A 255,296-nucleotide genomic window follows, 5' to 3' on the forward strand; every position below is an offset into this window, starting at 1 on the left:
TCACCGCTTCCTTTAAAAAATATTCCCTAAATAGTAACTAGTGGCCATTTCATTCATTTCTCCTTTCAAACTTCTTTCATTCGCATGCGTCATGCAGTATATTTTTTTAATTATCGCGAAGTTATCCGATTAAACGTTACAACTCTTTACCTTAATGCACAATATGTACATATACACATTTCTATGGTCACAACATCTTAAAATTGACCAGTAATTATATTCCACAGTTCGTCCATTGTAGTTCAAACATATTTCACAGTTCGTCCATTGTAGTTCAAACATATTTCACATTCACTTCCATTGTAGTTCGAACATACAATGTATTTATCAGTCACACAGTTCCATGGTAACTACATGGTTGAAAATCAGTAATATTATTTCACAGTCAAGTCCATTTTAGTTTGAACCTATTCAACAGTCACACAGTTCCATGGTCACTTCATCGTTAAAAAATCATTCGTAATAATATGGCTGCTCATATATAAAAATCCACAGTTTATCTCCACAGTTGCTGCTTATTTAATTATATCCAGAGCTTCTTTATGTTCTTAGGTCCGTCATCCACCACGGTTCTTGAAGAGGTCACATTTTGTCTTATCCACATTAAGACATTGTGATTTTTTTTTTTAATTGATTAACGTTAATATCCAGACAAGAGTTGGTCTTGTTAACACCAAGACGTTTCCTTATTGTCTTGTAATAACCGAGATATTATATGTATATCTTTGTCTCGTAAGTCTCTTTAATCATCAAGACGTTAAATATCACGACATAATGTTTCACCGGGTCATTATCATTTCCTTCTCCATATTTAGACATTGTCTTGTTACGACCAAGACGTTACTTTATATCTGTCTATGGAAGACTGAGCTCTTTTCTTAAGTCTGGGTATATTACACTTCGTACTCGGGTTGTAAGGCAGTCTTGTTTACCCGATTCAATTCCTCCACTTTGTGATGGGGCACGCCCTCAGGGTAATTTCCTGACATCAGTGTAGGTTTTTCTTTGTTTTCTTGTTCCTGGTGGATGAGTTCCTTGATGTATGTTGTCATCAATTCTTCTAAGGCTGTCATGTCTTCTGTGGATTGGTTACTTTTGAGTCTTTGCATTGTTCTTGAGGCTTGCGAAGCACTCGGCTCTGACTTTCCCCTTTTCACTGACCATTTACCTAACCTACATTTCTGACATTTATCCCTAATTCTCCTACGACATAAATATATCACTATAACAACAACTACTACTACCACACCTACTATCGACAAGTAGGTCGAGAGGGGCAAATCAGATTCCATGGGTTCAAGATCAAATGAATTGTCAAGTTCATTTATCAACTCATCAATGGGGATTTCCTTTATAGGCTTAAGTTTATGGGGTATCTTAATGTTTTTTACATTTGGTAGTCTTTGGGTCATTGGTTTCCAGAGTTCAATAGAGCCTACATAACAATTTGAAATCACCTGTTGAAAATGATCTGTTAGGTTATATTTACTCTCTGAATGATAATATGAGGGCAAGGTCATATATTCATTTGATGCAGAACAACCTTCCGTAAGGGATAAGTTGTCAATAGGGTATCTGGTCACCACAGTACCAGATTGGGTTCTATAGGGGCATTTCAGTGTAAAGGTCAAAGATCTATCGTGGACAACTATCCAGTGGCCATTGGTCAAATACTGGGCCATAGGGGAAGTGTTTGTATTTTGTACTACTGTAGTACAATATTTAACTAAATTATTGGTCCAATTCATAAAAAGATTAACAATACATTTCTTATTTCCCATTATAGTATACATTGGACTACGAAACCTGCAGTAGTTTTTAACGCTATTTACACATTGATTCATCTCTTCAATTTGTCATTGTAACCAATTGTGTTTTCGCTTCATTGATTGCAAGAGCTTCTGCTTCTAATTTATAAGTCGCCAAAATATTTGTTTGATTCGATCCAAGGTACGGAAGAGGAAGGTTATGTGCTCGGTACACAACAAACTTGCCAATCATGTCTATTAATGGAATGGAAATAACTACAATAAGGCTATCAGTACTAATAAGTGTTGTACAGGTCACTGTCTTATAAAATTTCCAAAGGTCAATTTCCGGGTCAAAAGGTACTCTAACACCTGGGTCAAGTTTGCTTTCTACTTCTATAAGGAGTTCGTACAAGTCTGGGGGTGAAATGACTGAAGGGCTTAAATGTCCTAGAGATAGCATATTGATCTGAAGTTTCAAATGATTAAGATAATCTCTAGCTAATCCAACTAATTTCTTTGCTTCACTAAGGGCCCTGTCGATCTTAGTGTATGTACCTAAATATTCATCAATATCTTAGATTAAGAACAAAAGCTTATATTTCGTTTTCTGAAACGATAAGAAACGATTCACTAATGAATCTCGTTATTGATCTCGAAGAAAATATTTCAGACATTTTTTTAAATAGCTCTGAATTGTCCTCAGAGTCTGTCTCTTGATATATCTCTCTTAACTTCCTCTGTCTGATTCTTAGAATCTACATCTTTTCTATTGGGGAGCCCGTCATCTTGATATGTTTTATCTACTGCAGTGGAGATTTGGGGCGTAACTTCATTTGCTAATTTGTTTACCGCATCAATCTCCATGTCATCAGCAGTACAACCTGTCTCAGACGCATCATCAACATCGTCAACATCATCTGTCTGAGTGTCAGCGTTATTGTTTTCATTTAACTTACCTTTCAATTGTGATAAAGGTATAAGTTCATCATCTGAATCAATAGGACTAGCTTTGTCCAATTCTCGGGTCCGGAGCCTTTGTCTTAGCTCCATTAACGGAATATTATCCTCAGAGTCCGAATCTGACCTTTCTTGTCTTCTATATCTTATGACTCTTTTTAAGGATGTTTCCTCCTCTGACTCCTCTGAACTACTCTCAGGGGGAACTACATATGTCGATTTCCTTAAAGGTCGACCTATATTATCTTTGGGCAACTCCCATTCATCAACATTTGCTAATCGTAAATGCCTCGCGTGTGTCTTCGTGACTTCACCTGTAAGCTGGTTTCTTACCTTAAAACTTACTGGTCCAGTTTGCTCAATAATCCTATAGTAAGGTGTCCATTTATTGTACAGTTTTGAGGTACGCTTATGGTTTCTTATGTAAACCGGATCTCCTGTCTTAAGATTCTCGTCTTTACAGTTCCTATCAGCGAGTTTCTTCTGTTTCTTCTTCGCTTGCTTCATGTGTCTATGCACTAGAACAAAGGACTTATGTTGCTGCTCTAAGGCGATCTTGTGTAACTCTTCACCGGCATACCGCCGTCTTGGCTTTAAGATTGTGTCCAAGGGGAGTACTACATCGCGGTTATAAAGCAGGAAGAAAGGCGAAGCCTTTGTTACCTCACTGGTATGAAATCTTACTGCGGCCAATACTTGGTTCAAGAAAAGATCCCACGTGTTAACGTTTTCTTTGATCTTCTTGGCTAAAATGTCTACCATCGTTCTATGAAATCTCTCCACCTTTCCATTTGACTGGGGGCAATAATAGGAAGTGGTAACATGGTGGATATTCAATGCTTCTAATGTCTCCTTTACTGATCTAGCGATATTCTCTGAACCGTTATCTGTAACCAATTCTAATACGCTACCATATCTTGGGAATAGTTCTTCCAAGATAAGATGTACAATGTTTGCTGCTGATTTGTCAGGGACTGGAAATGCTTCCGGAAAGCCAGAGTAAACATCTATGAACGACACAATGTATTTGTTTCCTGATAATGTCTGGGGATAAGGGCCTGACAAATCCATTGCTACCTTAGCAAAAGGGTATGGGGGTATCTGGCTGTCTTGAAGAGGAGGATGAGGGTTACTGTGACTTCTTGTCTGACAAGTCACACACTTTTCAATGTGTTGGTGAACCTTCTTGTATAACAAAGGAAAATAATACTTCTTTCTTATTACGTCATATGTTTTGTCAACTGCCATATGACCTAGGAAATCATGATACTGTCTTATCACCATTCCTTCAAGTTCCTTCTGAATGTAAAGTCTCAAGACCGGGTCATCTGATTCCGCGTTTGACAAATAATACACTAAGTTATCTACAACCAAGAAGCGCTCCTCCTCACTCTTGGTTGCTTGTCCATTACAAAGTCTAAGTCTCAGCTTTGATATGTCTTCGTCATTGTCTTGAGTTTTTCTTATGTCTTTGTCTTTAGGGAGATCCATATGAGGTTTAACAATATCGTCTGGAGTATCAACTGTACTACTGACAAAGTCTCTTGGCTTAAACTTGTTAGAGTTGAGAGCTCCAATCTCTAAGGCTCTGTCATCTACGTCCAAGACATCATGAATGTCTTTAGTTTCCTGGGTTTCTCCTTGCTTATCCTCAGCTTCTTCCGCTGTATCTGTTGGTAGTCGCGATAGTAAGTCCGCGCAACAATTAAATCTACCTTCAATATATTCTACCTTACAATTATAAGACGCTACAGTAAGGGACCATAAGGAGAGTTTCTTATTCAATGTCTTCTTGTCTGAGAATATGTAAGAAAGTGGGCGATGGTCCGTTCTTATTACAAAGGAACTGTTGTGTAAGTAGTTATCAAGCTTCTGAAGAGCATATACCACAGCAAATGCTTCCTTCTCTATCACAGACCACCTGCGCTGTGTTGGGCTAAGCTTATGTGACAAGTAATAAAGTGGCATTTCTTCACCTTCCTTTGTCTTCTGTGTAAGACAAGCTCCAATGCAAGTGTCTGATGCATCTGTATAAAGCACATATGGTTGGCTTGGGTCTGGGTATGCTAGTAGAGGCACTACTGTAAGACTTTCTTTAAGATAGTCAAATGACTTCTGACATTCTTCAGTCCATTTGAACCTAGCATACTTCTTGGTTAGTTCTGTAAGACATTCCGCTATTTTTGAGAAGTTGGGGATGTGCTTCCTGTAGTAACCGCACATTCCAATGAATGCTCTTACATCTCTTACGCAAGTAGGGGTTGGTCCTAATAGCATCAACTTTCTTTTGGTCCGGCTTTACACCTTTGTCCGTAATCATAAAGCCAAGATATTCCGTCTCTTCCTTGAAGAAAGTGCATTTCTTAAGCTTTAGTTTGAGACCATGTTTGATCTGAGAATCCTTTTTTGCGAATAGATCCTTGTTTCTTCTTAATATCTTTAGTGTCTCAGCACTGTACTCGTCTGGTACATCTACCTCCTTAAAGTTTTCTTCGTCTTTGTCATCGTTTTTTGTCGCAGTTATACTTGAAATGTCTTTGTCTTCTAAGGCCTGTGCTTTGCCTACTACACTTCCTCGTTTTAGGTTAATCGTCCTGTTTGTTTGGTTAAGTATCAAGATAGGTATCTTGCGAGGGTTCATGACCTTTGTTACACCGTTTTGTAAGGTCAAACCAGGTTCATCATATATACAAGTGTCATTTGCTGATATCTCTAAGAGCTTTGATCCTGGTATCTTAAAAGTTCTTGGGAGTCTTACCTGACATACCGCTGCCGTTTGCGGTCTTAACAATGTCTTGTGGGTGGTCCTTATTATTGAGGCAATATGTATGTCTTCCTCTAATTGAACATAGGTCTTACCTATACGCATACATGCAAGGTCAAAATACATTCTAACGCCATTTTGTTTAAGAAAATCTAAACCAAGGATGCAGTTTCTGTTCATGCCATCAACAACATAAAATTTATGTCTTAAGGTCAAATGTCTTATTTGAAATGAAATGTCTGCTGAACCTATTACCTTGAGCGGTGTACTGCTGACGGATTGGAGAGTCATGCTTTCTTTTCTTAGTCGTGGTTTATTCGGTAACATCTTAAAAATCCTATTGCTGATTATGGAAACCTCAGCACTTGTGTCTAAGAGAGCTCTTATTTTTTGTTTACCTATTTTTATCACAGTTGTACTTGGGTTACCCGATATTTCTATTTTCTTAGACACATGCTTCTTATTTCTTTTCAACCTCGCCCCATCGGTTTCCTTATGAAGCGAGGTCTTTAGTTTAACGGCCTACCTTTTCTATTTAATTGGGGACAGTTCTTTCTTATGTGACCTTCTTCATTACATTGAAAACATCTGAATTGTGATCTTTGTTTATTTGGACCTAATGACTGCACTTGTGGGGGGTTCTGAGTTTGCACTCTGTTACCTGTACTATACGACCTATTTTGACTTTGGTTATGATATCTGCTATTGTCTGAATACCTATTTCTAGGGGCTCTATTAAGGGGTGTCTGTCTCTGTGTTTCCCTAAAACTATTTCTGTCTTGTACTGGGCGTGGTCTATGTCTTATGATATTGTTTTGTTTACATCTATAACACTGTCTCTGTCTGGTGTGGTCAATGTCCATTGGTACTTCTCGCCTCGTGTTAGTTTCGTTATGTCTAAGGTTAAAGTAGGTGTCTTGCGTAGGGGCTACCTGAGGGTCATATACATGTTCCTGTCTTGGCCTTAAGACCATGTCATTGTCATTATTCATGTCTTGTCTTAGATTGAACCTTTTCCTAAGGTTCTGTTCGCGCATAGCTATATGTACCGCCCTCTCTAATGTGTCTGGGTCCTCGCGCATAACCTTCATCTTAACATAGTCGAAATGCAACCCATCACAAAAGGCGTTAACTAATTGTCTTTGAACAATGCCCTTTTCACATTCCTGGGCATCAGGATACGCGTCTTCTGCTACTTGCAGGAGTCGTTCAACGTATATCTGGACGCTTTCGTCCTGTTTCTGTATTGTTTTACGTAATAAGGCCATAGCTTGATGCGAATCTGTTATGTCAGCGAATCTTTGTTTGAGGAGTTTCTTAAGGTCCTCCCAAGACAGATCTCCCTCTAAATCGTCTAAATATCGTTTGATAAAATCCCCTACTGAACCTACACTTGTTTGATACGCTATTTTAGGGATTTCCTTGTCATCTAGCCCTACTAATTTCGCGTATTTTTCTATTTCTTTTATCCAGGTCTTGAATTTAGTGGGGTCACCCTCAAATGACCTAACGACCTGGAAAACTCCCTGTGCTGTCATAGCTGCAGAGAAGTTCTTAAAATGTTGTGCCATGTTTCTGAACACGACCTCACTATCGTCCTGAGCAATATTCTGATCTGTGGGCATATTTTTATTTTGTTCTGTCTGTGTTAGACCTGCCATACGCTCAGTTAATTGGGCCATGTCTACATCTAAATTGAGAGACATATATTTTTTTTTTTTTTTTTTTTTTAAATATTGCCAAAAATATGTATACTGACAGTACCTGGTTTCTAACTAACCAAACTATATCACTAAATACCTAACAACATTAAAAATGGTCAGCTACTAGAGGTACTAATCAAAGTAGAGAAATTTCGCTTACCTTTAGCCGTCTGTTTCTTCGTCTTCAGGTTCTTTCTTTTCTTCTTTATATTGAAGAGCCTGGTCATGCAGCACCAAATAACATTAGCCCTTACCCCACCTTGTCGTCCTATGGATGGCTGTGTTGGTCGAAATGACGACAGGGAGTAGAGTAGAAGCTTGTTGACGGCTTTTATTCAAAGTGTAGACAAGAGTTCTCACTTTCTCTCTCTCATGTGTGTGGCCCTAGAGGAGGCGGTGACGTAGGTGTATGTGAGGCGGAAGTACCCAGTCTCAGTCTTATTCCCGTCTGATGTCCGTCTAATTTCAGTCTAGTTTCCGTCTCCGTCTGACTGGGGCCTATTGCGGCCCTCTATTTATAATGATTGGGTACGTGACTGGTACACGTGCCGTTGGGACAATGCTTGCCCCAAAGGTTACCCAGCTCATCATAAACTGTCAAAATTTACTAATTTTAATTCAGAATACAGCCTTACCGGCGCCTGATGCAGGCTTAACAAAATATAAATGTTTTGATTTTCTGACTGGACTTGGTTGAGGCTGGACAGAACCGCCTGTAATATGCACATTTTGCACAAACTATACTGCGCAGTTAAACAGGTGTGTGGACTACGCGATGTCCTGTCATTCCTTTCAGAACATTCCACGTAGTCCATACCATACCCATACCTATTCGGTAACAATTAACTAATAAGTTGGTCACCTAGTTTAACACGTGCATAGACCGTGCGACGTCCTGTCATGCTTTCCAGAACATCCCACGTAGTCGCTACTAAGTAGGTACCGTAACAATTTACTGATATTTCGGTCACCTAGTTTGGCCATGCCTTAAAACAACAACCTAACTCTGGCTGCAAACATGAGTAAACAATCCCGCGTTACTGACCTTTAAATATACAACACATCAATACTAGGTCTAAGCAACACTATGTACACCACAATAATGCACTATGAAATTAAACACAGCCTAATAAATATATACATGGTTGTTATTAAACAACTAATACTTGTACTCTTATATAAAATACACTATAATTTAACTCAGCCCCGCGATCCACAATTATACACGGCTAACATGACAACTTCTGTCAAGGTTCAACAGGCACCCCACTTCCTGTTTACCTAGCGGGAATATTCAAATATCATATCTATTAATGATATTCATGGGGACTTAAACAGGGCTACTAGCCTGTCTATCTCTATAGGGTTACAATCATCTATCACCAATAATATCATTGGGGCTTAAGCAAGGCTACCAGCCTGCATACCTCTATAGGGTTACAATAGATCGCAGTAACGAGGTCGGAAAAAGAGAGGGACACCCCCCCCCCCCTGAAAAAAAGAAGCTTAAAATGAATAAATTAGAACTCCAAATATTCTGGCAAAACACATAATAACAGTTTTACTAAATTGATCTGACTCCTATACATATGTGTATTTTAAAAGATTTTATGTTTTTTAGCAGAAGAATCGTGGACACCCCCCCCCTCCCAACACTACTCATAGAGAGAAAAAAAATCTCATAATCATTATTACATAAATTACATATTCCCTGATCTATGATTCAGACAGTTCCCAATTACAATTACATTTTTAACATCCAGGGTCATGTAAGGACCTGCCAGGTTTATTGGTGGAGGAAAGGCGGAGTTCCGGAGATAAAACACCGCCAGCAGTCAGTACCTGGCAACTGCCTCACATGGGATTCGAACAAGCGACCCAGAGGTGGAGAGCTTGTGGTAATATGTCGAGACATCATACCAATTGGCCACCGCGGCCCCAATTACAACTAGAACGTGGCTAGCATCGTAATAATCCACTCCCTTTTAGTGAACAATTAATTATCGGCTTTTGCCAGAACGAAACGTACAACTGTACAACTAAATATTATCTTGAATTGTTTTGTCCTGAAGACACGATGGTACAGCACAGCTCATTACCACAAAACTAAATCCTATCGGTCTATTTCGACGAATTCCCCATGCTCAACCTATTCAGAAATCGTTGGAGCCGAACGCCCGTCTGGTCCTGAAACGTTTGCTCAAAGTCGGTTTCATTCCTTATAGAGAAAAGGCCAAGGTTTTTCTTCTCAGGACTTTGTCTAAATGGGAAACCGTTTCGACACAGTTCGAGGTATTGCCCTTCCATCTTTGGAGAAGTTCCGAGAAGGCCAGAGATCTTGCTGTGACCTGCCCTCGACTGTTTATTCGTCCAGCGTTGGTTTCTCAGTTTTCTGGGTAATATCAACTCCCTGGCAGATGTGGTCCCCATATGGTAACTTCATATCAGACCTTTCTTGATGTTCCTCCTCGCAAACTGGGTGCCTGCCAGCAGGAAATGGGAGGCGTGGCCTCTTCTCAACCAGTCCACGAATGAGTTTGCTCGGTGGTGGACTCTGAAAGATCATGTTCTCCAGGGGTTCCGATGTCCAAGTTAGCTACCACCATGACCTTGTTCACAGATGACAGGTTGAGGGGGGGTTGAGGGGGGGGGGCTTACCTCGACGGCCATTGTCAGTCGGGGAAGTGGTCTGGGGATCAGCTCTTCGAGCACATCAACGTGCTGGAGATAAGGGCTGGTCGGTTGGCTCTGCACGCTTTTCAGAAGATTCTACATTCGAAGGTGATTTGTGTGGCTGCGGACAACTCTACAGTTGTCGCGTACCTGGAGAGAGGGGGGGGGGGCAAAGTACCACGTCCTTTGTGCCTTCGCCATTCATGCTCTCTTCTGTCAGGAAATGCAGTTGACTCTCTTAGTCAAGCATCTTCCAGACAAGTTGAATGTTCTAGCGGATACTCTTTCCATGGGTCGCAAGCCGATTGTGACAGAAAGGCAGCTCAATTGCCCGATCTTCGAGGGCATTTGCCAGGTGCGAAACAGACCTCATATGGACCTTTTCGCCACCTCCCTGAACAACTAGTTGTCCACCATTGTCTCTCTGGTGCCAGACCAAATGACTTGGGCTGTGGACGCTCTATCTCAAGATTTGGAGGGGATCCATGCGTATGTATCCCCTCCATTCAACCTGGTGGGCAAGGTTTTAATAGAAGTTTCGGGAACATCATTTTTTCCCTCCTGATAGCGCCCCCGTGGCCGAGACAATCCTGGTTTCCGGAGCTCTTGTCGTTTTTTGTAGGTGATTATTCCTCTTGTTTCCCCACTCAGAACCAATCTCCTGCGCCAACCTCGGTACCGGAAGATCCATTCACGAGTGTGGAAGCTATCTCGGGAGGCCTCGCTCAGCCAGGCTTTTCTTAAGACGTGTCATCTCGCATCGCCCGATCAATTAGGTCTTCCCCACCTGCCGTCTACCAGTCATGGAAGATCGTATGTGATTGGTGTATCGTCAGGAAAATTGATCAGGTCAAGGCCTCTGTCCAGCTGATAGCGGATTCCCTTCTCTATTTGTTTAGAGAACGCAAACTTCCATCTGGTGCCATTGCAGGCTATCGCATGGCTATTTCCAGTGTACTGTATTTTCATGGTAGACCTGAGTTAGTCTCTCTTTGTTAGCTTTGATCAGGGGGTTCAGTCTTGACATGCCTAGGGTACGGCAGTTAGCTCCACAGTGGAATCTAGCACTTGTGTTACTTAAAGGGGCTCCTTATGAGCCATTGGTGTCGGTCTCCATTAAGGCGTTTACTTTTGACTTCCTGTTTGCTCTTTCCTCGGGCCGTAGGAGGAGTGATATCCATCTATTCACTTTTTGTGCTTCGTTGGGCCAGATATAGATCTAGTACCTTATTCACTGATCCTGCCTTTTTGGTCAAGTATCAATAGTGTCTCTATTGAGTCGAAGGAGAATGATCGGCTGCTTTGTCCCTGTCGGACACTTAGGTTTTACCTTGATGAAACAAGGGGGCGATGTACTATTCTTGCCCATTAAACAGGGCCAGCAGGATTTCTCCTCCCAGTACATTTCCAGATGTATATATCAGGTGATCAGGATTGCTTATGAGCTTTATTACTTTTTTTTTTTTTTTTTTTTTTTTGCATTTTCTTCTCGGTGGAGGGGGGGGGTCCCTCTCTTTTTCCCACCTCACACATGCGATATATCTTTTTATATGTGTTTACACAAGGGTTAGTGCAATTCGAAATGATTATTACAAGGTGTTTTATTCATCATTTTTTTCTTATGATGAAAATTATGACATTTATCGATTTTTAGGGAAAACCCTGAAAATTTCATTATTTTTCCGCCATTTTACATAACTGAGAAGACGTAACGTCATTATTATGATTTTATCGTATTCAGCATGTTTCAATCATATTAAAAATGTGTTTATTTGCCTCTGAATGTTGTCTGGTTCTCTATCTATGCGCGTATATGCGAATGTGTCATTTTGGCTATTTTTGATAACTTTTTCGGGGGGAGGGGGGGGAGGGTCACTCTCTTTTTCCGACCTCATTGATGCGATTATCTATCTTTCATTGTACACACGTGTTTACTGTTTACACAAGGGTTAGTGCAATTCGAAATGACTGTTACAAGGTGTTTTGTCCATTAATGCTTTTACTTGTGATGAAAGTTATGCCATTTATCGATTTTTTAGGGAAAAAAAAGTTGAAATTTCATTGTTTTCCCGCCATTTCACAAAAATGAGAAGACTTAACGTCATTATTATGATTTTATCGTATTCAGCATGTTTCAATCATATTAAAAATGTGTTTATTTGCCTCTGAATGTTGTCTGGTTCTCTCTCTATGCGCGTATATGCGAATGTGTCATTTTGGCCATTTTTGATAACTGAAATCCAAGATGGCTGCCATATGACCCCCATGGGACATTATTTGTCAATGGCAACAAGCATAACATGGAACTAGACATCATACCGGTCCTTAAAAACCATGTTTCGAAAAACTGCCAGAGGGGTACATGGGAACCTATTTCTCCTCTCCCACTATAGGGCCCTTGAGGTATCTACATATTACCTGATTACCTGATCTTCGGTCTATATAGGCAACAATACCTCTTGACCTCCTCAATTTAGACTTGAGTCACTTGATTTTCACTTGTTGCGCATGCATCGTCGAGTCACACTCATAGATGCCCACATACTTAATTTAATGTTAAAAATAACTCCATACTTTAAAAACTGTGTTTCCTTCTGTCTAATGTTTTTATATATACAACACTTACATTTCCCATATGGTTATGGATGCACTATACGATGTCCATTACGTCCAAACCCTATCCTTTGGTGGCAGATATGTGATCATGACCTCACATGGTATCATCAGTAGCAATCCGGACTAAATTTCAACGGGTGATTTCTCCATTCCTTGTTTAGTTTGGATTTAAACGCATTTATTGTTTCTGCACTGACCACATTTTCCGGGAGACTATTCCACACATTCACAACTCGAATCGCAAATGAGTTGGTTCTACATCTCAGCCTAGTCATGGTTTTTCTCAACTTTTTACTATGACCCCTTGTTCTGTTGTCCTCAATTCGAATGAATAAACCTTCTGATGCTACACTGGTTACGTCAATTTTATTTAGTATCCTGAATACCTGAATCATGTCATATCTTGTTCTTCTATATTGTAGACTTGGAATTCCAAGTATTTTTAGTCTTCCCGTAAATGTTTTGTCATGGAGACCTTTGACTTGTTTTGTTGCCCTTCTTTGTACATTTTCCAGTTCCAGGATATCCTTCCTTAATACTGGGCACCATGCTGTTACTCCATATTCAAGTAATGGCCTAATTAGCGACTTGTAAATTGGTATAAACATTTCCTTATCCATAATTGTGAATGTGCGTCGTATCAATCCAATCAGTCTATTTGCCTTTTTTGCGCAATTGGCAACGTGAATGCTGAATTTCAACTCCGTGTCAAATGTTATGCCTAAATCTTTCTCTGTGGTGTCATTTTTTATGGTTATCATATTTCCATCCTCGTTTCGCATTGAATATTCATATGCTTGATTCCGAGACCCGACCGAAGTGCAGAGTTTTACACTTAGAAACATTAAAATGTAGCTGCCATTTTTCTGACCATGTTCCAAGCTTATTTATATCCTCTTAAATCATACCTTTTTCTTCTATAGTGTTACTAATTCCGTAAATTTTTGTATCATCCGCGAAGAGTTTGATGTTACTTCCAATCGAATTTGGTAAGTCATTGATGTACATTAAAAAGAGAATGGGACCTAATACACTTCCCTGAGGGACGCCACTTTCCACGTCTTCCCAATCTGATTTTACTCCGTTCACCACCACCCTTTGCTTTGTGGAGTTCAGAAATGATCTAATCCATCGACCTATTTTCCCTTGTATTCCTAATGAATTCATTTTCCTTATTAATCTCTCATGCGGCACCGTATCAAACGCTTTTTTGAAATCAAGATAAATAATGTCAATGTTGTTGCCTTCATCTAATTTGCTAGTAATGTCCTCTATTACTTCTAAGAGTTGTAAAGTTGTAGATTTTCCTTTCCTAAAACCAAATTGCTCGTCACACAGAAGATTATTTTCCTCCAGATGTTTCGTAATATAATCCCTAATAATAGACTCGAGACACTTCACTATCACACTTGTTAGGCTCACAGGTCTGTAGTTTTCTGGTTTTCTTTTGTTTCCTTTCTTGAATAGTGGTGTGATATTTGCTTTCTTTCAGATATTTGGCAAGATTCCCTCGTTGATAGACTTTTTGAATATTATTGATAGTGGCGTGCTGATATTCGCTGGTGTTTCTTTTAAAACTTTTGGATGCATCTCATCTGGTCCTTGTGATTTTGAAGTATTCAATTTAGATAATTTTTGATATACTGAATCCGGAGTGATGTCAATGTTCCCATTTATTGTGTCATCGAGTATGTTTTCAATATCTGGCACAGAGTTGATATTTTCCTTGGTAAATATGCTGGCGAAAAATTTATCAAATTCCTCTGCCTTCCCTTTGTCACTTGCTACTGAAGTCCCATCATCTAATTCTAGGTTTGGTATTCCACCTTTTGATCTGGTTCTAGATTTTACAAATTTCCAAAAACTTTTAGGATCTGATTTGAATTCTTTAGCAATCTTGGATTCATACTCAATCGTTCCTTTCCTTAAGGCGGATTTTGCCAAGTTCCTTGCTTGCCTGTATTTTTCAAAATTTGCTGCTGTTGAATTATTTTTGTAGGTATGCCATGCCTTTCTTTTTCCTTCAGCGATTTAATTGCTTCAAGGTTTATATTTGCTTTTCGACATCAGGTTCCTGGACCACTTCTTGTCACTGGTATCCATTTCTCCATACATATATTTATTTTTTCGACGAAGTAGCTCCACGAATCTATAGTGTCCATATCTTCCATATTATTCTCCCATTCCACAGAACCGAGTTCTTCATTCACGTTGTCGTAATTTCCTCGGTAAAAGCAATACCTTTTTTGGGTGTATCTTTTTTATCCAGTATTAGTTTATCTTGAATGTTAAAGTTGCATGATCACTATGTCCGATTGGGTTTCCAATTTGTAGATCCTTTACATCATCCTCTTCCTTTGTGAGCACCAAATCTAGAATAGATGGGTCATTTCCATGTCGATATCTTGTATATTCGTGTACATGCTGTATTAGATAATTTTCCTTAACACAATCAAGGAATTTTGATGTCATAGATCCTTCTGCATCAGTGTTACTTTCTAGATCCCAGTTTATGTTCTTGTAATTAAAGTCGCCGACAATGAATATATGAAATTTGAGACAGATCCCTTCAGTTCTTGATAACAAGAATTGTCAACGAACGGACGGAAGGACGGACCACGGACGAAAAGCGATTTGAAAAGCCTACCATCTGATGATGGTGAGCTAAAAAGTCTGATCTTGCCACCTAATAAGTACGCTTTACAAAACACTCATTTCTTTTTTCTAAATTCCAAACTAAATTACATTATTGGAGTTACCATAATGGCTTACACAAATGAAAGATATAATCATAGCTTTCGGTAAAACCTAGTAATTAAGGGTTAATAGTACTTGACACCACCACGAATACCTTTTCTTAGAGCATTTCCCTCATATACCGACCTAATTATGATTTGTATGTAATAAATCAAACTTTTCGCGGACGATATAAAACCAAACGTGAAATTGGTCAGAAGCGACAGCTACTACAAGTTGCTAATTACGCCGCAACTCGACATTGCTGTTCAAAGTGTGATACCAAACATTAACAAAATACAAAATAAGAAAATATACATGTGTCCTTGAAACCAAATCGCCAAAATTCCATTAGTCAATTTGTACCCGCAAAAATAAGCGACTATACGGTAAGTTGTCAGCATGCTAAATACCTATATGATAATTCTCGCCATTTTCTGTTTTGGGATCAAGCACCAATACGTGACTGCCATGAATCTAGCCTCGGATTAATGCGTCCAATTTCACACGGAGATGGGACATTAAGGTTCTAAACTATCAGATTGACTTAGGTCTTTTCCATTCGTTTTCCCGCGTCAGATGTTATGTGACGATAGTGCTGGGATGGCGTTTTACAGGTAGACACAAAGCTAACAAAAACGCGTGTTGGAAAAATCAATACACTTGAAATTGAAAACTTGGACCTACTATACCTATTGCATCATTATGTTGTGATTCATCATCTTTTCATCAGCTCAATCAGATATTTTATAATGATGGGCTTTTCATACATTTGTATAGATCTCTACAGTGTACGTGCGTAGAATATCATCGCGTAGATAAATCTATCCATCGATCAGTCAGAATGGACTAACAATATAATATAAGAAACACCATGTGTAAGAAGCCGGTTGTGCTCGCTTTCTAATTTTACTGCCTTACTAAACACTCACATCTTTTAATAGCTAAAAGTGAATAAAATCGTTGTTTGTCACAATTTGACATATTTGTTATTTTGTCATAACTTACAACTAATATTTAGGCTGCAAAATTTAAGGTTGGTTCAACTCGTTCTCCTGAATATATGGTAATATTAGGTGCTCCTTTGATTTTGGTATTTTTATTGGTAATTGTTTGCTTACAATCTTGCATGCGCGCGTTATTCGTGTATACTTCTGGAGACTTGTACTCTTGTATTTTTTTTTACTGTCAGTAAATGTCCATATAATTGTAAGGCCCGTGTCGTTGAGGCGTTGGCCATAGATGACTCACGTAAACACGTGTTTGATTGATTACTGTTACCATGGTTACCAAGTTCAAGTTAAGTCTAAATTTTGATACGATTTAATTTGGAATGCGCATTGAAACTCACAGGTCTGCAAAGATTTCCTTTGAAGACTACAGAGTCAAAGCCACACATACAGCTAACCACAGTGTATCTTTACACGGCTCTTTTGATGTACAGCAAACCACTAAATTACCTGTTCTGTTCTAGTCCAGGGGTGTAGAGATCGTGCGTGATTGGAACTGCTAGATTATCAGGATGTAAGAATGCATATAAGAAACATATTTGAATTACACACACATAGGCAATACTCTGGCGATTGCAATGCGAGTGGATGAGGTAAAAATCCCACAAAAATATAACACAATAATTGCTTTTCATGATTTATTCTATAAATTCCATGAACAATAATTAAAAATGCACGAAACTCAGTCAGAAGTAAAGAAATACTTTACACTTGGTATCACATCTTTTCCTCTGATGTATTCCCCAATTCTCACATATTTTGTTCTCAAACATAATGCTGGTGTTAATCTTTGATCAGCAAAGAACAGCAGTTTCAAAATATGGAGAACAGGGACACAGAGAACAGTTATTAAAATGAAATGTCTTGAATATATTTCTTAAACATTCTATTGTCACGTAATTCTCGTCCATTTTTGGCTTGTTGCAAAAAGTCTTTTCCCATCCACCTCATCTGACTCACGAAGGTAAGGAATTTCTTGTTCTTCTAAATCACTGAAAACAGATAAGAAGACATATAAATGGAACCTTATAAACATTTCTACACGTGTATCTCGCCATATATCTACACAAAAGGAGGAAAACTTTAGACAGTTTTATCAATCAAAAGCTTCTTTAATCTATATATACATACTTTCCGTCCGGTGTATTTCTATTCTCATTCTATCACAGTTACTTCCCTTCGTTTCCATAGGCCAATGCTATATCACTGTTTGTGTAATACTGAGTCCAGTATTGTAAATATAGGTGTATGTTTAACTCTAGAATAACTGTATAACTCAACCTCTGCTTATACTGGTATATGCCATACAACTTAATAACTATTTTAATTTTACAAAAGTTTAACATTATAATTAAGCATGCAAATGTTGAGTTAATTTCAAAAGATTTATGAATGATGTAGGGTTTATCCATCTTCCTTTTTTCCATCCTGACAACTTATTTAGGCTCTTAATCGGGTTGGGGCTGTATCTCCATTTGCCCACTTTTTATAATCTGATAATTAGCAGAATGTTATGACAAGGGTTATAGTCTATTTCAGAGAAGTAAACCAGGATTTACCTATGTTTTACCTGTGAATTTCACATGTGCTACTGTACTTATTCCATAAGGGTATCATATATGTATAACATGTACATGCATGAACATTTTATTACATGGAAACATCTATTAATATGTTACTCTTTTTGTAATCTAATTATGTTCTTGATATTTTTATGTTGATTGAACACATCAAACATAGAATTAATATTTGGTACTAACTTCAAAAGTTCTTTCTATCTTTTTGAAAAAAATATATATATATACATACATACAACTACATTAAACTTCATCTACATATACACATAAATGCTACCTAGAAAAAATAGGTTATGGTAATGTGTATCATACATTTTTTTAATATATATAGCCTCTTTTCATTAGAAATCACCTTTTTGATAACTTTACTGAAAATACACTGCAATATATCGTCATTTTTAGGGCCCCATTGTGCCGATTTGCCGACAAAAGTATTACTTTTACGTTCATCATTGGACAGGTGCGAACTTTTCAAAGAAGTATATAGTATAAAAAGTCATCACTAGCTATAAATTACTGTATTTCTGGGAAAATTGCGTGTTCACACTATCCAGAGGTTTACTGTATAACTATAAGTTAACGAAATTTCAAAATCAGCAAAACTTTGAACAATTTTTTATTGTTCTTCAGTTATAGTATAACATCCGCATTCTCTCAAACAATTTGCAGTCTGCAGAAGTCTATATCCTGTAGAAATGCTTAGGTTTTTTAAAATGTGATAAAAGTGATGCGCATTGGTATATATATTACATGTATTATCAAATTATGCAAATTTACTAAGTTTTGCAGGTTACTGTATTAAAACAAAAGATATCTCAATTAATCCAAATATTACATTCTGAATAAAGAGTATATTTAATTTATTAATATCTCATACTTAGCAATTATTTCATAGAGGATATTTTAGCGACCATCTGGATGTTTCCAAAAAATTGCCAAAATATCATCCTAGATGAAAAATAGCTGGATTTTCTCAATGTCTAACATACAAATATATACAGTACATGTATGTTTGACTTTCTTGTTACTGTAGAATTGGAATGTCGGGACATCAGTAAAGTTTGATATACAATGCACATTTTGTATATGGAGTAGAACTGTATATGATCAGATATAATTAATTAGATACATGCATATCTACATGTGTATTGTTACATGTATCATCCTATTAAATTGAACGGTTTCTTGTGATATATTCTCTATATAGCTACATAAGTACACATGCCAACATTACAAGCATAATTGTCTTGATTGGGTTCTCCTAATAACGACAGACGTAAAGGTTTTTATGATTTTTACTAATTCTTGAAATTGAAACAGTTAGTGAAAAACAATTTGCTCTTCCTGTTGCACGTCTCCTAAAGCTTGGAGACACTTTTGTTCATTATTCTTATCTCAATGTTGAAATTGAAATGCATAAAATATATATATAGTACTGTACTGTATATATTGATATCTCTCGATTTCCCCACTTTTGACAAACTACAGGTAAATGAATACAGGTAAGCACAGGTAAAAAATATTATGAAACTGACTATAATTGGTTTTCCATTGTTCTCCTATGCCAACACTTTTCTTTGTTCTCTAAAAAGTGGGCAAATGGAGAACACACCGTGTAGGGTATACTATGGTCACTGCCTCACATATGTAACCTGTTTAAATTTCTATATAGCCAAATAAATGTCTTACATTCATTAATTTTAGTATTAGACATTAGTAAATATATATATATGTAATTGAAAAGTAATTGAAAAGTAATTGTTAATTACACATTTTTAGAATGTAATTAATTACAATTACAATTACATGTAATTGAAATATTTCTTAATTACAAATTACTTTCAATTACTTTAAAAAATGTAATTAATTGCAATTAATTACAATTACATTTTTAATTACCCCAACCCTGGGCTTAATTGTGTTAATACTTACATGAATATTTTCCCATTTGTTTTTTCAATATTTGGTTCTACAGCTGCATAAATAACTGTTTGAGCCCCCTCCTCTGGAGACTTTTCAACCAGCCAGAACACCGGGCCCAGGACTAGCCATGATATAAAGGATTTATTTAGGTCTGTATGTCGGCTGATTTTGGTTTTGGTGATACCAGGGTACACAAGGTTAACAGTCACTCCAGTTCCTGTTCATACACAGAATAAGGATAAAGGATAAGTTTAACACTACATTTTTTACAAAAGAGTAAAATCTACATATCAGAACATTTTACAGATTATTGAAGATATAAAACTAGGTGTTTACAATATCTCATTCATGATAACATTTATTTATCTATTAAATAAGCTGATGTGATATACACAGAAGGAAAACCATTAAAAAGGACATTTTAATTAATAAACAGCTTGAGAGCTGTGAAGTATCCAATTGTTTCTTACCCTCCAATCTCTTGGCGTACTCCTTTGAACTCAGAACAAGAGCTAACTTGCTTTGTTTGTATGCCCCACTCTCACTATAACTCTCATCAGAGTTCAAGTCCTCAAAATTGATATTTGCGGTTTTATAGCTTAAACTTGTAAGATTGATTACTCGGCTGGGAGCAGATTCTTTTAGTTTGTCCAGCAGAAGGTGTGTTAGAAGGAAGCTCCCTACAATGAACAACTATAACATATCATGGACATCTGCATGAAACACTCACTAACATTTGTTTACTTTAAAGTGTACACGGAATGGAAAATCATATTTAGATATGTTATTCTGTTTGATCTCCTGACAAGAATCTTGAAAACCGCATCAAAATCGGCCGCTTCAGTACCGAGATACCGCCCTCCGAAGTGCTCGATTTTTACCTGTATATCAACTGCTAATCAGGTAATCGGCCGCTCACGCTGATTTGGGGAATAACCGGATGTGACGTCACGAGGACAACGGCAGTGAGGTGTTTGGTAGTGGGGTTATAGCACAAAGGTGGACATATATGTATTCTTAAAATGGGGTTACGAGAATTTTACATACATATATACAGTATACAGTTATGGTGACGATTTAATTATGTATAATATAGGAAATATTGCAACTGAAATCATGCTAAAAACATAAGTAGATTAGCGGAAATTGTAAGTTATTTATGTTTATGGTATAAGCCAGGTGTACCTTGTGTAAAAACTTTTAAGTAGAGATCTTATCTCTGTTTTAACAGCTTACTAAATTATCAAACCTGGGGAATATTCAATTTTCATAATGTCATATAAAAAGAGACGAATTCGAAAAATGATGGTCATATAATTATCCATTTGAATATGTTTCTGTATAAATAAAAATTCACTTGGCCTATGGATTTCAAGAATCAGCATAACGAAAAGAAAAGGTGTTAAATGTATTTCATAGTTCAATACACGTAAATATCATAGACATAAATTGGTAGGGGAGTAAATAAAAAAAATAAACCACTTGAGAAATTGAATTTAAAATACATAATTCATTTATAGCTGTAACGAGTCTATCTTCCTTTTATAGCTACATTTACATGTACATGTATGAGAACATATGTTATTTTAACAATATTCAACAGTACATTTATCGGTCATATAGATTATCATTATTAGTATTATATAATGATCGATATTGACCGAAATTCACAAAGAATTGGATATCCAAAATCTAGCAACTACCAGAAATATCAAAATTCTGACATTGTGCATCATATTTGCATTGTTCTTTTTCGACATGCCATTTGTAAATAATTTTGTAGTTTCTGTTATAAAAATACATATACACTGTACATATAACTAGAAATATATATACGAGACAAATGTATACATTGGTCATTCTGAAATATACAATTATGTATACATCTAGTGATTTATACACTTGTTATATGTTATGTTCGAACGGTATATTTTACTGTAAACCAAGGATTTATATGTGTTAACAAATATGACATAATACAACAATTAAATGATGGTCCATCGCTAACTTACCTGTGAGCTTACTTTTGACACATGACGTGAGCTAAATCAACGAAGCGTGACAGGTCACTAAACACCTTTCTTACGTAATCTGGTTATTAGCCCCCTCATTAGTCTCGGTTGACCACGCATTTTAGTTACTGCAGTAAACAGGTAAAGAGATAAACGCAGCACGACATTGGCTATTCGGAAGTTCTGCTTTTGTTCTGTACTTGATATCTGCAACTTGAATTAGACTTAGACATCTTCAGTCTTTTTTTTCGTTTGACTCGTGCATGATTTATTTTTTTCAATTAAAGACACTAATAAATGAACTTGAGCGAAATATCAACAAATCGTCGGATGTATTGTATTATATGAAAGCTGAATGTATTTCGTCAAAAAATGGATCGATTTAAGATAAAACGCAATAAGTAGATGCATTTACATATATGCAAAAAAAATCTGTTTAGAATCATAACTTAATTCGTATGGGTAGGTTATATGAAAAAGTCAGAAATTTGTAAAGCGGGTTTGACCAGTACAACGACCCGAGTCGGGTTTTGGATAACATAGTCAAGAATCCTTTACATAATATTCATGTATATGTGGTTTCAAATAACGTAGATTTGCAACGTACGTGGATTATTATACACATTATATTGTGTATAATTGTGCAGAAATCGCGCAGAAATGTTCACTTTTATCTACGACAGGTACATCAATATTTGCATGGTATAAATCTTTCAAGCGTGTTCCAAACTCATATCTGTGATTGAGGATAATATTAAATAGGTATCGGACATGTACACAGGTACTTCTGTCTGTAAAAATCGATATTTACAAACAGATAGTTTATATTAGATGGCAGACACAGAAAATCGCCACTCTATCTTATGCGAGTAGAGTAGGTCCCGTTGTCCTCGTGACGTCACAGGTCAGGGGTCCCGAATCGGGGTCAATGGCTTTGGGCTTCAGGTGTGTTCTAGAGAAAAGTCGCATTATCTCTAATACCGTATTCGCTATGAAACTCGTACTTTCTCCATTCTAAATTTTATACAATGACACATTTATCAAGCCTTATATACCAAACCATTCCGTGTACACTTTAATGCAATTGTGTTAAATGGGCTAAAATAATGAATACACATATATTTTTGTGGTACTTTTAATTTTTCTGCAGTTACCAGATTTCGCTATATTGTCATTGTACCAACTTTGGGTCGTAGCTGTCCTGACATTCTATTAGCCCAATGGTGTATCTGATCTATCAGAGTTACTTCCCTTTAATTATAGAATGAAACAAAGGGAAGTAACTCTGATAGATGTATCTAAATACCTTGTGGATTGTATGCACATTGCCGACTATAAGTAAACTTTATATCTTTTGTATCGTGACATGGCTGTTTTGGACTAAAATCAAAACAGAGCCAGAATGGAAAACATAATCAAAACTAGTAAATATTGTCTGTAATCTATTTGAATCTATTTGAATTCAGTAATGCATGTAAATGTACACTAAATTTGCTAAAATTAAAACTAGTATTGCATCTCAGCATCCATATTCTTACATTTTTTTTACAGTTATCAAAAGGAACACTGTATCATTTAACATACAAACAATAGTATCAGGTGATGCAACTTCACTAGCCAAGGGTATTCAGTTTGATTCTCTTCCTACAACCCTGTGCGGTCTCACCTCAAAACTGAAATTTTTGCTTTCAAATTCTGATTGGATGCAGCTAGGTTCAGGAGACCAATGAAAATGTGGCTTTGATATGTCAAAAGAACTGAACTGATGCGATAATATAGTGACCTACTTTTGTATACTGAGACATCAGGCATGCCATGCCTGTAAACATCAACTTCTAGCAAAGTCATTTTACTGATTATATAATCAATTATTAAATGTTTTAGACCAGCTTAATGAATGTCTTGGATATTTTGCTCTCCAAACAGATAGGGAAGTAAATACGTGGGTGGATTCTGTTTCACAAAGTTAAACAATTCCAAGATATACTGCGATCTCGTCACAGAATTGGACACTGAAGAAGCATGAAACACAAAAACTGATGTCGGACCTTACTAAAGAATAAACAAATAAATCACAAATATGTTAATCTTTGGTATTTTGAATCTGTCGCAAACAACACACATGTTTCATAAGGCGCTGCCATTTTTCAACCATACAACAATGATACCAGCTTTTTAATTGGTTGCTTATTAAGTAAATGGAAGGGGCGCAACTGCGGTGATCCAGCAGGTGGCGCAGTGCGGGAACATCTGTTTCAAGTGAAATCTGCCAAGGGTTTGTAGGAAGAGAATCAGACTAAATACCCTTGGCTAGCGAAGATAGGTATGATGTTACTTACCAAAATGGTTTACTCCTAACTGTAGTTCTATACCCTCAGCTGTCATAGCTTTTTTACACATCATTATTCCAGCATTATTGATTAAAATGTCTACACGGTTTTCTAAAGAAACAAAAACAAATGACAGTAACCTATTTAATATGATATTACCAAACCAAACATTTCTCACATTCCATTTCTATGGTTCAACCAGCTTACTACTGGTTACTGTATAACATGAAATATTGGAGGGCACATTATATTGGTGATTCTAAAGCAACCATGGAAACTAACAGTTCTACACAACGCTTATTTCATGTACATTGTCATATTTTAGCATATAAGACATCTGTGACCTTATATGAATGCAAAAGGTTTCATTTGAATCCAATTGGTAACCATTTATCCATGAATGCAACTGGACCAATATCTGAGCTTTCAGATTTTTTATAAGAAGTCATTTAGCAATGTTGACACCTGTGTTTTTGCAAGGACAATATGATGCATTTGGAAAACTTCACTTAACCTATTTCATGTCCCTATTATTTGGTAATAAATAAGTTGTTGAAAGAGAGAAGTAAATGTAAGCTAAATGATATCATGACAGATACTTTAGTTACTTTTTTTCATTTCTACCTAAAAGTTATCTACCTTTATTCACTTCTTCTGCAAATCGACGAATAGACTGCATAGAGCTGAGATCCAGATACTTGCAAGAAACATTTTGATTGAAGGTATCTTTGACAATTGTGTCCCTAGCCCTTCCACATGCTCCCATATCTCGACATGCCATAATTACACGGGCACCTGTCAATGTAAAACAAGTAAACTTGTCTGCTTGATGCAAGAATTTTAAGAGCATAAGTTAAGCAACAACCAGTGGACCCAAAATTACTTCTTTATAATTTTTAAATTTGAGAAACTTGTATCATGTAACTAATGTCCACCAACTGGACTCTGTCTCTTCAACAAATTGAGCTAAAAATAGTTGCAGAACCCCTGATTTTAAAGTTAACCATCAGTGCTAACTATTACAGGATCCTTATGGAGATGTTTACTGACCTCTTTTGGCTAGATCATGGCTAGTAGCTTGGCCAATTCCACTATTGGCTCCTGTCACAATCACCGTCTTACCAGCCATCCTCTCCTCACTTCTGTACCTTTTTCCTTTAGTGTAATCCCTGAGAAAAAAATTAACATACCCGGTACATTTGAATACATATTTCACAGTAAAATGTTTATTTTTGGCTTTATTCATTTGATTAATTTAGATATTTTACACTGGGGGAATGGGGAGACTTGCAGATTGAAATTATATGCATAAACTAGAATTTAATGGCTGCAAGACATAAATGCCCTGGCGTCCTTATGTATAAATTTCAAATTGAGATACTGCTGATGCAGAACACACATAAGGGTAAACCCTACATGATCCTATTTATTATATAATACTTGTGTAATATTTCATTTAGTCTGAAATTGATAAATTTGCATCTTACATAATATACATTGAAAGAAATTATATTTCTGTTATGGGGTCTTCAGTTATTGCTGTTATGTTTATTTACTGTAAATGTACTTATATTAGAGGTAGTTTTATTTTAGCACTTTTCAGGCTATATTTGAAGCGCTAATTCATGTACAGCGCTAAATTTTGTAAAAGGATATTTTCAGCACCTATTATTATTAATGTTATCCGCACCTAATCATAATTTACAGTTTTTTCTTATTTGCTCTAAAATTTGACTTCATGAAAATATGAATGTTTACAGTACTTACTTGATTAAAACTACAGCTCCACATATAGTACCAAACAAGCTGAGCCTGAAAACAGGCTTGGGGATCTGTGGAATTCTCATCACTCTACATGTATATTGAGCCAGTAAAGGAAGACCTGTTAAACAAAGTAAAGCAATACTCTGTTAGTCTCTAGGTGAAATTTGGTTGAAGGAAAGGAAGGAATGCATATATATACACATGAAGAATATTACAGTTAATATTGCTGTCCGAAGAGTAGGGTCGTTTTCGTTTATTCGGAACAACCGGTTCAACCGTTTGTTAAAGTCATTATTTCAAGTATAAATCCTGACAGACCTGCAGTTATAAATACAGGCCTGTGACGGCTTTGTCAATGGTCGTCTGAAAACAATATAAAATCATCAGATTCATCTTTAATTCATAAACGAACAACTAGGTCCAACCAGTCAAACCGCAAAATGGAAAACGACCTAGGCAACTTAGGCTGTTTCTTATTATGCGGTTTGACTGGTTGGACCTAGTTGTAAGTTTATGAATTAAAGGTGTATGGTCTATATGTTGTATGTTTGGCATAGATTTAATCTTTTGTTTGGCATAGAAAAGGTATTTTAAGTGTTCTACATAATTTTATCCGCCTCTTTAAGTTTTAAACTTTCGATATTTACAGACTTTCGTAAAGTTCGTATTCGCAAAGTTATTAAACAATTAAATTAAAATACAGTATAACTTGTCTAGACCAGATGTGAATGGGACCAGTCTTTTTGTTTGGTTAATACAGGTGTCTGGTTTATAGAGGATAGATAATATGTTCACATGATTTTTGATTTTTTTTTGGTTTGTTTGATTAATTAACGTCCTATTAACAGCTATGGTCATGTAAGGACAGCCTCCCATGTATGTGGTGTGTTGCTTGTATGATGTGTGAGGTGCGTCGGTATATTCATGTTATGTCTTCTTGTATAGTGGAACTGTTGTCCTTTTTATAGTGCTATATCACTAAAACATGCTGCCGAAGACACCAAGCAACACACCCCACCCGGTCACATTATACTGACAACAGACGAACCAGTCATCCCACTCCCTGTACGCTGAGCACTAAGCAGGAGCAGAAACTACCACTTTTATAGACTTTGGTGTGTCTCTGCCAGGGGACAGAACCCAGAGCTTTCCTCACAGGGGGGAATGCCCAACTCAAGGCCAAAAGTGAGGCGGTGCCAAGTGAGGCATTAGGAAGAATAAAGTCAGTTAGGAAGAAGAGAAAAGATAAGATCCTACATTTAGACCCCTTTTACGATCATACAATAAGGGCAGCAGGTACAATTCTTACGCCCTACCTGCAGGGCCAACATGAAAATCATCAGAAGAGAAATTTTTATTACAGCACAAACATTTATTCTCACATATGTACATGGTATAACACAGAATTCCAGCCTATGTTTTCTGAGGTGTACATTTACGATCCATTTCTTTCGGTGTGCTACATTCAAATAAACTCTCAGAAGTTATGTGTGTTTTATTGTTAGAATTGACTGTGAAAAGTATTGACAAATACAATGTATATGTAACAAAACTGTCATCAGACGGTAGGGCAAGGCGTGAATCGACAGTGTCTGTTTTGATTGTGCCATGTTGTGAAAACAATCTTGTCGGTTTGCCTAAGTTAATTTTACAAAGAAAGGTATAGTAACATTAGAACGAATATACGTACCTGGCCTACTATACCTTTCGGCCGGTTACGAATTGGTCCCTATGTGTCGTAGTGGAGCACTGCCTCCGAAAATCACTCGGGCATAGTTATCTATATTTTTTTGTAGGTTTCCAATTATTTTATGTGAATACATGCATTTACATATTTTTTTTGTCCAAAACAAACATAACTACCATTCTTAATATCTACCGTACCGCTCACAAGATGTCAAATTCACAATTTGTGGACTTGTCGTATAAATTCCCTTCAGAAAGACCTTCATATGTATTATGTAAAAATAATGCCTCGATGAGAATTTGATATTTTATGTGGTTCAGTTTTATTGCCTAGGAGGTAAGCGATATCAAACAAGTACGAAAAAAATGCAAACAAACATTTTATAATGGTTTGTATAATCATTACTTTGCTCCATTAGCAGTAATAGGCACCAATTGTAGCTCTAAAGACGACACCATTTTCTGTCAAAAAGTCTTTTGAGCTACAATATTGCAGCTATAGTAACAGACTAAACATTACCTAGACAGTTCCGTTTTTTAGAGTGGACAGATTCCGGATTATGCAGGTTTTGGGTACAATAATTTATTAAAAAATTTGCTGGGACCAAACAAATTAATCGGTATAGACAAGTTTCCGGTTTGTACACGGTCCGGTTTAGACAAGATTTATTGTATTGATTTTTAACATGTACACGTCTAAAATAGCTCAGAAGTATCCAAACTGTTTCGATCTATTCCAATCTGTATGGGTATTGCCTATATTAACCACTTGATACAGCTCGAATGATTCAAATCTATACAGGTATCGCCGATGTCTGTCACATCATGATGCAACTCGGTTTTCCGATATTGCCCAAAAGTTTGAAACAACACTACATGGCGTTGACTGTGTCGGTTCTTTCAAAACGTATGATATTTCAGGCGACATTTACCACTATGTCAATAGTATATATGTTCGTCAGGATATATACTTGAAATAATGACTTTTATAAACGGTCGAACCGGTTGTTCCGAATAAACAAAAACGGCCTGGGTCCTGAAATTGAAACTCTCGTTCGTTGAAGGTAAGTTGTGTAACATGCTTCTTTAACTTCACCCAAGGACGTATATGAGAAGGATAAGTCACACTGGGTTTTGGGGAAGTCAAAGGCAGGCGCTTTTGTGTTTGTGCACTGACCGTGACGATGGGCGACGACTGATTTTCCTTTGATATCCGCCGGCGCAGCCTTTGATGTAGCTTGTGGGTGCGAGGGTTACCGTCTTACTTTCAGAAGCGTTGCCGTCATTTCATGAGCTGCCATTTTTTTTTAACGAAAATTTAAGGCATATCCCCTAAATATTCCGTCTTTAAAGCAAGTAATAAACGTCGTGAAATTTAATAAACTTTACAGTGGTGTTTCGTTTGACTCGATAAGACAAGTATTTGTTGAGAAAAACGGTTTTTATTCCCGGTTCATAGGCGTCTCGCGTGGTGTTTAGTAATGTAAAGAGACAGACACGAATCCTTCTCACTTATAAATCCTTGCTTCAACCAAATTTTATAATAGTCACTGGAAATTTTCATCAAAATTATGTGACATGAGGTAATTAACCGAATAGGTGCTTAAAGCACATCAATAATTTTACCTTCAAATGCCTGTTATCTAGCCATTCGTGACCCGTGACAGTTGCATTTTCACGTGTGTCCTTGCCTCTATTTATTTTTAACAGGAAATGAAATTACGATACTAAATTTCAAATAAAATCCGGAAAAATCACTTAGTTACTGATTTAATGAGTATAATAATGCTACAAATATTTTTAAGCTAAAGTAAAACATGAAAATACATCTAACACTATAAGACAAAGTTGCTATGACTGAGAGTATTTTTATTTATTTATTTATTTATTTGATTTTCCGGAAATTGCTTACGGTGGATCGGTTCGGTGTATTATCATTCCACCGGTTAGTCGAGTTGTAAAATAAGCTGAAAATCACGATGGTGAAGAAAATGACAATCCCCGGAATGGGCGAAATGCCTGATCCTGAAGCAATATTTGAGTCATGGTGGCCCATCATCATCGGTGTCACGATCGGCGTTCTTTATGCATTCAGGTGAAAGTTTTTAAGCGCTATTGAAATAAGACTGATGCTCGACATGGGTGTGTACACGTGAGCCCCCCCCCCCCCCATTTTCAAGCAAACGTAGCAGGGTAACTACCACACATATAAATAACTAAAGTACCGTCAACGGTACCGAACGAATATGTACAATGTACCAATGTATGCATGTCGAAGTTGTCTCTCACGTTTAGTCTTTATGTACTGAAATCTATAATTGAATTTATTTGGTAACCAGAAACAATTCCTAGGCCTACTGCAGTACAACAAAATATATTGAGCTATAAGTACATTTTACGAGAAGTGGTATGGAAATACATCTGTGCATCTGATCTCTGGACAATAATGTGATTAACGTCACGTCACAAAAGTCAATGGGCTGTTCAACAGGTTGGGCACAACCCTGCATATGGGTAACGGTTACCCATTTGAGTAACAGTTACCTGTTTGCAGTAATCAATAAGTTACTCAATAGAGTAATTATGTGAAAAGAAAACGCATGATGTTGTTTTAAAAATTATTATCAAAAAAGGGCGTCATAATTTTTAGAATGCCTTGCAACTGATCAAAGACTCTATGTTTTTGTGGGTGAATTATCAAATTCTGTAGTCTAACTTTGTTGTAAGATGACAATTTAGGTGCTCTCCATTGACTTCAGTGTATAGCTATCAGGGAAATTCAGTGCAAATGTCATGGTTGAATGAGTTTTACCTGTGTTCCATTTTTAGCAACATAGTAAGCAATGGAGGTGGTTTATTTTGCGACTTTTACCAAAATTGAGACAATGAAGTTTGTCCCATTTTGATTAATGATGTACTAAGTTATGTTAGTATTGGTGCCATGTCAAAATTATTACGCCCTTTTTTGATAAAAAAGTTTAAAACAGCTTCATGCATTTTTCTTACACAGAATTCCTCATTTGGGTAACTTATTGATTAGTTACTCAAACAGGTAACTGTTACTCAAATGGGTAACTGTTACCCATATGCAGGGTTGTGCCCAACCTGTTCAATGTACTCACGCATCTGTTTGGCTGCTCGTTGTATGCGTCCTTTCAGGATTGTCATATGAAGACCGGTTGCAGTTTTAGCGTGTTTGCAATTATAGTAAGCGGTTCAAAGTCATAACTACTCTTCAAAAATAGGTTTTGAGACGACCCTTGTCGCTTAAATCATGACAGAGAGGCCCTCCAGGGGGCGTGATCCGTTACAGCCGTACTGATCCGCTATAGCCGACTTTTCGGTAGATTTTGTTTTCCGTCTTTTGTTTTGCATGACCAGTTCTATGATTTCTTTTTATTAACATCTGATAGACATTTAAATGTTCTTTATGAAAATATATGGTTTATGTTATGAAGTTTTGTGAGCAAAAATTGCAGCGATTTTATGCAAAGTGATCCGCTACTGCCGTAACAACTGTAGTGTATAGTTAAAACACGGGTTGGGAGTTGAGCGTACCACTAGTTGGGCTCAAACAAATTTGCAATGACCCACACTTACTGGTCTGTCGCTTTACTGACTGAACCCTACTGGCAAGCAACCAGTTCTCGCCGAGTACCAATTCTCGCAATCGCATATGTACTTGTATGACGACAGACGAATATTGAGACAATTTTTGTGGAAATTAGCATGATAGTGTCTTCTATCAGAAGAAGGCTTTATTGACAAAATTTGCGAGGAAATCATACAGATGCGATGGCAAGAATTGGTACTCGGCGAGAACTGGTTGCCTGCCAGTATTGCCTCAACCAGGAATCGAACCTGGGTCTCCGGTATGAAAATCTATGGCTCTTCCTACTGAGCCAAAGAAACATGCGACATCAGCTGAGTGACAATTTAAGCTCTATTATCATTAACATCCTATTAACAGCCAGGGTCTTGTAAGGATGTGCCAGGTTTGTTGATGGAGGAAAGCCTGAGTACCTGGAGAAAAACCACCGACTAACGGTCAGCACCACTTGGGATTCGTACCGGCATTCCAGAGGTGGAAGGTTTGTGGTTATATGTCAGGTCATCTTAACCACTCGGCCACCGCGGCCCCTGTTAAACTTTAATCCAACGAGGAATGGTTGTCTGGGTGACAAATTTGAATCCTATTCCCATGTGAGGCACTTGCCAGGTATTGACTTACCAGTGTTTTTTCTCTGGATACTCAAGCTTTTCTCCCCTTTCAAAACCTGGTATTTCCTTAGTGAACTAGCTCAGATTTTCAAACCAATTTAGCCAAACCAATCAATGGAAAGGAAAAGTAAATCTTAGTAAAATAAATGTATTTTTAATTTCATAGACAATACATGAGAGGGGCACGGTGTCTTAGTGATACTAAACTAGATGGAAAGGTTGCTATAGTAACAGGTGCAGGCTCTGGCATTGGAAAGTATACTGCCAAAGATTTAGCTTCAAGAGGTAACGAGACATGTCTATTTTCCAAGTTTATTTAAGATTGAAGATTAAAGGGACAATTCAGTCTAAGAGTTAGTAAAACCAGTTCTAATAGAAATTTGGTTATTAGGTAGTTGGTTTTAATATGGTATGCCAGAAAAGCCCACTGTAGTGAAATGTATGTGAAAAGTAACACTCGCTTACTGTCGGACGTTACACATAGTGTTCAGATGTCTTGTATGCCGAACCCTGGCCCTTGCCAGTGTAGTAAAGAATTTTTTGTCTAGAACTACTCAAATCGTTTTTACAGTAGTGTGTTTACCTTATTAGCATCCTCTTGTCTAAAAATTATTTCATAAACTCCACAGTGGTTATGTTTTGCATTTGTTCATCATGTGTGACTTTGGCTCGGGTATGGATACAGCGTACATATCGTACTTGCTAAATCATATTGATCAATGATTTGGAATATCAACGGTATCAATGAAAATAGTACTTAACAATGTTGTGAAATTTGTCAATATTTCCTGTTATGTGTTTCATAAGGAATGTAGAACAATACATTATGCCATATTTTGCTTCATGGTTATGTAACAGAATTAACCTCACTGAATTGTCCCTTTAAGAAGAAAATAATTTGGTCTAGGCATGCATAGACTAAAATTCAATTTTCACAACTTGCATCAAGAGTATTTTTTCTTCAAGATCAATTACTATGACATTTATATATATCAGACATCTGTTTCTAATTTCTGCATGCTAAAATAAACTTCCATATATTTTCAACTCAAGTACCGGTATACATGTACAGTAATCTAATTGTAACCTTACTAAAATGAGGAATGTATGCTTTAACTTATAAGAACTTAGATGATTCAAACACAATATCTTTTGAGGAGAGAACATTTCATTTTGTATGAATTCATCATTTTTCATATTTTGTTGTTTTTCTCTGAAATACTCATCATGATCATCACACAGGCATTCCTGTATTTACTGTAATAAAAAATATTTTCAAATTACAGTATATCTTGATCACTTTTGATTATTTTGATTACAGGAGCCAAAGTTTATCTTGCCTGCCACACAGCAGAGCAGGCTGAAGAAGTTGTTAAAAGTATCAAGGAAACCCACAAGAAGGCAGATATTGTGGGACTTGTGTGTGATCTGGCTGATTTTAAATCAATAGAAGATTTTGCTTCCAGTTTTAGAAAAAGTAAGTTCTCAAATTCCAATAGGATTTTGGCGATTCATGATTGGGCAGATTAAGAATAAAGAGGATTGACTTGATACTAGAATTTTAAATGAATATTAAATTCATATTGTGATATTTTATCTTTGCATATTACAAAGTTACCTTCCTTGAGATAGGTATCCATTGTGAAGTTATAGTTTTGTTAGCGAAGCTCGCTGTTTTCTTCTCTTTTTTTTTGAAAAGTATGACATAACACTTGCAAACACGTGATATCACAATCAACACCTGCCCACAACACAAGGACAAGTAACTCTCTAATAGGCAATACAGAAATGTTATTTTGATTTTTAAGACAAAAATGAGAAGAAAGGGTAGATACAAGGTTAATGTGACCATGACTTTACATACACTACTGTTACCCACTCAATACATATTTCTACTCAGAATCATTGCATTATATCAGTAATATTGCACTGACCCTTAAAGGTAATTTCTATTTAGAATAAAATATCTGTTTGTTGTTAGATGACCATAAATCATTATTATTTAATACCTCATTGTTGTTTCTTCAGAGGAAGAGACTTTGGACCTGCTGGTTCACAATGCAGGAATTATGATGTGTCCTCTGGCACTTACAGAAGATAAGTTTGAATCACAATTCCAGGTCAACTATCTAGGTAAGCTAGTTTGTTTTGCTCTCACCAAGTAGTCAATCATGCTATATTACAGTCAGGAACTCGTCAACCTGTCTAAGTGTTTGTGCTGACGTAATGCTGGGTTTAACGTTCACTATTGAATTATAGTTGTCAAAAACTCACGAACAGCCACCCTCTTGTTATTACGATAACCTCTACTCAAAACTTCAGATGTTCTCAGTAGGGTTACATTAGGATATTTGTGAAACATTGTATAGATAAATGAAATGTGTTCCTTGCTATTTCATGATGGGATCTCTGGTGTGCATGTTCATATATATAACATTGTTTCCTGTTTTTGTCAAGGTCCATTTTTCAAACATCCTGGGGGGAAGGGGGAATGAACTTGTCTAAATTTTGGCTCTGTACCCCCTGGAGGCAGGAGGGGCGGGGCCCATATAGGGGAAATAGAGGTAAATCCCTATAAATCGCTACTTGTCCTAGAGTTCTGCATGGATTGTAACCAAATTTGGCCACACAACACATCCTTGGGGGAAGGGGAAAGATACTTGTACAAAATTTTGGCTCTGACCCCCCGGGGGGCAGGAGGGGTGGGGCCCATTAGGGGAAATAGAGGTAAATCCTATAAATCGTACTTGTCCTAGAGTTCTGCATGGATTGTACCAAATATGGCCACATAAAATCCTGGGGGAATGGGGAAAGAACTTGTATAAATTTTGGCTCTGACCCCCCGGGGGCAGGAGGGGCGGGGCCCAATAGGGGAAATAGAGAATAAATCCTATGAATTGCTACTTGTCCTAGAGCTTCTGCATGGATTGTAACCAAAATTTGGCCACAAACATCCTTGGGGGAAGGGAAGAACCTTGTCCTAAATTTTGGCTCTGACCCCTATGGAGGCAGGACGGGGCGGGGCCAATAGGGGAATAGAGGTAAATCCTATTAAATCGCTACTTGTCCTAGAGTTCTGCATGGATTGTATCCAAATTTTTGGCCACAAAACATCCTTGGGGGAAGGGGAATGAACTTGTCTAAATTTTGGCGTCTTTAGCACTGAGTAGGAAAGAACCCGGTAAGTAAAATAACAAAGAAAGGAAGTATTTGTGTGATTTTTCTTTCCTGTGGTATTCTTTGTGTGATTTTTCTTTCTTGTGGTATTCTTTGTTTGACTACACTTGTATTAAATGTCAAAAACGTTTGTCTCTGTAATATGTTTAAAAGTACATGTTTTTATTCTGCTATTTGTATTCTGAATGTAGATTTTTAAGTGTCTAATAATTGTAATTTTATTGTTTTGTAGGAATTGCAGTAAATTGTGCCTTACCAGGGATTGTCAACACCAAAATCTACCGCCACCTGCCATTCCAGAAAAATGCATTCCTTGCCATTTCCTTTTTCCCGATTCTGTGTATGTTGATGAAGGCTGTTGAAGATGGAGCCCAGACTGCTCTTTACTGTGCCTTGACTGAACATGCTGGCAAAGTCTCAGGCAGGATTTTCAAGTAAGTTATACATGTACTTCATTTGATTTACAGGTACCACCTGTATGTAAACATTAAGTTTCTTCTTATTTAGTCAAACCTCGATGTATACGGGGGTCATTATTCAAATCTTTCAAAGCAAAATGTAACATGATGAAAAATGTTCAAGATTTTAAGTTAAAACAATAAAATGATATTTAAGTGGTTTTAAATTTCCGCAGGCTGATTTTCAGGATATACAGTGTATATGAGTGAACCATTTCTCAATATTTCACCCATCAAATTTGAAATTTTCACAATCATAGCAATGTCCAGCGTAATCACGATAATGTCATCCCCGTTATGCCCTAACCTGAATATAAGCTAAGGGCTACCTAGTTGTTCCAAATAAATCTTTTATCTCCTATGCCGTTGTTGCATATTACAGAGTTACTTCTCTTGCAGGTGGTATTGATTGTTACGTCATTATTTTTTTAGCGAAATTCCCGTCATTTTCTCTAAAAAGTATGACGATCACTTGTAAACACAAGACGTCACAATCGCTACCTACCCGCAAGGGCATATTACTCTGTTATTATGCAAATACAGAATAAATGTCATTGGGTTAAAATCTGTTGAAATCTTTCCATCACAGCAGTGGGTTATCAGACATGTGGTACCAACCATATGCAACATAATATTGATGGTTATAGAATCGTTGCTATGAAGACTAGCAAAGCAATTTATTAATTGAATTTTTACAGGGAATGTGCCGAGTTTGAAATAGATGAGAGTGTCAAAGATGTGGAACTACAAGAGAAACTATTTACACAGTCACTGAAATGGATTGAGAAGAAAGAGTTTGGAAAGGAGAGTTAAAACCTGTACAGGATGGATATATAGTGAGGTTGAAAAGGAAATGTTTGTAACATAAGGGACTTAGGATGAAAGAACAGTTTTATGATATGAATTCCTTATACATGCACTTGTGTATACAAATTATATTGGTGTATAATAAGTTCAATCAAATGCATGATGAGTTTCTGCTGCAATGGTTCAGCCTTTTAATCCAGCTTTATACTAATATTATATGAATCTCAGAAGTGATATACTAGTGAGTTTTTCAGCCATTTCTCTATAACTTCCTTGAGCAAGGAAAATAAGAATATAAAGTATAGTTCAAAGACAAAAGGCTGAGACTTTGATAACCATTTCACATATAAATGATTAGATTCAAAACCATATGATATTAATGATCAGATTCATAACCATACAACTGATTGAAGAAGAGAAGTGTGTGACTATTTGTATTGTGTGCCATTTTAAAGTTGCAAGCTAAGCCACTCGCCTTTCACCTAGCCGGCTGGGGTTCGATCCCCGGCACAGACATGAAAAGGTTTATGGTCACCTGCCCAATCACGTGGGTTTTCTCCAGGCACTCCGGTTTCCTCCTACACTAAGACCCCTCACACGCTTACATCAGGGCCATCAAGAGTGATCTGCATAAGTTGTATGACTTATTTCGTAATCAATGTAAAAGAAATCAAGTATATTTTAAAGTACTTGATTAGAGATTTAAAATTACAAAAGGGGCAAAACCTCCAAATGTGCAGACAAACTTCATTGATTGACTGAGTCATGAAATATTCTTAGCTATCCACAGTCAGGATTTGAAATATTTTACTGCATGTGTGAATACATAAACATGTATATATGATAGTGACTTTGACCTTTTATCATTTAAAGGTAATGTATTCAACATAAAGAAAGGTCTTCCAGTTACTGTTTAGCCAGTGATTTTTGTCATTGCTATTTCATGTATCATTGAAATAGTTACAAACATTGATCTGATCATTTTGAATAAAAATTGAAAAATGCTCACATGCTAAGATAACCAACTTTGTGGTAACATCTTTTTATGACCTATAATTTTGTGGTGAAGCTTTGAAAGCTTACTTGAATAAAGATAATAGAAAATGGTGGATCAGAACATTAGTTAGTTGTGGATTCTTGGTTGTGATGTTCAGGCTGAAATTCTATTTAAAGATGCTCCACCGCCAACTGAGCATAAACGATACTCATCATTTGAATAATAGCTTATGTTTAATTGTGTATATTTGTGTCTAATTAACATAAAAGTACTTTTATAACATTTTTTTGTGTTTCTCTTTGTGCTTGCGCAATCAGTACTTTATTCCATTTAAGACATAGTGCCGTGGATTTTTTTCGAGGAACAATTCATTGTTTTTAATATTTTTATCTTAAAGTAAAATAAGAAGCTCAAACTTTTTAATGATGGTAATGGTGTAAAGCAAGTAACTTTTGTAACTGAAGAACTGAAAAAAGCTGATTCGTCTTTTCCTTTTTTTGGTAGGGGAAAAATACCATTCGTCAGCAGTAGAGCATCTTTAATAAAACTTTGTACTACTTACCATATATATTGCAGTTTATTTATGAGAGTTCACATATGTATGTAATGATACTCATGAGTAAAGTAAAATGTAGGTATTGGAGTTTGCTGATAATTTCTTACATACGATATTCAGCATTAGTGTGTTAATGCTTTTCTAATACATGTATGTTTATTTAGATATTTTTTTTATTCTTCTTTATTAAATCAGAGAGTGCTGTTATGAGAGAAAGGCAATACTATGTTTATGTATATTGTCTGCATGTTATAATTCCAGGTTCTGCACCCTTCACTGTTTCTAATTGTTAGATCTTATTTCACAAGGAATTATAATGGACATGTATGTCTTACAGGCATTAACCAATTCGTGACATTACGGTAGTGTGAACTGGAAGGCAGGTTTTTTGGGTTTTTTTTGTCAGAATCTGTCATAGATATTTAGTAGTAAATTTCTCTTACATTGCCATAAAAGAGGGTTCTTATGTCTACAAGTGTGGCTCAACAGAAATAATCATAAACTGCTGCTCAAAATTGGTGTTTAATGAAAACATCCATTTTGTTATATTATTGCCATACTCATTACTTTCACAATCATACTTTTTGTGAGAATAGGTATTCTCCATAATGATAAGTGGTTTTCCTGTTCCCTGTAAGTATATGTGGTATGTTTGAAAAAGCAAAGTCAAGAGAGATATAGTGAGATTGGGTGGTGTTATGGTTACAATGTAAGCCATTTGCCTTTCACCTAGCTGGCAGGGTTCAATCCTCAGCTTAGACATGAAAAAGGTTATGGGTCACCTGCACAATCATGTGGTTTTTCTGGGGGCATTCTGGTTTCCTTCTCTTCTAAGACCCCTCGCACACTTACATTCGAGCCTTCAAAAGTGATTAGTATAAGTTATATTACTTGTTTCACAATTGGTGTAAAAGAAATAAAGTTTTTATAGGGACAGAGTGATTTACATACGGCGTAGTGCTTATGATACATTGTGTTCACTAATTTCTACTGCACGTAATAAACATAGTATATAATATATTGTAGAAATCCTTTATTCATTTATACCATTGTATGTCATATTAAACAGTACAACTGCAAGAAATGCTTATTTAAAAGTAACATTTTGTTTTATATAATATAAAACAAAATATTGTCAACTTCCATATATCATCAGCTCTCTGAAGAGATAAATATTCATCAAGTAGCCTCGGCCATTTCACCAAAGATACGCTACCAGGATAATTGTTATAGTTTGCAAATATTGCTAAGATGGCATAAAGACTTAATACTTCATAATAAATTGAAATGTATAACCTGTTATTTTAGAATCTCGATAGATTGAAAATCCTTAATTAATGAGTTTCTTATGGAAAGGTACGTTTTTCAAAGAAGAACAAAAAATGTTTTATTCATTTAGTTACTAAGAAATCTGTAATTGATTACAAGCTATGATTTTGTACAATTGATATTGAACTACATGGATAATGTGCCCTGTCATCAATAGAAAATTCTGGAAAATCGGCAAATACACATAGATAACACATCTAAGGCGGATGTTAACTTGTATATGTGGAGTTATCTACCTTCTTGAGACTGAAAGTTATCTGCACTCGGAGGTAGGTACTGTGCGTAATGTCATGATCTTTTGAGCCTAAGGTCATATATTAAAAGTGTAATTTTCATGAACTTATGATCTCACAGTTTTCAAAATGCCTACATGCAAGAGTAGATAACTGTAATATGCAATGACAGCAAATATATGTAATCAGTATTTAAAAAATGTATGATAACTCCATTATTCCTTAGCAGTCTTATAATGTAGATTTAGCATAATAATTAGATAGATGTATTCTTCTGCTGATCATTATACATATTCAGATCATATGTTAACTTGTGTATGTACTGTATGTAGATACATGTACATGTATATTGTACGTTTGTGTACCAGGGTATATATGTATGTAATCATGATGCATTAAACAGAGATCTTTATTTTCTTTTCTACATGCTTCGTTAATTCCTTTGTTTAATGACTGTTTAAGTCTCTGTTTTATCTCAATAACAATGCCTACACTAAGACCTCTTAATTAATTCCTGTTATGGATGAAGTAAAATTCGCAAACCAAGCCATAAAAAAATCTTTCTCATTCTGAGTTTTAATTTGTTTTATTGAGTAAATTGCAGCACTCTTACAACTTCCAGATAAAAGGTGTAATGATTAGTGCAAACTTTTCTGTAAATGTATAATTGATAACTGTTAAATGTAATTGTAAGTATCCTAAGCCAGATGATTTGTAAGGATAATTCTGAAAGAGGTGTCTTTACAGTGTTTATGCTATACTTGGCCAATGTACTTGTATATGGAAACACATCACATACAAGCTGATAGAGATAGCATTGCAGCATATATCCCAAAATGTGTTGTCAACATTGTGAACAAATACTTTGATAGTGTGAAACTGAGGTTTACCATTATCTGACAAGACTTACAGAAAGGCATTATAACTAGTTGCACAGTATCACCTATCTATTTGCGACTGGAATGGACATCACTATGAAGGCTCCGGAGAGGGACATGTCTATCAACCGTCAAACAGAGATTTCATGGATGATCTGACCATCACAACTACCCATTTTCATTCACTATTGGGCTAGAATGAAGTCAAGAATATCCCGCTGCATGATCATAGAATTATAATAGTAGGAAGCTGCGTTCATGGCTGGGCGTCCTTCCAAATGTCACAGCAATAGACCTGTTCAGCAAGACATTTCTGAAGCAGTTTTCATTGTCCTCTGGAAGAGAAATTCAAGGTGTAGACTGGTCATGAAGTAGAATGACTCCAGAGACAGTAAGATACGAGAAGTCAGAGTAATAACTAGGAAAGGCCATAAGTAGTCAACTGGTACCACAATCAACAAAGTTGTGTGCACATCATTGGAGACTTAGGTCATTGACATTATTGTCTGGAACAAGGACTGGGAGTCGACCACATTACCAGTGGCGCAAAGCAGAAGGCAATAAGGAAGAGATATAGTAGTTAATGTTCAGAGTAGAGGATGAACAACAACACAAGAGTATAGCAGATGAGTTAGGCCAGCAAAGGCCATAGACCCTCTGGATCCTCCCAGTGGAACAACTTGGTGAAGATGGAACCCGTGTTGAACTCTCTTCATTCTCCAGTGAGTATATGATATATTGTCATCTCCAGTCAACTTATGTCAATATGGTCTTATGGAAAATCCAGCTTGTACATTGTGTACTGGCAACAGAGGAATCCTTTTTGGCTGCCGAGTAGCTTTCCAGCAGTGAAGGTCCCATTAGTGGCACGACCAGGTTCTAGCTGCCTTAGCTGACAAAGTGAGAAAGAGAGACGGGAAAAAAGGTCAGCAAGTACCAACTTGGGAGATGAGAGCAGGTCTTGCATGTCTTTTCTTTCCGAATAATGTGCTTACCACACTGAGAGCGGATATAATGATATGGTCACAGCAGCGTCGGAAAGACATTCTTGCGGAGTTGACTGTGTCATGAGGAGAAGGATGCGAAGAGGCACATGAAAGGGAGATTGTCAAGTACCGCAAGCTAATAGGGCGGTTTAGAGATAATGAAAGGACACTTGGTTGTTCCTGGCTGAGGTTGATGCCATAGGATTTCCTGCACAGTCAACGTGGCAACTGTAACAGAAGGTTGGACTGGCGGGCGCAAAGAGGAAAGGAACTAAAAGACATCACGCTGGCTATAATGTAGAACTGGGGACCCTGAATACCAGCAAGTCGTGATTGATTATTACTGCTGAACCGCCAACCAAACTGAGGACGTCGTGGAAATGGGGTGGTCGAAACGACCGATGAGAGTTGGAATCCACCTAAAGACACTGTCTACAGAGGTTCTTAGATCTTTATTTCGAAGGTTGTCATAGCCCCGATCCAAAGTAAATAGGTCAGTTCAATGTCTGAGCAGAACTTTCAAAGTTTTATGCCAAGGTGATTCCAATGGCCCCTTAACTATTAAACTGATCAGAGGCAAAGTTAGAAGAAATATTCCAGAATTTAGTTTTATGGCAATGGCATTCCATTGGTCATTCACTTTTAAACTGGTCAAAGGTATACGTACTCAAAAACAAATTTGTCACTTAAATGCAAGTCCGTTCAGCCATGCTATCGATACAATAAGACACCTATGTAATACTATTATTGTGATGTTACATGAAAGCGTTTAATAATTGGATAATATCTAATTCTCTGGCGGCATACCATATCAAATTATTGAACACGTTAACTAAATTCCATATCACTTTTGATTTGTTCTATATTTCTTTTTATGGAGACAAGCTACACGAGACCTTTGCACGTTCTCAACAATTGTATGATGTCACAACAGCAATATGCAATGACGCCATAACGACGGCGACAATCGGGTCACATCATCCTTGCTTGCATACCTTGAATACATCATAATTTTCCAATGCTGGCAACGATGTCATTGCAGCATGCTGTCTGGTTGTTGCTACAGATTTGTTCTGCTTGCTGCATCACGTCTGTGTGTACTCCAACAATGTTAGAGGTATAGCACGACGTGACACTTTTGATCATTACGTCGTACTCCAACAATGTTAGAGGTATAGCACGACGAGACACTTTTGATCATTACGTCGTGTCTAACATCAGAAGTTTCTCAATATTGAGATCGTATATTATTGGATTAGTCTGTGTAGTGGTATCCTCGACTCTTCACCGTGTGCGTGTATAGCACAGAACTTTGCTGGTGACCCCTCCATCTCTCGTCCCTTTTCTCCAAAACCAAAACGATTTAAGCCCCATTATGACAAACATATGAAAATCAGCTAATTAAAATTCATGCTATCGGTGTGGCCGATATAATATATATGAGCGAGGCTTCGGCTTCTCATTGGCCGGCTATAAAAAGTCCACAGTTGTATATGTTATGGAGATAAGCCGAAAACTGTACGATATGTTTGAGTTAGAACTGTATCGAGGCCCGTTAGTCAGGGTTGAGATCTGTTCGGTCTCCAACTAATGTACAGTTTTCGGCTTATCTCTAACTTAAAACATAGCAAGTCTTTGTGTTAATAAAGTACACTTTTATTTCTAATATAAGCCAGTTTTTTGCCTTTGTCTTTGAGCTCGGTTAACTCTACCAATGTGCATTCAACTATAACAAATCCAATATAGACAGTGGCAACATTGAATTACCTTTGCCTGTGTTATATGTGAGGAATAGCATTCATGAACGGAATGCATGAAACATCCTTTGGGTTGGACAACTATCTGTAAATTCACTTTAACCATGTCCACCGACTGTGATGGAGGGATATTTCTAAACTAGACTTGCAATTTAGGCGTTTGTTTGAAAGCGTCTTGCTAAAATGATCGAATACAATAGTGATTTTCCAAGCTAGTTCATAACAGTCGGTGCCCCCAGAACTTACATTGAAATCAGAGGATTTAAAATTTCGACCTCTCTAGGGACAATCTTGGATTTATTTATACCATGTGCAATTTCATTCAACAAGCCAATGGGATTTAGGTGAAATTCTGAAATATTGTTGAAACAAAATCAAAATAAGTGTAAAACTACAGTGTAGCTGATTTGGAAATTTAAAATCAAAAGTGGTGTACAAAAACAAGGTTTTCAGAAAGCGGAAATTGGAGTTAATGCTGTAGATAAGTGTTAAATGGTGAATTCATAATAAGAATGAAAACTCGAATGTGATATATACAGAAATTCTGTGGATGTGTTTAATTCTGCAACAAAAGAGGATTAAATTCTCTTCATATTCATTGTGTGGGATTTTATTCGTAATTTGGATTTAAAAATTATGGAATATTGCGGCAGGTTGTGTGTTGTGTGTTAACATAATTATGGGATTATGCCCGGAGACATATACTCACCATCATTGTGTAACTCTCCCATAAGTTACCTTTTACTGTCTTATAAGTAACTGTCTTATATTAGAGTCACATATAAGACAGTAAAAGGTAACATATAGGACAGTTACAGGTTATGGTCCCATAATCCTGGAGTTAAAGTACAGAAACAACAATAGATGACATCACAACTATGTTTTAAGTTTGAAAAGTAACTGCGAAATCCATATATAGATCTATGTACAATGTCCCGAGAAGAGAGACTTTTTATGGCCGGCTAATGAGATTGCAGCCGAAGCCTCGCTCGTGCATATTATATTGGCCACACCGACAGTATGAATTTTGATTAGCTAATTTTCAAGATGTTTGTCATAATGGGGCTTATATTGTCTTAATGACGGCACTTTGTATAGATGTGTAGGATGATTTTGAAAGGAAAATTATCGCTCTTTCCAACGGTAGTAACCGTTTTTATGACGATGTACTAGAAATGTGTTTTTATAGCCGCTAAATGTAGGCGGGTTAGAAATTTAGAGTCTGTGAGCTTTCCACACTTCTGGTATATAGTACCATGTAGAGTATGATTTCTATCGTTTTTTTATCTAAACCTCTAAAACGTCTAAAAAGGGTCTAAGGGCACTCTGATGGGTCCATGATTATATAATCTGTAATTAATTCTCAAATCCCTGTGATTGTCTGAAGGCTTTTCCCCTGGAGGTGGTATGTAGGTTTGGTTTATTCCTGACTATGGGCTGTCCCATTACTTAATCTCACGTGTTTACATTTATCCAGGTCTTGATTTAAATAGCCATGTGTCGGCCCAATTACTCATAGATTCTAGATCTTTCTGTAGAATTACACTATCATCCGTGTTCTTTATTATTTTAAAAATCTTCGTATCATCTGCAAAGAGGTACATTTCTGACTTGACCAAGCTCGGGAGATCATTTACAAAGATTACAAACAGTAAAGGTCCAAGAACGCTTCCTTGAGGGATTCCTGATGTTACATCAGCCCATTCTGAGTCCACTCCATTAACGGATACTTTGTGTTTCCGGCCTTTTAAAAATGTTGTTCTCCAAGCAGTTTTCTGTTCTGATAAATTATATGGGTGGAGCTTACTGATAAGGCGGTTATGCGGAACTGTATCGATTGCTTTTTTATATTCCATGTATATACTATCTATGTTCTGACCTTCATCCAGAGCTTCTGTACTTTTGTACAGCACCTCCAAAAGTTGTAAGGATGTTGACCTTCCTGGAAGGAAACCATACTGTCTCTTAGAGAAGTAACTGTTTTCCCTCATATGAATGGATATGTGCTCTCTTATTAAGGATTTTAATATTTTGCATATGACTGAAGTAAGGCTTACAGGACGGTAGTTTCCAGCTGCACATCTATCACCCTTTTTGAATATGGCACAAACTCTGGCGTACAACTGTTGTTAGGGATTGGTTGAACAGTTGCGTGAGAGGGTGCGCTATGCTTTGGGCAATGTTTTTTAGAAACATGGTATGTAGATCATCCAGTGCGGGTGATTTTTCTGGTTTTAGGGCTTTTAGTTGTCATAATAAAATATCTTCTGTTACAGCCAGGACTGGCATCTCCTCAATAGTTTCTCTTTGGTTTAATTGGGGTGTAACTTCAGCCTCATCCTCTTTTACAGGGGAGGAGTACTTTGACAACCTCAGAATGCGCTTCACCATCGGCAACGACACGACAGCGTGGCAGAGACTGGAAGTTGGGGTCGTCACCGGGTGCACAGTATCTGTGATACTCTTCGCAGCTGCTTTGAACCTGCTGATTAAATCCGTGGAGAAGATGAACAGAGGGCCATATATGGCGGCAGGCATCAGACAACCACCCACAAGGGCCTTTATGGACGACATGACGGTGACAACACAGACAGTCGTTGCAGGACGTTGGACCCTGAGGGACCTGGAGGACATGGTCACATGGGAATGGATGAAATTCAAACCGGCAAAGTCTCTGAGTCTCGTCCTGAAGACAGGCAGAGTGAAGGAAGAAAGATTCAAGGTTGGTGGCAGCGACATACCGACGGTATCCGAGAAGCCAGTGAAGAGCCTTGGAAAGTTGTTCGACAACAGCCTGAACGACAGAAACAGTGTGGTGGAGATGCGTAGGCAAGCTGACGAGTGGAGGAATACTGTCGACGGAAGTGGGCTCCCAGGGAAGTTTAAAGCCTGGATTTACCAGCACGGCGTACTTCCCAGACTCCCGTTGCCTTTGTTGGTCTACGAAGTACCACTCTCTTCAGTATAAGCGCTGGAGAAGATGATCAGCGGACACCTTCGGCGTTGGCTTGGCGTACCACAGAGCTCAGCACCGTCGGCTTGTACAGCTCAGGGACAAAACTCCAGCTTCCACTCAAGCCGGTGACGGAAGTGTTCAAGGTGACGAGGTACGACAGGTCATCATGTTGAGAGACAGCGTAGACGCCAAGGTCAGGGATGCGAGGGTCGAGACACACACAGGACGAAAGTGGAACGCAAAGAAGACTGTGAAAGAGGCAGAAGCACGATTGCAGCATGGAGACATCGTGGGGACAGTTGCAGCGGGCCGACTAGGACTAGGCACGATATCGAGACCTACATAGCGAAGTGCAAGTCCAAGGGAGCGACGGGACATGACTCAAGCAGATGTCAGACAGATGGAGGGAGAGACCAGACAGGTGCGAGCTGTCAGCTTGGGACAACAGGCGGAGTTGGCAGCGTTGGGAAGGAGCGAGACAACGGAAGATATCGTGGGGTGACATCTGGAAGATGGAGGAATACAGACTGGGATTCCTCTTGAAGTCGACGTACGACGTGCTACCAAGCCCAACGAACTTGTTTACAAGGTGCCTCAAGGAAAATGCAGCATGCACACTCTGTGGACGACCAGCAAACCTGGCACATGTGTTGGCATCATATACAGTTGCCCTCGCAGACGGGAGGTACACATGGCGCCACGACCAGATCCTCAAGGAGATAGCTGCAAGCCTTGACAGTGCCAGAAAGAAGAAGAGGGCATTGACGAAGGGACCGAAATTCATCAACTTGGTGAAGGCAGGAGCGAAGGGAAGGAGCAGTGTGGAGGGAGGTTGGATACTAGCAACGGCAGCAGACTGGCAGATGAGGGCTGACATCCACCAACGCATGGGATTTCCAGAGGAAGTCGTATCAACACCTCTTCGCCCAGACATTGTGTTGTGGTCCCAGAACTCCAAGCAGGTCCTTATGGTGGAACTCGCAGTACCATGGGGACAGAATTGAAGAGGCACACAAGAGGAAGAGGCTAAAGTATCAGCAACTCGTGGAGGATTGCCATGAACAAGGTTGGAGGAAATGGTGCCTTCCAGTAGAGGCCGGATTTCGAGGGTTCCCCGGCCAGTCACTGTGGAGAACTCTGAGATTGTTGGGCGTCGTGGGAGCAGAAAGGAATTCGAAGAAGTTGGTGGGAGCAGCGAGCAGACAGGCAGAGGCGGCATCAGGCTGGATTTGGAGGAAGAGGGAAGAACGATGGAGCGGTCACCAGCAACAGTCCTAGACACACACGGTGACGAGTAAGAGGACATCACTTCACAGACGTGATGCAGCAGGCAGAACTAAGCTGTAGCAACAACCAGACAGCATGCTGCAGTGACATCGAGGCAGCAGCAAGATCCGGTCAGTTCCTGGCTGGGATTGATCACCCTAGTCGGCGCACCTATGGAGGACGTCGTGAATTAAGCGCCGAAACGTCTGAGGAATTGGAATATTCCGATGTATTCAAGCTAAGGTTATACAAAGACATTGGATTTGCTGAAAAACTTGTACAAGATATCTGCTTTATCTTTTTGGGGACTTTATTAAATCTAATAAGAGCGCAGCTCTCCGCGCGGCCGAAGGCCATAACACGTGTGTGAGCATATAGATTCCAGTACATTCCAGTACCCCTTGGACTTTGAAATTGTGTCCCGCGGGAAAAGGGAAAAGTTTCGCGCCTCCATGTAGGCAGCCATGTTTTAATTCTCGTTATCAGCACGACGAGATTTGAAATTTCTGTACTAGACTAAATGTGTGATCAGTATACGCATTAAAATTACTGTAAGTAGTTTTAATTTACACATATACAAGAACAACGCAATAAATGTTCTGGTCCAATATATACTGTGTAAGTTCTCAAGCGCATGGCACCGTCAGCAGTAAGTTTATTCATTAACGTCGCAAAACCTAGCTGACGCCAAAGATGACGGCACAGATTCGCGCGTATATTTGATAGCATGGCATGCTGTCAAGTTTTCTCTGCATCTGATAAAAACAAGATTGAAGTATATTGAACTATTCTATTTGGATTATTTTGAATTCTTTCTACTTATCGATAGTATGTGCATGTCAGTGAAATATTTTATTGTTAATCTCGTAGAAAATTAATGTGTCACATATTAATTCACAGAAATGTTCATCACTGATATGCTAAGTGTCAACATGTAACTTTGCGCGAAAGTCTTATTATTTCAAAAAATGTTCTCATTTCCACTGTTCATCAGAGTCATCTGGAAAACGGCCACCACACAATAGGTTCATCTTCAGCAAAACAGGGTAATTGCAAAATGTTCATCGTAGGCCCAGCCTTGTTCCGGTACTTGGTCATGGCATGGTACAAGTACGTGTTCACATCACACAACGTACCAGGTACTTCTTCCGGTTCGTCCATTTTATTTCAACAAAAATTGGGTTTCTATCTGAAGGCTAGCGCTCTGGAATGGATCACCCACAACAACCATTATCATTTGGAAATCAAAGCCTTATGTTCATGTGTCTCCTGGTTACATGGTGGTAACTGGGTTCGCAGGTCAATCTGTGGACATCACAGCTTCATACAGCATGTTGTTTCTTGCCTTCATGTGTTGCATAAAATCCCCCGTGTGGAACGTCTGGATTTCTCCAAAAGTTTGAAGTTAACCATTTCTTCACAGTCACCTAAAAAGTTTGCTGTTTACTTTTACATTGCTTGGTATGACCCATGTAAGACACTCACACTCTCGCTATATAATGCGATGTTTTTCCTGAACATATGGTTCTGGTATCGGTTTATGATTGATTACATCTTCAGGAGTTGCCTCTGTTCTTGTTGAATCAGTCCGGACGCCATCACTGGACTCCACAATGCAGGAACGTCTCTTGTCTTGCAGAACAATGTTGAAACCGTTTATGTATCTAGGCCCTTGCAACATCAAATCCGGCACCGTCAGGTATCTTCATGCATGACTGCCCATCATTACAATGTTGTTACCATCTTCTGACTGAAAATTCCTCCGTTACACTTAATAATACTCAGTCAGATATTAAACACTGCAATGGTTCCACTCGTAAATCCGATTCTGGAGGAAAGTGATCCAAGAGGAGCGTTGTATCACTCCAATCTAGTGGAATAACGAAGGCGATCTTCCAATCTATCGTCTTCACTGAAAAGGCACTTGATGATAATCCATTTGTAGATGATAAAAACATCACAACTTTTAATATCACCCAACACCAAGCTGACGTCTCTTTACGAAAAATGAATATACACAAAATGGATTGGGGTTTCCTCACATAAGTCGTTCAAACCCACTGTAGTCCCAATTTAAATACAATATAAACTTCTATGGAACTCTCTCTCCGATTCCTCTTTCAATTCAATGATAAATTTTGATATGAATTACATATCACAAACAAACGTGTTTTAATTTCGGCTGTCTTCACACATGGAAAGGTCAGGCTCCCAATACCAGGACGATCCTACATAGCACCTCCGTTATACGAGATCTTACGGATATAAAAGTAATACGCACTTCCGTAGCTAAATCACACATTATTGCATCACACACTACTTACTATGGTTTCGAGTTAGTCTTTTCTCTTCTTCGCTGTTTGCAGTTTCCCGCGGAAGAAATAATTTCACAAACTCTGGTTGTCTGTTTCCCTGTTAAGTAGCACATATTGCTGCTACTCGCTGCTCCAGCAGGGACACATTTGACGGAAATTTCGCGGTACATAATTCCTTCTAGTTTTTAGCTTTTACCCTACTGAAATATATCGCTTCATCTTGTGCTGTTTTTGACAGACATTAATTCACGATCGTCCACTAATCCCTGGACATATTTTGTCACTATGTCTACCATCACGGGAAATCGGAATTCACTATCACAGAAACACCGTGATACACAACCAGATAACACTAGAGTCTCCAAACACTATAAAATCTTTAATGAAAGCTCGCGATAATGTGGGTTTGGGTATCTATAGTTACACAAATACCAATGAATGTACTGCGTATTTTGATAGTTCCGACTTGCGTTGATTCGACACTGATCGTGAACCGAAGTCACATTGTATCACAAACTCACTGTAGTCCCTATAGGTCCAACACTCGGACGTAGAGGTCATATGTTGATGTTTCAACATCCGAATCACGGACTGTCGCGAGGCGAATAATAAAGCCAAAATCAGCACTCAACACATTCACTGTGGTTCGAAATTATATAATTGGAATTCTTCAGCAACGCAAATGAGGAAAAGTGAGCCCCTCGCTGAAATGATCTCCTTCGAGTTTCCGGAATACTTCCATTACCAAACAAATAGTCACAATAATTAAAATCCATAAAGTTCAGCCAAAGTAAGTAACATTTCCACTGCCGTAATCATGGTAAACTACATGCCCACACCGTTTGTAGGCGTTTTCTCCAAAAAATGATAATTTGGGCTATGACGAGACGCTATTGTATATCTAAGTCCCGTGATGGGAGGTTGACTACGGCAGGGGAAAACTAGAAAACGTCACTTTTAAAATTCAATTAGTTTATTTACTTAAACATCAACGTAATATAAGTTCACAATTAATCCACTATGAACACACACATGGGCACACTGTTTTCCCACTTAAGTTTATGATCACTGCTAGGTGAATATCCATAATTGCGAAGTATTTCAGTACATCCAAAATGCAAGTATAAGATCCCGATGGACACACACTAAGTGTAGTAAAGTATCCGAATTTAAAAATAACTGATTCCTGAGATGCGTGGAGTATTGTCCCAAAACCTTCATGTATTCTCGCTTTTCTTCAACGTTGCTCACCCCTTTTATACCCTCATTTCATAACTATGGATCTTATTGGCCTAATAAATATATTCTTCCCGACAATAATATGAAGTCTTTTCCTACCTATTCCATACCCCCTACCCAACCATAACTTAATTTGGCTGATATTATTTAGCTCTCATGTTCTATTTACGTACTCCTTACGCACCCTGTCAAACTGGACCCTTCACAGCCCTAGTCTGAAACAAACTCCGAAAACGGAATGGCTCTCCCTCATAGGAGATTTCAGAGGTTTTGCCTTAAATTCATATTAGAATTAGTTCCAAAATATCATTGCACCAATGGTCATAAATGAAATGTGAGAAACGGAAAAGCGGTGAAATATGAAGAAAGTGCTTACTGTATTATTCTCAATATTGTTATCCGAGTTGTTCCCCTTACCACAGAGAACTGACCCTATGGCCTTTTCATACGCCTAAAGTTCGCATTAGTTTGTGAATTATGGGATTAGTTAAGTTAAATAATTATCCAAGACGATCTTGAAGCACCGTTAATATATATTGTGATATTTAGAACTTGTTCGTGGAACTAGAAAAACTAAATAGGATTTGGCTGTTGATGCCAAATGCGCATTGGATTGAAACGTCTGCAATAATTTTTGAGGCGTTCCGAATGGAATGAGGCATTAGATGAAAAAAATGGCGGAGCTGCAATTCGAAGCTCCGCTTGCCAAATTTGAAAACGAAGACTGGAACGAATATAATGAATTTCAAGGTGTAACAGACATTCAGAACTCAAACAAAGACTTCGAAAAAAGAAGAGGATTAGATATGACCGATAATGGTGGTTCAGACAATTTTGTAGACACATTTTCAGGATCGCTTGAGGATTTGGTTCATTCATTTGATGAGAAAATTACGAAGTGTTTTAAGAATTTCGAAGAGAATGTTGATACAATAGCACCTGTACAAATACGAACTCAGGAAGAAATAATGAGTGATTGCCAGTAAGTAGCCTATATGATTATATTGTGGATGGTTGAACATGAATTTGATGAGATCATCACTTCCCGGGTCTGTCTCAGCCTCTGCAGTCTTCATAGAGATGTACGCACGACATCTTAAAAGAGTGGACGTGTATATTATATCTGGAGCTTAGTTATGTTTGAGCTAAAACAATAGCATATGATGGACCAATATGTAAAATGACCTTATTAAAAAGGACGGATGTATTTTGAAATAACAAAATTTTGGCAATCTGATATGCAGTGCTTCAATATAATTTAAGTTAGATGACAAAACAACAGGTGTCTGCATGTGTCAGTCAGCTGTCATGACTAATAATGTTTCATTTCCCTTGACATTTCACACTACAACAAAACAGTAAACACATATTTAGATTAGGCCTAGGACTGAAAAGTTTTTCATGTAAAACAGAGAAATGAATTTTTACTGTATATATATATAATCATAGATTACACAGAAATGGTGCACTTGGTTGGTGTACTAACCTCATTTTCAGCCATGGATATACTTTTTCCTACGTTATTATTAAAGAGCTTTTTAATTTTGTTTCGTAAACATAGTGGGCAATTAACAGAAATGACTCCTATTTTTTTTTTTATAATTGATAATTTTATTGAGTTTGAAGAGTTACTTGCAATAATTTCGTAATAGTGTTTAATTCCAATAAATAGAGCAGCTATTTTCTGAATTTGAAAATCAATTATAATCGATAGATTTTGAAAATGAAACCGATTCCCATCACTACAAGATGATGGTTAGGTATCAAATTAACTTTTTAGACTTCAAAGTCAGGGGTTTTGCCAGCTGTTTTGGGAAAAGGACCCCGAGCAAAAATTGAGAAAACATTATCAGCATTATTTTGTTAAAATGTTCATCAAAATTTTGTTGAAATAATATCAAAATGGGGAAATTAAATAACAAAAAAGGTTTGGTTGTTTCTTTAAATGATATATAATATTATTATTAATATTCTTCACTTTCTACACTTAATTTTACTGATGTCATAGGTATAATACCGTATTTTCCTTAATGAGGGCGCCGGGCGTGGGTAAATGGCCAAAGGGGGCGCCGTTATTTGAGACCATTTTTAGATGGGTTTTTTTAAACAGACTATAGTCATCTTGCTTTTAGTTTCGTATTTTTCTGAAACTTACTATAACCAACTTTCGTTTTGAAGTCAAGTGTTGAAATTATATAATTATGAAGAAATGTATGCACCAGAAGTATCAAACATTGGTTAAATATGTCTGTTTCACAGAATTTTGGCATTTCATGCTAGCCTGTTTGTTTACCATGCGTACACAAAATGGCGGACGGTGCTTTCGATCGCTACTTTCGTTTTGTGGCAGATGGGAATTACCGACAAGAGCACACAATAAAATGCCTAGAAATGATAACATTCCTGTTATTTAGGAACCTTTATCATAGATATACAGTAAGTAATCATAAAAGTTAAAACCTATATAGACATCGCTAAAATGTTGTTGCCAGTTAGTCTTCATCCATACACGTGTGTGGGGCATTCAAGTGACACGTTTTATTTTGAATATGGCGTTCTCGCTATTTCTATGTGTAAACACTTGGCAAAGAGGTCCTAAGTTGTCCAATGCAACAAATTTAGTGCTTATAAAAGCTGATCGGATATCTGTTAAGCATCAGATTGATGTGAAACAGTATTTTTTTAGCGTCTGCAAAGACAAATCGTCACAATCTGGCACAAAAATTGTATGAAATTAGTTGATTTTTTCAGCAAAAAACGTGGGGGCGCCCTTATTAGAGGAGGCGCTCTTAATAGGGAAAATACGGTATAAGACATCATATTTGGGGGTCCTTTTACCGAAACCTATAAGGCGTGGCTTACAGTGACTAGTGGTATGTTTTGCAGTTGAGCATTATAATATAGACTAGTATATAACAAGATAGAAAAAAATATAACAGCTAGACCAATATTCGGACCCGAAACCTCCAAACAGTAGCCAAACGCTCTACCGACTGAGCTATATCTGGTCATTGATAATCGAACCAGTCTAATCCTGTTGCACTCCTCCCTCCTTTTCAAAGTCTTCAACCTCGAAGACATACAAGGCCCTTGTACCACCATTGTGGGTATTTTAGTTGGGCGCCAAGTTTGTGAAGGGTGAGGAGAAAATGTAATGACCACTCTGGGATTCAAATCCAGGACCCTCTCAACACTTGCTGTATGCTCTACCGACTGAGGTGTCTGGTCACTGATGACCAACCCAGTCCAGTATTATAATTTAGTGCTCATGACGGTTAAAAAAAGAAGGGACTTGGCTATGCTCCTGGGAGTGTCATTTAGTCTATGATATTGCCAAGTTTATACAAACAATTGACCAGACTTAGTTTCCGACATTGTTTGGAATCATGCTTTACCAGTATAAGCCTTTTCAACATTTTGAGAACCAATGGTTCCATGGCATATATGCATGTCATCAATAGGCCTGACCACATGCTGAAGGCCAACCTTTTGAACGTTTCAATCACCAAGGTGCCCTATTAATATTTTTTTTTCCTACAAAAACTAAAGTAACTGCATCTTTGATGACCATTTGAAAGTTAGGTCAAATTGCATCCTTTCTTGACTGCATTTATAGGGAAAGTTCCTATAGCTGCAATGTACATGTTGAATGTTTGATAAGTTCCTATTTAGAGCATTTATTACTTCAATGACGGATGATGTTATATGAGTTACGTGGTGCCGCCTTGCTGTATAATTTGTTCTTTAATAACATGATGGCATCAATGAATCTTACTAGCTTGCTAATATGTCATGCCCTGGCAGACTTCTGTTATTACTGCTTAGATTGAAGAAATTGAGTAACCCAAACCAAGTTACAATATAAGAATTCAAATTTAAACTTGTCAATATTTCTGGTACACTATCCCTATCGTCTGCTATATAGGGTCAATTGATCTTGGAGCTTGAACCTTTTCTTGAGGGCCCGCCAGATGTTGGGTCAACAGTTGGCAAATAATTCACTGGCTATCGACCTGTGTTGGTGCTGTTTTATAAGGTCATGGTACAGGAACTATATCTGACAATGATAATATAATATTTCCAATCAATTAAGAATACTCAAGCATTTCATTTGTAGTTCATATACTTTACATGTACATGTACCATATTTGATCCAATAAGCGCCCAGGGCTTTTAGAAAATTGAAAAAATTAAAAGGTGCTTAATAAGACGAAATGATTGTAAAACTATACAGTTTTGGTCTTTATTTATGCCCAGCTGGCCCACCTTGAATTTGAGGTCACAAAAAGGAGGAAGGGCGCTTATTGGGTTGAATACAGTATTTGTTATGTGCATGCATGTTAGCAGTTTTTTTTTATAAGCCAAGTTTGGTTAATTATTAAACATCAATCAATTGAAGTAGACAATTGATGAGATCCCTCTATCAAACCATTAAAGGTACATGAACCTAAATAAACCATGTAAATTTGAGTAAAATACATATTTATGACGTGTCAGATACCTTGCTAAGTACAATATATCAGTTATTGTGCAAATATGTCAAATAAAATAAAATAGTTATAATGAAAATTCCATCTTTCTTTATTTTGAAAAGGCCTGGTCGAGATTTATAGGCTGAGTGTGATGAAAATAGTAACAATGCACTGCACAAATTAAGTGATCGTAAACAAAATGATGGGTCGAAAACGTGGGTGAAGCAAACACAAACGAATTCCGATAAAAAACGGAATACGACAAGAATCAGTAATGTGAGCGATTGGGAAAGTAGGTAAACATAAATGGATCGCTGCAATGCAAGAGACGGGAGCAACTTCCCACTTTATACATGCGTGATGTGAACCTCCCTTCGTGGTGCCCCATCCAATGAAAACTGTTGCTTGACTTTTCATTTTGTTTTATCATTATTACGCTAAACACAAATTGTTTTATAACGAATACTAACAAATATGGCTTATACAGTAATACTGCATATATGCCAACGATCGTAAATTAGAAAAGCTTCTTAGAATGTGGAAAACATGTGTTCTTTGTTGTGTTGGCAACTTTGTTGTTCATGATGGCCTCGCTTTCGATCTGCTCATGTTTTGTGTCCCAAAAATAAAATATGGAGGTTTATTTTTAATATGTTAAGGGTTGGTATTTCCTACGTTTTCCTAACGTTTTTTATAACCAATCATTGTAATAAAATCTTCAATAAACATCTGAAAATCGTATCTAAACATACAGAACAATTTGTTTTGGTTTCATGTCCCTTTATGTTATGATCATGATTAAGTAATAAGAATCAACTACCTAATAATCTTTGTACATTTTCTTAAAGATGCTCCACCGCCGACAGAGCATAAATGATATTCATCATTCGAACAATAATTGGTGTTTAATCGTGTATATATATGTATAATTAACACAAAAAATAATATAAAATAATTTACTTCGCCTTTGGTGCATGCGCAATCAGGACTTCATTCCATATAGGATATAGTGGCACGGAAAAGTAAAATTCGATGCTCAAACTTTTCAATGGTGGTAATGGTGTAAAGTAAGTAACTTTTGTAACTGAAGAAAAATACTATATTGTCAGCTCCTGTTTTTAATAGTGAAAAAATACCATTTGTCAGCGATGGAGCATCTTTAATAGAAATTGACTGACCAAATTATAATATATGTTTACATATATATCACTAGCAATATAATTATAACCATTAAAATAATAATAATAATAATTTAAAAAAAAAAAACAACAAAAAACTGGATAATACCTAGTACATCAGAAAAGTAAAGCTTTAAAGTTGATATTTCAGAGAAACATAACCTTGGTAATCATCACTCAGATACATATAGTGCTGGTTGTGCCATAGTATTTAACTATTTTCTCATGATACAATTTACTGTGTTAATAATATAGTTATCAACTTAAGTATGTTCCTTTAAATGTGATGAATGTGAGAAATTGATAGATAATTTATTTAGATTCAACCTCAATTCATGTATCATCTTCATCAATAAGCTACATTTAGGGTCACCCTTCTGAGAAAATAGCTACTTTTGCTCCTTAGTATTGTACGAAGCATATCCTCAGAATCCTCTATACAGTAATTACAAGCTGCAGTGGTTGTGTGGAATCTTGTTCTGCATCGTATGCGATCAAATTGAACAGCTTTGACCCTTCTCATTGGTATATAAATGACATTCCTCATCCCATACAAACGTCATCGTGAACGCAGAGTAACTATTATGTATTTTTATTTCTTTATCCTTCAGTATACAACTTCCTTTTACACGATATTGCAATCAATGAAATTACACAGCACATCTACAAGAAATGTTTGTTTCCAATCAATATTTGTGCATTTCTGTTTGGATAGTTTATTATTCCCGTTCTCCATGATATTTGATCAATTTTTATTGTATGACCCAGCTGCCATATGTTAGCCCATTCTTCCATCTCTATCTTTTCTGTTCGTCATCACCTTGACAAATATCTGATATCAATTGAATATTAATGTTAATTGACCCAGTTTTATTATCAAAGCCTCTAAGGAAACATGTTATGGTCTAGCTTGGCAGCAAGATGATTTATAAAGGAATATTTTCACAATTTGTATCTCATTATTCTGGTTCCTAGTTTAGGGTAATTAACATTCTGATGAATTTTAAAAAAAAACACTGCTCATTAAGATATAATAAGAACCATTAAATTGAAGCCATATGGTGCATTAATTTTTCATTGGCCTATAGGTTAGAAAATAAGGAAGACATCCCAACTTAAAAAGCGCTCATATTATCATAATTATATATACATGCATTCAAAGTTTATGATGACTCTATTATTGATATATTATGCTATGCAATTCACAAATTGGAAAAGTTACATTAGTATAAATCTAATTATGACAATTTTTGATGTCACTTTATATGCCAAAATGTTTTAAGTATATAGAATGACCGATTATGTGTATGATAAATAATAATGAGGAATTATATAAATGGGTATAGTGTATGGGGTTTTCTGTGTGAATAATGAATGTTGAGATAGCAGGAATCAGTGACTCATTTAGAAGAAGAGGTATGATTGGGTCTGCACTGAGTGAATAATCAATATACACACCACAATGGCTAGGTGCCAGTGAGAAGTGGGACACTTTCATTGTTGTTACTGCTGTTGTTGCTGCTGCTGGGGGACACTTTCATTGTTGTTGCTGCTGTTGTTGCTGCTGCTGGGGGAATTTATTGTCCCAGCCTCCCAGAGCAACAGTTTGTATTTAGACATGTTACATACAGTGGAAGTGGCTATATTACATCAGGAAACACAATATATAGATTTATATGGGCATAAAATGGTATCAGGACTGCTTGGACGTTGTATTACAAATAACAATAGCTTTATATGTTTAGGCAAAACACAACTATATTCACCAGCCTCCCTATATATATATATATTAAACTATATGCTATATATATAGAACACACTTGGAAGAGTCTTCAAAGTTCTGTAAAAATAAAAGAGTTGACATTGTTGATTGATTGCCAGTAACATATAAAGCAAGCAAGAAAACAAGGATTGTTGTTATTGTTATAATTACCTTGTACTTCTAACATTGGTTCATCTAGGTAGGGGCAAAAGTTCTGTAAAAATAAAAGAGTTGACATTGTTGATTGATTGCCAGTAACATATAAAGCAAGCAAGAAAACAAGGATTGTTGTTATTGTTATAATTACCTTGTACTTCTAACATTGGTTCATCTAGGTAGGGCAATAAGTTCTTGTCAGGAAGAAAAAAAAACCACAACACTATGGCTTTCAATTTGTCCAATGACCTGTATCAAAGGAAAATATTCTATTAAAAATTATATTAAAAATCAGGGTAATAATTTTACCAATTCAATGAAATTCAATCCTTGTTCTAGATAGGTGTTACAGAAAGAAAGTCATTATTTACAGATAATCTACCTTTGACCCTCTACTGACTTCACACCAAGTTGTAATTTGATTAATTTTGACACCCATGTGAAAAAGTTGCAAGTTACCAGTTGTAGGGTTACAGTGTTTCACTACCCCATCCCCAAAATCAAAAAAGCTTTATTTTCAAAATGGTAATATGTACAAGTACATATTCTTTAATGACAGGCAGTGAGGCTTTGTAATTAAAGCAATACAAAATATCCTTACATTATTAAAAAAATTAAAAGATGAATGCTAAGTCTGTTTGGTACAGAAGGCATAGGTTCTAAGGTGGAGCAATGCTCAACATTTAGAATCCAAACAAGCTTGACTATTTTTTGCAACGAGAACAGAAATTGATAACTGGATAACTTGGAAGTCTCACATTACCTGTACTGTTAATCAATAAATCAGCAGTAGACACAATTTAGATAGTTATATTAAGCTATTTTAATAATATTTTTACCCAAAACTGGCTCAGTGTGCACAAGAAAATGTCATGTTTTGTGACACTGGTAATAATACATGTGCGTTTGTGTTTCAGAATGTGGTGGACCATTACAGGGAACTTCGGTAACATCCTTCCAATAGACTGGTCAAAATCCTATGCAAGGGAACTGCATGCAAAAGTTCTAAATCTTGGAGAACGAAAGGTAGGTCACAGCTATCCAATTTAAAGGAAAGGTGGGTTTGGTTATAATGAAAGGTTAGAATAGACTAATTTTACAACAGAGAAGCCAGATTTTTGTGAAAGTTTAAACTTGAAATGAGAGGTTTGTCACAAAACCTGACAGTAGTAAAGGTCAAGGTCCCTAAGATCAAGATGAATATTGTGGTGAAAAGATACTTTAAATATTTATAATTATGAAAAATTTGAATTACTGGGGTATATGTTATGTACCAGGTACATGTACGCTGTATATAAAAATGGAGATTATATATATAATTATAAAAATTCAATACCGGTCAAATAGTTTAGTTGTAGTACATGATATATTCTCCCACAGGAATGTGTGACCCCTAACCTTGACTTGTCTGATGATGAGGAGCTGGCTCAGGCCTTTGACATGCACTCCCTTATTGTGAGCAGTCTGACCCAGAATGACTCCGACCATGTGGAAACAGCAGAGGAAGTCATCAGTGAAATAGAATGTATGATGCAGGTAAGAGATACTTAGCTTCCTTAGCTTTCACTGACTATCATCTTTCATATAACAGTTGTTAACAATTAATTGAGTTACTGAGTTGACATTTTAAGGCATCTTTTGAAAGCCAACGAAATTTTTCTTAACTTACCATGTTACAACTAAAGTACATGGAAATGATTGGTTTCAAAACTTTACAAGTGATTTCACTGTAATGCTAAAGTAATCTAATATTATATATACTATACTTTGAAGTTGTATGCCATCTATAAACGAGTTTGAGTCTGCAAACATTTACTTGTGGTTTTGGTTGTAGGAGCCACAAGAGGAGAATCCAGCAGAGCTGTATCCAATAGAGGCGGAGCCTGTTCCATATACAACCATTAAGGACTCTCTCCCCTCCTACTCTGAAGTGGGTAAGTATCATTTGGAAAGTTCCTATAAGTATATTAGTATATCCTTTATAACAACACCAAAGCTGATTAACAGATTTGAATGATGAAACAGTAGCTCTATTATCTATTTTAATCAATATTTTGAGAATACCTTAGTAACCTCATGGGAAGCTTTAACTTAATCTGAATCATTATTTTATAGTAAGAGGTACTAAAACTTACAGGCTTTGGTATTAACCTGCTGCTTTCTGTTTACAGAGTTGAAAGGGATGTCGAACACAAAGCTGAATGAGGTCTTGGCGGAGTATGAGCTAATCATCAAAGAGTTATCAGAGACCTTGATCCGAGAGTTGGCCCTGCGGGATGAATATGAGTATGATAAGGAGTTGAAGAACCAGTTTATTTCACTGCTTCTCACCATACAGAAACGAAGAAGGGAGAGCAATCTTGACAAGAAAAAGAAGAAAAACAAACCAGCTCCACCTACGTCCAGCGTAAATAATAATCTGACTAGTCCAGATGGACCCAAAACGGTGAGTGCCCATTTCTGTGTATAAAATGAATTTTAAAAAAAATGTTTTCAATTGTGTGTAGAAATGTTTTGCATGATCAGGATCTAATTATTAAATATAATGAAAACATTTCATAGTTCTTTTAAATTTGTGGGAAAATGCTTTTTTATACATGTACCAGGACACAAAATGATTGAATCTTTCATTGTGCGAAAACTATCTTATAAAGCGACATGAAAATATTTCTAGGAAGTAAAGAGAGTACCAAGTAAAAGGAAAAACGCTTTTTAAACACAATTTTATTTCAGTTCTGACCTAAACTTACTTGATGTGTGTTTTCTCGTTTTCATTACAGTTCCTTACAACAGTTATCCCCTACCATACATTTGAAGGCCCACCAAGATCTGAACAACTACAAATTTACATAAAAAGTAAATAATAAAACAGATTGAACCTTGGAATAGTTTATCAAACTGAATGGTGTATGAAGTAAATCTATAAACTTTCTGGGTGACACCTTTCCATGCTAACAACTGTACTCAGAATTACACATGTCTTAATTATGATGAAAGTTTCTGCAAGATATGATGACTAATGTTGTAGTTGGTAAAAATATTGGAAATGATGTAATAATATGTATTTAATGACTTTATTCAGAAGTTCAGAACATGTATTTAATGACTTTATTCAGAAGTTCAGAACACAGCCTTTAATACCAGTATTTTTATTCTACAGTCCTACAGGCCATAAATGAAGACAGTCCAACAGTCCCCACACTTTTGACTGACTACATCTTGAAAGGTAAGTTGGTATTGCTCTATCATAAGCTTACAGATTTTAGTGCCTAGGTTCCTTTCCTCATTATCTAAAATGGTTTCCCAACATAGTGGGGAACTTATTGTGTTTGCTTCATTTCTTCTTCTTCTTCTGATTCATCTTTTTCCGCCGCGACTTTGTTCACCATGAAATTTTGTGAGATCATTTCTGGTGACCAGCAGATATGTCAACCAGTTTTGTTTTTTCCAATCAGCATCCAAGTCACCTGGCCCAAAGGGCTGGTGAGCTTATGTCATGGCGCAGCGTCCGTCGTCCGTCCGTCCGTCCGTCAACATTTCCTTTAAATCGCTACTAGTCAAAGAGTTCTGCATGGATTGTAACCAAATTTGGCCACAAACATCCTTGGGGGAGGGGAAACAGAACTTGTATAAATTTTGGCTCTGACCCCCCGGGGGCAGGAGGGGCGGGGCCCAATAGGGGTAATAGAGGTAAATCCTTTAAATCGCTACTTGTCATAGAGCTCTGAATGGAATGTAACCAAATTTGGCCACAAACATCCTTTGGGGAAGGGGAACAGAACTTGTATAAATTTTGGCTCTGGTTCCCCAGGGGCAGGAGGGGCGGGGCCCAATAGGGGTAATAGAGGTAAATCCTTTAAATCGCTACTAGTCATAGAGTTCTACATGAATTGTAACCAAATTTGGCCACAAAAATCCTTGGGGGAAGGGGAACAGAACTTGTATAAATTTTGACTCTGGTTCCCCTGGGGGCAGGAGGGGCAGGGCCCAATAGGGGAAATAGAGGTAAATCCTTTAAATCTCTACTAGTCATAGAGTTCTGAATGGAATGTAACCAAATTTGGCCACAAACATCCTTGGGGGAAGGGGAACAGAGCATGTATAAATTTTGGCTCTGGTCCCCCGGGGGCAGGAGGGGCGGGGCCCAATAGGGGTAATAGAGGTAGATCCTTTAAATCGCTACTAGTCATAGAGTTCTGAATGGAATGTAACCAAATTTGGCCACAAATATCCTTGGGGGAGGGGGAACAGACCTTGTATAAATTTTGGCTCTGACCCCCTGGGGGCAGGAGGGGCGGGGCCCAATAGGGGAAATAGAGGTAAATCCTTTAAATCTCTACTTGTCCTAGAGCTCTACATGAATTGTAACCAAATTTGGCCAGAAACATCCTTGGGGGAAGGGGAACAGAACTTGTATAAATTTTGGCTCTGTCCCCCGGGGGCAGGAGGGGCGGGGCCCAATAGGGGTAATAGAGGTAAATCCTTTAAATCTCTACTAGTCATAGAGTTCTGAATGGAATGTAACCAAATTTGGCCACAAACATCCTTGGGGGAGGGGGAACAGACCTTGTATAAATTTTGGCTCTGACCCCCTGGGGGCAGGAGGGGCGGGGCCCAATAGGGGAAATAGAGGTAAATCCTTTAAATCACTACTTGTCATAGAGTTCTGAATGGAATGTAACCAAATTTGGCCACAAACATCCTTTGGGGAAGGGGAACAGAACTTGTATAAATTTTGGCTCTGACCCCTGGGGGCAGGAGGGGCGGGGCCCAATAGGGGTAATAGAGGTAAATCTTTTAAAATCGCTACTAGTCATAGAGTTCTGAATGGAATGTAACCAAATTTGGCCACAGACATCCTTTGAGGAAGGGGAACAGAACTTGTATAAATTTTGGCTCTGACCCCTGGGGGCAGGAGGGGCGGGGCCCAATAGGGGAAATAGAGGTAAATCCTTTAAATCGCTACTAGTCATAGAGTTCTGCATGGATTGTAACCAAATTTGGCCATAAACATCCTTGGAAGAAGGGGAACAGAACTTGTATAAATTTTGGCTCTGGACCCCCTGGGGCGGGAGGGGTGGGGCCCAATAGGGGATTTAGAGGTTAATATTAAAATTCCTTCAGAAAAGAAACAACGAACCTGTATTCAGAACATTACTTGGCATTACAAACCAGGTGAGCGATACAGGCCCTCCAGTTTTGTTTTTTCCAATCAGCATCCAAGATGGCCGCCACAGCCTTTCATTGTTCAAAATTGAACTGCTTATATATATATATATTTAACTACTGGTCCGATTTGCCTGGAATCGGTTTCAATATGTAGTTTAAATTAGATCCTAGATTTTTAAGTGAAAAATTCCATAATTATGAGTTAAAGATGCTCCACCGCCGACAAATGTTATTTTTTCACTATCAAAAACAGGAGCAGATGATTTAGTATTTTTCTTCATTTAGAAAAGTTACTTACTTTACACCATTACCACCATTGAAAAGTTTGAGCTTCTAATTTTACTTCAAGTTAAAAATATGAAAAATAATTAATTGCATCCCGAAAAAAATCTGTGGCACTATATCCTATATGGAATGAAGTACTGATTGCGCATGCACCAAAGGCAAAACAAATTATTTCATATTATTTTTGTGTTGATTATATATATATATACACGATTAAACACCAATTATTGTTCAAATAATGAATATCATTAAAGCTCTGTCGGCGGTGGAGCATCTTTAAAAAAAAAACAATTTTGTGACTGTTTCAGATTTTCTAACACCATTATTCACTGGTCAGCAGGGACCCGTTTAAGGTCCAAGTTCATTTTTGTTGTATTTTAAAGTTATAGATCATATTGTTACTAGTGACATTAAACTATTTTGTGGTCATTTTTGGTGACCTGTAGATGTGCAACATTTGCAGACCAGGAACCAAGATAGCTGCCACGGCATGCAATTCGTAAAAATTAAACAAAAAGGAACATGGTTGAGAACATAAAACTAATGCAATTATAGACATTGCTGTGCCTAATATATTAACTTCAAATGAGTGACTTTAGAAAAAAAAAATTCTTCTGCGAAATAAAATTTATTTACCAGTAAAACAATGTCACATCATCATTCAGGGGAAGTCACTCTTGTCAAATTAGGCTCTGTGGAGATTGGGGGAACTTTATGTGACGGCACCTGTTTAGTTTTAAGATGTTGTGAATTGATTATAAAAGAGCAGATTCACAACTTGTTAGATATACTGATTTTGAAATGAGTGCAATGTTGTAGTTTGTATCGCCATCATTATGATTTAAAAAAAAACCCAACACGAAATTGGTGAGGGCAACGACATGCCCCCAAACTATTAAAGGTGATGTGTTATCCCAAAGTAACAACAACAACATCAAAGTCTAGTACCTTTCTATAAATCAGATTTTTATAAGTAATAAGTAGGGAGTTGTCTAAAGGTTAAACTTAACATTTGTATTCCACCATTATTTGATTCCATTTTGGACCAGCAAGTATATAGGTGAAAAGAGATGAAATAGACATTAAAGTAGGCCTGTCGGTATATAATTATTTAGCTTTCATTTGAATGTCAAATATCAGCTTCACTCTGACTGCTATAATTAGCTTTGTACCAATCTGATTGACCGAGGTTAGGTTGCCCCGGGCGTTTTTTTTTTCCCTTATGATAGTATCAGAGTGTATAAGAGCCGTATTGATTGTATAGGTATCGGCAGACCTTACCTGTATAGACTTGCTCCTTGACTAAATCAATAACACACTTGAGAGATAAGGTGGCAAGCTTTCATGTGATTTCTTCATCTCAGATTAATGATTTCACAGTCATGAGTGTCATGGATCACCCAACTTAAAAATGCTCCTTAAAAACCAAATCTTTTTAAAGATACTGGGAAAATACTTTCACTCTTTATTCAATTTAATAGTCAATAGTGTTGTATTGATGATCGGCAATAATCGATTAACTGGCTAGATGACCCTCAACCGATCCGATGATCGATTGAAAATGTCATAATCGATCATCGGGAAAAAAATTAAACTCATTGGGAATCAAATATTTTTCTATTAAAAACCTAAAATACACTGAAAACTCCCTAACATTCCTCCATGTCAATAATTTTCACCAAATACAGTCAAAAACAGGCCAGAAATTTTTGTTTTCAACATTCTATCCACTGCTCATAACAGAGAGGGCAAAACAAGCTTTTAATATATAGATTATAGGCAATTTGAATAGAAAATTGAACCGATCATTTTGTGCGATTATCGGATCGGATGAGTCTTCCGATTCCAACCGATGATCGATTATCATTTTTAGCCGATTATACAACACTATTTAATAGTCAAAATGTCATTCTTATATTTCTTCTTAAAAGTCTACCAACATTAAACCATGAAACCAAAGAACTCTTGACACAGAGGTACATCCATAGTATGTCAAAAGTTAAACATAATGATTATCATATTCATGATGTCAAAGAATAAAGGTCAAATGATATCATCTCAATACCTGTATGTCATTAATTTTATTCACAATTATTTTTTTTCCTAATCAGCCTTGCTGCATGCCAACGTTTTTTTCATAGGGCAGGTAAAAATGTGAAGTAATTCTGTATAACTTTATAAATTTTGCTAAATTATAATATCTTTGTCTAATATTAATGTCAATGTAGCATATTTCCTTTTTTAATAAACTACATATGTATATGAACTATGGACATTGATAGGTACATAGCTATATAAGGCTGTTATTAGGTCAAGTATGGAAACAATGTACGAAAGGTATATTTATTCAGTAGGAAGTGTAGGAGTATATGTATTATTGATTTGTGAGGGACCATCTGCCTCCTCCCCATAACCCAGGATTCCATGTATAGGAAACATATGGCACTAACTACTCTGTGTAGCTATTGATTTTTACCAATGCTAAGTGCTACATGGATCTTACATATACTGGGACTTGGTTCTACACAGAACCAAACATCTACAAACGATTTGCTAGATTGCAATTTTTTTTGTATAAGGGTTCCTTCATTAATTGTTTAAAGGGACAATTCAGTCTAAGAGAACATTAAAACTTGTACATATATCGGAAAAAACCCTGTTCTAATGAAAATTAGATCAGTCGGTTTTACTGTGATATGCCTGAAAAGCCCATGGTGGTGACATGTGTGTAGATGTTCAAACTCGCTCGCAGTCTGCCATTCACATTGTGGTCGAACTTCTTGTATGCCAAACCCTGTCCCTAGCTTGAAGAGTTATGCAACTGTTGTCTAGAACTGCTCAAATCGCTCTGACAGTAGTATATTTACCTTATTAGGTGAATTGTCTTGTCTAAAATCATTTTAGCACCTTCTCAGTGGTTATGTAGTTTATTTGTTTAACGTGCGTGACTTTGGCTTGGGAATGGGTACAGCGTCGATATTGTACCTGCTTAATCGTATTGATCAACGATTTGATATTTCAACGATATTAATTAAAATACTTAACAATGTCGTGGAATTTTTCAATGTTTTACGTTATATGTTTCATAAGAAATGTAGAACAATACATTTATGCTATATTTTGCTTCTTGGTTACGTAAAAGAAATAGCCTGAGGGAATTGTCCCTTTAATGGCCCAAATGAAAGAAAGAAAAAAAGTTTTGATTTTGGACAAGTTGTATTCTGTAGGAAAAAGGTGAATTTTATTACTGAAGATGTACATGATTCTTCTGATAGGGTCTTACAAGCTGATTATGTTACCGTTCATGTATATATAGTCTTTGTTAAATTACAATCTGTAATGAGATTTTCTGTTTCTTTTATAGAGAACCATTGGGCTTTGCAATATACAATTTATACTTCAATGCTGTGGTGTATTAAAAATTATGTTATCAAGCACATTCACCAATTTCCATTAACTTACAATGTGCCCATAAACCAATTTTCACGTTTCCCATAAACCATCAATCAATTTGATAGAAATAACCAGTACTGATGTCAATGTTAGAGGAGCATGGGACTGGTTCAGATCCACACTAGAAACTTCTACATTTTCTTCAGTTTTGTGTAATGATATTGTTACACATCCAGTAAACATTTATATGTGATGTTTGGATGACGAGTATGATGTGTATGCTGTACCTTCATCAGACAATTGACCAGTCTGACTTTCTGAACTACAAAGGATGTTATTGTCTTTACATCCTGTTTGTGTGTAAAAATTACTGCATACATGACATTTCAAATAAATGCTTATGAAAACAATCATCACCATTAATAAATTCTCTATTGTTACAGTACTACGTTGAGTAACAGTTACGGTAAAAACTTGGATAAAGTTAGATGGTAGATGTACATTGTTCATGTTGGTCCTTATCAAACATCGGTATTATAGATTCCATGAAAAGTTGAAAGATTTACTATTTGATTTAAGATATAAAGACATTGATTCATTACTTACGACATTAAAACATTAGGAACCTATGCTTTTGGTACTAGATGTTTCCTAAATATTTTATATTTTGTTTGTTTCAGTCCTGTGTCCTACATAAGAGCTGTGTGGATGAGACGTGTACTATGTAGGATCCACGCCTGGTAGCCATCTTGTATATATACAGCCATTAGTGACACTGCCAACAGTGTTCTCTCAGTTTGTTTTTATTTCTGGGGCACTTCAATATGTTTTTTTCATGGCAGCTCATGAGCAAATTCATATTCAGCTTTGTATACGCTCATTGATTTTGCAAGAGTTACTGCCCTTTGTTTTTTCTCCTATTTTATGTTTATAGACCTTCTCATATTGATGGGCAATTTTGATTTTGACTTTGCAGTGAAAGGAGAGAGTTGTTTCCAGCTTCTGAACAACTCTTATGGTGATGAAAGTCTATATTTAAAATCAAGATATTCATGTAGTACATAACACTATAACATTCATCGGACATGTATTGTGTATTACCACTGTACATAGAAGCATTCATTGCATGTTTAATGCTAAATTATTCTGTCAACAAAGCAAATTGGTGTACATTTAGCATTTTCACCCAAAGCATTAGTCACAGTCATTGATTCTCCAAGCCATTCAAAATTCATTATTGTTTCAAAATAATTCTATAACTAATACACAATGAAATTAAGTTTATATTTTGCCTGTATATATTGTATTTTAAGGCCTGTTAGAGTCAAGCTTACAAGAAAATTGTTCTTACTGCATTTGAATTAATTGCTTAATGTTGCTTACCATATGTAATATTTTTTCTGCATTTAGTTTAGACCTACTACATATGCTAGAAGCTGTCAATATACCAACCAGAAAATCGGATTGTTAAATTTCACAGGAGACAGTTAATTTGAGCAGAAATCTTTTTGTATTTAGAGCATTGAACTAAGCAATAAGTGTGGTTATTCTACCTTCCAACATTCTATTACAACAGCAGGAGTTTACAATGTCTGCCAACCCCATTGGTATTACCATTTGCTTTTTGATCCTGCTGGACGTAATTTACTTTGGGCTGTTCCAGCAAAACATATATGGCACCCAGGGAAGGCACTTTAAAAAATAGTATGTGCCATGGAAGGTTCCAAATAATATCACTTCTGTGCCAGGGTGGCGTTTCAATGAAATCACTTCTGTGGGTGGGTCTATCATAATCTGAAGCAGTTCTAACTTTTTGATATAAAATGCAAAATTTGTGTTTTATAATTTTTGTGTCAGTCATCCTGACTATAAAAATAACTATTGAGAAAAATATTAATTTCTGACAATATTAAAGCATTGTTCATCTTCAATAAAAAAACAATTTTTTTATTTTATGGATGTTTTGATATAATATTCACAGAATATTTATCTAAAACATATTATATTCAATCAAACTAGGCAATAGTACAGAGAAACAACAGATTAGTTTTGGCAAAATACTTTTGTCAACAACAGGTCTTTATTTAAATTCACTGGTATTATGTCGAGGAAAACATGTCAGTTCACAAGCTCAGATGTCTACACTTGCATTACGTTTATGGAACACTTCGGTATCTTTAATAGATTTTCTGCTGGTTCTAGGGAGATTATACAGTACCTTTATACAAATTAGCAATAGATGCAGCAAATCAAACAATAGTTCACTGCACCATATACAGTACGATTTTGTCCTAGGTCTCTTGTTAAATGTTAGAAATCAAAATATGTAAATCCAAAAAGATGTCGGAGCAAAACAAAAAATTAAATCCCTTCTATGCCATGGTCTTGTTCACAAAAAATAGTGTGGGAGTCAACAAAATTGAAAATCACTTCTATTGGTGGGTCTCCTAATTTCAAAGTGCCTTCCCCCCTACCATATATGTTTTGCTGGAACAGCCCTTTGTATGGCTTTCATAGCAATATGTGCTTTTCTTACGGTTAACATTCATATTCATTATCATCGCGATAAACCATATAGTTTAATCTAGTCCCGTGGAAGCATCAGCACTGTCAGCTGTCATCAGATATCATGATTATGTTACAGTGTAGAAGATAAATTGTGGCCTTGTTGAGAGAAACAATAAAAAGGAGATTGCTATATCTTAAGATGGTAGTTTTATGATAAGGGAGACAACTCATGTTTTTTTTTCATGCAGACATCCAACTAATACTGATGCCTCTTGATCTTCAAGCACTTAAATGACCGTTAGATGTTCGCAATATTGGTGGAGAAATTGTGAAGCTATAACAATACAAATTTCAATAGAGAGGCCATATTAATATGTCTACTGTATGTAAACTTATTTAGACATTTTTCCACTCCTACATAGAAAATTTCACATCAGTTTAAACTAAAGCATCATAAGGCTTAATAATCATTATTATCCATAATGCCACACCCACCCAGGCACCCAGCGAAAGTGGTGATTGCTGGTTAATCTAGATACATCATAGACCTAACTCAACAAACAACCAGCGCGGGTTACAGTAAATCAACAGATGCTAATCAAGCAAGGGTTGGTATGTAATGTTACTGAAGAGACAAACTCTTTCCAGCTTGTGCTTTTGAGAAAATGGAAAAGATCTTACTTCACAGAAATTCTCATATTTTAATTTCTTAATGATCAAAGTAAGATACTGTTTTTATCAAACTATTGATCAGCGAAAAAAAACCCTGATCTGGTTACCAATAGACCTGAATAATATCAAAGTTGTCATGGTCATATCAAGTTTGACAAGGCTGTTGAATCACCATGCCATTTTGTACATATTTTTTAATCTTCGTTTTGCACAGATTTCTTGGATATGTGCAATGTGAAATATCCACAATATTATATTGTAATGTATAGAGTTTATGCTTATGTGCAGTAAAACCTTGTTGTAATGCCACAGTTTGTCTGGTATTGTAAAGGAGATTTGGTAATGTATAACAATCTGTTCATGGCTTTGTATGGAAGAGAATATTAGCAATGAGTTAAATATAAGCCTGACAAATGTGGTACTGTATCAAGGTTTCACTGGGTTTTTTTTTTATTATTTGAAAATATGTATACATATATATCTAGTTGATATTCAATAATGATATTGTCAGTTAGCTTTGTGCTATATTATATAGATCTAAAATGTATATATAATATATATGGGCAATGTGCAAATAAATATCATATATCCTTGTGCAGCGTTAATTTCGGTAATAGTATATGTAATCTATGGTACGGTATATGATACTCGCGTCTATAAGAAATCAAATTTTAATCAACTCTGGAGTTTACCACTTTTTTTATATGCTACGTGTTTCCTATGATTTTTTACACTCATGTTTTAACAAAACCATATTGTTGTACAGTGGTATTTGCTTTACAGTGATTTTGTTACTTGAGTAATATCAGATTACACAAATATGCTCGGGAGTATTTACATTAATAAAATGTTTATAGTATTAAAGCTATATATTGATTTCTAAGTGTTGTGGAAATCCTGTATGTTGTACAAGCTTTTCTTAATCCAGAGAAAAATATAATACATTATATCATACAAGATATCTATCATATACAGTGTATGTCTATGTTGAGTTCTGGCTGACCTGAAAGAGTATTAGTGATTATAATGTACCCTAGAGTGGCTGTGTCAACATCAATCGTGTCTTGATGTCCTTCCTATAAAATACCATGTAATATATATATTCTGTAGATGTGGCTAAATATAAACTAAGAAGAGCTAATTGATATTTTCCAGTGTTGCCTCCCTCTGATGAAAAAAATATTTTGAAATTGATCAGGCATTGTGAGATATACATAATGTATATGTGTACCTATACAGATACAATGTATCTTCGTTACCAGTGTTTATATGTAAACAGCTTTACTATAATCTCATTATATGTTTTTGCCAGTAAACTTTCTCTACCTGTGTACTCTTCTTGATCATAAAGAATTCTTTTGAATCTGATCAAAATGCTACTTGTATATTCAAACTCTGATTTGATTTTTAAACTTTTGTTATTGTACTATGTAGCAATTACTAAGCATGGTGACAGAGTCTGTTGTTCATCTGTACCCTTACTTGTATTTGAAAATACCATCAAGATTTCCCCATAGAATTTCACAGACAATCAACAAGCATAATATTTGTTTTGTTAATTGTATTCTCTATCATTGATCTAAATTACTTAAAACAGTCTTTCTCGCTGTTATTGGCTTCTTACTGACATTGACTATTTTTTTCAAATGTATGTGCAGCCTGTACCAGTAAACAACAGTCCACTGTAAAATTAGAAAAGTAAAGTTTTTAAGGATGTGATAAATGTGGGGACCATGTTATTAGTGGAGTACAATATTTTATCATATCATAGAATGGTATGATGGGTGTTATATATTTGTGAGAAGTCTAGTTCTAGACAATCTGATAATGAACTCAGTAAAACGCTGATGTACAGGGTTGTATATATATATATCTGTATTTCTACCTATTTGTGTACTTGTTTTTACATTTAGCTCATCTTGTTTAAAAGAGATTTTAGCATGGTGCAGCGTATGTTATCCGTTTGTCTATCAAATTTTTCTTAAGAATTACTTGATTCATAATAACTGATTGGATTTTGACCAATAGGACTGAATATTTCTATAAATTAAGGGTCTGGCCTGCTCTGGATTCCTCAGGAGTTGGCCTATGGAAAATTGGGAAGTTAGACATATTTTCTTGGAAGAATTTTTTTATGTGAAGAATGAAGAAAATAATGCATAGAAACGAATTTTGTGAAAATCATTCTGAATATATACCTATATACCCAAATGAATGTAGACCAACAACTAATTCCGGTACTGAAATATTCAGGTGAGGATTACAGGTCCCATGGGCCTCTGGTTTGTGATATTGTTTATTGTTGTTATATTGTTAACCTGTTTATTTTCTGTACAAGCTGATACCACCTGCTGACTAATCAAACCACAAGCGTCTTTAATTATTATGTTTGTATGGGACATATTCATAGTCTGTGCTTCTTGGTCAAATAATTTTAAAACTGAAAATTAATAATCAAAATAAATGTATGCTTTTAGTAAATAGTGTTCTACACTATATTCATATGAAGTGTGTTGCAAGTTACAACATTATGAGATGTAAAATAAGTAATTTACAATTTGGCTTTTTTTGTGGCCAGTGATATTTTTAGCTTTATACAGCGCTAGTGCTAGGTTGTGCAATGATATTACGTGCATTTTAGTGATTATGACGTTTATATTGCTATTAACTTTTTCCATTGTCACAATTATCACATATCCATTGGTATTTTCTCCTTTTGAAAAACAAAAGTAACTGCACAAGTGTGATTGTAAAAATGCAAAAGCCTTGAATTGCTACCACCCACTCATTTTAGACTTGAGGGATGGGGCCAGAAGGATAACCACTTCTTTTAATGAACACTGAATGCCTAACACCATTTTGAAATCTTTGTGTTTTTGTTGTAGGTGAAAATATGGTTTTTAGTGGGTTTTGAGATTTCCATGTTCACTGGTATTCACATTGATATGTAGTATAATGGAATCTTGGTGAAGTTAGAACTACATACCACCATACTGATAATAACCTTAATATTTTAAGAATTTCAAAACTGGAGATTGCTTTAAACTTGTATTCTGTATTTTCATATTATAGAGTTCTCTGCCCTTGCAGGTAGGTATTGATTTGTGACGTAATGTGTTTGCGAGTGTCACATCATACTTTTCAGAGAAAAGTACGCAAGTTTCAATCATGAAATAATGATGTCACAATGGATACTTACCAGCAAGGGAGGTAACTGTAATATGCAAAGACGAAATTTATATACATTATATAGATATGATTCCGTATATAATCAGGTAATTCTTGTATGTAATGCACATTGTGTAGATTACTGTGACTCAAGTATTATTAGATAATTTCTAATTGAAGTGCAAGCATAAAGTCCCATGGGTTTCTGTCTCAGTTTTTCAAGGATGAGCAAGTGTAGGATTGTGCCATGAAACTTGTGTAGCCAGTTTTTTCCTATGCTTTTTTCCTTGTGAAACTTTATGCAGGTATTGTGAGAAACATTTGTGTTTAATGTGAAATAATGATTTTAAATCAGTAAATAGAAATAAAAATCTTGACCCTAATGCCTTGCGTCCGTTTTGTATTAAATGACATACTAGTGTCCATGTATTGTCTGTAAAAAGCAGACGGCATAAATGTATCACAGCATCAAATGTTTTGATCACTTCCCTCAGACTCGTCAGACTTCATCCTTCCTTGCAAACGCTGTTTGTTGGGGATTGCTTTCTAGGTCAAGGTCATTGTCACTAAAAAATGTTTTCATGAAGTATTGTATAGCCAGTTATTTATGTGGTCTAAAATTTTAGCAATTTCAGCTAAAAACAAGAGGCCCAGAGGGCCTGTATCGCTCACCTGGTTTGTAATGCCAAGTTATGTTCTGAATACAGATTCATTGTTTCTTTTCTAAAGGAATTTTCCCTATCAAGGCCCACACATCCTTCCCCCAAGGGGATCAGAGCAAATATTTATACAAACTCTATTCCCCTTTCCTCAAGGATGTTTCTGGCCAAATCTGGTTACAATCCATGTAGAACTCTATGATAAGTAGCAATATAAAGGATTTACCTCTATGTCCCAAATTGGGTCCCGCCCCTCCTGCCCCCGGGGGGTCAGAGCCATACTTATACAAGCTCTGTTCCCCTTCACCCAATGATGTTTCTGGCAAAATTTGGTTATAATCATTGTAGAACTCCATGACAAGTAGCAATTTAAAGGATTTAACCCTATTTCCCCTATTGGGCCCTGCCCCTTCTGCCCCTGGGGGTCAGAGCCAAAACTTATACAAGCTCTGTTCCCCCTCACCCAATGATGTTTCTGACCTAATTTGGTTACAATCCATGCAGAACTGTAGGACAAGTAGCAATGTAAAGGATTTACCTCTATTTCCCCTGTTGGGCCCCGCCCCTCCTGCCCCTGGGGGTCAGAGCCAAAATTTATACAACTCTCTTCCCCTTCCCCCAAGGATGTTTCTTGGCAAATTTGGTCAGAATCCATGGAGAACTCAAAGACTAGTAGCGATTTACAGGAAATGTTGACGGACGGACGACAGACGCCGCGCCATGACATAAGCTCACCGGCCCTTCTGGCCAGGTGAGCTAACGAGGGGATTAAATTTCATTTATTTGAAATTTTTGCATTCTGGATATCAGTGTATTTTGTGGATAAATCCCATGTAGGTACAGACCTCTAGTTGCTGGTTTTTCTCCGGGAACTTCTGTTTTCCTCCACCATCAAACCTGGCAAGTCCTTGCATGACCCTGGCTGTTCACAGATCTACCAGTAATGATAGCAGGTCTATTGGCCCCTTAGTCTCAACCTATTTGACCTTGAACAAAGGTCAAGGTCATCATTCCTTTGATCAGCTTAGGTAGTCTTATCAAAGCATGCTATAGAACCAATATCATATCTGTCTCTAATTATGGAATAATTCAAATATTTTAGTTTTTTGATCTCTGTGACCTTAATTGTCGGCAAAGTTCACAGCCTTTCATCCTTGTATGCTAGAGCCTAGAGGCCCACTATGGTATCTATTGAGACTCCTACATCAGGAGAACACCTTTGACCTTCATTGAAGGTCATGACCCTTCATCTAATTAAACTTAGTAAGTAACCCTTCTTCCCATTACCCCACAAGTTCTATATGTCTCCATCTTAATGACAATAAGTGTTTTAATTAAGAATTTTATATTTCAGCCTATTCAAACTATTCGACCTTGAATGAAGATTAAGGTGATTCATTTGAACAACTTTGTACCAAAGTCTCTGGACCTCAGATTTACTAAGAAGTTGAAAGTTCATGCATGATGCTAGGCCAGAGCCAATAACAATAGGCTAACAGAATACATACAAAGCTAACAACATATTTTTAATGTAACAAAAAAAAAATGACTCCTAGTTAATGTTTGTCACAATATTTTATTTATTTCAAGATACAACAAATGATATGAAGACAAGCTTGTCCCGTATGACCTAAATTACCAATTAAGTCCCTAAGGAGCTGTTGACAAACAGATTATCTGATGGGATGGAATTTCAACCCTTTTTATCAAAGTGTGGATTTGAATCAAAGATTTGTTACCACCGACATCATGCATTACTATGGCAAGATATATTTCTGTCACCACCTCATATCATTAAATATATATTACAGAAGAGAGGTAGATCAACTTGACATATCTGACATGTGTCCACCGGTACATGTATCAAGTCCATGTTATTGTTTGACAAAGCAACTCATTTTAATATTTAAAATTAATATCATGATCTATTACAAATTCAACAAAAGTTTTTATCATATTACCTTTTTCAGACACTTAAGTTTGATAGTGTTGTTGAGGATAACATTACCCGAGTCAGGGCCAAACACATTTCTCTGTCTGGAAAACACTATTAGCCCAAAGGTGTCCTTCACAGACTGAATTTGTCAAATAAAAAGTACTTGGTATATTTGAGAATACTTTAATAAACCTTTGATTGAATAACATATTTAGAAATGAATCAAGAAAATGAATAAATGGTAAGATAACATATTCCAATCAAGAAATGCTATTATTAAAACGGGCAAAGTTTTTATCACTATAACAGGAATAGATCAGGGGTTTACAGTAATCCAATACTTAATGAACCTTAGTCAAATTCTGTTGTCAAATAGTAAGCAGGGATTTATCAAACAAAATCCAAGTGATTTTGTTTATCAATTTTCAACATTTCATATAAATTATTGTTTTGATAATCTGCTTATGGATGGCTAAGGTACATTAGATTAAAAAGAAGACTATAACTAAATTGATAAATACAATCAGTAGTATATCCTAATGATGCACAACACTCTTTAATAAAACCATTAACACTATATATCAAAATTCAGAAAAAAATAGCTTTTGTGGAGTGTGAAGTACTCTTTATACCATGTGCATTTCAATATACTGAACTCACATGTCATGCAACATTTTAATCCAATTGGCACCCTTCAAATCACTAGCAATTTAATGATTTAATATAAATCAGATATACTATATTTTTGTTGTTACATCTTACACCACATATTCTCTATAAACATACTGAACAATTGATCACCCTACCGGATACACATGATCTTACCTTCCACAATAGGAAACATCATATTCAAATCATACATCTCTTTTTTCTGCAGCCTTACATTTCACCTTACACACATACTGATAAAACCAGTTAAACCACCTATTGTGGTCTAACCTGAAGCCAATGTGTTTTAATTTTTCCAAATTTTTGAAGAAATCCAAGGGAGCTAACCTACACATGCTCTTTGCAATTTTATCTTCCATGACATTTCCATTCTTTCCCTCTTTCACAATTTCACTCTTTCTGTACAATATTGTTATAAACAAAACTAATTGAGAGAATTCAGTATGGTATCTGTTGCTTATATTAATTTTTAATAAAAAAAAAGTCAACTGATTGGTCGAGTCCAAAAAAGAAAAGGAGTTTGAAATTAATGGCATTATACGATACTTTCTGCTAAATAAGTAAAATATTCTACATAACTGAGTCTGACAAGGGTTATACTTCAGAAAAAAGACCCCTATGTTTGTAATTTCCTCAAGAAATAGGGAAGAAGACCAATTCACAGAAATCAAGCTAATGGCTAATTATATAAACATTTATATCCATCTTTATCAGCAGATGAGTCTTTCATCAACACAATTTAACACATAGATGATAGTAATCAAGTATGCAATCACATTTAAAACATTTTATCATATATTTATACCCAAACAATGCAATTATATCTTTTTTCACAAATCATTAATAAAATATTTTAGATTTAAACTCCACATGTCATACACAACCAAGGCTACATATACTACCGGTAAATTATTATTAGCTTGGCAAAGATAAATTGCCACAAAACACAATTGCTTTAGTATACCCTCAAACTTCAGTGCATAACCAATTTCAAATAAATGTAAATATCTGTTGATCTAGATAAATGCCATCAAGAAAATAAATTTTATATAAGATAACTGTCAACTGCCTGTTTGCAGTAAATTTACCATGTAATACAATGGTGATAGAAAGAATATAAAACACAGCAACCAAATGTCTTATGTCAAACTTACATGAACCTAAAATGCATTAATTAACATAAAATATATATTGGTGTCTTCACAAGTTATATTTTACTGGTAATCATCCAATATAACAAGCAAAATATCAACAAAAAATTCTCTAAAACAGCAAAAATCCTTAATTTATGATCAAATTTTGAATTAAGTTGAAAACACAATTGAATGTAACAAAATAAATTTAACAAAAATCTCATTTACTAAAATTTTAATTCAACAAAAAAGAAATTTCTATTTTTCATAACAATACTCTATTAAAGGGACAATTCATTCTTAAAGAACATTAAAATTTGTATATATATCGCAAAAAACCCAGTTGTAATGGAAATTAGATCAGTCAGTTTTACTGCGATATGCCAGAAAAGCCCATGGTGGTGAAATGCGTGTGAAATGTTCAAACTCGCTCGCTGTCCCCCATTACACATTGTGGTCGAACATCTTGTATGCCGAACCCTGTCCCTTGCTCGTACAGTAATCCTACTTTTGTCTAGAAATGCTGAAATCGCTATGACAGTAGTGCGTTTACCTTAGGTGAATTGTATTGCCAAAAAATTCATTTTATCACCTCCACAGTGGTTATGTAGTTCATTTGTTTAACGTGCGTGACTTTGACTCGGATATGGGTACAGCGTACATATTGTACCTGCTTAATTGTATTGATCAACGATTTGTAATTACAACGGTATCAATTAAAATACTAAACAATGACTTGGATTTCGTCAATAGTTTATGTTATATGTTTCATAAGAAATGTAGAACAAGACATTAATGCCATATTTTGCTTCGTGGTTATGTAAAAGAATTAGCCTGAGTGAATTGTCCCTTTAATCTTCGAAATGATGAAATCATTGACAACATCAAAATCAACTTTACCTGACAACTGAGAAGTCAAACAATCTTACTTGTGATAGAAGCTTCAATCTCATTTTCATAAAATATATTGATGCCTTGGGGAATTTTATTTTCAATACAATTGATCAAATATCTTTTATGTAATGATTGCTGTGTATCAGTTCATAAGCATTATTTGCTATCCAATGAAGATTATGATTTATGCATACCTCTAATACTGAATTAGGTCAACTGAGGTGTATACAAGTCAATACTATGTTTCTTTCTCTCATGTGAGAAGGATGTACAATAGGAAGAGATTCGTAATGAAATATTCGTAATAATGTTGATACTTGTGGAAAAAAATACAAAAGAAATCACACTTTTTACATCCAACACTTTGATAATTGAGAATAGCCATCCCATCAGTACACTGTTTGTCTTACTGGTACAATGATTTACATCCACACAAACTCTCCACCACACTAACTCTCCACCACACTAACTCGCTCGCTCTGGACCAGGTCCCTCTCTCATACACCTCACTCCTATATCAAACCCTTCATCTTTTTATACTCCTCCAAGTTCAGTGATCGTCGTGGTGTAGGGTCGCGCACATTCTGAGATGATCGATTGTTCACAGCTATGGCTGGGGCTGCAAACATCAAGACATTTTTTCTTTCATTCAAAAAAGCAATTACCTTAATTAGTGATGGAATAAAATTCATTTCATAAGATTATATATGAGATCTATATATAGATTATATATATATAAAAAATATTGATATAAGTAACATATTTACAACAATTATTCCCTGGGAACCAATGAAATTGTTTCGTAATAAGTATAGTTTGTTATACACATACAACATCTTAATATAGAAACCTAGACAAGGTTTGGTCACAAAATCTGTTTTACATGTTTATTATAAACATTTGTTACTGTAAAAGGTTTGGTCACAAAATATGTTTTACATGTTCATTATAAACATGTCTTACTGTAAAAGGTATGATCACAAAATCTGTTTTACATGTTCATTATAAACATGTCTTACTGTAAAAGGTATGATCACAAAATCTGTTATAAATATGTTCATTATAAACATGTCTTACTGTAAAAGGTATGATCACAAAATCTGTTTTACATGTTCATTATAAACATGTCTTACTGTAAAAGGTTTGGTCACAAAATCTGTTATAAACATGTTCATTATAAACATGTCTTATTGTAAAAGGTTTGGTCAGGACCACCAAACTTGTTCAAACTTAACAGGATATTTGAGTTGTATGAGTTCATGTTAATGATGGCCAACTGTAGCTCAGGGTTAACCTTGAAATCTAATTAGCTAACTATGTTGAATGGTACATACTGCTAGATGGCACCTCCAAATCGATGGTGATATCAAAGTTGTGGACGTCAAAAAGATCTTCTGTTGACTTCTGTTTGGTAGGCTCCAGGATCTTCAGTGGATCTCCCTTATGCATCTACAAATAGGAAAGTTACAACTAATATAATCAACAACTAGAAAATTGATTATTAGAAGCCCTCTGCCCTGGTCATGTTAACCTTTAGTTGCAGTAAGCTGACCTCAAAGTTTTCATCCTAATTTGAAACCATTACCCAATTAATCCCTTTAAAAAAATGTTTGACTCAAATTCAGTTTGGTTTTGACACCAATTCAATTTGGTTTGCTAGAGCAGACTCTAAAGTCAAGAGTGAGAATTGATTGAAGTTCCTTGGAATTTAAATTTCTAAATTCCAATTATATATTTTCATACCATAGAATCTCATCATGTGCTTTTTCAAAATAATTTGCTCTATAATTTGATCTCAATTGTGGACAGAAAGATAAATTGATATGCATGTTACAGTATTGCAAGTTACTTACCTTATCTGACTTCCCTCTTTCTGAATCATGCTGTCACCATGAAAAAGGAAAAGAAAAATTGTATAATACATGGATTGCTAACTTTGACAAAGAAAAGGATAATGAATGGCTTCAGGACACTCTCCCTGAACCTCCCATACACATATGCAATTGTACATATTCTGAAATATATTTACAATTCTATATTCTGTATATTCTATATGGTACCTCTTTGAGCTATTGTTAGTTTGGATAATGGTTTTACTAAAACACCTGTACTTCCTTGTAATCTGCAGCTGTTCATAGTTATGCTTGCTATGCTACACCGGTAATGAGTGGAATTTTTTTACTGGAGAAAAAAAACCTGATTTGGCCTATCTAGTTCTGGTAATGAGTGGCAGATTTTTGCTGGAGAAACAAACCTGATTTGGCCTATCTAGTTCTGGTAATGAGTGGCAGTTTTTACTGGAGAAACAAACCTGATTTGGCCTATCTAGTTCTGGTAATGCCTAGCGGGTTTTTTTTTTACTGTAGAAACAAACCTACCTGATTTGGCCTATCTAGTTCTGGTAATGAGTGGCAGTTTTTTACTGGAGAAACAAACCTGGTTTGGCCTATCTAGTTCTGGTAATGCCTGGCGTTTTTGATCTTCAGCTTTGAGTTTAGAATCAATCTCTCCACTGGTATCTTTTGACTGAAACATACAAAGTAAGAATACCCTGTAACAGTTGTTGAGCCCAAACACTCCAAACTCCTTCATAGCTAAAAGTCCAAGCTGTATACATCATATATGAAATATGGTATAGAGTGACAGAGATAAAGCCCAGTCTATTGCTGTCAAGATATTTCAATTCGTCAATTATTGGAGAATAAGCTTGCTTGTTCAGATTGATACAAACCTTTGTCACAATAGTAGGCCGACATTGTCGTCGTGTGAAGGGATCAGCAGTGGCAGTTTTCATTGCTGCTACCTCCACCTTAAATGCTTCCTCCGCATCTATCATGTTCCTCAGTCTGTTACGCTGGTTGATGTAACTGCACGATGAAATAAATTACTATTGCTTTAAAGGCTGTTTACTAGAATGTACTATTCAGAAAATACATTGATTCATATAAGTTTTGTATGACAAATTTCTGAGGTTTGGTAAAATAAAATTGCCAAAAAAGGACCACACTGTCCAATGTTATTTTTATTTTACAGAAATTGTAATACAATAAAGATGTCTTTAGTAAATGAAAAGAGCAATTATAACGGTAAAAATGATAATCTATTTCCTGTCAACCACAGAATCAATATGCCTGTTTTAGTTGAGCTTTAGCTATACTGCCACATGCCCTTTAGTATGGAGTATATGTGAATTTAGGAGCTAAAGGGACAATTCAGTGAGGCTAATTCTGTTACATAACCACGAAGCAAAATATGACATAAATGTATTGTTATACATTCCTTATGAAACATATAACAAGAAATGTTGACAAATTTCACGACGTTCAGTATTTTGATTGATATAATTGAAATTCCAAATTAAGCAGGTACGACATATACGCTGTACCCTTACCCGAGCCAAAGTCACGCACGTTAAAAAATGCAACTTATAACCACTAAGGAGTTGATGTGAAATAATTATTTTTAGACAAGAACATGCATCTAATAAGGTAAACACACACTACTGTAAGAACGATATGAGTAGTTCTAGACAAAAAAATTCTTTACTACACTGGCAAGGGCCAGGGTTTGGCATACAAGACATCCGACCAATATGTGTAATGATGGACAGTAAGCAAGATTGAATATTTCACATATATTTCACTATAATGGGCTTTTCTGGCATATCACAGTAAAACCAACTAATCTAATTTCTATTAGAACTGGTTTGTTTCCGAAATATGGGCAAATTTTAATGTACTCTTAGATTGAAGTGTCCCTTTAAATAGAACCTACCTAATAGAACTGATGTTGCTGGACCTCCTACGATCTAGTTCTGTAGCCCGCTCCTCCAACTGTTCCAGCTCCTGTTTGATTTTTGACTGACCCGCCTGGTCTCCTTCAATGTCAGCCATTTCCTTAAATAGATCATATACAATACTAAATGCTCAGTTCATCTATGCTTAATATGTATATGACTTGTGAAACATTATTCATCAAATATCTAAATGTGAATAAATTATCATGATGTCCAGGGTAATTTTAATACATGTAGTCCATATGTAATCTATGAACATGTAATCTGCTTTTCAGCATTTAACAAATGCTACATAATGATATATCTAGGAAATCAAACAAGCACTTCAGCACTGATGGTATTAATGAGAAAGTCCTGTTAAATATTTTAAGATACGATTTTTGCACATAATTTGACATAAGAAATTTCCATACTTACCTTTTGTTTTAAAAGCAGTGTTTTCTTTACAGCATAATTATGAGGATTCTTCTTGAATTTCAGTTTGTCCGCAACAATCTGCAACAAAGAATGGTTTGGATATTCATGTTTAACTAAGACCATATATTGAAATTGATTCTGATATGATAACTTTCTTTTATTCAATTCCTTTTATAAGGACAAGAGGAATTATAACTAACCTCTTCAATGTCATTTTCTTTAAATTTATATTGCAGTGCATCTCGTATATCCCTGAACTTCTTTTCAATCTCGTCTAAAGTTGGAAGTTCAAGTCCTCCCAACATCATGGCTTCCTTCCATTTAAAGAATTCAGAGTCAGAGAAATCTTGATTTGAGACAAATTCTAATCGATACACCCTTTCTGAGTGGCCATGCCTGTAAATAAAAACATATACAAATATTATATTTCATTTAAAAAGAAATGATAGACATTTTCTTACACAAAGCTCACAAAATATTATTAAAATTTGTAAGAAATTGACATTTGCCAAAAAGTTTGTCTCATTGATCTGGTGCCCAGTAACAAAATACTGATTCAAGGTTAAATCTCTTGGAAGCAGCTGTCGATTATCAAAGTGAAAACATATGTGAGACTAGCTATGTGTTCCAAACATCAAAACACTGTACATAACAGGAACATCAAATTTGTCCATTTCCTTAGGAATCACAAAATGAAATCACACACTTTCATGATGTACATTTACTTTTTTGTTGATTTTTTTTTTCAAATCCTTTCACCTTTCTTCATAAACTTATTTGGTTTAATTTAAAAATCATTAATTTAATCTGATTTGTTTAGAAAAAATGAATGTTTAAATTTAAGAGATGTTTAAATTTAAGAGCTAACTAGCATGCACTTGGACATTTCTGTGAAGAGGTGTGATACTATAAAACCTTTCTAGCTTGTGACTATACTATAAAACCTTTCTAGCTTGTGACTCACCTGAGTTTTAACCCCTTGTTTGTCCGTGTACTTCCAAGTTGGTATATCTTAGCTGTATCCACAACACCAATAATTTCAGCAACCTGCATTTAAATATCAACAACATTATAACTTCCTGTTATTATATGTTCATACATGTTTTCTTTTTCAAAGGAGACCATTCAAGTCTTAGCACAGTACTGATAAGAGGTCAGATTGGTAATATGTGGTTATCAAGAGATATATCCTTATATAATTAGTAGTCTATCACCAAGCTTGTATGAGGACAAATATATTCAAAACAGTTTAAAGATAAATTTTAAAGACTGCAATGACCATATCAATTATCAAATAGATATTTGGATAGGGACTATTATACAGGTCAGGTAGATATATTTAAAAATAATTCTTTTATAAAACCAACCAATTCCTCCTATAATACTTTGCCAATGGAAAACAATTTATACTTTGTAATACTGATTTCCAACAAAGCACAACTATTATCTAGGAGTGTCACGGTTAACCGAAAATACGGTTAACCGAAAAATTCAACCGTACGGTTCCGTTCGGTACGATAATTCTTAGTTTCGGTCCGGTTCATTAAAAAAAAACCTGTCCTATAATACCTGTAATTTACGTGTATAAACTGTATTGCACATTATTTCATTGAAAATACAGCGAAGTTGTTTGTCAAAATCCTGTGAAATACACCTGTTGACCGACATATATGTGTAACACGTGTGCAAGTTCAGTCATTCAGAAGATCGTTTTTTGCTGTCTGCGGACATTTTTTTGCACATACATAATATCTAAATTATATATTTCACTTATTGTTTGATATTTTATGATTGATGTTTTTTATATTTTTTTTTTATTATATTTTTTTTTTATAACAATCCCGCAGAATATCGGCAGCTAAATCAAGCTGCCATTGTGTTGCCGATTGTAAACAATCCCGTTTCCGTCGGCCAATATTCCGTGAATTAAACCATTTTACGATTGAACATGCACCTGGTACGTAATAATGTTTATCTCTATTGTACATGTAATTCCAAAGCATAATACTTTTAAAACACTATTTCTGAGATAATACCGATGTATTGATTTGCGGTAAAACTTACGATTTTCACATGTCAAGCATCACATAATAATGCGTTATGAAGGATACTAGAAAAGTTTTAGTGACGAAATAATGTATCATGAAGGATACAAGGACATATATCTCTCTGTGACTGATAATGTGTCAATAGTACTGAAAGAGTTAAAAAGATAAGAAAATGTTCAATAATGTTTTTTAAAGATTTTCCACTGCTGACAGATCATAAATGATACTCAATATTTGAACAAAAATTGGTATTTAATCGTCTTATATGTCTAATTAAGACACAAAATATATAAAATAATTAATGAATTTCTTTGCTGCATGCACTTTTAGAACTTCAATCTATATAGGATATAGTGCTGTGGATTATTTTTCAGGACGCAATTAATTATATGTTTTTAATTAGAAGTAAAATTTTGATAAAGAAAAAAAAAATTGTTGAAGTGATATACCAACTTTAAATCTAAAGCAAAACTTGTTTTTGATAGAAAATAGACTTAAAAAGAGTTCAATTAAGATTTGTCTGAACCGAACCGAAAAAAAACGAAAACTGATCAAAAAAAGTTGAAACCGAACAGAGCTGAAAAAACATGAATCGTGACATCCCTACTATTATCATACATGTAAAACATCTAATGAAGACCTTGAACACAGAACTTGTCAACTTACCCTGTACACCGCTTGGCCTTCGTGATTACCTATACCGATCCTTACGTAGCATCCTTGTACTGTCTTTACGAAGAATGGCATGTGACACCACCTACAAGGATGTATTTCCAGATATTAATAAGCAGATAAAAAGAAAAAGGAGATTTTTGGTAACTGCCACCATATAAATCATAAATCTAATATATTCTTTGAATCATTAGCCTAATATGACAGTAATCATAACTTGGATCACAGAACAGACTTCCAATAAGTAATTTAACAATGGAGCTAGTGCATAAGTAATTAGGGTTCTACCACAGGAAATTGAAGAATACAAATGAGCATACTACATTTATAAAATGATAGTTATTTCCCACACTCATGTGAATGCTTCTACAACACCAATAACTGCTTTATTACATTCTTAATACTAAATATTCAAATTAAATCAGCAAAAGATCTTAATTTAAAGTTCACTGTGTATTATGTTGAGGAACACATGTCAGTTTCACAAGCTCAGATGTCTACACTTGCATTACGTTTTATGGAACACTTCGGTATCTTTAATAGATTTTTTCTGCTGGTTCTAGGGAGATTATACAGTACCTGTTTATTACAAATTAGCAATAGATGCAGCAAATCAAACAATAGTTCACTGCACCATATACAGTACGATTTTGTCCTAGGTCTCTTGTTAAATGTTAGAAATCAAAATATGTAAATCCAAAAGATGTCGGAGCAAAACAAAAAATTAAATCCCCTTCTATGCCATGGTCTTGTTCACAAAAAATAGTGTGGGAGTCAACAAAATTGAAAATCACTTTCTATTGGTGGGTCACCTAATGTTCAAAAGTGCCTTCCCCCCTACCATATATGTTTTGCTCGGAACAGCAACTTTGTCATGGCTTTCATAGGCAATATGTGCATTTTCTTACGGTTAACATTCATATTCAATTATCATCGCGATAAACCATATAGTTTAATCTAGTCACGTTGGAATTGGAAGCATCACAGCACTGTCAGGCTGTCATCAGAGTACTCAGCTTCGATTATGTTACAGAGTGTAAGAAGATAAATTGTGTGGCCATGTTCGATGAGAAGAAAACAACTAAAAAAGGAGATTGCTATATCGTAAGAAAAAAAAAAATGTTGTAGTTTTATGATAAGGGATGAGACATACTCATGTTTTTTTTTCAATGCAGACATCCAACTCACTACTGATGCCCGTCTTGGTTTTCAAGCACTTAAAAAGGACGTTAGATTGTTATGACAAATATTGGTCGGATGAAATTGTTGAAGAACTATAACAATACAAATCTCAATAGAGTGGCATCATTAAATATGTCCACTGTATGTTAACTTAAATTTCGCGACATTTTTCCAACTCTCTACATACGATATATTCTAACATCAGTTTAAACTTAAGCAACATAACGGCTTTAATAATCATTATTATTAACCATAATGGCTCACCCACCCAGGCACCCAGCGGAAAAGTGGTTGATTGCTGGTTATTCTAGATACATCCTCAGACATAAGATCAACAAACATACACAGAGAGGGGTTACAGTAATTTCAAACAGATGCTAACAAAGCTAGGGTTGGAGTATGTATTGTTACTGAAAGAGACACAACTCTTTCCAGCTTGTGCTTTTGAGAAAATGGAAAAGCATCTTACTTCACCAGAAATTTCTCATATTTTTAATTTCTTAATGATCAAGTGAAGATACAGCTTTTTATCCAAACTTAGGGACTCAGCCGAAACAAAAAACTCCTGATATGGTTACCAATAGACACTGAATAATATTACAAAGTTGTCATGGTCATATCAATTTTGACGAAGGCCTAGTTGAATCACCATGCCATTTTTGTACATATTTTTTAATCTTCGTATTGTTGCACAGATTTCTTGGATATGTGCAATGTGAAAATATCCACAATATTATATTGTAATGGTATAGAGTTTATGCTTATGTGCAGTATAAACCTTGTTGTTAATGCCACAGTTTGTCTGGTATTGTATAAAGGAGATTGGTAATTTGATAAGCAATCTGTTCATGGCTTTTGTATGGAATCAGATGAATATTAGCAATGAAGGTTTTTTTAATATAAGCCTGACAAATGTGGTACTGTTTCGAAGGTTTTTCACTGGGTTTTTGGTTTTTTTTTTATTATTTGTCAAAAATAATGTACTTATACTTATATATCTAGTTGAATATCTTCAATAATGATATTGTCAGTTTGAGCTTATGTGCTCTTAATATTATATAGATTCCTACAAAATGTATATATAATATATTATGGGCAAATGTGCAAATAAATATCATATATCCTCTGTGCAGCGTTAATTTCGGTAATAGTATATGTACATCTATGGTACGGGTAATATGATACTCGCGTCTATAAGAAAATCAAATTTTTAATCAAACACTGGAGTTTTACACACTTTTTTTTATATGCTACGTGTTTCCTATGATTTTTTACACTCATGTTTTAAACAAAACCATTATTGTTTGTACGAGTGGTAATTTGCCTTTACAGTAGAATTTTGTTTACTTGAAGTAATACCAGTTTACACAAATATGCTCGGGCGAGTAATTTACATTAATAAAATGTTTATAGATATTTAAAGCTATAATATTGAATATCTAAGTGTTGTGGAAATTCCTGTATGGTGTGTACAAAGCTTTTCTTAATCCACGAGAAAAATATAATTACATTATATCATATACTAAGATATATCTCATATACCAGTGTATGTCCTATGTTGAGTTCCATGGCACCTTCAGACACTGGAAAGAGTATTAGTGATTATAATGTACCCATAGCAGTGGCTGGTGTCAACATCAAATCGTATGTCTTGATGACCTTCCTCACTAAAATACCTCTGACCAAAATAGTATTCAGTACGATGTGGCCTAAATATTAAAACTAAGTTGAAGAGCTAATTGATAATTTTCCCAGTGGCCTATCCATATAGATGTAAAAAAAGATTTTGAATTTGTATCATGCATTGTGAGTATCTACATAATGTAGAGGTATCCCCTTTACCAGAATACAAAGTCTACATCTTCGTTCACCAGGTCGTATATATGTAAAACAGCATTTACTAAAAAATCCTTTATATGTTTATTTTGCAGTATACTTGTTTCTCATACCTGTGGACCCTCTTCTTGATCATATTCTGAAATTCTTTATGTATCTGAATCTAAAATGCAACTTGTTTACTTCAAAACTCTGATTTGATTTTTAAACTTTTGGTATTTGTACTTTGTAAGCACATTACTATAGAATGGTGAAAAAGTCCTGTTGTTCATCATTAACACTTACTTGTATTTGAAAATACCATCAATATTTCCCCATAGATCTTTCCACATGAACAATCAACAAGAATAATATTTGTTTTGTTTATGCGTGTCATTCTCTATTCAACCTAGCATTCTAAATTACTTTTAAAACAGTCTTTTCTCGATGTTATTCGGCTTCCTTAACAGACATTGAACTATTTTTTTCATATATGTATGTGCAGCCTGTACCAAGTAAACAACTAGTCCACCTGTAGTAAAATTCATGAAAGTAAAGGTTTTTTAGGATGTGATAAATGTCGGGGGACCACTGTTGTATTAGTGGAGTACAATATTTTATCTTATCATAGAAATTGGTTTGTTGTGGTGTTAGATATTTTGTGAGATGTATAGTTTCTAGACAATTCTGATAATGAATCACGTTGTTTTAAAGCTGATTGTAACATGGGTTTTTGTAATATTATATAATCCTGTTTGTCTAACCTATTTGTGAACTTGTTTTTTATCAATTCTAGCACATCTTGATTTAAAAAGAGAGATTTTTTAGCATTGTGGCATGCGTATGTTATCCGTTTGCTCTATCAAATTTTCTTTAAGGAATTTACTTGATTCATAATAACTGATTGGATTTTTGATCCCCCCAATAGGACTGAATATTTCTATAAATTAAGGGTCTGGCCTGCTCTGGATTCCTCAGGAGTTGGCCTATGGAAAATTGGGAAGTTAGACATATTTTCTTCGGAAGAATTTTTTTATGTGAAGAATGAAGAAAATAATGCATAGAAACGAATTTTGTGAAAATCATTCTGGAATATATATACCTATATACCCAAATGAATGTAGACCAACAACTAATTCCGGTACTTGAAATATTCAGGTGAGGATTACAGGTCCCATGGGCCCTTGAGGTTTGTGATATTGTTTATTGTTGTTTATATTGATTAACCTGTTTATAATTTCTGTACAAGCTGTATACCACCTGCATGACTAATCAAACCACAAGCGTCTTTAATTATTATGTTTGTATGGGACATATTCATAGTCTGTGCTTCTTGGTCAAATAATTTTTAAAACTGAAAATTAATAATCAAAATAAATGTTTGCTTTTAGTAAATAGTGTTCTACACCTATATTCATATGAAGTGTGTTTGCAAGTTACAACATTATGAGATGTAAAATAAGTAATTTACAATTTGGCTTTTTTTGTGGCCAGTGAGATTTTTAGCTTTATACAGCGCTAGTGCTAGGTTGTGCAATGATATTACGTGCATTTTAGTGATTATGACGTTTTTATAATTGCTATTAACTTTTTTCCATTGTCACAATTATCACAATAATCCATTGTATTTTCTCCTTTTGATTCAAACAAAAGTATACTGCACAAGCTGTGATTGTAAAAAATGCATAATAAGCCTTGAATTGCTACCAACCCACTTATTTGTAGTACATTGAGGCGATGAGCGGCCACTGAAATGATAACACCACTTCCTTTTAATGATAACACTGAATGCCTCCTAAACACACCATTTTGAAAATCTTTTGTGTTCTTTGTGTTAGTAGGTGAATAATATAGGTTTTTTAGTGGGTTTTGAGATTTACCACTCAATGTCACCCAGTGGTATTCACATGTGATATGTAGTATATATGTGAATCTTGGTGAAATGAAGTCTAGAAATACAATAACCACCATACTGATAATAACCTTAATATTTTAAGAATTTCAAAAACTGGGAGATTGCTTTAAACTTGTATTCTGTATTTTCATATTATAGAGTTCTCTGCCCTTGCAGGTAGGTATTGATTTGTGACGTAATGTGTTTGCGAGTGTCACATCATACTTTTCAGAGAAAAGTACGCAAGTTTCAATCATGAAATAATGATGTCACAATGGATACTTACCAGCAAGGGAGGTATACTGTAATATGCAAAGACGAAATTTATATACATTATATAGATATGATTCCGTATATAATCAGGTAATTCTTGTATGTAATGCACATTGTGTAGATTACTGTGACTCAAGTATTATTAGATAATTTCTAATTGAAGTGCAAGCATAAAGTCCCATGGGTTTCTGTCTCAGTTTTTCAAGGATGAGCAAGTGTAGGATTGTGCCATGAAACTTGTGTAGCCAGTTTTTTCCTATGCTTTTTTCCTTGTGAAACTTTATGCAGGTATTGTGAGAAACATTTGTGTTTTAATGTGAAATAATGATTTTAAATCAGTAAATAGAAATAAAAATCTTGACCCTAATGCCTTGCGTCCGTTTTTGTATTAAATGACATACTAGTGTCCATGTATTGTCTGTAAAAAGCAGACGGCATAAATGTATCACAGCATCAAATGTTTTGATCACTTCCCTCAGACTCGTCAGACTTCATCCTTCCTTGCAAACGCTGTTTTGTTGGGGATTGCTTTCTAGGTCAAGGTCATTGTCACTAAAAAATGTTTTCATGAAGTATTGTATAGCCAGTTATTTATGTGGTCTAAAATTTAGCAATTTCAGCTAAAAACAAGAGGCCCAGAGGGCCTGTATCGCTCACCTGGTTTGTAATGCCAAGTTATGTTCTGAATACAGATTCATTGTTTCTTTTCTAAAGGAATTTTCCCTATCAAGGCCCACACATCCTTCCCCCAAGGGGATCAGAGCAAATATTTATACAAACTCTATTCCCTTTCCTCAAGGATGTTTCTGGCCAAATCTGGTTACAATCCATGTAGAACTCTATGATAAGTAGCAATATAAAGGATTTTACAATGTCCCAAATTGGGTCCCGCCCCCTCCTGTCAGAGCCATACTTATACAAGCTCTGATCACCCAATGAGTTTTCTGGCAAAATTTTTAAATTGGAACTCCATGACAAGTAGCAATTTAAAACCCTATTTCCCCTATTGGGCCCTGCCCCTTCTGCCCCTGGGGGTCAGAGCCAAAACTTATACAAGCTCTGTTCCCCCTCACCCAATGATGTTTCTGACCTAATTTGGTTACAATCCATGCAGAACTGTAGGACAAGTAGCAATGTAAAGGATTTACCTCTATTTCCCCTGTTGGGCCCCGCCCCTCCTGCCCCTGGGGGGGTCAGAGCCAAAATTTATACAACTCTCTTCCCCTTCCCCCAAGGATGTTTCTTGGCAAATTTGGTCAGAATCCATGGAGAACTCAAAGACTAGTAGCGATTTACAGGAAATGTTGACGGACGGACGACAGACGCCGCGCCATGACATAAGCTCACCGGCCCTTCTGGCCAGGTGAGCTAACGAGGGGATTAAATTTCATTTATTTGAAATTTTTGCATTCTGGATATCAGTGTATTTTGTGGATAAATCCCATGTAGGTACAGACCTCTAGTTGCTGGTTTTTCTCCGGGAACTTCTGTTTTCCTCCACCATCAAACCTGGCAAGTCCTTGCATGACCCTGGCTGTTCACAGATCTACCAGTAATGATAGCAGGTCTATTGGCCCCTTAGTCTCAACCTATTTGACCTTGAACAAAGGTCAAGGTCATCATTCCTTTGATCAGCTTAGGTAGTCTTATCAAAGCATGCTATAGAACCAATATCATATCTGTCTCTAATTATGGAATAATTCAAATATTTTAGTTTTTTGATCTCTGTGACCTTAATTGTCGGCAAAGTTCACAGCCTTTCATACCTTGTATGCTAGAGCCTAGAGGCCCACTATGGTATCTATTGAGACTCCTACATCAGGAGAACACCTTTGACCTTCATTGAAGGTCATGACCCTTCATCTAATTAAACTTAGTAAGTAACCCTTCTTCCCATTACCCCACAAGTTCTATATGTCTCCATCTTAATGACAATAAGTGTTTTAATTAAGAATTTTATATTTCAGCCTATTCAAACTATTCGACCTTGAATGAAGATTAAGGTGATTCATTTGAACAACTTTGTACCAAAGTCTCTGGACCTCAGATTTACTAAGAAGTTTGAAAGTTCATGCATGATGCTAGGCCAGAGCCAATAACAATAGGCTAACAGAATACATACAAAGCTAACAACATATTTTTAATGTAACAAAAAAAAAAATGACTCCTAGTTAATGTTTGTCACAATATTTTATTTATTTCAAGATACAACAAATGATATGAAGACAAGCTTTGTCCCGTATGACCTAAATTACCAATTAAGTCCCTAAGGAGCTGTTGACAAACAGATTATCTGATGGGATGGAATTTCAACCCTTTTTATCAAAGTGTGGATTTGAATCAAAGATTTGTTACCACCGACATCATGCATTACTATGGCAAGATATATTTCTGTCACCACCTCATATCATTAAATATATATTACAGAAGAGAGGTAGATCAACTTGACATATCTGACATGTGTCCACCGGTACATGTATCAAGTCCATGTTATTGTTTGACAAAGCAACTCATTTTTTATATTTTAAAATTAATATCATGATCTATTACAAATTCAACAAAAGTTTTTATCATATTACCTTTTTCAGACACTTAAGTTTGATAGTGTTGTTGAGGATAACATTACCCGAGTCAGGGCCAAACACATTTCTCTGTCTGGAAAACACTATTAGCCCAAAGGTGTCCTTCACAGACTGAATTTGTCAAATAAAAAGTACTTGGTATATTTGAGAATACTTTAATAAACCTTTGATTGAATAACATATTTAGAAATGAATCAAGAAAATGAATAAATGGTAAGATAACATATTCCAATCAAGAAATGCTATTATTAAAACGGGCAAAGTTTTTATCACTATAACAGGAATAGATCAGGGGTTTACAGTAATCCAATACTTAATGAACCTTAGTCAAATTCTGTTGTCAAATAGTAAGCAGGGATTTATCAAACAAAATCCAAGTGATTTGTTTATCAATTTTCAACATTTCATATAAATTATTGTTTTGATAATCTGCTTATGGATGGCTAAGGTACATTAGATTAAAAAGAAGACTATAAAAAATTGATAAATACAATCAGTAGTATATCCTAATGATGCACAACACTCTTTAATAAAACCATTAACACTATATATCAAAATTCAGAAAAAATAGCTTTTGTGGAGTGTGAAGTACTCTTTATACCATGTGCATTTCAATATACTGAACTCACATGTCATGCAACATTTTAATCCAATTGGCACCCTTCAAATCACTAGCAATTTAATGATTTAATATAAATCAGATATATACTATATTTTTGTTGTTACATCTTACACCACATATTCTCTATAAACATACTGAACAATTGATCACCCTACCGGGATACACATGATCTTACCTTCCACAATAGGAAACATCATATTCAAATCATACATCTCTTTTTTCTGCAGCCTTACATTTCACCTTACACACATACTGATAAAAACCAGTTAAACCACCTATTGTGGTCTAACCTGAAGCCAATGTGTTTTAATTTTTCCAAATTTTTGAAGAAATCCAAGGGAGCTAACCTACACATGCTCTTTGCAATTTTATCTTCCATGACATTTCCATTCTTTCCCTCTTTCACAATTTCACTCTTTCTGTACAATATTGTTATAAACAAAACTAATTGAGAGAATTCAGTATGGTATCTGTTGCTTATATTAATTTTTAATAAAAAAAAAGTCAACTGATTGGTCGAGTCCAAAAAAGAAAAAGGAGTTTGAAATTAATGGCATTATACGATACTTTCTGCTAAATAAGTAAAATATTCTACATAACTGAGTCTGACAAGGGTTATACTTCAGAAAAAAGACCCCTATGTTTGTAATTTCCTCAAGAAATAGGGAAGAAGACCAATTCACAGAAATCAAGCTAATGGCTAATTATATAAACATTTATATCCATCTTTATCAGCAGATGAGTCTTTCATCAACACAATTTAACACATAGATGATAGTAATCAAGTATGCAATCACATTTAAAACATTTTATCATATATTTATACCCAAACAATGCAATTATATCTTTTTTCACAAATCATTAATAAAATATTTTAGATTTAAACTCCACATGTCATACACAACCAAGGCTACATATACTACCGGTAAATTATTATTAGCTTGGCAAAGATAAATTGCCACAAAACACAATTGCTTTAGTATACCCTCAAACTTCAGTGCATAACCAATTTCAAATAAATGTAAATATCTGTTGATCTAGATAAATGCCATCAAGAAAATAAATTTTATATAAGATAACTGTCAACTGCCTGTTTGCAGTAAATTTACCATGTAATACAATGGTGATAGAAAGAATATAAAACACAGCAACCAAATGTCTTATGTCAAACTTACATGAACCTAAAATGCATTAATTAACATAAAATATATATTGGTGTCTTCACAAGTTATATTTTACTGGTAATCATCCAATATAACAAGCAAAATATCAACAAAAAATTCTCTAAAACAGCAAAAATCCTTAATTTATGATCAAATTTTGAATTAAGTTGAAAACACAATTGAATGTAACAAAATAAATTTAACAAAAATCTCATTTACTAAAATTTTAATTCAACAAAAAAGAAATTTCTATTTTTCATAACAATACTCTATTAAAGGGACAATTCATTCTTAAAGAACATTAAAATTTGTATATATATCGCAAAAAACCCAGTTGTAATGGAAATTAGATCAGTCAGTTTTACTGCGATATGCCAGAAAAGCCCATGGTGGTGAAATGCGTGTGAAATGTTCAAACTCGCTCGCTGTCCCCCATTACACATTGTGGTCGAACATCTTGTATGCCGAACCCTGTCCCTTGCTCGTACAGTAATCCTACTTTTGTCTAGAAATGCTGAAATCGCTATGACAGTAGTGCGTTTACCTTAGGTGAATTGTATTGCCAAAAAATTCATTTTATCACCTCCACAGTGGTTAGGTAGTTCATTTGTTTAACGTGCGTGACTTTGACTCGGATATGGGTACAGCGTACATATTGTACCTGCTTAATTGTATTGATCAACGATTTGTAATTACAACGGTATCAATTAAAATACTAAACAATGACTTGGATTTCGTCAATAGTTTATGTTATATGTTTCATAAGAAATGTAGAACAAGACATTAATGCCATATTTTGCTTCGTGGTTATGTAAAAGAATTAGCCTGAGTGAATTGTCCCTTTAATCTTCGAAATGATGAAATCATTGACAACATCAAAATCAACTTTACCTGACAACTGAGAAGTCAAACAATCTTACTTGTGATAGAAGCTTCAATCTCATTTTCATAAAATATATTGATGCCTTGGGGAATTTTATTTTCAATACAATTGATCAAATATCTTTTATGTAATGATTGCTGTGTATCAGTTCATAAGCATTATTTGCTATCCAATGAAGATTATGATTTATGCATACCTCTAATACTGAATTAGGTCAACTGAGGTGTATACAAGTCAATACTATGTTTCTTTCTCTCATGTGAGAAGGATGTACAATAGGAAGAGATTCGTAATGAAATATTCGTAATAATGTTGATACTTGTGGAAAAAAATACAAAAGAAATCACACTTTTTACATCCAACACTTTGATAATTGAGAATAGCCATCCCATCAGTACACTGTTTGTCTTACTGGTACAATGATTTACATCCACACAAACTCTCCACCACACTAACTCTCCACCACACTAACTCGCTCGCTCTGGACCAGGTCCCTCTCTCATACACCTCACTCCTATATCAAACCCTTCATCTTTTTATACTCCTCCAAGTTCAGTGATCGTCGTGGTGTAGGGTCGCGCACATTCTGAGATGATCGATTGTTCACAGCTATGGCTGGGGCTGCAAACATCAAGACATTTTTTCTTTCATTCAAAAAAGCAATTACCTTAATTAGTGATGGAATAAAATTCATTTCATAAGATTATATATGAGATCTATATATAGATTATATATATATAAAAAATATTGATATAAGTAACATATTTACAACAATTATTCCCTGGGAACCAATGAAATTGTTTCGTAATAAGTATAGTTTGTTATACACATACAACATCTTAATATAGAAACCTAGACAAGGTTTGGTCACAAAATCTGTTTTACATGTTTATTATAAACATTTGTTACTGTAAAAGGTTTGGTCACAAAATATGTTTTACATGTTCATTATAAACATGTCTTACTGTAAAAGGTATGATCACAAAATCTGTTTTACATGTTCATTATAAACATGTCTTACTGTAAAAGGTATGATCACAAAATCTGTTTTACATGTTCATTATAAACATGTCTTACTGTAAAAGGTATGATCACAAAATCTGTTATAAATATGTTCATTATAAACATGTCTTACTGTAAAAGGTATGATCACAAAATCTGTTTTACATGTTCATTATAAACATGTCTTACTGTAAAAGGTTTGGTCACAAAATCTGTTATAAACATGTTCATTATAAACATGTCTTATTGTAAAAGGTTTGGTCAGGACCACCAAACTTGTTCAAACTTAACAGGATATTTGAGTTGTATGAGTTCATGTTAATGATGGCCAACTGTAGCTCAGGGTTAACCTTGAAATCTAATTAGCTAACTATGTTGAATGGTACATACTGCTAGATGGCACCTCCAAATCGATGGTGATATCAAAGTTGTGGACGTCAAAAAGATCTTCTGTTGACTTCTGTTTGGTAGGCTCCAGGATCTTCAGTGGATCTCCCTTATGCATCTACAAATAGGAAAGTTACAACTAATATAATCAACAACTAGAAAATTGATTATTAGAAGCCCTCTGCCCTGGTCATGTTAACCTTTAGTTGCAGTAAGCTGACCTCAAAGTTTTCATCCTAATTTGAAACCATTACCCAATTAATCCCTTTAAAAAAATGTTTGACTCAAATTCAGTTTGGTTTTGACACCAATTCAATTTGGTTTGCTAGAGCAGACTCTAAAGTCAAGAGTGAGAATTGATTGAAGTTCCTTGGAATTTAAATTTCTAAATTCCAATTATATATTTTCATACCATAGAATCTCATCATGTGCTTTTTCAAAATAATTTGCTCTATAATTTGATCTCAATTGTGGACAGAAAGATAAATTGATATGCATGTTACAGTATTGCAAGTTACTTACCTTATCTGACTTCCCTCTTTCTGAATCATGCTGTCACCATGAAAAAGGAAAAGAAAAATTGTATAATACATGGATTGCTAACTTTGACAAAGAAAAGGATAATGAATGGCTTCAGGACACTCTCCCTGAACCTCCCATACACATATGCAATTGTACATATTCTGAAATATATTTACAATTCTATATTCTGTATATTCTATATGGTACCTCTTTGAGCTATTGTTAGTTTGGATAATGGTTTTACTAAAACACCTGTACTTCCTTGTAATCTGCAGCTGTTCATAGTTATGCTTGCTATGCTACACCGGTAATGAGTGGAATTTTTTTACTGGAGAAAAAAACCTGATTTGGCCTATCTAGTTCTGGTAATGAGTGGCAGATTTTTGCTGGAGAAACAAACCTGATTTGGCCTATCTAGTTCTGGTAATGAGTGGCAGTTTTTACTGGAGAAACAAACCTGATTTGGCCTATCTAGTTCTGGTAATGCCTAGCGGGGTTTTTTTTTACTGTAGAAACAAACCTACCTGATTTGGCCTATCTAGTTCTGGTAATGAGTGGCAGTTTTTTACTGGAGAAACAAACCTGGTTTGGCCTATCTAGTTCTGGTAATGCCTGGCGTTTTTGATCTTCAGCTTTGAGTTTAGAATCAATCTCTCCACTGGTATCTTTTGACTGAAACATACAAAGTAAGAATACCCTGTAACAGTTGTTGAGCCCAAACACTCCAAACTCCTTCATAGCTAAAAGTCCAAGCTGTATACATCATATATGAAATATGGTATAGAGTGACAGAGATAAAGCCCAGTCTATTGCTGTCAAGATATTTCAATTCGTCAATTATTGGAGAATAAGCTTGCTTGTTCAGATTGATACAAACCTTTGTCACAATAGTAGGCCGACATTGTCGTCGTGTGAAGGGATCAGCAGTGGCAGTTTTCATTGCTGCTACCTCCACCTTAAATGCTTCCTCCGCATCTATCATGTTCCTCAGTCTGTTACGCTGGTTGATGTAACTGCACGATGAAATAAATTACTATTGCTTTAAAGGCTGTTTACTAGAATGTACTATTCAGAAAATACATTGATTTATATAAGTTTTGTATGACAAATTTCTGAGGTTTGGTAAAATAAAATTGCCAAAAAAGGACCACACTGTCCAATGTTATTTTTATTTTACAGAAATTGTAATACAATAAAGATATCTTTAGTAAATGAAAAGAGCAATTATAACGGTAAAAATGATAATCTATTTCCTGTCAACCACAGAATCAATATGCCTGTTTTAGTTGAGCTTTAGCTATACTGCCACATGCCCTTTAGTATGGAGTATATGTGAATTTAGGAGCTAAAGGGACAATTCAGTGAGGCTAATTCTGTTACATAACCACGAAGCAAAATATGACATAAATGTATTGTTATACATTCCTTATGAAACATATAACAAGAAATGTTGACAAATTTCACGACGTTCAGTATTTTGATTGATATAATTGAAATTCCAAATTAAGCAGGTACGACATATACGCTGTACCCTTACCCGAGCCAAAGTCACGCACGTTAAAAAATGCAACTTATAACCACTAAGGAGTTGATGAAATTATTTTTAGACAAGAACATGCATCTAATAAGGTAAACACACTACTGTAAGAACGATATGAGTAGTTCTAGACAAAAAAATTCTTTACTACACTGGCAAGGGCCAGGGTTTGGCATACAAGACATCCGACCAATATGTGTAATGATGGACAGTAAGCAAGATTGAATATTTCACATATATTTCACTATAATGGGCTTTTCTGGCATATCACAGTAAAACCAACTAATCTAATTTCTATTAGAACTGGTTTGTTTCCGAAATATGGGCAAATTTTAATGTACTCTTAGATTGAAGTGTCCCTTTAAATAGAACCTACCTAATAGAACTGATGTTGCTGGACCTCCTACGATCTAGTTCTGTAGCCCGCTCCTCCAACTGTTCCAGCTCCTGTTTGATTTTTGACTGACCCGCCTGGTCTCCTTCAATGTCAGCCATTTCCTTAAATAGATCATATACAATACTAAATGCTCAGTTCATCTATGCTTAATATGTATATGACTTGTGAAACATTATTCATCAAATATCTAAATGTGAATAAATTATCATGATGTCCAGGGTAATTTTAATACATGTAGTCCATATGTAATCTATGAACATGTAATCTGCTTTTCAGCATTTAACAAATGCTACATAATGATATATCTAGGAAATCAAACAAGCACTTCAGCACTGATGGTATTAATGAGAAAGTCCTGTTAAATATTTTAAGATACGATTTTTGCACATAATTTGACATAAGAAATTTCCATACTTACCTTTTGTTTTAAAAGCAGTGTTTTCTTTACAGCATAATTATGAGGATTCTTCTTGAATTTCAGTTTGTCCGCAACAATCTGCAACAAAGAATGGTTTGGATATTCATGTTTAACTAAGACCATATATTGAAATTGATTCTGATATGATAACTTTCTTTTATTCAATTCCTTTTATAAGGACAAGAGGAATTATAACTAACCTCTTCAATGTCATTTTCTTTAAATTTATATTGCAGTGCATCTCGTATATCCCTGAACTTCTTTTCAATCTCGTCTAAAGTTGGAAGTTCAAGTCCTCCCAACATCATGGCTTCCTTCCATTTAAAGAATTCAGAGTCAGAGAAATCTTGATTTGAGACAAATTCTAATCGATACACCCTTTCTGAGTGGCCATGCCTGTAAATAAAAACATATACAAATATTATATTTCATTTAAAAAGAAATGATAGACATTTTCTTACACAAAGCTCACAAAATATTATTAAAATTTGTAAGAAATTGACATTTGCCAAAAAGTTTGTCTCATTGATCTGGTGCCCAGTAACAAAATACATACATGCCATATTTTTCTAGGGGTGGAGAGGGAGATTGATAACCATTTAGAGGGATTTTGGTCTCAAAAGAGGGAGGTATACGCGCGACATATATGAATAAATTAAATATCTGCTTTTTTATGATGAAATTCTGAATTCATATTGAATTTAACTGAAATAAAGGAATGTGTGGTTTTGCAAAAGTAGTCACATCCCTATATACACCCAGTTCTGGAGCAGTTTTATTGTTCGAAATATTAGACTTGGCTTTTTAATAATCTTTCACAATAACGGATAATTAACTTAGATTAAGTTCTAAATTTACAAGCACTAAATTAAAAAAAAAAACAGAATCGTTACAGTAATATTCAAAATGTAATTTAATCTGAGAGAGAAAAAAAGTAAATTTCTTTTTAATTTTATTTATTTAGATTCAGTTACTACTGATAATTTTTTATTATTAATATATTTTTTTCTAAAAATAAATTCACACAGGAATTCTAAGAAAATAATACTTTTTCCATTTTTAAAAACGTGGTTATTAGGAAATCCGGAAATTCTATAAAATCCGGATCATCTATTACAATTACCCAAAATGGCGGCCATTACGATTGCAAAGTTTGTGACATCCATCAAATACAGATAGGCCTATTTAACATTAAAAACGTAAGTAAATCATTCACAGTTGTAAGCAGTATTTGTTTTGTTGTAATGCTCACTAGCTGTAGTCATAAAATTTATTGAAAGGCCAGCTGATTGTTTTCTAGGCGGCCGATCGGCTGCTTGACTTCAGTTTACGTAATACACAGACGTGAGTGAAAGTGACACCACAAGCCAAGGTGGAAATAGCCCAAGGCTGCTAATTAGGGCCACTTGGGTGTTGGTCAGGGGGTCAGGGAGTTGTTACTCTCGTGCTAAAATTAACCTAGCATGTACACAAATGTGGCAACAAAAATAAAACGGAGGGGTTTATAGAAATCGGGAATTTAGACTTTCCTGCCGGGAGACAATAAAAGGCTTTAAAATACGGGAGGTTTTGTCTCACGCCGGGAGGTATGGCATGTATGAAAATACTGATTCAAGGTTAAATCTCTTGGAAGCAGCTGTCGATTATCAAAGTGAAAACATATGTGAGACTAGCTATGTGTTCCAAACATCAAAACACTGTACATAACAGGAACATCAAATTTGTCCATTTCCTTAGGAATCACAAAATGAAATCACACACTTTCATGATGTACATTTACTTTTTTGTTGATTTTTTTTTTCAAATCCTTTCACCTTTCTTCATAAACTTATTTGGTTTAATTTAAAAATCATTAATTTAATCTGATTTGTTTAGAAACAAGAGGCCCAGAGGGCCTGTATCGCTCACCTGGTTTTTTGTTAGTAATTATCACAAGACTCAGACAATTAGAAAAATAAGCAAAATTGACTCCCAAAGTTTAATTTTGAATCACAACCATACAATGATGCTATTGATACCATACAAATATGCTATCCAATACATAGGTTCAGAGACAAAGTAATTTATATGAAAATAGTAGCCTAATTGACCTTTTGACCTCGCATCTATTGCCGTCTAAGGCCCCGGGGGTCAGCTCTATCATTTGTACAATTTCAAATCCCAACCCTATAAGGATGCTACCATTGCATTATAAGTGCTCTTCCATTCTTAGTTGCAGAGAAGAAGTCGTTTATATGGAAATAGCTAAATTGACCCCTTTTGACCCCACCCTTCAGGCCCCCGGGGGGTCAGCCCCATCATTTGCAAAATTTTGAATCCAAACCCTATAAGGATGTAACCATTGCATTATGAGCGTAATCCCATGTTAAGTTGCAGAGAGAAAAAGTCATTTATATGGAAATTGACCACTTTTGACCCTGCCCCTCAGGCCCCCGGGGGGTCAGCCCTATCATTTGCAAAATTTTGAATCCCCACACTTTAAGGATACTACCATTGTATTATGGGTGCTATACCGTGCTTAGTTTCAGAGAAGAAGTCGTTTATATGGAAATAGCCAAATTGGCCACTTTCGACCCCGCCCCCCAGGCCCCCTGGGGGTCAGCCCCATCATTTGCACAATTTTGAATCCCCACCCTATAAAGATGCTACCATTGCATTATGGGTGCTATACCATGCTTAGTTTCAGAGAAGAAGTCGTTTATATGGAAATAGCCAAATTGGCCCCTTTTGACCCCGCCCCTCAGGCCCCCTGGGGGTCAGCCCCATCATTTGTAAAATTTTGAATCCCCATCCTATAAGGATGCTACCATTGCATTATGAGTGCTATCTCATGCTTAGTTTCAGAGAAGAAGTCGTTTATATGGAAATAGCCAAATTGACCCCATTTGACCCCGCCCCTCAGGCCCCCGGGGGGTCAGCCCCATCATTTGTACAATTTTGAATCCCCACCCTATAAGGATGCTACCATTGCATTATGGGTGCTATCCCATGCTTGGTTTCAGAGAAGAAGTCGTTTATATGGAAATAGCCAAATTGACCCCTTTTGACCCCGCCCCTCAGGCCCCCGGGGGGTCAGCCACATCATTTGTACAATTTTTAATTCCTACCCTTTAACGATACTACCATTGCATTATGAGTGCTATCTCATGCTTAGTTTCAGAGAAGAAGTCGTTTATATGGAAATAGCCAAATTGACCCCATTTGACCCCGCCCCTCAGGCCCCCGGGGGGTCAGCCCCATCATTTGTACAATTTTGAATCCCCACCCTATAAGGATGCTACCATTGCATTATGGGTGCTATCCCATGCTTGGTTTCAGAGAAGAAGTCGTTTATATGGAAATAGCCAAATTGACCCCATTTGACCCCGCCCCTCAGGCCCCCGGGGGGTCAGCCCCATCATTTGTACAATTTTGAATCCCCACCCTATAAGGATGCTACCATTGCATTATGGGTGCTATCCCATGCTTGGTTTCAGAGAAGAAGTCGTTTATATGGAAATAGCCAAATGGACCCCATTTGACCCCGCCCCTCAGGCCCCCGGGGGGTCAGCCCCATCATTTGTACAATTTTGAATCCCCACCCTATAAGGATGCTACCATTGCATTATGGGTGCTATCCCATGCTTGGTTTCAGAGAAGAAGTCGTTTATATGGAAATAGCCAAATTGACCCCTTTTGGCCCCGCCCCTCAGGCCCCTGGGGGGTCAGCCCCATCATTTGTACAATTTTCAGTTAGTAGCCCATAAGGATGCTACCAGCCAAATTTTGTTGAAATCCGAAAAGGGGTTATGGAGAAGAAGTCGATTGTTGACGGACGGACGGACGGACGGACGACGGACGACGGACGACGGACGACGGACGACGGACGCCGGACGCCACGGTATGGCATAAGCTCACCTTGGTCCTTCGGACCAGGTGAGCTAAAAATGAATGTTTAAATTTAAGAGATGTTTAAATTTAAGAGCTAACTAGCATGCACTTGGACATTTCTGTGAAGAGGTGTGATACTATAAAACCTTTCTAGCTTGTGACTATACTATAAAACCTTTCTAGCTTGTGACTCACCTGAGTTTTAACCCCTTGTTTGTCCGTGTACTTCCAAGTTGGTATATCTTAGCTGTATCCACAACACCAATAATTTCAGCAACCTGCATTTAAATATCAACAACATTATAACTTCCTGTTATTATATGTTCATACATGTTTTCTTTTTCAAAGGAGACCATTCAAGTCTTAGCACAGTACTGATAAGAGGTCAGATTGGTAATATGTGGTTATCAAGAGATATATCCTTATATAATTAGTAGTCTATCACCAAGCTTGTATGAGGACAAATATATTCAAAACAGTTTAAAGATAAATTTTAAAGACTGCAATGACCATATCAATTATCAAATAGATATTTGGATAGGGACTATTATACAGGTCAGGTAGATATATTTAAAAATAATTCTTTTATAAAACCAACCAATTCCTCCTATAATACTTTGCCAATGGAAAACAATTTATACTTTGTAATACTGATTTCCAACAAAGCACAACTATTATCTAGGAGTGTCACGGTTAACCGAAAAATTCAACAGTACGGTTCCGTTCGGTACGATAATTCTTAGTTTCGGTCCGGTTCATTAAAAAAAAACCTGTCCTATAATACCTGTAATTTACGTGTATAAACTGTATTGCACATTATTTCATTGAAAATACAGCGAAGTTGTTTGTCAAAATCCTGTGAAATACACCTGTTGACCGACATATATGTGTAACACGTGTGCAAGTTCAGTCATTCAGAAGATCGTTTTTTGCTGTCTGCGGACATTTTTTTGCACATGTATAATATCTAAATGATATATTTCACTTATTGTTTGATATTTTATAATTGATGATTTTTTTTATTATATATTTTTTCGATAACAATCCCGCAGAATATCGGCAGCTAAATCAAGCCGCCATTGTGTTGCTGATTGTAAACAATCCCGTTTCTGTCGGCCAATATTCCGTGAATTAAACCATTTTACGATTGAACATGCACCTGGTACGTAATAATGTTTATCTCTATTGTAATTCCAAAGCATAATACTTTTAAAACACTATTTCTGAGATAATGCCGATGTATTGATTTGCGGTAAAACTTACGATTTTCACATGTCAAGCATCACATAATAATGCGTTATGAAGGATACTAGAAAAGTTTTAGTGACGAAATAATGTATCATGAAGGATACAAGGACATATATCTCTCTATGACTGATAATGTGTCAATAGTACTGAAAGAGTTAAAAAGATAAGAAAATGTTCAATAATGTTTTTTAAAGATTTTCCACTGCTGACAGATCATAAATGATACTCAATATTTGAACAAAAATTGGTATTTAATCGTCTTATATGTCTAATTAAGACACAAAATATATAAAATAATTAATGAATTTCTTTGCTGCATGCACTTTTAGAACTTCAATCTATATAGGATATAGTGCTGTGGATTATTTTTCAGGACGCAATTAATTATATGTTTTTAATTAGAAGTAAAATTTTGATAAAGAAAAAAAAATTGTTGAAGTGATATACCAACTTTAAATCTAAAGCAAAACTTGTTTTTGATAGAAAATAGACTTAAAAAGAGTTCAATTAAGATTTGTCTGAACCGAACCGAAAAAAACGAAAACTGATCAAAAAAAGTTGAAACCGAACAGAGCTGAAAAAACATGAATCGTGACATCCCTACTATTATCATACATGTAAAACATCTAATGAAGACCTTGAACACAGAACTTGTCAACTTACCCTGTACACCGCTTGGCCTTCGTGATTACCTATACCGATCCTTACGTAGCATCCTTGTACTGTCTTTACGAAGAATGGCATGTGACACCACCTACAAGGATGTATTTCCAGATATTAATAAGCAGATAAAAAGAAAAAGGAGATTTTTGGTAACTGCCACCATATAAATCATAAATCTAATATATTCTTTGAATCATTAGCCTAATATGACAGTAATCATAACTTGGATCACAGAACAGACTTCCAATAAGTAATTTAACAATGGAGCTAGTGCATAAGTAATTAGGGTTCTACCACAGGAAATTGAAGAATACAAATGAGCATACTACATTTATAAAATGATAGTTATTTCCCACACTCATGTGAATGCTTCTACAACACCAATAACTGCTTTATTACATTCTTAATACTAAATATTCAAATTAAATCAGCAAAAGATTTGTATCCTCAAGGATTATAATATACATACTTCTCTAACTTATGTCGTGAAAGTTTGACTTTTGTTAATTCTTCTTTGTTGCTGACAAATTGAACTTTCCTCTTTGAACTTCTAAGTGACCTGCCAAAAACAAACAACTTCAAGAGAACCTCACTTTACAGCTTACAGATTCTGTATAGTGTTTGATTATCTTGCCTTGAAATAAGATTCACATTGCATACATATATACAAGAGGACAATGGGCATATTGCAAGTTGCAACAGTACTATGTTTGAAACTCTGTTGGAAGTAATGTTATTTGTAATAAATTACTTATAAACACACTTCATAGACCATTTAAGCTATTTAACTAAAATTTTTATGTTCTTCAATTCAGATGAAATAAAAATATTAAGGAGAACATACAAAACTACTTACCCATCATCTGACTCAGAGTTGTAGCCACTGTAGGAAGAGCTACTACTATCAGATTCACTCCCTGATTTATCTCCCCTTGTATCCTGATCCCTTGATTTGGACTTTGAATCATCATCTCTGTCCTCTTTGTCATCATCATCTTCATCATCGTCGTCATCATCATCATCTGAATAGATTTCACTGGCTTTGAGTAGTTTTTTCTTCTGTTCTTGCTTTTCTAATTCTTCAGCTGAAATAAAGTATTAACAAAGATTATGAAAAGAAACCAAATATAGAGCAGAAATTCAAAACCTTCATCATCATCACCATCTTTTCCTTTTTTAGGTTATTACTGCTTTTGATAAGATCCATTTTTTCTGTAGTATATTTGTAATAACATCTACAGTAAATCCAATTGAGATTGTATATATCAGAAAGCAAATGTTAAATAATTATTGGTGTAGACTAATGTCCATGAAAGTTTCGTGAGATAGCATATAAACTACTGATCTATTACATTTTAGGTTTACCTAGTTTTTTCTTTTCTTCACGCTTTGCTTTCAGATCTTTGAGGGCAGCAAACTTTTTACTGTCCTTTTTCTCTTCCATGTTTTTCCGCCTTTCTGTACTTCTCTGGCTGGTTGATTTGTTTAACGCTGCATCATTTACTTGTTTGTCCTTTTTTACTAGACCTTTCTTTTTGGCCTGTCGAAGCTTTTTCTCTATTTCAAATCTGTACATTACAAAACAAAATCATACAATGTCACTATTTTTACTCAACATTTTACTAACTCTTGGTTTCATTTTACTTACTTAAAATATATATTTTTACATAAAATTTGCAATTCATCAATGCACTGAAGAACAGACGCTTGAGGTATCTAACTCGTTAAATGGAAATTAAACCGATATAAACGAATCTGAAATCTGAAGTTTTTTTTATAACCGTTTACATTAGTTTCATGTTAGGAATACTTAACTATTGACAATACTTAAATACAGAGCAATGAAAGCCCTAGAAAAAAGAAAGGAGATGGTGCTTATAAAGAAACATATTATATAATCTCCCCGGGAAGATTTGTCAAAATAACAGACAAATCACTGTTTAACATACCTCGTTTTTAGAACTTGTCGAAGCTCTCCTCTGTTAAATAAAATTTGTTCTCTTTCCTTTTCTGTCATTTGTTCCAATCTCTTTCTGTCTTCCTCATCACCATACAAGTTTTCATCATATTCATCCTGAAAAGTTTCTTCTTTGTCAGATTCTGGTTCTGATTCTGGACCGGAATTACTGCCAGATTCAGATACTTCTCCTTCCTCTGGTTCTGACACATGTTTCTCACTTTCAGCGTCACTTTCAGATGATGAAGATATTGCAGCTGATTTGCGATTTGTTTTCTTGTTTGATTGTTTCAGCTTTTTCTTCTTTTTCCCTTCTCCATTCATTGTCCACTGGTGAAAAAAGAAGCCTATCAGTTAAATTTATAGCAACTAAATTTTTTCAAATTACCCACGAGAACATCATCATCAATGAATGATGAAATCTAACATTTTGTAAATTCTTCATTCATTGATAATTAAACAGAGAACTAAGGAAGTACAATTTTATTTTTCAAACTGAATGATGATGGAAATCTTTGTTGATATGATTGGGGAATACCTTTGTTAACATTTGCTTTCATCAAGCATACCCATACAAATTTTTACTGCATGTACTTACATCATCATCACTTTCTGATGTTTCCGAATCTGAATCTTGACGTTTTCTCTTTGTAAGTGCTTTCAAATCCTGTTTGCAATGAAATAGAAATATATTTGTACAGAAAGAAAATTTTTGACAGAAGAAAAACACCTTTTGATGAAAAAGTCTTTATAAAATCATTGTTCATATTATGAATTTATTAATACATATACAGGTCAATGCATATATAGTAGCTCAATGTTTCGGAAGTGGGGAATATATAGCTTTATGAAATAAAGATCATCATGATACAGGGATAGGATTGATTGTATCTTTAACGGGAGGAAATCTCTTGACTACTAAAAAGGCTCATCCTAGTGTTTTAAAGGGTCTTTTTATGTTTCAAATCACATTTGACAGGATTTGTTTCAGAAGAAGTCTTTTGAAAAGAGGGAGAATCACATCAATGTATATAATAGTATGCGAAGGTAAACTTGTGTTTTAATACTATTGTACTTCAACCAAATGAAATTTTCCCTATGATAAATAAGTGTTATATGACAATCATTTTAGATGTTGCTTTCTGCTTTTTATATATAAGAGAATATAAATATAATGCCTGCATCATTTTTAAATATGCCTGCATTTTTCATTACGAGATGAGATTTCACACATTTTTTTAATTGAATAAATGCAGGCAGGGAATTCCTTTGTTTATATTTTGTTGAAAGGCATGTTTCTTTTCCAATTTATTGTGTTTTTTCTTATCCGTAAACTTTTATTATTCACCCTAAATTTCATATTGCAAAATACAGGGCAGGGAGCGGTTTTGTAGCAATTTCATTTTAAGGAATATACTTTAAGTGGTTGTTTTGCAATATGTTAATTCATTTTAACTTTCTTTTCCCTTTGGTTTAAATAACTAAGATGTCCAGAGAAATGATAGCCAGATATCATATAGAAAGTGCAGTAGACCACGAGTCCTTTTGAATTCCAGATTAATTTTTGTGCACATCTATTGATGTTGTGAGTTTTGTATAATTGTTTTGTTGGTTCATGATACTGACTTCCGTAATGCGGGCTGATATACAAGTTGGCGGGTAAACTAAGCAGGGAGATGGCAGGGTTCATTTTCATAATTATCTATCACCAAATTTTTTTAGATTGATGCGAGCTTCTGGGATCATGAGAATGAATTGAGTTCGTACTTCTTCCAAATCTGAGCCACTGTCACTTTCTTCACTATCAGATTCTATCAAAGCAGCGCTCTTCTTACGCTTTGACATTATGTGTTTGTAGTTTATGAACAGTCCAGTTTCAAGCACTTTTCTTTCGCTATTGATTTGTGTATGAATACCCAGCATGCACCTGACCGGAATCTATTATCAAATCCGGGTTATCTAGAAGCTTTAACTTTTGAAGAGGGCAAAGGCTACTGGGTCAATCGCAGTGAAGAGCAAGATTTGTCTATTTACGGAAATGACTTTAGAAAACACGGGACGACTCATAAGAAATTTGTGATTATTATGAAAGTTGATTGGTATGCTTTGTTTACGATGTTTGGAAAAGGTCAATTATGACTTCGGTACCACGAAGGTTTGATAGATGTAGATCATCAAAGCGTTTTTGTGCCGAAAAACTTTGCTGTAAATCCGAAAAGGCAGAGGCGACCTTTCATTGTGACGACTGTAACACTGACCAATGTTATGATTGCGTCACGAGTATACACCAACATAATTCTAAATTTGAGTTTCATGATCGGTCACACATAGTTCCTACATCGTTTGAATTGTTATGTCAAATATCTACGGCTGACAGTAGTCGACAGTGCACTGGTTTAAACTTTGCTGATTTACATTGTGAAATCTGTAACATCAATTTTTGCTTTACTTGTTTCGAATTCTACCACAGAGGACCAAGAAGAACACATAGGAAAACTAGTTTCAAGGATTTCAAAGCTCGAGAATCCCAGAGGAATTTAGAGACTATTGTAAAACCTATATCCCCTGTTGATACTGAAGACACTTCCTTGACATTTGTATCTTGTCCACAAATTCAGATTGATCAGGAGGTCACAAGCAGCATGGATTCATTTAATAGCGTGAATTCTCGACACAGTCAAAATGGAAGCATACCTGATTTATGCTTAAACTCAAATGAGAAAGACATTATAAATATCGAAGAAGAGCTAGCTGCTAGTCAAATAGATGAATATCATTACAACAGTCGAAGTTTCATGCTTCTAGATGGCCAAGAAAAGTTGCAGGTAAAGCTAATAATAGTGGAGTACAAAAAAGGATATTGTCAGACTTGGATTCAAACCTGTGACCTCTGAACAATATCTAAGTGCAGTTGATTTATTAAATTACCTAGCCACTGGTTAGTCTGGATTATTGTCTTTTTAAATAGACTAGTACTACTAGTGCTTTGAGCCAATGAACGTCATTGTTATCTCCCTATATATAAATTGCGGGGAACAATTGGAGAATAACTGGGACTATTTACCAGTGATTAACCTGCAGGTTCAGAAACACTTAACTCCCAAACCTTCCTTCTTTTCGCGATACCCATCCCTAAGTATACTAGTGCTTTGTGCCAATGAACGTCATTGTTATCTCCCTATATATAAATTGCGGGAAACAATTGGAGAATAACTGGGACTATTTACTGGTGATTAACCTGCAGGTTCAGAAACACTTAACTCCCAAACCTTCCTTCCTTCTTTTACCCTGGAAGACTCAACTTACAAATCAGGTCCTGGTATCCACTTGTCAACCACCTCATTTGAAGCCATGGTTTGGCCATGATCATGGCATTAAATTCAAGAGGAGCAGAAAAATCAATGTTTAATTTGCATGCATTGCTAGACCAGGGTTCAAATCTATGACTTCCAAACCTTTGTCAGAGCTACATATCAGCTGGTCACAGGCAATGACCCTTGAACTGAAGTAGTAGTGCATATATATAATGTAATGAACTTAGAGAATAACTTTTTTGAAACAAAAATCAACACAAATTGTCAATATTTGTATCAGTTAAATCCATTCCTCTGAATTCTAACTACAAAATAAGTCCTTTAGGGTTTGCATCATCTGACATACTTATGTACATCTTGACACCACATTATGAACCTCAGTATACATATGTAAAACATATGACGCAATATAATGGTCTCTATCCTTATATGGACTAGCATTGATATCTTCTCAAAAAGGCCATATTCCTTATATGTTGGGTTAATTGTAAAAACTATAAGAAGAATAGTTATTTGTAGTTGATATACATTATGTATTCTACTAATCTGTTTTTCTCTTTTTAGGTTGATGATGTTGATGACTTTTTGATAAAGCTTGGTTGTGATGAAGATGAACAAGTAAAAGTGGTATCTATCTTTGGAAATACCGGTGATGGAAAGTCCTACACAATGAATCACACATTCTTTAGCGGAAAAGAGGTTTTTAAAACTTCGGCTCACCAAGATTCCTGCACTATTGGGGTGTGGGCTTCCTATGACCCGATCACTAAAGCCATTGTCATTGACACTGAAGGCTTTCTAGGTGTAACAGCAAATCAGAACCAGAGGTCAAGACTCCTACTGAAGATTCTGGCAGTATCAGATGTTGTTATTTATCGCACACGTGCAGAACGACTCCACAATGATATGTTTCAATTCCTATGTGATGCCTCTACTGCATACACAAAGCATTTCTCTTTAGAACTGCAGGCAGCAGCCAAACGCTGTGGAAAAAGCACTTCAGATCTCCATCCATCTGTGATCATTTTTCATGAGACAACAAACACCAGAGTGCTGGGAGAAGATAATGGTTGGTGAAATTTTGAATTATTATGAAGCATTAAGAAAGAATGAAATTACCGGTACCTTGATATTTTGAAATAATACCTGCTAGATATGTATAATATTTCCTATGTAATATTAATGGAGGTTGATAAAGGGTTTTGAAATTTTGTCAACCATTTAAAGACATCCAATATGCTATATGAATTTTGACTGATACTATTGAAAAGTAATAGTAATGCTGTTAAAAAAACTTCAGCACCATTAAAGTTATAATAAATATTCCGTCTTTGCATATTATAGAGTTAGCTCCCTTGCATGTTGGTATAGATTGTTTTGTCATTATTCTGTTAGCGCAATTCATATTTTTTTCTCCAAAAAGTATTATCGTGTTATGCTTGCAAACACATAATGCCACAATCTTAATATACCTACCTGAAAGGGCAGATAACTCTGTAATATGCAAATACAGAATATATAATATGACATGTTCTGTATAATTCACTGTTATGCAATTACAGTAAAAGATTCACTCTTGTTATGATAATTAACTTTAATTATAAGTTTTCTTAACTGTTGATGGACAGTAACCAGAAACTTCTAGTTAATTATACTCCAACATAATACTCTGTTTATTATTTGAAATGTAACTAATGAATATTAATTTTGCCTTTAAATATGCAAATAATTACATAAATAGGTGGGAAGCCAGCAGAGAGTGACCTCTTGGATAAGTTCCAGCAACTTGATTGTCATATGTATTTTAAAGACTTAAAATATATTGGTACAAGAACCAAAGGGAACAAAACAGACTTCAAAAAGTTTCAAGCAGAACTTCAGCAACAATTGGAAAACAAGTCTCACAGGGCTGCCAGGAGGCCGGAGGTGGTATACACAACTCTCAAGGTTAGTTGTTATATTGTTTTTCATTAGCATATTTTCTTTGTAATCTTTTTCATGGGTCTTTTTTCCATAGAGTGAAGAAACAATGCGTTTTACTTAGTGTTAAGTTTTGCAGAAATTTAATTTTAACAATAACTTCCTGGTATTTGAAATTAGTGTTTAGTGTATTCTCAATTTACTACTTATTTCAGAGTTATCTGCCTTTGCTGGTATGTATTGATTATGACGTCATGTGCTTGCGAGCATAACATCATACTTTTTAGAGAAAACAATGTGAATTTTGCTCACAAAATAATGACATTACAATAGATACCTACCCACAAGGGAGGCAACTCTGTAATATGCAAAGATGGAATAGTGGCTGTGTAAAAATACTATCAAACTAAATTGCAATGTTTCAGAATTTAAATGACAAATTTAGTGGTGAGATAGAAAAGCCAGTGTATGGTACATTTCCTGACCAGATGTTTACATGTTCTGTCAAGTGTCTGTGCTGTGGGTAAGTAAAGTAAAATGATTTTTACTTTAATACTAATTTCTTTAAACACAATATATAGTATAAGGTTTAAGCATTGGTAGTCATATATTGGAATTGTGCTGGTATGTAATATATATTTCGGTGTTCTAGAATTTCCATGTTAGCATTTCCTGACAATGTATATATATTCAAGTATCTATTGATAGTAAAATATTGATTAATGGCTTTCTTGTCTGTTATTCTATGAATGTGCATCTACTGGCATATAGCTGTATCTCCAAATAAATGCCAGTAGACTTTAGTTTGGTTTAAAAGTAAATCAATCCAAAAATGTATTTCCTGTGATTAGGAAAAGCATAATCCTCATTATCAGCTTACCATATTCTGCAAGGAAGACAATGCAAAGTTTAAATTAAAAAAAGAACATAAACACTCAATGATAATTCATGTTAAGTTTATAGGGCAGCTTACCTGGGCTGTTTTCAATTATACAGATTGACTGGTTAGACCTAGTTGTTCGTTTATTAGTTAAAGACAGATCTGGTGATTTGATATTGTTTTCAGATGAGTCTTCACAGGCCTGTATCAAAAACTGCAGGTCCATTAGGATCGATTTATACCTGAAATAATGACTTTCACAGTGCAAAGCGGTTAAACCTGTTGTTCTGAATAAACGAAAACGGCTCTGGTTTAATTTAATTCTAAGCCAATTGATTTGAGAAAGCTATACATTTGTTACAGGGAGAGCTGTTGTCTAAGTATGAATCACAAATCTAACCAGTCACATAACACAGACAAGAGATGTAAATATCAACACCAATTTGGTAACAAGGTGTACCAGTGTAAGGTTGGTATTGCTATCATTTTTACGTATCAGGCAGTGCTATTTTGAGGTGTTGTTGCTTTGATCTTAGAAAAATTCTCAGATCTTTCTCAAACTTCATATGGTATGCAGGTCCAATAAAACTTATATTTATTACCAAACTTGTCACTTATACTATTTTTGATTAGAATCACTGGCTAGATGTTTTCTCTTTATTTTGCATTACCAAGCATATAATTTAGAGTGAACGTTTCAAAGCAAATCTTTATTTCCCAAAATCTCTTTACTATAAATTAATTCATCCAAATTTCTCTGTTAAACCTGCTATTGTGTCTTAACAGAGATGTTGGATGGGTGGTAAACAAAATGTTGTGGTGCTGAAGACATCAGAGTCAAAGGACAATGCTTGGATGGGATTTGCTAAATACGTGTGGGCAGGGTAAGGTCTAATCATAATGCTTGATTGAATTCATTGTGTTAATAAGATATATCATTTTAATAGTTAATCTTATCTTACGGATGACATGATTGATAGTAGATACCAGTTTATAATAGAGTCATTATGTAGGTATCTTTATCACACACATTATATAAATGCAATGCAATATTATAGTTTGAATTAAGATTTAAAACATACATTTTGTGTTTATTTCATGTATGAAGTTGATGATGGTAATATTAAGGTTTCGTAATATTAACTCGTTACTGGACAAGTCACAATCATGTCATGAATCCATTGAAGTGAGCAACTTTTAAACATATGTTTAAAATTTAGTGAAGTTCTGGAGTGTCCTCATTGTGGTGTAATATACCGGAGTCGAGAGAAGTGGTATGGCAACAGTCACCCTGAGGAGGCTGTTACCATGGATATTAGACATGTATGGCCTGATGTAAGTACATACAATACAAATCTTTTCAGACAAACCAAGCAGTTCCATTTTAGTATCTGTATGCCAAATACAAAATCAAAATGAAAATTATCTTTAATTATGAAGATTTTTCATGGAAGAATGGCAAAGACAGAAAATATTGTAGTGCTATATAAGATTAACTTATCTTTCATTTACTATTTTCATACTCATCATTTCAAAAATGTTGAAAATAAGATAGACACATGTATAAGTTTATTATGTTAAATCAAATTCCTGAGTTGTACAGTTAACTTTAAAAAAAAATGTACATTCACTGATTCACTGTAGTGTTCTAGTTGTATTGTGCATACATTGTGTGACAGCATTGTGTACAGTGTATGATTTGGCCTGATTTTCCTTTTGTCATACACAGGGTCTACAGAACCTACAAGGGGCACAGAATGCTGCTCGGAAATTGGTTGATGGAATTCATTATATCGCAGACTCCATCAGCAGTGTGGGATCAGGGCCTACCAAGATGTTGTCAGATTGGATGGCCGACAAAATTGCTCCCGAGTACTGGGTTCCCAATGCACAGATAAAAGTAAGCAGAAGTATTCTGTAATACATGTAATTAGATTTTATATGTGAACAGACAATATGGTACATATACATGAATTGAAAAATAGAAGTGTATTTCAAAAGAAGGAAAGCAGATATGAAAAAAGAAGTGTTTAAAACCTCATATTGAATGTTTTAAGCTAAACTTTGAAATTTAATATTTGAAAACTTAATTGATTCAACACATTGAGTAGTTTTCCTTTGCCAAATGTCTCTCTACACTGTCTCAGTTTTGGTTTTAATATATCATTGGCTCCTCTGTCGAAGATTGGATTCTGTAAAGATGTGGATGTAGACATTCAGCAACTGTTAACTAATTTATATTTTATTAGTGTATGGTCGATCATAGGTATTTCATTTAACATTTGCACCAGTGTTAAGGTAGGTCCATACTTTTGAAAATCGCGCCAATTCATTTGACGCTATACCGGAAATTGCGGAGGTTGTTTTGAATTCCAGAATGGTTTCCGATACGCAACGACATCACACTTGGATATTTTTTCAATAGGTGAAAATTGTCTACATATAATATTGAATGTTTAAAATCATTAAATAAATCAAATAAAAGCAGTAAGTGAAAATTATATGCTATCTCTGAGGTTTTTGCGGTCCCTGTCGTAAATGGGAATGGATTTTTAAACACCGGAAGTGCCGTTCGTCGCTATAAATCATAAGACGGGACCCGGCCGGACCGAAATTCCGGAATTATAAAAAAATCGCATACGGATTTCTTTAAACACACAATTTGGAGAAAATCATAAAAACAAACAGACATAAACCAGATGTAATATCACAAAAACGTATGAACTGATGTGGAATGTTTTTTTGCGGCATGATTTTCAAAAAATAGTCAAATATAACCCATCTTAGCACTGGATGAAATGGGGGTAGGGTTGCGAGTTACAAACTTCAAGCTTACAAAATTGTGAAATTTTGATCGAGGACCCCATGTTTTTATATGATATTTGAAAAACATATTACCTTGGGCATATCATATACAAATATTGTGAAATTGACATGGGTTTTCATTTCCTTTTTGGCCTATTCATTGATTTTTTACGGGCGAAAATATGGCGAAGCATGGTAATTACGTATAGAAACGGTCCTGGGAAATAACAAAAATTAGTTAGCATTTGTAAAAATAAAATAGTTTTGTATATTGTTCTATCGTAAGAAATTTAGGACAAAAAATCAACAGGATCGAGACTACATTCACCCTTATATTACAGAAAACATAATTTTATGAATTTTTCTATTTCAAATTTGCATGGATGGTATATTTCAAGCTCAAATATCTCAAAAAGTAGTTCGAGAACACCCATTTATCTTTACAGATTTGAAATCTACATGAAAAATGCAAGAAAATAAGACCTGTTAGAAAAAAATGACATGGGTTTTTCCAAAAGTATGGAGCTACCTTAATGTGTTATTGCTGTGTCTGAGTGCAATATGATGTTAAACAGAACTCCAAAAATGAAATGTCAGAGCTGTACACCATTTTACCATTACGGAACCTAAGAACTAATTTAATAATTAAAGTCAGTTTGTTTAAGAGATGTGAGAATGTAAGGAGGTAACCAGTGTTCTCCCTTAAGGAATTTTTCCTGCTGGTCCTAAGGACCGGCTGACCCTAAAAGTTACCGGTCCTGACTGAAAGTTACTGGTCCTTACAAAGTTACCATTCATCCTTGTAGTTTATATAATTACTAGCAAAGTAAAAGTTTTACTAACAAAATATATCTCCATATCTGGATTAGTATCGTAGGCTCTCAACAAATTTAAAGTCAGTGGCGTAGGAAGATGTTCACGTAATTGGGGGGCAAAGGTCCCCCGGGAAAAGAAAGGCTGAGATGAGTTTTACGATGTATTTTGATGAATATGCGCGTGCAGAAGGCGCGAGATTTTGTTGTTTGTGGGGTCCTTGGGTCTGCCCTGAGAACAAATATTACGATTTGGAATGGCTGAGATGCGTTTTACCATATATTCTAATGATTTTAAAGAGTTCTTAATACGGTAATTTTTCGATTTAAAGTTACCTGCATTTAGAAATGATAATTGTGAGTGGCGCCATACCATTATGCAACCCAGCTCGATCTGAAATACTGGATTCACACCATCGGCACATGAATTGTTGTGTAACTTAAAATAATAATGAGTTGATTTTCTTGCTAAGACATATAAACAAATCAATCTTTTAAGAAGCATTTCTTGAAATAGTATAATCCCTTGATGGACATTTTTAGTCAGTTCGTGTGTATTGAATTTTCATTATTAAAGAACATTTTGAATGTTTTAGTAAACTCACCGTGCAGCGGAAAATTTTCTAAAATGAAGTTTTGTACAGTTTGATCTTCGACCTTTCTACAATTCTACAGCCATTTTTGTTTGTATATATATCTTCTATCTGGACCAAAAGTTGCCGGTCAAAGTACCAGCTACACGGTAGAAATTGTCTGCCCGACTATAAAATTGCCGGTCACGGGCAGACGGACAGGCATTAATTTCGAACGCTGGAGGTAACCAAATTTCTATATTGCACAACTTTTGAACTAGCTTGGTTACTTCATAAGATATCAACATTTTAATGTTGTAGGAATGCAGCATTTGTTCTGTAAAGTTGGAGAATGAACAGAAGCATCATTGTCGTGCTTGTGGAAAAGGCTTCTGCGATAGTTGTTCAAGTCATAGGAGACCGGTGCCAGAGAGAGGCTGGGGAGAAAATGAGACTGTTCGTGTTTGTGACAACTGTTTCCAGACAGATGCTATGGCAGGTGAGAGGCTAAGGATACGTTTACAGCGCCGTTACAATAAGCGTAATTTGATTGGTAGCTAGTCAGGTTGTATGGTAGCTATTCAGTTTGCCAACAACATTCAATAAGCTGTGTAAGCACGGCTCTCATTGGCTGTCGCTTCAATGTAGGGGCGGAGCTAAAACAGTTGGAAATGTCTGTCGTCGATTACTACATAAAATGATCGGCATCGTAAGCTTCATAATGTAAAAAGGTTACACAAATACATTTTAATTACCTCATGTATAGACTCTAAATCAGCGCTAATCAGTGAAGTACTTATGGAAAGAGCTACTGTTGTAGCAGAAAAGTCAGTCAGAAATTGTACGGAAAAGAAATCACCTGCTTCTGACTAATTATAACTTTACCGCAAGGTGTGTGAAACCAAATAGGGTACAATGTACAACCGACCATTGTGTCTTGCCAAAATATATTCCAATAAAACAAGGCTTTGACACATACCTGGATGTTAGTAGGGGATGCTATTCCAGCTGTAGGTGTAAATTTTTTTAACTTTGTCACCAGTATTTAATCAGAGAGATACATTTGAATCTTCTCGGCTAAAATCAACCTACATTTTTAGGTCATCTGACCCGAAGGGTCAGGATGACCTATAGTCATCATGTTTCGTCCGTCGTCGTCCGCCGTCCGCCGTCCGCCGTGCGCCGTCCGCCGTGCGTTAACTTTTCACATTTTGAACTTCTTCTCAAGTTCTACCGGTGCAATTTGGCTGAAACTTGCATGAAATGATCCTGACATGGTCCCGACAAAGTGTTGTTATTTTTCGGGTCAATCCGAAATCCAAGATGGCTGCCACAGCCGCCATCTTGAAAACACATTTTGAACTTCTTCTCAAGTTCTACCGGTGCGATTTGACTGAAACTTGCATGAAATGATCCTGACATGGTCCCGACAAAGTGTTGTTATTTTTCGGGTCGATCCGATATCCAAGATGGCCGCCACAGCCACCATCTTGAAAACACATTTTGAACTTCTTCTCAAGTTCTACCGGTGCGATTGGGCTGAAACTTGCATGAAATGATCCTGACATGGTCCCGACAAAGTGTTGTTATTTTTCGGGTCAATCCGAAATCCAAGATGGCTGCCACAGCCGCCATCTTGAAAACACATTTTGAACTTCTTCTCAAGTTCTACCAGTGCGATTGGGCTGAACTTGCATGAAATGATCCTGACATGGTCCCGACAAAGTGTTGTTATTTTTCGGGTCGATCCGATATCCAAGATGGCCGCCACAGCCGCCATCTTGAAAACACATTTTGAACTTCTTCTCAAGTTCTACCGGTGCGATTTGGCTGAAACTTTCATGAAATGATCCTGACATGGTCCCGACAAAGTGTTGTTATTTTTCGGGTCGATCCGAAATCCAAGATGGCCGCCAGAGCCGCCATCTTGAAAACACATTTTGAACTTCTTCTCAAGTTCTACCGGTGCGATTTGACTGAAACTTGCATGAAATGATCCTAACATGGTCCTGACAAAGTGTTGTTATTTTTTAGGTTGATCCGAAACCCAAGATGGCCGCCACAGCCGCCATCTTGAAAACACATTTTGAACTTCTTCTCAAGTTCTACCGGTGCGATTAGACTGAAACTTGCATGAAATGATCCTGACATGGTCCTGACAAAGTGTTGTTATTTTTTAGGTTGATCCGAAATCCAAGATGGCCGCCACAGCCGCCATCTTGAAAACATATTTCGAACTTCTTATCAAGTTTTACCGGTGCGATTTGGTTGAAACTTGCATGAAATGATCCTCACTTGGTCCTGATAAAGTGTTGTTATTTTTCGGGTTGATCTGAAATCCAAGATGGCTGCCACAGCGGCCATCTTGAAAACACATTTTGAACTTCTTATCAAGTTCTACCGGTGCGATTTGGCTGAAACTTGCATGAAATGATCCTGACATGGTCCCGACAAAGTATTGTTACATCTCTGGTTGATCACAAATCGAAGATGGCTACCATGACACTATATCTAATTAATTTCCTATATGTTAAGGCCCTTGGGCCTCTTGTTTGAAATAAAATTTGTTGAAAGAAATTGAAAATGATCCTGACATGGTCCTGACAAAGTGACACCATATATAATTAATTTTACTATTGCCAAGGTAGTCAGATGACCGTTAAGGCCCTTTGGGCCTCTTGTGTAAACTACCGCCGCGCAGGCGCCAACGTCCGAGAACATTACCACGAATATGAATCAAATTAAATTATAAATATGTAGGCAATGCATTCAAACTCAAAGTCTACAACTAGAATAACATCCCCTACTACATGTAACATCCAGGTATGTATCAAAACCGTGTTTGATCAGAATATATTCTGATAAGACATAATTTATTGTCAGCCGTATCTGATTTGTTTTTCCACACCAAACTGACCTTGCAGCGGAAAAGTCAGTCAGAAGGTACAACAGTAGCTAACGTTAGATTTGGCTGTGACATTACATTTACATTACATTACAATGGATACAATAGATCTAAACCCAACACATTATTAAACACGATGAAAAGTTTGATCCATTGGAACGTTAAGCTACAGCATGACTACTCCCCGAAGTCGAGAGAAATGGCCAATAATTTATGAACAAAACACCTCAAAACATTCAATTAATAAGTGAAACAAAACAATAACGAATTTTTGATACAGTGATTGAATGTATACATTGTAAAATATTAAATAGTACACAACATGATCAAACACATTGTAAAACAGAGTCGGGTATGAACATCAAAGATCCGCTGGCTCCCCCTACTTCTCAATGTTGTCAGCGATCTTGTCAGTCAGGGGGCAATCAGTCGGGCTGCCAATACTTCAGCCAATCAGTGCCTTCGTTAAATGCCACCTAAAATCTAATCTACTGCATCCGTTACCAGCCTACTAGATCAGCTACCAGCCAACGTGTCTATCGAGTGAATGAATGTAAACAGGAACACTTGTTGTAACGGCGCTGTAAAGTTTTCCCCCCATGTAGTTTACTGTAAAATGCAATAACAGCATTTTTTTTCTGGGAAGCTGAAAATCATTTTCCTGTTATCTTTAAATTGAAGTGTAAACTCATGTTATAGTATAGTGCTTTGGGCATCATTTTAGTCTATTATTTCTTACCTCTGTTTTGTTCATTTTTGTCTGTTTGAAATCTATCTAACCTCTGAGACTGTATGTTCTCTAACAACAAGCAGACGATGTATGTATGCCAACAAAATCTTTGACAGGTTCTGCCGACAGTACTGGTAGTAACTCCCAGACGACAGCCAGACGTGTCGGCGAGGCTGTGACTTCAGCCATCGGTGTGGCTGCCTCTACATTTAACTACCCACTTGGTATGTATATATTAAGTTATCCCTAATAATCAGGGAAAGGTAAGTGTGGAGGGGCAGTAATTTATAAGTTATTTCACTTTTAGGCTGCATGTGGACAAAGTGAGTGGAGTATTCATTAGTGTTGGGAATCGGTTGAAATTTCATGGTCGATCATCAGTTTTATTTAACCAATCAATGATCGATTCAAATCAATTATTTTTTTCCTTGATGTATAAACAAGTCTCATATAAAAATATCCTTCCAAGGCTTACGATCGCGAGGCCTCTTTGTTCTGTCATGTTTTCATATCGCTTATTTTCTTCACAAATTATGCGCATCTGAACGTTTACATTACTACGTAATGCTTATGTGCTCTTCAATTCGTCTCGACGCATAAAATTTAAATTCACACAAGGGAATGATTTTAACAAGTTGACTATTATTTTTTGCATGATTAAGTGATCAGCTAACTTTATACTTTCCTTTATCAGCGTGTCAGAAAATTCTGACAAACTCTATTACAGATTTCATACTCGACTAATTGATCAAACACTTCAAACCAACGATACTCGACGAACTCGATTAATCGGAACACCACAAGTATTCATAAAATTTTTCAAAGGAAAATTCAGTAACAGAGTGAATATTCATGCTGGCTTTATATATCCAATCAAGTCATATTTTGACTGGAGTTCATTAATTTTTAGATTAGATTAAGGTAAATTGAGATCTTTTTAACGTAGAAAATAAATTGTTTGATGTCATTGAAATTCACTCTACCACCTGTCTCTGCTAGGATTATACATTTTGATTTATTTTGCAGGCATGTTGAAGGACACTGCTAGGCCAGCCTACTGGGTACCGGATGCCGATATAAAATCGTGTTGTGTTTGTAAGGAACAGTTTGGACCTAAGCGGGCCATACACCACTGTAGAGCCTGTGGTAAAGGGGTGTGTGAGACCTGCTCCCCTAACAAACTACCCGTCCCCATTAGGGGCTGGGACTACCCTGTTAGGGTGTGTACTAAATGTGAAAAAAAGGCGGACGAACTGGGATCTACATGATGATTAAGTTATACACTAACTATAAGTGTACATATCAGCTTACCGATACATACTACAACAGTCTGTCAGGGTATATATAAGAACCAACTTTAAACGGATTCGCTTTATGTGAGATTAACACTCTTCCATCACTGCCTGTATTCTACTGGTAGTGTCTTTGAATGTGTAATTTGCTAAAATGCTTTTTACATTTACCATATCAGGTAATGTATGAGAGAAATTCAAAATGTTTTATTTAGAAGCTAATTATCTTTGCATCTTGCACACTAAATGATGTAATAATTTAGCAGATAATGTTGCAACACATAAGGACCAAATGCATAGGTGTGATATATGTGACAGAATGTAGGAAAGAAATATTTCTATAGAAGATAGCATTCAACACACATTGATAAAATGATCAGGTGTGAATCAGAATACAACTGTACACGAAAGGTGAATCATATCAATATCTAGTCTTATAGTTCTATGGACCTAGTTGTAGGCCTGCTGTGATAGGGGAGGTGCTATATGTGATTAACTGGAATTTTGTGACTTCATTTACTCTTTATAACTCTTTAATAATTTTATTGTCTATTGTTTTATAAACTACAATGTTCATGTCTGACATGATATAAAAGAGTAGTTCTACATACATGAAGCACCAGGATGTCTACAAGACTGTGTGAAAAATATTGTTTTAGCCATTCCTAATCTCAATGTATTCCAGATGAAACATATTCCTTCATTCTTAGTATGTACCTTGATATTTACTGATACATGCACATGATATTGATGTTTTATTTTATTAAGTTATCTTTTGACTTCTATAGAAAGTTTTATTGTCCATGAGAAAGTATCTGTGTATCAAATATCATATCTAGAATAGTTCCATGTCTAAAGTTAAAGTTTGTGTTATACCCAGTATACAGTCATCAGTTGTATGTTAAAGGTAGGTTTCGCCCAATGAAATATAAAGACTACGAAATTGAAATTTATCCTATACATAGATATAATCTTCAGATCATTTTCAATGCATACAGCGAACAATATGGTTGGTCAGTTGCCTAGCTTGACCAGGAAAATACTCCTCTAAAAATAGAGCGAAGTCAAGCTTTACATAGAACATGACGTATTTTTTCCAAAACGAGGCTGCAGCAACAAACGGAAGCGTGCAACAAAATGTCAGATAGATAAATTTAACTCACCACGTGCAATGCCGTTACACGAGTCCCAACAGATCCCGACAAGTTCCGCTTGAGATGTGGCTTCTGTTTCTTCTATTGCTACATGCCATCTCTGAATTTAATTCCCTATAGATATCCTAGGGTGCTACCGAATCCATTATAATTTCCTCCACTTTGTTGCCGATTCAGATATATTTCTTTCATCTCACACACTTTCGTTCAGCCATTTTGTTTACTTTTAGTGCGTGACAATGCGCAAGCGCCAAACTTCGACAACACAATCCATCGCAGCTTCATTTGCATATTATTTTGTCTGACGGACACCGTAATAAATCAAGGATTTCCTTCAATTTTGTATTCAAGACACATTTGTTCAATCTCAAACACATAAAGAAATTAAATTGAGATATTTTAATATTTTTTTTCATCTTTTCTTCCGCTTATCGCATTTCACAAAAAAATATTTATTTGGTTGGGCGAAACCTACCTTTAAGGATATTTAACTATTTTGTCTCACTGTTTTTGTCTTGTGATCCTATACACACTGCCTATATAGACACACCTCCCTATTTCATGTACAGTACATGGTATAGATATATCTAACTGTATACAATTGTACATGAAACTACATGTACCTACATTTGACCTATTATGCTATCATTATCGGCCAATTGATTAGTTACCACATTTTATATATAAATGATAAGTATACAGTGAGGTAGATTTACCTAGATGTAGTTTCTGTTTTATCATCTGATTGAGACTTCTATATTAACATTGAATTGAAATTTCTTTATCATCACCCAAGTATTAATATATAAAGCATTAATAACTTACACAATATTAATATGTTGTTTAAGTACTGTCTCGTCTGATTCTTCTTTGTCTTGCACATAACTTTAACTGTGGAGGATTAATATTGTAGTTGATGATGGTGTCACCTTTAGCTATAGTGTGCATTGTACTGCCTTTGCTCTTTGGATCATTTAAAGTTTTACCTTAAGGTCAAAAGTAAACTAAAAGTAAAAACTGTAAATGGGTGCTGATGTCAACAACCTTTTGTCAATATGCAGTCATCTGTAATTGGATTGTTTATCATAATCATTTACATACATGTAAAAGATCAATTAATTTAATGTAATGATTTCAAACATATGGTGATGTTATTCGTTAATCATTTATAACAGTTAAGGGGATCCTGAGACAACAAAGTTTTATAATCCTTAAACTTTTGTGAATCGACAATGTTTAAAAGCATGTACGTTTTAGAATATGTAATGTATATTAAATTAACAAAACATCCCATTCTGCTTTTATAATGATACTAGTATCAGTATGTGCAAATGTGATATGTATATAATTTTAGTGCTGTGCACATAATGTGTTTTATAATTGACTAAAAGCTTGTCAAAACAACACTGTCTTTCACATTTAAAATACTTCTACTGTATAGAAAGACTTGAAATTAGTGCTGAGCACAGTTAAGGTACACATGTTGTAACAAGAGGTGACCTGGAAATATTTTCAAGGTCACTTGTGCTAAAATCTATAAGTCCACCAATAGATCTAGAGACATTAATACTGGGCCATGAGGTCCTGAGGTTTAGAGTTACTAAGGCCCAAACCAACAGCTAATGTAACTGGGATCAAGTATTGAAAGCAAAATCTATTATGGACACTTCAGAACTCAATGACAGCAGTTAAAGCCAAAGGTTTACCTGATGTAAAACAGAAACATGCCCATAAAGATAAACTATAATCAGATTCATTTATATGTACATGTACATACCATTTTGTTTGTTGTTATAGGACTGCAGTGCAATGTCAGAAATACTTTGTTTTACATTTGTTATCGTATTGTGCTATTTACTGACATACAGGTTGTCATGACAGGAAAGATTTGTAAATATCCCAAGATTACACATTTAAGATATACCGCTTTTGCAGTTTGTGTATTTGATTTACTTATAACTTCATTGTAAGGTATACAGCTAATTAAAGGGATCACTGGAAATGTTTTAGGACCTAAGATCAAACTTGACCACTTTAGAAAAAAGTTTTGTAGTTAGCATATCCCTGGACAATTTTTGTTCCTGTTAATATCATGAATCAGTGTATAATTTTTTATGTGTATGTGATTAGTCTTATTTTACTTTTTATCCAAAGTAAATTTATCAATTTGACTATTGTTAAGCCTAAGTATTTTCGAATATTTACAAAATTGAATTTTACGATTTTGGTTTTAGACACATAAAATGTCTTGTACAGACTTAATAGGCAACAGCAAGATATGGTACCTAAATTTGTACCTAAAAATTCTTTGATTTTATCAGCCTATTTCCTACTTTCAATGATTTCATATTGCATGTAGTTATATAACTGTCAAACAAAAGTACCTGGAAGTGTTATTAAAGATTCGACATCTCTATGAATTACGTATTGACTGTTGTTATGTAATTATTTTATGAACAACATCATTTGATTTGTTATACAGGTGCCATGGTTTATTGTTTCCATTCAAATGGATATCATGGTTCTTACTTTAATAAAATGGGATATTCAAACAAAGAATGCATTGTTTTATTTTAGGTTATCTGACCTAAAGGGTAAGGATGACCTATGGCCATCATGCACTGTCAGTCATCGTGTGCTGTGTGTTAACTTATCACAGCTTCTTCTCAATAGCTCAAAGGCACAGATTTAGCATGCTGGGATGAAGGAATAACAGATTGTTCAAACGACCGTGACCTTCATTCAAGGTCATAGGCATAAAAAGGCTAAAATCTTTAGATGACTTCTTGTCAGTAACTAAGAAGCCTACCGGTAGTGTCCTGATATTGGGTTTGTAGCATACTGGGATGAACAGTTACAAAATTTGTTAAAAAAAATGACGTTGACATTCATTCAAGGTCACAAGGATCAACAAAGCTAAAACCTTTAAGGGACCTTGTCAACATTAAGAGCCTTAGAAACCTAATATTAGACCTGTAAAGTGATGGAATGAAGTGCTATCAGGTATGTTCATATGAATGACTGATCACCATTCGAGGTCACAGGGCCAAATATTTGGATAACTAACAATTACTAATAACTAAGAATCCTGATATTAGGCCGATAAAGAGCGACAAAGTTTGTTCAACTGAATGACCTTGATGTCATTTCATTTCAACAAATTTAATTGACATATTGATGGTACAGTCAATAGGATGGAACAACAGGCTAGGCCATATAAGTTATCTCCATTGGTGGATTGAGTGTTTATATCAGTTATAATATTTATATATATATTGTTACATTAATAATTTTGAAATGAAAAAATACAAGAACATTCAGGGGAGATAACTCAGGTTTAACACAGACAGACACACCATAACACACCTTACACACAATTATAATCTAAACATGAGGATATAGTGGTCATGATATCAATATATATATATATATATAATGTATCATATTAAATATGTATATAATAGACATAACATTATTATGGGATAATATACAGTTAGGTGGATTGACCAAAAGTCCATGTGCATTATTGCACAGGTCATAACCATCCAAACTGTTATTGTTTGAGTTATACATAATTAATTATTTTAAGTTTAGCAATATAATAATATGATAACTTATTAACTGTTGTAAAGAATCACAAACTAAATCAATGAAAATCAGTTTATTAACACAGAAACACAGCAATATTGCCCAACTAGTTTCCAACTTTTTCAAGGATTTTACAAAATTAGATTGATATGAAAAATATTCTATGAATAAGTCCAAAGGTCTTGATTGTCATTCAAGCTTACAGATACTAAATAGGCTAAAATCTTTGAACAACTTGTCAATAACAAAGAGGCCTCAGACCTGATATTAGGCCTGTAATATTCTGGGTTGAGAGGCTATAAAGTCTTTTCATGGAAAGGTAAAGTATGTAAAAATCTTAAACAACTTTATATAAAAGGCTTAAACAGGTCAGATCAGGCTTGTAGCATGTTTGAAAAAGCACTTTCAAGTTTGTTTACTTCGATGACCTTGACCTATTTTCATAGTCACAAAGGTCCAAGAGTCCCTAGTGTACAATGTCTTACTTGTTAGATGAAGAAAACATGACCATTTTGGGCCCATTTTGTTCTTTTGTATCGTACCAAAGATTTGTTTTCTTGCTACTGTATTCTTTTGCCATGTTTTATTGTGCCAATAGTCAGGAAATCTTTAAGGTCCGTGTTTTTGTATGGCTGAGGATACATAGCAAAGCTGTGAACTGCTCCTTGAAAAAATATTAGTAAATCCTGACTTAGCGATTACCTCTGTATAAAGACCACCTGATTAATAAGACCACTTCTCTAGGTTCCCAATTGATTAAGAAGACCACCTGGCTCTAGACATTTTCCCTCTGTCCCTTGGGTGACCTTTATACACAGCTTTATAATTGTTTTACTGACAGATCATAAAAGTAAGATTGAACAAAAGTTACCTCTATACCAGAGACCCATAAACACACGGTACTGGTTTTATGGTCTGTATGTCTTGATCAAGTTAATACTTTGCATGCAAGGTGTTGATAGTAAATAAGAGTCAATTTGACATTTCTATCATATCTTGTATCATAGCCTAGAAGATTCTGGTCATTGAGCTAATATGTTTTGTTTGTAATTTGTTCAGATGACAAAGGTCATTTCTGGTCATACTCAGATTTTGTAGTCATTGGTCACTCTGTTGAAGGTCAATTTCTATATTGTCTGCAACATAGTAAAGGAAATGAAGTATGTGTATTAGGGTCAAGGTCATCAACATATGACTTTTACTCCGACATCACCAACATGACCTTGGGACATTATTGGTTGTACAGTTAAAATAAATTAAATACAGTGGAACTCGGTTGATACGAACTCGAAGGGACCGAGATAAAACTTCGAGTTATCCGGGTGTTCGAATTAAGCGAGTTCTCATGTCTACTGACGATCTCTTTACTTGGTATATATAGACTAGTTCCATGTCATAAAATGATGTGAACAAGAGAGATGTCAAAATCGCCGATGGTAGTTGCAAAATTATAACAATAAAACAGAGATATATATTATGAAATGCTGTTCTACAGCAGATTCATGAAAAAGAAAATAGGCATTTTCGGAGAACTCGTTGTCCAAAAACTCTCATTTCGAGTTATAAGAACTTTTTATGTATGATTTTCGTCTTTCGGACCCAAAATTTACTTCGTGTTATCCGAGTTCTTCGAGTTTTCCGAATTCGAATTATCCGAGTTATTTATACAAAGAGAAAGAGGGAATTCGGTCGGGACCGGCAAAGTACTTCGTATTAAGCCGGGTTGTCGAATTATCCGAGTTCGTATCAAGCAAGTAATACCGTAAATTAAATCCTAAACTATCTTTTATTATAAATGAGACTCGAGCCAACCATGCAAAAAGACTATGCAAGTTATGTACCTTTAAAAGTTTATTTATTTAATCTTTACATCATATGTTTGTTATGTACAAATAAAATATATACATGTATTATTTTACACTATTTCACCACTGCATAATAGACAATTACCAAACATTTGTCATTAGTACCATCAAAATCAAAGTCAATAAAGCTTTAAGGAGAGGACTCATATCCTATTCATGTCGGAGATAAACAAATTTGTTCAACTGAAAAAAGAGAAAACGATTTAGATAACTGGTCAGAGCAAATTACATACATTATATAAATTAATTTAATTCATTTAAATGCCAAATTTTCCAATTCTTAAGCTGCACATCCACAGTATAATACTCTAGTAAGATGACATTTTATTTAATATTTACATGTGCATGCAGATTTATAGATTACTTTTTTTGGTGAAACAAAAGAATAAAATTTACAAAATAAATATAATGGTACACAATTTAAATTTTCCACACATTCAATAAAATTATCTGAACTAGCACTTCTATGCTTAATATCTCCAATATTAGCTCATACCTGGTACATATCAGGTAGTTGTTTGAATAGATGCACCACATAATTATTTCATACCAGATGCAGGTATTTGAAATATATAAATAAATAATGGGACCAATAGTATTTTTTTGTTTTATATTAATCCATGTACATTACAAGTTTGATACCTTTATAGGAGTCTACTGCCATGCAGCCATAAAGTGATGATACATTATAATCAATAAAGAAACAAACATACTCAATAAAATAGGAATGACAATGAAGTATAACTTCTATAACAGAACATTGCACTATCTTTATCACATCCATTTCATTCGTGACTAAAATTATCATATTACACACATTCTGTATTCAACCTATGCAGTACCAAAAAAGAGGGAAGGGGCGGGTGAGAAAAGAGTTCTTTTATTAGAGCTACTTCAAAATATGGACATATGATTGTATTGTAATGTCTAAAGTTGAATACCTGTATGATAAATATAAGTCTATCCTACACATCTTGTCTGTGGTATTGAAATGACAATTTAGTCAAGTGTAGATAATTTTTTTTTTTTAATTCCTGTCTTATTCAAGGATATACCAGGTTTTGGTGATGGACCCACATGTAAGTAGGACTACGTGGAGAAAATCTCTAGACATTGCCTTGCACTGCTCTGCATGTGTTTTCAACTAACAGAGGTGAAGAGCTAGTTGCACAATGTCAAGACCATGATCCCTGAAAATTATCCGATAGAAGAGAGTACATTGTATATACATTTAAAGAGCACTCAAACATAACACTCATACCACGAAATAACATTCAGTCATTCACACCACTTATTTTCTCCCAATTCAGTCCCAGGTATTCCTGGTAACACATATTTTCATCATGAGAAAAATTTCCAGTACACGAGTCCTCCTAGCAGTCCCAGTTCTAATAGAATTATCACAATTAAAATCATCTTGTTGGTCATCACCCTGAAAAAAGAACACAATACATGACATTGTATACATTATGTTGAACCACAGGCATTTGGCTCTATCAATATTTTTCTCTATATATATGTAATATTGTGTCAAGGTCTATACTTCGGCTGGCCCTATAATACTAAAATTTCCATTTGCAAAATTAATGTAAATAATTTACTTTCATTATTTTAAATCTTTGATCCATGAAATGCAAAGAAATTGATAAAGTTATTCTATCATGGGTGGAGAGCCTAGATCTTAATCTATAGCCAAAGTTTCAATTTTCCATTCTAAATGAAAATCACAAAATATGAAGATGATCAGCTGCTCTGGGAGGTCATATTTATGTATACACATGTACATGTATGTGTTAAAAAGTTCACATGAGGGACAACAGGAATGAAACAGTATCTACAAAACTTTTTTGTTTTATCATTGATGTTTCATTTATCATTTTCTGCTTGTAAAAAATAATATTTACAAAAGTTGTAATCATGGACATTTAGATTTAATACTTTACCTTGTTGCCATGGACTTGAGAATTTTTCTACTTTTTACAAGATTTTGGTCAGTCTCTCCCAACTGAAAGCAAATTAGATTACATTCAAATTCAATGTGATTTTTCAGTTAATAAAAGTCAACAAGAGTTTCACAACAAAACAGTCTAACAATCACCTGTGCCATTAGTTTAAAATTGTTGTTGTTTATAAACCTTGATATGTAGTTGTGTAATCTCTAACATCGGATGAATTCAAATTGTCTTTAGCTGTAACATACCCTGTCCTTTGTGCGTGTAAGAACCTCTCTCTGTCGGCCTAATTCATCAATAGTGTCAACACCGATCATGTCTGTCTCTGCTGCCACTTGTTGCGTCCTAGCCAAACTCTCTGAGGCTCGGTTCAGGGATTGGGTACCCTGCATCAGTTTGGATCTATGTGATGCTACCATTCGCTATTCGACAAAAAGTTGTGGAAACAGTCATCTTTAAAAATATCAGTCCTTTCAACTTAGGAGCTAGTGTATCATTTTTTTTAATATCACGACCTTTGTTGTGTACTATACAGTATATCAGGCATAATAACTTGCATTTATTTACTTAGAATTAGTGTAGCCTTATTCTGTCATAGCAAATTACAGTTATCTACCCTTGCAGCTATCCATTGGGACATCATGAATTTGAGAGCAAAGGGATGGGACTTTTATATAAAAACAATTATAATTAGAGTTAAATAAATAAGAGGTCTATCTGACCCACCATCTTCTATCAATTTACTCACATCTTCCCTGTCAATCTGACCCGACATCTTTAACTAATTTACTCACATCTTCTCTGTCAAATCCATAATTATCTGCCCCTCCTACAGGTTTCCCACTTTCCTTTTTCTGTAAATTATAAAGTATCAATTAATACCATAACCAATTTCACTGTTTTAAATTACTAAAACATAACCAATGTCACTGTTTTAAATTACTAAAACAATCTAAAAGGTAACATTAGTAAGTATGAAAACATATTTTTTCTGACATTTCAGTACTTTAATGTTTCAGGTCAATAGCCACCTTAACACTTTAAATGAAGCTGACTCTTATTCTGCTTTTCCTGGGTATCAGCAAAGTTTCTTAAAAGTTCAGTTTTATTTAATTTTAGACCAGCAAGAAAATTTAAAGACTAACCAACATCTTGGACACTTGCTCCAAGTCCCGTCGATAATTCCGGAGCTTCCCCAGCATCTGAGTTCTGTAGGGGACAGGGGCCACTTTGGCTTCCTCCTCCATTTCTTGTATCTAGAATCACAATAACCATTAGTGGATATTTCTGGCAGATAAAAAAACATGGCTTCCAATTCTAATGCACTAAAATAAACAAAAAATATCACTTTTTTGCTAGACAATGTCAGATAATCAACCCAAAGAAGAAAACAATTGTGGCCTATATAAATTTGGGATTTTTGCATGAGTGTGTGTGTGTGTTTTGTAATTTATCTTATCCAAAGTGATATTGATCTCCATACTACACCAAACAGAAAATAGGTAGGGGGCTTGTTGCTGGATATGATCTTAGTTCTAATAGACTTGATAAAAGGGGAGGGGAGCTTATTGGTAAGCAAGGATTTATTGTCATTAAAATTTGGTAAGATGAACTGAAGAAAATACCCAGGGGGATGTTTAGAGCTTATAAACATTAGCTATTGCTAAAGGCTGTAGATATGGAAAGGGCAATTACATGTACATGATACATACAACAAATTCTGCCTCCTCCAAATTTCGTCCAGCATGGCGGATTGCTGTTTTCTTTTCCTCTGCAAAATAAAGACATTTTGATTCATTAAAGTTGTCAATTCCTACAACAGAAATACCCCACCCGGTCAAATTATACTGACAACAGGCAAAACGTTCTTATATATAAACAGGAGCAGAAACTACCACTTTTATAGACTTTGGTGTGTATTGGCAAGGAGACAGAACCCTGGGAGCCTACCTCACAGGGGCGAGCGCTTAACAAATGGCCAAAAGTGAGTGAGGCGGTATCAAGGGAGATGTTAAGAAGAAAGTTAGTTATGAAGAAAAGAAAAGATCCTAAATCTATTCACATTTAACGATCATGCATTTAAATTAGCTTTTTGCACAATTTTTAAAAATATGTTCAATTCTTTAGCGTTTATCAAAAACAAGAGATCCCAGAGGGATCTTGGCGCCCACCAAAGAATGATCTATGTCTGACAATGGAAAGAGGGATCTTTTCTCTGCTTTTCAAACTTTTGCAAACATACTATATATAAAATTTGAGACAGATCGCTTCAGTACTTCCTGAGAAACAGCAGTAACAAACTTCAACTATCAAAATCCAAGATGGCTCCTTGGCGGCCATCTTGATGATTGATCGGTCCCAAATCGAAATATGCACAACTAGGGCCCTAGGGGAACCTATATATGAAATTTGAGACAGATTCATTCAATACTTTCTGAGAAATAGCGATAACAATCTTAACTATCAAAATCCAAGATGGCAGCCTGGCGGCCATTTTGTTGACCGATCGATCCAAAAACGCATTATGTACAAATAGAGCCCTAGGGGCACCTACATATGAAATTTGAGAAAGATCCCTTCAGTACTTTGTGAGATATAGCGATAACAATCTTTAACTATCAAAATCCAAGATGGCTGCCTGGCGGCCATCCTGTTGACCGATCGGTCCCAAAACGCAACATGCACAACTAGGACCCTAGGGGAACCTATATATAAAATTTGAGACAGATCCCTTCAGTACTTTCTGAGAAATAGCGACAACAAATTTTAACTATCAAAATCCAAGATGGCTGCCTGGCGGCCATCTTGTTGACCGATCGGTCCCAAAACACAACATGCACAACTAGGACCCTAGGGGAACCTATATATGAAATTTGAGACAGATCCCGTCAGTACTTTCTGAGAAATAGCGATAACAAACTTTAACTATCAAAATCCAAGATGGCTGCCTGGCGGCCATCTTGTTGACCGATTGGTCCCAAAATGCAATATGCACAACTAGGGCCCTAGGGGAACCTACATATGAAATTTGAGACAGATCCCTTCAGTACTTTCTGAGAAATAGCGATAACAAACTATAACTATCAAACGTCCCAAAATGCAATATGCACAACTAGGGCCCTAGGGGAACCTACATATGAAATACGAGACAGATCCCTTCAGTACTTTCTGAGAAATAGCGATAACAAGAATTGTTAACGGACGGACGGACGGACGGAAGGACGGACGACGGACCACGGACAAAAAGCGATTTGAATAGCCCACCATCTGATGATGGTGGGCTAAAACACCATCTGATGATGGTGGGCTAAAAATACGATTTCAGGAATGTGATTTGTCAGAACACAGGATCCTGTTGTACTTGTAGGCTAGTACAAAATGATAATAGATTTATTCTAAAACTTAATCAATCGTGTATATCATTATTGTTAATTGGTATATATATCTAGAAGAGTATCCTTATTAATTCCGTATTGTATTAGATGAAATTTCTTGTAATATCATTATGTGTAAATATACAAGGTGTTTGAGTGGCCATCAAACCCCTATGGGTGTGTAAAATGAGTAGGCCTACTGTGATGTGCCCGTGAAGCGCTGTTATGAACATGTTAATTCATATAATGATGATACCTCCTCGATAGACTGGAATCTTCTTCTCAATTCTTTCTCTTAATCCGTCGATTATCGAAGTCAAGTCATCTTCCAATGACTCGAATTTCTCCGACGACATGTTTACAAATGTATCACATGAACACTCAGGGGAAGCAACTCCAACAGGGAAACAGGTGCTATGAATCACAAAAACGCTTACTTCGATTGAACATCAGTGCAAAGCGCATCCAACACACTGATGTGTGATTAATACAAGACGGAAGGAAAGAACGTCCATTGAACAGAGGTTTCTTTAGGCAACGAAACCATAATGTAATTTATATATTCTGCCTAAAGATGACTCATGTCTTTTGTGGATTTGAATTACTTATGTTCAAGAAATTTCACACTTGTCCAGAACAATGGATTGAATTAAAAGAGACGCTCATTCAGAAAGGTGATGAGGCCGACCCAGAACACCTGGGGGTGAGTGTACCTTTTGTTATTGGCAGATTATCAACGTGCATACCGTATATTCGTGCAAATCAATGATGACATATGTATTTACTGTAATAAAAGAAGGAACAGACAAATGTACACCATTTCTCCTCTTAATAAAAAGCATGGAGTTTTGTCTCCATTACCATCAATTCATCACAACCATCATCATCACCAGCAGCAGCAGCAACAATATGCCATCTTTTGTCTAGATATAGATCTACTGCTCTTGTGATGTTATAATGAGGATGAAGAGAATGTTGAATTTGAAAAAAAAAATCAACTGTACAGTCAATAGGCCTAATATGCAAATTTATTCTTATTGTTTGATATGTAATATATTGTCTTAATTAGTATACAATGGTTTGTGTTATATGTATGAATGTACTATTCAATTTAATCTGTTAACGTAGTTTGACACATGTGTCTAAATACTAAAACAAAATAATTTAATAAATAAAAGTATTGTTCTTTGGCAATAAGATGGTGGCATATGGCAGTTAGATGAGAGGGTTGTAGGGTTAAAGAGGGATTTATATAGGGTAGAAATCTACAACGGTGGCAGTATTATGTCCAGATGAAGGAGAACTGCACTGTCAAACCATATACCTAACAAAGAACGCTAAAATTTCATTGACCATTAAAAAAGTCATTAAAGCAAAGTTCTTGACTGAATTTGAAATCATTTTTTTCAATTCTAACATTAAGTATAACTATGGTCTTTGCTGACTTTCACCACCTGTATCAACTTTGATGTATTATATAATTTTTTTATATTATGTACAACAAATGTATTTACGCAGCTGCTGGCATGTTAATTTTTGGTTATTATACAAATAGTGTTTTTAAGCTTAAATGACCATTAGAATATTGTTGGTACCTGTTTTTGTATAAAAAGTATACCAGCTGTCAGTTTTTTATTTGATAATCATTATTCATTCAGAAAATTCCCCAGAGTCTGTGGTTCTTGTCGGTTGCTCTTCACAAACGGCCAGACTTCTTACTGCAACTGATACGAGAAGAAAATGAGAGAGAAAAGAAAAAACAACACAGAAAACCAGGAGGTGAGAAAGTTTGTCATTCTTTTATGAGTGTAGTATACTATCCTTACTTTAACTCATATATATATATGTCTTATAATAGTGTGAAGCTGTTGATCGGCTTAAAGATCCTATTGTTTAAATTGTGAATCCTATTTCCTTTGCATATGATAATATTTATTATTGAAAATAAAGGAAACTATATATTAAGACTACAATTTCATGGGGTATAAAAAGTTGTAAAAAACCTATACAAAAAACTCCCTTCTTTAAAGAGGCAATCCAATTATTTTGTATTTGACAACTATAAAATCGAGTAAAAGATAAAGTTTCAGGTCTAAATACAACAATTACCTTGTAAATGTCATTCAGCATCACACCATTGAAGGTTAGTAGGTCATCATACACACTGCCTTGTAAGCTTGGTGAGAGCCAAACCTTGCTACAGGAATGTCAGAATTTGTTATTATATAAAAGTATTTTAATTATTCACTGGAGAAGTAGTGACTATTCTAACCACCTTTCTATGTCTTCTGTCACCTGATATTCAGAAACAATAAGGCCAAAATTAAAATATTGTTTGTTTGAGATTTACCAAAAGACCCACTTGAAAAGCCCCTACTCAAAACATTTTTGGCTCTTCTGAAATTATGATTTTATTTTATTGAAATTTTCAAAAACCTTTGGGTTACCAATTAAAAAAGTTAATGCCAATAACAGTTCTTATGAAAATAAAGTAATTTTACTTCTGGAAAGTTTTTAGAATGATTTTTAAAGAACCATTTCATTTTGATTTTTTAAGTAGCTACCATTATTACATGTGGTTCAAATTTTGCAAATAAAACAAAAACTTTTTCCTACCTACTGACCCACATTCTGCAAAGGTAAATTCCAACGAGGAATATTTCAAGCATGGCCTAACCCCAGATACAGAGACCAGACCATATATGATCCTATGCTAGCTATGGGATGAAGGTTCTGTTCAAAGATTATTCAAATGTAAGATTTCTGCCTTCTTAATTCAAAAGAGTCAAATATGCCAAAAGTTTAAACTTCTCTTGAATATTGGAATTGAAGTATAATGTATGCTTGAGTGAGGAACTATCACACTTCATTAATCAAATGACCTGATTGGGTCAAGTGTGCTTAGCTCTTGACATCATTCAATAACTAAGATACTCAAACAACTGATACAGTGTTTGGCCTGTAGAATGATGGAGTAATGGGTTGTATAATTTGTTCAAAATGGATGACATTGACTATCATTCAAGGTCACAGTTGACAGGTGCTTAAATCTTTGAGAGGAATTGGAAACATAAATCAAGTATGCTAAAATCTTTAAAACAGCTTCTTCTGAACAACAAAGAATCTAGGAGACATAATTTTGCATTGAATAACTAAAATAGGATAAAAGCTACTACATTTGTTTAATATTGAACAAGCTTACATTAACCCTTTAAATTTACTTACACATGTCACATGTGTCAACTATGTGCTGAAATTTAACAGCATCATTTTGATATAATACCAAATGATCTACAGAGCTGACATCAAGCTTATAGTATCCTCGGGTTTTGAATTTTGACCGTCAACAAATTCAATTAATTAACTAAAAAGGCCCTTGGGGTCTTATTTGAATGTGTGTAAAAGGACAAAAAATAACATAATATCAAATCAAAAATTGTTTGAGTAAATATTTTACATAAATTAGAGACCTGTAATAAATTGTATAGTGATAAGCAATTTTTTATACAGTCATGTATGTTTGGTTCATTGACTTTTCATAACAAATTTACATGTATGGAACAGTCATATATAGAGTAAATGTTGTCCTCTTGTAAACGTTTTGGTTTTCTTATTGAAGTAAATTGTTTCAGTCTTCTTTTTATAAGTATTGATTTGCCTTCTTCCCCCAGTTACATTGCTATGGACCTATTTGAATAGCCACAATTTTACAGAATTTCATCTGGACAGTATTTTCAAATACGGGGATGACAACAAGCTGCCAAAAGAGGTATGTATACTATTCAACTGAGTGTTTGTACATAACTCAGTAATGGCCCAGGCCTAAAAACCAAAATCATTATTTGATGCATGTATCAGCTTAAAGAAAAAAGTAATCCTTTAACAAAATATGGTTAGTGGTTCTATACCTGTCCTACAAACCATAATGTTACAATATCAAAGGATACATGAAATTATAAGGAGCATCTGTAGAGAAGAATACAAAAAAGCATTTATCACTATCAGCTCAACATTTTCTGTAGAAAAAAAAACAACAAAAAAACCACACACTCAAATATGTTTACTGTTGTGATATACTTGTCATACTGTATACAATCGTTTTCAGATCTTTCGATGTCCCAATGTAAAATTCCTGTCCCTGAAGTATAACTGCTTGGAGAACCTGCCTTCTGACATTGGCCGAATGCAGCAGCTAGAATACCTTGCCCTCACCAACAACAAGCTCCAGGTCCATTCCATCCCCTATACACTCACCTTCTGTAGCAAGCTCCGAACCATCCTCCTGGACAACAATATTCTGGATGCTCTCCCAGGATTCCTTCTCAAAATGCCATCCATCAAAACCGTTCATCGTCATGGCAACCATAACTACTTTAAGTCCACCTTCATGTGGTACCACACAGATGTTGAATTTCGGATTATTCCTGTGTCGGGTACAAACACATTTGGGTCTGGTGATCCCCAGAGCTTGCAGTTTTGGGCAGCCAAGGCTGTGATAGGGTCTAAAATAGACTTCTACAAGGACCCGTCGGTGGCCCTAGTGCTGAAGGACTATATATCAGACATCTATCACTTATTTAGGGTGTGCCATTTCTGTGCTTCTGCCTGCCTTCCTGACCAAATAGGTAAGGGGAATTGTACCCTAAATCAATAAGTAATTAGGCCTAGATGTTTTATCTGTAATTTAACAGAATAATAAAAATTGTACATTTTTACCTTGTACACTTACCTATGACCATGCTTTGTACAAAGAATTTAAACAAGAGATTTGTGTTGGAGTTCTGAGTGTATAGCGTCTTGTTACTTTTGCAGTATAGAATGATCTTTATGATATCACAATAAGGAATGTTATTATCATGTTAATGTTGATCAACTCATATTAAATAAATAAAGTATGGCTTTAACTCAGTTAAATTCATAATATCCAATTGTTTTGTTGAGTTAAATATAAGACAATAAAGACATACAGAGCTATTTGCTCATAAAGTTTATGGTTATGATGTGATATGAACCAATATCTACACACAGCAGTAAATAACTCTGCATTAGAAAAAGATGGAATAAATAACAATTGTTTAATTCTCAATTAACACTTATCTGTTTTAGGTTACAAGGTTATCACATTCAAGAATCCGTACCTAGGAAACACCTGTGTTCCGTTCCAGCACTGGGCCTGCTCTATAGATTGTGCCAAAGCCTTAGAAGTTCCTGCCCGAATGGAACAGATCCAGGCAGCCCTCCGTCTGGATAGCCTATATGAGGAGTATGTAGAGGAGTGTACACAAGTGTTCTACAATACACGCCATAGTAAGGCAGTCTGTTCCTGCTTCACGTCTCGTACCTCAGACTACGGGCCTAATCTGAACAAAGAAACGTTGTTAGCAGCACCACCCAACTCCCCAGGAGCCAGGAGCCCCAAGAACACCCAATGTGCAATATCTTGATGCATTGTTTTTGTATTATGTCTCAATGGAACACAGCCATCCACCAATTCCTACAGTCTTCTTCAGTCATTCAACACTAGGATGGGGTTCAGTTGTTATAGATAGATTTGTAGCATTTTGGAATCATTTTATGGTAATTCAGTATTGCAAGTTATTTTCATTTAATGTTTTAGTTTTTGGTTTACTTACATGAAAATGTGAAAAAAAGGAATAGCATATTTGACCCAATAAGTAAATTTGAAATAAAATAAACTACATTATACATAGTATTCATATTTTCATTTTGCATTTAAGAAAGATGCAAATTCAAGATATGTGGACTTTGGGGCGTTGAAAAAAGGAAGGGGGCATTTACTGGGTCAAATATGGTAGTTTGGTTTACTTTATAGGGATGTGAAAATGTTGGTAGTAAGGGATGGCGGTGTAGTATTTCTCATGGAGCTGTATGGCTCAAAGGAACAGTCCAATCTCCACAACATTCCTGATCTTCCTTTAACACCTTGTCTAATACAGTTGTTTTAGATGTTATATTATGCTTTATAAATTTGCATTATTTACCTGCCACTGTTGTAAATTAAATGCATTATCATAGCAGTTGTTCTTTTAAATGTTTATGATTTATTAAAGGTGGTTTCACATTAATTTTTGACAAATTACACTTGTACATTTAATTTGTAATGCAAATCAAACTTTATGGTTGAGCACTATTTAGAATGTGTGTAAGAGTGTTTGGACAGACCAATATGGTTGATCTACATTTACTATACATGAATTCAGTAATTGTTTTCCTAATCCAGCTTTCTTGCATCAACCCGTTACAATTGATTCTATGTGTCAAATGGAGATAAACAAAGTAAAAATCCTATTCGCACTTAAAATGTTGCTACATGTATTGTTTATTAAGTAATTATTTAACCTGTAAATGGAGACTCACCTGGTGATCTCTCCCGACATTAGCATAATATAGTAAATATACAGCCTTTGATTGGTAAAACTGTATTAATATATATCTCATGTATGATTATTTTGATAACAAAAGAACTATGTCATATAACCTTATACACCATGTTTCAAGTTGATTCCTATTTTCAACATTGCATCTCTTGTCAAGTGTATCAAGATTAGACTACACAGATGTGTTCTGTCATATGTTTTGAGAAATGGTGATCCAACTTCAAAATTACTGTGGGATCTGCCAAATATCCCATGCTAGATGTATGAAGCAGTGAACAAAGTAAGGAAATATTGTAAATAAATGTGTGAAAGAACAGATATAACACTCATGTAGATGTCTTTATACATACTGTCTTTGTTTATTGTTGGTGAGGCCATTTATCAGTGTAAACATTTTATACACTGATTTAGTGTGCCAAAATAAGATTTATTTCAATTCATGATATCCCTTCTTTGTATGTTACACAGCTATCTGCCCTTCCAGGAAGGTATCAGTTGTGATGTCCTTATTTTTTGAGTGAAATTTAAGTTGTTTTCCCTAAAAAAATTGCATTACGCTCTCAAACACCTGTTGTAACAGTTCATCAATACCTCATAAGGGCAGATAACCCTGTAATATTCAAATTCATGAGTAACGTAATTGTGAAGTTCAAGGAGACAAAACCCCTGTAATAGTCACTATAAACATAAAACACTCCAGGTTTGTACAGTGGACAATCTATGTAGATTTCAGTGAGAGAATGATCTTAATTAGTTGACAATCTCAGGAGTCAAAAACTGTTTCAAAACATTTCAGATATTGCTTTATTTTCAGCACCATTACTGTATATATCATAAAACTATATCCCTGTTTAGTTAAATGTTTCAGGTTCATGCAAGAACTGCTTTTAGCTTACATTAGGCATCTTTAAAGAGACTAAATAGTATTGAATAAATGAGAATAGGGCTTATTTAAAGGCAGGGGCTTGCTTGCAAAATGAAGATCTAAGAAATGTTCATGCTTTAATGACTGAAACACCTGCAAATATATTCCATTATTACTCATTTATAATGTCGTACTGTAATGCTTGGTCTCATGCTGTTGTCTTTTTATGTATTCAAATGCATTTTTCCTTTACTGTCTTGAGAATTATGTTTCTAAACATGTTCACTGTACTTAGCTTTATGTGAAGTATACTAACATCTCTAGAGTATGGATCAGACCATTGACAACAAATCATGATTCCATGTCAACTCTTTATCCAGCATTCTTAATACTCCAGGGGTTATTAACACTGTCATTATATCCACCCTAGAATATGTCATAGCAAATATGACGGCTCTCTCAGATGAAGACGAGACTAAGGTGTTGCTTTTATGCTGCCGGACTTAGTTTTTAGGTCACCTGAGACGAAGTCTCAAGTGACCTATTCTAATAGCCTTTTGTCCGTCGCCGTGCGTCGTCCGTCGTGCGTCGTGCGTCGTATGTCCGTAAACAATTTACATTTTCAACTTCTTCTCCAAAACTGCTGAAGCAATTTCAATGAAATTTTGCACAAACCTTCTAAGGCATAAGGCCAATCAAAATTGTGAATTATATGGTCCCCACCCCCCAGGGGGCTGTGGGAGGGGCCAAAAGGGGTAAAATTGAGTAAAATTTCAAAAATCTTCTTCTCTACTCACAGATGTGGTAGAATCAAATAACTCTTCATAGATAGAAAGGTCTTAAGGTCCTTTACAAAAATTGTGAATTATATGACCCTGGGGTCTCTAGTTTCCCCCTGGGGAGGGGGTTAAGTTTACTATATTTTATATTGAGAAAACTCTTTTTTGCACATTATTTGGTCATTTGTAATAGGAAATGAGTCAAATATTGTCAGAATTATCAGTATGAGATGGCCATTTAATCCTATTAACAAATTTTCTATGACTGACCCCCAGGGGCCTTAGGGGCGGGGCCAAAAGGGGTCAAATAGGCTAAAACTTCAAAAATCTTCTTCTGAAATTCTGGAAATGGTAGAATCAAATACTTTTCATAAATAGAAAGGTCTTAAGGTCCTTTACAAAAATTGTGAATTATATGACCCTGGGGTCTCACGTTTCCCCCTGGGGAGGGGGTCAAGTTTACTATAGTTTATATAGGGAAAACACATTTATGAGCATTTTTTGCTCAATTTTCATTGGAAACGAGTCAAACTTGGTTAAGATTATTAGCCTGAGATAGCATTTTAATATCATATCCACATTAGTTCTGGCCGACCCCCTGGGGGCAGAGGGGCGGGGCTAAAAAAGGGTCAAATAGGCTAAAACTTCAAAAAATCTTCTTCTGAAATTCTGGAAATGGTAGAAACAAATACTTTTCATAAATAGAAAGGTCTTAAGGTCCTTTACAAAAATTGTGAATTATATGACCCTGGGGTCTCACATTTCCCCCTGGGGAGGGGGTCAAGTTTACTATAGTTTATATAGGGAAAACACATTTATGAGCATTTTTTGCTCAATTTTCATTTGAAACGAGTCAAACTTGGTTAGAATTATTAGGCTGAGATAGCATTTTAATATCATATCCATATTGGTCCTGGCCGACCTCCTGGGGGCAGAGGGGCGGGGCCAAAAAAGGTCAAATAGGCTAAAACTTCAAAAATATTCTTTTAAAATTCTGGAAATGGTATAATCAAATACACTTTATAGATAAAAAGGTCTTAAAGTTTGTTTATAAAAATTGTAAATTATATGACCCTGGGATCTCCTGTTTCCCCTTGGGGAGGGGGTCAAGTTTACTATAGTTTATATAGGAAAAACACATTAATGAGCATTTTTTGCTGAATTTTCATAGGAAATGAGTCAAACTTGGTTAGAATTATTAGCCTGAGATAGCATTTTAATATCATATCCACATTGGTCCTGGCCGACCCCCTGGGGGCAGAGGGGCGGGGCTAAAAAAGGGTCAAATAGGCTAAAACTTCAAAAATCCTTCTAAAATTCTGGATATAGTAGAATCAAATAATTATAGATGGAAAGGTCTTCAGGTGTTTTTATAAAAACTGTGAATTATATGACCTTGGGGTCTTACGTTACCCCCTGGGAGGGGTCAAGTTTACTTTAGTTTATAAGGAAAAACATATTTGTGAACATTATTTGCCCAATTTTCGAAGGAAATTAGTCAAACTTGATTAGAATTATTAGCCTAAGATATAGCATTTTAACATCCATATCCGTCCTCGATGACCCCCTGAGGGACCAGAGGGGCAGGACCAAACAGGGTCAAATTGATTAAAATTTCAAAAAATACCTCTAAGTTCACAGGTTTGATGGAAGCAAATACTCTTCATAGTCTAAAAAGGTCAAATTTATAAATCACTGACCAACTTCAAGGCCCAGCATATAGTGTTTATATGTCTTTAATTTGTTTTATTATTTGTTTCATTATATATTCTAACTCAGGTGACCGTTAAGGCCCATGGGCCTCTTGTTATCAAGTTCTTATAACTATTATTACAAACATAGGATCAATCGTATGGAAAAAAAATGTTTGTGCCCTTTTTCTTTTGTCTAATAGACTTAGCATTACATGTATATATGCAAAACAGGAAAGGCGAGACAAATGTACATATAATTCTTGTCTCCTGAAATATAACATCAGCTCAGTAAAAGTGACCCCTTGAATATTGAGGATGTGCATTAAGTTAATATTGAAGTTTTCAGTTGATTAGGAGTTAATATCAAAAATCATTGTCTTATATGATTTTGCTCTGTGTCATATTATTTAGCGTAATGTTCAATTATTATACATCCTATATTTATAATACATGTATATACCATATTTGTTTTTTTGTTATCAGTTCAATGTATTTAGTATCATAAATGTCAATACTATCTATATATACTTATTCTTTCACCCTTGATTTTTTTTCTCACTTATGTTGTACATAGACTGTATTTTATTTTCTGTGATGATAACTTTATTTTCTTTGTTGTTGTTCAGTGAACACTAATTGTGTATTAATATTGTAACATTACTATAAACCTTTTTGCTTTCGTGAGATACAAACATTTAATTTTATGTGTTATAATGTGGTTTATTTTATAGGAATGTACTATTGTCAGTATGTGCGTTTGGTCACGAATGTGGTGAAAATAACAAAGATGCCAAATATTATACATACGCAAAAACGAAGCAGTTTACATTACATGTATTTTATTTTATTTCAGCATTTTCTTTCAATTTTTTTGTGTGAATAATGTATTGCTCCTAATTTAAACCTTGATTTGTCAGACTGCCCTGTTCACTTACAGTAACACTAGTTGTACAGATCTTGGAAAAATATCTTAGCATTACAGTATGTTAATACCTGAGGCAGCTTGCCAGCTTGGTGAAGGTGTCTTTGATTACCTGTGGCCACTATTAAAAATGTTTTGGTTTAATATTCTAAAAATTTATGTTGCAGAAATTTTAATGGTCATTAATTTAGTCGAATCTCAAGTTTAGACAAGTTTTCATTTCAAAAATTAATTTGTATATAATCAGCTTTGGTCTGTGTAGTTAGTGAGATTATTTATTTGTGAAAGTCACCAGAGGTAAATATTTATTGATTTTGGTGTCTGTGACCTTTTTAACTTAATGTTGACCTATGATCTAAGACTTTGTGGCCTCAGACTTCAAAAAGTGACTTGGTGACCTTGACATTTGACTTGATATATTTTGTTGGCCTTAGCCTTATTCTTGCAATAGGACTTGATGATTGTTGCATCTGACTTGTTATACAACTTGGGCCGTTTACATTTAAAGGGTCTGACTTGTTGAACCTAATCATTTGGTTTTGAATAAATACCAGACCGAGTGATTTTACATTGTTTTCAGATGAGCCTTAAAAGCCCTCATAGGCCTGTATCAAAATCTTCAGGTCCGTCAGGATTTATACTTGAAACAATTAGTTTTACAGATGGTCCTATCAGTTAGACTGTATATGTAAAGGAAAATGATCATGGTGCCAGTTGTTAGACTTGCAAAGTAACTTGGTTTGTGTTCATTTCTATGTTCTCAAGACTTGATATTTAAATATCTAGAATCTTGAACTTGAAATGTTTCGGTATATTAAGTGAAGACTTCTTTTGAATTGAATGAGAACAAATGTTGAAGAAAAGCCCGAATGAGATTAGAATGAGATTAATGGAAGAAAACTGATTTTGTGAATGAGTAAAAGTAATTTGATGGGTGTATGAGTAGTGTATATTTACCAAGGTTTTGTAGAGTAAGACAGAATGATATCAGGAGTCCCTGCTGTGATCACTGTTTCAGCCGAATGGCTATAGAAAGATTTATTTAATGTTACTAAAGCTTTGTATCATGCCATGTTTCCTGTATCAATTTTTAAATCTATGTTGCTGTATTTATATTAATAAAAAGTTTATAAAAGCTTCACTTCTGTTTTGTCATGATTAGGGTAATGTCATCTAATGGTGGGCTATTCATATACAAATCGCCTTATTGTTTGGTTTGTTTTAATATAGGCAGGTTTAGCGGACTAGTTACTCTTAGTCCCTAATTATGTACAATGTATATTGCATTCTGAAATTGATAGGGAAACAATATGATTGACAATCATCTTGGATTTTAAATCTTACATATATAGGTACATCTTGGAGCCTAGTTCTAAATAAACATTCTGACAGTTAAGGACCGATCGAAAAACATGTTGCAATAATAAGGAGTCATCTTATATTTTGACAAATGAAGGTAGTTTCTGCCAATTCTCAACTCCTGAAATTATCTTTTTCCAAATTTCAGGAGACCATCTTCCATTAACAGATTCGCAGAAGGCACTGCCATGTAAATGGATTTTTAGCCCATCATCATAAGATGGTGGGCTATTCAAATCACATTTCGTCCGTGGTCCGTCGTCCTTCCGTCCGTCCGTCCGTTAACAATTCTTGTTATCGCTATTTCTCAGAAAGTACCTAAGGGATCTGTCTCAAATTTCATATGTAGGTTCTCCTAGGGCCCTAGTTGTGCATATTGCATTTTGGGACCAATCGGTCAACAAGATGGCCGCCAGGTAGCCATCTTGGATTTTGATAGTTAAAGATTGTTATCACTATTTCTCAGAAAGTACTAAAGGGATCTGTCTCAAATTTCATATGTAGGTTCCCCTAGGGCCCTAGTTGTGCATATTGCATTTTGAGACCGATCGGTTGACAATATGGCAGCCAGGCAGCCATCTTGGATATTGATAGTTAAAGTTTGTTATCGCTATTTCACAGAAAGTACTGACGGGATCTGTCTCAAATTTCATATGTAGGTTCCCCTAGGGCCCTAGTTGTGCATATTGCATTTTGGGACCGATCGGATAACAAGATGGCCGCCAGGCAGCCATCTTGGATTTTAATAGTTAAAGTTTGTTATCGCTATTTCTCAGATAGCACTGAATGGATCATTCTCAAATTTCATATGTAGGCTACCCTAGGGGTCTAGTTGTGCATATTGTATTTTGGGACCAATCGGTTGACAAGATGGCCGCCAGGCAGCCATCTTGGATTTTGATAGTTAAAGTTTGTTATCGCTATTTCTCAGAAAGTACTGAAGGGATCTGACTCAAATTTCATATGTAGGTTCCTCTAGGGCTGTAGTTGTGCATATTGCATTTTGGGACTGATCTGTTAACAAGATGGCCGCCAGGCAGCCATCTTGGATTTTGATAGTTAAAGATTGTTATCGCTATTTCTTAGAAAGTACTGAAGGGATCTGTCTCAAATTTCATATGTAGGTTCTCCTAGAGCCCTAGTTGTGCATATAGCATTTTGGGACCGATCAGTTAACAAGATGGCCACAAGGCAGCCATCTTGGATTTTGATAGTGAAAGTTTGTTATTGCTATTTCTCAGAAAGTACTGAAGGGATCTGTCTCAAATTTTATATGTAGATTCACCTAGGGCCCTAGTTTTGCTTAATGCGTTTTGGGACCGATCGGTTAACAAGATGGCCGCCAGGTAGCCATCTTGGATTTTGATAGTTAAAGTTTGTTACGGCTATTTCTCAGCTAGTACTGAACGAATCATTCTCAAATATCATATGGAGGCTCCCCTAGGGGTCTAGTTGTGCATATTGCATTTTGGGACCAATCGGTCTACAAGATGGTCACCAGGCAGCCATCTTGGATTTTGATAGTTAAAGTTTGTTATCGCTATTTCTCAGAAAGTCCTGAAGGGATCTGACTAAAATTTCATATGTAGGTTTCCCTAGGGCCCTAGTTGTGCATATTGCATTTTGGGACTTTTGATATAGTTAAAGTTTGTTATCGCTATTTCTCAGAAATTACTGAATGGATCATTCTCAAATTTCATATGTAGGCTCCCCTAGGGCCCTAGTTGTGCATATTGTCTTTTGGGACCGATTGGTTAACAAGATGGCCGCCAGGCAGCAATCTTGGATTTTGATAGTGAAAGTTTGTTATTGCTATTTCTCAGAAAGTACTGAAGGGATCTGTCTCAAATTTTATATGCAGATTCATCTAGGGCCCTAGTTTTGCTTAATGCGTTTTGGGACAGATCAGTTACATGATGGCCGCCAGGTAGCCATCTTGGATTTTGATAGTTAAAGTTTGTTACGGCTATTTCTCAGATAGTACTGAAGGATCATGTCTCAAATTTCATATGGAGGCTCCCCTAGGGGTTTAGTTGTGCATATTGCATTTTGGGACCAATCGGTCAACAAGATGGCCGCCAGGCAGTCATCTTGGATTTTGATAGTTATAGTTTGTTATCGCTATTTCTCAGAAAGTACTGAAGGGATCTGTCTCAAATTTCATATGTAGGTTCCCCTAGGGCCCTAGTTGTGCATATTGTTTTTGATCGGTTAACAAGATGGTCCCGGGTAGCCATCTTGGATTTTGATAGTTAAAGTTTGTTATCGCTATTTCTCAGAAGTACTGAAGGGATCATTCTAAAATTTCATATGTAGGCTCCCCTAGGGCCCTAGTTGTGCATATTGCATTTTGGGACTGATCTGTTAACAAGATGGCCACCAGGCAGCCATCTTTGATTTTGATAGTGAAAGTTTGTTATTGCTATTTCTCAGAAAGTACTGAAGGGATCTGTCTAAAATTTTATATGTAGATTCCCTAGGGCCCTTGTTTTGCTTAATGCGTTTTGGGACCGATCGGTTAACAAGATGGCCGCCAGGTAGCCATCTTGGATTTTGATAGTTAAAGTTTGTTATTGCTATTTCTCAGATAGTACTGAAGGATCATGTCTCAAATTTCATATGTAGGTTCCCCTAGGGCCCTAGTTGTGCATATTGCATTTTGGGACCGATCGATCAACAAGATGGCCACCAAGCAGCCATCTTGGATTTTGATAGTTAAAGTTTGTTATCGCTATTTCTCAGAAAGTACTGAAGGGATCTGTCTCAAATTTCATATGTAGGTTCCCCTAGGGCCCTAGTTGTGCATATTGCATTTTGGGACCGATCGGTCAACAAGATGGCCGCCAGGCAGCCATCTTGGATTTTGATAGTTAAAGTTTGTTATCGCTATTTCTCAGAAAGTACTGAAGGGATCTGTCTCAAATTTCATATGTAGGTTCCCCTAGGGCCCTAGTTGTGCATATTGCATTTTGGGACCGATCAGTTAACAAGATGGCCGCCAGGCAGCCATCTTGGATTTTGATAGTGAAAGTTTGTTATTGCTATTTCTCAGAAAGTACTGAAGGGATCTGTCTCAAATTTTATATGTAGATTCACCTAGGGCCCTAGTTTTGCTTAATGCGTTTTGGGACCGATCGGTTAACAAGATGGCCGCCAGGTAGCCATCTTGGATTTTGATAGTTAAAGTTTGTTACGGCTATTTCTCAGATAGTACTGAACGAATCATTCTCAAATATCATATGGAGGCTCCCCTAGGGGTCTAGTTGTGCATATTGCATTTTGGGACCAATCGGTCTACAAGATGGTCACCAGGCAGCCATCTTGGATTTTGATAGTTAAAGTTTGTTATCGCTATTTCTCAGAAAGTCCTGAAGGGATCTGTCTAAAATTTCATATGTAGGTTTCCCTAGGGCCCTAGTTGTGCATATTGCTTTTGGGCGGTTTACAAGTGCGCCAGACATCTTGGATTTTGATAGTGAAAGTTTGTTATCGCTATTTCTCAGAAAGTACTGAAGGGATCATTCTCAAATTTCATATGTAGGCTCCCCTAGGGCCCTAGTTGTGCATATTGTCTTTAAGGACCGATTGGTTAACAAGATGGCCGCCAGGCAGCAATCTTGGATTTTGATAGTGAAAGTTTGTTATTGCTATTTCTCAGAAAGTACTGAAGGGATCTGTCTCAAATTTTATATGCAGATTCATCTAGGGCCTTAGTTTTGCTTAATGCGTTTTGGGACAGATCAGTGTACATGATGGCCGCCAGGTAGCCATCTTGGATTTTGATAGTTAAAGTTTGTTACGGCTATTTCTCAGATAGTACTGAAGGGATGTCTCAAATTTCATATGGAGGCTCCCCTAGGGGTTTAGTTGTGCATATTGCATTTTGGGACCAATCGGTCAACAAGATGGCCGCCAGGCAGTCATCTTGGATTTTGATAGTTATAGTTTGTTATCGCTATTTCTCAGAAAGTACTGAAGGGATCTGTCTCAAATTTCATATGTAGGTTCCCCTAGGGCCCTAGTTGTGCATATTGCATTTTGGGACGTTTGATAGTTATAGTTTGTTATCGCTATTTCTCAGAATGTGCTGAATGGATCATTCTAAAATTTCATATGTAGGCTCCCCTAGGGCCCTAGTTGTGCATATTGTCTTTTGGGACCAATCGGTTAACAAGATGGCCGCCAGGCAGCAATCTTGGATTTTGATAGTGAAAGTTTGTTATTGCTATTTCTCAGAAAGAACTGAAGGGATCTGTCTAAAATTTTATATGTAGATTCCCCTAGGGCCCTTGTTTTGCATAATGTGTTTTGGGACTGATCGGTTAACAAGGTGGCCCCGTGGTAGCCATCTTGGATTTTGATAGTTAAAGTTTGTTATTGCTATATCTCAGAAAGTACTGAAAGGATCTGTCTCAAATTTCATATGTAGGTTCCCCTAGGGCGCTTGTTTTACATATTGCATTTTGGGACCAATCGGTGAGCAAGATGGCCGCCTGGCAGCCATCTTTGATTTTGACAGTTAAAGTTTGTTACAGCTATTTCTCAGAAAGTACTGAAGCGATCATTCTCAAATTTCATATGTAGGCTCCCCTAGGGCCCTAGTTGTGCATATTGTCTTTTGGGACCGATCGGTTTACAAGATGGCCGCCAGGCAGCCATCTTGGATTTTGATAGTGAAAGTTTGTTATTGCTATTTCTCAGAAAGTACTGAAGGGATCTGTCTCAAATTTCATATGTAGGTTCCCTAGGGCCCTAGTTGTGCATATTGCATTTTGGGACTTTTGATAGTTAAAGTTTGTTATCGCTATTTCTCAGAAAGTACTGAATAGATCATTCTCAAATTTCATATGTAGGCTCCCCTAGGGCCCTAGTTGTGCATATTGTCTTTTGGGACCGATCGGTTTACAAGATGGCCGCCAGGCAGCCATCTTTGATTTTGATAGTGAAAGTTTGTTATTGCTATTTCTCAGAAAGTACTGAAGGGATCTGTCTAAAATTTTATATGTAGATTCCCCTAGGGTCCTTGTTTTGCATAATGTGTTTTGGGACTGATCGGTTAACAAGATGGTCCCGTGGTAGCCATCTTGGATTTTGATAGTTAAAGTTTGTTATTGCTATATCTCAGGAAGTACTGAAGGGATCTGTCTCAAATTTCATATGTATGTTCCCCTAGGGCCCTAGTTGTGCGTATTGCATTTTGGGACTGATCTGTGAACAAGATGGCCACCAAGCAGCCATCTTGGATTTTGATAGTGAAAGTTTGTCATTGCTATTTCTCAGAAAGTACTGAAGGGATCTTTCTCAAATTTTACATGTAGATTCACCTAGGGCCCTAGTTTTGCTTAATGCGTTTAGGGACTGATCGGTTAACCAGATGGCTGCCAGGTAGCCATCTTGGATTTTGATAGTTAAAGTTTGTTATGGCTATTTCTCAGATAGTACTGAACGAATCATTCTCAAATATCATAAGGAGGCTCCCCTAGGGGTCTAGTTGTGCATATTGCATTTTGGGACCAATCGGTCTACAAGATGGCCGCCAGGCAGCCATCTTGGATTTTGATAGTTAAAGTTTGTTATTGCTATTTCTCAGAAAGTCCTGAAGGGATCTGTCTCAAATTTCATATGTAGGTTCCCCTAGGGCCCTAGTTGTGCATATTGCATTTTGGGACTTTTGATATAGTTAAAGTTTGTTATCGCTATTTCTCAGAAATTACTGAATGGATCATTCTCAAATTTCATATGTAGGCTCCCCTAGGGCCCTAGTTGTGCATATTGTCTTTTAGGACCGATTGGTTAACAAGATGGCCGCCAGGCAGCAATCTTGGATTTTGATAGTGAAAGTTTGTTATTGCTATTTCTCAGAAAGTACTGAAGGGATCTGTCTCAAATTTTATATGTAGATTCATCTAGGGCCCTAGTTTTGCTTAATGCGTTTTGGGACAGATCGGTTAACAAGATGGCCGCCAGGTAGCCATCTTGGATTTTGATAGTTAAAGTTTGTTACGGCTATTTCTCAGATAGTACTGAAGGGATGTCTCAAATTTCATATGTAGGTTCCCCTAGGGCCCTAGTTGTGCATATTGCATTTTGGGACGTTTGATAGTTATAGTTTGTTATCGCTATTTCTCAGAAAGTGCTGAATGGATCATTCAAAAATTTCATATGTAGGCTCCCCTAGGGCCCTAGTTGTGCATATAGTCTTTTGGGACCAATCGGTTAACAAGATGGCCGCCAGGCAGCAATCTTGGATTTTGATAGTGAAAGTTTGTTATTGCTATTTCTCAGAAAGAACTGAAGGGATCTGTCTAAAATTTTATATGTAGATTCCCCTAGGGCCCTTGTTTTGCATAATGTGTTTTGGGACTGATCGGTTAACAAGGTGGCCCCGTGGTAGCCATCTTGGATTTTGATAGTTAAAGTTTGTTATTGCTATATCTCAGAAAGTACTGAAAGGATCTGTCTCAAATTTCATATGTAGGTTCCCCTAGGGCGCTTGTTTTACATATTGCATTTTGGGACCAATCGGTGAGCAAGATGGCCGCCTGGCAGCCATCTTTGATTTTGACAGTTAAAGTTTGTTACAGCTATTTCTCAGAAAGTACTGAAGTGATCTGTCTCAAATTTTATAAGTAGTATGTTTGAAAAAGTTTGAAAAGCAGAGAAAAGATCCCTCTTTCCATTGTCAGACATAGATCATTCTTTGGTGGGAGTCAAGATCCCTCTGGGATCTCTTGTTTGGCAAATTTCATTTGTTGTTAATTCCCCTTATCACTGAAAGTTGTGTACTGGTGTATACGAATTAGGGACTGATTGGAAAAATAGTAGAAGACGAGAGATAATAAGATCAAAGCAATTGCTCAAAATAAACCTTCACCCTAAAACATTCAACACATAAAATAAGATTCACAGATTTAAAATTAAATGGAATACATTAAAATAAACTGTGCAATAATTGTGAACAAGAGGCCCATAGTCCTTAACAGTCACCTGAGTTTGAATATATAATGAAACAAATAAAAGACATTTAAACATTATATACTGGGCCTTGAAGTTGGTCAGTGATTTATAAATTTGACTTTTTAGTCTATGAAGAGTATTTGCTTCCATCAAACCTGTGAACTTCGAAGAATATTTTGAAATTTTAATCATTTTGACCCTGTTTGGTCCTGCCCCTCTGGTCCCCAAGGGGGTCATTGAGGACTGATATGGATGTTAAAATGCTAAATCTCAGGCTAATAATTCTAATCAAATTTGACTCATTTTTCCAATGAAAATAATGTTCATAACGTTCATAAATATGTTTTTCCTATATAAACTGAAGTAAACTTGACCCCCTCCCCAAGGGGAAACGTGAGACTCAAGGGTCATATAATTCACAATTTTCATAAAATACCTTAAGACATTTTTATCTATAAAGTGTATTTTATTCTACCATTTCCAGAATTTTAGAAGATTTTTGAAGTTTTAGCAAATTTGACCATTTTTGGCCCCGCCCCTCTCCCCCCAGGGGTTCAGCCAGGACCAATATGGATATAATGTTAAAATGCTATCTCAAGCTAATAATTCTAAGCAAGTTTGACTCGTTCCTATAAGAATTGAGCAAAACGGGCTCATAAATATAAACTATAGTAAACTTGACCCCCTCCCCAGGGGGAAACGCGAGACCCCAGGGTCATATAATTCACAATTTTCGTAAAGGACCATAAAATCTTTCTATATGCAAAGTATTTGATTCTACCGTTTCCAGAATTTCAGAAGAAGATTTTTGAAGTTTTAGCCTATTTTGCCTAAGGCCCCTGGTGGTCAGTCATAGAAAATTTGTTAATAGGATTTAATGACAATCTCATACTGATAATTCTGACAAAATTTGACTCATTTCCTATTCAAATTAAAATAATGCTCAAAAATATGTTTTCCCTATATAAACTATAGTAAACTTAACTCCCTCCCAAGGGGGAAATGAGAGACCCCAGGGTCATATAATTCACAATTTTTGTAAAGGACCTTAAGACCTTTCTATCTATGAAGAGTATTTGATTCTACCACATCTGTGAGTAGAGAAGAAGATTTTTGAAATTTTGCTCAATTTTACCCCTTTTGGCCCCTCCCACAGCCCCTGGGGGGTGGGGATCATTTAATTCACAATTTTGACCTAATGCCTTAGAAGGTTTGTGCAAAATTGTATTGAAATTGCTTGAGCAGTTTTGGAGAAGAAGTCGAAAATGTAGATTGTTTACGGACATATGACGCACGACGGACCAACGCACGCGACGGATGACGACGGACAAAATGTGATTAGAATAGGTCACTTGAGACTTCGTCTCAGGTGACCTAAATATACCAACACGCAGAGATCAACTTTTGCGAATTTACCATGATCGCGAAAATAAATAGCACACAAAAGAAAGTTGGGTTTACAGCAACTTGACTTCTTCACTTCTACATGATAACATGGCCAAGTCTGATATCAATGGTGGAGGTCTGGTGACGCCATTTTCACATAGAGTACTAAGCATAGCAGTCAGTTATATCTTTGAACTGTGGAACCTCTAGTAGAACTACCTACGCAGAAACATAGCAGTCAGTTTTAGTCATACCGCCTCTGGTATATCTCTGTTATATCGATACATAGTACATAGTTTTAGTCATGTTTCAAAACCTTGTTACCTCTGTTATATCGATACATAGTAGATAGTTTTATTCGTGTCTCCACACCTTGGTACCTCTGGTATATCTATAGCAGTCAGCTTTAGTCATGTCTCCAAACCTTGGTACCTCTGTTATATCGATACATAGTAGATAGTTTTAGTCGTGTCTCCAAACCTTGGTACCTCTGTTATATCGATACATAGTAGATAGTTTTATTCGTGTCTCCAAATCTTGGTACCTCTGGTATATCTATAGCAGTCAGCTTTAGTCATGTCTCCAAACCTTGGTACCTCTGTTATATCGATACATAGCAGTCAGTTTTAGTCATGTCTCCAAACCTTGGTACCTCTGGTATATCGATACATAGCTGTCAGTTTTAGTCATGTTTCAAAACCTTGTTACCTCGGTATATCGATACATAGCAGTCAGTTTTAGTCATGTCTCCAAACCTTGGTACCTCTGTTATATCGATACATAGCAGTCAGTTTTAGTCGTGTCTCCAAACCTTGGTACCTCTGTTATATCGATACATAGTAGATAGTTTTAGTCGTGTCTCCAAACCTTGGTACCTCTGTTATATCGATACATAGTAGATAGTTTTATTCGTGTCTCCAAACCTTGGTACCTCTGGTATATTTATAGCAGTCAGCTTTAGTCATGTCTCCAAACCTTGGTACCTCTGGTATATCGATACATAGCAGTCAGTTTTAGTCATGTCTCCAAACCTTGGTACCTCTGTTATATCGATACATAGCAGTCAGTTTTAGTCGTGTCTCCAAACCTTGTTACCTCGGGTATATCGATACATAGTAGATAGTTTTAGTCGTGTCTCCAAGTCTTGGTACCTCTGTTATATCGATACATAGTAGATAGTTTTAGTCGTGTCTCCAAGCCTTGGTACCTCTGTTATATCGATACATAGTAGATAGTGTTAGTCATGTCTCAAAACCTTGATACCTCTATATATATCTATAGCAGTCAGTTTAAGTCATCAAAACCTTGGTACCTCTGGTGTATCTATAGCAGTCAGCTTTAGTCATGTCTCCAAACCTTGGTACCTCTGTTATATCGATACATAGTAGATAGTTTTAGTTGTGTCTCCAAACCTTGGTACCTCTGGTGTATCTATAGCAGTCAGTTTTAGTCATGCCTCCATACCTCAATATCTCTTGTTTATCTAAGCAAAAGTGTATCAGAAATTTTTATTTTCACCTTCACCATATAACTTCAGTCAAAATAAAACAAATCTATGAAATCTTTTATCACCTTTTTATGTAATCTCTTTCCAGTAGCAAGTAAATACATGATTTATGTACAACTCACACCAGTACATTCACTATGACACCATTTAGGTGAATATGAACAATTATCAACCATGTTTCGATAAAAAAAAAGAAAAAAAATAATAAGAGAAGATAAAGTAGACCCAGCAACTTTTTGGATTTTGTATGATGAAATTTGTTTAATGAAAGATGTGTTTAAGTATATATCTTCAGCACTAGCAGTGTTCCGAATTAAAGCATTAAATATCTCAACCTAGAAATTACAAAACAAATTTCCTACTTTTAAATTCTCTGGCTGTAATTTCATTATAGATATCACAGACCTCAATATTCACTATGTTGTTTCACAGTTTAGACATAATATGTAACTGTTTACAGGTGCATACCATAAATAAATAAATTCTTATTATATTATATATACTTTGAAATGAATTGATATTACACAAGATTCAATGTTTGTACAGTAGTTACCATTAACAGTAATAGACAATCTTCTACATGATATTGGTAATGAAAACTCAATCATACATGCCCAGAATGGCCATTCTTCATTCACACTTCAAAAATCTCACAAATGTTAACTATCATTCATGCAATAAAAACTGTTCCCAGCTAAAATGGAAATAATTGCAGCAATCTTTTACACTTCAGGTCCATTGACCTAAACTTTTCATTCCTTATTTCTGTATATCATCATTGTAATCATTGCACATTTAGAGTATGACATTGTTCTAATTGTTCACATATCATTTCACCATAGCTCTTACAGAGTCTGCGGGTTGATTAATACCTAAAATCATAAAGGTAGAATGTTGATATGTTACCACATCCCTCACATGAAGCAATTCTAAAAAGACAAGATACTTCAATATACAGCCGTCTCAAGTGACTAATCTACATGGCCTCTTAACAAATGTTTGGCTGTAGAAGTATACACTAAAGTCTTAATTGGCACTACATTCTTGATGCGTTGTTATCTGGATAAGAGGACATCTTTGAGAATTTCACTAGAAGTGTTTATAGGTGTTGAATGTGCCGTTACTGGCGTGAACACGGCTAGTGTTGGTGACATTGGGGCGGACGACATGAGGATATGGGAATCGTGAGAGGCGGTGCTAGTCCCTGTTTGTGCCCCTGGCATGGCCACGTGTCGAGGAGCTGTGAAGGGGTTATAGGCAGGCTTCTCTTTGTGTCTCTGTACATCCAGAACCATCTCCTCTGCTGGCAGGCGCAAGCTCGGAGGGGGAGGGGACGATTCCTTCTCCAAGAACTTCACAAATAATTCCGAAAAGGACTGTAATAAAACATTGAGATATAAATTGTAAAACAAGAAAAAGTTTAGCCATAGAAACAGTACAGTAGCTTTTCAGATGGAAACATAACAATACACAATTCTTATTCATTTTCTTAAGCATGTTACATAGTGTATTACCAGAATTGAATCTGAAATTTGTTTCAAGATTTACATGTCTAACTTCAATTAGATTGTTAAAATGTGAAACATAATACAAAATTTGAAATTTTAATTTGTATTTTTATTAGAAGAAAACCGCTTTTATCACTACAACTAGAATATGTTATTTTTATGATTTCATAAATAATAATTCAATATCTATTCATCAATTGAGTTCCCTTAGTTTATCTTACCTTATCAGGGTTGTGTCTCTGAGGTGTAGAAACAGGTGAAGTGAGTGGGGAGGGGGAAGAACTCCCACCAAACCTTAGGAAGCCAGGCATCCAGCTCTTATTGACAATAGATATCTGTGAACAGGCATTTATATGACCTTGTAGTTTCATAAATCAAAGCATTGTTGAGTTCCTTTATAATTCCAACATATTCCCAATACCAAAATATACTAAAGGAAAAAGTTCAGCACATATCATATCTTTCTTTAATGTACTGAAGTTTTTTCATTAAGTGTACTTTCAAGCTGAGTTTTCAAATATATATATTGTTTAATATTTTAATCTATAAATGCATGATGTTAAGTTACTATGAAAATGCTATTTTAGAATAAATACCTTTTCGTAGTCAGTAGGCGTGAAACCCAGCACCCCTCCAATCGCCTTGAGGACTTGTTGCTGCTGACCTTTGGGGGTTGTGAAATAACCCAGGAATAGATTCTTTATCACAACCCTGTAGGAAAATAACAGTGGCCACATAAGTTAAATACTAAAAGTAATATAGTAATATTAAAGAGGTCCTCACAGAAATTCTGAATAAAAAGTGTGTACATGTATTAACTAAACTGTAGATTAAACTTGTAATTTTAGAATTGACAAAAGATGAAATTTTGTTAAAACATGTTATAGTTGTGATAAGCTACTTACTTTTCAACTTTAGACTCTCGTACAGTTCGCAGTTCTGAAATCTGGTCTTCTGCAGCCTTTAGTGCTGTCTCGCGCAACTGGACTGTAAATGTCATACAAGAGATCAAATTAATGCAATGTTTGCTAAACTTGGATTACTTTCCAAACTACATTGAATGGTAAACTGTTCATAGCAATGATTGAAGTAACTAGTTTGTTATTCTCATCATAATTACATTCCCTTATCACATATCAATATCTTCATATTATGTAATAGTAATAACTGTACTAGTATGAAGTTATCATAGACATTTTAGAATTATAGTTACCAGGTATACGAGTAATTCACGAAGTTTGAAACAAATCTACAAGAGATCTGAACTATTTTCATGATGACTATTGATACAATAATTTACATTCTTAAATACCAAACATTTCAAAGTGCAGATCTTTATGATACATGTAATGGTAATCATATAAAGGGCATAGCCTATGACACCCCTCTTCCTAACATTCTTCCTATAATAACCAAGTGGAATTCATTCCACAACCAAAATACAAATGTACTAATATAACATTCCAAGTTGATATGTAAGTCATGTACAGATCTGTAAATATCATTCAACTCCCTTTTGTTGTTGTTCAGGTTGGAGGCATTCTGATGTGCTGGAGCTACAAACTAAGAATACCACAAAAGGTACTGATACGTGCAATCCTCAGTACCTGATGTAATACTCACAGATGGTACTCCTTCATGCTCATGCTCAAAACTCTCGGGCACACGGCAACAGCGAAATGCAAAAACTCTCTTGTTATGTTGCTAGGAGCTATATACTACAGCGGGATGTCACTTCTAATGGAAAGGTGGACCCCTCAACAGGTTTAAACAGCCATTCACACAATGCAATCAGGCAAAAACAAAATATCACCCAACGCTATATTCTAGTAACATTATATACAAACACAGTACTGCCCAACACTACCTTCTTCTAACATATTTAAATACTAAAGATAATAAAACAAAATCCTGAAATAAAATTCCTGATATATATATTAAATATACCCAAGTAGACAAAGATGAAAAAATATGAAAATGAAAAACCAGAAGCACCTGTTCCCCAATCATGTGACATGCTGGTTACCATGGATACTGTAGGTGAAGTACAGCATGCTGAGTTACAGTGTTAAGTGTCCCGTGTTATTCTGTATTAGTGCACATTACCAGACGCTGGGTGAACCCGGAAGTATTTGTGTAGTCTCGGCTGGTAACTTGAGGCCTAAAGTTTCACTCAGAATTACCAGCTGAGATTAGACAAACACCAACATTATTGGCAGCTGCAAGGCAGGACAAGAAATCAACGCAGAAACCATGCACTAGTTCAATCACAGAGTCACCAGATCGCCGCGCTCGGCAATTCTCTCAGAGAAGCTCGCAATACTATCGCTGTTCTAATTAGCCTATCCATTCTACACTGGTAATCCAGATTTATTTTTGTATCTTTTTTCTTTTAAATTTCAGATTTGTCTATGATGATAAAATTAACCAAACATGAAGACATGAAACGATACAAGTTTACAAGTTTACTAAAAATACAAGTTCATATAGATTCAATTATATGTATATAATATATGGTTCTCTGTTTATTAGTCTGCTCTTGTAAATACACAGAAAGCATTTGCAGAATTGTATTACAGTAAGTGCAGAAGCAGAAACATGCATTAGTTCTATACTTAGTAAAAATAAATAATATTAATAGCCCAATTACATTTTTGTTCTTAAAACAAAATGAAAGTGGGTTTTAAAGATATACTATGAAAAAGATAATAGTTTTTAATCATCTTATTTTTGCATGTTTATATTTTTTTATTATCATTTTTATGCCCTCGTAAGATTATATTGTAAAAACCTCGTAAAGATAATCTAATAATTAATAGAACAAACTTATAATTAATATAAATTTAATCAAAGTACTGAATTTTGAATTTTAATTAAAGCTTTAATGTAAATGTGAATGACATTTTATTATATATAGAGAGTAAATCTTTAAGCAAGCTCTATCTACAAGCAAATTATTGTGCCAGCCTAGACACACTAAGCGACTACAGGGAGGGATATAAGACCAATGCCGTTCTGCCCTGGACCGATGCCCAACTGTTTGGGTAATATCTGCCAGCATCCTGAGCGGTGCTGCGATCATCTCAGGATTACCAGCTGATATTAGACAACCAACTGGTCGTGTCAATCTCCTCAACATTATCAAACAAGCCAAACAGATTTCCTACTAGACAAAGCAAGATTTGGGAATTTCAAAAACAAAAAGCATATGCTATTTTCTCAAAAGGTTTTTCTTTGAAAGAAGCAGAAGGCAGAAAGTAGCAAAATTCAAAATTGGAAAATCAAACATAAGCGAGGAGAAGAGTAAAGCACACTCTTTGTTTCAATAGAAAACAACACTTGGTATGGACAGGGCAGTCAGCAGGTCTGGGACGGGAGGATAGATGTTTATATTGCAGGAAAATATTATGGCCTCAATATTTTATGTTTATATAGAAAAGCATAAAGGGTTTTGCTATACACTTGTTTTATTTTATACATGTACAGTATTATCATTTAGTACAATAATTATGATATAATAGGGGAATGAAATACATGTGTATAACTTGGTGGTAAAAAGTAGCTTTCCTAGATCTTGGTCTATTATCAGTATGACTTTGCTACTTATATATGATGCATGCCTAGCTTAACATATACAACCATTACAAAGTTGTGTTTTTTTCTCCATTCCAACATGTCTATACAGCATATTCTACATAATCATGAAAGTTAAGCTTTAACCATACTGTAAGTTTCTTGTGCTTGGAGCAATACAGTTTGGCCTGGCTAAACCAAGTTGTCTTATTTTAATCTTTATCAGTATAAATTTCATCTATATCTTTATTCTCTCTGATATGACAGCAGTAAAACCTGCTTCTTCTAATAAATCATGTTTATTGTTCTAGACTAGACACATTTCTAAAGGCCTTCATACTATAACAATTCTGTTCTACTTCATTTAAATACTGTACGTAAGTAGCTTTTTGAAGATTTATAGATGAATCAACTCCTTTTGAACTTTATATAAATTTCATTTTTAGCAACATACTGGTTTAGACAGGTTTCACTGTATATCATTGCTTTCTATCAATGCTATGATATATTTATAACAACACTTGCAGCAATGCTAACTTTGTTGATTACAGCCAATGAGATTGCTTGATACATTGCCTACACCCAATGACATTGCCCGTAACAGTGCTATGTGCTGAAGTGTTAGAGAGGTTAGTAGTGGACGCCTTACCTTCCTCCTTTAAGGCTGCCAGAGCCTCTTCCTTCCTGTCCAGCTGTTCCATCAGACGGGCTGCAGCTTCCAGTCCATCCTCTGCCTCCGAAAGACTTTCCTACAAAAGAGGATCTTATGTTTTCTCTTGTTTTGTAAAATAACTATTAGTTAATTGGACAAGACCCTTGGTTCTGTCTTCTCATGGTTACCAAGAAAAAGATAAGGTTAGTTTGATCCATATGAGTTTGAATATAGGTCAATTATTTGAACAAACTTGACAGCCCCTTTACCTAAGTATCTTATTATTTCTTGACGTTTTGTTTAATGAGAAAATGTTTAGCAGGAATATTAATATAATATTATTGTATGAGCCTATAAGAATCCTTTCAGAATCTATCTTTTAATACATAACCCATACCTTGGTCTGAACTAGCTCTTTCTGTAACTGTTCCATAGAAGTCTGTAGTGAAGAATTTTCCCTTTTGTAACGCTCAACCTCTGTGGCCACTAAGGCATCTTTTTCTGTAAAATTAAAAACAATTATATCAAACAAAGTGCCATAGAACTACACTCACATAGAATTATTGTCACAATGATATAGAAAAATATACAAAAATGACGATCTACCATAATTTAGCAGAAATAGTGCAGTTTTGCATTATAAAGCACAATAAATGACAAACCTTGCTGGAACTGCTCCAGGACCATCTGTAGATTGGCGAGAGACATGCTGTATTGCTGACACTGGTCCTGGAGGGAGGAGATCTGTAGGTAGGCCTGGTCCCTCTGTGTGGATGCTGACATTAGCTGCTGGTGGAGACTCTCCACTTGTAGACTCGCCTGTTGGCTGATAGAACAAGGCAAATAGTTTAATATTTAACCTAGCAGTGATTTTGTGTTTGAACATGTTAATATTTCAACATTAACTTTCCTTATAACTATTCGTAAGCATTAGCACTTTTTTAACCATAAACACAGAAATACCAGGTAAACACAAGAGAAAATTTTACAGAAACAAGAATCTAACCTTGCATTCTCTACAGCTGATGATGATGATAAAAGTGACTCCTCTGCAACCGCTAGTCGATTTCTCAGATCTTTCTCCCTCTCCTCAGCATCTAGAGCCTCCTTTGTGTAACTTTCTTCTACCTATAACAGTAAATGAAGTTGTTGAGTGATTTGGTAATCATAATATAACAAAGAATATCAAAATAAAATACAAAGACATTATTACCATTAAATATTGATTGAGAAAGGTTTGTCAGACAAAATGTATTTTATTCATTCATTACCTGTATCAAGTGGGCCTTGAGTCGATCAAGCTCCCGTGAACTTTTCGCTTCTCTTTCCTTCTGTGATGCAACCTAGCAAACAATAATTCAAATTAATAGTCATTCTTGTACCTATTTAAAATATCTAACCATATCATGCATGCTAGCAATTAACATTACTGAAAGCCAGTTTGTCTAAAAATTTGTCTAAAAATATGTTAAAGATATTGTGAATACATGTATATGGATCCCATATTTTTTCACATGCCGTATACCAGTTAGTGATATTAAGTGTACATGTATTAGTAGTGTCAGTGTTAGTGTGGTGATTGTGTTCATTATATTTGTAAACATATGGCCATTTCCATTTTATAACACACAAGTCTAAGCTCTTCATGCAATCTGAAACCGCTTCACTGTTCTTATTATAATCCTGTTGCACACATTATTGGCTTACCTCCCTTTGTAGCTGGAGTATAGCTTGCTGGTGCTGTGATACCACCATCATTGCTTGGTCACGTTCAGTCTGCAGCTGTCTGGCCTGTGTCAGTATGGTCTCATTCTCTTGTATCAGGCGGTCCACCTGTTCCTGTTGGTCCGTACCTTTCTGTTGATCCTGGACAATAGCCGTCAGAGTCTGACTCTTTTCCTCAAGACTCTTTAACTCGAAATCCTTTTGCTGAAGTGATAATGTTAACTGACTATAAGCATCCTTCAGTTGCTGGATCTGAGCTGCTTGTTCACCAGAGTTTTGTTGGTAAGATAACTTCTGTGAGTTGATATCCTCAAGCTCAGTTTGTAGACCCTGGATCCGGAATGTCAGACTGTCCTGCTGTTTACGGAGTGCACTGATTTCTGTATCCTTGCAGACAACATTTTCTTTCCACTCCACACATTGTTGATGCAGTGTCTGTAGTTTGCTGTCTCTATCTTTTACTACCTCCAACATCTCCTGATGTTTTTCCTGTAGAGACTTCACCTCCTCTACACGACTGTTATACGATGACAGATCTACTGTTTCTGATGCATTTGACCGCTGCAGCAACTCACCATGCTTCACCTCAAGTTCTGTATATTTTTGCTTATAGTTTATTAACTCATTCTGAATCTTAAGCAAGGCCTGTTTCTTGTCTTCAAATTGAGGTTTGAGTTTGTCAAAGTCCTGTTGGATCTGAGAATATTTTTCTGACTCTGAGTTCATGATGCCAGTAAGGCGCTGTATCTCGTTGTGATAAGCCAGACTCTCCTGATGTTTTTGGTTTAGGAATGTGACCATTTGTTCCCTCTCTGTCTGGAGGGCAGTCAGTTGCTTTGTTAAATTATCTTTGTCTTGCATCAGGTTGCTGACCTCCATACCCCCTCCAGAGGACGACTCCTGCAGAACCTGCAGTAGAGTCTGGTTCTTCTGTGTTAGAGCCTCTACCTCTAAATCTTTATCCCTAACAAGCCGTGATAAATTCTGCAGAGCCTCCTTATGCATGTCCTCTAGAGGACTGTCTTTCTTTTGTTTTAATTCTTGGTTATCACTTGTTAACTTGTCGAGAGCAACTTTTTCTGCTGATATGATATTCATCAGCCGATGAACTTCACTCTTTTGGTTACTACATTCCCGTGATTTCTCATTCATAACTGCTAGAATCTGCTCTCTTTCCATCTTCAGAGCTCTCACCTCATTTTCAAGCCTATGAACATCCATGACATTGTGCTCGCCCTTGGATGCTTTCGTGTCCATCATTTTCAGTAAGGAGCTATTGTTGACTTGCAGCTCTCTGATCACTTTGTCCTTCTCTTGTATGACCTGTTGTAGTTGTTCCATTTCCTCCACTACATTACTCTCCTCTCCGAACCAATCCTCGTCGCTAGTATTACCATTTTGCATTGTCACTGACTGGGCAGAGGATTTAACCATAATGTCCTCGTTGACCTCTGTCTCACTCTTATCAGGATAATCCTGGCCTACTTGTGTCTTGTAGTTTTCTATGGATGATGATTCATTTATTTGCTTACTAAGTCGACTAATTTCTAAATCTTTTTCCATTAATGAATCCTGAAGTTCCCTGATCTTGTCGTCTCGAGAAGAAATAGTCTGCCTAAACGTATTTAGATCTTCCTCCATCTGTGCTATTTCTTCACGTGTAAATGCTGATTCATTTTCCACAAAACTTGTGACTTTGACTTGATTCTGGTACTCGGCTACCTCGGATTCTAACTCTATTACTCTCTGTTTGGTTGTGTTGAGTTCAGATTCCAAGTCTGTAACCACATCCAGCATACTAGAGTCTTTAGACTGTTTATACTCCTGCATCTCTGCCCTAAGGCCACTGTTTTCCTCCTGAAGGGACTGTACTTCCCCCTCCAGGTTAACAAGATTCCTCAACTCTAACTCCTGTTCCCTGATTTTGGATATAGAGGCGACCTGCTCCTCCTCTAGTTGTGCTTTCTCCTGCATGAGGGTTGTAATGTTATCTTGTTTCTCCTTAAGGAGGTCAGATTGCTGATTTTGCTTTTCCAATGCTGACTCCATTTTACCCCTGAGGTCATCAGTTTCACTTCTGAGTCGCTCCTCTTTACCTTTAAGTTCTGTAATCTCCACATCTTTGATGTGACAGGCCTCCATAAGACGTTGATGCTCTGCTCCTACAGAGGTCGAGTTCTGATCATGCTCTTTTTTGAGTTCCTCTACGTATTCTTCTAATTTTTTTACCTTACCCTCAAGTGAGTTTGTAGTTATGTTAAAGGAATTACCATCATTTTCCCTCTCTGTTTGAATAACATCTATTTTCTTTTCTAACTCTTTAACCTTCTCCGAATATTCTGAAATTTCAATGTCAAAACGATCTCTATCTTCAGATAACTGTTGTTTATAGTTTGAACGAAGTTTATTGGATTCCTCTAAATTAGTTTTTAACTCTTGAATATGAAGTTGAAGATTTTCTTTTCCACTTTCATTTTCCTTTAGTTTTTGTTTGTATGTTTCAATATTTATTCTAAGAGTAGCTATTTCCTCATCTGTTACTCTCAGGCGCTCCCTCAGAATGTCCGATTCTGAACTCCCTGCAGCCTCTTTCTGGAGTGAATCATAAGATTGTTGTAAAGAGTAAAGTTTGACCTCTAAATCACTTTTCGTAGTTTGTAGCTCTGTTTTGGACTCTCTTACAGCCTTCAGTTTATCAACTTTTTCAAAAACAGTTTCCTCACTTTTCTTGAGACGATCCTTCAAGTCCTTGATGTCCATGTGAAGGTCATTCACTGCTAATGCACCACTTTGTAATTTCTGTTTCATTTCTTTTATTTCATCGTCTTTTTTATCACAGATTTGCTGAAGATCAGTCAAGGACTGTTTTAACTTCTTCACATCATTTTCAAGAGTCAAGTTTTTATCTTTAAGATCGCCAAGATCTAAATCTGACACATCCGACTGATTGTCCATACCCTCCCACTCCCTGAGGGACACTAACTGCTGTTGAAGGCTGGATATCTGCTCTTCCTTCTCCTGTGTCTGCCATTGAGCTTCTTCCAGCTGGTCCTCTAACCTCTGAACCATCTCTTCTTTCTCCTGTACCTGACCTCGCATTTCTTTGACCAATTCAATGAGATCATCCTTTGCTTGAGTTAAATTCTGAACTTCTTCCAATGAACTCTGCCCTTTGACCTCTGACTGACCACTGACATTGTCCAACTGTTGCTGAAGTCCTTGGTTTTTCCTCTCACTTTCTTCCAGCTTATGTTTTATTTCCCCTAACTGCTGTGTGAGATTGTTCACCTCCTCTGCAGCACTGTTGCCTTGGGTACGGGCCTGTTCCAGCTGTTTGACCAGGTCATCACGGATACGAATCAGCTGATCCATGGCCTCTTGGTTCTGGGCATCCAGTTCTTCCAGGCCAGTTTCAAGTTCAATTTTTTCTGTCTGAGCTTCAGCCAACTGACCTGTCTTTTCCTGGAGTTCAGTCTTGAGAAGTGACACCTCACAAAGACTGGCGTCTAGTTGCTCTTGAATGGCAGCCACACTAGCTCTGGTCTTCTTTGTCTCTGCCAGACTTTCCTCTAGGGCATTTTTATCCTGCTGCAGCTGCCGTAGATTGTTTTGTAGATGTGACACCTGGTCTACACTAGTGTTGAGCTGCTGTTCAGCAGTCTTTACCTCCTCTGCCTGCTGTTGATACTGAAGTGTTAGGTCCTGAATGTGAGCCTCCAGGCTTTCCTTCTCCACAGTCATCTCTGCTATCTGGTCATTTCTAGCTGTTATCACTTTCTCCATGGCGACCAGTTCATCTGGAAAACATGTGATAACTTAACAATGTATAAAAACCATAAAAGACTTTTCTAGCTTTCCTGTTTCTAATTAAGTACAATAACTGTAAGATATTTTTCTAGCTTTCCTTTTTCTAATGAAGATGTTTGTATACAAGTATTCTCTGTTTTAATTTCTTTTCTTCACTCTATCTCTTTTTGAAATAAATTCCTGTGATAAGTATTAACTAGAACTAAAACTAACAACTGTTTTCAGTTTCTTTTGAATGTAACATTTTCCTTTTTTCACATAGAGGTTTTTTTCCACAATATATATTTATTTATTTTATTATATAAAAAAAAAAGAGAATTTTTTAGATAATTTGTTCCTTACCTGATTTTGCACTGCTTTTATCCTCAGATTCAGCCTGATATTGAGCCTGAAATAAATGAAACTAAATTACCAACCCTGCATGTTAACCTATAATTGTTAGTAGGATATACTGCACACCTGAAGTATATTTGGCAGCTAGTGAAAGTTGGAGTGCTGTTTTTGTAAAATACAATATGGCTTTCCATTTTAACAATATTTGTCAAGTTATCAAAAGAAAATTATAATAATGAATGAAGAAGAATAAAGAAATATAATAGAGTTTTTTGAATGGTTATTTCCAAATGGATGTAATTATTTGTTAATTATTATTACAAGTTAAAACATTTTTGCCTGAAAATCAATTTAGAAGTCAATAAGGTAAATGGGAAAGGTGAATGGAAGACAAAGTAGACAAGGTTCACAATTTTGACATTCCATGACGAGACAAAAAAATAAAAAAAATAAAATACCATCACTAGCATTACAGGACCGAGGTTAGAAGGAAGCAATTCTTTTTTTGATAATGCTCTTTGTTATTGAAAAAATGGTTATCTTAATTTCCAAATATCTATAAAGAATACCCCCAGTTCGAATGCAATAAAAAGAGACAGGTAGAAATAGACAGAAGTTAGTCATTTTATAATGAAACAGAACAGCTAGTAACCTTTTCTGAGATTAAGAGATCTCTCTCATATTCCAGCTGTGCATTAGCCTGGGTAAGTAGCTCCACTTTATGACTAAATGACTCAAGCTCCATGCCAAGGTCAAGCGAGTTATTATCAAAGTCGGAGTCACTATCTACGGGGTCAGAGAGCGAAGTGTTCTCCACACTCTACAAACGTGCAAGCATGATATTATTACCCCACTCCAAATGTTAATGTAGCACTACATTCCATATATGTTATGTAAGTTAAGTTATTCAATTCAAAATTATGTTAGTATCAAATCAAAACTGAACGTGAATAACATAATTAATCAAATATGTACAGACGTCAAAAAAAAAAAAAAAAAAAATGAAAAGGAGATGAATGAATGCTTTATAGAAATCTATTATGACTCACAAGGCAAGAAATTGATGTTTTAATTGAAAATAATAAAAAAAGGGGGACCAAGATGAGTTAAAAATGAATTTAATAAATTTTTCTTATAATCATGTATCAGACGATTCTGTCTGTGATCACACATAATAGCAAGGCTTGTTTTTGACATCAACATTTATATAGGATGTGTAGTTGTTCTAAAGTTTGAAAACAGGACTGTAGATTCTAATTCATTAGAAATGTAAAGTACAACTATTGACTAGGTCAACTACAAAAATAAAATTTAAGCTAGTATATACTGGTATATAGCCATGCAGTTATAAATTATGCTATACACAGACAAAGCAGTATACAAACAAGGTACAAACCTCATTTTCAGCCTCTGAGAACCTTCTGCCTTGCCTTTCTGCCTCAGCTAAGCCCTTAAATTGTATATCAAAACATTAGAATGGAAGAACTGTAAAATAGTTTATAACTCTATGTAAAAAATGTTTGTGACTTAAGAACAATTTACATACATATATATCCTAATATGTTATGTAAATATGAATGCCACAATATTCCTGTTTCTTTTTTTCTAAAATGCTTTGAATGTATAAATAATAATATGGCGCAGCAACACCAACCTATGAAGCTTACCTTTTGAGCATTCAGAATATTGATAGAATTTTCCTTGTCTCGCAGTTCTTCCCTCAGCTCCATCAACACACCCTCAAGAGCCTCTTTTTCTGACTGCCAGTCAGACCTAACCACCTCAAACTGCTCAATGTCCAGTTCATGTTGACTTATCTGCTTCTGCAGCAAGGCTACCTGTTCGTCTAGCTGTTTGTTACGCTGTGAAAGCTCGGACATTTCTGATGTAATGGAAAGCTGATCTTGTTCTGAAGAGGACTGCACACCACTGTCCAATCTTTGTCGCTCCACACTCACGGTCTGTAACGCTTTCTCTAACAGAGTTATCTGTTCTTGTTGTTCTACTGCTTTCTTCTTCAGAAGCAAGTTTTCCTGTTCAATGGTGTCAATTATACCTGACAGAAAATGGAATTCCATATAGCATAAAAGTTTTACACTGATAAAGTAGTCTAATGAAAGTCAGATGAAATCCATATTTTCTTCATATCTGTACATTACAAAACTTGATAGGTGAAAGGTACTGGTAATTTAATTTCCAGCACAAGTTTAACAAATTCAGTTTTGCTGAAGCTGGCAGCATATTATTGTACATATATGTGTTCTACCTGCAGTAAGAGTTTGGTGTTCAGAGCTTCCCAATTCTGATAACATCTCACTGGTTTCCGTGGTAACTGCCTCTTGTTCCTCTTGAAGTACAGCCACAGAGTCTTTCAGATTTCGCTGCTATAAACCAAGCAGACCATTTATTACCAATTAAATATTTCATAAATAAGGAAATCAAAATTAATGGTTACACAGTATACATTTATCACCTGTACATTCACTTAGTATTCTTCCATTCCAACATTCCACTCTCTGTTCCACACAGATTTTCACAGCATTTTGTCACATGGAGATAGGGCAATATGTTGTGGCATGGTTACCACTGTCTTTTATCTCAAATGCTAAGATCACTTTAGAATGCCAAGCAGGTCAAAGTGAAATCAACCTTTGTGGGAAACCCATTTATTCTCTAAAAGCTTTGGACTGTCCATCGTAACAGGACATAGTTACTACTACTGGAGCAAAAGCAATTCAGAACACGCACATCAAAATGAAACCATCATCCAACTCAATATAGTTATACAGAGACTTCTGAAGACATTCAAAGCTAAAAAGGCAAAGTGTTCTTGAAAAGCAAGAATTTTGTTCTCGATCGACAACATCCACCATAACTGTATTGACTAGAATGACAGGTCTGGAATGTCCAGCCTACTGTATCCTGGTTATTGTACATGGACAGGAGTGCTAACCTTATTACTAGTCTGTATGATCTGATTGACCAACTCCTGTTTTTCCTTGGCCACTCTCTGTCTGTGTGTCCTTGCCTCAGAGCCAATCACTCGCCTCACTTCCTGTAGGTCTCCTAGCAACTCTAGTGCCTGGGCCTAGCAGTGTAGAACATTGTACTGTACCCAGAAATCTATCACTATCTTTTTAACTTCATAAACAAGTATATTAAGGAACACATTTGAAAGATTGAATTCTTATCTAGTTTTAACCTCTGGTTATTTTTTTTTTCTTTCATAAAGACATTTTTCTTCAAATTTGTTGAAAGTCCCTAAAATAAGCATTAATGTGCTGATACATAGAAAAAGCTAAGCTTTATAGCATAAAGTGATTCCCAAGCTAACTTTTTTGTTGATCGATTTTTCAGGAAAAAAAATCATAAATGTATTCACTTTTAAAACCACATCCAAAGTAAAAATGCTCCATGTCAAGCAAGAACTGAAAAACGTGCAGCAAAGGCCTTGAAAGTTAAATTGCTCCATAGGGTCAAGTAAATATGACATTCTATACAAAGGGATAGACAGACACAGATATTATCTAAGGGTTACACACACTTTTACATGCTTATCATTCTCACAAACATTTCTATTCTACAAGCATGTTACATTGGATCATTACTGATTTTTATTATTCTAACACACATTAATACATCAAGAGAGGACATTTTGACAAGATGCCATTTCAAAGCATCATACTTAAGCAAAATGTATAAAATATATGAAGTATAGAGTATAAAGACAAAAGAGTTGGATGCAACAAATGCACATGCAAAACCAGACCAAAAATATCATGCTCAAAATGAAAATACCAGGTAGATGATTTTAAGGTGCTTGGCATTGAACGCATACATGTAATTGTGTATTAAAACTGTGCAAGATTTTTAGAAAGTAGAATTTCATTCTTGAAAAGGAAATAAAATAATATGTTACAAAAGAAACAAAAATTTGGCTTATATTTAAAAGCATAAGGGTGATACTGCAAACCACAAAAAATTTTAAAGGTAGATAATAATGTATTTTTGTTTGGTATGTACATGGTTTGCATCCAACTGGTCCAGAAGATGGTATTTAGTGCTATGTAAACTGCTGCACACCTTCTCATACTCTGCTCTCAGTGCTGCTACCTCTGTCTCTCGATCTGAAAAAACATAACATTGTTGGAGAGTTACTTGTACACAATTGGAAAAATGTTTATATAAAGACAGGCTTCTTGGAAGTCTAGGAAGAATATTTAAAATCATGACTTATCATGATGGCACAGAAAGCATGAGAGAACTGAGAGCATCTGCTTAATTTAAGCAACCACTGGTACATTGCTGACAATTACTGAAATTATATAAAATATTAAAGCTTGTACAATAATTATATCATATGAAATTTTTCATTTTTTTATAACTTACCTTGGATAGTTTTCTGTAATTTAGTAACTTCTTTGTCATTATTGGTCTGTACACTCTCAAGGTCATCTCCTAACCGCTTTACTTGACCTGTGAGACTCTCTATCTGTGCTAGGTGTTCAACTCTTTCCTTTTCCAGAGTCTCTACTCGTATCTTCAGGGCTGTTACATCCTGGTACATGAACAAGTGATGTCATTAATAAGACAGTACATATCATTCCAATTCATATCTATATATAAACATCTCTCTGAGAAAAAAAATGTTTCATACAAGATAAGCATTGGCCTTACAGTAAAGAGATATATACTAGAGAACACATTGACTTTGATTCCAGTTTTTGTTAGATGGAGCTTTTGTAGTGCTCTAAACCCAACTTACCTGTGATAAATTTTCACCAGATACTGATTTGTCAGTTATGGCACTTTCACCTGGAATATAAGAGAAACAAATGTAATATTTCACACATATGACGCCAACATTGTCTCTGCTCAGATCTCTGCAATAATCACATCATTTACATTGTATTAGATTACTGAAAACCTTATATGACCAAAAGTATACAGCAGGTTGTCTTGATATTGTTTCTTGGGGATTTCAAATATCATTATTTGCTTACTCCAAGTATTTGGCCCATCTTCTTGATAAGTGTACCATGAATTGTTCCCATCTGCTCCTTGAATATCACATTCATCACAGTAACATTTATAAGAGTAATTTTCAAGATCTTTATACATCCATAATAAACCCTTCTTCAAGATCTGTATACATCCATAATAAACCCTATCACATTAATTTCTGTTTGTAGTTCATTTAATGTACAGATAACTTTTGTTGACTAAGAATTAGCTTTACATTACGAAGACTCTCTACCAAATCACAATTTTACCTGTCTGAAGCTGTTGCTGCAGTTCCAGAATGGTGTCTTCCTTATCTTGGACCTCTGCCTTGAACTTCTTCCGAAGATCACTGAGTTTCTGTTTGTAGACATCTTGTACGCAGGCCACTTCCTGTTGCTGCTGCTCCTTGCCATGACGGAGCTGATCCTCTAACTCCTACAACACAAAACCATCCAGTAAATTCTCCACCTTGTCTTAACTTTATAGCTAATACCTTCTCCTTAAAATCTCTGTTACAGTCAAAAGTGAATACTAGAATTTTGCTATGCCATTAATTTGTGTGAACAATCTGTGACATTACTATGATATCTCTAAGGAACAATAAGTCATTACAAGGGGACATAACTCTACAATATCTGAATTAATGTGACTCGGTGAGTTACCTTACATTATTATATAATTATGAGTTTGGACAAAAAAATGGGAAAATACCATTATAGAGAAACAATTTAATGCACCAATAAATCGGTGCTTTTTAAGGCCATAGGCCATCATTTAACTGTTAGCAAATGAAAATGCCTGCCAGTGTCTAAAATGCAAAGTTTCAAAGCCCACACAACTTCAATACTCTCAATTCTACTGCATTTATTGCTTTAGGATAATGACATTGAACCGTATTACAAAACCTATTACTAGCTAGTTTATTGAATTTTAACTGAATCAGCTGCAGAAAGCTATATTAGGGAATGTACAGGTATGAATCATGAAATAGTAAACTACTTACATTACATTGAAATGATCAATTAGTCTCTATAAACTTTATTTAAAGTAGTCTCTATGGTAACACATCAAATTTCCAAAAAAAAAAATTCAAGCCATCTAAGTAATGAATGATAAAAAATTGATGCATTCTAATACGGATGTATGATTAAGGTGTTTTGTAACTAAACCAGGTGGAGCAACAGGTGAAGAATTGCCTTTATGGACAATTAATTATAAAGACATCAGTGATCTGAAGCTCATCAAACTATAGCCTAATTAACAGATTATGCAAACTAGACTGCTATTTAAAATAGCAAATACTTTGATTAAATCAACCCCAGTCTGTTGAATCACTTCATGTAAAACAATATGACTAAATGAAAATGAAACTGATTTAAATTTAGTGACTCATCAAGCTGAAAATATTATATGTGAATTACATAGCTTCTCTGTGTACTGTGGAATATCACACCGCTAAATTCTATACCGAACTGCTTTTATATTAGTTAGGCTGTTGACACATCAATAACACATTCATGTAACTGTAATAGGCTATATATAGTTTACATCTATAGCAACGATCCAATGTCATTAAACTAGCCTCAATGATCTCACTACCTGCATGTTATATCATCAAGGTTAACAGATAACAGACATGATTTAACATTTTTTTTCAAAATTGTACTGATTTACCTGGGAAATATAAAAGCCAAAGATAACTCAGCATTACTGTATGTTAAGTGGCTCAAAAAAGTAATTACGAATAGTTTAAACTTTTATATTACATAATGATCTTTTGTGCATTTTAAAATGATTTTCCCCTTAGTGTAAGATACCAATAAATGCTAACGACTACCAACCTTTAACTGCTTTTTCAATTCCAACACATCAGAGGTTGAACCATTCAAATTCTGCTGACCTTGCTGTTTTGAGTTCTGAAAATTAAAATTCAATAATGTATCCTTTGATAAAGAATATTGATGTTAAGAGTTTTACACTCGAGATCAGCTGTCTTGGCTTTGTGGTACATCTATTCACCAGCAGGCACACACAAAGAGCAGCAGAGGTTTTAAATGAGGCCGATTCACTGCCGATTACAGCCATTACAACCACACTTCAGAAATAACGGTAATCAATTATAGGCCCTACACAATCCACATGGTCCATACGTTATGGCCACTGCTAATATCACAGATGGCACGTTTGTCCTTTAATTCATTCCAGCTGTGAACCTGAAAATTCCACAAAAAAGTTACAACATTTTTACCTGTATCCTCACCTATTCGCATAATTAGCATCAAACACTGGTACTACATGTACAGATACCAAGAGGTTTCTGTATGTGACCACCTAAATCTGTAGTCCAACACTGTCACAAATTCATACAATAGAAAACCGACTCTGCAGTGAATAGCATCCTGAAATTTGATCCAACTCAATCACAGTATGTTGTCGAGTGTTATTTAAATCCAAGGTAAATGAGATTGAGTCAAAAGACAGAACTTTACATTAAAGTAAGCGTTGGCTGTGGAGAAAAAAATGCCCCAATTTGAATATTCTGATTGTGTGCTTTTTTTTTAATGTGTTAAAACACCATTGGCTTACCTACAAACAGGATTTACACACATATGGTGATAACTGTAGTAATACAAGTCTGTAACAGCTGATGGGAGAAGCACGGCCCTGCAACCAACCCTTGGGACAGGCACTGCACACACCAACGCATGGACACTTTTACCTGCGTAATGTTACCTGGACGCTTACCTGTACGATCTGATGAGTCACCCTCTTTATCAATAAGCCACCCAACCCAAGCCTTCTTACTTTTTGACAAGAACAGATTTATAATGCTACGATAAAACAACATCAACTCGATGCAAAACCTCCTTTTATCTACAATACACACGTTACCTTTGAATGTGTCTGTTACTTGGATACTGAACAGGAAATTGAAAATTTAATCAAACTGCAACTGAATTGGGCAGAAAAAAAAGAAGTTCAAACTACCCTGAGAAAGACATTACATAGTTCTGTGTAGGAGCACTTACAGTAGAACACGATAAGGCTATAATCCAGTTATGTATTCAATGTCATACCTAGGTGCACGTGGTATGTCAGGCCCATCCCCTATACCAGCGTATAAAACTGAATTAAAGTACAATTTCCATGGTGAGGACCTGAGGCTAAGTCTACCTGTAACCGGTACAATACTGTCTTAGCTCTGATTACAAAGTAACATAAATCTTGTCCAGAATCAAAAACACATTCATCATCCTACAAAATATGTAGGACTTTTTTTAATTCATTAACATTTCTATTCAAGGTCTAAGTGCATTTTTGTAACTATATGCAGTAGTACTGAATGCTAAGTTTACACTGTCTAAATCTGCAAGTATTTTCATATCCATATACTTATCTGCTATTTTCACAAAATGTCACATATTTAAATGTATCCTGCGGCAGAAAGCTTAAACTGTATTTAAATATTTCCACTAGAATCATTCAGTCAGAACAACAAAACCAAATCAATATACATACATAGGGTATAATAATACCATAGTTGTAAGTCAAACAGCAACTATGTAACTCCAAACACAACATGTTCAATAGAGGAATTAGAGACTCAAATAAATTGGCCAGTTTAGGTTTCTTTACCAGCTTTGGGTCAATTTTCAGTGACTTTTTCTAGATAACATTTTAAGTTCTACAAGAATTTCAGTTAATTAAAATAACTAACAAAATTTTTGTTATTGTTTCCATTAGACATAAGAAAATTTGGTTATTCTTCTGAAACATAAGTTGATTTCTAATAGGAGATTTGAAAACATTACATATGTGTATTTATGATATGATCATAAAATTAATATTTCAGTGTACTTTCAGAATCAGTTAAAGCTTAATGTGTGTATTAAGTATTTGACATTTTGTTAATTTCATATCCATTAATCGCCCATTAACAGCATATCCTGTCCACAGATCCATGTTGCTTAATGGGCCTGTGTGTGATCTACAGTGTACGTTTAACATGATGACTAAGTCATTGCCGCGTATAACTGTCAACCTTTGAAACGGTTAAACATATTAATTTTGAATATTTTCACTGCTGGCTTTTCCTGTCTGTGGCCAATGTGTCTGCTTGTAATTACAAGGAGTCATCAAAGCCTGGATTTCTGCCCCTAAAACAATACATGGCCCTATGACTGAACACTCTAGGCTGCTTACACAATAATGTGTACGCCTGACAGTGATTGATGGAGGCAAATATAGTTAATCACCTACAAACCTATACACAAACTAAATTTACACAACATGATGCACGTCTTTACAGGGGACCACGACCAGGGATGATATACAAGTTTTTGTACCGACCTGATCAAACTACCTGTGAGTGTTGCGACAGTGTGCTGGGATGGTCTCTGTTTGCCTAAAGATTACACATCCTGTTTGGTCCCCGAAATAAATGACAAGTCTTACAGACAAATGTCAACACATACCACTAGTGCTCCACTCCATTTTGGCGGGATTTTGTTTCAAGATTTTCCTTCACCTGACAAGCCCTTTAAACCTGCCCAAGTCTAAATATGGGCAGGCTGGAAAGAAGCGATATGAAGGACACATGACCTTTGATCTCTGATAGCGGTACCGGGAGTACCTCGAACCAGAGTACCAAGAATCAGTGTGTATGTGGAGGTCTTGTCAAATTCAAGCCTCTTAATGCATTTGTGGCACTACTGATAACCTCAGAAGGAAAACTGGGCAGTGTATAATGAAAAGATTCCTGTGCTCCTAGGTAACAGGAAACTTGGTGTGATAAAGGACTCTAAACTTGAGGTAACAAGCCGTTATCAGGCATAGCCTTCTTAAAATGTTGGGCTTGAGTCACCTTATCTGGAGATAAGAGCGATTATAATGCTGACAAGGAAGAAACACTGAAACAATGGCTAACCCAGCCAATAATGTCTAGTATCTTATATAAGTAAACCTGTACAAGCAAAACATTCCACTCTAATTAAAATCCAAACTATCTAGCTACGAATGTCTGTTTTTTTGCGAGACACGTTCATGCTTTCACTTCTTCAATTTTGGTTCTCATATCTAGATGACAAATTTAACATTGATCAGATCTATCTTGTAAAATATTTCAATTCAATTCTGCAATCATTGATCCTAAATATATATACAGTGTATAATAGATACATGTATTTTCCAGCCAACCTCTCAATTGTAATTAAATTTGTAGTTACATTTTACCTAGAGTGTAATAAACCACCATACATATAATAGTATTATGATTTACCATTGAAGAATGGCAACACAGTACTTGTAATAGCAATTCTCAAACTTCGACATGTAAATAACTGAACATAAAGCATACTTCTTTTCACTATCTGGAACTTTCTCATTCAATGACTGCTGTATCTGCTGAGAAGTATTTTCAAATCAAGCAGGTGAATTATTCGAATTACTCAGTCTTTATCACTTCTTGCAGAATTCAAGATGATGAGATGAGCATGTACCAATCAAATGAAAATTGGATAACACCTGATGTACGTTCAATAAAATATTTATAAGAAATTTTTGCATTTAGTACATATCAGTTATTACCGTTTTTCTCGACCTTCCACTTGCTTTTCAGGCATATTCATTCAGACAAGAGATCCTTTTAGACAGATGCTTAGGCAAACTGAGTCTGCCTGAATTATGTGAAGGTTGCGTGAAAGTCTGTGATTCCGTTGTCATATATATATATTTAGTTTATAAATTACCTGTATATGTCTGCTTTGAGGCCCTCAGTAAGCACTAATCAGTCTAGGTTCACATTAGGCTAACACTACCATTCTGGCACTCACTAGAAAATCCCAACCAACCAAGTGATTCCACTATATAGATTGCGCGTCCCTGTGAAAATGTTGTGTGTTTGCTCATACTTAGCCATGACCTCCCCTTAACAATGCCTATCACAGCCCCTGATAACACTCATCTCAGCCATAAATGGTTTACCAATGCAAACACCATTGGGGTATATGGAAAACAGCAACATACACACACTCTATTTCATTGAATTTTACAAACTGCCGTTTCACATTTCATACACCATTGTGTATTTTCTATACATCTCTCACCCAGTTTTCTTCAATCTTTTTAAGATTTGTTTTGTTCAGAAAAGATAACATCGACAGTAACTGCAATGAAAATCAAGTAAATGTTACAAGTCTACTGTACCACATTTTGTCTGTACTGGCAAAAGAGTGCAGGAAAATAGGCAAATTGTTAAGGCTAATTCATATTTAAGTCTCAGCGTTCATCTTTGTTAACAAATTATGCCAACAGTGTGTAATCGATTAAGTATACACTTTTCATTGAGTGTTAATTGATAAGGCTATTTGAACAGATATCGGACAAACAGAGCTAAACCGCAGATGGACCAATGAAATTTTGTGACACAGACAGACATAAGCACTTTGACAAACAAAACTGTGACCAACAAAACTAGGACTGTAGACAGATATTTACCTTGTGGTTCAAATTTCACACCAATCAAAATTTGAAAAAGAATTAAAAGCAGTGAAAAATGGCATCCTGGAGATGATACCGAACATCCTGTTACTTCTTCATATTAAATAATTAATACCGTTAAGACATGCCTTGATATGTAGACACATGTATGTAAGACAATGAAATTATCCCTAATAAAAAACCAACATGTTCAGCTATTTGAATTATGTCTACGCCTGAAACAGTTATGACCCTACCACCATTATATATACTACCTATGTGTTATTACCTCCACTTATTTAAATAGCTGTATATCCTCAGCAAAAAGTCCACACATTCACATGTCTATCAACTCACCTGGTGGATTAAATGAACCTTGTCAACTCAAGCGGAAAGTCCTACACCTGTCATAATCTTACAAATGTAACAAAAGTCTAAAGTTTCGTGTGCTGATGACCTTTTAAGCCCCAAAGACACACTCACACCAACAGGAATTTTCATCATGACTTGTATACAAACTTATTAACAGCATGCCATAGAAATACATTACCTTCCCTCTCTTTCAGCTCATAGATGCTTTTAATCTTCTATACACCTCATTCACAGCTACAAAAACCCTGTTTTAAATTTCCATAACAGCTTCGTTGGACATCCATTTCATCTGTGTTCAATATTCATAGAAGTAGATAACTCTGCTGTAGTACTGAAAACCCAATACTTCTCTGACACTAGACCTACCAGTACTGAGGGTATATCCTTCCCTTCGTCTACGGTACGGACAAGTCACTGTCTAGTTAAATATATTTTGTTAACACACGTTTGTGTAACCTCACACTTTGTAAAACTGGTTATAATGTAAATTTGTACATAACGTACCGGGTACACATTCAAATGAGCGAGGAGTGACAACAATCAAGGTGAATAAATAGTCAAACACATAGCCATAGTAACCACAGGCATATTCTTTAGAAAGGGTTTTATACCCAACAACCATTATGTTAAATACCTCTTAACAAAATAAAACGTGTATGTTCACAATATCACAAAACAGGAGGGTGTATGTTTTAGGATATAGATATGTGGTACTATAGATCAACATTACACAAAGGTACATATATTAGGATAAAAATGGTAATACACTATAAGAATATAGAGGCAAAAAATATGAAACTATATGTAAACTTTCAGAATAGACAGGGGCATACATTTTAGGATAAATATAGTACTTGAATTCCATACTACAGCTAGGTGCATAATCAAATATAAATATAGCACTAAATGTCTACACTCGGGAAGAGAAGAGGGTTTATTTGGTGAGATTATTATGTCTGTGGTTACTATACATATATATGAGAAAATAACAAACTTACGTTGGATTGTGCCACAGTTTTCCAATGCTGACATTCGGAGCGTAATCGCTGAACTTCCTGTGTGAGACGGTTTATCTCATGTTGCATGCCAATGTTGTCTCCAAAGTCAAGGTCATCAGAAACAAAACTGCCATGGTAACCTGTCCAGTAAAAAACCAAAAGTCAGTCAAACTTAAGCTTAGAGTCAAAACTTCTACAATACTGACCCAGTGGGAAAAAGATTTAAAGTGATTAGAGTGTCTAGGATATATCCATCAAACAAACATCAAGGTATTTAATCTTAATTCCATTCTACTGATCAAATCAAAATCTGCTAATTATGATAACCATTCTACATGCAGGAGATTTCTCTTCCTCCATTTTGCCTTGGTGCTTTCTATCCATATATCTTTTGTACAAAGGACTGGAGGCACTTCCTAAGCCATAGTGACTTGGCAAACAAAATGCCTTATAAAACATAAATGTCCTATTTCCCTAGTCTGGTCTGTATTGGGTGGTTTATATGTACTGTGAATATTATAGATCTCCATTTATTACCCCTATATTGTTGACCTCAGTCTACCCAGCAAAAAAGGTTGTAAATTATTTAAGTCAATATCTATAGCACTCCCAAAGTACTGTGTTCTCTGCGTGTTCTGAATGTAATCGATCAAGCTCAACTCCAGTTACAATTGCCATCTAACCTAAGAAAATAGTCAAGCTCATTTTAAATACGAATTACACAGTTCATTTAGCCGGTTGCTACAACAAACTTCCTGATTCACAAAAAGATGTTTTCTTTTTATCAGAAATTTTCATCAGATCATTGTACACTGAAATCTGAGGTTTGATTGGATTAGTTTACCATCCTATTGACAGCCAGGGTCATTTAAGGATGCATCAGGTTTATGAGTGGAGGAAAGCCAGAGTACCCGAAGAAAAACTACCGACCAGCGAACTGTCAACACTGGCTCATCCTTTGGTCTATTACAGGGGCCTTGATTATGAACCTCTTGCTGGAGAAAAGTTACTTACACTATAATCATAAACATGGAGGGGAGACCATTGTCAGGAAAAAATCAAACTGTTAGGATGTGGCTCAAAGACATAATTTCACCAATATACCATCTCTAAGAGCTCTCAAATAAATTGTGGTTTGAACTAATACAACAACTTTTACGTACTTTGTTAACTTGCGATGATTGCATAGCCTAATGCATACTGAATGAGTAAGGTGTATGAGTGTGTTCATAGGACATGTATGCCTAATCCAAACTTCCTGTTTCTCTCCACACTACACCACTTAAAGCTCAGTCAAAAGGCACTAAATTCTTTATAAAAGTGTCTTCGTGGTTTAAAGGACAAAAGGTCAAAGAAAATGTCAAAATGTACAACGTTCTGTAATGTCTGTCTAGAGAATTATATACTTTTTCTTTCACTGAAACTAGCATTCTTCTATTTCAAACATCATCATGCATTATGTAGTCTAAGATAAATAGATATTGGTGAACATTTTAAAGGGACAACTCACTCAGGCTAGTTCTTTTACATAACTTAAAAGCAAAATATGGCATAAATGTATCGTTTTACATTTCTTATGACACTTTCAACATAAAATATTGACAAATTCCACGTCAATGTTTAGCATTTTAATTGATACTGTTGTAATTACAAATCGTTGATCAATACGATTAAGCAGGTACAATATGTACGCTGTACCCATATCTGAGCCAAAGTCACGCACGTTAAACAAATGAACTACTGAGAAGTTGATAAAATTATTTTTTAGGAAAGACAATTCACCTAATAAGGTAAACGCACTACAGTCATAGCGATTTGAGCAGTTCTAGACAAAAGTTGCATTACTCTACGAGCAAGGGAAGGGTTCGGTATACAAGATGTTTGACCACAATGTGTAATGGCGGCCAGCGAGCGAGTTTCAACATTTCACACGCATTTCACCACCATGGGCTTTTCTGGCATATCACAGTAAAACCGACTGATCTAATTTCCATTAGAACTGGGTTTTTTTCCTGTATATGTACAAATTTTAATGTTCTCTTAGACTGAATTGACTCTTTAAGGAGAATTTTTTTTTTTTTTTTTAAATTCAATGAAATGGGACATCTAATTCAACAAACAGTGTTGTGAAATAGAACATTCAAATTAAACGAATTCAAAAAACTCATTTACCATATGCAAAGATTGTTTCACACAAGCTTTGTACCTCTGCATAAGGTCTGCATATTAAGGTAACTCAGATTGCTTAGATTGATTATTTTGTGACAAACATAGTATTACATAATCCTAATGATAGCTTCATTTAAACTAAAAATCAATAATCAATTTTCAGTTCTATATAATACACTCACAGAAAGCTGATTATCTGAAGAGAAGGTAATAACAGAGAGAAAGTAAAGGCTCAAAATGCAGACAATGGTTACACCTATCTAGTCTGAGGATTCAAGTCCATAAAACTGAAACCTATTATGCATGGGAGGTAACTCTAAAAGTCTTTAAATACAATCCACCATGACACATTATAATCAATTACATGATTCAATTATGAATGTACAGTTTCTATATAAAGTTGTCTCCCTTTTACCAACAGTTGCTTTATCAGAAACAACAGCTAAACTAAACAACAATTCTATAAGTATATATGTTACTGGTAGAAAGAAACTGTGGGTTATATGCCTGTTATATTTTCTTAATCACCAGATCTGGAGAACCTCTTATTTCTTTAGCTCCTGTACAAAATGTTAATTTTCACACTCCTTAACAAAAAAGTCCTGTGATCTCTAACCCTAAAATATTAAAAGCAATATTTATAAAGTTTTATTAGGGTTTAAGAATTCATATTAATGTCTGTACTTATTACTACAGTTTACTTCTATATATACTGGTAACAGCCTCAATTAATATAGGAACACACACCAATATAAACTGAACTTAATATATACACATTTCAAAGACTCAGATAAGAAAACATTCCTATAAATAAAATGTCTTTAATTAAGATTTTCATTGCCAAAGTCTGATATGAAAATTCAATTAAAAAACCTTGTAAGACTTGTAACATTTAAATGTACATTATGACATAATAAATAGTCTGGCAATTTGACAATGGTGCTGATCAAATACGACGGTCTGGTGGTAGTACCAGTGGTTTAATTTGTGTTTACTTAGTCTGATAACTTGTCACATGAAGTTGTACCTACCACAAAAGGTTCTGTTTGTTTCTGCTCATGATAACTTATAACCTACACTCCAAATCCTTAGATCTTTTATCAAATCTTTTACATCTGCAGAAATAATCTATTGCTTTGATAAGGTTTATGTGGTTGTATCTCGTCTTTTTTTTATCTTTGCAGAGTTACTCCCCTTTATTTCAAAGAAATTCAATTTACACATAAACTTCCAATGGATATATTACCAAGTGACATATTTGTGGACATATAATATAAAGTTTTTCAAATACTTCTCCAAATTTTAAGGATTGCATTGGGAAGCAACAATAAGCATAGGTTCCTGGAAAGATTTTTCTCTGCATGCATGGAAATAAGCTAAGGTTGCATTTGTCCAAAGGAAAGAAGTTTTGTCGCTGAAGTTTTAGACTGACTGAAAATATATAAATCCAAATAAAATTCCAAAACGAAAGTTCTCCCAAACCAAATGTAGCTTCAGAACTTTGAACCAAGTCTCAATATTTTCTTACCTACTTTCTTTTACTAACAAAAAACTTCAGATAAAAACATAAAATTTATTATGTTAATACATGTATTCTTTTAGTTAACAAAAAAGTTTCAGTTGAGAAAATGTGCCTATACAAATTACGTTTTGTCTGTACAGGTAAGATACAGCTGGCATAGTACAGTTGAGTCGGTAGATAAAATTGGACTTTCAACCCATGATAGCGTTTTTAGGCGGGAAGAGCGCCACACTGGCAAGGCAACCAACAAACATTGTCTACTGGAGTGACACCAAACATAAATGACTCAAACATACAAGTACTGGGGTGGCTTAAACATTATCAAGTTATAAATTGAAGCGTGTATAACTAAAATCCTGTGTAACCATAGCAACCTGGCCAAAATGACAATCTTGGTCTTATCAGTGTTTTTGATGTTTATAAATACCTGCATTACATAAATTAGTGATAAGGGTCTTGGTAGAAGCTGGTGTTTTATCTTAGGTCAACAAAACTATGACTTTGCTTCCCTACTATGTGTACAGGTAAAAACAATCAACAGGTGAATTACTCAATATATTTTTATTCTTTTACTTTCAGATTTCTTTGATCTATTAAACAATGTGAAAGATGTAAAGAACTTAATCATAAATAATAATTTTGCCTGCCTCTATTTAAAACATAAAAAACATCATAATATTCAAACATAGATTCTTGGATTATTTACCTTCTATGAAGTGCCACAAATTAACAAATTAACTCTAGCTGTGCATGTGATTGCATTTTTCTCTTGTGAAGCTTCCGATTTAGAAGTGGTAGATATATGTAGGTAAGTGGACAAGACCAAACATTGGCTTTATCTTTTTGTTTCTGGGTGGTCGAGATATACCTAGGGTATACAAGGTGACATTGAAGCCAATACAAACAGAATGCCTTGACACAGGCCGCCATACCAACACTACAAACCACAAACCTCCTTTACATAGCACAGATATAGCACTCAAGATATTTCATGGGCGTCAGCAAAATCTAATCCTACCAGTCAGCGTGGATCAATGTTTAATATTGACAATTCAAATATGGAGATGGAATTTCACACATGGACAACATAATTGGACTTTCTGCATTAAACTTATCATTTGGTTTCACAAAACTTAACAAGTTAGAACACATTTATTTTTGGATATTTTTTCAGTTTGCCTATTTCTTTTTTTTTCTTCTTATTTTCTTCTTACTATTCAAAGAGTTCACATGATTGCCTCTTGTGTATAATTGCATCTTGTAACAGATGCAACATGTAGACAGTAAGATTTTTGTTAAGCAAGCCAAAGTCATATGTTAATTCTACAAAAACACCTCAGAGAAAAATAAAACAGTATCTCATTCATAGTAACACTTCACATTTCTAGTTCTAATGCACCTAAAACATTCAGACAGGGTCACTTGAGATTGAAGTGTTTACATATTTAGACCATGACCTTGCATTATCCAGATTAGTCAATACATCAATCAATAGTGACCACTAAAAGTAGACCTTGCTGGGGCTGTGTCCAGTTAAGGTATGGTACTATTTTTGTTTAGTTTATGAGATGATGAACTCAATAAAGCATCATAAACACAGATTCAGAACAGGTGATATATAAATATACAATTTGTACAAACAACTCTACTAAATTTTAAGTGAAAAGTACAGATAGAGTTGCTCATAATTTGTTCAAAAACAATAACAATAAAATATTTTCTTAAATAAGTCATTGATTCTTAATAAAATCAAAGAACTCTTGCTCTAATCTAAATGTCTAATCTGAGTAGTGATTGTGTGAATGAAAGGAATCCCCAAGTAGTCATAGCTGGGCTAGTTTTCAAACTATTCCAACTGTGAGAAAATTTGCCAAAGTAATTTTTAGTTAAAATCTGTGTTGTCAGGTTCACCATATGTTACAGGTACGATTTCCGCTACGAGATCTACGTGTCGCCAGTCCGTCGGCTATGGGGACGCCGATATTGCTCGACCATATTTCATGAAAGAGGTAAATCATTAATCCATGTGTAAACCCTGCACCTACAGTAGTTAGGCAACAGTACATTAGATCAGGCATGCTCTACCAAATCAATACACCAAGTTCCGCCTAGTAACTCTGATAAACACATCACCACCACGTCTCTAATTTAAAGAAACATGCGGGAGACAAAGTGCGCAATTTGCAGGTAATTTTCCAGGAAGTAAGAGACCTGGCTTGATCTCTAATTTCAATACCATTCACGAATTAAGTAACCCGCTAATTTGTGGATATGTTAATGCTATGCACCATAACTTGACATTTACAGTTACATGTTATACATTTACAAAGGAGTCTGATAAAAATAATGTCTTTGTAAAGTCATCATAGGCTTAAATAGATGTCAAAATGAATTATATTTATTTTCATTCGACTACTGAACTAAAATAAATTTTTTGACTGATCTGGTATCTATTTCAAACTTATATAATTCTTATCAAAATCATATAATTGAACTGAAAGTTTGTCTAAAAGTGACCTTAACCTGAAATGACCTCGACCTGACCTTGAGTTAAAAATCATAATGATGTAAGTGTACTTGGTAAGTACGTCACATAGATTCCTAAACTTCAGCCATGTTGAAATACTGTATCATTTGTGTTTTGAGTTTTGACCAAAACTTGTACAAGCAAACTTGTTTGCCTGGATTCTGATGATAGCTTAATGATAGCCAAGAACAGTACAATATTATCACCATTTCCCCTTTGGATAGAAGTGATGATTGGAGTATAGACATAGATTAGACTTACAGTGGACTATAGAATCTTACCATCATCACTATGAGTGTGGCATACAGACACAACAGAGTACATTTGACAAACAATTTCTACTATCAGTACTAAATAATGCAGTAAAGCAAGGTTTCCAGTTTTCATAACTGACTGTAAGCAAACAAATGTTTGGTTAATGAGTCTATGTCACTGACCTGTAATGGAGTTGGCTTGCTCTGTTTGGCCCTCATAGTCTGATGGTGCTGACAGTTGCTGATGCTGGAATGCTTCATGTTGTAAGTGCTTCAGTTCATTTATCTCTTTCTGTACAAATATAAAGACAAATCTTTAAATCCTCTATTTGGTATACTGCTACATGTAGTAACCAGTTAAATTAATATATATGAATATTTTAGGTGAACATAAAAACAATTTACCTTACACCGGTAACTGTCCTGCATTGCCACATGATATGACCAGACATATGTAATAATAACAAATGTGACATCAAATGACAAAACATCCATGTCAATTTCACTTACTTCATATAGAAAGGAAAGAAGTACTTCTGCTTGTTTTCTCATTGAATTACTTATTTCCATTGATTTGGTTAGGTGGCTATGTTTTTGGTAATATCACACAAGATATTTGATATGCCAATCTTCTAAGAGTAGTAGCCTATTTTCATTATTATTATCCTAAAACATAACTACAATTGTAACTGATACTACAGTCCAAAAGTTTGAGCCGGGTCAATATTACTACCATGTAAACAATTTTTTAATATTGAATATTTATATTTTATAAATAATTTGGTTTTTCATAAATGATAAGGATATTACGCTTCTTATTATTTTGCATTTTCTTCTCTATTTTTTTTTCATTTATCAATTTTTACATTGTTGTTTGTTTGATTTTTTTAAAGTGTCCAACATCCTTTAACTGGCCAGGTTCACAAAAAGAAGAGAGGACAATTTTGTTGTGATTTTGGCTTATTGGCTCACCTCTTTCTCTGCCAATACACCTCTATACTGTGATGAAATGCTGTTGATCTGAAGCTCAGAGGATTCTGCCTTTTCCTCCAGTTCATGGATGATCTGTTTAAGTCGCACACTCTGTATGTCAACAATAAAACGTATCATCAAATCTGTCATTGAAACATACCAAGTAATCTACCATCAAGTTTTTTTTTTTTTTTAAATTTAAATCATACAGCTAGCATATTGCTGAGAAGTGGTGGGTGGTATATGATTAAGTACAATTACATAGGTTACTCTCATTTCATGCAAGTTGCTTTTAATCAACTACCAGTATATTTTTGTAAAGCCATACAACAAAACAACTTTTATGCAAGGTACATGTACCAGGTATATGTATTCTGGTATTTTTTATCGTTAGATGATCATTTTTTGCTTTATTCAGCACTCCATATGGCTAGATAGCTATAGCCCACCCAGGACTAAATTGATATACACTTTGAAGTGCTATGTAAATATATGGACTACACAATTTATAGAGTTTGTGTATTGATAAACAGATATCTGGCTTTGAATACTTCTCAAACAAAGACACTGACATATCCATTGTCCAGAGCATTACTAAGACTTTAAAAACCTCACATGAAAACTAAAAAGTTTGCGAAATTTTGAATCATCATCTAAACCGATTCTAACAAAAGTCTTTACTTTTTCTTCGTGACATGCTTTGAGTACCCATCACTACCAGGTAATTACCAGTATGAAGTTTCAGTGACAACTAGTATAAGAAATTTTCTTTGATATAGGTCAAAAGTTCAAGCGAAGGACACACAGTGACCTCCTTTTGGTATACAACATATATATTTGCCTTGCCAAAGTGTATCTTTGATGTAGGGAGTTTTTACTTCAGCACAATTAGACCTGAATATACAGGGGTTCAGATAAGACAAGGACTAGTTTTGACAAGACAAACTATATTAAATCTTATACATATAGAAATTTAAAAAAATGAATTTTTCAAAGTCTGAGAACTCTCAAAAAAAAAAAAAAAAAAAATCCAGCAACACTACAATCATACAATGTCAAAGAAACTACAATCTACTCTAGAAGACAAACTAACAAAATCATAATCTGTACACTACACTCTGCTGAATTTGGGACATAAAATAAAAGTCATCCAACAGGTTTGCAGTTTTAAATTTTGACTTTGTTGAGACAGGTACCAATAGAGAGTCTTATATAGAACTTGTCTGAACAGTCAGTGACGTAACATACATGAGCGCTGTGCAAACACGGCGACTTGACAGGAACTCCATTTATTTAGTCTCCACTTACCTCATTTTTCTGCGCAGTTAGAACGGCCTGGCACTCTGTAATCTTTTCCTGTGCAATCCTCAGCTCTGTAGCATGATCTGAAGAACAAACATGGTAAAGTTGATAAATTTGTATAAGCACCTGCCAGGCCTCGATCATTTTATGGCCAGCTAAGATAATAAATAGACAGAAATGATAAGTAGATAATATGCCCAATTGTGGAAATATAAACTTTCATACCAGAACATATGTACAGTGCATGATATACTACACATATCTGCAAAAATATCCCAACAGTACTTCAATTCTGCTGACTTCATATCATTATAAATGACATATTGTGAAAGTGATTATATCTTTTGAACAAATCATGTTCCAGACTCACTCAACGCACAATAAAATTGCACTAGACAATTAATCAAACACATTCAATTGGCAGCAAAAAAGACTTTTACCATAATTGCTTTTCCTTTTTAAAGTCTAGGTAATAAAATTGATTGGCATATCAGCTTTCTTTATCCTTGAGGCTGTTATTATGTAGACTTTCCACATTTGAAATGTAACTCAATGACCAGACTTCAGTATACAATTGTTATAAAGCAAACAGACTCATACAAAAAATTCAATAAAATAAAGAAACTTTAAACAGTACAGTACAGCATTAACACCCACTCTTACCTCTTACTAAGTTTGAACCTGGGAACTCGCCATTGAATACATAGCATACTAGCTTTTCCCCCTCTAAAGTCAAATAATTCCAGTCCGTAAATATTGGTATGTACTTGTTGTATCACATTAATGAAGCTTATCTGTTAAACTTTTTCAAACTGTTCAAACTTTGCCAAATTCAAATTTAGTCGGTTGAGCCAATTTTGAAATCGTGCAGAGTCTATCGCGTCACCTGCCCAACTGTCCAGAGCCTGGGACTCCAGGTGAACTGTGGCTTGTGTAAACAAGTAATATCAGCCAATATAGAGCCCTAAATTCTACTCTCCACATAACATATGACAAGACCCAGGATAAATCTCATAATGCCACGGTAACCAAGCCACTCTCGACCAACCCGCGGCCGCAGAGTGGCTTATGGGTTAGATAAGGTGCAGACTGATAAGCTGAAATGCGGCCCTCAAAAGTGGGGACGTGCTATACAGAGATGATTCATTCATTGTGGGATTGTTTTATCAATATTATACTATTTATTATTGACCAATCGCAATGCAGCATGATGTAATGAAGAGCCAATTAATAGCCAGAGCTAACAATCTGAACATGAAAAGTAAGCATGTGGTCCCAACAGTTGTCCCATATATTGAAATTTGTTCAAATACTGAAAAAAAACCGAAGAAAGTGATATATCCAGCTTGACTTCGGTGTACTTGTGGCTGAGAACTGAAGGGCGTGGCACTTGCATTCACTGTATACTCATGCATAGCAAATATGACTTTCAACAAACAAAAAACACACATACAAATATATATAAAGATTTGAAAAATCAAATAATTGAGTTTCCATTAAGTTCCTTTACTTATACACATCATGTGAAATTACATCTAGTTGTAGCTTATTCATTCTTTGCCAGTGTATACAATAAGTGATACCCAATACAATGTAAACCCTGAAATTTTTCATCAAATAAATCTTCTTCTATCATCATTCTTATAGACTTTGACAGATTTTCTCCTCAGAGGTCACTTTATAGATTACCGAAATTCTGTAGACATCTTGAATAACTTAGGTAACCATTTTTTTCTTATAATTTTTTAGGAATAGAAACAGTTGTATAATATATGAAACTGTGAAGTAAGAGTGATATCCATTACATAGTTTTAGAGAAGAAACCATAAACATTATAGACCAAAAGAGCCATTTAATTTATTCCTTTTGGTTCCACCTTTTGGGTCCAGTAAAAGAAACTCAGAGATTTTGGCAACCATATGGAATCAACTATACAGTATGTCTAACCACATTTATGAGAATTAACTGTATATATTTAGAAATAATGTAACCAAACAGTAGATAGTCAACAAGAAACTTCTGGTAATACCAACAAGAACATATGACTTCAGTTAACCGATTTTGCATACCTTTGTCCTTTCAAGGTATACGGTACAATCCTGTGTTGGCAACAAAAACAAAAATTGTCACTTAAAACTTCAGCTCAATCACAAAGTTAGACTAGGACAGTGTTAAAGTTCATGAGATTATTCAAAACAAGCAAGTTCAAAAGGTAGTTATATAAAGACTGACTGTCCTAACCAAATCAAGAACGAGTAGACTGACGACCAAAGTAGCCAAGCCCAGGACCAGGATGTGTAAACTACTGTATAATCCTGTGTGACCAGGAGTAAACACCCAGCATGACTGTCAAAACCAGAACTTAGCAAAATAGCTCATATCCCATACATGTATCCCCATACCTGTATTGCTTTTTCTTTTCACGTTTGTTCTTATAGGTATACTTCATGTATTTGTGACTGTATTGCACGCCAATCTCATATTTTTCAAAGTGTATTTTTCAAATGATGTACCATATTCTCCATCAAATAAGATTTGTTTGATTACCGGTAATTGGCACTAAAATTATAAGGGATAAACATGCAAAGGAATATTGGTTCAAATTCTTTATACTTTATAAGGAATAGAAAAAAAAAGAGACTTTTTTTTTAAGAAACAAAAGATTAAGAACATATGCATGAACCAATCTGCTCTCTGACACAATGGCCTCAATATATAGCTAGCTGTTTGGTCCATTTCTAAAGGCCAATAAACAAATTTCTATGTTCCTTAATTCTATTTGATATTTTGAACTTTTTCTATGCTGGGTTTTGTTACAATTTTTTAAAAACATTTAATTTCCAAAGTTTAAGACAACTGGTCCAAATCATTTAAATAAGTTATTATAACTCTGTACCTAAAATTAATTACAAAGCTAATAGACACCATTTTGATCATTATCTTTGTCAGACATCACATCAGAAACATTTATACCTTCCAACCTAGACCATATGCATAAGTTTGTGTGTCTCAAGGTAAAATCAATAACTCTACAAACTTAAATATCAAGAAGGAAGTACTCCATTCTCTACAGATCAATGACATAATCAACAGACACACCTATTCACTGCACACACATCCTAGACAAATAGTCAAGACTGGAGGAAATACGACAATTCAACAAAAGAAGTTCTCAGACACAGTCATATTTTCTTATTCAAATTTCAAATGTGAAATCAGATATATATTGGACTAGTTAGTCGGAAGATTTTTTAAGCTGTTATAAGAGGCCAATAGGGCTTGTATCATTCACCACTTACATATTTGGCCATATCTGAATCTAAAATGTACATTCAGAGTGAGTTGAAAAATTTATTAAAAATTTTATTCAAAATACAGCAATTTTCTGGCCATAACGTACCTAGTCTTTAAGACAACTGTTATATATTAATGCTGACCATACAAGTAAATTACTAGTCAGGGACTTCAAAAACTTTGCAAAATATCAGTAATGCCTTGCAAGCAATGTCAATATTTATATCCACCAATTCTGAGCAATACTTATTTTTAAAAGGGAATGCAACATTTACAGCTATGTTCGTAACCAACTGTCCACATATAATTAAACATTTTTTTTTTTTATAATCCTAACAATATTGACGCAAATAAATGACACCAATGACGGTTCAGCAAATCCTTTGTATAATTTTGAATTCTACCAACTAGCAATTCTTTCTATCAAAATAATCTTTAATATTTCTAATTAGTGCTAAAAAAAAGTGTTGGAAGAAAACGTTGATGGATGATTAACTAGAGAGGATAGATAGACAACAAACTACATAGGGATGGCAGACGCCACAGTTTGGCATAGGCTGAGCTAATAATGGGATAGGAGGAGATATGGAGACAAACTCAAGCCCTATCCACGATAAATATGTGGCGCACACACAGGGCGTTGGACTACCATGATTCCTCAGTTGACAGGCTGAACTTGCAGCCTTACCTGATAAGCCTGGTGAGAGGACGCTATACAAACTCACAACTTTGTAAAATCCTGTCCTGTCAAATCGACTTTTTCAAGCAGATAAGTAAAAATAACATATCGATTTATAATATAAACACACATTAAAATTCGTCATAAACTTGTCACTGGGACAACACAATCCAGCAACAAAATTTCAATAAGGTTTTAAACTGTATTGTTAGATATAATATCTCATACATTAAAACTTAGTAAATGGAGAAATAAATTTATATGCAACACTTGTACAACTACAATATAACATTACACAATCTTTGCAATAAATCAATGGGAGTTTATTATATTTGATTCCGTGAATCAAAAGTGCAACAAACTCGAAGCCAACAACATCAACACCACTTTATGTTTTCCAGACTTTTTGTACTGTTTTAATTGCAAGAAATTACCAAAAAAGACCTCATTTCTTTCTTTAATCATATATAATATTGTGAATTACAAATAAATTTTGGACAGTCAATACAAGATTGCTAGTATATATACATTATATACATGTACATGCTTGCTCAATTTTTTTTTTTTTTTTTCATAAGCAAGCATTTCTTTTTTTTGCATGCAACAACAGAAAAGTGATTTATCTTTATTTCAGTAACTTGATAAATAAAATTTTGCTTTACACCCTTCATCCAGGGTCATTCAAGGCAGTGCAAGTGGTAGTGCGTGGAAGAAAGCTGAAGTATTTAGAGGAAAACCACCAACTAAATGTCAGTACCGTATTCGCCGTAATTAGTGCCTAAGGTGCTTAAATAATTGTAACAAAGGGGGGCGCTTATTAATGAACCAAAATGTAAGTGGTGGATGTAAAAATTCATATAGGGGGTGGGGACTAATTACAGCGAAAACATTATATATCTAGCAATTTCCCTAAAGTTGGTTTAAATTGTGATCCAGTCATAGTGCTAGTGAGTAGTGAGTGATTATATTTGAATACCTTTAATATCAAATAAATTCCAGCAGTTCCTTAGATGGAGATTTTGGTACACCAATACACAATATGATGCAAGATTCTAGCATCTTATGAAAGATTTAATATGGTCTGCACCAGTCTTAATCCTCTTTGTCATCATTTCTTCATAATTTATAATGGAAATGAAAATAACAACTGGATTGTATGTACTTAATTCTAATGAATAAAATATGGCAAGTAAACAACCTCAAATCTATAAGGCTTTATCTCAAATAGAATTTTGAATTAGAAATAAAAACATGATGGTATAAATGCATAGTTAAGCATACTAACAATTCACATACAACTTACAAGAAAAGAAGTTCCAACTACTATATCATGTTAGCTAAATTGCTAAGTATAATGACACAGTGAAGCAAAGTGATTATTGATGGAAGGGCAGTAACTCATTTTCAAATTTTTAAAAATGGGGTTGGGGTGCCAGTGGCTTGGGGGAGGGGGGGGGGGTGGGGAGGTAGGAAAGGGTGTAATAGTACTGACTAAAAATGTCCACGAGCATGTTGTTCTAAGGCTTTGGTTAATCTTCTTGGTGCACATATATATATATATATTCCAGGATATAATAAATACCTGTACTAATATATGACATTGCTCAAGTAACTCTGGCCCGGACACCATGCAGATTTAGACTCTGCAGAGGTATGCAAATTTACACAGAAAGACCACAAGCTTATAGCTATACATATGTTTATTTATAGAGTAATGATACTTCATTTTGAGTAACATTCAATTTAAGTTAGACTTTGCAGTTCAGAATATCAGACTGCATGTATAAGCAAATTTATTTTGGTATGGTCTTTTGTTTTAAGAGGTATTTTGAACATTTTTTATCCCAAAATCAACTGTTAGACTAAATAGTAATACTGAACTATAGATCACATACACATCACATAGGGGCTGCGGTGGCCGAGTGGATAAGATGTACAGACATATTACCACATGCCCTCCACCTCTGGGTCGCGAGTTCGAATCCCATGTGGGGCAGTTGCCAGGTACTGACCGCTGGTCGGTGGTTTTTCTCCGGGTACTCCGGCTTTCCTCCACCAACAAATCTGGCATGTCCTTAAATGACCCTGGCTGTTAATAGGACGTTAAACTAATCAAACACATCACATGTTTATATAACATCACATCGTCATGGACTGCAATTAATAAAATGACACATAAAATTTTAATACCAAATTTTGTTTAAAAACCCTAATCAAGGCATTGATATGTATGAATAGACATTTATACATGCAACTGTCTGTGTCAATGGGAACATGCTGGTGCATATATAGGTGGAGCAATACATTTAGTAAATTGACATAAAATGTACCGATCAATACATCGAAGGTTGCTTTTGATGAATTTCACAAAAAATAAATTTAACTGTGGCATTCTAATTTCAATTTCTTTTAACTTTGATTTCCCTTTGTCAACCATATAGCGTATATATACCTAAGCCTTCCTGTCAACGTGGATATTTCCTGAGTACGTGTACTTAATTTCATGACTTGCATGCATAAAACTTTCGCAGTGTTGTTATTTTCGTGATAGATACACTTTAAGACATTAAACAACAAAGTTCATACATGTACAAAATATTATGCGCAGTGGAAATTTTTGCAATCAAAGGGCCTTTGTATAATTAGCATGAATTTACCCCTCACGAAAATGTTCACGTTTCACATTATTTATATTGCAGTACTCAGTGGCAGTAGAAGATATGTATACATGTACATGTCAAAAGATATCTGCAGTACACCTCTGGCTTATAAGAACATTGCCACTATTTTTGTTTCATACTAATCAGACAAATCAGACTTAGTAATTATTCTTCCAATGTTTAGTCTCATGATAACCAATCACTGCCAGTTTTTTAGGTGGGGTATCCTTGTTTATATAGTAAGTGATCATGATGACTTTACCTCAAGTAAACTCTGCAACTTTCTGTATTTAATTGACTCCCTGTACATGTGTTTACTAGTACTTACTCCTGCAAGTTGAAGTAAGGCATACAAATTCTATACATGTTATCATAACGTGCATGTAACATTAATTCCATCAATACAATAAATGGACGAGAAAGGCTTTAATGAGGATAAAACAAAAAGTGGACACACTAAGCATGATCTAATGAGTGGGCCAGTTGTGTGCGGGGAGGTGATATTAAATGATCTAATGAGTGGGTGAGTTTTTGGGTAAAATCAAGTGATGTTAGACTAAGCTTAAATGTTTAAAGCACTAATCATATAATTTTCTGTGTCGAGTTGACTTGCTTAGGTGGACTGTGGTTTGTTTACCTTAAACAATATACGTGTTGCGGTCTACAACAACGTTTAACATTAAACATTCCATAATTACTATCAATGTCTGTTCACCAGGAAATGCTATAACAAATCTTATTATAAATGTATGATGATTGATGAACCGTACCGCTAACTTCCTCTGTACCCTCTGTCAAAATATCCTTGGTCAAGTTGGACAGCTGACCCGTCAGGTTTGATAAACTTCCACCTATCCATGACATTATCGGTTTTTACAAAGTATAAAGAAAATGCCTATTGACCATTACATATCTCCTACTCATCTGTATGAACGGAATGGTGATTTATATTCTGTCATGATGACAAAGTTGATTCGAGGCAATGATGTGCCAACACGACGGTCGCCATCTTCTTTTAGGAACAGGAAATCGGCACAGTAGAGCATGCTGGTTGTTCAAGGTGTGTCGTCTGCTTTTCTGACTAATATTCGGAACAACCGGTTCGACCGTTGATTAAAGTCATTATTTTAAGTATAAATCCTGACGGACCTGCGGTTTTTTTAACAGAAACATATACTGTATACATAGAGATTTGCAACTCCGCCATTATTACGATCGGCAGATGACCTCTGTATGTGCTTAGTTTTTTTTGGGTTTTTTTTTTACAAATACAGCAGAATAACTTTGAAATGTTATAAAAGTTCAGTAATTTACAGATGGTTTGAGTACAATTTTGGAAAGAAAAAATAATATTTGAACTTATAAATTAATAAAACAAAATACACTTCCGGTTTTGAATGTCCTATTTTCGAAAAACCAGGTAAAATGCTTTCAAAAATCATATTAAATAACCTCAATTGGAAAAAACTGGTCACATCAAACCATGATATAATGGTTTAAACTTTGTATCGACGCCAAAATATCATGTTTAAAAGAATACACTTAAAAGTAGTTAGCCAAGGGAAAATGCCTATAAACCGGAGGTCCCTCTGCCTGGCAACAAAGACAAAGAAGGAGTTTCTAATCTCTATGTATAACGTTAGGCCTATATGTTTCTGCTGTAAAGTAGGCTAAAGTACAGTTCATTTCATTGCATATTTTCTGATATTTGACAAAGCGACATAGACTAGATAATCTAGTAGGCCTACGTACGCTACACTGCTTCACTGAGTTAAAACACGTGTTTATCATCGGAGCGCTTGAATTAAACTGAACTGTAGTAGAGCTTAAGCATTTAACTGACCATGACTAAAGTGAGCCAAGTGCATATTATTTATTTGAAAATAAGGATTCTTCAAAAAACATTATTTCAGTTTTTAAAAGAAAATTATTCACCAAGCTGTTATTTATAAACAAATGTATTTAGGCTAGTTCTGATACGGCTGTCGGGTCCGGGTCCGGCATACGCTTTTCACAGGCACCTGTACGATGGCGACGAGCAAGCTAGGCCTAAACGACTTTTGTAAATCTGAAGAAGAAGAAATAGTTCAAAGTGTTTTCAATAATATTATCCGTGATTGTAATGGTATTTTACCTGCATTTCTCAACTTAGTTATCGATTGTAGTAATGCTAAATCTGGAAAGTCTTTCAGTGATGCACATGTCGATCTTAAACTTGGTTGTGAATGCAGAGAAGCATATTCACTGGACTATATAAAAGGATGCCCAGAGTGCGGATGTGTTTATACAAAGGACATTTTAGCCTTAGATATTATGAAAGAATTCCTGAAGGATGGGGTAGATGCAATTGAGAAATACCCAACCGCGACAAGTCGATCATTCTTGTCGTTGTTCGAATTTCTGCGCGGTAACATATAGGCCTATAGATTCTATGCGAATTTATTTCACCTTTATCAGTTTTACAACAGCACAAAAGCTGATTGGGGTAACACATGTATGTTGGGGATGTTTAGGTCATCGTCCTGACCAGAAGGGTCAGGATAACCTATATTTGTCATGTTTCGTCCGTGTTGTTATTTTTCGGGTCGATCTGAAATCCAAGATGGCCGCCACAGCCGCCATCTTGAAAACCGTTTTGAACTTCTTCTCAAGTTCACCTGGTGCAATTTGGCTGAAACTTGCATGAAATGATCCTGACATGGTCACGACAAAGTGTTGTTATTTTTCGGGTCGATCCAAAATCCAAGATGGCTGCCATCTTGAAAACACATTCTGAACTTCTTCTCAAGTTCTACTTGTGCGATTTAGCTGAAAATTGCATGAAATGATCCTGATATGGTCCTGACAAAGTGTTGTTATTTTTTGGGTCGATCCGAAATCCAAGATGGCCGCCACAGCCGCCATCTTGAAAACACATTTTGAACTTCTTCTAAACTTCTACAGGTGTGATTTGGCTGAAACTTGCATGAAATGATCCTGATATGGTCCCGACAAAGTGTTGTTATTTTTCGGGTCAATCTAAAATCTAAGATGGCCGATCTTGAAAACACATTTTGAACTTCTTCTCAAGTTCTACCGGTGCGATTTGGCTGAAACTTGCATGAAATGATCTGAACATGGTCCCGACAAAGTGTTGTTATTTTTCGGGTCAATCTGAAATCCATGATCTTGAAAACACATTTTGAATTTCTTTGCAAGTTCTACATGCATGATTTGGCTGAAACTTGCATGAAATGATCCTGACATGGTCCCGACCAAGTGTTGTTATTTTTCGGGTTGATCCGGAATCCAAGATGGCCACCACAGCCGCCATCTTGAAAACACATTTTGAACTTCTTCTCAAGTTCTACCAGTGCGATTTGGCTGAAACTTGCATGAACTTATCCTGACATGGTCCCGACAAAGTGTTTTTATTTTTCAGGTTGATCTGAAATCCAAGATGGCCACCACAACTGCCATCTTGAAAACACATTTTTTATTTCTTCTTAAGTTCTACCGGTGCGATTTGGCTGAAACTTGCATGAAACGATCCTGACATGGTCCTAACAAAGTGTCTTTGATCCCAAATCGAAGATGGCTACCATGACACTTTATCTAATTAATTTTCTATATGATTATTGCCAAGGTAGTCAGATGACCGTTAAGGCCCTTGGGCCTCTTGTTTTCACTTAATAATGACTTTTGAAAGTTGTAATAACTTATTTTTCTCATAACAACGACTTTTGAAAGTCGTAATAATGAATTTTAAACTTGTAATAACAATTTTTTTCTAGTAATTATGACTCAAAATCTTGTTCAAAATCTTGTTCAAGAAATTTGCTAACATAAATATATATATGACCCCAATCGGCTTTCGTACTACAGTATACATTTGTATGTGTATGTTGTTATTTGTAGGTACATTTTTTCAGGCTAATTCTGTTACAAAACCATGAAGCAAAATAAGACATAAGTGTATTGTTTGACATTCCTTATGAAACATAAAACAAAAAAATTTGACAAATTGCATGATGCATAATAATGTCCCTTTAGCCTGTGCAAGTTTTTAAATTTTTGTAAACTTCTTGTCATGTACCATACAGTAAGTTCCATCAGTGGGTTCAGCTCACATCACACAGACACTTTATATGGAAATGTCCTGAAATCACCCAGAAAAGGTTCTAACCAAGTGCTATTTTTTTAGTTCATTTGACCCAAAGGGTCAGGATGACCTATAGTCATCATGTTTCGTCCGCCGTCCGCCGTGTGTTAACTTTTCACATTTTGAACTTCATCTCAAGTTCTACCAGTGCGATTTAGCTGAAATTTACATGAAATGATCCTGACATGGTTCTGACAAAGAATTTTATTTTTCGGGTCGATCTGAAATCCAAGATGGCCGCCACAGTCGCCATCTTGAAAACACATTTTGAATTTCTTCTTAAGTTCTACAGGCGCGATTTGGCTGAAACTTGCATGAAATGATCCTGACATGGTCCCGACAAATTGTTGTTATTTTTTGGGTCGATCTGAAATCCAAGATGGCTGCCACAGTCGCCATCTTGAAAACACATTTTGAACTTCTTCTCAAGTTCACCTGGTGCAATTTGGCTGAAACTTGCATGAAATGATCCTGACATGGTCCCGACAAAGTGTTGTTATTTTTCGGGTCGATCCGAAATCAAAGATGGCCGCCACAGCCGCCATCTTGAAAACACATTTTGAACTTCTTCTCAAGTTCTGGCTAAAACCTGCATGAAATGATCCTGACATGGTCCCGACAAAGTATTGTTTCATCTCTGGTTGATCCCAAATCGAAGATGGCTACCATGACACTATATCTGATTAATTTCCTATATGTTAAGGCCCTTGGACCTCTTGTTTGAAATAAAATTTGTTGAAAGAAATTGAAAATGATCCTGACATGGTCCTGACAAAGTGACACCTTATATTATTAATTTACTATTGCCAAGGTAGTCAGATGACCGTTAAGGCCCTTTGGGCCTCTTGTTCATAATTGTTATCAAAACCACTCTACTGCTTTTCTGGTTTAAGTAATGATCTGATTCAAGCAGATTGCACCCTGCCTTCTATATATAGGTGTACACCTTGTTGTTCATGTTCCTGGTTTTAACACAACAGACTAGAGAGGCTTTTGGAGGAACTATTGGTATGTGAGTGCATTGTAGCCTCCAATATCATTGGGCACTGAACTCAATCTCATAACTGAATCTCATCTCATATCAGAACTTCCAATGGACTAATTTCTTCACAATACATCAATAAATATACTTCCATCTCCAATCTTCCCCTTTAGGCCAGAATCATGCACTGGGCTTCGATAAGTAGTTGAACTTGCTTTAAATTGGTTTAAAAATCATTTCTCGTCAGATTACATTTGCACTTTATAGATTGGCAAAGTGTATACAGTATAAAATATGTTACCTTTTTTTCCCCAGACAAAAGAAAACTACATGTATCTTTACATGTAGCATAAACATATATTATGTATATATGTTCCTGCGTATGTAGTAATTACAAAGTTCATAATAATAATCTTATGCTACAATGTGGATTGTACTCAGTTAGTAATTCATGATCATGATCATTTGTCATGGATATATCCGATAATGCCGATATCGTCGTTGACCCTGTTGTCTCAAACAAACACTGGTCTAAGTTTATGTTCGGTCTTCGATGGAGTAGAACATGTAGGCTTACCAGACTTCGTATGTATATGTATGTATACATCGCTGTATTATTATAAAAAGAAACAAAGTGTAATATTTATATAGCTGGTAACGACATGGCGTGTTTGTGTTTACTTTCATTTGTTTACGAGTTTTGTCGAGCCACCCCGTTGGAGGCCTCATCTCGTTTCGATGTACACATTTCAATAAAGCTAGATTAGGCCCAATAGGCATCTATAAATCTTTATTACAGAATACATAAGATCAGCAAATACCATTGTAATTATAATTTAGTTAATTGATTGCTTTCCATTCAAGAACAAAAACTTTTTGAACAGTTTTAGCCTAGTTTTATATAGTACATATATATACATTGTATACATGTACATGTACAACATGTATTTGTAGGTCCACGCGTGGAATGCGTGGGTTCGTAACGTGCTAGCGATCGAGCAACTTGACCGCTAAATTGTCGTTGTTTGAATGTGTGTTCGATTCGCTGACACGTATTTGGCGAGTCTTCAGTGCGTTGGCCATGCACGTATATGCATGATGTTGAAGTTTGTTAGGGAAATTCCACTCTTTATGTGCCTACGCATGCGTACTAGATTGTTTTGGCTCTGGGGCGGAACTACGGATTTCCCCCTCTCCGAAGAGGGGTTTTCTATTGTTTTTGGAAAACACAGAAATGTTGGGTATTTTTTATTACCGGATATTTTCATAAGGATATATGCTCTACTATTCAGCAAAGTTTGGTACTTTATGACGATATTTTTTCACCCCAAAACATAATGGGGCTTTAATATCCACTTAACATTGAAGAATATAATATTACCATTTCCGGATATGTTTTGTTTTCCTTTTTAGAAAACTAACATGGGTTGCTTTGACGACTTTTGACTAATAAATTATGGCCAGATACTTTTGCCAAATAAAAGGTACATTATTTCATTAAGTATATCACTCGGATTTCTTTTAAATTCACAAGAACGCTAGCCGTTAACATCAAGAAAACGTCATGTAATGTATCGGACTTTAGCAAGTCTTCGTAAGCCTTACAGTAACTGGTTGGCGAGATGTTATCGTGCAGAACATTTATCGTGAGTTTTACTTTGCCGACTTTTGACTAATGATAAAACATGGCCATATACGTTTGTCAAGTTAAGGGTACATTATTTAGTAATTTATAACAGTCAAATTTCTTTTGAATTCATAAGAACGCTACCATCAAGAAAACTGCAATACATCGAACTTTAGCAAGTCTTCATAAGGATACCGTACATTACACGGCAATATAAGTTTATTTGTCACTTTAAGTTGCTCGTTCATAAAAAGATCTATATTTTCATTACATTTTGTAAGTTTATGTTGATAGATTTGGTACTTTTTTCCCTTTCCATATACCGCAGTTGTCGATAAACAAAAGACAGAACTCCAAGTGACAGATCAAGGGAGGAGGCACGTACTCAAAACTATTAACTTTTACTGCGCAATAATATCTCAGATATAGTTCGTCAATACAACCAACACAAAAAACTTTATAAGCGTTATAAGAACTTTCTTTTGCAAATACCTTCCTAACATTTTATTACAATAATCGATCATTAGCATGAATTACGTAAAATTTAAATAAACATACACAATCCAAAATCCACCGAAAGCCTGTCGCGGAGGAAGACAGCGAAGAAGGTGTTGTTCGTGATTTTCGGGAGACCAGTGTTCTCGGAGTAATACAAATATCATAGAGTCCCAACTGAACACTTAAAACACTCTATCCATGGTGTATACGTATGTACAAATTCTATGTCTGTGGTTTTGAATATCGGGATTTTATTTTTTTATACCATAAAGTATTACATGAAAAAATAAACAAAACAACTTTTAATTTTCATCGCGGAGTGATTTCATTGTTTCGATGTGCACAGGCTCTCCGAGCGTACCTAAGAATGCTGTTTCACAGAAAAATTCACTATTAAAAAACCATGTAAGAACTGTGTAACATTTAAATGTAACATTATGGACATAGCATAAAATAGGTTCTGCGAAGTTGACCAATTTGTGGTGCTGATCAAATACAACAGTTTTCTGGTTGGTAGATGTACCTGTGGGTTTAATTGGTGTTTGACTTTAGTCTGATAAACTTGTCACATGAAGTTTTATGTACCTACCACAAACAGGTTCTGTTTGTATTCCTGCTCATGATAACTATCTATTAAACTACACTCCAAATCCTTAGATATTTTTTCAAATCTTTTTACATCTGCCGCAAATTAATTATTGACTTTGATAAGGTTTTGTGTGGTTGTATCTCGTCTTTTTTTTTATCTTTGCAGAGTGTTACTTCCCTTTATTTCAAAGAGAAATTCAATATTTACACATAAACTTCCAATGGATATATTACCAAGTGACACATATTGTGGACATATAATATTAAAGTTTTTTCAAATACTTCTCCAAATTTTAAGGATTGCATTGGGAAGCAACAATAAGCCATAGGTTCCTGGAAAGATTTTTCTCTGCATGCATGGAAATAAGCTAAGGTTGCATTTGTCCAAAGGAAAGAAGTTTTGTCGTTCTGAAAGTTTTAGACTGACTGATAAATATATAAATCCAAATAAAATTCCAAAACGAAAGTTCTCCCAAACCAAATGTAGCTTCAAGAACTTTGAACCAAGTCTCAATAAATTTTTTTTTCTTACCTACTTTCTTTTACTAACAAAAAAATATTCAGATAAAAACATAAAATTTTATTATGTTCAATACATGTATTCTTTTAGGGTTAACAAAAAAGTTTCAGTTGATAAAATGTGCCTAGTACAAATTACGTTTTGTCTGTACAGGTAAGATACAGCTGGCATAGTACAGGTTGAGTCGGTAGATAAAAATTGGACTTTCAACCCACTGATAGCGTTTTTAGGCGGGAAGAGCGGCCACACTGGCAAGGCAACCAACAAACATTGTTTACTGGAGTGACACCAAACATCAAATGACTCATAAACATACAAGTATACTGGGGTGGCTTTAAACATTATCAAGTTATAAATTGAAGCGTTGTATAACTAAAATCCTGTGTAAAACCATTAGCAACCTGGCCAAAAATGACAATCTTGGTCTTATCAGTGTTTTTGATGTTTATAAAATACCTGCATTAACATAAATTAGTGATAAGGGTCTTGTGTTAGAAGCTGGTGTTTTATCTTTAGGTCAACAAAACTGATGACTTTGCTTCCCTACTAATGTGTACAGGTAAAAACAATCTAACAGTGTGAATTACTCAATATATTTTTTATTCTTTTACTTTCAGATTTCTTTGATCTATTAAACGAATGTGAAAGATGTAAAGAAACTTAATCATAAATAATAATTTTGCCTGCCTTCTATTTAAAACATAGAAAAAACATCATAATATTCAAACATAGATTCATTGGATTATTTTACCTTCTATGAAGTGCCACTTTTTCAAAATTAATCTCTAGCTGTGCTGCATGTGTGTTTGCATTTTTCTCTTGTGAAGCTTCCGATTTAGAAGTGGTAGATATATGTAGGTAAGTGGACAAGACCAAACATTGGCTTTATGCTTTTTGTTTCTGGGTGGTCGAGATATACCTAGGGTATACAAGGTGACAATTGAAGCCCAATACAAACAGAATGCCTTGACACAGGCCGCCATACCATACACTACAAACCACAAACCTCCTTTACATAGCACAGATATAGCACTCAAGCTATTTCCATGGGCGTCAGCAAAAATCTAATCCTACCTAGTCAGCAGTAGGATTGTTTTCAATGTATTAATATTGACAATTCAAATATGGAGATGGGATTTTCACACATGGACAACATAATTGAAGACTTTCTGCATGTATAAAACTTATCATTTGGTTTCACAAACTTATAACAAGTTAGAACACATTTATTTTTGGATAGTTTTTTTCAGTTTGCCTATTTTCATTTTTTTTCCTTCTTATTTTCCTTCTTACTATTCAAAGAGTTCACATGATTGCCTCTTGTGTATAATTGCATCTTGTAACAAGATGCAACATGTAGACAGTAAGAATTTTTGTTAAGCAAGCCAAAGTCATCAATGTTAATTCTACAAAAACACCTCAGAGAGAAAAATAAAACAGTATACATCATTCATAGTAAACACTTCACATTTCTAGTTCTAATGCACCTAAAACATTCAGACAGGGTCACTTGAGATTTGAAGTGTTTACATATTTAGGACAGATGACCTCTGCATTATCCAGATTAGTCAATACAATAAATCAATAGTGACCACTAAAAGTAGACCTTGCTGGGGCTTGATGGTCCAGTTAAGGTATGGTACTAATTTTGTTTAGGTTTATGAGATGATGAACTCAATAAGCAATCATAAACACAGATTCAAGAACAGGTGATATATAATAATATACAAACGTTTGTACAAACAACTCTACTAAATTTTTTAAGTGAAAAGTACAGATAGAGTTGATCATAATTTGTTTCAATCAAACAATAAACAATAAAATTTTTTCTTAAATAAGTCATTGATTCTTAATAAAATCAAAGAACTCTTGCTCTAATCTAAATGTCTAATCTGAGTAGTGATTGTGTGAATGAAAGGAATCCCCAAGTAGTCATAGCTGGGCTAGTTTTCAAACTATTCCAACTGTGAGAAAATTTGCCAAAGTAATTTTTAGTTAAAATCTGTGTTGTCAGGTTCACCATATGTTACAGGTACGATTTCCGCTACGAGATCTACGTGTCGCCAGTCCGTCGGCTATGGGGACGCCGATATTGCTCGACCATAGTTCATGAAAGAGGTTAAATCATATAATCCATAGTGTAAACCCTGCACCTACTGTAGTTAGGCAACAGTACATTAGATCAGGATGCTATACCAAATCAATACACCAAGTTCCCCCGTGCCTTAGTAACTCTGATTAAACACATCACCACCGACGTCTCTAACTTAAAGAAACATGCGGGAGACAAAGTGCGCAATTTGAGCAGGTAATTTTCCAGGAAGTAAGAGACCTGGGCTTGATCTCTAATTTTCAACTACCATTCACGATTTTTATATAGTAACCCGCTAAAAATTTTTTGTGGATATGTTAATTTGCTATGCACCTATAACTTGACATTTACAGTTACATGTTTTACATTTTTTTTTTTACAAAGGAGTCTGATTAAAAATAATGTCTTTGTAAAGTCATCATAGGCTATAAAATAAGATGTCAAAAATGAATTATATTTATTTTCATTTCGACTACTGAACTAAAATAAATTTTATGACTGATCTGGTATCTATTTCAAACTTATATAATTCTTATCAAAATCATATAATTGATACTGAAAGTTTGGTCTAAAAGTGAACCTTAACCTGAAATGACGCTCGACCTGACCTTGGAGTTAAAAATCATAATGATGTCTAAGTTAGTACATGGTAAGTACGTCACATAGATTCCTAAACTTCAGCCATGTTGAAATACTGTATCATTTGTGTTTTTGAGTTTTGAGACCAAAACTTGTACAAGCAAACTTGTTTGCCTGGATATCTGATGATAGCTTAATGATAGCCAAGAACAGTACAATTATTATCACCATATCTCCCCTTTGGATAGAAGTGATGATTGGAGTATAGACATAGATTAGACTTACAGTGGACTATAGAATCTTACCACATCAGACACTAATGAGTGTGGCATACAGACACAACAGAGTACACTTTGACAAACAATATTTCTACTATCCGAGTACTAAATAATGACATTGCAGTAAAGCAAGGTTTCCAGTTTTCATAACTGACTGTAAGCAAACAAATGTTTGGTTAATGAGTCTATGTCACTGACCTGTAATGGAGTTGGCTTGCTCTGTTTGGCCCTCATAGTCTGATGGTGCTGACTGTTGCTGATGCTGGATTGCTCTATCATGTTGTAAGTGCTTTCAGTTCATTTATCTCTTTCTGTACAAATATAAAGACAAATCTTTAAATCCTCTATTTGGTATACTGCTACATGTAGTAGTAACCCAGTTAAACTTAATATATATTGAATATTTTAGGTGAACATAAAAAAACAATTTACTTACAACACCGGTAACTGTCCTGCATTGGCCACATGATATGACCAGACATATGTAATAATAACAAATGTGTATCATCAAATGACAAAACATTCCATGTATCAATTTCATCTTTACTTCATATAGAAAGGAAAGAAGTACTTCTGCTTGTTTAATCTCATTGAGATTACGCTTATTTCCATTGATTTGGTTAGGGTGGCTATGTTTTTTGGTAATATCACACAAGATATTTGATATGCTCCAATCTTCTAAGAGTAGTAGCCTATTTTCATTATTATTATCCTAAAACATAACTACAATTGTAACTGATACTACAGTCCAAAAGTTTGAGCCGGGTCAATATTACTACCATGTAAAACAATTTTTTAATATTGAATATTTATATTTTATAAATAATTTGGTTTTTCATAAATGATAATGGAGATATTAAACGCTTTCTTATTATTTTGCATTTTCTTCTCTATTTTTTTTCATTTATCAATTTTTTACATTGTTTGTTTGTTTGATTTTTTTTAAATGTGTCCAACATTCTTTAACTGGCCATGGTTCACAAAAAGAAGAGGAGGACAATTTTGTTGTGATTTTGGCTTATTGGCTCACCTCTTTCTCTGCCAATACACCTCTATACTGTGATGAGACTGCTGTTGATCTGAAGCTCAGAGGATTCTTCTGCCTTTTTCCTCCAGTTTCATGGATGATCTGTTTTAAGTCGCACACTCTGTATGTCAACAATAAAACGTATCATCAAAATCTGTCATTGAAACATACCAAGTAATCTACCATCAAGTTTTTTTTTTTTTTTTAAATTTAAATCATACAGCTAAGCATATTGCTGAGAAGTGGTGGGTGGTATATGATTAAGTACAATTACATAGGTTATCTCTCATTTCATGCAAGTTGCTTTTAATCACTACCAGTATATTTTTTGTAAAGCCATACAACAAAAACAACTTTCATGCAAGGTACATGTACCAGGTATATGTATTCTGGTATTTTTTATCGTTAGATGATCATTTTTTGCTTTATTCAGCACTCCATATGGCTAGATAGCTATAGCCCACGAGCCCAGGACTTAATTGATATACACTGTTGAAGTTGCATATGTAAATATATGGACTACACAATTTATTAGAGTTTGTGTATTGATAAAACAGGATATCTGGCTTTGAATACTTCTCAAACAAAGACACTGACATATCCATTGTCCAGAGCATTACTAAGACTTTAAAAACCTCACATGAAAACTAAAAAGTTTGCGAAATTTTGAATCATCATCTAAAACCGATTCTAACAAAATGTCTTTACTTTTTCTTCGTGACATGCTTTGAGTACCCATCACTACCAGGTAATTACCGTGTATGAAGTTTCAGTGACAACTAGTATAAGAAATTTTCTTTGATATAGGTCAAAAGTTCAAGCGAAGGACACACAGTGACCTCCTTTTGGTATACAACATATATATTTGCCTTGCCAAAGTGTATCTTTGATGTAGGGAGTTTTTACTTCAGCACAATTAGACCTGAATATACAGGGGTTCAGATAAGACAAGGACTAGTTTTGACAAGACAAACTATATTAAATCTTATACATATAGAAATTTAAAAAAATGAATTTTTCAAAGTCTGAGAACTCTCAAAAAAAAAAAAAAAAAAAATCCAGCAACACTACAATCATACAATGTCAAAGAAACTACAATCTACTCTAGAAGACAAACTAACAAAATCATAATCTGTACACTACACTCTGCTGAATTTGGGACATAAAATAAAAGTCATCCAACAGGTTTGCAGTTTTAAATTTTGACTTTGTTGAGACAGGTACCAATAGAGAGTCTTATATAGAACTTGTCTGAACAGTCAGTGACGTAACATACATGAGCGCTGTGCAAACACGGCGACTTGACAGGAACTCCATTTATTTAGTCTCCACTTACCTCATTTTTCTGCGCAGTTAGAACGGCCTGGCACTCTGTAATCTTTTCCTGTGCAATCCTCAGCTCTGTAGCATGATCTGAAGAACAAACATGGTAAAGTTGATAAAATTTGTATAAGCACCTGCCAGGCCTCGATCATTTTATGGCCAGCTAAGATAATAAATAGACAGAAAATGATAAGTAGATAATATGCCCAATTGTGGAAATATAAACTTTCATACCAGAACATATGTACAGTGCATGATATACTACACATATCTGCAAAAATATCCCAACAGTACTTCAATTCTGCTGACTTCATATCATTATAAATGACATATTGTGAAAGTGATTATATCTTTTGAACAAATCATGTTCCAGACTCACTCAACGCACAATAAAATTGCACTAGACAATTAATCAAACACATTCAATTGGCAGCAAAAAAAGACTTTTACCATAATTGCTTTTCCTTTTTAAAGTCTAGGTAATAAAATTGATTGGCATATCAGCTTTCTTTATCCTTGAGGCTGTTATTATGTAGACTTTCCACATTTGAAATGTAACTCAATGACCAGACTTCAGTATACAATTGTTATAAAGCAAACAGACTCATACAAAAAATTCAATAAAATAAAGAAACTTTAAACAGTACAGTACAGCATTAACACCCACTCTTACCTCTTACTAAGTTTGAACCTGGGAACTCGCCATTGAATACATAGCATACTAGCTTTTCCCCCTCTAAAGTCAAATAATTCCAGTCCGTAAATATTGGTATGTACTTGTTGTATCACATTAATGAAGCTTATCTGTTAAACTTTTTCAAACTGTTCAAACTTTGCCAAATTCAAATTTAGTCGGTTGAGCCAATTTTGAAATCGTGCAGAGTCTATCGCGTCACCTGCCCAACTGTCCAGAGCCTGGGACTCCAGGTGAACTGTGGCTTGTGTAAACAAGTAATATCAGCCAATATAGAGCCCTAAATTCTACTCTCCACATAACATATGACAAGACCCAGGATAAATCTCATAATGCCACGGTAACCAAGCCACTCTCGACCAACCCGCGGCCGCAGAGTGGCTTATGGGTTAGATAAGGTGCAGACTGATAAGCTGAAATGCGGCCCTCAAAAGTGGGGACGTGCTATACAGAGATGATTCATTCATTGTGGGATTGTTTTATCAATATTATAACTATTTATTATTGACCCAATCGCAATGCAGCATGATGTAATGAAGAGCCAATTAATAGCCAGAGCTAACAATCTGAACATGAAAAGTAAGCATGTGGTCCCAACAGTTGTCCCATATATTGAAATTTGTTCAAATACTGAAAAAAAATCGAAGAAAGTGATATATCCAGCTTGACTTCGGTGTACTTGTGGCTGAGAACTGAAGGGCGTGGCACTTGCATTCACTTTATACTCATGCATAGCAAATATGACTTTCAACAAACAAAAAAACACACATACAAATATATATAAAGATTTGAAAAATCAAATAATTGAGTTTCCATTAAGTTCCTTTACTTATACACATCATGTGAATTTACATCTAGTTGTAGCTTATTCTTTCTGTGCCAGAGTGTTTACAATAAGTGATACCCAATACAATGTAAACCCTGAAATTTTTCATCAAATAAATCTTCTTCTATCATCATTCTTATAGACTTTGACAGATTTTCTCCTCAGAGGTCACTTTATAGATTACCGAAATTCTGTAGACATCTTGAATAACTTAGGTAACCATTTTTTTCTTATAATTTTTTAGGAATAGAAACAGTTGTATAATATATGAAACTGTGAAGTAAGAGTGATATCCATTACATAGTTTTAGAGAAGAAACCATAAACATTATAGACCAAAAGAGCCATTTAATTTATTCCTTTTGGTTCCACCTTTTGGGTCCAGTAAAAGAAACTCAGAGATTTTGGCAACCATATGGAATCAACTATACAGTATGTCTAACCACATTTATGAGAATTAACTGTATATATTTAGAAATAATGTAACCAAACAGTAGATAGTCAACAAGAAACTTCTGGTAATACCAACAAGAACATATGACTTCAGTTAACCGATTTTGCATACCTTTGTCCTTTCAAGGTATACGGTACAATCCTGTGTTGGCAACAAAAACAAAAATTGTCACTTAAAACTTCAGCTCAATCACAAAGTTAGACTAGGACAGTGTTAAAGTTCATGAGATTATTCAAAACAAGCAAGTTCAAAAGGTAGTTATATAAAGACTGACTGTCCTAACCAAATCAAGAACGAGTAGACTGACGACCAAAGTAGCCAAGCCCAGGACCAGGATGTGTAAACTACTGTATAATCCTGTGTGACCAGGAGTAAACACCCAGCATGACTGTCAAAACCAGAACTTAGCAAAATAGCTCATATCCCATACATGTATCCCCATACCTGTATTGCTTTTTCTTTTCACGTTTGTTCTTATAGGTATACTTCATGTATTTGTGACTGTATTGCACGCCAATCTCATATTTTTCAAAGTGTATTTTTCAAATGATGTACCATATTCTCCATCAAATAAGATTTGTTTGATTACCGGTAATTGGCACTAAAATTATAAGGGATAAACATGCAAAGGAATATTGGTTCAAATTCTTTATACTTTATAAGGAATAGAAAAAAAAAGAGACTTTTTTTTTAAGAAACAAAAGATTAAGAACATATGCATGAACCAATCTGCTCTCTGACACAATGGCCTCAATATATAGCTAGCTGTTTGGTCCATTTCTAAAGGCCAATAAACAAATTTCTATGTTCCTTAATTCTATTTGATATTTTGAACTTTTTCTATGCTGGGTTTTGTTACAATTTTTTAAAAACATTTAATTTCCAAAGTTTAAGACAACTGGTCCAAATCATTTAAATAAGTTATTATAACTCTGTACCTAAAATTAATTACAAAGCTAATAGACACCATTTTGATCATTATCTTTGTCAGACATCACATCAGAAACATTTATACCTTCCAACCTAGACCATATGCATAAGTTTGTGTGTCTCAAGGTAAAATCAATAACTCTACAAACTTAAATATCAAGAAGGAAGTACTCCATTCTCTACAGATCAATGACATAATCAACAGACACACCTATTCACTGCACACACATCCTAGACAAATAGTCAAGACTGGAGGAAATACGACAATTCAACAAAAGAAGTTCTCAGACACAGTCATATTTTCTTATTCAAATTTCAAATGTGAAATCAGATATATATTGGACTAGTTAGTCGGAAGATTTTTTAAGCTGTTATAAGAGGCCAATAGGGCTTGTATCATTCACCACTTACATATTTGGCCATATCTGAATCTAAAATGTACATTCAGAGTGAGTTGAAAAATTTATTAAAAATTTTATTCAAAATACAGCAATTTTCTGGCCATAACGTACCTAGTCTTTAAGACAACTGTTATATATTAATGCTGACCATACAAGTAAATTACTAGTCAGGGACTTCAAAAACTTTGCAAAATATCAGTAATGCCTTGCAAGCAATGTCAATATTTATATCCACCAATTCTGAGCAATACTTATTTTTAAAAGGGAATGCAACATTTACAGCTATGTTCGTAACCAACTGTCCACATATAATTAAACATTTTTTTTTTTTATAATCCTAACAATATTGACGCAAATAAATGACACCAATGACGGTTCAGCAAATCCTTTGTATAATTTTGAATTCTACCAACTAGCAATTCTTTCTATCAAAATAATCTTTAATATTTCTAATTAGTGCTAAAAAAAAGTGTTGGAAGAAAACGTTGATGGATGATTAACTAGAGAGGATAGATAGACAACAAACTACATAGGGATGGCAGACGCCACAGTTTGGCATAGGCTGAGCTAATAATGGGATAGGAGGAGATATGGAGACAAACTCAAGCCCTATCCACGATAAATATGTGGCGCACACACAGGGCGTTGGACTACCATGATTCCTCAGTTGACAGGCTGAACTTGCAGCCTTACCTGATAAGCCTGGTGAGAGGACGCTATACAAACTCACAACTTTGTAAAATCCTGTCCTGTCAAATCGACTTTTTCAAGCAGATAAGTAAAAATAACATATCGATTTATAATATAAACACACATTAAAATTCGTCATAAACTTGTCACTGGGACAACACAATCCAGCAACAAAATTTCAATAAGGTTTTAAACTGTATTGTTAGATATAATATCTCATACATTAAAACTTAGTAAATGGAGAAATAAATTTATATGCAACACTTGTACAACTACAATATAACATTACACAATCTTTGCAATAAATCAATGGGAGTTTATTATATTTGATTCCGTGAATCAAAAGTGCAACAAACTCGAAGCCAACAACATCAACACCACTTTATGTTTTCCAGACTTTTTGTACTGTTTTAATTGCAAGAAATTACCAAAAAAGACCTCATTTCTTTCTTTAATCATATATAATATTGTGAATTACAAATAAATTTTGGACAGTCAATACAAGATTGCTAGTATATATACATTATATACATGTACATGCTTGCTCAATTTTTTTTTTTTTTTTTTTTCATGAGCAAGCATTTCTTTTTTTGCATGCAACAACAGAAAAGTGATTTATCTTTATTTCAGTAACTTGATAAATAAAATTTTGCTTTACACCCTTCATCCAGGGTCATTCAAGGCAGTGCAAGTGGTAGTGCGTGGAAGAAAGCTGAAGTATTTAGAGGAAAACCACCAACTAAATGTCAGTACCGTATTCGCCGTAATTAGTGCCTAAGGTGCTTAAATAATTGTAACAAAGGGGGGCGCTTATTAATGAACCAAAATGTAAGTGGTGGATGTAAAAATTCATATAGGGGGTGGGGACTAATTACAGCGAAAACATTATATATCTAGCAATTTCCCTAAAGTTGGTTTAAATTGTGATCCAGTCATAGTGCTAGTGAGTAGTGAGTGATTATATTTGAATACCTTTAATATCAAATAAATTCCAGCAGTTCCTTAGATGGAGATTTTGGTACACCAATACACAATATGATGCAAGATTCTAGCATCTTATGAAAGATTTAATATGGTCTGCACCAGTCTTAATCCTCTTTGTCATCATTTCTTCATAATTTATAATGGAAATGAAAATAACAACTGGATTGTATGTACTTAATTCTAATGAATAAAATATGGCAAGTAAACAACCTCAAATTTATAAGGCTTTATCTCAAATAGAATTTTGAATTAGAAATAAAAACATGATGGTATAAATGCATAGTTAAGCATACTAACAATTCACATACAACTTACAAGAAAAGAAGTTCCAACTACTATATCATGTTAGCTAAATTGCTAAGTATAATGACACAGTGAAGCAAAGTGATTATTGATGGAAGGGCAGTAACTCATTTTCAAATTTTTAAAAATGGGGTTGGGGTGCCAGTGGCTTGGGGGGGGGGGGGGGGGGTAGGAGGTAGGAAGGGTGTAATAGTACTGACTAAAAATGTCCACGAGCATGTTGTTCTAAGGCTTTGGTTAATCTTCTTGGTGCACATATATATATATATATATTCCAGGATATAATAAATACCTGTACTAATATATGACATTGCTCAAGTAACTCTGGCCCGGACACCATGCAGATTTAGACTCTGCAGAGGTATGCAAATTTACACAGAAAGACCACAAGCTTATAGCTATACATATGTTTATTTATAGAGTAATGATACTTCATTTTGAGTAACATTCAATTTAAGTTAGACTTTGCAGTTCAGAATATCAGACTGCATGTATAAGCAAATTTATTTTGGTATGGTCTTTTGTTTTAAGAGGTATTTTGAACATTTTTTATCCCAAAATCAACTGTTAGACTAAATAGTAATACTGAACTATAGATCACATACACATCACATAGGGGCTGCGGTGGCCGAGTGGATAAGATGTACCGACATATTACCACATGCCCTCCACCTCTTGGTCGCGAGTTCGAATCCCATGTGGGGCAGTTGCCAGTACTGACCGCTGGTCGGTGGTTTTTCTCCGGGTACTCCGGCTTTCCTCCACCAACAAATCTGGCATGTCCTTAAATGACCCTGGCTGTTAATAGGACTTTAAACTAATCAAACACATCACATGTTTATATAAACATCACATCGTCATGGACTGCAATTAATAAAATGACACATAAAATTTTAATACCAAATTTTGTTTAAAAACCCTGATCAAGGCATTGATATGTATGAATAGACATTTATACATGCAACTGTCTGTGTCAATGGGAACATGCTGGTGCATATATAGGTGGAGCAATACATTTAGTAAATTGACATAAAATGTACCGATCAATACATCGAAGGTTGCTTTTGATGAATTTCACAAAAAATAAATTTAACTGTGGCATTCTAATTTCAATTTCTTTTAACTTTGATTTCCCTTTGTCAACCATATAGCGTATATATACCTAAGCCTTCCTGTCAACGTGGATATTTCCTGAGTACTTAATTTCATGACTTGCATGCATAAAACTTTCGCAGTGTTGTTATTTTCGTGATAGATACACTTTTAGACATTAAACAACAAAGTTCATACATGTACAAAATATTATGCGCAGTGGAAATTTTTGCAATCAAAGGGCCTTTGTATAATTAGCATGAATTTACCCCTCACGAAAATGTTCACGTTTCACATTATTTATATTGCAGTACTCAGTGGCAGTAGAAGATATGTATACATGTACATGTCAAAAGATATCTGCAGTACACCTCTGGCTTATAAGAACATTGCCACTATTTTTGTTTCATACTAATCAGACAAATCAGACTTAGTAATTATTCTTACAATGTTTAGTCTCCTGATAACCAATCACTGCCAGTTTTTTAGGTGGGGTATCCTTGTTTATATAGTAAGTGATCATGATGACTTTACCTCAAGTAAACTCTGCAACTTTCTGTATTTAATTGACTCCCTGTACATGTGTTTACTAGTACTTACTCCTGCAAGTTGAAGTAAGGCATACAAATTCTATACATGTTATCATAACGTGCATGTAACATTAATTCCATCAATACAATAAATGGACGAGAAAGGCTTTAATGAGGATAAAAACAAAAAGTGGACACACTAAGCATGATCTAATGAGTGGGCCAGTTGTGTGCGGGGAGGTGATATTAAATGATCTAATGAGTGGGGCGAGTTTTTGGGTAAAATCAAGTGATGTTAGACTAAGCTTAAATGTTTAAAGCACTAATCATATAATTTTCTGTGTCGAGTTGACTTGCTTAGGTGGACTGTGGTTTGTTTACCTTAAACAATATACGTGTTGCGGTCTACAACAACGTTTAACATTAAACATTCCATAATTACTATCAATGTCTGTTCACCAGGAAATGCCATAACAAATCTTATTATAAATGTATGATGATTGATGAACCGTACCGCTAACTTCCTCTGTACCCTCTGTCAAAATATCCTTGGTCAAGTTGGACAGCTGACCCGTCAGGTTTGATAAACTTCCACCTATCCATGACATTATCGGTTTTTACAAAGTATAAAAGAAAATGCCTATTGACCATTACATATCTCCTACTCATCTGTATGAACGGAATGGTGATTTATATTCTGTCATGATGACAAAGTTGATTCGAGGCAATGATGTGCCAACACGACGGTCGCCATCTTCTTTTAGGAACAGGAAATCGGCACAGTAGAGCATGCTGGTTGTTCAAGGTGTGTCGTCTGCTTTTCTGACTAATATTCGGAACAACCGGTTCGACCGTTGATTAAAGTCATTATTTTAAGTATAAATCCTGACGGACCTGCGGTTTTTTTAACAGAAACATATACTGTATACATAGAGATTTGCAACTCCGCCATTATTACGATCGGCAGATGACCTCTGTATGTGCTTAGGTTTTTTTTTTTTTTTACAAATACAGCAGAATAACTTTGAAATGTTATAAAAGTTCAGTAATTTACAGATGGTTTGAGTACGATTTTGGAAAGAAAAAATAATATTTGAACTTATAAATTAATAAAACAAAATACACTTCCGGTTTTGAATGTCCTATTTTCGAAAAACCAGGTAAAATGCTTTCAAAAATCATATTAAATAACCTCAATTGGAAAAAACTGGTCACATCAAACCATGATATAATGTTTAAACTTTGTATCGACGCCAAAATATCATGTTTAAAAGAATACACTTAAAAGTAGTTAACCAAGGGAAAATGCCTATAAACCGGAGGTCCCTCTGCCTGGCAACAAAGACAAAGAAGGGGTTTCTAATCTCTATGTATAACGTTAGGCCTATATGTTTCTGCTGTAAAGTAGGCTAAAGTACAGTTCATTTCATTGCATATTTTCTGATATTTGACAAAGCGACATAGACTAGATAATCTAGTAGGCCTACGTACGCTACACTGCTTCACTGAGTTAAAACACGTGTTTATCATCGGAGCGCTTGAATTAAACTGAACTGTAGTAGAGCTTAAGCATTTAACTGACCATGACTAAAGTGAGCCAAGTGCATATTATTTATTTGAAAATAAGGATTCTTCAAAAAACATTATTTCAGTTTTTAAAAGAAAATTATTCACCAAGCTGTTATTTATAAACAAATGTATTTAGGCTAGTTCTGATACGGCTGTCGGGTCCGGGTCCGGCATACGCTTTTCACAGGCACCTGTACGATGGCGACGAGCAAGCTAGGCCTAAACGACTTTTGTAAATCTGAAGAAGAAGAAATAGTTCAAAGTGTTTTCAATAATATTATCCGTGATTGTAATGGTATTTTACCTGCATTTCTCAACTTAGTTATCGATTGTAGTAATGCTAAATCTGGAAAGTCTTTCAGTGATGCACATGTCGATCTTAAACTTGGTTGTGAATGCAGAGAAGCATATTCACTGGACTATATAAAAGGATGCCCAGAGTGCGGATGTGTTTATACAAAGGACATTTTAGCCTTAGATATTATGAAAGAATTCCTGAAGGATGGGGTAGATGCAATTGAGAAATACCCAACCGCGACAAGTCGATCATTCTTGTCGTTGTTCGAATTTCTGCGCGGTAACATATAGGCCTATAGATTCTATGCGAATTTATTTCACCTTTATCAGTTTTACAACAGCACAAAAGCTGATTGGGGTAACACATGTATGTTGGGGATGTTTAGGTCATCGTCCTGACCAGAAGGGTCAGGATAACCTATATTTGTCATGTTTCGTCCGTGTTGTTATTTTTCGGGTCGATCTGAAATCCAAGATGGCCGCCACAGCCGCCATCTTGAAAACCGTTTTGAACTTCTTCTCAAGTTCACCTGGTGCAATTTGGCTGAAACTTGCATGAAATGATCCTGACATGGTCACGACAAAGTGTTGTTATTTTTCGGGTCGATCCAAAATCCAAGATGGCTGCCATCTTGAAAACACATTCTGAACTTCTTCTCAAGTTCTACTTGTGCGATTTAGCTGAAAATTGCATGAAATGATCCTGATATGGTCCTGACAAAGTGTTGTTATTTTTTGGGTCGATCCGAAATCCAAGATGGCCGCCACAGCCGCCATCTTGAAAACACATTTTGAACTTCTTCTAAACTTCTACAGGTGTGATTTGGCTGAAACTTGCATGAAATGATCCTGATATGGTCCCGACAAAGTGTTGTTATTTTTCGGGTCAATCTAAAATCTAAGATGGCCGATCTTGAAAACACATTTTGAACTTCTTCTCAAGTTCTACCGGTGCGATTTGGCTGAAACTTGCATGAAATGATCTGAACATGGTCCCGACAAAGTGTTGTTATTTTTCGGGTCAATCTGAAATCCATGATCTTGAAAACACATTTTGAATTTCTTTGCAAGTTCTACATGCATGATTTGGCTGAAACTTGCATGAAATGATCCTGACATGGTCCCGACCAAGTGTTGTTATTTTTCGGGTTGATCCGGAATCCAAGATGGCCACCACAGCCGCCATCTTGAAAACACATTTTGAACTTCTTCTCAAGTTCTACCAGTGCGATTTGGCTGAAACTTGCATGAACTTATCCTGACATGGTCCCGACAAAGTGTTTTTATTTTTCAGGTTGATCTGAAATCCAAGATGGCCACCACAACTGCCATCTTGAAAACACATTTTTTATTTCTTCTTAAGTTCTACCGGTGCGATTTGGCTGAAACTTGCATGAAACGATCCTGACATGGTCCTAACAAAGTGTCTTTGATCCCAAATCGAAGATGGCTACCATGACACTTTATCTAATTAATTTTCTATATGATTATTGCCAAGGTAGTCAGATGACCGTTAAGGCCCTTGGGCCTCTTGTTTTCACTTAATAATGACTTTTGAAAGTTGTAATAACTTATTTTTCTCATAACAACGACTTTTGAAAGTCGTAATAATGAATTTTAAACTTGTAATAACAATTTTTTTCTAGTAATTATGACTCAAAATCTTGTTCAAGAAATTTGCTAACATAAATATATATATGACCCCAATCGGCTTTCGTACTACAGTATACATTTGTATGTGTATGTTGTTATTTGTAGGTACATTTTTTCAGGCTAATTCTGTTACAAAACCATGAAGCAAAATAAGACATAAGTGTATTGTTTGACATTCCTTATGAAACATAAAACAAAAAAATTTGACAAATTGCATGATGCATAATAATGTCCCTTTAGCCTGTGCAAGTTTTTAAATTTTTGTAAACTTCTTGTCATGTACCATACAGTAAGTTCCATCAGTGGGTTCAGCTCACATCACACAGACACTTTATATGGAAATGTCCTGAAATCACCCAGAAAAGGTTCTAACCAAGTGCTATTTTTTTAGTTCATTTGACCCAAAGGGTCAGGATGACCTATAGTCATCATGTTTCGTCCGCCGTCCGCCGTGTGTTAACTTTTCACATTTTGAACTTCATCTCAAGTTCTACCAGTGCGATTTAGCTGAAATTTACATGAAATGATCCTGACATGGTTCTGACAAAGAATGTTATTTTTCGGGTCGATCTGAAATCCAAGATGGCCGCCACAGTCGCCATCTTGAAAACACATTTTGAATTTCTTCTTAAGTTCTACAGGCGCGATTTGGCTGAAACTTGCATGAAATGATCCTGACATGGTCCCGACAAATTGTTGTTATTTTTTGGGTCGATCTGAAATCCAAGATGGCTGCCACAGTCGCCATCTTGAAAACACATTTTGAACTTCTTCTCAAGTTCACCTGGTGCGATTTGGCTGAAACTTGCATGAAATGATCCTGACATGGTCCCGACAAAGTGTTGTTATTTTTCGGGTCGATCCGAAATCCAAGATGGCCGCCACAGCCGCCATCTTGAAAACACATTTTGAACTTCTTCTCAAGTTCTGGCTAAAACCTGCATGAAATGATCCTGACATGGTCCCGACAAAGTATTGTTACATCTCTGGTTGATCCCAAATCGAAGATGGCTACCATGACACTATATCTGATTAATTTCCTATATGTTAAGGCCCTTGGGCCTCTTGTTTGAAATAAAATTTGTTGAAAGAAATTGAAAATGATCCTGACATGGTCCTGACAAAGTGACACCTTATATTATTAATTTTACTATTGCCAAGGTAGTCAGATGACCGTTAAGGCCCTTTGGGCCTCTTGTTCATAATTGTTATCAAAACCACTCTACTGCTTTTCTGGTTTAAGTAATGATCTGATTCAAGCAGATTGCACCCTGCCTTCTATATATAGGTGTACACCTTGTTGTTCATGTTCCTGGTTTTAACACAACAGACTAGAGAGGCTTTTGGAGGAACTATTGGTATGTGAGTGCATTGTAGCCTCCAATATCATTGGGCACTGAACTCAATCTCATAACTGAATCTCATCTCATATCAGAACTTCCAATGGACTAATTTCTTCACAATACATCAATAAATATACTTCCATCTCCAATCTTCCCCTTTAGGCCAGAATCATGCACTGGGCTTCGATAAGTAGTTGAACTTGCTTTAAATTGGTTTAAAAATCGTTTCTCGTCAGATTACATTTGCACTTTATAGATTGGCAAAGTGTATACAGTATAAAATATGTTACCTTTTTTTCCCCAGACAAAAGAAAACACGAAGAGGCAATCCAGAAACTTGCAAAAGACACTCGGATAAATGGAAGTAAGGAGACACAAATTATGGTTGGATTTGCCCATCATCTCTTTTCCCAGTTGATCCCAGGAAAGAAATATGAGGTTAATGAATATGCAAAGCAACTTCCAGACAAATGTGGCTGTGGTTGTATGGCGACCATTTCTAAAGGAGATACTTCAGTAGGTAAGATCTGTGTAACAGATATTTCAGTAGGTGTAAGGTCTGTGTAGGAGATCCTTCAGTACGTGAAACGTTTGTATAGGAGATCATTCAGTAGGTGTAAGGTCTGTGTAGGAGATCCTTCAGTACGTGAAAGGTTTGTATAGGAGATCATTCAGTAGGTGTGAGGTCTGTGAAGGAGATCAATCAGTAGGTGTGAGGTCTGTGAAGGAGATCATTCAGTAGGTGTAAGGTCTGTGTAGAAGATAATTCAGTAGGTGTGAGGTCTGTGTAGATTTTGGTTTGTTTAGTTTTACGTCCTATTAACAGCCAGGGTCATGTATAAGACGTGCCAGGTTTGTTGGTGGAGGAAAGCCGGAGTACCCGGAGAAAAACCACCGGCCAGCGGTCAGTACCTGGCAACTGCCCCACATGGGATTCGAACCCGCATCCCAGAGGTGGAGGGCTTGTGGTAATATGTCGGGACATCTTAACCACTCGGCCACCGGGCCCCTGTCTGTGTAGAAGATCCTTCAGTATGTGAAAGGTTTGTATAGGAGATCATTCAGTAGGTGTGAGGTCTGTGAAGGAGATCATTCAGTAGGTGTGAGGTCTGTGAAGGAGATCATTCAGTAGGTGTAAGGTCTGTGTAGGAGATAATTCAGTAGGTGTAAGGTCTGTGAAGGAGATAATTCAGTAGGTGTAAGGTCTGTGTAGGAGATAATTCAGTAGGTGTAAGGTCTGTGTAGAAGATAATTCAGCAGATGGATGGTCTGTGTAGGAGATCATTCAGTAGGTGTAAAGTCTGTGTAGGAGATCATTCGGTACTTGTAAGGTCTGTAGATGATCATTCAGTAGATGTGACATAATTGTAGGAGATAATTCAGTAGATTGTTAAAGGTGTGTTAAGGAGATACTTCAGTAGATTAAAGGTCTGTGTAACTGATAATTCAGAAGATTAAAGGTCTGTGTAGGAGATCATTCAATAGATTAAAGGTCTGTGTAGGAGATCATTCAGTAGGTTTAAGGTCCATGTAGGAGATACTTCAGTAGGTGTAAAGTCTGTGTAGGAGATAACTCAGTAGATTAAAGGTCTGTGTAGGAGATACTTCAGTAGATTGAAGATCTGTGTAGGAGATACTTCAGTAGATTGAAGGTCTGTGTAACAGATAATTCAGTAGATTAAAGACATGTGTAGGAGATACTTCAGTTAATGTAAGGTCTGTGTAGGAGATAATTCAGTAGATTAAAGGTCTGTGTAGGAGATCATTCAGTAGGTGTAAGGTCTGTGTAGGAGATACATCAGTAGGTGAAAGGTCTGTGTAGGAGATAATTAAGTAGGTGGAAGGTCTGTGTAGGAGATCATTCAGAAGATTGTTAAAGGTCTGTGTAGGAGTTATGATTCGGTAGGTGTAAGGTCTGTGTAGGAGATAATTCAGTAGGTGGAAGGTCTGTGTAGGAGATCATTCAGTAGATAAAAGGTCCGTGTAGGAGATCATTCAGTACACGTAAAGTCTTTGTAGGATTTATAATCCAGTAGGTGGAAGGTCTATGTAAGAGATTATTCAGTAGGTGTAAGGTCTATGTAGGAGAAATTAAGTAGGTGGAAGGTCTATGTAGGAGAAATTAAGTAGGTGGAAGGTCTGTGAAGGAGATAATTCAGTAGGTGTATTGTCAGTGTAGGAGATAATGCAGTTGATGTAAGACCTGTATAGGAGATAATTCAGTAGGTGTAAGGTCTCATTTGGTCTGTGTAGGAGATAATTCAGTAGGTGGAAAGTCTGAGGAGAAGATAATTCAGTAGTTGTAAGGTCTGTGTAGGAAATAATTCAGCAGATTAAGGGTCTGTGTAGGACTAATTCAGTAGATTGTTAAAGGTCTGTGTAGGAGATAATTCAGTTGATGTAAGCAGGGGCGTAGGAAGCGGGGGGGCAAACATGTCTTTTTGCCCCCCCATTTTCGCCGACTGAAATGTTCTAAAAATGCTTATTTGAAAGAAAAAAGGGTCCTCCTGCACATTTTTCGTACTTCATTCTAGAAAATTTTCCGCTGCACGGCGCATTTCCTTAAACGTTCAAGTACATAATGTCAAACCTTAAATAGTAAAAATTCAATACACACGAACTAGACTAAAGTGTTCATCAAGGGATTATATGTACTATTTAAAAAAATGTCTCTTAAAAGAACAAACTGTTTATATGTCTTAGAGAGACAATTAATTCATTTTTTTTATGTTACACAACAATGTGCCGATGGTGTGAAGCCGGTATATTCAGATCGAGTAGGGTTGCATAATGTTATGGCGACACAATTATCATTTCTAAATCGAAAAATTACCATGTTAAGAACGCTTTATAATCATTAAAATACCTCTTAAAACTCATCTCAGCCATTCTAAATCGTAATTTTTTTGCCCGGGGGAGACCCCCGGTCCCCCCTAACACCAAATTCTCGCGCCTTTGAGTGCTCGCAAATTCATCAAAATGCATCGTAAAACTCATCTAAGCCATTCTAAATCGTAATTTTTTTCCGGGGGAGACCCCCAGACCCCCCCAACACCAAAATCTCGCGCTTTCGGGCGCTCGCAAATTCATGAAAACTCATTTAAGCTATTCAAAATCTAATTTTTTTCCGGGGGAGACCCCCAGACCCCCCAAACACCAAAATCTCGCGATTTCGGGCACTCGCAAAATCATCAAAATACATTGTAAAACTCATCTCAGCCATTCTAAATTACAATATTTTTTCCCGGAGGTCACCCCTAAAACACCAAAATCTCTCGCCTCCGACGCTCACACGCTAATTAGCCAATTTGCATATTCGTTACTTTCCTTTTAGTGACCCCACTGCTTATAAATTTGTACAAGGATTAAATTTAATTTGATATGAAAAATGTACATAAAGCATATATGGTTGGGAGTTGAATGAATCTCCTCCTGTAGGGGCGGCGGGGGGGGGTTACAAAATATTGAGGACCTTTGCCCCCCCATTACGTTTCATCTTCCTACGCTACTGGTAAGGTCTGTGTAGGAGATAATTAAGTAGGTGGAAGGTCTGTGTAGGAGATCATTCAGAAGATTGTGAAAGGTCTGTGTAGGAGTTATGATTCGGTAGGTGTAAGGTCTGTGTAGGAGATAATTCAGTAGGTGGAAGGTCTGTGTAGGAGATCATTCAGTAGATGGAAGGTCTGTGTAGGAGATCATTCAGTAGGTAAGGTCTGTGTAGGAGATCATTCAGTAGGTGTAAGGTCTGTGTAGGAGATATAATTCAGTAGTGAATGCTTACATACTGTAATTAATTAATTAATTCTTAATTAAACAGGATCAGAGAGAACATGGCATGGCAGATTTGACATCATTTTAAACAACACCATTGCTGTCACACTTGGGAATGGAGAAACAAAGGACAGTGATAATGAAGATGATGAGTGTCATGATACAAACCTTGAACCTGCAAGAAAACAAAGAAAGGTAGAAACTGAGAGCACCTGCGATATTTGTGATGAAGTAAGAGCCAACAATAAACATGACAGTGTTCTTTTGGAATCAAAGGTCGTAGAGCAAATAATCGCTGAAGCTATAACTAATGGGTTTGCACAAGTGAACAGGAATGAAAATACATTATCACATTTCTTGATTCCAACAATTGCTGCAACAGTTGATCATGTGTGTATTTGTTTGTATGACCCTCTTTATGACTGTTTACTTCTGGCCGAGGAATGGATGAAGCTATGGATTCCACAAAAGGACATACTAGACCACAAAACCATTGTTGTTGTGTGGCTGTTCCTGAATTTCACTGTGTTTACCGAGACAAAAATGGCTGCCAAACATAATCTTGATATATCTGGATTACATGCACAGTTACAAAACCATTTGGTATATTACAGAGAGGTAGAGACAAGAAAACAGTTCAATTCACCTGTTGTACCTTGGAGCTTTGCAAAAAGCTACAAAGCATCAGTGTGTGAATAGAAAAGTTCAATTTGGGGAGTCCTAGATCATAAAAAAAAAAAAAAAAAAAAAAAATGGCTGACATAAACTATATTTTAGCCCAGGATTATCAAATGGTGGGTTTTTCAAATCACCTTTCATCCTGTCCTTCCATTTGTAAACAGTTTGATCTTAATACCACTACTGCCCTGCAGGTAGGGCGTTAGAATTGTACCTGCTGCCCCTATTGCATGATCGTAAAAGGCGACTAAATTTAGGCTCTTATCTTTTCTCTTCTTCCTAACTGACTTTATCTTTCCTAATGCCTCCCTTGGCACCGCCTCACTTTTGGCCTTGAGTTGAGCGTTCGCCCCTGTGAGGAAGGCTCTGGGTTCTGTCCCCTGGCCGAGACACACCAAAGTCTATAAAAGAGGTAGTTTCTGCTCCTGCTTAGCGTTCAGCATACAGGGAGTGGGACGACTGGTTCGCCCGTTGTCAGTATAATGTGACCGGGTTGGGTGTGTTGCTTGGTATCTTCGGCGGCATGCTTCAGTGATATAGCACTATAAAAAGGGCAACAGTTCCACTATACAAGAAGACACAACATGAATATACCGCAGCCTCCCAAAACACACACCTCGCACAACATACACGCAAAACACCGCATACATGGGAGGCCTTCCTTACATGACCATAGCTGTTAATAGGACGTTAATTAAACAAACAAACAAACAAACAAATGATACCACTATTTCTCAGAGAGTACTAAAAAGATCTTTCTCAAATTTAATATCTCAGTTCCCCATAGTCCCCTGTTGTGTATAATTGTATTTTGGAACAATCAGAAAATAATGTGGCTGAAAGGCAGCCATCTTTGATTTTGACAATTGAGGTCTGTTACTGCTATTTGTCAGGAAGTTTTGAAGGGATTGTTTTAAAATTTGATATGTTAGTTTCCCTTGGTTCCTAATTAAAGTGACAATGCAATGAGGCTAAATCTGTTACATAACCACGAAGCAAAATGACAAATGTATTGTCCTATATTCCTTTTGAAATATATAACAAGAAATATTGACAAATTTCATGACATTGTTAAGTATTTTGATCGATACCATTGAAATTCCAAAAGGTTGATCAATAGATTAAGAAGGTATAACGTATGCTGTACCTATACCTGAGCCAAAGTCACATACGTTAATCAAATGCAATACATCACCACTGAGGAATTGTTGAAATTATATTTAGACAAGAACATGCACCTAATAACGTAAACACACTACTGTAAGAGCGATTTGAGTAGTTCTAGACAAAAAAATTCTTTACTACACTGGCAAGGACCAGGGTTCGGCATAAAGGACATCTACGATGTGTAATGGGGGACAGCAAGCGAGTTTGAACATTTCACATACATTTCACTACAGTGGGCTTTTTTGGCATATCACAGTAAAACTAACTTAACTAGTTTCCATTAGAACTGGTTAATTTCCGATATATATGCTAATTTTAATGTACTCTTAGACTGAATTTCCCCTTATGCATATTAGATTTTGGGATCATCAGAAAACAACATGACTGGCAGATGGTCATTTTTACATCATTGGAAGTTTGTTATCATTGTTTCTCAGAAAGTCCTTAAAGGATCATTTGCAAATTTCACATGTAGGTTCCCCTGGTTCCTAGTTGCACATATTCTTCACATATATTTTGGAACCAATTGAATAAGCAGCATGGCAAACAGGTGTCTGCAAAGATATTGAAAATTGAAGTTAGTAACTGCTCTGTATTCTTCTTGTGTAGTTTCCCCATATTATCAAATGTTTCAAAGAGAATGGAAAAGAAGGTAAAAAATACAATATTTTTTATATTTTATTTGACTGATACAGATCTTTCCATGGTGGATATGAAAGTCCCTCTTGGATTTCTTGTGACACTTTACTTTTGTAATTTCTTCAGAATTACGTAATATACTAGTAGGATAAAATTAGAGGTTATTATATGACAATTTTTATATCACACCCTTTTATCAGCCAGAGATCATGAAATGATCATGAACAAACAAAATATCAGGTCTCTAGCTTTTCTTTGTAGATTAAGGGGAATAGTTTATGCCGATGCAGCACCATGGTATACTTGCGTTAAGTTCACTTGCTCTTTGGTCTGGTCAGTCTGACCTGAAGGTCTGTTCAAATAAGGTAAATATTGCATCATAAAGTCTTCTGTAGAAAGGACTATATGCACTATTAGGCATATATGGCTCCAAATTATAACATTCCATGTAGCAACCAGAATTTATTTTTATATAACACATGGATACATATGATGACAAAGTACATGCACCAAAATTGTGTATGACGTCACACTTTTACGTGATAACATCATCAAAATGGGGGTTCTGCCATTTTACCCAAATATCGTGACAAAATGTGTAATTTTAGACCGTTTTCATTGAATATAAAATGAGCGCATGAAATTACACACATTTGCACAAAATTTTATGATGGCACATGCATGTGCTCATACTTTCTATGAAGCATTTTTGCTGAAAAAGGTGGACAAATTACCAAAAAAGGTGGGAAATTAGAATTTGGACATATTTGTGACGTCATATTGCCAAAAATAATGTCTAGAATGTGCAAAGGAGTATATTTTCACAACCCTTAAGATTTTGTTATTTCATTCTAAAATTATTTTATCTATGTATGGACAACTAAAATTCAGTGAATTTCAGAGCCAAAAAAAGACAAATAGTGCATAAGTCATTTAGTGCTTGCAGTGAATGCAACTTCCAGATGAGTGACAGGCCTGTGGGGTTTAATTTTGTGTTGTGATAACATGCATATAATTAAACAATGAAAACGGCTTTCATGTCTTAATTCATTTATTACAAATTAATGCAAGTATAAAGGTTACATTTATTTTATTGTGACACTTTCCAAGTTCCAAAATTCTTGGTCTACATATCCAGCCAGGTTATAAGTCTGTTGTATAATTTTACAGTAACATTTCAGAAGAAAGATGCAATCAAGATTTCTGATACATATAAACTAAGTATTCAAAAACTTAAATATCAATTTTCTTCATGGTTTATATGCAAATCTTAATACTTCATATATATTAATGCATCTTTGTTTAATTTTCTTTCATTTGTGGAAATAGCTCCATATTCAAAGACACGCCTCCAAAATGTTAAAATCTTAACACCAGGGTAGTACATTGTACATGTATTTAGTTATAGGCATTTTGCATTAATAGTTTCAATTACATCTTGTTTTGATCTTCAATACATTTGCCATGTACAACTGTTTTAAAATGACCAATTACATTTGTTATATAAATGCATGTACATATTTGATGTAAACTTTTCCACAAAATGTTGAATCAAAATTTGTTCAAATTCAATTTAGCAACAAGTTAAGCTATGCAATAGTCTAATGTTATGTTATAGCTAACCATCATTTGATGGTCTATCCGTAATATGCCTGACAAGAAAAGTATGTCATAGAAACAATACACTGTTTTTATTCACATTATTGACTTGATACAAAATAATAATGTACTATTAAAGATATTGTCAACAAACTTATTGTAATTTTTTTTGTCTTCTTTCAAATAATCAAAATACTTCATACATTTAGATAAGATATCACAATAAAAAGTTCTATTTTCTGTTGTCATGGTTACCATATATTTTATTAGTATTTACGGTATGTATGTTTTCAGAACCTACATTACAACCGTACATAAACGTTACGTCTTTCTGAAAAAAAAAATGACCTTTGAGCTATTAATTAATAATTAAAATTAAAAGCACTTTTAACTTTCATCTTATCAGAACTTCTAATGTACTGTATTATATGTTTTGTTCTTGCTTACTATTTTTTTCATACAATGGCTCAGTTTGAAAATTGATAAATAACTTCACCACTCTGTCTCACAATTAACTGAACACAGAAATTTTCAACCAACTTTTGTCACAAAGACAAAAGCTGTGAGAGACATCTTTTAGCTTTACAACACAACTGGAATGCAATGATCATAATTATAAGTAGTCCAAGTGTTCTGTTGAGGCATAATACAAACTTACATGATCAAAGTTAAATACAGAAACAAAGATTTGATACAGAATTCTCCTCACTTACCAAAGATAATGTATTATAAAACAAGTGCTCCTTAGAACAGGAGAACAGTACACAAGGTTGCATGATAACAATTTAAGTTTATAAAGAACCATTGTTTTATGTAAAGCTCATGAGAGCATTGTAAAATACAGTAAGTCAAAATCTTGATCTGGCACATGTGCTTTTCAATCACCATAGCGATATTGGCAAAATATTGTCCATTGGTCCAAAGCATATATCGTGTTTATGTATCGGATAAACTGAAAATCATTAAAACACAGCTAACAATGCCAGCACTCCAATTAAGTAAAGCATACAAAACTTCCTAATGAAATAAAACATTATTACAGCAGTACTGGCATATGTCACAAGACATGACACTAAATTCTAAAACTCACCTCATCAACATAAATAATCTAATATCACTAACATTAATAAATACACCTTAACACAAGTGATAATGGCTACTGCAAATTACTGTTCACAGGAAAGCTCTCACACTAGCTGGTCAATGTTTAAAACTAGGCAATCAATGTCCAGTTTTTGGAATTTAAAAAAGATTTGATACAAATACCAGGGGCAAGTTTTTTTTTTTTTTTTTTTATTATTGGCATTAAAAAGATAATGTTGAATTTCTCCACCAGATTGATTTGACAATAGAAGTGATGAGACAGAGATACAGAACTTGTAGAGGTATGTAACACTTTAATTGTTATCCAATATAAATATGTCTGTGTGATTGCACATAAAATTTTCAGTTCCTGCTGAAATACCAGTAATTCACAGTAGCATTAAAATGTATATCCTGTTATATTTACAAGTATGTTAGCCAACAGGAAAAATATATTCCTTCACTACTAGAATGACGAAACATAACAATTCTACTAACAAACAAAAAATTAAACTTATGTACTTACTACATTAATATTTACCAATACCCTGGTGTGGTAAAATACAACAGAACAGAATGACCCTGATGATGACAATGAAATGTACAACAAAACAAACTGTACAAACCAGAAAATGTATGAATTAAATGTCACTGAAAAAAATCTGGCTTTAACTAAAAGCTCATCCATGTTTTGGGCTAGGGGAGCTAAACAGGAATTCATTATACTGGTGACAAAAGTTATATACAAATGTTGACAAAAATAATAAACAATATCATAGAAGAAAATACTGATTATCGGTGGGTTGTTAAAAGTAAAAATAAATATAGAAGTTAATATACACAAACAGAAGCTTATACTGCATGAACACATGTTAAAATGCCATTAGAAGTATGTGTATTCATTGCAGTCATAAAATATTCTCCTTCCACGTAACATACATTAGCAAATCTGGCTATCTCTAACAGTTAGACAACGCATACCAGGGTACTGATATCAGTTGTCTCTTACACATGTGATCAGCTTACACTGGCTGATCTACTGTTGTTGCCAATGGTTATCTCCAGTGCCTCAGAGAACGAGACTTATGTTGTACTTTGGTAATATTCCTTCAGTAAAATAAAAGCTGCTGAAGTGCCATTTTTATAAAGTAATTATTCATTCCAGTACACATATATGGAATGGTTGCATTGCTTGATGAATGGGCTGATAGACACATACAAAATTCAGTACAACAAAATACTAGAATTTTAAAATCATCATGTTGATACCAATTGCAATACAAATAATATTCAAGCTATAATTATGTTTCAGCTTTATATGACTGAAAAAGGTGCTGCAACCTTAATACATTTTTGACTAGTTTTCAATGGTTACATAAAATACCTTATTCGCCATAATTAGTGCTCCTCCACTCTTCTGAATAAAGAATTGAAGTTATATATGAATTAAATTTTTTTTACAACTGTGTGATGTTTAACATCAGTATTGTACTCCATATTACATGACCTTGTGGGTCTTTGATTTGTGAATCACAGTGTAATTATGTGTCTTAAAAGGAATGAAAGCATATGCATGTTTACTAAGATTAATGTGCCATGAGTATAGAAAGAGTAAATATATGGTAGACTTCTTAAAAAATTTTTGTCCAAAACGTCTATTTTGTTTCCCAAGTAAGCGCCCCCTTTGTTATATTTTTTAAGTGCCTTGGGCGCTAATTACTGCAAATATGGTAAAATCTTTTTGTGCTTGCTATATATTAGGAGGTTATTACTAAATAAAGGAACATTAACACTGTACACCTATTTAAACATTTGGTCCTATACTGGGATCATTTTAGCAAATCTCCATAAAGCTACTCCCATGTGACAACTGAATAAACAATGTATCTTGGTGATAAGATTGAATGTTTCCATGAATAGGTTTAAATTTGGCAATTAAAACCTACATGTAAAACCACCGGAAGTAGCTACTTTGACCTTCCTCCATATCTTGATAAACATAATTATGAACAGTATGGAGGAAAACAAATTGGATGTCATTTTTGCAATAGGGTCATTAATTATGCTCTGGCATTATACTTCTGTGACTAACACAGTAATTGTCAGTTCATAGGCTGCAGAAATAAGATCTCACAACTTGATACAGCTGTAGGTAGTCCCTATTACATATGATAAATGAAATAAATAACAATTACCCTGGGCTCTTTTAGCTATTCTGATCATCAGTATATTGAACTATTGGTAATTGTTTCATATCTTAAATTCTATGTACCTGGTTTTCTTTAAACTCGGGTCTTACAGTTATTACTGGTTCATATAACGTCCTCAACCCCATCTTCTATAAAAGTCAAGTACCAGGTACATCATATTCAACCATCTGTCCACTAACCTTGTTGACAGAAACCATCAATTTTGTTCAATGCAGGGAAGTAGAGGTAAAGATGAACTGACTAATTGTTCTGAACACATTACTGTAAGATGAGTAAATATGAGACAGGCAAATTGGGGAAAACAAAACAAAACATGTACATGAATACACAATGATTGCATAGTATATAATGTTAGGGATGGCTATACACAATGCTGTACATGGAATGATTTGTTCAGCGAGACCACCTGTCAGCTATAAGTTTATCTTTGTACCACAAAAGTTTATTATCTATCGTCTATAAAAGATAACTTTACAACTCAAGAATACTCCACTTCATTGAGTTTAGATTATGATAAATCTACATTACATTATTCTATGAAAATATATTCATAATAAATATCCTATCCTATGTTTTAATATTTGTTTAATGACAAGTAAGCATTAAGAATCTCAATAATTGACATTTTGATTAACATTTATTTTACATTTCAGTACCATACAAGGACTGGTGTTTTGTATAAATTTGATTTTGATTGGTCTCTCCACACCAAGTTAAAGGACTTCAAACCATGCCGTAAAGAAAAAATTGCACAAAGATGACAGCTTGACCTTAAACGTACCTAACCTTCAATGCCTAAATTTTATTAACACTCCTTTACCTTTGAAAAAAACCAACATACATTCCTTTTGAACACCTCATTCATTATTTTCAAAGATTTACTGTTCAGAATTTTAGACTGATGTTAGTATTGTCTAATTGATCAGCTTTAAGCTTGTATGGCTTTATCACACAAAAAACTCCTAAAATAAGCTACAAAAGTTATAAAACTCTTTAGTATTGTTTTTTTTTCATTCCTTATCTATGAAGATCTAACAAAATATCTAGGTATCCTCCTTTATCTCCAGTTATTCTTACATCTTACTATAGGACTGAGGAATTCTGGGCCCAAAATTCTACAAACATTGTCAATAAGAGCTAATCAAACATCTCTAATAGCACCAACAATATCTTGGAAGAATGAAATAATAATCCTACAGACTTTCTGCACCTGTTCATGATTACACCATGAAAGGAAATCTCTGCTATGTTAAGTTTACTTTCAGTAGTTCAAAGATAAAAATTAACTGAAAACAATGAAAAAAAAAAGTTTTCCCCCTAATTTGAAATGTTAGTTTTTTTTTTATTTATCAACTATTCATTTTGATTGTCAATATTTATCGGAAAATAACTAAATTATCTAAATCGAGAAATAAAAGCCTTGGGTGTTGTAACCATAGTATTACTATCTTTGCAACATTGAATGATAAGATTATCAGAAGCAATTACAAGCTGTTTATGTGTGTAACAGTTAAAACAGGTGTCTTATGGAAATAGATGTTCCAGACAAAGCAAGTGTTGGTCATGAAATGTAGTTATCACACACAACACGTGTACTGAACAGGAGCAGAAGTATATCTTAGGACTTATGGTGCGAGTTATGTTTGTGAAGGTATACAGGAAGGGCGACATCCTAGGGGGCTTCAAGTGATTGGAGACAGAAGAAATGGGAAAAGTATATAAGTTGGATTTGAAGCCTCGCTGACTAACATTTCAGAATAAAATTGGACAACTTTCACTCATTATGATACTACCGAATATTTTTGAATATTTTTTTTAGTTCAATGAACTTCTAATTATGGTCAAAATACTGAAAACTGGATACATTCATATTTTTTTGGAGTATACAGGTATTATTTAGAATGAAGATGATTTGGCTAGCAGCTATCTATATAACAATACAGGAGAGTTGATGATAGTGTATAGAATTTAAACACTAAATCTAAATGACATATTGAGCATAAGAGAGACGTTTTTTTTTTCTCATTTCAGGCAAGAATTGTGGCACCACAATAAATCATACAACCACAAACATGACTGACGTTGTAATCATTTTGAAAAGTGCCTCACACCACAGTATCCTCTGTCCTCTAGTTTTAAGTTCAGTCTAGTCCTTAGGTATAAAACATAGGTTAAACTTCAGACTAGGTAAAAGTTCATGCAAGGATTAAGTACAGTCTTATCTTGGTTTCAGCTTGTGAAAATCTCAATAGGACAAACTAGGTACTGCCAGCAGTGACATATAGGTGATTTCCACATCAAAGAAAATACAGCATTAGAATGTACGAGTTGACTGGTCAATTATCACAAGTAGACCAACATTAGTCGTCTGTGTGGTCCTGAAATATCAGTTTCACATAGCCGGGGTCTGCATGAAGGGGCGTGGCACAGAAAGGACACACAGCCTGGAATCCCTGACAACCATGGGGGACAGGAACAAGGGACCAATATCTACAAAACAACATTGATCAGGATATACACATGTATCAACGAAACAGCGCTGATCATGATATATTTACAGTAATAACATTTATTTTAATCAGACAAATGTCTACACGAACAAGTTTAAATATTGCAATACGACTAGAGAGGTTTTCTTTTAAAGCAAAAATATTTGTCTCCTGTTTACTAGATTTACAGAAAGAGAAAAGCGATATCACCTTTGTGTTCACCTCTGATTGTTTGGTCAAAAAGAACAAAATCATCTTTGGTTATTACTTTGCAGATTGTATACATCTGATCTAGACATACAATCAAATTCATCATTACAGTCAAACGATAGCCTGTATATAATGACTGCCTGTCTATAACGACCAGTTTTATATAATTCCATCTCAGCTAGAAGTACTGAAAAATTCTCACTACTCCAAACTTTTAGGTCAAGTTCAAGTCAACTAAAAGCTTTTGATGATGCAAAAATACTTTAAATAAAGACCAAAATTATATTGATTTGGAAATTTACCCCTATCATGTTTCTCACCTGACAGTAGCCTCTGATGCTATGTGTCCACATGGATTAAAACAGTGAGTCGGTGGCTCAGAGTCAACATACACACTTAATTCACATCCCATCTTCAACTTCACAAAAGGACCATCCTAAAATAATTATACAATCTTCTCTATATCTCTCTGACAAAATTTCCATCAAAATACATGCATACATAAATTAAACACTAATGTTGGAGTATCTAATTAAATCCTATGTACATGTAATTGATGAAGTCAAATATTTACTTTTCAGAAATTTCTAAATGTTAATAGTCAAGTACACATAAACCTTACATCCCAAAGTAGGACAACAACATACTTTGATGTGTTGTTTAGCTTTGGTCCTTTATACCCAGCTATGAATGTTAAACACCTTTGATAATATGTGTATAACATTGTCCACTACTGTATTCTGTCTTTGCATAATACAAAAGTCATCAAATCACCATGAATGAAGTATACAGAGTTTGCATGTATAAAAACAACTTGAGGACCAAAATATGTATTTCCTCAATCTTTATGTTCAGTCTTTGCATATTAAAGAGTTACCTATTATGGGTAGGTATTGATTGTGGCATCATTATTTTGTGAGCATTACCTACATTGTTTTCCTTGAAAAATATGAACATTAAGCTCATAAACATATGACATCACAATCAATACCTAGCTGCAAGGGCAGATAACTCTGTAATATGCAAATAAGGAATACTTTATTGTTGCTATATTTTGAACAGGATGGACTTTTACCTTTATACACAAGGGACAGGTTCGACTGTCATTCTCCTTCTGTCCCCATTGATGTTGGCCATGGACATGTCCACACTGCAGGTACACATATGGCTGTTTGTCCGACAGCTCCAGAGTACCCTTACTGGGGAAGACTAGAGTCATTAAACCGACGGGGCATTGTGGTCGACCAGCGTTGATCTCTTCCACCAGAGACTCAAACTCATGTTCACTCTGAAAACAATCAAAATTGTACAATACAGCCAATTTATAGGGAAATTAAGTCTAGAAAAATCAGAAAGAGTATAATATGCCATGATGAGTCCTATTCTAAATATGGCAGATTCACAAAAATCTTTTTGCTAGAGTACATTTTCTTATTTAAATCTATATCAATTGATTTTTCTTGTCATTTTACAATTTGAAATTTTATTCAATTTTCTTATTTAGAATTACATCATTTTAACAGTCTTCTTGTTTTTCTACATAGATAAAAACCCTATATGGACTCGATACTTTACTGGAGAAGTGATGAGTCCCAGAGCTGATCTCCATAGTAATGTAGCACCACAAAGGTCTATCACAGTTCCATCTTGGAGAATATTGTCCTCATCCAGAATCTAAAAATGTATAGCAGTTATGTTTATTTATCAACATCAATTGTTTGACAATGAATAAGTAAAATCCTGAAAATTTATACGAATCCGGCTCCTCTATTAGAATCACCCCATTTCCAAAATGGCGGCCATTACGATTGATAGGGTATATAACTTATGACTAAGAATGCAGTCTGATTAAGAGAACAGTCACAGAAAATTTGAAACATGTTTTCTAAATTGATAAACAAATATAACATGATTGAAATAGACTCAACATGACATAATCCAGTTTATTAGAGTGTGGTACTTCACGACACTCTAATGTTATTCATACAAATTGACCAGGTATGAAACAATGTACACTTAGTATGAATAAGCTTGCTGACTAACTCACCAACCTCATACCACACCAGTGATAGTGCAGATGTCTTTATGTCTAAAACATTATACTAGTTGTGGAATACTACCTGCTTTCATTCAGCGAGTGTGACTTTTTCTTATCAATGTTAGATATAAAATTCAATCAAACTCTCCCCCTGTCAATGACGCATTAAGCAAGGGCTGCCATGGTTCATTTATCTGGTGTTTCAACATTAGCCCTCAACTTCTGGATCAAGAATTGTGTGGCCTCATAGGAGCAGAGGGCCAGTTTTGTTCCAGCTTTCTTCTATCATTAAAACTTTCCACATCCTTATATAATCGTCAATCTAAAATGGTTATAAATATCAAATCAAACTCACCTGGTTGCTTTTGAGTGGAGCTGATCTGGATTCTCTGAGGGGATATATTGCACCACCAACAGATACCTCCCTCCATACTCCTGGTTTGCCTGTTGGGTTAAAACCACCCTGAGGCTGCATGATGAACACACCATTGGTAGTCAGCCCATCAATCTCCTCCCCTGAGTACCATTTCACCGCTTTCTCCTACAAAGTGACAGGTACACATTATAAACTAAGTAACTTTAAAATTTCAAATTACATTAGAAACAAATTTTTGAAAAATATTTAATCGATTCCAATTAAAATATGTATTAAATACAATTATATGAGCAGCTCACAACTGTATACATGAATTATCCAGTTGCATCTATATGAAAGGCAAAGAAATATCATTTGTGAAAATCTTAATGAAGGGAAATGTACTGGTACTTGTAGAGATTAATTGATGAAGGAAACAAATGCTTTTAAAAACTTTCATATAAATTCAGCCCAATCCATCATGAAATGTCATACCTTATTATTCAGAAATATTTTGAAATATTTATACTTTCAAAATGATGAACACAATGGAGAACCTACTAAAAGTTTTGCTGTAAAACATGGTGAGATACATCTCAAGTTCCTTTATATGTATGCTGTATATACTTACCCCCAGGAATATATTTCTCCCAGAGTCGAATCCAGCTGCATATATTTTGGCTGTATATGGTGGATCTCTGTCTACGAGGATTCTACAAGCAAACCGTGATATAGTGCTCTGTGTTATACTGTCATTGGCTGTTCTCTGGTTGCCTGGTATTGTGTCCATCACAACATAGTCGATAGGTACCTCTGATGATCGGCCAATCTGGTTAACAATCATATAAGTTGTAAGGTAAATAGTGATGCTTCCAACACATTGATCGGACTAATAACTTCGTTCTAAATATGATAAAGGATGCAAATAAACTCAAATCTCACAATATGAAAGTTGATTGGTCGATATTATCGAAAGTTTATCATATTTTCCCATAATGTGACGTCACTTATCCAAGATATATATTATTTCCAAATGTCAATAAAATTTGAAAATTATAAAGATCTGCCTATGTATCAAAGATAACTGTACAGAAAAGATAGTTATCATTTATTTTAAGGTATTTTCTTCATCTTCAGATGCTTGAGATCAGCAATGCTTGCCTCTGGCAGCCTTTATAGACCTCAAAGAATTGAAAAAGACATTGAGAATGACCTGGTACATATCTGTTTTGGGATCCTGCTTGTACTCCACAATGACGGCCTGGTTACGAGAGAGTGTGTAGGACACAGAATGCTGATGACTGTCCTGGACGGCCTGTTAACAAAAATCATACCATCTGGCAAAAATTAAGATTTACAATGAAAATGGTGAATTGGTTTGATGCTTCATAATTTTTTTCATTGTTTTTTTTTCCAAAATAGAAAGTAACTTAAGCAAGATGGTATGGATCACTAATCAAACTTGTCTTTGAACTTATGGTGGTCTTACCTTGGAAGACTGGGGATTTTTGACAATATGTTTTCGATATGGTTTAACACCATTTCCAGCTATTCTCTTGGCTAAGATAAATTTACTCTTCCTTCGTCCTTTGTCCCCATTAGGTAGGTGTCCATTGTATCTGTAAAAACAGATATCATATCTAAGTAAATTGTTATTGAATACCCAATGTTTCTAGGAAGCTATTACTACTAAAATTATCTGTGCTAAACACTTAAAAAGTTAAATTAGGTTAATGTAGTCTGTATGTATTGCCAGAACTTAAAACCATATGTTAAAATAGTCATGCCTAGGAACATTTGCAAGTATTTTTGTTATTTGTGATATTTTGAAACTCTCTGCTGATCGAAAGCTAAATAGACTGGTTTACCATGTTACAACACAATTGTATGATAACTTATATAAAAAGCTCACTTTTATCTAAAACTATAAATATAAAGTGGAAGTAAGTATTGTAAAGCTATAAATGACTGTTATACCCTAGGATCACTAGTTCTCCATATTTGAAAGCCTGTCCCCGGGGGGGTTTGTGGCTGGGACTCCCCTGGGAATACTCCCCTGCAGTAGACTGCTGACCACTACTGTGCAATGCCATCTCTGTTTTACAGAATCAACATTGTCCATAAAGGTATTTCACTGCAAATAGAAAACATATTAATATATCATTCATAGTTAATGCATATATATCATACATACCATGTAGATTGTGAAATTATTTACTTGTTATTTTTTTCTTCATATATCATCTAACAACTTACACATCTATAGCCAATCTAATAGCTTTGATTCCTACACAGTATGTATAATACACGATCTGTTCTATGGGACGTTTTATGTCTGATATAACAGGGAACAGTATGTATAATACACAATCTGTTCTATGAGACTTTTTATGTCTGATATAACCGGAGCAGATATGTATAATACAGTCTGTTCTATGGAACATTTTATGTCCAATATAACAGGTATATATATATACTATATATAAAAACAATCTTAAAGTTAATATTATGACTTAATATATTCATAAAATATGTAGTCGGTCAAACTAAGAATTAAAATGTTGTATGTTTACAATTTATATATATGTATTCATCAATTATGCCATAGTCATTTGTTACCAATTTCAATTCACTATAACCAGTCAATATTATAAAACAGAACTGTAAAAACTGTAAGGACAGCCAGATCAAGATTTTGAACCTTGGTCAATCTGAACACTAGAAGAAGCCTTTACATATTGAGCATCCTTGCCACAGATGTTTGACCCTGTCCATTTCTGCTAAATCACTTTACATGGTATATTCATCATGTAGTGCTGTTTGGGGTCAATATAAAGCCCCATTCCCAATCAAAAATGGCCATATTTCCCCCAAATTGGTACCTTAATTCTGGCATTGATACTTGACATTTAGAATTATTACTGCATAGATTTAAAATGATTCATTGTGTCAAAAGATTAATTCCATATAACGGTACAAATTAATTATGCATGCCTATTATTAGCCAATCCAGCACCACATGCATGACTGTGATAACCAACAGATTAATCTAGATCTATATATCTGAGCCAAAGAAGTATATGTTCCAGTCAATCAAATGTTTCATTAAACAAGTTAAGATTTGTTTCCATCTCCTATAATAGACACCACACCTACATATCATGTGCATATAGGATTTTAATGTTAATGTATCCAGATTTTGATAACCTTTGTACGTCTTCTTTTTCTTTTTCAGCTTAGGACAAGTTTATCTCTAGCTTTTCTCCTAGACGAATATGGTCAATATGTTATATAATACTGGCAATACAATTGCCATAGAAAATAAGATTTTTAAAAGGTCTTATAATCACAATATAATAATAAAAATCACTTAATATTTTGATCAAATCATCATATCACTTAAAAGAACACGACACATTTAGATATTTACCCAACATCATAAAGCACTTGGACATGCCTTTTCCGCCTCGTTGGAACTTTGGGATCGACCATGTGTTTAAATGCCTCGATAACAATGAAGCGATTTGTAAACCAACACGTTATGTACACAATGGTGTTGTTTTTTTCTATTATCTATTCTCGTTCTGAACAAAAATATACATAAATGTACTTCTTTATCAACTACTTTTCTGTGATCACGGACAATCTATGTTTCAAACCCCTTACGTCTTCTTCTGAGGTTTTCTAAGATTTCTTTCTCTGCATGTTTGTATTTTCATCATTCTTCCCGGAAGTGAAATCTCAATCTAGATGGCGCTTTGAAACGTCAACTTCCGGTTAGAATTTATTTACATTTTCTTCTGAAAGCGTACGCCTGTGCTCGAAGTATTGGGGTATTTCATAATACATACAGTTAACGTGCATTTCAGATATCAGTAGCTATGGCGTTTTGTTTTGACGAAAGCTGGGAACTCCCCAATGCTGACTTGATTCAGCAAATTGGTGACTTGGATTGGTTGACAAATGATAACACTGAATTTCTGACAGGCGTGACCATGGCCCGAGTTGGATATGAGCTTTATCAACGAGTGAGTGGTGAAAGGGAGCTCAAAGCTCTGCGGGCTGAAACCATAAGCAACATTGTGAAATATATCAAGGCAAACCCAAAAGCTTCGAAGGAAGAGATGCAGAAGGAGATAGCAAAACAGATCTGGTTGTTTGCACAAAAAGTGGAGAAAATGTAAAGAATGTATATCGAACAACGTACAAAAATGTAACTGTTAGGGTCCCAACCATCAAATATTACTTCATCACATCAATCTCCTGGCAAAGGGGAGTATTATGAATTCAACATGAAGCTGCATTGAAATGTGATGATCGATATATTGATGTCGTCTACGATGTATAATTAAAGACTGCAAAACTGAAAATGTGTATTCAACCTGTATTTTGCTGAGACAGTCTATTATTATGAAGTTAGTGTGACAAAAGAAATGAAGAGGGAAATTGCAATTCACATTTATTATGACAGCAAAATAAAATTCTGTAGTTGTGCAATATTTGAATGTAAAAACAGATTTTTGGATTTGGATATCAGCCCCAGGCCATACATCCAGGGCTGCAGGGACTTTGAAGTTTCAAGACTCTTTTTGTATCTTCTAAAGGAAAGAAATTCATAAAAAAAGAGTTTTCAAAATAGTTTGCACATGTTCTGGACTGCAACAAAATCAGGCGCCAATGGAATGGTAGCTCGGATAATTCATATCATATACTGTAATATTTATTCATGTGTAAAGACATGCTGCTTTAATTATATATATATATATTTAATTATATATATATATATATATATAGGTCAACCGAATAGTGTGTATTCATATATGTATAAAACTTAAATGTCTGTAATGCATACTACAATGTATATGTTCAAGTGTAATTGTGTATTAAATGTCTTAACTTTTGGGGGATACATTAATAAAATTTGTGCTGATAAAATTGCCAAACTCAGTTAAATTTTCATCGGATTTGAACTCTCTAGATATCTCTGATATACAAAATATAACTTACCATTATTAACAATTTTGAATGCACATTATTAATGATGAAATAAAAGTATCCTTGTATTTCATTCATTTAAAACATTAGAAAGTATATATATGCGTAACGACATTATTGGGGAATCTTGTACATTGGTAATGTCATTGATGATATACCATTTTTTTCTATATGAAAAAAATCATAAGTTTTACTATTGGAATTATGTATAATTTTAACCATTTCATTTCATTTAAGTAGAATAATGATCTAAAATAAATGTTGTTGTTAAACTTGTCTATGTGTGTCTTTTCATTAAGATGTGTAACCTATACAAGGGTCGTTACTAGCAGTATATATAAGCTAGTAGGACTTCATGAATAAAAGTCAACAAACAACCTAATTTGACAAATTGAAGTCCCCTACTGTATGTCTATGTGTGCTTTCTCATATAATTGAACCATCCTTTTTTTTGTTTAATTGTGATCAAAGTACAGGTCACAGTAACCTAGTTTTGGTAAGCACACAATCTCACCTAGGTGGACCCACATATGCATACCAAGGATGAAGTTCCAAAGCTTATTAGGAGGATGGACACAACACAATCCTTAATGACTAAGTGTCTGATGTGTCATATATACTTGACAGCATGGTTTCTTAAGGGCATGCATTTTAAGTACTGTACATTGTTTGTAGATGCAATGTTTTCATTACACTTTCCTGTTTTGGAATTCTTGCAATATTTCGTTATATAAAATACCTTTATCTGAGAATGGTGAGCTATTAAAGAAACATTTTAAAATGCCTTGAAACACTGGGATAGATTTGAGTGTATATGACTCCAGGAAACTGTATTTTAGAGAGTTATTGACCCTTGTTAATATTTTTCACACTTCTATTAAAAACAATTTACTTTAACCTTGATACTTTATAACTTTGGTCAAGGTCAATATTTATAAGGGGAAGGATTGCTGCTTTGGTAAAGGTCATAAGGCTGTATCAAGGGAGTACAGGTACATGCATATGCATAAAAATAATTCCTGGATGGGTATTTAGACAGGAAGGAGGAGTGTAACGAATGAACTGTTTTAATCATCGGCAATCAAGTAGCTCACAGAACATTTAACTATTATTAGAGCATCCAGCTAGTGTAAAGAAGTCGGGGATCCCTAGTTGGAATTTCGTGTTCAAATTGTTCTATCTCTGGCCTGTTACACATAAAAAATATACTCATTCTATTCCTTCATGTGGTGGTGCTATATACAGTAATGAAGAAACATCATAAATAAATTGGTTTATTACTTCATTTCTCTTTGATCTATAATCTATGAATCACACATATAGTAGCATCAGTCTCTCCAAGTTTGACATAGTGACTCTCCTTGACCTGTAATCTATTAAGAAATGTTTGTGACTTCATGCTCAAGTCTTTTCTGTATGAATCCATTTTATGTTTCCTATCATTTGAAGAACCAGCACAACCATATGTGTGTCCTTGGGAGAATGTGTGACCTTGACATGATACTTTCAGTACTGATTCTCTTGATTCATCATCACCATGATTACTATCGTCAGTCTGTACAGAAGTCCTCTCGGATTCACAAATGTTACTTTTCGAAGCATTCATATCAGCTTCTGTGTCAAGATTCTCCATATTCATGGTACTGGATGAATGGTCCAATTTTAAATCACCTGAAGCAGTTGGTGATTTTCCATCATCTGATGACTGTCTAACACATTCTGATGTTCCTGGTATAATTGAGGTTTGCTCGTCTCTTTCTGCTTTTTCACTATTTTGAGTGACCTTCACCTGACCTTGCTCATGGATTGTGTCACCCTTATCGTCTATCTTTCCCTTGGACAATGACTCGCTGTCAGCAGGCTGTCCACAAAGACCACATACTTTAGAACTGAGTTGTTGACTTGTAAGCAGTACCAGACATCCCCCTGGTTTTAACACCCTAAAACAAAGAAAATGCCTATATTTGTAATTTGTAATCTGCAACATCCTGAAATTCTAGAACCAGCAGTTGTCATTTTACAATTATACACCATTCCACTGATCAGTGGCATTAGCCAAAGTAGACTACAGGTATGCTTGATTCTATAATTTTAACTTCTATATGATAAGCTAAATATTGTGATGTAGTGATGCAGTCTGTGACAGTAATTTTTTTCGTTGCTAGTCATTTGGACTTGTAAACCCCAAAATGTTACTAGTCCGACTATTTAATCACTAGTCCAAATTAGATATACAGATTACAGTAGTTTTGCTTCAGCACTTCAGTCATGATCAGTTTCAATTTTTTACCCAAATGACAGTATGGAGTACAGTTCATTAACACAAATTCTCACAAAATGATGCATCCGGACAGAAATAATCGCATACAGAATGAACACAAAATGGGTTGAAAATGTAATTGACATACTACTCCTGTATATAAAGTGGGAGCCACTAGTCCAGTCGGACTAGTTAATTACATTTAGCACTAGTCCGGCTGTAAAATTACTAGTCATCGGACTTGCAGGGTTTCTTATTTCGATTTATTGTTCGTTATATTTTATTTTTACTGTTACTCTTTGGTTTTTGTTTACCTTGATATTTCTATGAGGCTTTGCTTGTAGAATTCCAGAATATTGTCACAGTCTGGAAGAAAATTTTGTCCAAAAGGGGTGTCACAGAGAACCTTGTCAATGCTTCCAGAAGCTGCTGGTATACCTGTATAGAGATAAAGTTTAATTTTCAGTAACACATACACACACACCCACACACATATATATAGATATATCTGACAAGCTTATGCCACCTTTAAAGGAACAGCGAATTATAAGCAAGGTGTTCCAGTAAAAGTTCAAGTTAGCAGAGTTCAACTGTATAAGGCATTGAATGCTTGTAACACCTTTCTCTCCTACCAAATACTTAATAATTAATGGTTCAAGCGAGACAGAGAGAAAGGACACTGAGAAAGTTTTTAGATGCTTTACCCATAACTTGTTTGATACGTACATCTTGCATCCCCCTGAACCAGTCCTATGCCGTGGAGACGTGACCACAGGAGATTTTCTGCAGCCTTGGATAGCTGATCCTTATTGATGTCCATACCAAGATATGATGCTGCCTGGAAAAGTTCAAAACAAAATAGAAATTCCGGAAAAATAAGTAAGTTGTACCAGGATTTTAATGTACAATATCATTATGGTCACCATATTTTAACCCCACATACTCAGGTGGTAAATGCATGTAAAGTAAATTTATTTATTTATTGTGGCACGGACTCCCCTGTCTGGTTATTATGGAGGATTCCCTTCATCAAGTTCTTCTAAATACTGAGAAGTCCATGATATATGGTATGTAGCATGCTGAGGTGAAGGTCTATGGAGTTGATCGTCCAAATTAATGACCTAGACCTTCATTCAAGTTTCAAATAAATAAATGATGAATTAATTTCAAAATGTTTTCTTCATAAACCATGACCTACTAGTATTAACTGTGACATACCAATCATACCACATGTTTCACCTAATTTCACTGCAAATCAATTCAACAAATTAAAGTTGTAAGTGTTGTTTTCAAGTTTATTTCACTACTTAACATTTTGAGAACACAATTACCATGAAGTTGTGACAAGCTTCAACCAGAATTGTGGCTTTTCCACACATGGGGTCCAGTACCACATCACCAGGCTATTGGAAATAAGAGAGATTGAAATCTAACTAAATAAATCCTTTCAATATACATGTTTTACAATAATTCATATCATGTGTAATTTTCATTAAAGTTATATGTGCCATAACCGGGCGAAAATTTTGGCATGTTAATTTTTCTTCATTAATCCATTGAAAACCATAAGGTTTGATGAATTAAGCAGTAAAAGTCATTCAAATGGCTTATAAACGTTAGTAACAACACAGAAATTATGTACTGTCAAATTATTGATTTTTTATGCCTTATGTATGTTTAGATGGAAACTTTCCTGCAAAAATCTCTTTACAATTACTAATAACTGTGTAAAAATTTGAAATGAAATTGTTGACCACAATTTAGCTTCATGGTCTGACCGTATACTAGGTACCCGGTACTCATTTCGCTTCACTACAGATGTACATATGATGATTTTTGGCAGTACTGCTAAAAATCCTTTTCTGCTCTTATCTGTATTGTAAAATTAAAACTAATGCATTGAAAGAACTGTAATTTTCAAAATGTTAGCAACTTTTGGTGATGAATAGCATAATAAAAGCTTATCTTGATTCGTGAGTATGAAAAATATGGAACATATAACTGTAAGCATTAATTTATTATTCTCCATGTAATCTAGCAAAATAACAAGCACAATAGTGTACAGTATGACAGAAATCCTGTAAGGTTATTATGTCTATACCAAAAGTTTGTAACGATAATCTGAAAAGTTCCTAAACACAGGTGACCTAAATATGTGAAACAATTTTAATGCATAATTTATTGAATTGCTATTTGGTAACTTTAAACTTCAAATTACTGTAGATGTATTTGTTTTTCATTCGAGAAATGCTGTGCTTCAATATGGTTGCACTATTTAAATCTGATTTTCTGTAACTGTTTACAATATAGGCCTATATAGCTATCATGGTGATTGTGTAAGTTCATCATTGAGCAAACCTTATCAAGATTGTTTTTTGGTAAAATTTTATTTTGCCAAAATAAGTAATGTTTATACAATATGAAGTTGAAAGCAGTTGTCTGCAACTAAATTGTTTACCTGAATATCAAGTAAATTAGACATTATCCAGGCGATTGTCCCTCTCAGTCCAAAATGACGAATATAGTTCCGTTTTGAAACTGGAATACTGCACAAACATGAAAGGTTCAAGCATCATCATTAATGTTTACAGGTTACACAAACCTAATTCATTTTTATTGATAAAATCACAGTTATAGAAGTGAATCTCCAGCCTATGAGTGTAGATACTCTAGGTTGTCTAATCTGAGACTATGACAAGTGTGTTTGGTTTTACTTTGTTTCAAGCCTTATTAAAATTAAAATAATAATTAGCAGCCCAAGTAATTCATAAAGGATGTGCCTGAAATCAGTGAAAGAAGAATGCTAAAGAATCTTGAGAAAATTTATCAAACTACCACCAATACCTGGCAACTGCCAAATATGGACCCTGAATTCATTATTTTGTGGTGAAGGGCGATTAAAAGAATGAGACAGCAGAAACACTCGGCTAATGCAGCGCCACCAGGATTATAAAGCCAGAATATAATACGGATGGTTGGATATACTGTCATACATCCAAGGTAGGTAATGCACATCAACCTACTTTTAAATCATTCTCATGATGCATGTACATTCATGGTTTAGTTATTTACAATACAGTGCTACTGGAAGAACAGCATAGGGAAAAGTATAACAAAATGTTGATGTAATAAACAGAACCCATTTAGGAATGCTGTGAAAATAAACTTACTTCTGTAGAGGAATACCCACAGTCAGTCGGTCATCATTCATGTGGACACATATCTGTTGAATAAATTAAGTTATTTTCAATAACTAATACTTCAGTAAAAGTATGAGTTATGGAATTCCGAGTAAAGGAAGTTTCCCATTAGTGTTGACAGAATTATTAAGAAGTCAAGTTGCTCTAGTAGTTGTGCTGGATTTCCAAAAAAGAAGAATCATATTGCAATGATCTTAGATGGTATCGTTATAATACAGACAATTGTAACAATACACTTCAAACTTATTTAGACAATATACTAACCTCTATGGACGGGTTACGTAAATCAACCTTCCAATTGATCAATCGCTTTAGACCAACACCAATGAATCTTGACAGCATCTACATCAAAAGTAAATTTACATCATAAATTAATTTTATTTAGCTTAGCAACTATAACTTTGAATAAAGAACCTAGATCTTGTCCAGAAAATCTTGCTTTATCATTTTTTTCATCCATGTGAACCAAAAGAAACAGCAATTTAAAGCAAGAAAGTAATATTTCAATGATACTCAATAAATACTAACATACAAGTCAAGCAAAATTATAGTAAATATTGTAGACAGAAACTTGCAGAAAGGATAAATCTACATGTATTTATCTGGTTTGCAGAAAGGATAAATATATTTATCTGGGTTTATTAGACAGGGAATGGGGCCAGGCTCTATTAGTCCAATGGTTAGGGTGTTCCAACATTTTACAGCTAATTTTCTCTAGGTATCCCAAATTTCCTTGATCCATCTCCTAAACATGACAAATCCTTGAAAAAAACCTGGCTGTTCATAGAAACAAGAAGCTGAGTTTGCGGTTATCATGTTCATTTGTTTCTTACCTGAGGTCGAATCCTTCGTCCGATTCTCCCAGCACATTTACAAGATACTCTGAATGTAACCAATGGTTTTTCTTCTTCTATGCGTCTTTTCTTACTTTCTGGATGTGAGTCATGTCCTTTTGCACAATGCATCTTTTCGACTAAATTTGTAAGGTCTGATTTGGTCCAGTCATCAAGAGAAAGAACTATTTTCCCAACATCTTTGACAGATTTTACACCACCTGAAAAAAATTCAAAAATAAACATTAATCTGCTGTCATTTTTTTATTTTTTTTCATTTTTTTTTTGTTTTCATTTTATTTTCATTTTTTTTTTTATATATCCATCATATTTAGTGTCTTTTATTTTAAAATTGATTAATGATAAGACAATCATGTTTATAAGATATATACCTAGAGAGCTGTGTCGTATAACCTGGACAAATGCCCTCTCTATAGATCTCAACTGGTTAACTGCTCCCGTAACTTCTGTATCTGCTCGGAAAAATATCTTCCCATCCGTCACCTGCAGAAAGAAAAATTGTTATAAACAGGAACAGTTGAACTCTAGCTACTGCATTATGTATACCCAGTATGTACATTTTATATTACAGTACAAATGTATAAAAAGCTACCTATCATACCATATATATAGAATTGCAATTGATGTTAACTTGAGACATATGGGTGTTTATTTTTTTATGTTGATGAAGATACATACATGTAACACAAAACACATAAAAATCTTAGTGTCATACCTTCATAGCTACATAAAAATAACCTTAATTAATTGCTTCTCAATATGTTGTCATGAAATATTAGAAACGGCATGCCACTTTTTCCTTTATACCATCCTCGATATTCCAGGGGTTCCGATTACTTACGATCTCTACACCCCTGGACTATCTCATAGTAAAACTGGAGGCAACAGAATAGAACAGGTAATTTAGTCATTTGATGTACATCAAAAGAACCGTATAACGGTACACTGTGGTTGACTGTGTGGCTTTGATGTTAGGCGTCGCTCTCTCTGTAGTCTTCAAAGGAAATCTTTGCTGGCCTGTGATTGGTCAAATGTTTTCAGCTGAGCTGCCTTCAATTTCACTATGAGATAGTCCAGGGGTGTAGAGATCGTAAGTGATCGGAACCCCTGGAGTATCGAGGATGCCTTTATACATATGTACATGTATATATATTAATTGCATGGACTGATAAAGTATAAATTCTTAAGAAAATGAATGCTGCATCATTGTTACAGCTACAAGCAAGATTACTGGGTAAATTATTTAAAATATATGAGTAATAACTAAAAAATGTAGATTGTTCATAATGGATGTATAGCATTTAAATACATTTAGTCCCAATTAAATAAGTCTATGAAGACCACCCAAAGAACAAATGTGTTAACATTTTAACATTATGAAACTGACACAGTATCAAATATGTTATTTTTTCTAATGTGATTTATTTTCAAACTTCAAAACGATGTAATATTTCGGCATATTTACAGACACAGGGGCACGTGTTCTATACATGGAAGATGTCAAAGCCATGCACCAGAACAAATCATTTTTATTACACTATTTACTTGGCAATAACGAGTGACATTGAGATGTGCCCTTAAATGCATCCTTATAAACCTACAACACTCAACAGGACGTGCCCGACACTATATATATATGTACACTCTCGCTATTAGACATACAGTAAACTTCAAAGTATACGTCAGGCGCCTGTGTTAAACAATAAATGTTACTGAAAAGCCAACGATCCGTTACTCATCATCACCTCGATCTCATCCCCATTAAGCTTTCGTCTGATTTCCTCAGCAACAAATTTCTCCGTTCCACGACCTGCACTACAGAAAAAGTGCATCCTTGTACAGACTACAGTGTCTCGTTTGTTAGCACACGTGGATAGGGGAGGTAACTCTAGGTACATAAACAAAAAATCTTAAAGATGCGCATAATATGCATAATCAAGATTATTTGGAATGTGATTTTTTGACATGGGGGCAGTGGAATAGATATCGTGATACGATAGCGACAACATCACCTCGAGTTTTAAGATGAATTTTGAGTTCTGTTGAAAGCTGTAGCTACTTGTACGATGCAGTCTCTAACATATAGTAAACTTTTATATAGCAATAAACTGAATACACAATCTTATCCACAGTGATATGAGAATAAGGCCTAGTTATAGTTTATATAACTATGGACCCACTAGAGTGCATTGAAACCATTTCAGACGTTTTAGGGGTATATATCAAAAATAGGTGAAATTCATACTATACATGTATATACTGCAACAGTACTATGATTTTTTTTTATTAATTTTTGATCTAGACCCCTAAAATGGTCTAAGGACACTCTGATGGGTCCATATTTATACAAATTGCAACTAATTCTCATATCCCTGTGTCTTTATCTAGAAATTAGATTTATAAAACTAAAGTAATGTTGACCAGTCAATTGCAGTGGTTACCACAGGCGCACGCATTTTGTTTTAATACAGATATTATAATAGACATAATAATGGTAATATTCTCTGATAATATATTATTACCAAGACATGCTGTCAGATACATTTGTATTACAGTCATCTCTTCCGACTATATGACTGGCATCTATCCTGATCCTATTGATGGCATCTCTCTTGATATTGTTACGGACATCTCTGCATGGTGACCCTATTGCCGACATCTCCCCTTATATTGACACTGACATCTCTCCTGATCTTACTTCAGCCATCTCTTCCGACCACATGACATCTCTGGTGATTCTGATCCTTTATGTTTTACTTGCAGCTGATTTCATTCTGTATCTTCATGGCATCCCTTTAGTTCAGCTGCCTGGGTTTCTGCCCCTCGGTACTCACCACAGGTTGCTCACTTGTCTCTCCCCACCGTCATCAGGTGGTTGCCAATTATGCTGGGATGTTTCAACCCTAAACCAAGACATCCTCCAGTTGGTGGGTCAGTAATGGTGGCAAATCCACTACTCGATGGATCCTGACTTCCATTCCATGTCACAATGACAACTGCCATAACCAGCAAGATGCTTTCTCATCATCTACACCAATTCTTCTCAAGGCCGATGTCAATTGCCTTCCCTCGTACTCCGAAATGTTGCAGGAGCCTGTTCGTTGATTGAGTTGGGAACCCTCTGCATCCAACCACGTCTGCGAACCGCCTTGTCTTCCATCCTTTCTCTTTGCAGTCTGCTATTAGATCCGCATATTTCAAGTTCTTCCTTTCATGAGTCTCTTCACAATTTTCCTCCCAAGGTACTGTGAGCTCCACTACAATGATAGTTCTGGACTGGTTTGATACCAGAACCATGTCTGGACGTAATGTAGTCTCCACTATCGGGAAAACAAGTCGTCCATCCAGGTCCACTTTGAGCTCCCAGTCCTTTACTCTGTCCAGCAATGATGTTGTACTTAGTTGCCTTCTCCCGCTCCACTGTTTCACCTTCCCTTACAAAAATCTTCATATTTCCTGGTGTTGATTTTGAGCGCTTCCTTCACCTTTCTTCCTCTACAATGATTGACAACTCGCGTAGGACCTTATCGTGACGTCATCTGTAATGTCCCTGTGTTAACGATATCCGACACTCCCGCGGGTTCGAATCATATGTTTGGCAGTTGCCAGGTACTGACAGTTGGTCGGTGGTTCTTCTCCGGGTTCTCCGGCTTTCCTCCACCAACAAACTTGGCACGTCTTTACATAACCCTGGCTGTTAATAGTACGTAAAACTAATAAAACCAAAAACAAAAACATGACAAGATGTGGACCATTGATTCATGGATCCGACAGAGCTGACATGATGGGTCCTCAATAAGTCACCACTGGTGAAGATTTGCTGGGGACGGCGGTCAATACCCATCATACGTGTTACGGTCAGGTCGTCCATAAAGCCTTTCAAGGGAGGTTGATATATCACAGACCCATTCCCGTGATGAACAGGATTGGCGACATGGTACAACCTGCTATTATGTCCTTCTCCAGTCGTTGCTACTCTGTAGTCACTCTATCCACTGTAAAGCGGAACTTTATGTCACTGAAGTAGCTTCTGACAATGTCTTCTCTAGCAGATGGTCAAGATCCGTGCAGATTCAATAAACTTGTGTGGGACTGATCCGTAAGCATTGGCCAGGTCTCACCACACCACCAAAAGTTCTTTTCTCCGTCTTTGCTTTCTTTGCTTTTTTATTAGCTTACTATGGCTCACATGTTCCACACATCCAGAAATACCTACCTTCTGCATGGATGTGTTGATGTACCAGGTATTTGTTGTCGACCAGGTATGATGCCAGGCGCTTGGTTATTATAGAAAAGAAGATATTTCCTTCAACGTTCAGTAAGGATATTGCTCTGAACTTTATTATCCACTTCAGTCCTAATCATTTCCAGACATAGATCCCCATATATCCTATAGTATCTATCTCCCAGCCAAACAACTGCATATCTCTCCCAAGTTTACGCTAGGCTATATATATCATCAGAGATAAGCAACAGCTAGAGATGTAAATTAGAGAATATGAAGTACTGTACCTGTTATCGTTACCTACCATTCAAAATTGACAAATTCGTTATCGGGAAAGATGACGCTATAGCACCAGAAGAACCGAGATGATAGATCGGAAGAGAGGTCGGCTATAGGATCGAGAGAGATTGGGGTCTATATAGGGGACCGCATCCTCGATACTCCAGGGGTTCCGATCACTTACGATCTCTACACCCCTGGACTATCTCATCGTAAAACTGGAGGCAACAGAACAGAACAGGTAATTTAGTCCTTTGATGTACATCAAAAGAACCGTATAACGGTACACTGTGGTTGACTATGTGGCTTTGAAGTTGGGCGTCGCTCTCTCTGTAGTCTTCAAAGGAAATCTTTGCTGGTCTGTGATTGGTCAAATATTTTCAGCTGAGTTGCCTTCAATTTCACTGTGAGATAGTCCAGGGGTGTAGAGATCGTAGGTGATCGGAACCCCTGGAGTATCGAGGATGAGGGGACCGGGAGGAATATGTTATAAGGAAAAGGATCAGTTAAGATACCGTCGATAGCATCGGGATCCAAGATGTTTTATAATGTATCGTCAAGATACACAACACAATGCACTTGGTGTAAGCAGAAAGAAGATCGGGAGAAAGATCGGCGAAATGACCAAGGGTGGTATCGATGTTTGGGATAAAGAGGTCAGCGGATTAGAAGTATGAACTATGTCTGTACTGAAGATCAGGACAATTAGTCTTCAGAACAATTGGCGATACCTGACATTGCTGGCGATAGAGCTAGACAAAAAAGGAGGAGAGAAGTCTCATACTAGTATACCATCAGATGCGACTTTCGTTAAGTTGTGTTTACTCTGTTATTATTGACTTTAAAACATCATTTTTCAGATACTATAAATTTATATTTCAAAAAGT

General features: G+C 35.3%; 13 protein-coding genes and 1 long non-coding RNA gene across 20 annotated transcripts; 6 read left to right on the top strand and 8 right to left on the bottom strand.

Moving 5' to 3' along the window:
* Positions 1–16,834: 16,834 nt before the first annotated feature.
* Positions 16,835–29,226, bottom strand: LOC138318723 (retinol dehydrogenase 13-like). Of its 2 annotated transcripts, XM_069261366.1 has the most exons (9): positions 29,129–29,189; positions 28,680–28,796; positions 25,820–25,934; positions 25,103–25,221; positions 24,692–24,847; positions 24,062–24,163; positions 20,181–20,390; positions 19,720–19,927; positions 16,835–17,202 (listed from the first exon to the last, which is right to left on the bottom strand). In XM_069261366.1, the coding sequence occupies exons 3-9, from the start codon at positions 25,897–25,899 to the stop codon at positions 17,103–17,105; spliced, it is 975 nt and encodes a 324-aa protein (XP_069117467.1). In that variant the 5' UTR covers positions 25,900–25,934; positions 28,680–28,796; positions 29,129–29,189; the 3' UTR covers positions 16,835–17,102. The 2 variants fall into 2 exon arrangements, with proteins under 2 accessions (XP_069117467.1, XP_069117466.1); XM_069261365.1 differs by lacking the exon at positions 28,680–28,796 and having other exon boundaries at positions 29,129–29,226.
* Positions 29,227–29,440: 214 nt separating this feature from the next.
* Positions 29,441–39,704, top strand: LOC138319690 (retinol dehydrogenase 13-like). Its single transcript, XM_069262836.1, has 7 exons — positions 29,441–29,597; positions 31,890–32,008; positions 33,045–33,200; positions 33,752–33,884; positions 34,879–34,904; positions 35,133–35,334; positions 36,057–39,704. Exons 1-7 carry the CDS (start codon positions 29,482–29,484, stop codon positions 36,169–36,171), a joined length of 867 nt encoding a protein of 288 aa, XP_069118937.1. The 5' UTR covers positions 29,441–29,481; the 3' UTR covers positions 36,172–39,704.
* A 6,542-nt stretch (positions 39,705–46,246) lies between these two features.
* Positions 46,247–46,861, top strand: LOC138319691 (uncharacterized). Its single transcript, XM_069262837.1, has one exon. It carries the CDS (start codon positions 46,247–46,249, stop codon positions 46,859–46,861), a length of 615 nt encoding a protein of 204 aa, XP_069118938.1.
* Positions 46,862–51,239: 4,378 nt separating this feature from the next.
* Positions 51,240–73,823, top strand: LOC138318724 (fasciculation and elongation protein zeta-2-like). The gene is made up of 8 exons (XM_069261367.1): positions 51,240–51,659; positions 59,163–59,271; positions 59,626–59,781; positions 60,080–60,179; positions 60,417–60,691; positions 61,026–61,101; positions 61,406–61,471; positions 67,773–73,823. Exons 1-8 carry the CDS (start codon positions 51,343–51,345, stop codon positions 67,787–67,789), a joined length of 1,116 nt encoding a protein of 371 aa, XP_069117468.1. The 5' UTR covers positions 51,240–51,342; the 3' UTR covers positions 67,790–73,823.
* A 1,832-nt stretch (positions 73,824–75,655) lies between these two features.
* LOC138318725 (RNA polymerase-associated protein RTF1 homolog) lies at positions 75,656–85,766 on the bottom strand. Its single transcript, XM_069261368.1, has 10 exons — positions 85,659–85,766; positions 83,909–83,991; positions 83,145–83,340; positions 82,945–83,022; positions 82,506–82,627; positions 81,463–81,598; positions 81,168–81,257; positions 80,585–80,614; positions 80,066–80,180; positions 75,656–79,350 (listed from the first exon to the last, which is right to left on the bottom strand). Exons 1-10 carry the CDS (start codon positions 85,737–85,739, stop codon positions 79,244–79,246), a joined length of 1,038 nt encoding a protein of 345 aa, XP_069117469.1. The 5' UTR covers positions 85,740–85,766; the 3' UTR covers positions 75,656–79,243.
* An 8,194-nt stretch (positions 85,767–93,960) lies between these two features.
* Positions 93,961–110,005, bottom strand: LOC138318726 (RNA polymerase-associated protein RTF1 homolog). The gene is made up of 16 exons (XM_069261369.1): positions 109,847–110,005; positions 108,678–108,746; positions 108,072–108,409; positions 107,488–107,690; positions 106,979–107,207; positions 106,592–106,681; positions 106,123–106,213; positions 104,407–104,489; positions 100,542–100,737; positions 100,342–100,419; positions 99,903–100,024; positions 98,867–99,002; positions 98,572–98,661; positions 97,990–98,019; positions 97,471–97,585; positions 93,961–96,699 (listed from the first exon to the last, which is right to left on the bottom strand). The coding sequence occupies exons 1-16, from the start codon at positions 110,000–110,002 to the stop codon at positions 96,593–96,595; spliced, it is 2,133 nt and encodes a 710-aa protein (XP_069117470.1). The 5' UTR covers positions 110,003–110,005; the 3' UTR covers positions 93,961–96,592.
* An 85-nt stretch (positions 110,006–110,090) lies between these two features.
* Positions 110,091–127,022, top strand: LOC138318727 (zinc finger FYVE domain-containing protein 1-like). The gene is made up of 11 exons (XM_069261370.1): positions 110,091–110,904; positions 111,958–112,462; positions 113,135–113,340; positions 113,739–113,836; positions 114,557–114,662; positions 114,980–115,077; positions 115,414–115,528; positions 115,923–116,093; positions 118,704–118,881; positions 122,134–122,241; positions 123,044–127,022. Exons 1-11 carry the CDS (start codon positions 110,215–110,217, stop codon positions 123,283–123,285), a joined length of 2,517 nt encoding a protein of 838 aa, XP_069117471.1. The 5' UTR covers positions 110,091–110,214; the 3' UTR covers positions 123,286–127,022.
* A 2,862-nt stretch (positions 127,023–129,884) lies between these two features.
* LOC138318729 (vesicle transport through interaction with t-SNAREs homolog 1B-like) lies at positions 129,885–135,641 on the bottom strand. Its single transcript, XM_069261372.1, has 7 exons — positions 135,499–135,641; positions 133,581–133,639; positions 133,014–133,124; positions 132,663–132,722; positions 132,117–132,290; positions 131,860–131,921; positions 129,885–131,348 (listed from the first exon to the last, which is right to left on the bottom strand). The coding sequence occupies exons 1-7, from the start codon at positions 135,596–135,598 to the stop codon at positions 131,258–131,260; spliced, it is 657 nt and encodes a 218-aa protein (XP_069117473.1). The 5' UTR covers positions 135,599–135,641; the 3' UTR covers positions 129,885–131,257.
* A 71-nt stretch (positions 135,642–135,712) lies between these two features.
* Positions 135,713–147,041, top strand: LOC138318728 (uncharacterized). The gene is made up of 5 exons (XM_069261371.1): positions 135,713–135,945; positions 136,901–137,021; positions 138,914–139,011; positions 139,348–139,867; positions 140,349–147,041. Exons 1-5 carry the CDS (start codon positions 135,817–135,819, stop codon positions 140,684–140,686), a joined length of 1,206 nt encoding a protein of 401 aa, XP_069117472.1. The 5' UTR covers positions 135,713–135,816; the 3' UTR covers positions 140,687–147,041.
* A 10,122-nt stretch (positions 147,042–157,163) lies between these two features.
* On the bottom strand, positions 157,164–197,972 carry LOC138318731 (thyroid receptor-interacting protein 11-like). 5 transcript variants are annotated; one of them, XM_069261374.1, is made up of 26 exons: positions 197,708–197,972; positions 190,311–190,387; positions 189,003–189,113; positions 188,214–188,322; positions 181,559–181,698; positions 175,553–175,627; positions 173,981–174,146; positions 173,473–173,522; positions 173,097–173,265; positions 172,791–172,834; positions 171,661–171,795; positions 170,974–171,091; positions 170,375–170,763; positions 170,104–170,157; positions 169,360–169,527; positions 168,717–168,762; positions 164,550–168,364; positions 164,114–164,185; positions 163,849–163,970; positions 163,505–163,668; positions 163,240–163,343; positions 162,840–162,939; positions 159,523–159,604; positions 159,214–159,328; positions 158,839–158,952; positions 157,164–158,485 (listed from the first exon to the last, which is right to left on the bottom strand). In XM_069261374.1, exons 1-26 carry the CDS (start codon positions 197,799–197,801, stop codon positions 158,165–158,167), a joined length of 6,954 nt encoding a protein of 2,317 aa, XP_069117475.1. In that variant the 5' UTR covers positions 197,802–197,972; the 3' UTR covers positions 157,164–158,164. The 5 variants fall into 5 exon arrangements, with proteins under 5 accessions (XP_069117475.1, XP_069117474.1, XP_069117476.1 ...); XM_069261373.1 differs by having other exon boundaries at positions 172,731–172,834; XM_069261375.1 differs by lacking the exon at positions 171,661–171,795 and having other exon boundaries at positions 172,731–172,834.
* An 11,403-nt stretch (positions 197,973–209,375) lies between these two features.
* On the bottom strand, positions 209,376–218,785 carry LOC138320050 (uncharacterized). Of its 2 annotated transcripts, none has more exons than XR_011208078.1 (3): positions 218,010–218,785; positions 210,606–210,682; positions 209,376–209,390 (listed from the first exon to the last, which is right to left on the bottom strand). It is a non-coding gene; the product is annotated as an uncharacterized lncRNA (long non-coding RNA). The 2 variants fall into 2 exon arrangements; XR_011208079.1 differs by lacking the exon at positions 218,010–218,785 and adding an exon at positions 211,266–211,772.
* Positions 218,786–219,017: 232 nt separating this feature from the next.
* On the top strand, positions 219,018–229,653 carry LOC138318734 (uncharacterized). Its single transcript, XM_069261381.1, has 3 exons — positions 219,018–219,641; positions 222,662–222,877; positions 226,175–229,653. Exons 1-3 carry the CDS (start codon positions 219,263–219,265, stop codon positions 226,825–226,827), a joined length of 1,248 nt encoding a protein of 415 aa, XP_069117482.1. The 5' UTR covers positions 219,018–219,262; the 3' UTR covers positions 226,828–229,653.
* On the bottom strand, positions 229,646–242,333 carry LOC138318733 (protein pellino-like). The gene is made up of 10 exons (XM_069261380.1): positions 242,027–242,333; positions 240,574–240,730; positions 240,086–240,215; positions 239,810–239,911; positions 239,228–239,425; positions 238,597–238,782; positions 237,779–237,877; positions 237,279–237,491; positions 236,524–236,639; positions 229,646–235,994 (listed from the first exon to the last, which is right to left on the bottom strand). The coding sequence occupies exons 2-10, from the start codon at positions 240,687–240,689 to the stop codon at positions 235,865–235,867; spliced, it is 1,290 nt and encodes a 429-aa protein (XP_069117481.1). The 5' UTR covers positions 240,690–240,730; positions 242,027–242,333; the 3' UTR covers positions 229,646–235,864.
* Positions 242,334–244,369: 2,036 nt separating this feature from the next.
* On the bottom strand, positions 244,370–252,086 carry LOC138318732 (THUMP domain-containing protein 2-like). The gene is made up of 10 exons (XM_069261379.1): positions 251,651–252,086; positions 250,277–250,388; positions 249,885–250,105; positions 249,316–249,393; positions 249,022–249,074; positions 248,310–248,397; positions 247,183–247,254; positions 246,578–246,689; positions 246,166–246,289; positions 244,370–245,531 (listed from the first exon to the last, which is right to left on the bottom strand). Exons 1-10 carry the CDS (start codon positions 251,801–251,803, stop codon positions 244,889–244,891), a joined length of 1,656 nt encoding a protein of 551 aa, XP_069117480.1. The 5' UTR covers positions 251,804–252,086; the 3' UTR covers positions 244,370–244,888.
* Between the last annotated feature and the right edge of the window lie 3,210 nt (positions 252,087–255,296).

Source organism: Argopecten irradians, chromosome 3 (assembly GCF_041381155.1).
Source record: "Argopecten irradians isolate NY chromosome 3, Ai_NY, whole genome shotgun sequence".
NCBI classification, from domain to species: Eukaryota; Metazoa; Mollusca; class Bivalvia; order Pectinida; family Pectinidae; genus Argopecten; species Argopecten irradians.

Excerpts from the sequence above, each read along its gene's own strand:
- LOC138318723 (XM_069261365.1), bottom strand. The coding sequence starts at position 25,899 with ATGAGAATTCCACAGATCCCCAAGCCTGTTTTCAGGCTCAGCTTGTTT. Across the intron at positions 19,928-20,180 it reads GTACGCCAAGAGATTGGAGG|GAACTGGAGTGACTGTTAAC; the intron begins GTAAGAAACAAT and ends GTGTATGAACAG. Across the intron at positions 17,203-19,719 it reads ACAAATGGGAAAATATTCAT|TGATTTAGAAGAACAAGAAA; the intron begins GTAAGTATTAAC and ends ATCTGTTTTCAG.
- LOC138319690 (XM_069262836.1), top strand. The coding sequence starts at position 29,482 with ATGGTGAAGAAAATGACAATCCCCGGAATGGGCGAAATGCCTGATCCT. Across the intron at positions 33,885-34,878 it reads GTTTGTTTTGCTCTCACCAA|TTTAGCACTGAGTAGGAAAG; the intron begins GTAGTCAATCAT and ends AATTTTGGCGTC. Across the intron at positions 35,335-36,056 it reads GTCTCAGGCAGGATTTTCAA|GGAATGTGCCGAGTTTGAAA; the intron begins GTAAGTTATACA and ends GAATTTTTACAG.
- LOC138319691 (XM_069262837.1), top strand. The coding sequence starts at position 46,247 with ATGTCAGACAGATGGAGGGAGAGACCAGACAGGTGCGAGCTGTCAGCT.
- LOC138318724 (XM_069261367.1), top strand. The coding sequence starts at position 51,343 with ATGAAAAAAATGGCGGAGCTGCAATTCGAAGCTCCGCTTGCCAAATTT. Across the intron at positions 59,782-60,079 it reads AAATAGAATGTATGATGCAG|GAGCCACAAGAGGAGAATCC; the intron begins GTAAGAGATACT and ends TTTTGGTTGTAG. Across the intron at positions 60,692-61,025 it reads GTCCAGATGGACCCAAAACG|TTCCTTACAACAGTTATCCC; the intron begins GTGAGTGCCCAT and ends TTTTCATTACAG.
- LOC138318725 (XM_069261368.1), bottom strand. The coding sequence starts at position 85,739 with ATGCCATTCTTCGTAAAGACAGTACAAGGATGCTACGTAAGGATCGGT. Across the intron at positions 83,341-83,908 it reads AACAAGGGGTTAAAACTCAG|GCATGGCCACTCAGAAAGGG; the intron begins GTGAGTCACAAG and ends TTTTATTTACAG. Across the intron at positions 80,615-81,167 it reads AACTAGATAGGCCAAACCAG|CATGATTCAGAAAGAGGGAA; the intron begins GTTTGTTTCTCC and ends TCATGGTGACAG.
- LOC138318726 (XM_069261369.1), bottom strand. The coding sequence starts at position 110,002 with ATGCTGGGTATTCATACACAAATCAATAGCGAAAGAAAAGTGCTTGAA. Across the intron at positions 108,747-109,846 it reads GTGGCTCAGATTTGGAAGAA|GATTTGAAAGCACTTACAAA; the intron begins GTACGAACTCAA and ends CATTGCAAACAG. Across the intron at positions 106,682-106,978 it reads AACTCTGAGTCAGATGATGG|GTCACTTAGAAGTTCAAAGA; the intron begins GTAAGTAGTTTT and ends TGTTTTTGGCAG.
- LOC138318727 (XM_069261370.1), top strand. The coding sequence starts at position 110,215 with ATGACTTCGGTACCACGAAGGTTTGATAGATGTAGATCATCAAAGCGT. Across the intron at positions 110,905-111,957 it reads ATGGCCAAGAAAAGTTGCAG|GTTGATGATGTTGATGACTT; the intron begins GTAAAGCTAATA and ends TTCTCTTTTTAG. Across the intron at positions 118,882-122,133 it reads CCAGACAGATGCTATGGCAG|GTTCTGCCGACAGTACTGGT; the intron begins GTGAGAGGCTAA and ends AATCTTTGACAG.
- LOC138318729 (XM_069261372.1), bottom strand. The coding sequence starts at position 135,598 with ATGTCGTCGGAGAAATTCGAGTCATTGGAAGATGACTTGACTTCGATA. Across the intron at positions 133,125-133,580 it reads TGGAGGAGGCAGAATTTGTT|ATACAAGAAATGGAGGAGGA; the intron begins GTATGTATCATG and ends TTGTGATTCTAG. Across the intron at positions 132,291-132,662 it reads ATGGATTTGACAGAGAAGAT|CGAATGGTAGCATCACATAG; the intron begins GTGAGTAAATTA and ends TTTGTCGAATAG.
- LOC138318728 (XM_069261371.1), top strand. The coding sequence starts at position 135,817 with ATGACTCATGTCTTTTGTGGATTTGAATTACTTATGTTCAAGAAATTT. Across the intron at positions 135,946-136,900 it reads CCGACCCAGAACACCTGGGG|AAAATTCCCCAGAGTCTGTG; the intron begins GTGAGTGTACCT and ends TTATTCATTCAG. Across the intron at positions 139,868-140,348 it reads CTGCCTTCCTGACCAAATAG|GTTACAAGGTTATCACATTC; the intron begins GTAAGGGGAATT and ends TATCTGTTTTAG.
- LOC138318731 (XM_069261373.1), bottom strand. The coding sequence starts at position 197,801 with ATGTCATGGATAGGTGGAAGTTTATCAAACCTGACGGGTCAGCTGTCC. Across the intron at positions 168,763-169,359 it reads ATCTCTTAATCTCAGAAAAG|GCTCAATATCAGGCTGAATC; the intron begins GTTACTAGCTGT and ends CATTTATTTCAG. Across the intron at positions 163,344-163,504 it reads CCTGGAGCAGTTCCAGCAAG|AAAAAGATGCCTTAGTGGCC; the intron begins GTTTGTCATTTA and ends TTAATTTTACAG.
- LOC138318734 (XM_069261381.1), top strand. The coding sequence starts at position 219,263 with ATGGCGACGAGCAAGCTAGGCCTAAACGACTTTTGTAAATCTGAAGAA. Across the intron at positions 219,642-222,661 it reads GTTGTTCGAATTTCTGCGCG|ACAAAAGAAAACACGAAGAG; the intron begins GTAACATATAGG and ends TTTTTTCCCCAG. Across the intron at positions 222,878-226,174 it reads TAAAGGAGATACTTCAGTAG|GATCAGAGAGAACATGGCAT; the intron begins GTAAGATCTGTG and ends TTAATTAAACAG.
- LOC138318733 (XM_069261380.1), bottom strand. The coding sequence starts at position 240,689 with ATGGCATTGCACAGTAGTGGTCAGCAGTCTACTGCAGGGGAGTATTCC. Across the intron at positions 239,912-240,085 it reads AAAATCCCCAGTCTTCCAAG|GCCGTCCAGGACAGTCATCA; the intron begins GTAAGACCACCA and ends TTTTGTTAACAG. Across the intron at positions 237,492-237,778 it reads TGGGACTCATCACTTCTCCA|AGTGAACATGAGTTTGAGTC; the intron begins GTAAAGTATCGA and ends GATTGTTTTCAG.
- LOC138318732 (XM_069261379.1), bottom strand. The coding sequence starts at position 251,803 with ATGTACCTAGAGTTACCTCCCCTATCCACGTGTGCTAACAAACGAGAC. Across the intron at positions 248,398-249,021 it reads GTGGGTATTCCTCTACAGAA|TATTCCAGTTTCAAAACGGA; the intron begins GTAAGTTTATTT and ends ATGTTTGTGCAG. Across the intron at positions 246,690-247,182 it reads AAGCTTGTCACAACTTCATG|GCAGCATCATATCTTGGTAT; the intron begins GTAATTGTGTTC and ends GAACTTTTCCAG.